The sequence below is a fragment of the Acartia tonsa genome, chromosome 7 (assembly GCF_053477335.1).
Source record: "Acartia tonsa isolate MP-2025a chromosome 7, ASM5347733v1, whole genome shotgun sequence".
Lineage (NCBI taxonomy): Eukaryota > Metazoa > Arthropoda > Copepoda > Calanoida > Acartiidae > Acartia > Acartia tonsa.
In genome coordinates this window covers 22,319,840-22,536,377 of record NC_137266.1, presented here as the reverse complement: position 1 = coordinate 22,536,377, position 216,538 = coordinate 22,319,840, and the positions used below count along the sequence as shown (strand labels likewise).

At 34.0% G+C, this 216,538-nt stretch overlaps 9 protein-coding genes and 3 long non-coding RNA genes across 24 annotated transcripts; 4 read left to right on the top strand and 8 right to left on the bottom strand.

Annotated features, from left to right (window-relative positions):
* Positions 1-28,501: 28,501 nt before the first annotated feature.
* LOC145325075 (NADPH oxidase 5-like) lies at positions 28,502-66,718 on the top strand. Its single transcript, XM_080167909.1, has 43 exons — positions 28,502-28,589; positions 31,507-31,565; positions 31,879-31,904; positions 32,303-32,392; positions 32,676-32,736; positions 33,124-33,164; positions 33,722-33,773; positions 34,069-34,125; positions 34,441-34,556; positions 34,877-34,942; positions 35,048-35,105; positions 35,173-35,221; positions 35,589-35,641; positions 35,740-35,788; positions 36,089-36,119; positions 36,235-36,331; positions 36,448-36,535; positions 36,603-36,708; positions 36,801-36,937; positions 37,242-37,311; positions 37,714-37,832; positions 38,223-38,284; positions 38,729-38,808; positions 50,588-50,715; positions 51,010-51,107; positions 51,197-51,260; positions 51,611-51,668; positions 51,806-51,872; positions 52,327-52,394; positions 52,513-52,571; positions 52,921-52,991; positions 53,488-53,552; positions 53,923-53,965; positions 54,088-54,149; positions 59,473-59,530; positions 60,095-60,141; positions 60,406-60,483; positions 61,377-61,461; positions 62,083-62,189; positions 64,835-64,931; positions 65,908-65,973; positions 66,072-66,107; positions 66,403-66,718. The coding sequence occupies exons 1-43, from the start codon at positions 28,538-28,540 to the stop codon at positions 66,469-66,471; spliced, it is 3,045 nt and encodes a 1,014-aa protein (XP_080024035.1). The 5' UTR covers positions 28,502-28,537; the 3' UTR covers positions 66,472-66,718.
* On the bottom strand, positions 41,825-43,091 carry LOC145324020 (uncharacterized). Its single transcript, XR_013881170.1, has 3 exons — positions 42,802-43,091; positions 42,324-42,364; positions 41,825-41,966 (listed from the first exon to the last, which is right to left on the bottom strand). It is a non-coding gene; the product is annotated as an uncharacterized LOC145324020 (long non-coding RNA).
* LOC145325076 (uncharacterized) lies at positions 43,194-45,479 on the bottom strand. The gene is made up of 3 exons (XR_013881393.1): positions 45,378-45,479; positions 44,465-44,578; positions 43,194-43,675 (listed from the first exon to the last, which is right to left on the bottom strand). It is a non-coding gene; the product is annotated as an uncharacterized LOC145325076 (long non-coding RNA).
* A 2,965-nt stretch (positions 66,719-69,683) lies between the features above and the next one.
* LOC145325074 (zinc finger protein 131-like) lies at positions 69,684-74,707 on the bottom strand. 4 transcript variants are annotated; one of them, XM_080167907.1, is made up of 7 exons: positions 74,577-74,707; positions 73,704-73,785; positions 73,374-73,419; positions 72,990-73,093; positions 71,155-71,223; positions 70,767-70,855; positions 69,684-70,173 (listed from the first exon to the last, which is right to left on the bottom strand). In XM_080167907.1, exons 1-7 carry the CDS (start codon positions 74,590-74,592, stop codon positions 70,082-70,084), a joined length of 498 nt encoding a protein of 165 aa, XP_080024033.1. In that variant the 5' UTR covers positions 74,593-74,707; the 3' UTR covers positions 69,684-70,081. The 4 variants fall into 4 exon arrangements, with proteins under 4 accessions (XP_080024033.1, XP_080024030.1, XP_080024034.1 ...); XM_080167904.1 differs by lacking the exon at positions 72,990-73,093 and adding an exon at positions 71,380-71,483 and having other exon boundaries at positions 74,577-74,706; XM_080167908.1 differs by lacking the exon at positions 74,577-74,707 and adding an exon at positions 74,157-74,274.
* A 6,022-nt stretch (positions 74,708-80,729) lies between these two features.
* Positions 80,730-99,364, bottom strand: LOC145325069 (uncharacterized). Of its 2 annotated transcripts, none has more exons than XM_080167899.1 (15): positions 99,301-99,364; positions 94,406-94,508; positions 94,047-94,174; positions 93,533-93,607; positions 92,791-92,900; positions 91,896-91,960; positions 91,646-91,714; positions 90,646-90,705; positions 90,040-90,151; positions 89,695-89,721; positions 89,202-89,355; positions 82,712-82,797; positions 81,410-81,495; positions 81,119-81,217; positions 80,730-80,872 (listed from the first exon to the last, which is right to left on the bottom strand). In XM_080167899.1, the coding sequence occupies exons 2-15, from the start codon at positions 94,494-94,496 to the stop codon at positions 80,742-80,744; spliced, it is 1,293 nt and encodes a 430-aa protein (XP_080024025.1). In that variant the 5' UTR covers positions 94,497-94,508; positions 99,301-99,364; the 3' UTR covers positions 80,730-80,741. The 2 variants fall into 2 exon arrangements, with proteins under 2 accessions (XP_080024025.1, XP_080024026.1); XM_080167900.1 differs by having other exon boundaries at positions 94,406-94,504.
* Positions 99,365-99,487: 123 nt separating this feature from the next.
* LOC145325073 (uncharacterized) lies at positions 99,488-110,865 on the bottom strand. The gene is made up of 9 exons (XM_080167903.1): positions 110,766-110,865; positions 110,189-110,285; positions 109,190-109,297; positions 108,794-108,874; positions 106,945-107,032; positions 101,762-101,832; positions 101,136-101,276; positions 100,281-100,380; positions 99,488-99,871 (listed from the first exon to the last, which is right to left on the bottom strand). The coding sequence occupies exons 1-8, from the start codon at positions 110,821-110,823 to the stop codon at positions 100,347-100,349; spliced, it is 678 nt and encodes a 225-aa protein (XP_080024029.1). The 5' UTR covers positions 110,824-110,865; the 3' UTR covers positions 99,488-99,871; positions 100,281-100,346.
* LOC145325070 (thioredoxin domain-containing protein 5-like) lies at positions 110,859-127,402 on the bottom strand. Its single transcript, XM_080167901.1, has 11 exons — positions 127,212-127,402; positions 126,571-126,690; positions 126,089-126,232; positions 125,700-125,856; positions 125,233-125,309; positions 124,919-124,990; positions 124,338-124,467; positions 122,627-122,706; positions 121,313-121,426; positions 112,463-112,579; positions 110,859-111,509 (listed from the first exon to the last, which is right to left on the bottom strand). Exons 1-11 carry the CDS (start codon positions 127,395-127,397, stop codon positions 111,420-111,422), a joined length of 1,287 nt encoding a protein of 428 aa, XP_080024027.1. The 5' UTR covers positions 127,398-127,402; the 3' UTR covers positions 110,859-111,419.
* LOC145325072 (uncharacterized) lies at positions 127,329-133,032 on the bottom strand. Its single transcript, XM_080167902.1, has 7 exons — positions 132,894-133,032; positions 132,581-132,670; positions 132,043-132,183; positions 130,879-131,004; positions 130,322-130,460; positions 129,939-130,020; positions 127,329-129,519 (listed from the first exon to the last, which is right to left on the bottom strand). Exons 1-7 carry the CDS (start codon positions 133,001-133,003, stop codon positions 129,275-129,277), a joined length of 933 nt encoding a protein of 310 aa, XP_080024028.1. The 5' UTR covers positions 133,004-133,032; the 3' UTR covers positions 127,329-129,274.
* Positions 133,033-133,058: 26 nt separating this feature from the next.
* LOC145324454 (uncharacterized) lies at positions 133,059-145,621 on the bottom strand. The gene is made up of 15 exons (XM_080167041.1): positions 145,445-145,621; positions 144,780-145,030; positions 143,378-143,807; positions 142,588-142,733; positions 142,096-142,221; positions 141,612-141,689; positions 139,521-139,589; positions 138,218-138,271; positions 136,408-136,492; positions 136,029-136,118; positions 135,760-135,836; positions 135,156-135,249; positions 134,444-134,529; positions 133,247-133,395; positions 133,059-133,065 (listed from the first exon to the last, which is right to left on the bottom strand). Exons 1-15 carry the CDS (start codon positions 145,533-145,535, stop codon positions 133,059-133,061), a joined length of 1,833 nt encoding a protein of 610 aa, XP_080023167.1. The 5' UTR covers positions 145,536-145,621.
* Positions 145,622-148,691: 3,070 nt separating this feature from the next.
* On the top strand, positions 148,692-156,624 carry LOC145325068 (gamma-interferon-inducible lysosomal thiol reductase-like). Of its 2 annotated transcripts, XR_013881392.1 has the most exons (9): positions 148,692-148,845; positions 149,150-149,264; positions 149,573-149,666; positions 150,205-150,308; positions 150,610-150,707; positions 151,071-151,140; positions 151,299-151,349; positions 154,478-154,668; positions 155,160-155,280. XR_013881392.1 is itself a non-coding variant. In XM_080167898.1 (8 exons), exons 1-8 carry the CDS (start codon positions 148,737-148,739, stop codon positions 154,569-154,571), a joined length of 735 nt encoding a protein of 244 aa, XP_080024024.1. In that variant the 5' UTR covers positions 148,692-148,736; the 3' UTR covers positions 154,572-156,624. The 2 variants fall into 2 exon arrangements, 1 of the variants encoding a protein (XP_080024024.1); XM_080167898.1 differs by having other exon boundaries at positions 154,478-156,624.
* A 1,020-nt stretch (positions 156,625-157,644) lies between these two features.
* LOC145324392 (uncharacterized) lies at positions 157,645-159,062 on the top strand. Its single transcript, XR_013881273.1, has 3 exons — positions 157,645-157,760; positions 158,325-158,358; positions 158,961-159,062. It is a non-coding gene; the product is annotated as an uncharacterized LOC145324392 (long non-coding RNA).
* A 2,392-nt stretch (positions 159,063-161,454) lies between these two features.
* On the top strand, positions 161,455-177,446 carry Nak (Numb-associated kinase). Of its 8 annotated transcripts, none has more exons than XM_080167896.1 (25): positions 161,455-162,244; positions 162,585-162,644; positions 163,177-163,232; positions 163,535-163,613; positions 163,924-164,028; positions 164,438-164,525; positions 165,039-165,091; positions 165,912-166,054; positions 166,423-166,483; positions 167,708-167,821; positions 168,243-168,308; positions 168,659-168,718; positions 169,269-169,349; positions 169,687-169,801; positions 170,052-170,182; positions 170,637-170,726; positions 171,138-171,329; positions 171,741-171,800; positions 172,131-172,207; positions 172,614-172,697; positions 173,063-173,130; positions 173,766-173,825; positions 174,437-174,634; positions 174,827-175,003; positions 176,942-177,446. In XM_080167896.1, the coding sequence occupies exons 1-22, from the start codon at positions 162,185-162,187 to the stop codon at positions 173,780-173,782; spliced, it is 1,860 nt and encodes a 619-aa protein (XP_080024022.1). In that variant the 5' UTR covers positions 161,455-162,184; the 3' UTR covers positions 173,783-173,825; positions 174,437-174,634; positions 174,827-175,003; positions 176,942-177,446. The 8 variants fall into 8 exon arrangements, with proteins under 8 accessions (XP_080024022.1, XP_080024021.1, XP_080024023.1 ...); XM_080167895.1 differs by having other exon boundaries at positions 174,437-174,649; XM_080167897.1 differs by having other exon boundaries at positions 174,437-174,649; positions 174,802-175,003.
* The last annotated feature ends 39,092 nt before the right edge of the window (positions 177,447-216,538 follow it).

The following is a 216,538-nucleotide window of genomic DNA, read 5'->3' as shown; positions in this document are numbered from 1 at the left end:
CTAATTTTGTATTGGGTCTTTGAAATCAGATAATAGCATCTGAAATACAAAGGAAATGGAAAGCAATTTACTAGCAGACGAAAAGGGTCTCCACCACTTTGGCCAGCGACAAAAGGATATTGTTTTTTTTAAGCTGGTTCTCATGCTGTTGAATAACAGATTTTTTAATTTTTTTATTGAGAAAGACCAATAAGTTTTAATTAAAATCTTATATTTCCTGTTAGTTAATAAAACAGAGCAGTCAAAAATACAAATGTTAGATTTAATATTTTTAAAATAACCTATATTCATTCATTTTTAATTTAAAAGTACACTAGGTATTCTTTTACTGCTCTGCTTTTCTTAATGATTTTAAGAATTTAGATTTTTTAGTCTCATATATGTGCCAATTTATTAAAAGAAGATATATGTAAACAATAGTAAAATTGACAATATGTAAATACTACCTAGGTTTGTTTTTACCCATATGATCTCAGGAATGGCAAATAATAAAAGAATTATGCTATAATATTTTTTTCTCACTAATTTCACTTCTTTTCGAAACTTTAGATTTAACTTAAATATTCGGGTATAGTCCTTTCCATGACATCGCTCCATATGGGGCGATGATTTTAATTGATCGCCTCTTATGACAAGGGGCGATGTATTGGCTCCTTGAAAGGAGCGATTTAATAGCCCCTTATAACAAGAGGCGATGTTATGACTCCTTGAAAGGAGCGATTTAATAGCCCCTTGCCCTAAGAGGCGATTAAATGATCCTTTATCGCTCCTTTATCGCCCCTTCTAAAGAGGAGATGATATGTCCTCTTATCCCTATTTAATTTAATTAAATATCGCCTCTTCATGGCCCCTTCACTATTATATATATCTTAGTCCCTTGATGGCCCCTACATCGCTCCTACATCGCCCCTTCATCGCTCCTCCATCGCTCCTTCTCCAAATTTATATTACATTGTACTTTGATGGCCCCTACATCGCCCCTCCATCGCTCCTACATCACCCCTTCATCGCTCCTTCTTCAAATTTATATTACATTGTACTTTGATGGCCCCTACATCGCCCCTCCATCGCTCCTACATCGCCCCTTCATCGCTCCTTCTTCAAATTTATATTACATTGTACTGTGATGGCCCCTACATCGCTCCTACATCGCTCCTTCATCGCTCCTACATCGCCCCTTCATCGCTCCATCTCCAAATTTATATTACATTGCAACTTGATGGCCCCTACATCGCTCCTACATCGCTCCTCCATCGCCCCTTCATCGCTCCTTCTCCAAATTTATATAACATTGCAACTTGATGGCCCCTACATCGCTGCTACATCGCTGCTACATCGCTCCTCCATCGCTCCTCCATCGCTCCTACATCGCCCCTTCATCGCTCCTTCCACAAATTTATATTACATTGTACTTTGATGGCCCCTACATCTCTCCTCCATCGCTCCTCCATCGCCCCATCGCCCCTTAATAGCCCCTTACCTTAATTTATATAAAAAAGCCCCTACATAGCCTCTCCATCGCCCCTTAATAGCTCCTTACCTTAATTTTTATAACATAGCCCCTACATAGCCTCTCCATCGCCCCTTAATAGCCCCTTATCTTAATTTATATAACAAAGCCCCTACATAGCCTCTCCATCGCCCCTAATAGCCCCTTACCTTTATTTATATAACAAAGCTCCTACATAGCCTCTCCATTGCCCCTTAATAGTCCCTTACCTTAATTTATATAACATAGCTCCTACATAGCCTCTCCATCGCCCCTTAAAAGCCCATTACCTTAATTTATATAACATAGCCCCTACATAGCCTCTCCATCGCCCCTTACCTTAATTTATATAACATAGCCCCTACATAGCCTCTCCATCGCCCCTTAATAGCTCCTTACCTTAATTTATATAACATAGCCCCTACATAGCCTCTCCATCGCCCCTTAATAGCCCCTTACCTTAATTTATATAACATAGCCTCTACATAGCCTCTCCATCGCCCCTTAATAGCCCCTTACCTTAATTTATATAACATAGCCCTACATAGCCTCTCCATCGCCCCTTAATAGCCCCTTACCTTAATTTATATAGCATAGCCCCTACATAGCCTCTCCATCGCCCCTTAATAGCCTCTTACCTTAATTTATATAATCCTTACCTTAATATATATAACATAGCCCCTACATAGCCTCTCCATCGCCCCTAAATAGCCCCTTACCCTAATTTATATAACATAGCCCCTACATAGCCTCTCCATCGCCCCTTAATAGCTCCTTACCTTAATTTATATAACATAGCCCCTACATAGCCTCTCCATCGCCCCTTAATAGCCCCTTACCTTAATTTATATAACATAGCCCTACATAGCCTCTCCATCGCCCCTTAATAGCCCCTTACCTTAATTTATATAGCATAGCCCCTACATAGCCTCTCCATCGCCCCTTAATAGCCTCTTACCTTAATTTATATAATCCTTACCTTAATATATATAACATAGCCCCTACATAGCCTCTCCATCGCCCCTTACCTTAATTTATATAACATAGCCCCTACATAGCCTCTCCATCGCCCCTTAATAGCTCCTTACCTTAATTTATATAACATAGCCCCTACATAGCCTCTCCATCGCCCCTTAATAGCCCCTTACCTTAATTTATATAACATAGCCTCTACATAGCCTCTCCATCGCCCCTTAATAGCCCCTTACCTTAATTTATATAACATAGCCCTACATAGCCTCTCCATCGCCCCTTAATAGCCCCTTACCTTAATTTATATAGCATAGCCCCTACATAGCCTCTCCATCGCCCCTTAATAGCCTCTTACCTTAATTTATATAATCCTTACCTTAATATATATAACATAGCCCCTACATAGCCTCTCCATCGCCCCTAAATAGCCCCTTACCCTAATTTATATAACATAGCCCCTACATAGCCTCTCCATCGCCCCTTAATAGCTCCTTACCTTAATTTATATAACATAGCCCCTACATAGCCTCTCCATCGCCCCTTAATAGCCCCTTACCTTAATTTATATAACATAGCCTCTACATAGCCTCTCCATCGCCCCTTAATAGCCCCTTACCTTAATTTATATAGCATAGCCCCTACATAGCCTCTCCATCGCCCCTTAATAGCCTCTTACCTTAATTTATATAATCCTTACCTTAATATATATAACATAGCCCCTACATAGCCTCTCCATCGCCCCTAAATAGCCCCTTACCCTAATTTATATAACATAGCCCCTACATAGCCTCTCCATCGCCCCTTAATAGCCCCTTACCTTAATTTATATAACATAGCCTCTACATAGCCTCTCCATCGCCCCTTAATAGCCCCTTACCTTAATTTATATAACATAGCCCTACATAGCCTCTCCATCGCCCCTTAATAGCCCCTTACCTTAATTTATATAGCATAGCCCCTACATAGCCTCTCCATCGCCCCTTAATAGCCTCTTACCTTAATTTATATAATCCTTACCTTAATATATATAACATAGCCCCTACATAGCCTCTCCATCGCCCCTGAATAGCCCCTTACCCTAATTTATATAACATAGCCCCTACATAGCCTCTCCATCGCCCCTTAATAGCTCCTTACCTTAATTTATATAACATAGCCCCTACATAGCCTCTCCATCGCCCCTTAATAGCCCCTTACCTTAATTTATATAACATAGCCTCTACATAGCCTCTCCATCGCCCCTTAATAGCCCCTTACCTTAATTTATATAACATAGCCCTACATAGCCTCTCCATCGCCCCTTAATAGCCCCTTACCTTAATTTATATAGCATAGCCCCTACATAGCCTCTCCATCGCCCCTTAATAGCCTCTTACCTTAATTTATATAATCCTTACCTTAATATATATAACATAGCCCCTACATAGCCTCTCCATCGCCCCTAAATAGCCCCTTACCCTAATTTATATAACATAGCCCCTACATAGCCTCTCCATCGCCCCTTAATAGCTCCTTACCTTAATTTATATAACATAGCCCCTACATAGCCTCTCCATCGCCCCTTAATAGCCCCTTACCTTAATTTATATAACATAGCCCTACATAGCCTCTCCATCGCCCCTTAATAGCCCCTTACCTTAATTTATATAGCATAGCCCCTACATAGCCTCTCCATCGCCCCTTAATAGCCTCTTACCTTAATTTATATAATCCTTACCTTAATATATATAACATAGCCCCTACATAGCCTCTCCATCGCCCCTAAATAGCCCCTTACCCTAATTTATATAACATAGCCCCTACATAGCCTCTCCATCGCCCCTTAATAGCCCCTTACCTTAATTTATATAACATAGCCTCTACATAGCCTCTCCATCGCCCCTTAATAGCCCCTTACCTTAATTTATATAACATAGCCCTACATAGCCTCTCCATCGCCCCTTAATAGCCCCTTACCTTAATTTATATAGCATAGCCCCTACATAGCCTCTCCATCGCCCCTTAATAGCCTCTTACCTTAATTTATATAATCCTTACCTTAATATATATAACATAGCCCCTACATAGCCTCTCCATCGCCCCTGAATAGCCCCTTACCCTAATTTATATAACATAGCCCCTACATAGCCTCTCCATCGCCCCTTAATAGCTCCTTACCTTAATTTATATAACATAGCCTCTACATAGCCTCTCCATCGCCCCTTAATAGCCCCTTACCTTAATTTATATAACATAGCCCTACATAGCCTCTCCATCGCCCCTTAATAGCCCCTTACCTTAATTTATATAGCATAGCCCCTACATAGCCTCTCCATCGCCCCTTAATAGCCTCTTACCTTAATTTATATAATCCTTACCTTAATATATATAACATAGCCCCTACATAGCCTCTCCATCGCCCCTAAATAGCTCCTTACCCTAATTTATATAACATAGCCCCTACATAGCCTCTCCATCGCCCCTTAATAGCCTCTTACCTTAATTTATATAACATAGGCCCTACAAAGCATCTCCATCGCCCCTTAATAGCCCCTTACCTTAATTATATAACATAGCCCCTACATAGCCTCTCCATCGCCCCTTAATAGCCTCTTACCTTAATTTATATAACATAGCCCCTTCATAGCCTCTTCATCGCCCCTTACCTTAATTTATATAACATAGGCCCTTTATGGCTCCTGTACAGCCTCTGTAATTGTATTGCCCCTTCATCATAGAAGGTAGGGCATTAAGGTAAGGAAGGAATGTGACCCTCTACAGTTTTAAATTTAAGTTTTAAAAGGATGACAAGGATGACAACATTTATAAAAGCAAAGCTCTGAAACGGTAGAAAAAAGTTTAAAGGAAGCCTGCAAGAAATACCACGCTTTAACTGCTGAAAGACTGCCACAAGTAGACCAAATACCCCAAATTTGAAGCCTTCAGCTTCTATAACAAAAAAGTTCTAGGCATTTTAAAATGACATTTTATGTACAATGGAAATTTTGAAAGAATTGCAATGCTCATGTTGAAAACTTTAAAATTAAACTACGTGGCCTAGAAACAAAATTATAAGCTTATTTTTTTTTGTCATAAATTTAGGTTTCCAGTAACTAATTATATTTTTACAATAAAAATACCCATTTTTATAGTCAAAATCATTAAAAAAAATAAGTTTATAACATGTCTAAATTAAAGAAAATGTCGTCTAACCGTTTGGACGTACGGACAAACCAATCCTTATAGAAAAGTTTCGCATTTAAAAAGGAAAATTATAATGAATTAATAAAATAAATATAAATAATATAATAACATAATGAAATAAAGAAAAAAAATAAACTAAGAGAATGAAATTTTTTAGTTAAATAGAAATTTGAATAAGGATCATATAATGGACAAACAGACAAAGTAAGTTATAGAGCAGACTTTAAGAGAATATGCTATTACTCAAAGATTATCACGAAACCTAAGTCTTTTGAAGCATAATTGAGAGACAGACAAAATAATTTATAGACTGGATATACATATGTCATGAAGCTCTACTCAAGAGATAGGGATTTTTTTGGGTCTTTAAAATAGCTAATAGTGTTGGAAATATAAATACAGCCGAGTCTCTACAAAAGAACAGAAAAGGGTCTCCACGACTTGGGCTAGATAGTTATAAATAAACATTTATACTTATACATTTATTCACTACTAAAAGCAAATAGTTTATTATTTTCTTCTTTTCAAATCAATTTAGATATTTAAAATGTATAATTTACTCATAAGTGTATGTTTTTTGAAGAGTTGGAAAAGTATTTTAGGCTATGTAATTGTTAAAATTCTAAGTAAACAAAATTTCGCGTAGAAATAGAAGGAGCTTTTGAGAAGCTGCACTTTCAGATTAAAAAAATTATTAATATACATGCCGTTTGTAGCACGACCGACATAATAACGGATCATAAAAATTGATGCTCATAGTTATAGGGAATATTTACAAACGAATACAGGCGGACATTTCAAATTATAAAGAAAGTTGGGATAATTATAGATGGCATTTTATTGACAAACTATCATAAGACGAAATTTTAATGGTATATAATAAAACTAGCGGCTTCGCCCCTAGCTTCGTAAAAATTCGCAAAAATAAAATGGGGGGGGATTTTTTTGTTTTTGGGGGGGTTGGGGGTATCCCACCCCCCAAGAAAATAGCCTAAAACCACCACAGGACCAGTAGGTATATTCCCTGAATAGTAGAATATAATCGGTCCAGTGGTTACCGAGATCTTAAGGGACTGACAGACGGACAGACAGACGGACAGACAGACGGACAGACAGACGGACAGACAGACAGACGGATGGACAGACATCATTCTACTTTGTATTATAGATTTACGCTAATTTTAACAAAATTTATGTTTGACCTCCTGATTTTAGAGCTTTGCTTTTGTGAATGTTGTTATCCTTGTTATCTTGCTTTTTTTTCCTTTTTCATAACCTATTATATAAAGTAGTAATCTTTTTTTTGTCTGTAGAAAAGCTAACCGCTGAACCTATATGGTTCTCCTTTACAGTGAAGCTTCTTTTAAGTTCATAGAGGGTTTATAATTATTTCGAGGGAGGGTATCTCCACCCTCCCAGAAAATTCACCCCAAGAAAAATATTACCCCATCCCCTCAAAAAATCTTTTTAACTTTTTAAAAGCAAAGCTTTTCTATATTAAGGATCAGTCCGTACGTCCGTAACGGTTAGCTATTTTCGTTAATTTAGGCATGTGATTCCTGTAGTAGAAAGGTACGATTTAGAAAGTCTATAATCATTATCAGAATATCCATACGTCCATTTTAAGCATACTAATTATTAACTTACAACAAATTTTTATGTATCAAAATTATCCGATTAATCTGATTTCTGGGATACTGATTCCTAGGACAACAAAATAGAATGTTATAAGCGAATCATATCTATAATCAAGTCCAAAAAATGTGAGTACGTCCTTAAGCATTTTCCTGCATGTAAGCAATTTCTCAATAAATTTACTTACAATTTTGTTTCGAATTTTAAATTTATGTTCTGACTATTCAGTTCTGACACTCTACATTATTAATGTTCATTAAAGGACGCCTGCAAGAAATAACACGCTTTAACTGCTAAAAGACTGCCACAAGAAGACCCAATACCCCAAATTATAAGCCTTCAGCTTCAATAACAAAAAAGTTCTAGGCATTTCAAAATAGCATTTTATGTACAATGGAATTTTTGAAAGATTTCCAATGCTCATAAAAGAAAAAACAATATTAAATTACGTTGCCTAGACATAAAATTATAACCTTATCTTTGTCAGAAACTTAGATTGCCTGTAACTGATTACATTTTTACAATAAAAACACCACATTTCATAGTCAAAATCTATGAAAAAAAATCGATTTAAATTGCATTTTTAAACGAAAATCATAGCGGAAACAAAGGGGTAAACTAATACAAGCTTAGCTGTGATTGGTTGTTAAGCTGATTCAGCCTTCTGATTGGCTACAGTACATTCGGTACAACGCAAGTAAAACTTATTTTTTTTTAATGATTTTGACTATAAAAATGGGTATTTTTATTGTAAAAATATAATTAGTTACTGGAAACCTAAATTTATGACAAAAAAAATAAGCTTATAATTTTGTTTCTAGGCCACGTAGTTTAATTTTAAAGTTTTCAACATGAGCATTGCAATTCTTTCAAAATTTCCATTGTACATAAAATGTCATTTTAAAATGCCTAGAACTTTTTTGTTATAGAAGCTGAAGGCTTCAAATTTGGGGTATTTGGTCTACTTGTGGCAGTCTTTCAGCAGTTAAAGCGTGGTATTTCTTGCAGGCTTCCTTTAAACTTTTTTCTACCGTTTCAGAGCTTTGCTTTTATGAATGTTGTCATCCTTGTCATCCTTTTAAAACTTAAATTTAAAACTGTAGAGGGTCACATTCCTTCCTTACCTTAATGCCCTACCTTCTATAATGAAGGGGCAATACAATTACAGAGGCTGTACAGGAGCCATAAAGGGCCTATGTTATATAAATTAAGGTAAGGGGCGATGAAGAGGCTATGAAGGGGCTATGTTATATAAATTAAGGTAAGAGGCTATTAAGGGGCGATGGAGAGGCTATGTAGGGGCTATGTTATATAATTAAGGTAAGGGGCTATTAAGGGGCGATGGAGATGCTTTGTAGGGCCTATGTTATATAAATTAAGGTAAGAGGCTATTAAGGGGCGATGGAGAGGCTATGTAGGGGCTATGTTATATAAATTAGGGTAAGGGGCTATTTAGGGGCGATGGAGAGGCTATGTAGGGGCTATGTTATATATATTAAGGTAAGGATTATATAAATTAAGGTAAGAGGCTATTAAGGGGCGATGGAGAGGCTATGTAGGGGCTATGCTATATAAATTAAGGTAAGGGGCTATTAAGGGGCGATGGAGAGGCTATGTAGGGCTATGTTATATAAATTAAGGTAAGGGGCTATTAAGGGGCGATGGAGAGGCTATGTAGAGGCTATGTTATATAAATTAAGGTAAGGAGCTATTAAAGGGCGATGGAGAGGCTATGTAGGGGCTATGTTATATAAATTAAGGTAAGGAGCTATTAAGGGGCGATGGAGAGGCTATGTAGGGGCTATGTTATATAAATTAAGGTAAGGGGCGATGGAGAGGCTATGTAGGGGCTATGTTATATATATTAAGGTAAGGATTATATAAATTAAGGTAAGAGGCTATTAAGGGGCGATGGAGAGGCTATGTAGGGGCTATGCTATATAAATTAAGGTAAGGGGCTATTAAGGGGCGATGGAGAGGCTATGTAGGGCTATGTTATATAAATTAAGGTAAGGGGCTATTAAGGGGCGATGGAGAGGCTATGTAGAGGCTATGTTATATAAATTAAGGTAAGGGGCTATTAAGGGGCGATGGAGAGGCTATGTAGGGGCTATGTTATATAAATTAGGGTAAGGGGCTATTTAGGGGCGATGGAGAGGCTATGTAGGGGCTATGTTATATATATTAAGGTAAGGATTATATAAATTAAGGTAAGAGGCTATTAAGGGGCGATGGAGAGGCTATGTAGGGGCTATGCTATATAAATTAAGGTAAGGGGCTATTAAGGGGCGATGGAGAGGCTATGTAGGGCTATGTTATATAAATTAAGGTAAGGGGCTATTAAGGGGCGATGGAGAGGCTATGTAGGGGCTATGTTATATAAATTAAGGTAAGGAGCTATTAAGGGGCGATGGAGAGGCTATGTAGGGGCTATGTTATATAAATTAGGGTAAGGGGCTATTTAGGGGCGATGGAGAGGCTATGTAGGGGCTATGTTATATATATTAAGGTAAGGATTATATAAATTAAGGTAAGAGGCTATTAAGGGGCGATGGAGAGGCTATGTAGGGGCTATGCTATATAAATTAAGGTAAGGGGCTATTAAGGGGCGATGGAGAGGCTATGTAGGGCTATGTTATATAAATTAAGGTAAGGGGCTATTAAGGGGCGATGGAGAGGCTATGTAGAGGCTATGTTATATAAATTAAGGTAAGGGGCTATTAAGGGGCGATGGAGAGGCTATGTAGGGGCTATGTTATATAAATTAAGGTAAGGAGCTATTAAGGGGCGATGGAGAGGCTATGTAGGGGCTATGTTATATAAATTAAGGTAAGGGGCGATGGAGAGGCTATGTAGGGGCTATGTTATATATATTAAGGTAAGGATTATATAAATTAAGGTAAGAGGCTATTAAGGGGCGATGGAGAGGCTATGTAGGGGCTATGCTATATAAATTAAGGTAAGGGGCTATTAAGGGGCGATGGAGAGGCTATGTAGGGCTATGTTATATAAATTAAGGTAAGGGGCTATTAAGGGGCGATGGAGAGGCTATGTAGAGGCTATGTTATATAAATTAAGGTAAGGGGCTATTAAGGGGCGATGGAGAGGCTATGTAGGGGCTATGTTATATAAATTAGGGTAAGGGGCTATTTAGGGGCGATGGAGAGGCTATGTAGGGGCTATGTTATATATATTAAGGTAAGGATTATATAAATTAAGGTAAGAGGCTATTAAGGGGCGATGGAGAGGCTATGTAGGGGCTATGCTATATAAATTAAGGTAAGGGGCTATTAAGGGGCGATGGAGAGGCTATGTAGGGCTATGTTATATAAATTAAGGTAAGGGGCTATTAAGGGGCGATGGAGAGGCTATGTAGGAGCTATGTTATATAAATTAAGGTAAGGAGCTATTAAGGGGCGATGGAGAGGCTATGTAGGGGCTATGTTATATAAATTAGGGTAAGGGGCTATTTAGGGGCGATGGAGAGGCTATGTAGGGGCTATGTTATATATATTAAGGTAAGGATTATATAAATTAAGGTAAGAGGCTATTAAGGGGCGATGGAGAGGCTATGTAGGGGCTATGCTATATAAATTAAGGTAAGGGGCTATTAAGGGGCGATGGAGAGGCTATGTAGGGCTATGTTATATAAATTAAGGTAAGGGGCTATTAAGGGGCGATGGAGAGGCTATGTAGAGGCTATGTTATATAAATTAAGGTAAGGGGCTATTAAGGGGCGATGGAGAGGCTATGTAGGGGCTATGTTATATAAATTAAGGTAAGGAGCTATTAAGGGGCGATGGAGAGGCTATGTAGGGGCTATGTTATATAAATTAAGGTAAGGGGCGATGGAGAGGCTATGTAGGGGCTATGTTATATAAATTAAGGTAATGGGCTTTTAAGGGGCGATGGAGAGGCTATGTAGGAGCTATGTTATATAAATTAAGGTAAGGGACTATTAAGGGGCAATGGAGAGGCTATGTAGGAGCTTTGTTATATAAATAAAGGTAAGGGGCTATTAGGGGCGATGGAGAGGCTATGTAGGGGCTTTGTTATATAAATTAAGATAAGGGGCTATTAAGGGGCGATGGAGAGGCTATGTAGGGGCTATGTTATAAAAATTAAGGTAAGGAGCTATTAAGGGGCGATGGAGAGGCTATGTAGGGGCTTTTTTATATAAATTAAGGTAAGGGGCTATTAAGGGGCGATGGGGCGATTGAGGAGCGATGGAGGAGAGATGTAGGGGCCATCAAAGTACAATGTAATATAAATTTGTGGAAGGAGCGATGAAGGGGCGATGTAGGAGCGATGGAGGAGCGATGGAGGAGCGATGTAGCAGCGATGTAGGGGCCATCAAGTTGCAATGTTATATAAATTTGGAGAAGGAGCGATGAAGGGGCGATGGAGGAGCGATGTAGGAGCGATGTAGGGGCCATCAAGTTGCAATGTAATATAAATTTGGAGAAGGAGCGATGAAGGGGCGATGTAGGAGCGATGAAGGAGCGATGTAGGAGCGATGTAGGGGCCATCAAAGTACAATGTAATATAAATTTCAAGAAGGAGAGATGAAGGAGCGATGTAGGGGCGATGTAGGAGCGATGGAGGAGCGATGTAGGGGCGATGGAGGAGCAATGAAGGGGCGATGGAGGAGCGATGTAGGGGCCATCAAAGTACAATGTAATATAAATTTCAAGAAGGAGAGATGAAGGAGCGATGTAGGGGCGATGTAGGAGCGATATAGGGGCAATGGAGGAGCGATGTAGGGGCCATCAAAGTACAATGTAATATAAATTTCAAGAAGGAGAGATGAAGGAGCGATGTAGGGGCGATGGAGGAGCGATGAAGGGGCGATGGAGGAGCGATGTAGGGGCCATCAAAGTACAATGTAATATAAATTTCAAGAAGGAGAGATGAAGGAGCGATGTAGGGGCGATGGAGGAGCGATGAAGGGGCGATGGAGGAGCGATGTAGGGGCCATCAAAGTACAATGTAATATAAAATTCAAGAATTAGAGATGAAGGAGCGATGTAGGGGCGATGTAGGGGCCATCAAAGTACAATTTAATATAAATTTCAAGAAGGAGAGATGAAGGAGCGATGTAGGGGCGATGAAGGAGCGATGAAGGGGCACTGGAGGTAAAGGACTATGGAGGGGCGATGGAGAGGCTATGAAGGAGCCATCATGGGGCTATAGTATAGCCTCTTATCTTAAGAGGCGATATTAACGCCCCTTCAAAGGAGCTATTAAGAGGCCATGAAGGAGCTATAGCATAGCCTCTTATCATAAGAGGCGATATGAACGCTCCTTAAAAGGGGCTATCACATCGCTCCATATGATAAGAGGCTATGCTATAGCTCCTTGAAGGAGCTATAGAAAATCATCGCCCCATATGGAGCGATGTCATGGAAAGGACCAAATATTCTAATCTACTTAATTCAAAGATTTTAATTTCTTTTTGATATATTAATGTAAGAAACCTTCAAAATAAGGTGCTGATATCTTGTTAAATAAGAACACATCTAATTTCAATATCTTTATAATTTTTTAGGCTTAATATTCTTACACTTGTAACTTATTTATAAACAAAATTTATAAGAGCTTAATTTCATTAATATTGAATATGTTAGAGAGCTTATTTTCATTTTAAAATAAACCTTTTTTATCTTTCTGTGTTTTGATGATTTTTTTTAGTTATTGAATTTTAACCCCCGTGTCGGTTCAGCTAGGGACGTCCAAGGGGGGCCGGGGGGGTTAAATTGGGTGACTACCAGACTGACAGACATCTGTCTATTTTGCCAAAAAAAAAGGTGATAAGTATTGCTATTTTGCTAAGGTTTTAATTTATTTTTGATATGTTTTACTTTTACTATTGGGACTACGACATTTAAAAAATTATACAAATTATGTCTAATAAGTCAAGAATAAGGTATAACCAAATATAAAATGATATTTGGTGGACAGATAAAAAAAAAAGGGATGCGTTCATTAAGTTGATTTTCCAAACGTTTCAACCACTAATTTTAAACTTCAGAAGGGGTAATTTTGTTTATCATCATTGAGATTTACATCAATTTATCGGCCATTGTTTTATCTCTTTTAATTCTATGGGTTTCACCCCTCCTTTCCTTCCTACAAATTTTTGCTAAAAATCTAAATTTGATAAGAATATTTTTAGTCAGATTTCTAGTTTTACCGCAGACTTCAAATAAGTAACATACAAATAATAGTGAACTTACAATGTAAAATATTATATGGAAAATTGAAAAAAGAAAATTATCAACTTTTTATTGTAGGATTTATATGAAAATAAGACAAATTTCTTAATAAAATATATTTTGTAATTTTATTCTTCAAGGCAAATGCTACCTTTTTGCAATTTAAAAAAAATTGAGGTTTGGCGTTTATGTAAAAACATATAGTGAATAAAAGTTGAAATAATTGCATGTTTTAAATCTAATTAAATTGAAATATATATGATGTTTATTTTTGAAAAAAAATATGAACGATAACATCCATAACAGTGAAGCTAAAAATAATGAGACAGAAAAACTAGCATCAAGAAATCTATCCATAAAACGAACAATAACACTAGTAGAGTGTCAGAACTGAATAGGCAGAATATAAATGTTATGTCTAAACAAAATGGAAAGTAAATTTGTTGCAAATATACAGATTACTATTTAATGACAGGACAGGACTATAGAGTAACAGAACTACAAATTTCAGACGAATAGGATAATTGTATTATACAAAAAGTTGTTGTCAAGAAAGTTAAAAATCAGCATGTTTTAAATGGACGCACGTACTTTCTTTGCCGATTTACCGAGTTGCAACGCTTTCTAAGTCGTACCTAATTGTTATAGGAATCACCATGCAAAGTTTAAAATAAATAGGATAATTCTAACATGTATCAATTAACGGAAAGAGCTAACCGCTACAGGCAGCACGGACCGACCCTCACTATAGAAAAGCTTCACTTTTAAAAAGCGACAGTGCTTCAAACTTCTTAGAAGCAGAATATTATTTATTCTTAATTAACTAAGCAGCTTATAGTGACTACAAAAAAATTACGTTATACAATACAAATGACCAATGATAGACAGTATACAATTTAATAAAACAATGGTAGGCCAGTATGAAGTCATTTTTTACAGGCACTATGAGCTCTTTCCATAAATTGGCTTAAAGTTCTGAATACTAAACTTTGGAGAGTAATCAAAGATATGTTACGTATGTAAATTAATTCCTAATCGGCAAAGTAATCACCATTTCAAAATTTTGTGTATAGGAAAATAATTTTAATGAAACATTTTTAAAAAGTTTAGTTTAAATATATCCAAAAATAACAGGCGGCCGGACCAAGTCCAGTTATAGACAAGCTTAAATTTTATAAATAAACCTAATGCAATATTTCCCTAAATCCTATTTCAGCGAAGGTTTTAGGCTATTTGGAAGAGAGGTGTTAAGTGTATATACATCCCAACACCCAAAACGGCAATTTTTTTTAATTTGAGGTTGGGGCCTTTTTTCTAGGGGAGATTCCTTTTGAATGGGTATTGGTTCTCTCCCCAAAATAGTTATAAGCCTCCCAAGGACCCATGAGAAGCTACACTGTAAACAGCTTTTACACAGACAGGCACAGATCCTATTACTTTTATACATAAAGGGATAAAATATTATGTCCCAACTTTTATTAGAGACGTCAAAATAAGCTTTTCAAACGGAAGCAACATAATTCAAATGTTTGTTTTTATCGTATTTTTGACATGTTTGTTTTACACCTTTTTTTTAGATGCAAAGGCACTATACAACTCACTTATTACCAAAAATGATTATATACTTAATCTTGAAGTTTTGAAGATGAACATAGAATTTGTTGTATTTTTATGTTTAACTAGTTGCTTCGCCCCTAGCATCTAGGGGATGCTGGGATAGGCCATTAAAATAGCCTGAACCTCTCCAATACATTTATAAGGCTTCCCTATTTGAGCCAGAATTTTCAGAGATCTGGAGGCACTTAAGGTGGGGTAGGGGGACACCCCCAATTTTAAATTTAGTTTCAAAAGAAAAAAGTTGTTTGTCATCCTTGTTGATTATAAAATATTTACTTTGGATATATTGACATTCACAGTACAGATTTACGATGATAGCGAATCTATTATTCAATTAGGTTTTATATATATAGTTGTTTCTTGTCAACAATATCATTATTATATCTATTTGTCGATTATATGTCAGTCATAACCACTTTTATCTAATACCATATAGTCGGCATTCACCATTGAAATTTTCAAAGTTTTAAAAGGCCATATTTGTTATTAATCCTAGGAAGGTTTTAGGCTATTTATAAATATATTTCTAAAGAAGTTGTATCAACTTTTTCACTTTTTATTTAAGATAGCTAGCCGGCTCTTTTAGTAAGTAGTAGATGTAAAATTTTTCATAGAATTCAGATATGCAATCGGTTTTTTTGTAGACCTCTTATTTTTTAAGTAATTTAAGTTTTAAAAAAAATAATTAAGTCGGTTTTAAGGTACTAAAACGCAACAAAATAAAAGAAGAAAATGGCCAGTATGAACAAAAATAGTAAGATCTTTAATTTGACACCTTACTTTTAAAATTCTGTTAAGTAATTATTGAAAAAATCTATTTTGTTAACCTCGGATTAATCAAAACTTTGAAATTAAAAATATCCTCTCACAGGCATAAAAAGTATGTGTTCATATATACTTTTAGAATGAGAAAAATAATACGAATCCAGTCTAAGCAAAATTGAAAAACTTTTATTAAACTAAAATAAAAAAGTTTATTTTAAGAATTATAATTTTCGGCTTTAAAGGGTTAGCTTGAATAAAACCTGAACAAAACCTAAACAAAAGACAATGCAATGTAGCAGATATTTTTTAAACACAAGAAACAATAATGTATTTTTAACTGCATTGTTTTGAAGTTTATAAACAGACTGATGCATATTTGTTCATAATTTTTCATTCTTTACATGTTCTGTAATATCACTATATTTATTGTAGTATCTATTGTATATATTGTATGAACGTTCTCCTTTTTTTTTGGTAATTCTATTGGTTAACTTTATAGGTTAAGCTTCGCGATTCGTCAATTTTCGGGATTTGTGATTGGCTAGTTTAGTAGTTACAATTCTTAAAATAACCTTTTTTTTTTTTTATTTTTTATTACAATTTTTCAAAACTTTTTCAATTTCGCTTAGAATGGATTCGTAATATTTTTCTGATTCTAAAGGTATATATGAACCCATATTTTTTATGTCTGTTTGATAAAATATTTAGGTTTAAAGTTTTTATTAAACCGAGATTAAAAAAATAGATTTTTTCAATAATTACTCAACAGAATTTTAAAAGTAAGGTGTCAAATTAAAGATCTTACTATTTTTGTTCATACTGGCCATTTTCTTCTTTTATTTTGTTGCGTTTTAGTACCTTAAAACCGACTTAATTATTTTTTTTTAAAACTTAAATTATCTAAAAAAGAAGAGGTCTACAAAAAAAAACGATTGCATATCTGAATTCTATGAAAAATTTTACATCTACTACTTACTAAAAGAGCCGGCTAGCTATCTTAAATAAAAAGTGAAAAAGTTGATACACCTTTTTTTAATACACATAGAAATTATCTATGATTAGAAAGTGCTAATATTTTACACCTTAGTTTGGTTTAAATATTATAACAATATCGCCAAAAGAATAAGCAAATAAGTTCAATGAGTGTGCGTTCGTTGTTTAACATTTTAATAATATCTTGAAAGAAAGTTAATTAGAAGCCACGGATTAATAGATAGGACAATAAAGATTACAAATGAATTGAGTGTAACATTTTGATTTAGTGCAGTTCAATTGATGATCTCCAAAAATCTTTGAAAAATGTATAAAGACTGCTTGCTACCAAACGGCTAAACGTACATGTCATGCCCGAACACCGTGTTAAGAGGCATAAGAAGGCCTATAGCCAAGATCCAATGATGCACAAAAAGAACATTTGTGAATATAATCGTTACCAGGAACATTTGACATGGACTTCACTCCATCATAACATTTTGGTAAAAAGGGGGAAATAAAGGTTGTAAATTAAATATACAGAAACTGTCCCTTGATTCCCTGGTTGACTGACACCAGGGAGGGAGAGGACATTGAAATGTTAATTATACTGGTATCCTAAGTTGTATGATCTTTTCTATTGTTGGTTAATTAAGTTGAGTATCCAAACGTTTCCGCCATAATTTTTTACAGTATGGGTAATTTTATTTATCATCATTGGGAAGGTACAACAATTTATCTCCATTGTCTTATCCCTATAAATATCTGAGTTTAACATTGAATTTGCCCATAAATAGATAAATTTATTCATTACTAGTAAGTATATGATATATTAATTTATTTTGTTTTGTTCAAGGATATATGGATAAGGTGATGGAAGATAATATTTAAATATTTGTCTAATTTGTATAGGAATCACCATAACAAAATGGTAAGAAAAATCATAAAAATATTAAATGAGTGCTGTACATTGTAACTTAAAAGTTATTGTTTGACGAACATACGAACGGACACCAAAAAAAATTTTTATGTTTTTTTTCAAATTATCTTCCATTCACCTATCCCTATAAATTTTCATTGCCTCATAAGGGAATTTGTACAGAATTATTTATAAGGTTAGTTAGGTTTTAGCTTTTGCTAGTGATTTATGAATTTTAAGTGAAATTTTAGATGGTGAATTAAAATAGCCATTATTAATGATAGATTAGCTCTGATTTTCGTGGAATACTGTTTCTTTTATGAGATAATAAACTTTTTTTCAGTATGTCTGAGAAGCAAAAATGTTTTTTTTTATTGAAAAAATCACATTATTTTGTTCTAAAACGTCCAATAAGTAAATGTGACGAACTACATTTATATAACAGCTACGCTTGCGAAAAATAAAGCAATATCAAACCAAAGGTCAAGCCGTTTTTGATAACTTACTGGACACAAAATCCAGCAAACCCAAATTCAATCCAAGCTTAGAACATTTATACGTAATATTCTCAATAAGTTTCACGTACATTTCAAAGGTCGAAAAATGTTCAATTTTTGTTTGTTTTATTAAGCAACCGTATGACAGCATATACATCTTATCTATTCTTATAGTTCTTTTTCGAGGAAAGCTACTTAATAAGTTAATTAGCTCTTCCATAATTCATAACGAACATAGAATGGACAATTGAAATTCAAAGAGGAAAATTTAATAGATTCCTTATAATAAAGTAAAAGTTCTTTGTCTATGTGTACCGAAGGATCTCGCTAACCACTGAACCTATATGGTTCTTCTTTACAGTGCAGCTTAGGCCCTGGGAAGGTTTAAAACTATTTTGGGGGAGGGTGCCACTATCCTTCCAAGAGTAATCGCCCTTAAATAAAAAAACACTCCTCCTCCCAACAAAAAAATTTAGGATTTAAGAACCCTAGAAGCCTCTTGAGGCCAACCGCAAGTATGATATAAGGTAGTAAGGTATTTTTTATTGTAGCTTAAGATTTCCACAACCAATAAACTAGAGTTTTCCATTTTAGTGAGGTATCTCAAAGGTTATGTGATAGTTTTAGGCTATTTTTAAAAATGTAAGTCTTGATATGGTTTTAGACTTAAATAGTTCACAATTTATATATCCCCACAAAGTTTCATTAAGATTTTCTAATTTGTTGAGGTGCTAGATCGATTCCTAGATTTTCACGTTATAAATCTTATAAAGTTTCGTGATTTTTTAGTTTAATGTTTTTTTTTATGAAACTGCAATAAAGTTCATTTTTCCGGATATCCATCCATAATATTTGTGCTTCGCTACTTATGGATGTTGTCATACTTGTTTACTATTTAAATTTAAGATAAATATAGAAATAATGTCAGTTTTACGGTATATCCCAAAACACAATAAATCAACTGACCTTTAAAGTGAAACATCTATCTATGTTAAAATATAAAAGTAACAGAATCTGTGTCTATCTGTCTGTCTGTACCGAAGGATCTTGCTAACCACTGAAGCGATATAATTATCCTTTACAGAGTAATTTCACATTGGTTTCATAACTGTTTTGGGAGGAAGGGAACCCCAGTATCCCAAAAAAATAATCTCTGCTCAAATTTTTTTTTAATTTTTTGTCTTTAATACATAAATTGAAAGTGGGGCGGGGAGTAGATACCACCATTGAAGTCCACCTTGAGGCCTCTAGGGGCGCAACCGCTCTGGTAAAATAAAAAAATTTCTAAGTTCGTCAATCTATGAAGCGGAACATGTTTGAAATAATATATGAAGCGTGGTTAAAACTCGACAAAGACCAAAGTGTGTGAAAAATCACCCATGTGACGTCATAAAAATAAGGGAGATGAGAGGAGAAGTGGGAAAGAAAACTTTTAAATAAGAGATGGATAATCCACCATTTTTATGACGTCACACGAGTGATTTTTAACACACTTTGGTCTTTGTCTTAAAACTCTGCAGGTGGAAGGGGTTAGTTTTTCTTTTGTTTGTTTATTACTTTGGTAAGATTAGCTTAATTGGTTTTATCGGAATTATCTCTTTTTCCCCTATTGGATTACACATACCCATCCCCCAACCCTACCTCCCCCTTCCCCGAAACAATTAGTGAGATCTTGATGGGGACTTTTGCAATTTATTTGATGCTTCATGGCAATTACAGGAGCTGAGATATTAGGGAGTGGGGGGGGGGGGGGGTGAGAGGTTTCAACAGATTAGATGCAGAAAGGTGCCGATTTTTATGGGTGAATGAACCGCCAATCAAAAATTGGTAAAATGGAGAAAGTTTGTTTGTAATGGGAATGTGGGGAGTGGCTTGTCTTCCTTCAACCCCATATTAAAATTTCTGTGATTCCCCTTTTCATACAAGTTTATATACCAACAAGGATGACAATATCCATGAAATCATAATAAGGGCAACAAACATTGTTTTTGTAGATTGTCATAACTTAATAAGAAGAATATTATTCTATAAGTTTGTATATAAATTTACAGCAAAAATAACGCAATTACAGGTTAAAGTTTAAGAACAAACTTACATTTTTAGGACTTGATTATATAGATGCTTTGCTTAAAATACTCTGCAAAATCATCAATCTGTTCCAAAATTCATATGAATAAGTAAATGTGATACAAAAAAAAATAAAAATCAGTATGTTTCAAAGGGACGTACGGATTTTTTTGTTGCAATTATAGAGTAGCAACGCTATCTGAAACTTCCCTAATTATTTTAAGAATCCTTATGCAAAGTTTTAAAATCGATAGGATAATTTTAACATGCCTAAATTGGTGATTAGAGCTAACTGACGGACCGGCCCTAATTTTAGAAAAGCTTCGCTTTAAAAATTTAGCGTACGAAGATGGTTGCATAGGGCGGCAGGTTATCTATACATCTCATCAGTCTGGTAAGATTTGCATACCCTGGTAGACCATGCAAAATTTTACAGTCCAGTGATAAAGATTGATACATCTTTGGTTATATTAAAAACAAAGATGACAACATCCATAAAAGCAAAGTTTTAAAATCAAACGGTAGAAAACTAAGACAGAATGTTCGTTTAAAAACAAAACAAAAGTTACATAAACTTTCATAAATAAAGAATTCTATTTAAGAACATACTTAAAATAATAATACAAAATTGTATCTAATTGCTACAGGAATCATCATACAAAGTTTGAAATCGATAGGGCTGTTACGTGACTAAATTAAGGGAAAAAACTAGAGTGGGAGATTATCTATACTTCTCGTCAGTCTGGTAAGATTTGCATACCTCGTTAGTCTATGCAAATATTTACAGTGAAAAAGATTATGAGAAGTTTGGTTACATTGAAAACAAGGATCACATTTTCTTTTCTTCTAAGTATTATAAGTGGTGCAATCAACCCGTTTGCATGTGCGATTGTTTTTAACAACGAAGCTTTTCTATAATTAGAGTCTGTACGTCCGTTTGTCCGTCACAGCTAAATCTTTTCGTTAATTTAGGCATGTTAGAATTGTCCTATGGATTTCAAACTTTACAATTTAAAAAATGGAGCACCTCTGTAATCGTTAACAAAAAGAACTTGTTGATTTGAAACATACATTTTGACAACATTTTTTGTATGATATGATTATAATTTTCATCTTATTTTTGGAACAATGATTCCTAGGTAACAAGATAAAATATTTTTAGCAAAGCATTTATATAATCAAGTCCCAAAATGTAAGTATGTTCATGTTCGTTTGTTCTATCGTTTAATTTCAGTGCTTCACTATTAAGTTGTCATGCTTGTTTTGCTTTTATCTATATTAAATGCTCATAAATGTTGTGATGTTATTGTCTACTATTAAAATTTTTAGATAAATAAATGTCTATTTAAATGGATGTAGATTCTATGACAGGGGAACAATTTTCGTCAATTTAGCATGCTAAAATGGAACTCGTTTATTGGTCACTTTGTTCTTCAGAAGGAAAGGGGATGGGATAAAGAAGGTGGAAGTGGGGAATCGTTATTTTAGCCCACTGCTTTACTTTATGAGAGAAATCTGGTGTAAGATCCAAATAATAATATATTCATTTTTATTTATCATTTTTGCTGTGTGATGCAACTTAATGATATATGCTCAATGATCAATATTTGGCGCTACAATTTTGTACATAATATCATTGCAGAAAAATCTTTTTATGTCAATTAAGAATTACAAACACAAGTTTGTGTTTTGTTAAGATTTTGCTTAAAATATCTTGTTAAAGATCCTCAAAAATGTTGGTCATTTAGTATGTGCACCGTGTGAAAGTACAAAAGATAATTTGGTTATTTTTTAATAACATCAAAAAATAATTTCATGTCGTTGTTAAATTTTTCAGCCTTCTTTTCAATTGGTGAAAAAATATTAATGTTTCCAAGAAAGTTTATTAATTGTTATCAACATTAAAGAAGTTAAAAATACAAATAAACTTTTATTTAGATTGTGTAAAAATCAAAATTGTAATATTGTCTAATTTAATTTTGCGAATTTGTCTGTTTTACATAAACCGCAATTATCATAATTTACTCTTCTGCTTGTGTTATTTAAAATACGCAAAAATAACTTCATTTTACATGAAGCAATTCATGACGTTGTATGAAAGTATAAATTTTAGAATTTATTCATAATTCCTATAATTTATTTCCTCGTTAAAGTCTTCTTTTTTCAAATTCAGAAATGTGTGCTATTTACAGAACTTGAGGAATTTGAGAAACACCGATGTTAGCAAGGTGCGGTTTTTGACAGTGAAAGAATTCAGACAGACAGATAGAAAGATAGTTATAGGTAGTGAGTGTAAGGGGGAAACCCAAACTTTAAGTTGAATTTCACCTTTGCACTTTAAAAGTGATCTTTAACCCTAGCATAGTGATTTTTACAATGTTAGTTTCTTCAATTTTAGTAAAAAGTGAGATTTATTTATCATTGTAAAAAGATTTCATATTTAGTGATTGTTTTATAAAAATTTCTCTTTAGAAAGAAAATGACAATATTCAAGCAAAATATCCAATTATGCTTTGTATTATACAAAATTAATTTTTTCTAAGTAAAGAAATTTAAAAACATTAATAAAAACAATTAGAGTTTTTTATGGAGTGAAATTCATAAATAAATGTAAAGATTACATAAATCTTTATAGTTGTCATTAACATGCCTTGATTTATAATGATTTTTAACTTTAAAAGAAAATTGTCGTCAATTTAGGTTGCTAATATGGAACTCTTTTATTGGTCAGTTCATGCATTCAGTAGGAGGAGAGTGGATGGGTAAAGTAGTAAAATAGGTTTTTTAGCCGGTGTTTCACTTTATTAAAGAACAAGAAAATCTGATGTGACATCCAAATATTAATATATCCATTTGCACATTAAATAAGTACAGATCATAATTAAAGCAAGGAATATCATATTTATGAACAGCACAGCATTAGAAATTGATTAAATTGATTAGTACATCCATTAAATGTCAATAGGTATTTTTTTTATGAATTTAGAAATGAATTGAAAAAAAGAAAGATAAAATGATTTTAAACTCACTTTTCACAGAAGCTTCCCTTAGTACATAGTTTTAGTATACCACTACTGCTTTCATAATAAAAGTAAATTTTTGAACGACAGTATAACCGACTAGAACCAAAAAAAGTACATTTTTTGTTCTGTTTTTGTTGAGAAGTTTAATGATAGGTTGCCTCTAGAAAACATACAGATTTTCCAAAGATTATAATAGGTAGAAAATCTATAATCTATGTTCGTAATATTTTTTTATTATCATATTATAGACCGCTTTCTGTGGATAGTAAAATGAAAATAATACGATCACTTCTAGATTTGTTGGCCTTGTTTTGTAATATAGCCCATTAAGACAAACCATTCTGAGAAGCTTTGTACCGAAACACTAATTTCTTTAAATTGGTTAATTGAAATAAAATGTCATTTGAAATATAAGATTAATTCTAGTTCTAAACAAAACAAAAACCAGACGTACATACCCTAATTGAAACAAGGAAAATAAAGTTAAATAGTAAGAAAAATTGTCATTTAACAAACATACACAAGCAGACTGAAGCTTTGAGCTGGCTCTCGTAAAGAAAACTTGTGTGTAATTCTTTTCTTTTTAGGAGCTACTCTATAAGTATCATCTTCCCTCAATAATTCTCTGCCTGACTGACTGACTTATTCCTTCTTTCAGAAGAGTTGTATACCGCTATTAAAATGCATGCTACTAGAGTTTCCTTACATAGGGTCAAAGCTATAAGTGTAATGTCAGGTATAATGTAATGTTTATATAGAATCTAATCTTCGCTACTAAAAAGCTGTCATTTAAAATCTATTCCTCATTTTCTATGTTTTCTGTTCACTTGTGTTTTGTTAAAAGTCGGATTAAAAAGTTATAATAACAAGTCTTTAAAAAAAGACATCTTCAAATTAGAGATTAAAGAATGATTAATTTCTAAAGTAGATTTTTATTGGACCAGATTCTTTTTCCACCCTAGTAACTAGTTCATGTAGCCTCTTCTGTAAAGATCTTCGCCATGCAATGGTGAATTTTTTGGAAGACTTTTTCAATAAAATTTTACAAGGTTGACAACATCCATTAAAGCGAAGCTCTGAAACAGTATAAAAAAAACATTAAGACTTGTAAGGTGCCAGAACTGAATAATCTGAATATAAAGGTATAAAAGTCAGAAGAAAATTGTAAGTAAATTTATTTAAAAACTGCTTAATTACTGGATATTGCTTAAGGTCATACTTACATAGGTGAATATCTCATTTAAGAATTATCGTCTCCAAAAAATTACATTTACCCCTCAAAACCAAATTATTCCAAAGGCTATTGAATAAACCACTTGATAAATTTGAAAAGGTATAAGATCCTCAATTTGTAAAAGTCATTTGATTTGAGTTAAAAATACTGTACACATTCCTTTTAAAATTTATATTTTGTGGGAGATCATGCTCTCTTTTAATACTTTGCTTCATACCTGTTAAAAGATCTAATACTATTCAGATTTGAGGTTAAAAAAGTTTGTAAAAGCCAAGTTTAAAAAGTCACACATTAGGTGAAACAGCTCTTAATCCTATTATCTAAAGTAGCTTTTTTTAGGTCCAGGGAAGGTTTTTAACTTTTAATTTTGGGGATGATATAACAACTCTCCCAAAAGATGCACCCTCCCAAAAGTTTTTTAAAAATAATTGAAAATGGGGGTGTGAACTTTCCCCTTCTTTCCCTAAAGGCTCCTAGAGGCTACTAGGGGCATATCCGCTAGTATTTATGAAAATAACAAAAATTTAGTTTACTTAGAATCAGACATCGGAATATAACTTCGATGTCAAAAGATTATTCAATTGCTTCAAAGACAATCTGGTAATTGCTTCTGTTAATTATCTGAATGGTTTTAATTAGTCTAACTATATTATTGGTGTTTTCTTATTAGGTTTATATTTTTACCTTTGTATTGAATGTGTTCATCCTTGTTAGGGTTTTATCTAAGGGTCAATAACTTAGAAGAGCTAATTACCCATCCATTTCAAAGATAGAAACTAAACTTCTAAATATTAATTTGGAACTAAGCATTTTGGTGCTTTTGAACACGCTTAACCTCTTATTGCTTAAATTAAAACAAGAATTATTTTTTTCGGGGGAAACTGTAAGAAATTTTCTAAGAACATTAGTGCCTGGTGGTCTAAAATTTCTTTGGATTAGGGCTCAGAAAACTGTAGAATTTATTTTGTAATACATCTTTCTTAAAATGCTTTGAATACCGTACTTTTTGTGGCCAAACTTAAGGACAATTTATTATGCTTAGGTTTTTTTTCAGTTAGGGTATTTTTTGAAGCAAAGCTACTAAACAAATCATTCTCATTCGTATGGCATGTTTTAAACAACTAGCGGATACGCCCCTAGCATCTAGGGACTTGTATTCAAAGATGCAGATAAAGGCTAGTAAAATTGCCTAAATCAATCAAACTCTTCCCCTTGAAAACAAATTCTTTAAACCACCACAGGACCTATATGAAGCTTACGTAGAATAGAAAACCCCATCGGTTCAGTAGTTTTTGAGATCTTAAAAAAACTTTACTACTACTTTACGCAATAGAATATGCTGTCAATACATTGTGTAGAAGAATAAGTTTATATTTTTTCTCTATTCTCTTTATATAAAACTAGCGGCTACGCCCCTAGAGGCCTCTAGTGGCACTTTTAATGTTTTTGTTTGTTAAAGTTAATTTTTTATGTACGATACCACCTTATTTGACGCTAAAGTCTCCCAGATTTTAACAAAATTTTCAATTTTTTTGTCATTTCTTTTGGGAGGGTGGTAGTACCCTCCCCCAAAATAGTTAAAAACCTTCCCAGGACATATGAGAATCTACCCTGTTAAGGAGAACCCGATCGGTTTAGCGGTTAGCGAGATCCTTCGGTACACACAGACAGAAACACAGACAAACATCCTGTTACTTTAGTATAAGGATTGCTACGCTATTAAGGTCCATACTATTCTATGTGTAAAGTGTACTTTATTTTGTTGCTTTTAACCACCCATACTTTATTTTTCTTCAGGTTTTTTTAAACCTTGTTTTCAACACTCCACTTAGAATTAGAAAATATCTAAGTCATCTTGCTTTTATTGGTGAACTAAGAACACAGCAAAGAAAATTAGTTTATCGGATCAAGGAAAGAAAACGAAGTAGCGGGTTTCGTCGTATTTTCACAGTAGCTTTTCTCCTATTTCTAGCTTCTGCTGGGGGATCGAACCATGCGGGGCCTATTTCTAACCTAACCTAAAATAACTTATAAAAAGTTTGTGTGAAAATACGACAAAACCCGCTACTTTGCTTTCTTTCCATGATCCAGTTCTTTTTTTATCGAATTAATAAGATAGAAAATTGAAAGTTTATTATTTGTATTAATAGAAATATTGTTTATTATTTAGACCTTTAGCTTTAATAGGTTTTGATATAAGAAGGAGAGGGAAGTTATAATTATCTTTTGGCTGTTTTTGATAAACACTGTTTTTAGATGGATTTAAAAATCCCCTTTGACTTTTAAGTCAGTATACTATTAACTCTTTAAAAGTTCACATTAATCTACTATATTTATTTCAAATGAATAGTTATTTTTTTAAGGGTGACAAAAAAGTTTACAATCTTCTTCTAGGCCTGGATACATTATTTTGAATATGTCGAATTTTATAATGGCAGATATATTATCAACATGTCGCCCCTAGGGATACCTGTGGGTGGGGGGAGGGGGAGAGATCCCACCTCCAATACTTAATTTTAGTTTTAAAAAGAAGAAAAAAATTCTTGGGGGAGGATTTTTTCTATGTGAGATTTCTCTTAGAAGGTTGGTATTACCCTCCCCCATATACATCTTTCAAGGGCCTTTGAGAAACTTCATTGTAAAGGAGAATCATATCGTTTCAGTGGTCAACGAATCCTTTACAAGCTTTTACTTTCATATAATGATTTGAATCCTATGAGCTACATACATATAACACTAACACACTTTTCATATAATGATCTAATAACACTACAAAACTTAATAAGGGCATTACAGATTAGCTGACCGCCAAAAAAATAGAGTAGCTTTGCAACTAAAATTTTAAGTCGCAAATTCTTGGTATGATTGTGAAATCTATCTAACAAAATTCAGATAGTATCTAAGCAATGACATATTTTTTAAAGCTTTCAAAGAAATGTACAATATTAATCTATTTTATCTTTTGCAGACACCCAAATATTTGATTAGACGACCTATTTTTCAGTGATCTAAAGGGATAAGACAATGGCCGATAATTTGATGTACACTAAATTACCCCTTCTTCGATTACAATCAGTGGTTTAAACATTTGAACACTCAACCTAATTAACGAACCAGTAAAAATTAAATATATAAAATTAGAACACTCAACCTAATTAACGAACCAGTAAAAATTAAATATATAAAGATTCTGTGTTTGCATTTTTAAGATGCAGATTTTAGAATCACCCTAAATGTTGTTTTAAAAATTTGAAGTGTCATTGGTATAATTTGTTATTTTTTAATCTCCTGTTTACTTTTTAAACCATCAAAAAGGGATTTTTACAACCAGTTCTTTATCAATGGAAAAATTAATTTCCCTCTAAAATACACTAAACTCTGTGTATAAGTTTGCTGTGTTTTTTCTCATTATGATGTGATTGTAATTATTGATATATAATATATAGGCTACTTTAAAGTATTAAATATCAGTTCATATTTATTGATAATCAATGTTAGTTGTAAGTTTTAATTTTACTAGCCTCTTCTCCACTAAGATATTTTGTAATATATAATCAATCCTATTATAAAAAGTAGTAAAGTTTTTTGTCTGTGTCTTAAGATATCTTTTAACACTGAACCGATTGAGTTCTCCATTTTAGGGAAGTTTCACATATGTTCCAGTGTGATTATAGGCTCTTTTATTTTTTATGTAGATACTAGAATTATCATAACCTATTTTCTTCTCTCCGATCATTCCCTATCCATTCGAATACAAAATCCCTAGATGCTAGGGGCGAACACTATTAGTATGTTCAGATACCCATAATACCCACCTTTAAGCTTAAATGGATTAAATCCTGCGTTTTCCTGTTTATAAGAACTCAAATGTAGGAAGATCTTACTCGATAGACAATTAGTTAGTTAAACAATCTACATCTTAAACTGTTAGATTTATTTTAAAGATAAAATGGACAATGAAGGCTTTACAGATGAAACTCAGATTCAAAACAATTTAAAAGGTAATATTATAATTTTTGCTAAGGTAGCAAAGCTTCTCTATATCTGATAAATGTCGATGATTTTTTAATCTAATAGAACATATGCTTTTAATTAAATTGTAATTTTTATTTTTTTGTTTTGATCAAGGGGCCGTGATTCAGCAATTAGATAAAATTGAAATTTATTTATTTGGTAAACTCGGGGAAAATCTTGTTTTAAGAAGTAAACGTTCAGAATGTATGTATGTAGAAAAAAATAAATGAAGTGGACTGAAAAAGATTTTTGAGCTATAATTATTTATCATAGACATGGTTTCGTGTTCCTGTTAAAAATCAATTCTTATTGATAGAAAGATAATTATAAATTTAAATAAAAGTGTATAACCAGTAATTATATGCGTTTGTTTAAAAAGTAATATGATATCTAAAAACTTCAACAAAAGGTATACTCTGAATTTTGTCTTTACATTTTAATAATTATTCCTTAAATAGCTGTCTAAAACAGGGGCGTCCAATCTTTTTATTTTGGGGGGGGTAAAATTTTTTTAAGGGGGGGGTAATTCGGTTTTGGGGGGGGGTAAAATGGCGCGCGAAGCGCGCCGCAAATTTTTTTTACCCCCCCCAAAATTTTTACCCCGGGGGTAAAATTTGCTTGGGGGGGGTAATTACCCCCCCTGAAATCTGTTGGCAGGGGTAAAATTTGTTTACCCCCCCCAAAATTTACCCCCGGGGTAAAATTTTTGGGGGGGGTAATTTAAATTTTATCAAAAATTTAGTATTAGAAATGTGCGCGAAGCGCGCAAAAATTTTTTTTGTTAGAGATTTTCTATTTTGGGGGGGGTATTTACCCCCCCAAAATTGTTTGGGGGGGGTAAATACCCCCTCCTAAATGGTCTGGGGTGCCTACGGCACCCCCAGGGTAGGGGTAAATTTTAAATGGGGGGGGGGGGGGTAAAATGAAAAAAATTTTTGGGGTGCCTACTGCACCCCCAAATTCGTTTGGGGGGGGGGGGTAATCGCCCCATTACCCCCCCCCCCCTTGGACGCCTATGGTCTAAAAGTCACTTTTTCTTTAAAAATTGATAGATGGTTATTGCTTGGAACTAAATGATATTTTTCCATTGATTTATGAACCTGCAAATTTTTATTATTCATAACTTTTTATTAGATAAACTGTTCTATAATTCACTTTATCTGTCTGTCCGTTCGTAATGCCTTGGGGGATATATAGTTTTATCGGCTGCTATTCAGGATAGATTACTATTTTTTTCCCACCTTAAAGCATCCATTATACAACTTACTTTGTTCATCAGTCCGTCAGTCATCCTACAATATACATTTGTATATGTAAATAAATAATTCATGTTTTGGTGTTATTCTGTAATCCCTTTCCTCATCCTCATTTAATTTTATAGCCACTAAACACCAGCTCTATAACTTATTTTGTCCGTTTGTCAATACATGTTTTTTTGTGCTTCACTAAGTATGTATGTCTTGTAAACTTGTCAGAGAAGCTTTGCATTGATACAAAACTTTTTATAGTACATTTTCTAGGGTAATGGGTGTAGAATATACGTAGATATCAAGACAAGGGGAAAATGTGGTCAATAAAGCTTGCTAATATGGAACTCGTTCCTTGGTTAGTTAGTTCCTCCAGTATGAGGGAAGAGAATAGGGTAAAAGTTGTGGAAGGGGGTAATCGTTATTTTAGCCCGCTACAATTTTTACTTTATTAGCGAACATGGTGTTAGATCTCCCCTTTCAATAAAAGCCACACTCAGAAAAATTCAGATAAATGAGTGCCCTTTTATCATGATTTTACGAGATCTCGTAGAATTTACATAACTGACCTCAGTCACATAGTTTAATTTGTCATGTGCAGTTAAAAACAAGAACAATTATGTTCATAATATCACATTAGCAACACAAATTTAATAATTAAGTTTAAGAAAAAAGTTTAAGATAAAAGACAAAATTATGAAGTGAAAAACATTTTTAGTATTTGATAAGCTATTTCATAATCATAATTCAAAAGTAACAGGATGTCTAACTGTGTGTAAGGATCTCACAAACCGCTGAGCCGATATGCTTCTCCTTTACAGTATATCTCCCCTCACTAACCCCTTAAAACCTCAAGTGCCACTAGAGGCCTCTAGGAGGGTATAACCGCTAATTAATAATATAATGACTAACTTATCAACAATATTATCTAAAAGAGAATCTTTATTATTAATTAATGTGTTTTTTTGTGAAGAATTATATCGTCGTAAAATGTCACTAAAAAGGAAAACGGTTACATGGCTACGTAAAAAGTCAGCGGAAGACCCAGGTATTACACAGTGAATTTACACAATGTGTTGTGTATAGTTCACAATTTGTCATTTAGGTGTAAACTACAAGGGTATCATAATAGGATCAGGTGCAGTTCACTGTAAAATGTTCCTGTGATCGGTTATCTAAGAAAATAAAGCAGCCAATAAATCTTGTCTGCACAATATTTTAACTGACATAAGAAGACCTACAAATAATCTAGAATTGGCATTCTTAAGTCAAGTTTTCCCTGTGCATCATAGGATCTTGGCTATTCCAGAGCTGGATCTTTAAATCATTTTAGTGGTGAGTCAGATCTGGGTGAGCCAACTTTCCACCAATGAGCGCACAGCATTTTATGAAACGCCGCGCTGTGATTGGCTGAAATTCGGCTCACCCCGATCTGCCTCCCCACTAAAATGATTTAAAGATCCAACTCAGATCAGATTATTTGTAGGCCTTCGTATGCCGCTTATAACGATGAAACATGTACGTTCAGCCTTTAAGCAAATAGCAGCCTTTAAAGTTCATAGATTTTTAGAGATATTCGATCCCAAGAACCGTGAACTGCATCAGATCCAAAAGTTAACTAAATTTTAGGACAAATGAAAGTATTTTTTATTTTTAGCTAAGCCACCTGAACATCATTGGCGGATGAAGAAGAGACAATCAAAACTAGAACTAGAGGTATTTTCTATTTCAATTATTATTGTTAGTGGTGAAACTGATCTAAAATAAATCTCTGAAAAGCTTTACAGTAAAGGAGAACCATATTGGTCCACAAGCTAGCGAGATCCAGCAATACTCAATGAATCATAGACAAACAGACTCTTAGCCATCCTGTTACTTTTATATAAGGATTTACCCTACTTGCATTATCAAATTGTATCTTTTCTCTCTAAAATTTAAAAACTTGTGAAATGCTGCACATTGTACTGTTCTATATCTAAAAAATAATAATTATAAAGATTATAATAATCTACTATGTTCTATGTTTTAGGCCAGCAAAGAAGGGAAGAGATCCAGGTAAAACCATTTATTGTGTGCTTTTCTGTTTATTTCAATTATTCATGTTTAAAAATCAATAAGCTACTCACTTTGTCTGTTCGCCAGTCAGCCCGAAAAGATGGTGGAAAAATGTAATTTTCTCGACCGAAATTTTAAGTGGAGATTCTTATGACATATAAACATCTAGTCTATACATTGTTTAGTACGTCTGTCTGTCGGTCATGCTTCAGAAGACACAAGCTTTTTTTAAAGTATCAAAGTTTTTCTTTTTTAGAGGTTTCGTATTTTTCTTGCATATTTTCTCTCTTTTTTTTTATAAAATCTGAAACGTCTCCTCTGTAACACACTTTGTCCGTTTGTTCATTCCATGGATGTTTCCATCCTTGTTTTTACTATTATAAAACTGCAAATTTCAGGTTCCTGACATCAATCAGAGAAACATCGATGAGATTTTCAGATAACCTGAAATTGGACCCAGACTTATTTTTCAACCTTTTTAGTTCCAGGTTTGAACAGTACCTACCTGCCTTTAAAGGATAATTTGAAGAATAATGAAAATAGAAATAAAAAAGCCTTTATAAGAAACTAGCAGCTACGCTCCTCAATTTCAATTTTGTTTCAAAAAGAAAAATAAATTTTTAGGTGGGCATTTTTTTAGAGGCTATTTGTCAGTTATATACCTATGAGAAGCTGCTTTTTAAAGGAGAACCATATCGGTTCAGACACAAACAGACAGACACTAATCCTGCTACTTATAAAAGGATTAATCTTATATTACCCTTTGTTTAGAAGTTTTGCTGATGATTTATTTGAACTATTTGATGGGGACAGTGTTGGTTACCTAAACCAGGTACAAATAATTAAATAATGATTGAATAACAATTATATTCTACTAGAGGCTTTGCCCGTAGAGTCTTTTAGGAGCTATAAAATTAGAGATGAGGAAGTCGCCCCTCTATTTTCAATTTTAGTTTTAAAAAGAAAAATTTTTAAAAATTGTTTTGGGGAAGGGTAATTTTTATCTTAATTTCTCTGGGGAGAGTGGAAGTACTCTCCCCCAAATTAGTATAAACCTTCATAGGACATATGAGAAGCTACATTGTAAAGGAGAACCATATCGGTCCAGTGGTTAGCTAGATACTTTGGTACAGATAGACATCCTGTTACTTTTATTTAAGGATAACATAATTATAATATTATCGATTTTACAATCCAACTGATCATTTTTATTATAAAGGATGACTGGATTTCACACCTTAGAGAAAGATGCGCTCAAAAGTAAGTAGTTAATTTATCACACCTTGACAAATAATCTATAGATTTTCAAAACAGAAAAAAATTACCTAAGTGTTGTTGCTGACTAAATAAATAAAGTCCCGCGACTGTGCTGTAACTTGTTTTAAATCCGCTCGTTGTCGGAAAGATGATAGGTTTGAATCTCCGCCTGACGTCATTGCTAAGGAGTTTAAAAATGTTTGTCACTGCTGCTCTGTCAGGTGTGTGATAAAAATAGTTAGAGTAGGGGGAATGCCTTGGCCCAAAACAGACACAACTCATTAAAATGCACAGTTAAGAATTCTAGATAAAGGACGTACAATCAAAGGGTTGGTTGTCTGAAGGACGTTTGACCAAGTAACCATGTACTGTACATCAGGTTTGGTTCAGAGATGCACTAAAATAAGATCTAGTGGTGTATCCCAAATTTAAAGAATATCTTAGGCTAAGGGCCCCTTTAATGTGTTTACTGACGAAGGCTTGATGAATATATTTTGTAAAATTAGCCTGTGTTAAAATTTTACCCTTCATTTTTTTGGCATTTACATTTTTAATATTAGTGATGGAAGATGTAATACAGAGAAAATTGAATGTTTAATCAACTTGTTAGAGGTAACTTTTTTGTAGAATTAAAAATAGTTTTTCTGGTATGGCTTCGAAAACAATTAATATCTGCTGGATTAAAACCGGTTTTCAATACTGGAAAATCTTGTAAACAGACAATTTTCTACGAATATTAAAATAGAAATCATAAGAGTACTCCCCCGGAGCTAACAAAACTGGTTTTAAAATTACAGTTTTTCACTTTAATATCCGCAGAAAGCTGTCTATAATACAATACGATAAATAACTATTTTAATTAAAATTATAAAAGAAAAACAATCAAAATTCAACTAATTTATTTTAGGCAGTTGCTTTTTTGGTTTGCAATAATTCAAACATAACACAAGATAAATTCTATCAGGTAACTTAAATGCATTTTACAATAAATGTATTAAGTATAGATGTATAATCCAGACAACTACCTGGCCAAAGTGGTAGAGACCCATTCTGTCTGCTAGGAAATTGCTTTCTGTTCTTTTGTAGGGACTCGCTGTTTTTATATTTCCGAACAGCTGATTTCAAAGACCCAATTCAAAATTGAAACAGGGTCCCCGCCCTTTGGTCAAAATAATATATAGATCATGCCCCTTGATATTTTAACATATAATTATTATGGTTTGAATCTAATATCTTTACACGATTACAATTAACATTTTTCTAAAATATATATTTTTAGATAATAAGAACCAAAGGAGTTTCAAATAAATGGTTTGCAAGTGTCGAGAATATGAATAATTCTGAAATTTCAATAGAAGATTTTATGGCAATAATTGTACTGTTGACAAAACAGAGGTAAGTTAGAAAAAAATATTCAATTTAGGATACAACTTTTAAAAATTCAAATACTATATAGATAAAAAAAAATGCGGTTAGATCTTCTAGAGGCCTCTAGAAACACTTATTGTGAGAGGGGGGCGATGAGTTGACCCTACCCTTGTTCATATTCCAATTTTAAGAGTTTTAAGAAGAAAAGGTGAAAAAATAGTTTTTTTGTGGTCATTTTTTCTAGGGCATTTTCTCTTGGGAGGGTGGTGGTACACTCCTACAAACAGATATAAACTTTCCATAGACCTACCTATGAGAAGCTACATACTAATAAATATTTGTGTTAGGTGCCAATTAGAAATAGCAGAAGAAAACTTAATATACCTAGAATCAGTATTCAGAAGCCACCTTAAGTAAGATTTTTTTACTATTTATAATTATATAGATACTTTTTTTAAAAATATGTATATAAATTAATCAACAGTAGCTTCAATTATTATCAAAATGCAACATTTTAGAGAAGGTCAGAATGAGTTTACTCTGTCTGAATTCAAAAACATTCTCCAATCTAAAAATGTGAGTTATTATTAAAAAATATTATGCCATTATTAAAATCAAAATCTCCATTATAATTTAATTTTAGAGTTTATTTTTGGAAAGAGTTTTCAAAATATTTGACAAGGATGGATCAGGTTAGTATTCAAATGATGTTCAATATGTTAAATTACAATATCAGACCCTACCAGCTACGCCTCTAGAGGCACTTGAGGAGGGGGTAGTTGAATTCAAAACCCCAATTTTTTTCGATTTAAAAAGAAAATGTAAAGAAATATTTTTCTAGGGGTGATTTCCCTTGGGAGGGTGGTTGTTCTCTTCTCCAAAATAAATATAAAATTCCCAGTACCTATGAAAAGCTACCTTATAAAGGAGAACCATATCAGCTCAGCGGGTAGCGAGATCCTTTGTTACAGACAAACAGACAGATAGACAAAACATCCTGTTACGTTATTATAAGGATATTTTCATACAGTTTATAGAAGAACAATCAAATGATTTTAGGGACTGTTTCACTTGAGGAGTTTATGGAAACTATGCAACAATTTGCCACAAAGGTGATTAATAAAAAGTTAAGATGAGAAAAAATTATAACATAAATAATTCTGAGATGATTGTATTAAAAACTTTAATAATAATTATGTAATTAATTAAGAATGATGACTTCAAAATAAATTTCCTCTTCAGAGTTTATGATCCAAATGGTGAGATTTTGATTGCTTTATCTATGACTAGCGACTGCGCACCTATCTTCTAGGGGCGCTATATCCGAAGGGGTATGAAAGGGATGAAATATAGCCTAAAACCATACCCAGACTTGTTTACAGAAATAGAATGGCCAAAAACCATCTCTGGACCTATAAGAAGCTTCACTGTAAAGGAGAACCATATTGGTTCAGCATTAGCGTGATCCTTCGCTACGGACAAAACAGAACATTATATAATAGGATATTTTATTGTTTTGATTAAATTAATAGTGCATAACAGAATATTTAATGTTTTAGGTGATGGAGTCATTGATCAAGATGAGTTATGGTAATCCATATGTTTTGATATTCTCAATTATTTCATTTTTTAGAATTCAAGCGCAATTTTAGGAAAGATATTTATTCTAAAAAAACTGTTTTAATTGTTTGTTATTTAATTTCAGTGAAGTGCTGAAAGCTTGTATGTCTGAAAGTGGTATAAAGTTTGCAGATGCTGAAGTTGATAATCTTGCTCAAGTCTTGTATCAAGATGCTGTAAAGGTAAACTACCTAAACCATTAATTAATACTAGATTTCAAGGATTTTTTAATCATTACTTGATAAGAATATTATAATAGATAGCTAACAATTTAAAATTGAAACACTGTATGTTCTAGGGAGGTATGAATGGAATCACATTAGATGATCTAAAAGAACAGTTTCAAAGACATGAAGGACTCATTGAAAATCTTTCTTTGAGTATAGGTAAAATTTTACTTTGATAGAAAAACAGAATAAATTTTTTAGGTTTAATTATACATTTTAATTGTAGAGAAACTACTTACACCACCAAAACCCAAGAAAAAGAAAACATTGAAGGATAGATTTCTGGATCTATTGCCATACCACTTGTCAAAACAATTTCTCATTAATAACAGGTAATTATCAAGTTTGAATAATCTTAAGATATTTGCTTGTATGGATCAAAAACAAGGAATAAGAATCTTCCAAAAAAAATTTTTTATTTCAGATCTTTAGTATTGTTTGCAGCTGTCATAATCATCATAAACATTGTTCTCTTCATAACTCGAGCAGTCTACTTTAAAGATTTCCCCTTGCTCAATGGCAACACACCTAACATGTTCTATGTCATCTCCCGGGCCTGCGGTGAGTTATTAATCAAACTAGTGGCAATTTAGGTTGAGGTGTGGGGATCGAAGTTAACCCCATGTTTTTAAAAGGTATTTTTTTAGGGGGGGGGGGTTATAAAGGTTTTCTATGGGCGATTTCATTTGGAAGGGAGGTGGTACTCTCCATCAGAATAGTTCAAAAGCCTCTAAGGACCTATGAGAAGCTACATTGTTAAGGGGAACCACACTAAGGTACAAACTCATAGTCATCCATTACTTTTATAAAAGGATATCTAAGTCTTGTTACAATATTTGTATTGTTTAATATTTGATAATTTTAGGAAGAATTTTGTTATTCAACTCAACAATGTTACTTGTTTTTGTTCTAAGATACTCAATGACAACTCTCAGGCAAGTTTCAGTAAAATGTGAAGATATAATTAAAGATTAATGATTTAAAGAGAATAATAAGATAAGAGTACACATAATGTACTCTTAACCCTGTAGTATAGAGTAGCTTCATAAGTTTCGACATTAACTTTTAGCACAACTACTTTATTAATTAAGTTAAGTAAGCACTGCAATAGTATAATAGTTAGTGATAATAAATGATAATATTTAGTTTGTTGTTATTTAATACCTATATTTGCAACTACGTTTACTACACAGAAACTCCAAATTTTGAACAACTTCAAAAGATCACCCCCCCCCCCTCTAGTGTGGGATACAACATTCTATGGTTGAGCTATGATAAACACAAAGAATCATTTCCAGAAAAAGATATGGCAAACAATATTTCAATTTTTATTTTAGGAATATGGGTTTAGCAGCATATCTCCCATTGGACCACAATATTGCTTTTCACAAGAAGCTTGGTCTGGTTATTTTTGTTTCAGCATGGCTCCACACAATCATGCATCTCTTCAATTTTGGTAAGTGAAGGGGACTATAGGTACGAACAAGAGCAAGTAGTGTTAAGAACCTTCCAGCTGTGATTTAAGGCACTTTTTGGTTGATATACTTGTTTTATTTTGTATAGGGCTAAATGAATAAAAAAAGTTATGGTCTACCATGGTCTTGACGAAAAAATTTAAAATGTATAATAAGTTGAGATTATAAAACAGCAAATGCTTTGACACAGTTTAATTAATTTTCTTTTGCACTTTACAGCATTTGACGATGTTTTATTATATTTCAAACTTTACATTGCTTAACATCACTTGATCTCGTTCTATCATAGTCCCCTTTTCTCACATGTAAATATGTTTAATTGTCATTCTTATTTTTAAAAATAAATTAATACCATAATGTTTATTTTTCAGGTTTAAATATTCAGCCAGATCCAGTTTTATTTGTCCAACTCTCAGCCAAATATTGGGCCAAGGTGGGTTTAAAATATCTCCATTGCAATAGATTTTGTAAATCAAAATTTTATTTCAACTTGATTCTTTTAATAATTGGCATCTGAAATTGCTACACTTTAACTTCATATTTGACAGAGTTTCTTTATTGGTATACTAGGGGCTTTTCCCCTTGAGGCCTCCATGGGCACTTGAGAGGGGAGGCGGGAGTTGAAGTTACCACCCATTTTTTAAAAAATAAAGGAAAAAACATTTTTTTGGGGGGGAGGGAGGCATTTTTATCTAGGGGCCAGTTATCTTGAGATGGTGGTGGTACCCATCCTCAAAATAGTTAAAGGCCATCCCAGAACCTATGAGACGCTACATTGTTAGGGATAGCCATAAAGGTTCATGTGTTAGTAAGATCCTTTGGTACAGACATACAAATAGAAAGGCATCCTGTTACTTTCATATATTGATAATAAAAGGAGGGTGGTGACTGGACAACAATTGGTTATAATGTTCCATCTGGCTGTCAACTTGTACCTGTCAATCAAACCAATAGCAGGTTAATATTTGGCAATTTTATTTTCTTAAGGTATACTTTTGTCATATATTTATGTTGTGATGTCATATATTTAAGTTTGCAGACATATGTTAGTTGTTACTCTTAATTACTCTTTAATTGCTCTCAGAAAGAATAAAGAGAAAATATATTTAAGTCAGTTGATATTGAGAGTCCTAACACAGAACATTATCTGGTTTGGGTTCGAGTCTTTATTAAGACCAATACAGCTATTCACAGACATCCTACTACTTTAGATAGTTTGCATAGGCAGATATTCTACCCCTTCAAAGTGCATAGTTAATTAATACATTGTATTAATTAAACAGACAGTCATCCTGTTGCTTGGTGTCCTGATATACAGACAGACATCCTGCTACTTCAGAACTTTCCAGCTTTAAATAATCAGTAGTTTTGACTTATCAATATATAATCTTATTTACTCAAAAACTGCATTTAATCCAATATAATAAATACTTAAAAATCTGTTTGCATTTTGAATTGAATATTAAGTCTACTCTATCATTAACTTATGTAAGTCTGTCTATTTCACATTTGGCGCAGTCTTATTGTGCTACGTGTTATTTAGACCTGCTGCTGAGTTAAGGGTGGGGGAAGTGGTGTTTAATTTGAAGTCAATCACTTTTTGAGATTTTTTTATCTCGGATTTTTCACAGTTTTGTTTTAATTTTTTATATTTCTAACTTGATTTATATTTCAGGTTTCTGTGGAATTTCATTCTTTAACTCTTCTGATCTAAATTTCACGGCGAATCTAGTTCTAGTGCTCGGATATGGCTGATGGAGAAAAAGGAGAGTGGGGTAAAAATGAAGGCAAGCGTGGACGGCCGCCTAAGCGTCCTCGGGAGACTGACAGTCAGGATGATGATGGAACTCCCGAAAATTGGGAGGAGGATGATGCTGTGGCTGAGGATGTTGGTGCAGGTGCCAATGCGAATGTGGAGTCGGCGTTGGGCGAGGTGGAGAATGACGTTGTGCCTGAAAGCATAAAAAAATATGTTAGGGCAATGTTAAAGGAACATACGACTGTCAAAGGTCAGGTGGATAAGCTAACGGCGGCGAATAAACGGCTGGAGAATAAGGTGAAAGAGTTCAAGAATTCTGATGAGCATAAGAAGTTAGGCTATGATGTTGATTTGGCTACTATTAAGAAAAAGGTGGCGCAATTGCCAGCGGATGGGGATATTAGCGGTTTTTTGTATGAGACAAGTATGGGGGCTAGTGTATCTGCAGTCAAAGCGATGGGAGATGATTCGTTTAATACATCTTTCATTAATCGTTTGAGTGTGGAGGCTAAATTGGATTCTACAAATTTTGAGGCTAAAAGGGTGAAAAGTGCTCCTGGACATTTGAAGTTTTCGCAGATTGAGTTTTTGGGTCCTGTTGGGAATGGAAATTGGATGAATGTTCGTGAGAGTTGTCTGACCGAATATGAGAATCAATTGTTGGATATATTTCCTTTAATTGAGGAAAGGGCTGAAGTGCTTAAGGCCTATAAAAAGGTGGCCGGCGGTAGTGTAAGCCAACAGACTGTAGAGGAGCAGTTTAAGGAGTTTTGTCTTGTAAGAGGAGTCAAGTGGGATAGTGATTTTGTGCGGGATGCTCCATTTTGGGATGGAAACATTGATTTTGAGGATTATTTCTTATCCTTATGGAGGGTTGCTCGGTTCGCAAAGTTGGAGGATCCTATGCTTTTCAAGGACGTCCTGTACAATAGGATTTTTGAGTGCAAAGGGAAGAAGATGGGGAGGCTTATTACGCCGGAGGCTAATGCTTCCCTAAGTGCTTTAGGTTATTACCTGTTGATAAGAAGGTTGGTGATACCCTTTGCGGATACAGAGTCGGCTACTGAATTCTTCTACGCCCTGAAACAAAAGAGTGGTCAGAATGTGGATGTGTTTTTCAATGCTAAGTTACGGCTGTTTAGGCTTATGCATCCTGGTCAAATTTCTAGACAATCTTGGCGTGATTTCTACAATAATGTGGCTAAGAATTTGCTGTTTTCTGATTTAGCTAGAGATATGGCTAATTTCATTGAATCTATGCATTACCTGGAAGATTACAGTGCTTTCTTGACTTATTTGATTCGCAGAGGTCAGCATTACATAAGCTGGGCCCGTTCTGGACACGTTTCACCTGAAAATGTAACGTCCTGTTATTCTCAGGCTATGGAAGGGTTGAGGCTAGAGGATTCTAGGGAGGTAAAAGCTAGGCCTGTAATCAGTGAAGTGCATGTATCTGATATGGAGGGCAGGACTGAGATTGGCGATAATAATGCGTGGATTGAAGGGGATGATGATATTCCTTGGGATCAGGTTGAGAACGTGATTGGGGCTTTGAATTCGAAGGCTAAAACTATGATTTGTTGGTATTGTGGGAAAAAAGGTCATGTAGTGGCTAGTTGCTGGCAGAAGAGAGACGGTAAGCCGCCAGCTCCTGATTCTCGCATAGGAAAGACCAAAGCTAGGTTTTTCTCAGCGGGTAGCGAGAAGAAAGAAGGTCCTGGGGTGCCTAATAATAGGGTAATACCTGAGCAGTTTCTGAAGAAGACGGTCAATCAGGTGGGGCCTGTTGTGGATTCTGAAAAGAGCAGAGATGAGAAACAGTATGAGGCTATGATTGCTGACATAGCTAGGAACAATTTTCAGCAATATCCTATGTAATGGATATGATTGATTCGATATATAAATTTCATTTGAAATGAATGAAATTTATAGATCGTTCTTTTATTCGTATTCATTATATAGGCTATAGTACTGTAGTTGATTTTTTTCTGCGTTTGCTATGTGTAATTAGTTAATTTTGCTGTTTTGTATTCAGATAATTGCTCTCAACTTTATAAAGTATTACTGTCTTGCTTATTCTTCAGTCAAGGTGTGATCGTGTTAATGAAAACAATATATATATATTTATATATATATATATATATATTCTATATATTATATTTTGATAGGTACCTATGCAAAGTTGAAGTAAATGTTAAAAACTTTGAGAGGTACTTACTTGGATGGCAAAAGGCTTGGTGTGTAGCTGTGTGTTGCTGGTAGTCTGGAAGGTGTACAGGATTTCATAAATCGAACAGTATGTTGGCGGCTGGTAACGGATGGAGGGCTGACTGCTGTGTAGTGGAATGATGTATATCTAAAATTTGAAATTAATTGACATGGATATATTAATTATTTGTAATCCTGCATGGAGATTTTAATTCGAAGATTGTGAAGTTTTTGAAGATAACTAAAATGCCTATTTGTGCGGATTTAGATTTCTTTGTGCCAGGGGCTGATATTACGATGAAGGAGTTAGGAATTATTGATACAGGGAATAATTTTAATTCTTTAATATCTAGAGAAATTCTTGATAAACATGGAATTGAGTTTTGTCCTGCTAAATTATCAGCGTATTCAGTAGATTTAAAGAAAGTTAATATTATTGGATATGTCGAGTTGAAATTTAGATTTGCTGGAACTCAAGCTGTATTTACGGAGACATTTTATGTACCTGAGGTGACGAGTAGGTTGGTGAATCTTGGATCTGATTTCCTGAAAAAGAATAAAATTAACATTTGTTTGGATGAGGATAAGTTTGAATTTTGTGGGGAATCTGTTCCTATTAATTCCTGTTTACAGAAACAGGTGGTGGCGGAGGTACAGAAAATTCCTATTTTGTCCGGACGAATGAATTCTGAAATTCCATCTAAACCTACCTTGCCAGGGATAAAGGAGGGGGGTGGGTTTGGAGAGTTATATTCAACGAAGTATAATGTGAAGTTGCTGGACAAAACTATTTTTTATCCTGGAGGATCTACAGCTGTTGTGCATGTGACTGGATTAAAGAATGATGGGCTTTGGTACGTGTCCCCTAATTCTTCTAAGATGACAAGTGGCAATGGGATTATGATTATTGAGGGAGTGTATCAGCCACGGAAAGATGGGTCCTGCGTGGTTAATGTAGTTAATGCGTCAATAAAACCTATTACCTTGCTGAGAAATGTGAAGATGGGGCATTGTTTCGTCATGGATAATCAAGATGTCACCTGTAATAAAACAATTAATGAGTTGGATAAGCCAGAAAAGTTGTCGGGGCAAAAAATGCATGAACGGGTACAGTTTATTATTCAAAAATTGAAGTTAGATGAAAACCAGATGATTAAGGAAAATCCAGAATTGAAACCTAGGATTATTAAAATTTGTTTGGAAAATTTTGATATCTTTTCAATGAATGATTCAGATATTGGTGATTGTCGATTAATGACATATAATATAGAATTGTTACCTGGAGCTAAACCTGTAAAGGCCAGAAATATTCCATTGAATCCAGAGTACGATGCTAAGTTGAAAGAACAGTTAACCAAATGGCTGGACGCCGGCATCATTGAAGAGGGTTTCTCGGATTGGTCTAGTCCTATTTTTGCTGTGAAAAAGAAGGCTGCACCTGGAGCAGAGGCTAAGTTGAGGTTTGTCATCGATTTCCGCAATTTGAACAACGTGACTAAGCGGGTGGCGTGGCCGCTGCCACTGATTTCTGATAATCTGACGAAGCTGGGTTCTGGCAAGGTGTTCAGTACTCTTGATTTGACAGCTGCCTACCATTCGATGACTATGGATGAAGACTCTAAACCGTTGACAGCTTTTAGTGCAGCAAACAGGATGTATTTGTTTAACAGGTTGCCATTTGGGTTGTGTAATGCACCCAGCCTGTTCTGTGCTTTGATGGATAAGGTGCTGTCTATCCTGCCAGGTATGTATGGATTCTGTATCAGTTACTTGGACGATCTGATCGTGTTTTCATCAAGTCCAGAGGAACATGTAGAGCATCTGCAGGCACTGTTTCAAGTTCTTAGGCAGGTCAACCTGAAATTGAATTTAGATAAGTGTGATTTATTGACTAGAGAATGCCATTATTTGGGGCATATTATTAGTGCCGATGGATTGAAAATGAATCCTGCATATTTGGAACGGATTAAGGATTGGGGCAAGCCTAGAACAGGGAAGGAGTTACAGAAGTTTTTGGGATTTACCAATTATTACAGAGGATATTTTGCTGATTATGCCAAGAGGTCGTGCATGTTGGATAGTCACAGGAATGACACTATAATAAAGTGGACAGAAGAATTGAATAGAGTATGGACTGAATTTATGGAAATGTTCAAGACTGAGATGTGTAAAGGCTATCCTCAATGGGATAATCCTAATCTTTTTATCGTGGATGTAGATTATAGTTCTCAGTATTTTGCAGGGATTATTTCGCAAGAACAGGATGGTGTAGAGAGAGTGTTTGGTGTCTGTAGTAAAAAGTGTAATGCTGCGGAACAAAATTATCCTTCCTATAAAGGAGAATTAGGTGCATTAGTATATGCATTAAAGAATTTTTTACACTTTTGTAGGTTTCGTGAATTTTTGGTTCGGACAGACAGTATTTCACTAGTGCATTATAAACGTTGGGCTAAAGGATCAATAAACGGTGTCACCTATCGATGGATAACTTTCTTGCAAAGTTTTGACTTTACAGTTATCCATCGACAGGGGACTAAGCATGTGAATGTAGATTATTTGTCGAGAACTGAGTTAGATTGTAAGGAACATCAACTGAAGGATTGTCAGGAGTGTAGAGAGACAGATAATAAAATTTTGGATCCTTACCTGGATGATTCACCATTTCTGGATCAAATCTATTCCATTATGCAGGTACATTCTGCAGAGGATGAGGTGGATGTTGAGTTTGTCTGGCAAAGTAGTCTTCAGCAGGACGAGATCCTAAATGAAATAAGGTTATGGATATTGGAAAGGAGACAGTTGTCGTCTTATGAGAGGGCGGAGTTATCGGGCAGAAAAGAACTATTGTACAATCTTATTGGCCATATGTATGTGCTAGAGGGGGTTGTAATTTTCAGACAGCCTTTGGCCGAAGGGGGTTTTGTCGAGAGGCCTGTAGTGCCTCTTTCTTTATACAATGATATATTTGATTCAGCTCATGGTGGATATGGTTCTGGACATAGAGGTGTGCAGGAGACAATACGTAAAATAAATGAGAGATTTTTTATGCCTGGCGTGAACAAGTTTGTGGAATCGAGAATGCGAAGTTGTATTACATGTTTGAAAAAGGCTGGAAGTAATCCTAAACATGTTTCACCTATAACTCATTCTGTTCAAAGTAGTGAAGTTTTTGCTAATATGTCAGTGGATCTAGTTGGTCCTTGGACTCCATGTTATCATCAGGGACAGACGGTTAAATTTGTCTTAATCATGGTTTGCTTATTTTCTAGATATGTTTTTACATGTCCGTTGGTTGATGCTAAAACTGAAACAACTGTAAAGGCTATATTGGAAAATTTTGTACCTACCTATGGTTTATTTAGGGCTTTGAGATCGGATAGAGGTACAAATTTTACAAGCAGTGTGTTTAAAGGTGTGATGAAAGGATTGGGGGTGGATACTGTCCTAATTCCCCCCAGGAATCCGAATTCGAATCCTGTAGAGAGGCAAAATCAGAGTTTGTATGCTGCTTTGAAAGTAGATGAAAATCATGGAACAAAGGACTGGGCTAAAAAATTACCTTTGGCTACGTTAGTGATTAACTGCTCCAAGAGTTCTAGAACTGGCTATTCTCCATTTTTTCTGGTTTTCGGTCGGCAGCCACGTATTCCCCTCGATTTTCTGTCACCAGTCCCGTCTGTTGAATCTTCATCCTCGCGGTCGTATTTGGAATTTCTGAAAAATATGGAGGATGTAATTAAGAGAATTTCTACAAAATCCAAGTTATATTTAGAGGTTCAAAATAAACACAGAGTACAGAAGGAAGCATTGAGGGTGACAGATGTTTGTTATGCTTTCTTTAATATTGTGAAGACTGACGTGTCCAAGAAATTACAGTCTTTTTATGGAGGGCCTTTTATTGTAGTTAAGAAATTTTCGGATGCATTGTATGAGTTGGCACCTTTTGGGAATAATCCTATCAAGAAAAATCAGGTTGTGGCTAGAGATAAAATTCGAAAAATTCATGCTCGAACGGAAGTTTTAGGAGAGGAGGTTAATTTTAACGTTTTTCCTTTACCTGAAATTTGTCCGTCCGATGAGATATTTTTGGAGGTTGATAATATGCCTGTAGAGAGGGAAACTGTAGAGGAGAGAGAGAGTGAAGATGTTGTGTATTTGTCATCTGAAAATGATGGTTTTGAATTGGCAGAGGAAAGACAGAGTGACGGGATTCAGGAGAAGGAGAGTGAGGTTGAGGTTGATAATGACAGAGTTTCAGGGGATGGAAATGAGTGGAACGTTAATAGAGAAATTATACCTGTAGGGGAAGGAGTAGAGGTGGGAGTGACAGATGAATCTGTGGTGCCTGCTCCTGTAGTTGAGGGTAATTTTGACGAGGTTGAGCTTCCATCGGAACAGTCGTTTTTGACTACGGCGCCGCCGCAATCTTCACCTGAAAGATTAGTTACAATTAAGAAAAGTGGATCACGGGTGGCGAAATATTTATGGGACACTGGGAGGAGGTTAAGATCTTAGGTAGGGGGTCCTGTGGTACATGTTCAGATAGGAACTCGAGGACGGAGAAAGTAGGGAAAGGAGAGCTGATAATAATTATTTTTGAAAAAAAATATTATATAAATATATATAAATATTATAAAAATATATTATAATAAGAGTTCATGAATTGTTATTTGATTATTTTAATAACAAATATGTGCTGACAAAGCTAGTAGGTGGAGAGTTGTTCTACAATGAAAGGCTAAATTAGTTGATATTTGCGGGTGAATTGGTGAACAGTTATCAGCTAATAATGTCTGGTCATAATAATAAATTCAAATCAGGTAAATATTTTTTAATTTGGGGATTGTGTTTAATATCCTGTGGGGCTGATGTGATACCTGTGCTAGTAAAGGAGTGTGTTGGCGACGGTCCTGAATTGAGGGCTTCAGAATGTACAGTGTTTGGACAGCATGAGTTTAATGGAACAATCAGTGGTCATCTGTTAAAAAAAGTAGGAGTGAGATTTTTGCCCGCGGTACAATGTCACGTCGACAGAACGGTTCACACCTGGTATTGTGGCAAATATAGCCACATACATTTAGGGGCACCAGCTGTGGTTAGTAGTGATGAGTTAATTTCTAGTGAAGATTGTAAAAGGATGGAGGAACAGAGGGTGTTAGACATAGATGGACGGCGGTTGCCTGTAGCGTTTTATGATCGGTCAATGACTTATTTCATAAATGGTACCATTCTGTATGAGGATATGATGACGTATGGGATTGACCCTCAGTGCAGAGGGGATGGTATTTATTTAAATAATACCTTTGTGCCTAATACTTTTCAAGAAGTTCAAATTACAAGTTATTTGAAAAATATACAAATTTCAATGTTACCTGATAACAGTTGTTTTCTTGAGGATCAGTTCATTGGTGCACATTGTCTGGAGTCTGATCTGCGGCTTGGGCTTGATCGAGTGATAGTTCACAATAAATCACAGGAAGATAGACGTCATTTTAGTTATTTTCGGACTGTTGAAATTGTAAATTTAACTTTGTTTACATTTTCTAATATGGCGGATGATGCTAATAATCAGGGTGGCCAAAGTTGGTTGGCGATTTCTCCACAGTTTTCGTTGGGATTGAAACTGGGGAAAAAAGTGGAGTTTTCTGACTTTCTGACTGATTTGCATTATTTTCATACCAACGTTCCGGATGTATTTTTGTGGATTACAACAGCTAAAAAGAATTTTTTTCCTTGGATGCGAAGAAAGGAGGAGGATGGTGCTTTATTACTACAGCTAACTTCTTCATACCATCAGGTGGAAAGGATTTTGCAGGCAGAACAGGGGTGTTGGGAGAATAATTTGTTTCATTCCAACATCAAACAAGTCGGAAATTTGTTGGTACAACATCTAGGGGAGATGGAACTTGTGTCTGTATGTAAAAAAAGATGGTTGAATGTGACTTTAGGAGCAAATTTGCCGTGTTATCTTGGTCATTTTTCTTTGTTCATGGACGGTAGAATTGTTGCTGTAGAACCGTTCACAAGATTAGTTAAAAATGTTTCCTTGTTGATGGTTGTCGAGTGCAGGAAAAATCCAGTATTTGTGAGAGTTAAACCTGGATTATATCTAGGCAACAAGGGGGCAGGAATGCAGCTGGTTCAGACTAAACGGCTGGAGGATAGTTGGTTGAAGGTACCGTTGAATTTTGAGCATCTGTTGGATAAGGGAGAGAAAGGACAGGTGTTGGAGTCTGTGGAAGAGGCTAAACTTTCGGAATTGGCTGCTAATTCAAATGCTTTTGTTGTAGAGGTTACAGAAGATTGGTTTGTACATTTGTATAATACCTCGATTGATTGGTTGACTAATAGTTGGCAGCATTTTGTTATGGCTGTGATGGGTGCTGCGGGGGTGGTTGTTGGATTGCTGTGTGTTGGTTGTTTGGGCAAACTGTGTAACTGCGTTAAATTTTCGCGTTATCGGGAAGACAGTAATTAAAATTTGGCATCCCTGATAAATATAATTTGTGTAAAGTATTTCGTTTTGAATGTCGTCTTATATATGAAAAATGTTAAAATATTAAAATATTAAAATGTTAATATTTAATTATTGATTATTATCAGGAAATGGAGATGGAAACGAGAGGCGGTATCAGCGGGCGTCTGGTCGGCGGGAGGAGCGTGAACCGTCTGTTGAGATGCTGGATGTTGGTAGAGCTAATCGGCGGCATGTTGTGTATAGAAGAGATGATAGGAGGCAGTATGATGTAGAATCGCCCAGGTATGAGCCTGGGTATGATGATGAAGACGATGTTGGCAACGTGAGCCTTGAGGTTGAGCTTGATTCCAGGGATCGTCTGCCTAGTGAACAGAGTGGTTCGGAGCTAGACAGTTGGACTGAGCCTCCAACGGACAAGCCTGAACAAAAGGTGGCAGATACTAGTTCTGGTGAGGGACGGCGCAGGTTTGGTAAGTTTGTGCCAAATCAGGCTGCTGGGTCGGTCAGGACTAAGGGAGCCAGCAAGGCTTATGATGATGCTGGGGAAGGTACTTCCAGAAGGGGAGCCAGCAAGGCTTATGATGATGCTGGGGAAGGTACTTCCAGAAGGGGCGTGGTCAAGCGGCCTGCTGGGGCAGATTCTCTTGGGCCTAAACAGAAGAGGGAGTTACCAGATTTGCGTGCTGAGGTCGAGAGAAATAAGGCTGAGCGCAAGAATGACAGACGTGGTTTGGCGCCGCTCAGTGATGAAGATATAGGTAGAATCAGTAATTCTGTTGCTGTGACTCTAAAGCCTATGGTTGAGGAAAAAATTCGTGAGGCTGTAAAAGAATCAGTCAAAAGTTTGAACACTGCACAGAAACTTTGGCAGACAGACGGTCATAAACGGATTAAAGATATGTTGGCCACGCATAAGAAGGATCTAATGGAATGTATAAGGAAGGTAGATACGGAGGTGCAGCAAATAGTGGCTACTACTGCACAGCAAAAGGCTTCTTATCTGGTACAGCGTGTACAGACAGCAATGACTGATAATTGGGAAAGTAGTTCAACCAAGTTGGGACAGCAGGTGGGCCAACAGGTGGAAAGTGTTTTGGCAGGGCAGGGAACTAAGGTTCAAGAGGCTATTTCTGAGATGGCGCAAAAAGAGGCTGAAGTGCAAAGGCACCTGTCTAATATTTTTAGCGAGCTGTCCGAGATCCGGCGCAGAATAAACAATGACTTACCGGCGGCGGCATATTGGCAGTTGCAACAGGCTGGGACTTCTGGCGGTGCTGAGGCTAACAACGGGGTGATGATGGTTTCGGGAGGTGTTCAGGTCGCTGGTGGTGTTGAGATGGAGGTGGCAATGCCGGCAGATGGGTCAGCGGTTGCTGCAGAGGTGGCTGTTGCAAATGATACCGCCTCAGCGGTAAATGATGCTGTGATGGTTGCTGTAGGAGGGCCCGTAACTGCTGCAGCGAGTAATGCTGTCATGGCGGCAACAGTGGGTGTCTCGGCTGAGGTTGGTGGAGGGGCGCTGAACACTCCTCCTCCAGTGGGTGAAGGAGAGGAAGGACTTGAGGCCGGGGTTAATTTCGATGTAGGTTCACCCAGTGAAGATATTGATCCCAGTTTATTGGATCAGCCTGATGGATGGTGAAACCATGCTTAGCTGGATGGTTTCAGAAGGGGGTAAATGTCATATATTTATGTTGTGATGTCATATATTTAAGTTTGCAGACATATGTTAGTTGTTACTCTTAATTACTCTTTAATTGCTCTCAGAAAGAATAAAGAGAAAATATATTTAAGTCAGTTGATATTGAGAGTCCTAACACAGAACATTATCTGGTTTGGGTTCGAGTCTTTATTAAGACCAATACAGCTATTCACAGACATCCTACTACTTTAGATAGTTTGCATAGGCAGATATTCTACCCCTTCAAAGTGCATAGTTAATTAATACATTGTATTAATTAAACAGACAGTCATCCTGTTGCTTGGTGTCCTGATATACAGACAGACATCCTGCTACTTCAGAACTTTCCAGCTTTAAATAATCAGTAGTTTTGACTTATCAATATATAATCTTATTTACTCAAAAACTGCATTTAATCCAATATAATAAATACTTAAAAATCTGTTTGCATTTTGAATTGAATATTAAGTCTACTCTATCATTAACTTATGTAAGTCTGTCTATTTCACACTTTATAATCATCTTACAAAAATAGCCTTTTTTTGGTAATAAAATGACTTTCTTTCTTTGAATGACACTGCTATGTGAAATTAAAATATGTTTTTTTAAGTGAATGTGATATTTCTGAGTATCCAGATTACACTATCACACACTGCCAGGTCTGCAATGATACTGGTGAACCTTGGACATATCCACAGTGGCTATTTACTAGCAGTCCTGGAGTTTTTGGTCTTGTTGGTAAGTTTTTTTTTACTTTTTAGAAAAAAAATCTTTGTTCACAAAATAACATTTTTATTGGAAGCTTTAACACTTTTACAAGTACAGGAAAGTTTTAGCGATTCCCATGAAGTTTGAGTTTCCAGTTATTTCTTCAATGTTTTCAAAAACACTGAGAGCAAAAAATCTTCGAACTAAAAAAAAAGAATAAATCCTCTAATAAAAACATTCAATAATGTCAATGCTGATCTCTCTAGACCTCTGTGAAAAAATGTTAATTTTAGAATTGATACTAATTTGAATTGATTTTGTTAGGTGGTTGGGCCAACCCAACTGGTATAGCTCTAATAACCATTTTGAGTGTTATATTCTTCTGTTCTTTGTCTGTTGTCAGAAGAAGTGGACATTTTCAGGTTTAATTATTATAGTTTATTCAATGTAGTACATTTTAAGAACATTGAAAATAATGATTTTTTAGTAACTTTTGTTTTTTCTTTTGAAGGTGTTTTATTTCACTCATTTGCTGAATATTTTCTATTGGATTCTACTTATCTTGCATTGTCCAGGTAAATAATGTTTTTAAAAATCTTATTGCTTGAGTTTTTTTTTGTTCAGTAATATAACAATACCATTCAACTAGCAGCTTCGCCCAAGAGGCCTCTAGGGGCATTTGAGGAGAAGGGAGTTAAATTCGATAACCCAATTTTTTTATTTTAGATTTAAAATTTTAAAAAAATATATTTTGGGATGGGTAATTTTTTTCTAGGGGCGATTTCTCTTGGGAGTGAACCTTTAAGAAGCTTTAAAGGAGAACCTTATTGGTTCAGCGGTTAGCAAGATCACTTTGTAGAGACAGACAGAAAACATCCTGTTACTCTGTTATAAGGATACACTTTTAAAATGTTAATCTATTTAGATTTTTGGAAATGGGTTTTTCTGCCAGGTTTTATCTACTGCTTAGAAATTATTTACAGGTCTTGATTTCAAAATTTTATGTACTGACATAATGAACAATATTTATCAAATAATAGTTATATAATATCTGATAACAATTTTTAAAAAAATATTTGAGCTTCAAATTTATTTATTTTGTAATGATTAATTGTTGTAGATTAATAACCAGTTTCATTGGACACGGTAAGACCAAGGTTGTGGCGGCTAAAACATTTCCTTCAAAGGTAATTAATTATCTAATTCCCAGGGATCAAAAGGGATAAGACAATAGTTAAAATGATGTACTGTACATCCCCAATAAGGATACACGAAATTACCCCTCCTGTACATTGAAATTAGTGGTTGAAACGTTTGAACACTCAACTTATTGAATCAACTAATTAAAATTTTACTGAAGTCCCCAAAGTTATGAAGCCAACAAATAAGAAAACGTTAGTATAAAACTTTGGGACCAGTGTAATAAATAGCCCATTGTCCCCTCTCTCTTTGCCTAATTACACTTTTCAATTCGTTGGTTTTAAAGTCTGATTTTCTAAGTAATAACTTTTTTGTAGTTTACAAATTTATTATTATTTATATTACTTATATTATTGTTTGTTAACCCTAGAAGAGTTTTATATTTAAAATACATTCAATTTTTAAATTAAGTTTTACTTACAAAATATGTTAATTTTTTAGGTTACTAATTTAATCATCAAAAGGCCACATGGATTCAAGTTTAACCCTGGTGACTGGGTTTTTATCAAGTAATATTTCAATTATAATATTTTCTTATTTATTATAATGTAATTCTGACTATATTTATCTATCTGTAAGCAAATCTATGACACCATTTATGTTTTAAATGCAAAAATCTTAATTCAGAATTCCAGAAATTGCTTTGTTTGAATGGCATCCATTTACAATTAGCTCTGCTCCTGAAGGTATGTTTGTTCTTGTCAATGTAATAATCCTAATATTAAATCTCAAAATATTCGGGTATAGTCCCTTTCGTGACAACGCCTCTTAAGGAGCGTTTCGTCATATTTTCAAAGTAGTTTTTCTTCTTTTTCTAGCCCTTGCTCTAACCCTCCGTGCAATCACTTAACCTAAATTAACTAACCCTAACCTAACCTAAAATAACCTATCAAAAGAAACTTTGAAAACACAACGAAACGCCCCTTAAGAGGCGTTGCCACGAAAGGGACTATACCCAATTATTGTTTTTTTGGATAAAAATACATTATTTTATTTACTCTTTTTTTTCTTAAAATGGTTTAACATTTATTTCAGTTGTGGATAGTTTTTCTGTTCATATCAGAGGTGTCGGTGAATGGACCAACAAGGTCTGGGACTTTTTCCAGGTATAACATCTCTATGATTTAATATAGCGGCTAAAACACTAGAGGCCTCTTGAAAGAAGTCAACCACCCACTATAAATTTTAGTTTCAAAATGAAAAATTAAAATATTTTTTTTTTATTGGGGGGGGGGGAGGGAAATTTTTTCTTATAAAAAAGAAGCTAGTCTGTAAAGGAAAACATATATGTTCAGCGGTTTGATAATTCCTTTGGGACAGACAGACACACATTATCTTACTTTTATTAAAAGAAATAATGATCATTAAGACATTTATAAGAGAAAGACTAAACTTCATAACTTTTGTGTCACTTTTGAGGAAGACGATTCCCTTTTTTCCCATCTCTTTTGAAGAGATTTTCTTCCCCCCTTCCCTTTTTCTTTTCCGTCATATGACTTCATATGGAATCGTCTTCCTCAAAAGTGACACAAAAGTTATGTAGTTTAGTCCTTTCTCATTTATACGACAAACAACCATTTAAAGATATAGCTTTATTTGTAGCCTGAGAGACAGAAATTCTACAAGGCGAATATAAGCCAGCAAATTTCACAGAAGTTTGGGAAAAGGTAAATTTTGCTTTAGGTATAAGATGCTATTCTAGCGTGAAAAGCGCGATCGGTAGAACACGACGGACGAACGTTACTCATTTTCAACTGTAGAGAAACTTCGCTTTCTATATACAAGTATAACACACAAAACAATACAAAATAAAATCTACAAAATTAGGATGGGTTAAATTAATTAACTATAAATTCCCTTTATATAATTTGGGGGAAGGAATCACAAATACAAATATAATACAATATTTCTGATTTAATACAAGGACATTATCATTATGGGGCGCACAGTTATTCTACAAATAAGACTGACCGTTACACTACAACATGCAAAGTATAATTTTGGTATCAAAAAGAAAGTCTCAATTTTTTATTCTAGTTTCAAAAGAAAACCATTGGAACCAAGACCATCAGAATTTCAGGTAAACGTAACATATTTATTAATGAATTATAAATTACTACCACTTCTTTGTACTTAATTGTAAAGCTGAATTTATTTATTTTCTTCTTCTTGTTAAAGCAAATAATTTTATAATTTTAACAGGAAATTGCCAAAAGCCTTGGAACGCCTATGGTACAACGTAGAAGGAAAGGCAGTGAATTAAGGTACGTATATGTTAATGTAAGCTAATTAATTTTAAAGTATCTACTAAAATTTAAATTTTCAACTTTTTCTCAACACTTAAAGGAAGCCTGCAAGAAATACCACGCTTTAACTGCTGAAAGACTGCCACGAGTAGACCCAATACCCCAAATTTGAAGCCTTCAGCTTCTATAACAAAAAAGTTCTAGGCATTTTAAAATGACATTTTATGAACAATGAAAATTTTGAAAGAATTTCAATACTAATGTTAGAAATTTTTAAATTAAACTTCGTGGCCTAGAAACAAAATTATAAGCTTATTTTTGTCATAAATTTAGGCTGCTAGTAACTAATTATATTTTTACAATAAAAATACCCATTTTTATAGTCAAAATCATTAAAAAAAACTAAGTTTAACTAAGCTACATTGTAAAGGGGAATCATATCGATGAAGCAACTAGTGAGATCCTTTTGTACAAATAGAGATAAAGGCTAGAAATCAACCTTATTCGACATTCACTCAAAGCCCCAAAAATAATGGACTTAAAAGTGTATTAAACTGTATATAAGACATTTGCGAATATATTGATACCATTAATTTGCCTCTTAGATAGAAAAAAGTATGTTTTTTTAATATTTTTCTCTTGCTACAAATCAAATTTCAAATTTGAGTCACCAAAAATGCTAAACTAATTTTTGCTCTAGAAGAATCAATTTTTGGAGTTAGAAAGTGCTTAATACCTCATTTTAATCGCCTGGCATTGCTTTATAATATACAGGTAATGACTTGGTTTTTTATGGAACAGCTGACTAAAAAATCGAGGTTTTGTGATAAACCCACTTTTGTTGTTGCTCCATAAATGATATTTTTTTCCCCAATTTTTTTGGCTGTAAAGAAGCTTTATATATTCATATAACATCCACCTAAATTTGACTTTTGGTATTTTATTTATAACATCACCAGAGGGAATTGAATTTTGGAAAAAAAATATCAATTTATATTTTACACTGCTATGCATTGTTTTTGTTCTTGTTTCTAAAACAAATTTATATTATAAAAAAGAGAATTATTTAACGCTTCTATAGGTATGTTTATCATTTTTCTAGGCTTAATATAACTATAATTACACCATTTTAAAGTTAGACATCATAACATATTAACACAATTATTGAATCGGTCTGTATTATTAAGCTGGCAACTCTTAAAACAGCTGCATTTCATTATCCTATTATATAAAGTAGTAATCTTTGTTGTCTTTAGCTTAAGGTTTCGACAATTACAGCACCTATTGAGTTCTGTGTTTTATGGATGCTTCCTATAGGACCCTGGATAGTTTTGGAATTTTGAAAATAATATCAATTTATATTTTACACTGCTATGCATTGTTCTTGTTCTTGTTTCTAAAAAATATTTTTATAATTAAAAAGAGAATTATTTAATGCTTCTATAGGTATGTTAATCATTTTTCTAGTCTAAATATAACTATAATTCCAGCATTTTTTAAACATCATTATATTCAAGTTATTGTAATTTTTAAATAAAATATCAATATCAAGAACTATTGGAACAATTTTTACCATGCAAAACAAGGTGTTATAAAGTGTAGGATCCCTCACAATATCTATCTGTCTGTCTATAATGCATTACACATGTAATGCTAATAGAGAGGATGCTATAAGAGTGCTCTTATAATGTGAACTTCTCATAATTGAATGGGCTTCCTGAAACCAGAGACCATAAAGTTGGCCAAGTAACTACAAGGGGGAGTGCAGGAGTATCCAGGGGGAGGTGCTTGTAAAAGGGTAATTTTTTTAGGGATGGGGGTAATCACCCCCCTTAATATATTATGGGGGGTATAAACCCAGCCTTTTAAATTTTTTTTAATAGGAGTAAAGAAAATCCTTAAAACTTACAAATCTAGGAATCAAACTAGCACCCCAACCAATAATCGGTTCCATGCCAAATGTAGGAGTGGAAAAACATTGAAGGGACAAATTCATGAGTCCCAAACGTCAGAGTGGAACAAACGCAGGAGTGGGACAAACGTTGGAGTGGACAAACGCAGGATTTTTGGGACAAACGTCGGAGTGGACAAACACAGGAGTCCCAAACTTTTTTTTCAATTTTGAATTTTTGTTTACAAACACAGCCCCCCCTACCTTCGTCCCGTTACTTTTCTTAGTTAGGTTAGGTTAGGATATAGGCTAGGGGGCTGAGCAATGCAGCCATAGTCATTATTTTGTAGACAGGGGTATAAAAAATTTCAAAATTGTAATATTATTAAAATAGTAGACACTCCTAGGTTTTATTTAAGCAATGTCCACTCCAATGTTTTCCACTCCAACGTTTGTCCACCTTGATGTTTGTCCACTCTGACGTTTGTCCCATTCTTACGTTTGTCCATCCCGATGTTTGGGACTCCTGCATTTGTCCACTCCGATTTTTGGGACTCCTATGTTTGAGGTAGAACCCCAATAAGTAAATCTCAATAAAACTTGATAAAATTATGCAAAATATCAAAGTATTCAATCCCTGAATTTCAACCATCTATCTTGAATAGGAGTAGAGAAAATCATAAAACTTGAATTGTAGGAATCGATATAGCCCACCCCAGTTTTTTGGCAAATCCTCATGAAACTTGATGAAAATATGGAGTATTGATAGAGAGAGAGAATATTCAATCCATGAAAATTTAAGCCTTCTATCTTTTATAGAAGCCAAGAAAATCTCGTTTTCCCCTTTCTGTCTCAGACAGACAGACATACCAATGGACAGACATACAGATGAATGGACAGACAATGGACGGACAAATATTTTGAATTATAGAGTAGCTTCACTACTAAAAAACTAAATAGGATAATTGTTGTACACAAATTGATTTCAGTATGTTTTAAATGAGCTTACATAATCAAGGACGTCCAAGCTTTTTGATTTGGGGGGGAAGGGGGGAGGGAAATTTGGGCATCCCCATGTTTATTTTGTGGGGTAATCTTTATATAAAAAAGGCAAGGACGTCAAAGCTTTTTATATTTTTTTTTTGGGGGGGGGGGAGAGGGGAAGATTAAAAATTAAAAATTTAAAAATTATGGGGTTGCCCCAAATTAATTAATAACCCTTAACCCCCTAACCCCCCCCCCCCCCACCGGGACATCCCTTTACATAAAGTAATGATTTTAAAGTTGCTAAGTACCTTACTGCTACAAAAATCATCTTCCAACATTTAAGATTAATTCTAAAACGCCTGAATTAACAATAAGAGCTAACCATGCACAGTGCCTTCGAAGGTGCTTTGACTTAAGTGTCAGAACCTAAATTGGGACATAGTGCATTTCATTACCTAGGTTAGGTAACTTCATTTCACTTTTCAAAAAAATCTAAAATGCAGCGGTTTTTGAGAAAATTAGATTTAAAAATTTCTAGTTAAATTTTCACCGACTAGGAGTTACCACATAATCATGACAAGAAAATCAAAGATTATTTATTTAATATTTTGAACAACTTTGCTTTTATAAAGTCAGTCATAAAACCTCCCTATATATGATTTATTTAAGGCTGAATTTCTGTGACCTTAGCAAAGCAATTGATAAAAATAGCCATTAATTACATCACTCTAGGAGTGGTTTTATGAAGAAATTTATTAGAGCAAACTTGTTCAAAATTAAAAATAAATAATCTTTGCTTTTCTTGTTATGATTATACGGTAACTCCTAGTGGGTGAAAATTGAACTTGAAATTTTCAAATTTAATTTTCTCAAAAACCGCTGCATTTTAGATTTTATTGAAAAGTGAAATAAAGTTACCTAACCTAGGGTAATGAAATGCACTATGTCCCAATTTAGGTTCTGACACTAAAGTCAAAGCACCTTAGAAGGCACTGTGCATGGTGTGGATATACACATCCTAATTGTAAAAATGTTTTGCTTTTTAAAATTGTAAATCAATTATTCAGGAATCGTTTTACTTTGTTTGTTTACTAGCAGCTGCGCTCCAAACATCTAGGAGCTCTGTAATTAAAGGAGTAAGGAAATTAGTAAAACAGCCTTATACTTTACCGAAATCTTAAGCTACAGACAAAAAAGCTTTATATAACATGTTTTAATTTGTAAAACTGCAAAGGATAAAATATGACCTATTTTTTTCTCTTTAAAAATTCTCTTTAAACACCTCCCCCTTTTTATATAAAGATGCTAATTCCCCCCTAACCCCAAGAGGATATAAGCAGTAAACACCCCGCAGGTGGCACAATTTTCTAACACTTCTTTCTTATTTAGTCTTTTAAAAGGATTCAAAATGCATTGACATATATATATTTTTTTTTAACTCTTATTTTATACATCTTAATTGGAACTGATGATCTATTTTTATAGAGAAACATATGAATTCCATCAATAAAAAGTTAAAAAATTAAGTGTGTTTATACATATAATAATTACTATATATAATAGGATAATGAAATGCAGCTGTTTTAAGGGTTGCCAGCTTAATAATACAGACCGATTCAATAATTGTGTTAATATGTTAAGATGTCTAACTTTAAAATGGTGTAATTATAGTTATATTTAGCATAGAAAAATGATAAACATACCTATAGAAGCGTTAAATAATTCTCTGTTTTATAATATAAATTTTTTTTAGAAACAAGAACAAGAACAATGCATAGCAGTGTAAAATATAAATTGATATTTTTTTCCAAAATTCAATTCCCTCTGGTGATGTTATAAATAAAATACCAAAAGTCAAATTTAGGTGGATGTTATATGAATATATAAAGCTTCTTTACAGCCAAAAAAATTGGGAAAAAAAATATCATTTATGGAGCAACAACAAAAGTGGGTTTATCACAAAACCTTGATTTTTTAGTCAGCCGTTCTATAAAAAACCAAATCATTACCTGTATATTATAAAGCAATGCCAGGCGATTAAAATGAGGTATTAAGCACTTTCTAACTCCAAAAATTGATTCTTCTAGAGCTAAAATTAGTTTAGCATTTTTGGTGACTCAAATTTGAAATTTGATTTGTTGCAAGAGAAAAATATCAAAAAAACATACTTTTTTTATCTCAGAGGCAAATTAATGGTACCAATATATTCGCAAATGTCTTATATACAGTTTAATACACTTTTAAGTCCATTATTTTTGGGGCTTTGAGTGAATGTCGAATAAGGTTGATTTCTAGCCTAAAGATAGATAGACATCCTGTTACTTTTATACGAGGATCTTTTATCCATATCAAAAATATAAAAAAAATTATCAATTACATTTAATTGCTAATTATCTTTTAAATTTCTTAATTTTTAAAAAAGATTAATTTTTTTTTTAGATAATTTCTAAATTTAATTTTCAGTGCTGTAGTGACAGAAGCTTATGCTCAAGATGTAACTTCCATGAAAAGAAAAATTCACGTGAGTAGAAACTAAAAAGAACACTTTTTCATAAGTAGCTCAGAAACAGAATTCTTTGTGCACTACGAAAACTAAAGTTATCTAAATGCAGATGGCTGTTTAAATTACACCCCCCAAAGTTTTATAATAACATTTTCTAATTTGCTGGCTTTAGAACTTAAGGAACTTTTATTGAATTTTGATTGTTTGGTTCTTTAAGTTGAGTGCGTAAACGTTTCAACTACAAAAATTGAAATCTACAAAAGAGATAATTTTTTGTATCAACATTGGGGTGGGGATTTACATCAATTTATCGGCCAATGTCTTACCACTTTAGATCCCTGACTAATACTCTCTAATAAAGTGAAAAGTGTAGAAGGCTAAAATAACGATTCCTCCCTTCCATCCCCTCATCTCCTACTGAATAAACAAACTGACCAATAAGTGGGTTTCATGTTAGTTAACTACATTGACGACAATTTACCCCTGTCATAATATCCACGTATATTCTACATCCATTTACAAAAGAAACATTTTGATTTGAATATTGTTTAGATGTTTTTTGACATTCTTTCTGCTTTTAAGGTGTATGTAGATGGTCCGTTTGGTTCTCCTTCCAGCAACATATACAGGTAAGCTAAAATAATGGATGTAAAAATATGTGGATATTATGACAGGGGAAAAATTGTCGTCATTTTCGATTGCTATTTGCCAGTTCATATATACAGTAGGTAAGAGTTTTATGGGGAGGATCGTTATTTTAGTCCGCTACAAGATTCACTTTATTAGAGTACATGAAAATCTGGTGTAAGATCCAAGTGATAGGAGGCCTCTAGGGCCGTAGCAGTATATTTGTATAAGAGACAAGAATGATAAAAATAAATTTGTATATTTAGAGCTGAACATGCTGTATTGATTGGAACAGGGATTGGAATCACCCCTTTCGCCTCTATTCTTCAATCCATTATGAAAAGGTAAAAAAAGGAAAATTTCTAATAATAAGCTGTTTACTTATATTTTCTAGCGTGGCTTCGAAACCAATTAATTTCGGGTGGATTAGAACCGGTTATCAGCCAAAATAAAAAATCTAAATTTCAGACATTTTTCCAAGAATATTAAAATAAAATCATATTATTTATACCAGTGTATTAGTCCTTCGGACCCTCGTGGCTAACAAAACTGATTGAGGCTTATAAATTTTCAGTTTACTATCCGCGGAAAGTTGTCTATAATACGATGCGATAAATAACTATTGTCAATTAACTTTATGCATTTTAGAATTTCTAATAATATTTTTCATTGTTCATGAAGAAAACAAGGATGACAACATCCATAAAAGCGAAGAACTGAAACTGTATGATAAACGGACATTAACACTTATATAGTGTCAGAACTGAATAATCAGAATATAAATGTATAAGAGTTGAAGCAAAATTATAAGTGTAAATTTGTTGAAAAACTGCTTGATACAGGATAATGTTTATGGACATACTTACATTTTTAGGACTTGATCATTTGCTTGAAACATTATACTTTGTTGTCCCAGGAATAAACATACCAAAAATCAGATCAATCGGATGATTAGATCACAAAAAAATTTGTTGTTAAAAAAGTAAAAAAAATAACATGTTTAAAATGGACGTACGGACATTCTTGTAATGTTTATAGAGTTGCTACGCTTTCTAAATCGTACCTATCTACTAAAGGAATCACCATGCAAAGTTTGAAATCGATTCTGATTCTAACATGCCTATATTAACTAAAAAAAAGCTATCCGTTTGTGACGGACAGACGTACGGACCGACCCTAATTATAGAAAAGCTTCGCTTTTAAAAATGTATGAAGTGAAATATTAAAACCAATTTAGGCATAGGTTGATAAAGAAGTTTTGTCCTAATTGTGATTATGCCTGGACTGAGGATATGAAACAAGTCATGTATAACTTGAGAAAGGTAAAGTTTTTACTTTTTTTTGTATGGTGTTTTGCCAGGGATTTTAAGGGATAATACGATGGATGATACATTGATACACACTCCAAATGATGTTAAACAAAATTACCCCTCTTGTAGATTAAATTTAAATTGTGGATGGAAAAGTTTGGACACTTCTTGTCTAATGCAACCAAACAAAATTTGTTAAAAGTAGTAAGTACCCAACGTTTTTGAGCCAAGGAATGAGATATTAAGGTTATAAAAATTTGGGTACCCGTGTAATTAACAGTCCAATGTCCTCTCCCTCCCATAAACTATTACAGCTTGTCCAATATCAAATGCATCTTTAAGACAACAAATGTAGACAAAATTTGCTATTTTATTTTATACTAGCAGCCACGCCCCTAAATGTCTCTAGGGTATCTTGAGGAGGTTGGAGTTGAAAATGATAACCCATTTTTTTTTGCGGGTGGGGGGGGGAAATTTTTTAGGGGTCTATTTTTCTTGGGAGGGTGGTGGAGGTTATAAACCCTCCCAATACCTATGAAAAGCTACCCTGTATAGAATGACCATATCGGTTCAACGAGAACCTCGGTACAGACATACAAACATCCTTTATTTTGATTATCATATTTTTACTAGGTTGATTTCTTTTGGATCAACAGGGATCAAATAAGCTTTGAATGGTTTGTCAAGTTATTGGCAGAAATGGAAGCTGAACAGGCTGAAACTGGCGGTCAAATTGGCAGGTAAAAGTGGTTCTCTTAAATCTAGGAAAGATTTTCTATAAAGAAATGGACATAACTACTAAGAGATATAAGTTTTCCGGAATTTTAATGTAGGGAGTAGATTTGAAATCTGCATCAAATTTTAAGGATTTTTTATAAAATTCATTTTTTGTATAATTCTTTATCTAAAAGCGGAAATACAAATTAAGTTAATTAATTTTGGCATCCGTGATTGGTGGATTTAAAAAATCTGCGCTCTGATTGGATGTCGTACATCATTCAACCAATTAGAGCGTAGGTAGTTTAAAATCCAACTATCCTATTGGTCAAAATTAATTAACTTAAAATGTATTTCCGCTTTTAGATAAAGAATTATACAAAAAACGAATTTTATAAAAAATCCTTAAAATTTGATGCAGATTTCAAATCTACTCCCTACATTAAAATTCCGGAAAACTTATATCTCTTAATAACTACGTGGATAATGTAAGAGATGTTCGCATACTCTGATGAAATGTCTCCCAGCTGGCTAATGTAAAGATAACCCCCAACCCCATAACTTTACCCATTCCCTTTCCTGACCATGGAGGAAAGTATTGACCAAAATTTACCCTGTCACAATATCATCGTATTCTACATATATCCATTTATAAAACAATTGTTTCCATATTACTTTTAAAAATCAAGGCTTGGCAGCCTTAGCCGCCGCCACCTTATTTCAATGCAAACACACATAAGCAATAATAAACTAGCCAATAATGTCAGCCGCTACCTAAATTGTAGCCACAAATTTATATTCGGCGCAACCGCCGACCGAACCTGTTCATAGAATTATTAATTAAGAAAGGAAGCCTGCAAGAAATACACCGATCTAACTGCTGAAGAACTGCCACAAGTTGGCCACAATTTGGGGTATTGGGTCTACTTGTGGCAGTTTTTCAGCAGCTAACGCGCAGTGAGTAAGGGAGGGGACAATGGATCGAATATTCAATTTTTAAGGAGTCTCAGACTTTGGGGACTGGCTTAAAGGGAATGTGCACGAATACAGCAGATTCTTACTGATTTTGGGGACTTGCGCATCAATGCCCCGCTAACTAGCTGAGCTAGTTTTTAATATGCAGACAGAAAAGTTTGTTATTTATCGCTGGTTTTAACAAATATTTTTTCCCAAGAAAATGTCTTTTCATGTATAGAAACTCTACTGTGATATTTATGTATTAAATAATCTAAGAACCGCTTGAATTTAGGGGTCAGTTATAAATATATCAGAAGGGTTGAGGTAGTTCTAAACAAGATTTTTCTAGTGATTAACCCATTAGTGCCGAACCGGACATTAAAACCCGGTTCCGAAAAATGGAAAAAAAAACGGTTTCCAGCTTCATAATTGCATCATTCTCAGTTTGAATCCCCCCTCTACTACCCTGGCTTTCATTTCCCCCTGGAGCAGGCAGTTTAGCTTACTTCCGTTTGCCAGTATAGCTCAACAAAATTTGAAAATCATGAAAATTCAAAATACCCTTCTAACTTTTTTGTTTTTATAGTAAAGTCGCTGATTTTTTTCGTGAAATCTAATGTTTATTGACAAGTACATCTATTTGTGAATTCGTTTTATTCAAATTATTATTTTTTATATGATTTTTTAATCGATTTTTTACGCCCTATTATGACCCGGTTCGGCTTGGCCATAAATACCCGAAAGTTTTAAAACCCGGCTCGGTTACGGTTTTTATTACCCGGTTTTAACTTTTCAACCAATAAAAATAACAGTTTAATTCATTAGTAAGGGTTTGAGCCACCCTAATAACCCTAGTAATCTCTATAGGTGTCACCCAATAGTTTTATTCTTGTTTTCTGATATGTAACACCCAAATTTTATATTTTCTTTTTTTGTAGTGTGTGTCTTTTAAAACTTCAACCAACGGGTTTTTTTACCCGAAAACGGCGGCACCTATAGCCGAAACACTAAATTTGAAATAAATCGCTTCATATATTACTTGTAGCTCTATAGATTACATGAGGTTGTGTAGTTTTCAATTTCGGATCGTATCAAAGTTCTAAAAAGTGTTCATCTCACTTTTGGCGTTCAAAAATTACATTTTTCGATTTTTGGTCGAAATAACCGGGTTTTTACAGCAAAACCGGGTTTTAACGCTGGCGGAAACCGCCCAAAACGGGTAATAATGCCTGGTTGGTATTTATGGCCGAGCCGAACCGGGTTTTTTTGCAACTTTCCTGTGCACGCCACTAGAGCAAAACAAAAAAATACGAATTCCGTTTTGACCATTATAAAGCTTCCCTGAAACTTTCAGCTCGATCGGCCCATAAAAGTGGCGCTCGGTTAATTACAGAATGTTTACTACATTGTGATGTGTTGATAATTTAATTTTCCAGTAAATGATTTTTTTCTTAGAACTAATTTTGTTCTAAATTAGGTTACCATGATCCCTTTACAATTTTGGTAAAATTTTCTTGAAAAATCTGGTTTTCATTGCTTTTCAGCGAACCCTCTTAAATTGAATTAATTGCCCATTGTCCCCTCCCTTACTCCCTGGCTAACGCGTGTATTTCTTAACAACATATGCAAGTAAAGGTATTTGAATTTGAATTATTGATTTCGAGCTTTATAGGCATCCTTGTTATATAGATTTTAACTTGCAAAATATTAGGTTTCTGGATATGCATATGTATGTGACCTCAGCTCTACAGAAGACAGATATGAAAGCTGTTATTTTACAATTAGCCATGGAACTACATCACAAAAAGGTTGGTAAAAGTGTTTGCAGATAATAATGCATGGGAATATAGAGAAACAACTCCAAAAGCCAAATAAACAAGGAAGTTAACATCTATAAAAGCGGAGCTCTGAGGTGGATTCTTAAAAAAAATTTGGGGGGCAAAATTGTTTTCGTGAAAAATCCTCCAAAATCACATAAAAAATCTACAAAAATTTGCAGCCGGTTTCAGTTTTATATATGGAGTTTTACTATATAAATACTAAGAAATTTTACTTAATAGCATATATTCTCTCTTTTTCGAAGCCACTTTTTTTCACAGCCGGCTTCAAAATAATATATGTTCATAACCCTTCTATGATTTTGTTTAATTTTTGTAGATTTTTAATGTGATTTTGGTGGATTTTTCACGAAAACAATTTTGCCCCACTAAGCGATTAGTGGGGCAAATTTTTTTTAAGAATCCACCTCTGAAATCCAACAGTAGAACAAACAAACATGAAAATTGTAGAATATCAGCACTTAATACATAATAAGCAGAATATTAATTTAAAGTATAAACAAAATTGTTTATAAACTATTAAACTAAACTATTAAACGTAAACACAGAATTTTTTTGAGACATACTTACATTTGAGACTTGATTATGAGGATGCTTCGCTTAAGATATTGTGTTATGTTGTCCTAGGAATCATTGTTCCAAAATCAGAAAAATAGGATAATTATATCATACAAAAAATTGAAAGGGGCGTACGGACTTTCTAGTAACGGTTATAAAGTTGCCACGCTTTCTAAATCGTACATACATAATTGTTACAGAAATCATCATCCAAAATTTGAAATCGAAAGGTCAATTCTAACATACCTAAATTAATTTAAAAAGCTTAAATATTATAAATCAATCAGTCATGAAACTTATCTCAAACAAACGTTTCATTTAATGTGATAAACTGATTATAGACAGTAGAATGTTGTAAAGTACATTTTCATATTTTACATAATTTCAGGAGAAACGAGATTTAGTTACAGGTCTCAAGTCCAAAATGAACGCTGGTCGACCAAATTGGAATAAGGTAAGTTTTTTTTGCATTTCATTTAATCAATTTTGAACTGTTACAAAATTATCTTAGCAATTAATTATTTGTCAAATTATTTATGTTTCAACTTTTAGGTCTTTGCTCAACTAAAACAACAAAATATTGGAAAGGTAATTTTTTAGATAATGGATAAGAACCGGTTCTCGGCCATACTGAAAAATCATGTATCATATTAAAGATATATTTTTTTACGAATAAAAAAATTTAAAATCATAATAGTACTACCAGTTTTCTTAGCCCAGGCCTTTGGCCCGTTGGAGCTAACAAAACTGGTTTTAATCTTGTAATTCTTCATTTCAATAACTACTAAAAGTTGTTTATAATTTGATGCGTTAAATACCTATATTATTACACAACTATAACAACTTAAAGTTTAGAAATTAAAAAAAAATTATGTTATTTCAGATTACAGTATTTTTCTGTGGTAACCCAAGTCTTGCTCAAATACTTAGGAAATTGGCATCTTTTATTTAATATTAAATTACTAGCGGATACGCCCCTAGGAGCACTTAAGTTGGAGAGGGGGGGAGGTAGTTGAACCCTGCCCATTCTCAATTTTGGTTTTAAAATGAAATTTATTGAGGGAGGTCATATTTCCCAAAATAGTTTTATACCTTTCTTGGACCTATGAAAAGCTACATTGTAAAGGAGAACCATATCGGTTAGCAAGACCCTTAAATACACACAGACAAACAGACGTCCTCAAACTTCCTGATACTTTTATATAAGGATATAAAAGCATTTTTCTTTACAAATAAACTTAATTGATAAAAAGATGGCAAATAATCAGGACCAAATGTGATGAATTTGGATTTACATTCAGAAAAGAAGTTTTCTAAAACCTCCAATATTCATTATTTAGAGAAATATTGTAATTTTATATACTTGATATGATATTAAAACAATAAAGAAATAAACTTAGTAAATTAAATTTATTTTTGTGAATATATCTATAGACGTCAAAGGGTGGGGGTTAAGGGGTGTTTACCTTCCTCAAACTTTGAGCTTTGAATGCATAAAGATCGGCAAAAAATGGTATAGCAAATATTCATAATTTCATGTATAATTGTTTTACATGTATAATCAATGGTTATAGAGCAGCCCTAGCGTCTATACTTCCAGGCAGTGTTGCGGAGCCGGAACCGTCATATTTTGCTGGAGCTGTAATTTTCGTTAAAAACGGCTTCGGCTCCGGACTAGATAAATAAATTATTTATGCTTCCAGGGATAAGATAATGAACGATAAAGTGATATACATCTCCTATGATGATAAACAAAATTATCCCTTATAGTATATAAAATTCTAAGTTGGCTATTGCTGGTTAATGAACCAACCAATCAATATCAAATGAAAGTATCTAAACAATTTAAGCCAACAAATAAGGAATTTTTGGGTATGTACTAGAATATTGTAACAAACAGGACACTATCAAACGAAATGCTTTGTGTATTGTATACTACATGTATCAAAATGTATATGTCCGTTTAACTTTAAAAGCTGCGGTTTACAGCCTCAAGAAAGATCAACAATTATGTTGAAAAGCTTCGTTTTAATTTTAATAAATTAATTAAAGGATTTCAACATCCATAAAAGCGAGTGCACAAATGAGGGTATTTCGATGATCCAATTAGATTTTACAAAATTTTATTAATACTTGGTTAATAAAAGGCAAATTTTTAGGTTAATATGTAATTTTAACTATTATAAAAGTGTATTAGTATTTGAATTAATTTAGATATCTTTAATAAAAATTGTTAATGTGAAAAAAATGAACATACGTAAAATAACAAAACATGCTCTAGCGGTGAAATTCGGAACTACATATAATACAACTTTCCAAAAATTTACAATTTTCATGCTCTTTTCTTTGTTTTAATACAGCTTTCTTGCGTATAAAATGGAATATTTACTTTAATATGATTCTAGCATTAACGAAAGATAATTTAAAACGCATTTTAGCAGCTTTAGAGCATTAAAATCTCATAAATGGCATAACAATAACATTAAAAGATTATTTGTTAAAGATATATTAACTAAAAAAAACTTAATATAAATATATTGCTTACATGGTTTTTTGGAGCTTTTATCAATATTGAGAGGGGGGGGGGGAGGGGAGATTTCTCTTTCATTTATCTAATTTTAATAAAATGTCGTATAAGAAAGTAGCAAGGTTTTAATTGTTTGCAGGTTAATATTTCAATAACTTTGTATGATTTAGTTCTTATTTTTAGGCAAGCAATACAGAGGTCCATGGAATATGGATAGTATTCGGCTTTTTCTGCCTCCCTTTTACCATTTTGAATACAGAGTCTCCTTTGCAAGGGGCGCTCTAGTAATAAAATTAGATCTGAAAATGAATGGCAATAATATAAAATCTTAACCCAAGGAAGGGGGGTAGGGCTAGCAAAGGGGAAGTTCATTCATTACGAACTTACTAACTACCTGTACTAAAATGCAAAGGGAGGGGGGGGGGGTAATAAAGGGATTACAATTATGCCCCTCCCCTATTCTCTTATTACCTCTTATCAAATGCAGGTGAGGAAAATAGCAGGAATAATGTGTAACCAACAAGCGAAATAAATCTAAAATAATATTTGGGGGGCAAATGGAGAGGTCGTCAATTTTACGATGTGTTGCCCCCCCAACAACAGCTGAAAAACACGCATAGGTTTCGTGATTTATTTCCGAAATAATTTCGTTATTTGTAGAAGCTAGGAAAATAGCCTAAATCCACCCCAAGATATTTATAATGTTTCGCTGAAAAATATAACAACTATTTGGGACCTTTATTTTTCGAGATCTTTAGCTTTAAGCAAAATAATCCCTATTACTTTATATTAAAGGATAGTAGGGCTCGGTAGCCGCCTGTAAGCCGTATACAATTTTAAATATCAGCTGGAAGTCTAAAGATGACCCAAATATGGCAATCCTTCTTCTAAAAAATGCAAAGCATCCAAATGGGTTAAAATTTGAAGCTTACTAGAAATAAATATTTTGATGAAAAGAATACCTAAACCATATTTTTTGACAAATATTTATTTTAACAGTATTATTTAACACATATCTGACTAGTAAAAAAAAATAACAAAAAAACATTAATATTTCAATATATGTATAAATGGACTATTTTACAAATATTAAATAATTGTAAAGTTAAAAAAAAACATTTTTCTCTCTTGAAACTTTTATAATTAACGATTTCCCTGTTATACGGCTGAACGTACATATTTATATTCTTGTACATATTTTTATCAGCTTAATAAACATTCAAATAATCTGTAATAGCGCCAAGATCCAATAATGAAAAACGACGTAAAATTTAATAAATTAAAGGAATAATACAATGGGTCATAAATTGAAGTAAATACCCAATAATGATACACAAAATTATCACTTCTGTAGATTACAATTAGTGTTAAAATGTTTGAACACTCAATTGACCAACCAATAAAAATTCAATACAAGTCCACAAAAATGTTAAAACAACGAATAAGGTTACGTTACATTGTTATAAAACTTTGGGGACTAGTGTAATATACAGCCCAATGTTCCCACCCGCATATAATTATATTTTTACGTGTATTTATGCAAGCTGCGAGAAAATTATACTTTTTTAGAGTATTGGCTATTTCAGATTATATGCCAAGTACAATGATGTGCGAATACAACATGTATCATTGTATACGTTCGGCCGTTTGTAGTTTTTTTTTGTTAATCGATTCCATCAACATTTCAAAAAAGGTAAATATTATTTTAAGAAATCAACAGAATACCTACCTATCTTATAATCTTAAACAAAATTTTTTTTAATTGCGAAGTATATTTTTTCACGCTTCTTAGGGTAAGAAAACAAGAAAATACTATTTATGAGAAAATTTTTGTTTTAAATTATTACAAACAAGCGAAAAAATCGAGAACAAAAAATATAATAAATACACATTTTTACCCTATTTTTCCCTTTTTATAAGCTATAACGTAACATAAATACATCCAACAAATCACATTGTGTAAAAACAGCAAAATATAATACAATTTATTGTTTCGTTTGACGAAACATTAAAAATTTATGAATCACAAGACTTTTCAGAGATCTTCTTTGATATCAACATATTCGTCTATTGGCCTTGGCTTGGTGTACGTGTAAAATTGAGTGGGTGGCACCGTTCCGATTGCGACTAAACAATTAGTTTTAAATCAAAGGCTTATCTTACTGTTGTAAGAAAATTACCCCCGTATTATGAGGGGTTTTAAAGGTTTGAGAGGGGTATTCTAATGTATTTTTAAAAATTTTGAGGGGGGTAAGAAGAAGGGTTTTAAAGGTTTGAGAGGGGTTTCCTTATCATTCCTTATGTATAAGAGTAATGGGATGTCTAATCTGTGTCTGTCTATCTGCACCGAAGGATCTCGTTAACCGCTCAACCGATATGGTTCTCCAGACTAGCAGGGAACTAAAGTTATTCTTTAACAGTGGGCAGTGTTCTAAAAAATTGCCAGTTAAGACCTTGCTAACCAAGGACGTCCAATGGGGGGTGGGGGGTGGGTGGGTAAAGGGGTGATCACCCCCACCCCAATGAATTTTAAATTTTGAAATTTTACTACCCCCAAATAATACCTAAAGCTTGGACGCCCTTGTCGCTAACCATTAAACTGACTGAGTTCAGGGAAACTGGTATTAACCTAACTATTTTTCTCTCTATTATTCCTCAGATGCTAGGGGCGTATTCGCTATTATTATGCAAATCATAATAATCATAATAAAGAATCATGCCTGGAACATTTGTTGCAACTGTACTTCCATTTCTTCTATTAGCTGCGCCGTCGTGGATTTTAACGTGCTTGATCACATGAGGACGCAATCTAAAATAAAAATCATGTATTTTTTTCATAATGAATATCTCAAACAAGGATGACAACAATCAATAAAGCGAAGCTCTGGGAGAACGGTAGGACAAACGAACATTAACATTGTAGAGTGCCAGAACTGAATAAGCAGAATATAAATGAATGAGTCTAGGCCCCGCAGAGTTAGGGATTCCCGCTGGTGTTAGGCATAGGAAAAAACTACCACCCCCTTATTTTCAATTTAATTAAAATATAAATGAGTTGAGTTTCAGTGTTTGACAGTCACTCTAGTGGAAAGCACAATAAATTGTAACCTGAAAGATTTTCCGCAGAGCTTACAGGTAAACGGCTTCTCACCAGTATGTATCAGAAAATGACGAGCTTTAAATATAAATGACTTTATTCTAGTTTATTGTTATTTTCTGTAGGCATGGCTAAGAAACTATAGCATGTGCATAGGTTTACGGTAAAATAAAAAATTAAAATAATCTGTATACCTCACTTATTTTTCATAAATTTTTAAAAAGTCATTAATTCCTAATTGATCATATTCTCCAAAAGTTTTATGACAAACTTTGCATTCGTGGGCCATGATGTGAGCATTTATGTGTTTCCTAAGCTCCTTCTCCGAGTAGAAAGATTCCTAGTACCACATGGTTCATAATTCTTTTCATTTTTAGAACAATAAATCCTTATCATCTTCATTTTTGTAAAAGCAAAAGTATCTTACAATCCATAACAAAACTTAGTGGAACATAATGAAGGCTGGGGGAGGTGGCTAAGCATAGTAAACTCCAGATTAAACGCTCAAGTGGATTTTTAAAAGCGAAGCTTTTCTATAATTAGGTTCGGTCCGTCCGTACGTCCGTCCGTCCGTCCGTCCGAGATAGATAGCTTTTATTCGTTAATTTAGGCATGTTAGAATTGTCCTATCGATTTCAAACTTTGCATGATGATTCCTGTAGTAGTTAGGTACGATTTAGAAAGCGTAGCAACTCTATAATCATTACCAGAATGTCCGTAAGTCCATTTTAAACATGTTGATTTTTCTACTTTTTTAAAAGCAAATTTTTATGTTAACTAATTATCCGTTTGATCTGATTTTTGGTAAATTGATTTCTGTGAAAACAAAGAACAATATTATAAGCAAAGCAACTCTATAATCAAGTCCTAAAAATGTAAGTATGTCCATAAACATTATCCTGTATCAAGCAGTTTTTCAACAAATTTACATACAATTTTGCATCGACTCTTATACTTTTATATTCTGATTATTCAGTTTAGACACTACACAGGTGTTAATGTCCGTTTGTCCTACCGTTTCAGTGCTTCGCTTTTATGGATGTTGTCATCCTTGTTTTATATTTGAATTTGGTATGAAGATCTTAATGAGTATATGGTTAAACTGATTGATTCTCATATGAGAGGTGACATTGTTGATGATGATACTCTTTTGTCTGTTAGAGATAATAATTTGGAGATGGATTCTAATAAGTGGATAATGAAATGGAAGTTGATAAAATTTCCTCTGCATCTAGATTTGGTTGGGGTACTGTTAAATATTATGAAAATTATTGTGTTTTGAAGGACCAAAAGGAAGCTGAAAAGAAATTGCATCGGTTTCATCAAGCTGAATGGGAACTTTTAAGGTACTGGTGGTAAAGGAAGATTCATCCCTATAGTAATTTAGCTAGTGATTCATAAGAGAGAAAATGATTTTAATAAAAGTAATTTTTATGAAAAAAGTTTGCCTAAAAATAAGGTTTATTCCTATTGTATTTTTTCATATTTCTAATTTGTGATTTTAGCAGTTTTATTATGATTTAATATTTATTTCTTGGTATTATATTTTATTGCATTTTATTTTTACTATTTAAGACTTAAGATGAGTGAGGATTTTGATTGTAGGCCTTTTGTTTTTGATTTATTGATTTGAGATCTCATGATTTTGATTTGGCAGGAGTGTCTGATGATTTTATCAAGTATTTTGAGAAAGTTGATGAAGCTATATCTGTGTATTTAGCAGAGAGATCATAATTTAGCAGTATTTTTTAGGCTTTTAATCGGTTAGTACGCCTAAAAATTAAATTTTGTATTAGGATAAAATTTCTATTTTTCATCAATGGTTTTTAAAAAGTCATTAATTCCTAATTGGTCATATTCTCCAAAAGTTTTATGGCAAACTTTGCACTCATGAGCCATAAGGTGAGCATTTATGTGCTTTCTAAGCTCATCCTTCGAGTAGAAAGATTCCTAGTACCACATAGTTCATAATTCTTATTATTGTCATTTTTGTAAAAGCAAAAGTACACAATCCCTACAATAGCTTAGTGGAACACACTACCCCACCCCCTCCCCCCTATAAGAATAAGAATCACAAATAAGTTTTGAAAAGGAGTAGTTTGTGGTGAACCAAAAACCTAGTTGATATTTATTTCAGCTACAGACCTTTTAACTAATTAATGCGCTTGAATACACCAATATAATAATGTCATGCATCAAACCAAACATACATATAGTTATGAAACTGTGCCTGACATTGTTCACATGAGAAGGGCTGCTCACCAGTATGATTTCGCCTAATAATTAAAGAACACTAAAGTAAAATGCAGTAAAATGAGAAATGATCCTATTAATCTGCTTTTAAATACATCAAATAAATAGAAAAATTATAGCTAAATCATTTGTTTTTAATGTGCTAGTTTATATATTTAAATTTTCTACGATGAAATTTTAAAAGCCATGTCATAGGAAGAGAAGAGACTGTGAAAATTCGTAAACATCAATACCAGACAGACTTTCTTAAACGTAGAATTTGTAGAGTAGAATGACCGACCATATAAATATTTATAAATATTTTTACCTGACATGTGTTGTCATGTCTCGATTATTGGTAAAAGTTTTATCACAAAATGTACATGAGATTGTCTTCTTTGCATGAATACCTAGAATATAAATACACAGTAAAGAGTTTGGCTTCTCTATAGCATATGGTTTGATTCACAGAGATTTTATCAAAATATTTGTGAAATTCAGTGGATAAGATAGTTTGAGTGGCCAACGGATTGAATCTACCCATCAAAAAGCCGATTCAATTTAACCCCAAACTGATTATGAGTGAGTAAGTATGGCAGGTGCCATATTAATGCAATGTACCATACTAATCTGACTTAATCATATAAATATCTAAGATTATTCTCATTTTATGGAATTTTCTCCATTTTTGCTTAGTACTAGTAGTATAAAAATGCCACTAGCCTATTCATTAGAAATCTAATAAGACAGGTGTCCTACTCCTACCTAAGTGGAAACATACCTATATGCCTGTTCATATGATCTCTGAGTGTATTCTCATTTTTAAGAATTTTACCACACTCTGAACATTCAAAAGTTGCCACTGGATGTGTAAACTTTCTACATAATTAATCCTTTCGAACATGATTTAAAAGTAAAAATAAGAACACATTCCATACCCAACCCAGGCATGGTTTTGGTTATAATAAATAAGCACTAAACAGAAATGCGGGTCTCATAATATTTTGAATCAGCTGTTAATTAACTTTTATAACCAAAGGTATTCCAGGTTCACTTAAAACAAAATAGTACTGTTAACTAATGGATAAATCAACAACAGCCCAGCATTAATAATATTTTACCTAAACTGGACCGGATTATGGCAGTTGTTCTACTTTTACCTAACCTATTCATGAAACATAATAATCAAAGACATACATACCTATATGTGTATTCATATGGACTTTATAAGTATTTTCATTTTTCAGAATTTTGCCACATTCAGGACAGTTAAAAGATTGAACGGGATGTGTAAATTTTCTGGAAAATCAATCCTTTAAATATTTCATTGTTTTATGGTTTTTATGGCTATTTTTTCTTACAATTCATTTCTACTCAAACTGTATAATTTTGACTTTTTAAAATTCCATATTGCCTTACTAAAGGTTGTAGTTTTTAATTATTAGGATGGATAAAATAGAACACCTGCCATAAAGAGGTAATTAGAACAATATTCAGGGTGGCCACAGACTTTTTTTCAAAATAGTATAAAATAGTATGCAAAAAAAAAGTAAATAGTATGCAATAGTATGTAAAATTTTAAAAAATAGTATGCAATAGTATGTAAATTTTTAAAAAATAGTATGAAATAGTATGCATTTTAAACAAAATAGTATGAAATAGCAAGCATTTAAAACACTATAGGGCCTTAAAATGTTGGTTAGCTATCAGGAAACCATTACTTTCTTGTCTTATTAGATTGAAAAACATAGTAACAAACACCAACATTCTATTCTGAAAAAAATAAAAAAAAATAAGCTAAGAATTAGTAAAAAAATAAGTTGTTCATTGACTATTAAAAATTTGGACTAGTAAAATAATTTTGTTGTGCACAGTGTCATAATTCATATCGTGATTTTAAAAAGAAATATTATATAAAAAAAATTGAAAGTTCAAATATAATAATAATTAAAGGTAAAGTTTCTGACAGGGGCGTCCAAGCTTTTTATTTTGGGGGGGTTAAAAATTTTTTAAGGGGGGGGTAATTCGTTTTTGGGGGGGGTAAAATGGCGCGCGAAGCGCGCCGCAAATTTTTTTACCCCCCCCCAAAATTTTTACCCCGGGGGTAAAATTTGCTTGGGGGGGGGGTAATTACCCCCTCTGAAATCTGTTGGCAGGAGTAAATTTAGTTTACCCCTCCCAAAATTTACCCCCGGGGTAAAATTTTTGGGGTTTAAATTTTGTTAAATATATAGTATTAAAAATGCGCGCGAAGCGCGCAAAAAAATTTTTTATTAGAGATTTTTTATTTTGGGGGGGTAAATATCCCCTCCTAAATGGTTTAATAGGTAAATAATAATAAAAAAAGGGATATGGAAGGTTTGCGTAGGACTAACTATCCTACCTGTAAAAATCCCCACAGTTAGCGAAAACACCCACAGAACCTCAAACACTAATGGCTTTCACAAAGCCAGAGGTGTGCATGAAACAAGAACCGTTGGAACTGATGCTCAGTTTACTGAGAATATGAAAGATGATGGTGAAATCCGAAAGGAAGCTATCAACTTGATGACAGGACCAATAAGTTCTAAGCAAAGCTGTAAGATAGGAACCTGGAATGTTAGAACAATGTATGAGTCAACTAAAACAGCCCAAGTAGTTAAAGAAATGACAAGTTACAATATTGGAATACTTGGGATTGCAGAATGTAGATGGACAGGACAAGGAAAAACTACAACCAAAGATGGCCACCTAATACTTTATTCTGGTCATGAAAGCCAACATATGTATGGTGTTGCTATAATTATTCAAAAACGACATGTCAAATCACTAATAGACTGGAAACCTATATCAGACAGAATAATTAAGGCTAGATTCCAATCAAGGCACTGCAAGTTGACCGTTATCCAATGCTATGCCCCAACAAATGACAAAGATGAAGAAGTAAAACAAGAGTTTTATGATCAACTGCAATCAATCAGAAACTCAGTACCCAAACATGACATGTGCCTAGTTCTTGGAGATATGAATGCTAAAGTAGGAACTGACAGGACAGGAGTGGAGAATGCAATGGGACACTTTGGCATAGGTACAAGAAATGAAAATGGAGAACTTTTACTTGAATTCTGTTTAAATAATGATATGGTTTTAGGAGGTACATTATTCCAACACAAAAACATTCACAAATATACCTGGACAACACCTGATGGACAAACAAGAAACATGATTGACCACATTATGATCAATAGAAAATGGGTCAAGTCAATGCAAGACTGTAGGAGCTATAGAGGAGCCGACATATTTAGTGACCATGAACTAGTTGTCAGTAAGATTAAATTAAAGCTGAAGCGTACTGGCCATGATAAAAAGAGTGAGATTGGTAGACAATATGATTCTTCAAGATTAAAGGACCCTGTGATAAAGAATGAATTTGTCTTAAAACTCAGAAATAGATTTCAAGTCTTAGAGGACCTAAATGACGAGACTGAGATCACATGGACTTCAATTAAAGAAAACTTTCAATCTACTGCTAAGGAAATCCTAGGACACAAGAAACCAGAGAAAAAGGACTGGATCTCTGAAGAAACATGGATCAAAATAGAAGAGAGAAAGAAGCTCAAAAACAAAATCCATAATGCTCAACATTTGGCTGACATGAGCAATTTAAAAGCTGAATATACTGCTAAAGACAAAGAAGTCAAGAAGTGCACAAGGAAAGACAAGAGAGATTACATTGACAATCTGGCTGAAAAGGCCCAGAGAGCAGCTGACTTTGGTAACATGAAAACAGTATACAACATAACCAAGCAATTAAGTGGCAAATATAGCAAAAAGAGTGGTGAAACTATCAAGGCTAAAGATGGTAAATTACTCACTACAGAAAAAGAAATTGCTGAAAGGTGGAAATCACATTTTGAAGAAGTGTTGAACAGACCTGAACCAGAAATTACTGCTGAACCAGAACCAGGACATGAAATAGACATAGATATAAGACCACCAACTATTCAAGAAGTTAAAGCTGCTATACATAGCCTAAAGAATGACAAAGCACCAGGACCTGACTTGATAACTGCCGAAATGCTTAAGGCAGACATAGATCTTTCTGCTAGGACTCTGACTGATCTTTTTGATAAAATTTGGAGGCAAGAAAAGATACCAACGGACTGGTCTAAAGGTATAATCATAAAACTACCTAAGAAGGGAGATTTGAACAATTGTGATAATTGGAGAGGAATTATGCTGCTTTCTATCCCAAGCAAGGTCCTATGTAAAGTTATTTTAAACAGAATTGATGAGAAAATTGACAATAAACTGAGAGAAGAACAAGCTGGATTCCGTGCTGGAAGGGGCTGTGTTGACCAAATTTTCACCCTTAGGACAGTTATTGAACAATGTGTTGAATTTAACAAGCCACTTCACGTAAATTTTGTTGATTTCTCTAAGGCCTTTGACTCCATACACAGACAAACACTCTGGAAAATACTAAGAAGTTATGGTATACCAGAAAAGATGATAATTATGATAACTAAATTTTATGACAACTTCCAAGCCTGTGTTTCAGTTGGAAACAATAAGACATCTGATTTCTTTAAAATAAGCACTGGAGTTAGACAGGGATGCATTTTATCACCTATTCTATTTATATTGGTCATTGACTGGGTGATGAAGAAAACCACAGAGGACAAAAAACGTGGTCTCCAGCTGGGCATACTAGGACACCTAGAAGATCTGGACTTTGCTGATGACCTGGCACTGATTTCAGAAACAATTAAACATCTACAAGCTAAGACAGATAGACTAGTCAAATATGCAGGACAAGTCGGGCTCTTTGTTAATGTCAAGAAGACTGAAATTATGAATATACCTACAAACCCTGATCAAACTATAACAATAAATGGTGAACAATTGAAACAAAGCAACAAATTCACCTATTTGGGGAGTGTTATCAGCAGTGAAAATGGCTCAAAAGCTGATATTAAAACCAGGATTGATAAGGCTAGGGTTGCTTTCAACAGTCTACACAACGTTTGGAATTCAAAGAAACTTGCTCTGAAAACAAAAATCAGACTTTACAACAGTAATGTGAAATCAGTTCTTCTCTATGGAGCGGAATGCTGGAGAACTGTGAAAACTGAAACAAATCAACTTAATGCATTTCACAATAGCTGCCTAAGAAGAATTTGCAAAATATTCTGGCCAAACAAAATATCAAACCTTGAGCTGTATGCAAAGACCAAGTGCAATAGTATTGAAGCAGAAGTGAAATATAAAAGACTAAGGTGGCTAGGACATGTGCTCAGAATGGAACAAAATAGGTTTCCAAAGAAGTGCTTAAAATGGAACCCTACCACTGGTAAACGTAATCGGGGACAACCAAAAATGACCTGGAGGCGGAGCACTGAAAAGGACCTCTTTAATTTGGAATTAACATGGGGAGAAGCTGAGAAACTTGCCAAAGACAGCAGGAATTCATGGAGGAACAAGGTGTCCGTATTCTCTGGCCTTCACAGTCAAAAAGAGAGATGCGTCTGATGATGAATAATAAAAGTTCAAATAATAAATATTTTACAACAAAATGAGAGGATCTTTCTAATGACATACAGTATGACCCTCGAAAAAGTATCTTTAAGGGTATACAGCCCTTATTTCTTAATGTATCATAAAAAATAGCATATGTCCTTGTTCTCTGTACATTTCCACACAAGCATATATAAAAAAATTAATTTTACCTCCATTAACACTGGAGATTTTTAGAGCTAAAGTTTTGAAAAAGTGACTGAGCAAAAAGTAACTTTTAACATAAATTGACTTTTTTGGCAAAATTAAGATAGAAATCCTATTATTATTTTTACTAGCAGAAACTTTTTACAAAAATGAAACAAAAAATTTAGGTTTTGAGTTAAAAGTCTTTTTTTTACACATATTTTTAAATCTTTCTTGTGTAATGATATTTTGAAAAACTTACTTATGAGGCAAAATTGTTTTAGATTAAAAAACCAAATAAATCTTTATGAATATAGCAGGAATATTGTCTTTGTTTCATAATCATAACTTTAATAACAAAAAAGTTATAAGGAAAATAAAATTACATTATAATGATTTTTTAGTCTAAAAAGCTTAATTAACCCCCTATTAAGTGATTGAGATGTCAAAAAAGGGGGCGGAGCAACTGTCATAATTAATCCTTTTCTTAAATAAGGGTAAGTAAATAGCCTGAAATTTGCAAATAATCAATTCATTCAGTAGTATTTTTTGCCTTTAAAAATTTATATTTTTTGGTGGAATAAAAAGAAATAATTAGTTACCATGTTTTTCTTTGTTTATCATTCTTCAGTTACCAGAAAGACATAATGTAACCATCCAAAAATAGTGGGAAACAAAAAAAAAAAATTTTCTCAGTCACTTTTTCAAAACTTTAGCTCTAAAAATCTCCGGTGTTAATGGAGGTAAAATAAAAAATTTTATATATGTTTGTGTAGAAATGTACAGAGAACAAGGACATATGCTATTTTTTGTGATACATTAAGAAATAAGGACTGTATACCCTTAAAAATACTTTTTCGAGGGTCATACTGTAGAGAAACACATTATATTTATATTAGTTTGTTAGGAGTTAATCATAAACCTCAGTAACCTGTAGGATCATTTAATAATAAAAGTACTCCTCAATGATATTAAAATTTAAAAGGAGAAATCTTTACATTGAATGTAGAAATACCAATAACTTTCAATAAAGGTACAACAATCTGAACTGAAAGACTACTTTCTTCTGGAAACATTTCTAAAAAAAAATTGAAAACAAAGTAGCGAGTTTGCCGTATTTTCACAGTAGCATAGATAGGCATTTAGGTTAGGTAAGTGTTAATGATTGCCCCGCAGGGTTAGAGCCCCCCGCAGGGACTAGAAATAGGAGAAAAGATACTGTGAAAATGCGATGAGACCTGCTACTTGGCTTTCTTTTCATGATCAAAAAAATCAGTTTGTTTTAGTTACCTAATAATTGAAGATTTATCTGAAATCCAAAGAAATAGTGGAAATACTATGCAATTTTGGACAATAGTGGAAATAGCATATTTTTTTGGAATAGTTTGCATAGTATGCAAAAATAGTGGAAATAGTGGAAATAGTATGTTTGTGGCCAGCCTGAATATTACATGGACAGAAATTAGGAATTTTGTTTGGAATAAATATGTATAGATGGGCCAATAGAGTCCTCTGATATTTGAAGCTTGTCTTGAATCAGAATTTCACATTTAAGATGTAGGGTAAAGTTAAATTATTATCTATATTCATTATTTATATCATTGTTATATACAAGTTTTCCTATTGTTGTAATTATTCATAAGAAAACCATAGAATAGAAAGATGTTGACGAATAATCAGATCATTAAGAGTAGCTGCGCTCAAGCAATAAAATAATATTTTTAGGATTAACATTCCTGTGAGCGTCTAGGATGGTCTTTGTTTTAAAAGATTTTCCACAAATGTCACAAACTCTTGGTACGTTCATATGTGCCTGTATTACAGATCAATATTTTTATTGCGAAAGAGTTTCGGAATGGTTTCAGGCTTTAATTCTTTTTAAAAATTCTTAGGATGTTTTAAGGCTGTTTTCTAGTCCTCCCTCCCTGTACCTAATATCTAGGTGTGCAACCGCTAGTAATGCATACTTGTGCTATGCAATTCAGATAGACCCACTAAAATATTAACATTTGGAGTAATTTGGCTCCTAAATACAAGTTATTAAACATTGAATCTGTTCCTTGTGTAGCCGCATGTGTTTGAGATAGCGTAGTTTATAGTTAAAAGATTTGCCGCAAGAGTCGCAGGTGTAGGTGTTTGGTTTATCACTGTGGTCCACTGATTGTAATTTAGTTTGGAACAAAAACTCGTCATACTTAAGATATTAAAAATAGTTTCAATTCTTTTGATTAAAGTTGATTGCATAGAGGAATTCCCCAGCAAACATAAAGAATAAAGATCTAAACTTAGTAAACCAGAAAAAAAGTATTAAAAGGAATTATTAACCTTATTTATTCCAAACTTAATTCCCTGCAATGTGATCCTCTAGGGAATGTTTTATATGGAAATATTTATCACATAAATTACAGTTGTATGGGTATTTAGCACCCTCGTGTTTTCTGATTAAAATTTAATCCATTATAATTAGAATATGAACAGAGACAGGGGACAATGGACTAGTCACAAAAGTTTTGTAATAACGTTTTGTTATTCGTTGGCTAAACAATTCTGGAACTTTTACTGTATTTCCATTGGTTGGTTTATTAAGTTGAGTGTTCATACGTTAACACCACTCTTATCCCATTAAATCTCTGATATGAACAACTATCTACATAACATTAAATCGATAACAAGATAACATTAAAAATGAGAGTTTTTTTTTATTAAGATTCGGGGATCTAAAAACAATAACCGATAAATTAATGTACGTACAATGTACATTAGACCGACTCAGAATTACCACTTTTTTTGAAATTCAATGGGCGCGCTATTTCAACCCATTCCTTTTATGATATAAAGACCAATGATACCAAAAAAAGTGTTCTGGTAGCTTTTTTTCAGCAATATGTCAAATTCGATTTTCATAAAAAAGGGGAAGGTTCCCCCCTGGGGGTGAAATTTTTTTTTCTTTCATACCATGGCTTTATACACCTTCCTGAATTCGTCTTGAAGAGTACATTAAGGATCAAAAAACGATTTTAAAATATTTTGATCATAGCAAGAGCTATTCTCAAAAAACTAACAATTTTGGCCATTTTAGCAAAATCAGGTGATTTTGACGGTTATTTGAGGATAACTTTTTCTGGGATCAATATTTTTAAAAAACGTTTTTTGATTCTTAATGTACTCTTCAAGACGAATTCAGGAAGGTGTATAAAGCCATGGTTTGAAAGAAAAAAAAATTTCACCCCCAGGGGGGAACCTTCCCCTTTTTTATGAAATTCGAATTTGACATATTGCTGAAAAAATAGTCTGAGAACACTTTTAAAGGTATCTATAGTCTTATATTTATGAATAGAATGTGTTTAAATAGCGCGCCAAAAAATTTTGCATCTTGAGTCGGCCTAATGTACATCCCCAATGGTGATACACAAAATTATCCTTTCTGTAGCGTATAATTAGTGGTTATAACGTTTGGATACTTAACTTCATTTAATAAAAGTCCCCAAAGTAGATAAGACAACGTATAAGAAAACATCATAAACTTTGGGAACTAGTGAAAAAAACATCCTAATGTCCCTTCCTGGTTAATGTTAGATTATGCAGGTATTAATATGTTGAAATTGTTATGCTTAAAAATATCTGTAACATAATAAAATGGATTTGTCCTGAAACCTTTTCTTGTGTTGGTCTAGCATAAGCTCTGTCTCATAAGCTTGTGTACATAAATCACAGCAGAACGGTTTGTTTATATGTTTCCTGCAGAAAGTAAATATATTAAGATTTTCTTGAGAGCACAACTACTCTATAAAATTACTTTTGAGCGTTTTTACAATTATTGAATAGTCAGTATTCACTTGAGTGAAGACCGCATTCAAAATAGAGGGAGGGGGTTGGGGGAATTTTTAATCGAACCAAACTTGACCCAAAGTAATTAACAAACAAAGGAAAAACTACCCCCCCCCTAGATATACCACACTTTTCTGGGATCTTGCTGAGTCAAGTATCAACTGTTGGGAATATCAAAGGATGACTCCATGCAAAATTTGAGCCGGATCCGGCCAAAACCGGCCGTGAATTTTATGAAAAACCGGTTTTTTCTGGTTTTTAGGGGGTATCTGTAAATCGATTCAGCTGGAGCAAAACCGGTTGGAGGTACAAAAAATTTTACTTCACATGAAATTTAGCCAATGCAATTGCCTACAAAAATGTACTTCATCATCAACTTGATTGGACAACTCTTTCCCCTCCTAAATGTCCATTAAAACCTCGGAAACGGCAAAAATCGCCAAAAATCACGCCTTCGGCGGCAAATAACGGCTAAACGGTCAGCCGGAGGCGAATGAAACATAAATAAAGAAATGTCTGCCTTAATAAGTTGTTCAACATCAAAGAGATGCTTGAAGTCTCTAAAACGACTCCTTCCCCTCCTTTAAGGGGAAAAACTGAAAAAACGTGATTTTCAAAAGTATGCCCACTTCGTGGGTGTGGGGGGCACTGAACCCGTCACCCCAGGGTCACCAAATATAAAGTCTAGGCGGCCCACAATGCTGAATTTTCACCAAGTGAAAGTCTTGTGTCATTATCTCTTATGAGAAAAAAGTTATTAATTAATTAAAATTTCAAATTGTGATTTTTTGATGGATTTCTTTGATGAAATGACAGGCTGGTCAATTTTTAGGCCATTTTTTGCGGTTTTTGGGCCGTCACGCCCAAACGGTTTGAGATAATCTCACGGGACCTTTTGCCCAACCTAAGTCTGGTTATATGTGAGGTCTAGGAAAAAAAACAGACTTACGCAAAAGATTATAATTATAATCTTTACACAGAAAAATGGCACGAGGTGAGGGTTTGAGGGGGCAAAATGAGCCGACCAGCGATTTTTGATGGCGCGCAGCGACGTCGTGCTTCATCCAATCCGGGATTTTTTTTCTTAGACCTTACTAATAACCAGGCTTAGGTCGGGCAAAAGGTCCCGTGAGATTATCTCAAACCGTTTGGGCGTGATGGCCCAAAAACCGCAAAAAATGGCCTAAAAATTGACCGGCCTGTCATTTCATCAAAGAAATCCATCAAAAAATCACAATTTGAAATTTTAATTAATTAATAACTTTTTTCTCATAAGAGATAATGACACAAGACTTTCACTTGGTGAAAATTCAGCATTGTGGGCCGCCGCCTAGACTTTATATTTGGTGACCCTGGGGTGACGGGTTCAGTGCCCCCAACACCCACGAAGTGGGCATACTTTTGAAAATCACGTTTTTTCAGTTTTTCCCCTTAAAGGAGGGGAAGGAGTCGTTTTAGAGACTTCACGCATCTCTTTGATGTTGAACAACTTTTTAAGGCGGACATTTCTTTATTTATGTTTCATTCGCCTCCGGCTGACCGTTTAGCCGTTATTTGCCGCCGAAGGCGTGATTTTTGGCGATTTTTGCCGTTTCCGAGGTTTTAATGGACATTTAGGAGGGGAAAGAGTTGTCCAATCAAGTTGATGATGAAGTACATTTTTGTAGGCAATTGCATTGGCTAAATTTCATGTGAAGTAAAATTTTTTGTACCTCCAACCGGTTTTGCTGCAGCTGAATCGATTTACAGATACCCCCTAAAAACCGGAAAAAACCGGTTTTTCATAAAATTCACGGCCGGTTTTGGACGGATCCGGCTCAAATTTTGCATGGAGTCATCCTTTGATATTCCCAACAGTTGATACTTGACTCAGCAAGATCCCAGAAAAGTGTGGTATATCTACCCCCCCCCCCCTCCCTCTTAATTTCAAATTATTTCCAAATTATAATAAGGAGGAAGGACTTTTTAAAGAGTATTTTGTGTGATATCGCCAACCCCATTTCTATAAGGGGGGGGGGGGGGGGGGCGTAATAACATAAGCTCTTAAACCGTGAGCAAAATGGTCTAAATATTGAGGTAGACCCTTCAAATTTGGTATATAAGCCTAGTCCTATAGGTATTACATCTAAATGGCAAAAAAATCCAAAAATTTTTATTTTTAGGTTAGGTTAGGTAAGAAAAACCCTGCGGAAATGGGGTTTTTAGGCTTTTTTTGGTCTATTTTGATGTGGAAACTTGCCTTAAATTGTTTTTTTCTTAGGGTTTTAACTTAAATACACTGTACAGGGTGCGCCACATAAAACCGGACTTTTTTTAAACGGCCATAGCGTCAAAACTACTTGACCAATCAGCCTAGGTAATGACCTTTTAGCACAAAAAAATCTTTGGACGAAGATGGGCTCGTACTCCAAGCTGGCCGCGCTTATGTTCAACAAGGCAGATTCGAAATGCGCTGGTGGTATAGTATTGATTCTCGACTAGGGCCCACTAAATCGGACCTCAGCCCATTTGTAGATGAGGTAGAGTTATGCAACTTGCTGGGGATACTGTTAGATACATAAGTAAGACACTAGAAAAGACTAGAGCTCTTTATCTAAAATGGCTTGGCTGTAGTACTTCGGCAAAGTGAAACGTGGCAGATTTAGAGATGTCAAAAACGTCAAAAATCGTGTAAAATCGTGAAAATCTCTCGATTCTCGACGTTAGAGACCCATATGGAACTGAAAAACTCATTTTAGACTTTAGATTGCGTTGACAACCCTAGCTGAATCTTCATGCCATTTCCAAAAAGGTATAGAACGCCGTTCTAGCTCAACTGTAGCCCAAATGAGAGCCGCCGTGTCGAAGGGCAGTTTGAAAGTTGGGTGAATTTGGATCCTGCGGTTACTCACTTTCCTAAGGAAATAGGGCCTCCCAGCAGCCCGATCCTAATTTAAGTGACTCTTGGGCCTGAAGCTACTTCAAAGTATGCACCAATAGACGTGCCCATACCACAAAGACCTCCATTATTGCCACTATCAAGGAGAACTTCACCAGCTTGGACAGGTACATTTTGACCTGGGCCTGCCGGCTGTTGAGGAGGCGGGTGGAGGCGGTGATTGATCCTGGCGGCGATTTTATTGAATGATCTAATAGTCATGTACCTAGTTTGCTTCCCAGTTTTTAAAATTTAATAAAATCTTTAAAATTGACGATTTTATGTTCATTAGTTCACAAATTAGAAAAAGTCCGGTTTTATGTGGCGCACCCTGTATCTATTCATATGGACATTATTTAAGATGATTCAGCAAGTCGGGGATCGACCCCAGGGGGCTAGGTGGGTGGCCCGCAGGGGTTAAGTTCATTTTTCCCAATATATATGATGTGATACATCAAATGATATATTTTTTAGGTCAAAGAACTCAAATTCAGAGCTAAATAACTTAATAAGCATTAGAATAATCTGAAGCTAACCCCAGCGGTCTAGTTGGGTTGCCCACAGGGCTTAAGTGCATTTTACCTAACCTAACTTACAAACTTACATTTAATATTTTTTTTTTAGGTTTTTTTTCTAGAATAAACTGTCCATTCATGAGGACCTTATTTCAGATGATCCAGCAAGTCAAAGACCGACCCCAGCGGGCTAGGTGGGTGGCCTGCAGGGGTTAAGTGCATTTTCCCCAATATATATGTTGTGATAAATCCAATTATATGTTTTTTAGGTCAAAAAACTCAAATTCAGAGCTTAAATAAGCATTAGACTAATCTGAAGCTAACCCCAGCGGGCTATATAGGTTGCCCACAGGGCTTAAGTGCATTTTACCTAACCTAACCTAGAAACTTACATTTAATATTTTTTTTTAGGTTTTTTTTTCGATTAAACTGTCCATTCATGAAGGACCTTATTTCAGATGATCCAGCAAGTTGAAGACCGACCCCAGCGGGCTAGGTTGGTGGCCCGTAGGGGTTAAATGCATTTTTTAAAAAGAATGTGTTATACATCCAACTATATGTTTTTTAGGTCAAGAAACTCAAATTTACAGGTAATAAAAGCATCAGACTAATCTGAAGTTAGCCCCAGCGGGCTAGGTGGGTTGCCTGCAAGTCTTAAGTGCATTTTACCTAACCTAACCTAGAACCTTACTTGTTTTTTAGGTTTTTTTTCTGGAATAAACTGTCTATTTATGAGAACATTATTTTAGATGATCAAGCAAGTCGGGGACCGACCCCAGCAGGCTAGGTGGGTGGCCCGCAGGGGTTAAGTGAATCTTAGTCGTCATACATAAAATTATAGGTTTTTTAGATCCAGAAATTCAAAGGGGTAGTTTCACGAAATGCATTTGAACTTAATTAGTGAACTGCATATTTTTTCCTAATTAATTAATTGGTTTAACTACATTTATATGGCATATATTTGAAAGAATTTCAATTTTCTACCACGTATTTTAAAAAATATCAAGACTTGAAAATCGTCTTTTTTAATTGCATATATCACAAAAAGACGGTTTTTAAAGTCTTGATATTTTCAACTACGTTAAAATTGAAATTATTGTGTGTGCATCAACAATTAACAACACTTTTTATCTAAATGATGACAACAAGAGAGTGAAGATTGTTAGTAAAATGGAAGTTGAAAAAAAAGTAACTTTAGTTTCAATTAAGAAGAAGAAATCTTAAAGAACGGACAATCATTCCATCAATTTAATCTAACTTAAAGGTTTGATAGTACAATGTTAGTGGTGGAAGAATTTAATATGCTAAAAGGATACAATTTTTAATTTAATGTATACCACATACCACGTAAAAACTAGCCTAAGGTTGGTATTGTGTTTTTTTAGCTCCAAATTTAATTTCTTGACTTAAAAAACCTATAGTTTGATGTATAACAACACATAATTTGGAAAATTTACCCCAGCAGGCCACCCACCTAATCCGCGGGGGTTAGCCTTAGGTCAGTCTAGTGCTTAAAATAGCTCTGAATTTGAGTTTCTTGACCAAAAAAACCTATAATTTGATGTATGACAACACATACTTTAGAAAAAATGCACTACACCCCTGTGGGCCACCTACCTAGCCCGCTGGGGTCGGTCCCCAACTTGCTGGATTATCTAAAATAATGTCCCCATTAATAATCACAGTTTATTCAAGGAAAAAAACAAAAAGAATAAGTTTGTAGGTTAGGTTAGGTAAAATGCACATAAGCCCTGTGGAAAATCTACCTAGCCCGCGGGGGTTAGCTTCAGGTAAGTCTTATGCCAATTTTAGCTCTGAATTTAAGTTTCATGACCTTAAAAACCTATATTTTGATATATAACAAGGTATATATTGAAAATAATGCATTTAACCCCTGCGGGCCACCAACCTAGCCCGCTGGGGCTAGCTTCAGATTAGTCTTATGCTAATTCTAGCTCTAAATTTGAGTTAACTGACCTAAAAAACTTATAATTTGATGTATCGCAACATTTATATTGGGAAAAATGCACTTAACCCCTGCGAGCCACCCATCTAGCCCGCTGGGGTCGGTTCCCGACTTGCTGGATCATCTTAAATAAAGTATCAATAATAGACACAGTTTATTCAAGAAAAAAACCTGTGAAAATATAAGTAAGTTTCTAGGTTAGGTTAGGTAAATGATCTTAAGTCCTGCAGAAAACCAACCTAGCCCGCGGGGGTTAGCTTCAGGTAAGTCTTATGCCAATTTTAGCTCTGAATTTGAGTTTCTTGACCTTAAAAACCTATATTTTGATATATAACAAAGTATATATTGGAAAAAATGCACTTAACCCCTGCGGGCCACCAACCTAGCCCGCTGGGGCTAGCTTCAGATTAGTCTAATGCTTATTTTAGCTCTGAATTTGAGTTCCTTGACCTAAAAAACCTATAATTTGATGTATCACAACAAATATATTGGGAAAAATGAACTTAACCCCTGCGGGCCACCCACCTAGCCCCCTTGGGTCGGTCCCCGACTTGCTGAATCATCTTAAACAATGTCCATATGAATAGATACAGTGTATTTAAGTTAAAACTCTAAGAAAAAACAATTTAAGGCAAGTTTCCACATCATAATAGACCAAAAATAGCCTAAAACCCCCATTTCCGCAGGGTTTTTCTTACCTAACCTAACCTTAAAATAAAAAATTTTGGATTTTTTTGCCATTTAGATGTAATACCTATAGGACTAAGCTTATATACCAAGTTTGAAGGGTCTAGCTCAATATTTAGACCATTTTGCTCACGGTTTAAGAGCTTATGTCATTACGCCCCCCCGGGCCCCCACCCCCTTAATGTACTTTGAAATATCAAATTTCATGATTAATATATTTTTTTCTTTCCTTCTGTGTTTAGCTAAAGCCTCAGCAGTTGGAAATGAATACTGGCATCCATCACATGGAAATGGTTTCTTCTGTGTGTGTATTCTCAAGTGGGAGTAAATTTTCCTCCCAAGAAGCTCTTTGTTACAAAATTTACAGGTGTACATTTTGGTCTCGCTTAATAATGAAATGTTGGTCAAAAATGTCACAAATCTGGTTTGCCTTAAACTTTTCCACCATTCAAATTAATAATTCCTTTTGCAATTTTTCAGCAGAAAATAAACATTTGCGTTAATATTTATTTTGTAGAGGGCGGTTTATGGCTGCTGCGGCGGTTCCGCCGCCGTTTTTCAAATCGGTTTAGTTCTTTTGTGTTTTAGGTTTGATTTATAAAAATAATATGTTCGTGTACCCCCCCCCCCCTTTTTATTACTAGTGTAAACTATATTTTTTAAAGTGGTTTGTATTGATTAATATTTTTTAATTAGGAAATATTCAACTTATTTTGACCAACACCTGTTAAATGTTGCGTTCTCTAAACGCCTAAAAATATTAAAAGTAATCTCATCATTCTTTATTATAGTAAAACCAGGGAAGGAAAAGACTTTAGACTGGTACTAAAATATTATGAACACATTTTCTCATTCGTTAGCTTTATAAAACATTGAAACAAAATTAGATAAAAATTTTAGATGTAAAGAAATTGCAAATTAGCCAATAAGGAAGAATATATTACGTAACTAGCTAACGGATCTAATGAATGTTATAGCCTAGATATAAAGTAGCTACGCTAATAATATGAAGTGCCCATAGAGGCCTCTAGGGGCGTAGCCGCTAGTGCTATTTAAAGTAGTATCTTACTTTTTTCTTTGTTCTAGAGTTGTTTTGCGGTCTTTCTTCAAACTTGAATTCTTTTTCTTAGTTTTCTTCTTTTTAATACTTGGGTCTTTCCATTCTAAATCTTTTGAAACTTCTAAAAAATAAAAAACAATGGTGTAATCAAAATTTTTTAGCCACCGCGTTTGGTGCTTTCTTTCGCTTATTTTTGTGATAATTTGAAAATAGGTGAATTGTGGAGGTTAGTTTATTTCTTTTAGTGTAACCCCTTCGGGGGTCCCTACTTCTTCGGAACCTAAATATGCCAGCAATGCTCTAACCCAGGCGGGGCTACCCTATGCTCAATATAACCTAACCTAAAGCTTAAATTACATACACACGAAAAACTACCCATCCCCCCTTTATTTTCAATTTATTTCAAAATTAGTGGAGGGGAAATTAATGCTCGACTAGGCAGTTTAAGGGAAGCAGCCTAGCGTATCTATAACTAATATAAATCTATACTAGTGTCCGACATGTAAACAGAAGGGTTATCCCAAAATCGCGTATCTTAAAATACACCTGTCGCAGAAAACGCCCACCAACTTATTTCACTGTCCACAAGAAAAAATTAAAAAAACAATGGCTCACCATCATCACTTTCATTTTCATCTTTGGTTATTTGAATAGAATTCACAGTCACGTCGTCGTCTGAAAAATTAACTGATAATTTCAAGAGTTATTAAAAGAGGACTATCCACGAACCAGAGCAAGTAATTCTAAGCATCTTCCAGCATTGACCCATAGTATTTTTTTAGTGAATAAACTAGGTTTATGTTTAATATTTGCATCTTCCAGCATTGACCCATAGTATTTTTTTAGTGAATAAACTAGGTTTATGTTTAATATTTGCTTTATCGACTAAAAAGTTAGGTTTCACCATGGTTTTATAGGAAATATCATCAAATGCTATGTTGAGTTCAAAGAACAAAATAAATAACACTACAGAAAAGCATCAAATGTTGTAAATTGCAAAAGTACATTAATTAAACTGTTTACAAGTTACCAATGCAACCCTTTTTCTAAATATATATTTTTAATCACAATAATATATTTTTGTGTCACAGCTTTTAAACAACAGTTTGAACTCATCAAAACATTCGATGATATTGCACCAAACAATGCTTAACATTTCAAAGTTTTTTTTCGTATGGTGAAACCTAACTTTTAGTCTATAAAGCAAATATTAAACATAAACCTATTATATTTACTAAAAAAATACTATGGGTCAATGCTGGAAGATGCTTAGAATCACTTGCTCTTGTTCGTGGATAGTCCACTTTTGATTTTTCATAATTTAAACTGAAACCATTGATTTTTGTTCAATTTTGTACTCACGCTATAACTAAACATACTTTCCAGAAATTTTCTCTCGCCGAGCCCCATTCATGCTGATACGAAAAAAACGTGTTCTTTCTTCCCATCGACGACTTATTCTTCACTTATTACTTAGGCCAGCCAATCAGAAACAGCTGACTTCGGTGCTCGCCGCCACCCAATCTATGCGTTGTTTTTGCCACTCTTTCCGCTGTACGCCGCTCACAATCTCCCCGCCAATGATTTATTTTGATGTACTTGATAAATAACTTACCATGGGGATATTTTACATTGTCTTCTTCCTCCAATACTTCTTCTTTTACAATCATTTCTTCTTCAAAGCCTGGTAAAAAATTACATTAAATATGTAAAAACATTTTGTCATTATAAAACTTAGTTTTTAGTAGGTATTTAAGCTTGCATCTCCTTAATTCGAAATGTTTTATTCAAATGTTTTTTTTTACACTTTTTACATACTTCTCCACAGTCTCTAGTAACAGGTAGTTAGAGTATCTTTTTCATACCTGGATCTGGCTTGATATCAACCTCGCTGTTTAATCCTTCGAAGCCTTGCTCCATCCATCCTTCACTAAAAAGAAAAACAAAGTTTTACCATTTCAATTTTATAACCCACAATTTTCAGTCTACTATCCCCCCCCCCCCCAAAAAAAAATGGTCATTTTGTACTTTGTTATATTTGTTGTTTGCGCTGTTTTTAACAAAATAAAAAAATAAATGCAATAACAATAATGTCCATTATGAGCGTAGCATTGTTAGTAAGCTGGGATGAAAAAATAAATGAAATATCAATTAAATATTATTTAATTAAGAAAATATAGTAGGTATATTTTAAAACTGTCAATAAAAACTAACAAAATGTCAAGATTCCTAATCCTTGTAAGCTAATGCACTTCTATGTTTTACTTTTGACACATAGGCAAACGGATGGACATAACCCAATTTTTTAGTAGCTGCGGTACTAACACGTCTGAAAGCTAGGGGCGGGAAAATGACAACAAAAGGAAACAATTTTGCCAACAATATATGCATCAGTTAAAAGTTACAATCAATGTCAATAATTACAGATGCAGAAAATCATTGTATTTAACTTGTGGAAAAGTTAAAGGCAAAATAGTTCTTTCTTCGTTTGGTTTTGACCAGGGACCTCTACAGGGAACAGACAATGGCCGATAAATTGATATACAATATTCCCAATAAAATACATAAATTACCACTTCTGTTGATTACAATTAGTGGTTGAAACGTTTGGATATTCAACTCAACAAACTTAATAAAACAACCAATCAAATTCAATAAATGTTGTTTGGCCAACGAATAACACAACGTTATTAAAAAACTTTAAGAACTAGTGTTCTAAACAGCCTTTTGTCCCCACCCTCCTTGGTTCTGACGTCTTACCTCATATCTAAATCTAAATGCTGTAAGTTGTCTTTGACTAAATTATTAATTTCTTTCTCTACGTCTTTGTGCAGCCACGAGATCTGTCTCCGCATTATCTCGTTCTCAAGCTGAAAAATAAACAAGTAGTAGGGTTTTTTTTAGTCTGCAGCTAAAGATCTCGAAAATTACTGGTCCGAATTAGTCGTATTCTCCAAGGAAGCTTTATAAATACCTTGAGGTAGTTGGCTATTTTCTGAACATTTCCGATCTCCCCTAGAGGCTAGGGGCGAAGCGACTAGTATGCATGAAATCTGAGTTTAACAAAACCTTTTCAACAAAGGGGACAATAACAAACATAAGAATAATTACACTTTCAATAATAAGGAAACAAAATAAAATTCGAAATCTGAACAAATTTTTTTTTATGTAAGTACCTAGGTAAATAGCTAGGTAAAATATCAGATATTTATTATCAACGTATCACCGTTTATAGACTTGATTATAAAGATGCTGTGCTTATCATATGGTGCCTGATCGTTCTAGGATTTACCATTTAATGAATATATCGCGGTTGTTTTTAATCAGAGGCGTGCAAAAGGAAATTGAACACCCAAGCTTAAAATACGCTTTTATACATTTAAAAATCAGTATAAACCTGATCATTGAGGAATTTTAAAGTCTTGCTTAGTTATAGTTTGTTCATGTTCATCAGACATAATCTTAAACTAAAGAGAACCTGTGCTACTAAAAAAAAATTTACCTTGAATAATAGCTTGTAAACAGTTGAAAATTGTTTGTTTCTTGTTGCTAAATGCATAAGTATTGCTACAACCTTAATTATAGAAGATAAAGATTATTGAATTAGCAGAAGTGCGGTGATGAGAGTTCGAGTTCAAGTCCCATGTGGCATCTTAAATTCTCAGTTGCATCAAAATAACATGCAAAGTTATGGTGCTGTATTTTTTTGTTTTCATGGGTGTATCACTGTATAGGTACCTAGTATATTCAAAGAATTTCATTTCTCCCCCCTAGTTTAAATAAAATTTCTCAGAAGTTTATGGGATTTTTTGTCTGTAGTTGAGATGACAAGTAGCTTTTATCTGATTTTTCAAATATTTCCCCATTCTAGGCATAGAGTTTTTGTTCCATTTTTCAAAAATTTTTCTTGTTAATAGTGTTAGTAAATGCTTTCAGTAGGTACACTTTACTTTTTTATAAAAAATTCTCACACCAACTTTACAATCATCAAAAATTTAGATCTTTATCTTTTCCTTGAGTTTGGTCCAGAGAGGGTGGCTGGGCTTCAGGTTAGCTAGGACCTCCCTCAGGATGGAGGCTCCAAACTCCAGAGCTGACGGGTTATTGATGTCAGTCATTGTTCCAATTTGGTCATCAAAATAATCTAATTGTATGATAACATTTTTATTATAAGAAACCTGGTATTCCTTACAATTAATTAATGACTGCTAACTAAATGGAACATAATTTGTAAGATACACAACATATAAAGAATAGTTATTTATCGCGTTGAATTATAGACAGTTTTCCGCGGATATTAAAATGAAAATTATATTATTCAAACCATTATTAGTATTACCAGAGAATAATATACTACTATTCTTAGAAAACTTACCTATGGTAAATGCCGGTGTCCCATGTTTCACAGCAGGGGTCCATTCCCAGAATTTTCTAATTTTAGCCTCTGCTTCGTTGTTTCCGTTCATTGTGAAAGCTGCCTTAAAAGGGAAACAATATAGATAGAAAATAATCAGGGAGGGATGGGACATTGGGCTGTTTATTACAGTAGTCCCCAAAAGTTTTGTAATACCGTTTTCTTATTTGGATCTTGATTGATTGGTTCATTATGTTGATTGGTCAAACGTTTCAAGCACTAGTTGTAATCTAGGTTAAGCCAGGCCTTTATTATAAATTTTTTTTAGATACCAATAATACTATAAAGCACTTTCTAGCTTTAAAGAGGACTATCCACGAACAAGAGCACGTGATTCTAAGTACCTTCCAGCATTGATCCTGAGTATTTTCTTTCAGAATATAATAGGTCACTATCAATAATTAATATATTGACGAGAACATTTATGTTTCACCACTTCAAGTTGAAGAAAAGTAAAAAAAAATGTCCACCATTTTTCGTTAAAATTCTATCAAACGTTTTGTTGAGTTCGGGGTGTCTTTAAGGGGGGGGGCACATCTGACACTTTTGCGTAAACAGGGATTATAGGCTTTGTCTTAGGAGTTATAGGATAGGTTATTTGGGGAAAAAGTTTAGTTTTTGGGTGTATTTTCCTTATATTTAAAAAAAATTTTGATAGGTCTCCAGGTTCAGGTGCTGCAGGCTGGAAGGTCACTTCTGGACAGGTATAAATGAAAAAAAAAATTTGTTTGAAGAGTTAGAGATCAACTTATTAAACCAAATATGCATCTTTTGGGATGTTATGAGCATATATGAAGAAAAAATAAAAATCAGCCTCCAGGTTCAGGTCCTGCAGGCCTCCAGGTGAATTCTGGACAGGTAAAAACTGAAAATTTTAAATTTTATAGTTAGAACAAAACTTATTTTACAAAAGTTGCTACTTTATGGATGGTATGAACTAATTTGAAGAAAAATTTGAAATCGGGCTCCAGGTACAGGTACTGCAGGCCTCCAGGTAAATTCTGGACAGGTTAAAACTAAAATTTTTTACTTTTGAAGTTAGAACAAAACTTATTTAACAAAAGTTGCTACTTTATGGATGGTATTAACATATTTGAAGAAAAATTTGAAATCGGGCTCCAGGATCAGGTACTGCAGGCTTCCAGGTAAATTCTAGACAGGTAAAAATTGAAAAATTTCAATTTTATAGTTAGAACAAAACTTATTTTACAAAAGTTGCTACTTTATGTATAGTATGAACTAATTTGAAGAAAAATTTGAAATCGGGCTCCAGGTACAGGTACTGCAGGCCTCCAGGTAAATTCTGGACAGGTAAAAACTGAATTTTTTTACTTTTGAAGTTAGAACAAAACTTATTTAACAAAAGTTGCTACTTTATGAATGGTATTAACATATTTGAAGAAAAATTTGAAATCGGGCTCCAGGATCAGGTACTGCAGGCCTCCAGGTGGATCCTGGACAGGTAAAAACAAAAAATTTTTACTTTTATAGTTGGAACAAAACTTATTTAGCAAAAGTTGCTACTTTTTGGATAGTATTAACTCATTTGAAGATAAATTTGAAATCGGGCTCCAGGTTCAGGTACTGCAGGCCTCCAGGTGGATCCTGGACAGGTAAAAACTAAAAATTTTTACTTTTTAAAATAGGGCATAACTTCTTTAGCAAAAGTTGCTACTTTATGGATAGTATTAACTCATTTAAAGAAAAATTTGAAATCGGGCTCCAGCTTCAGGTACTGCAGGCCTCCAGGTGGATCCTAGATAGGTAAAAACTAAAAAATTTTACTTTTAAAGTTAGAGCATAACTTATTTAACAAAAGTTGCTACTTTTTGGATAGTATTGACCAATTTGAAGATAAATTTGAAATTGGGCTCCAGGTACAGGTACTGCAGGCCTCCAGGTAAATAGATGATGTCTAACTTGGTATCTTAGTTCTAATTGTCTATTTTAACAAAATTTGTTTGGTTTGTTTGTTACTTTTAAGTTAATTTTGTCAGAAAGTTTTCATATCCCTTTTTTATACTTGATAGTTGAAGAAAGCCTGCAGGAAATATGCCGCTCTAATTGCTGAAAGACTGCCACAATAAGGCTTAATACCCCAAATTTGAAGCCTGCAGCTTCAATAACTTTTTTGTATCAAATTGAGGGTATTGTGTTGGATTTTGGTTGGATTTTTACCGCAGTTAGAGCAGTGCATTTCCTGCAGGCTTCCTTTAGTGACTGACCTGTTGACAGTACGTTTTTTTTTATATATATTCTAGTCAATGCTTAATATTTTTTTAATAAATCAAAATTTAACAAAATGTTTGGATTTAACTTGAACCTTGAGCCCGATTTCAAATTTTTCTTTGTATTAGTTAAATAGATATAGTTCTAACTCTTAAGTTAAATATTTTAATTTTTACATGTCCAGAATTCCCCTGGAGACCTGCAGTACCTGATCCTGGAGCCCAATTTCAAATTTATCTTCAAATTGGTCAATACTATCCAAAAAGTAGCAACTTTTGTTAAATAAGTTATGCTCTAACTTTAAAAGTGAAAATTTTTAGTTTTTACCTATCCAGGATCCACCTGGAGGCCTGCAGTACCTGAAGCTGGAGCCCGATTTCAGATTTTTCTTTAAATGAGTTCATACTATCCATAAAGTAGCAACTTTTGCTAAAGAAGTTATGCTCTATTTTAAAAAGTAAAAATTTATAGTTTTTACCTGTCCAGGATCCACCTGGAGGCCTGCAGTACCTGAACCTGGAGCCTGATTTCAAATTTATCTTTAAATGAGTTCATACTATCCATAAAGTAGCAACTTTTGCTAAAGAAGTTATGCTCTATTTTAAAAAGTAAAAAATTTTTAGTTCTTACCTGTCCATGATCCACTTGGAGGCCTGCAGTACCTGATCCTGGAGCCCGATTTCAAATTTTTCTTTAAATATGTTAATACCATCCATAAAGTAGCAACTTTTGTTAAATAAGTTTTGTTCTAACTTCAAAAGTAAAAAATTTCAGTTTTTACCTGTCCAGAATTTACCTGGAGGCCTGCAGTACCTGATCCTGAAGCCCGATTTCAATTTTTTCTTCAAATTAGTTCATACCATACATAAAGTAGCAACTTTTGTAAAATAAGTTTTGTTCTAACTATAAAATTGAAATTTTTCAATTTTTATCTGTCCAGAATTTACCTGGAAGCCTACAGTACCTGATCCTGGAGCCCGATTTCAAATTTTTCTTCAAATATGTTAATACCATTCATAAATTAGCAACTTTTGTTAAATAAGTTTTGTTCTAACTTCAAAAGTAAAAAATTTTAGTTTTTACCTGTCCAGAATTTACCTGGAGGCCTGCAATACCTGTACCTGGAGCCCGATTTCAAATTTTTCTTCAAATTAGTTCATACCATCCATAAAGTAGCAACTTTTGTAAAATAAGTTTTGTTCTAACTATAAAATTTAAAATTTTCAGTTTTTACCTGTCCAGAATTCACCTGGAGGCCTGCAGGACCTGAACCTGGAGGCTGATTTTTATTTTTTCTTCATATATGCTCATAACATCCCAAAAGATGCATATTTGGTTTAATAAGTTGATCTCTAACTCTTCAAACAAAATTTTTTTTTCATTTATACCTGTCCAGAAGTGACCTTCCAGCCTGCAGCACCTGAACCTGGAGACCTATCAAAATTTTTTTTAAATATAAGGAAAATACACCCAAAAACTAAACTTTTTCCCCAAATAACCTATCCTATAACTCCTAAGACAAAGCCTATAATCCCTGTTTACGCAAAAGTGTCAGATGTGCCCCCCCCCTTGTCCATGTTGCCAAATGATAAAAATTAAAAAAAGTCAAAAGCACATTTACTATATATTATATGTATGTTTAAATCAATGCTAATATGGATTAATTTACAATCTTTATAACACAAGTATTCGCATATGTATCATCAAATATCCATTTTATTAAAAGAATTAGCTTCATAAAAGATTTAAAAATCAATTAAAATACCTAAAAAAACGTGGTGAAACATAAATTTTCTCGTCAATATAATAATAATATATGGTGACCTATTATATTCTGAAAGAAAATACTTAGGATCAATGCTGGAAGGTACTTAGAATCGTGTGCTCTCGTTCGTGGAATTAAAGTTTTTGTTATCATCCAAGGGTTTTTGAATGAGTATGTAACAAGTTAATTATAATTACATGTAACTAACTTTCTAATTTTCGCGCACTCGAATTATATTTTATGGAACTATCACTATACAAGCAACCAGAGTCGTGTAGAAGGGGGGGTGACTTTAACCTCTTCTTAAAATTAAAGGTGGTTGATATAACCCCCCCCCCCCTTAATACAACCTAGGTTAAAAGGCCACATAACCCTTAAATTAAATGGTTGTTAAAAAGGGATAGTTGCCTGAATTGCATTTCATAAAAAATAATTTCAAGCAAAAGCTACAAGTATACCTACCATCAAACAGATATAATTTGTATTACAACAAAGAACAAACAATTAGACATCCCTTAATTAGTCGTCATGCCGTTTTTGTGAAAATAAGCCAGCTAAATAAGTTTAATATACTATAATAAAATGGTTTTGAAACTCTTTATATTTTTAAGACTAAGTGTGAAAAAATATCAAATATATGCCCTACAAATGTAATTCAAACAATTGAATAGAAAAAAATATGCCGTTCAGTAAGTTTAAGTTTAAATGCATTTCGTGCAACTACGTGCAACACTCCCTCGACACTAAAATTACATCCTTCTTGTTGTCTGAAATACATTTCCTTCGAAAACCCTGTGCAACCCATTGCAAGCAACGAATATACAACATCAAATGACTACATATCGTTATTGTTAATAGGTACCTTTTACTCTGATAAATTTAAGAACAAACTATTTAATTCTTCATTTTATCTTCATTTTATGTCTGAAACCAATAAGAAAACTTTAGTGTGGTAAAATAAATTAAAATCCGGGTACGATAATCTATTGCTTAAAAAATCAAACCTTAAAAATTAATTAAATTAAATATTAGAATAAATAAAACATTGATTTATCACAGATCATAACATTTATTAACACTAAACAAAAATTTTAAATACCAAAATTTTGTACATTACATACATATAAAGAAAATGGCGCCAAATCTGTTACAAAGTGGCGGAAAATTTTCGTGTAAATAAAAAGGGCGACAACATTTCATCAATTAGAATCATGCACAGTAAGAGCTTTTTAATTCTAACATCATAGAGACGAGGTTTTAGGATAATCACATAAGTTAAAAGTGGTTGTTAAGCTAAAAAAATTGAACTAAAGTTAAGTAGTTATTTAATAATAAAAGCAAAAAGAATAAAATTTTAAATACACACAAAAATCTAACAAAGAAAGTTAATTGGTAGATTTCTTTAACTTCTCGTCATGTTGCCATTTGAAAACCTGAAATTAAAATATTAGTTAGGTACCTAAATAAAATTAATTAGGGATGTTAAACTGAAAACGTTTAAGATCAATCCCACATTTTGTAGACCAAACATTAGAAATACTTTTCAAATAAATAATAGAAAATGTCAAGGTTTGGTAATCAGACCGGTTAGAATAGGTGTTGAGACAAAAGCCCTTTTGTTTGACCTACTGTGACAAAAGATTTTACATTTTTAGTAATTTACATTAGGTAGGCACAAAGAAATGTTTGGTCTTATGTCCCATCAGGTCTTTTGTTCTTTAGATATTATGTCCATAGGTCTTTCGTCCCAACGCCGTTGAAACATGCTTTAAATAAATCCCTCAAGTAATATTTTTGAAGAAAATATAATGAATAGATAGAACTTATAAAAGCCAACCTTACCTAAATAATAAATATCCAGATATTAAGCCCAAGACACAGGGCTTGTAAAATCTGGGTAATTTATCCTCACCCGCCGCGAGAAAAGTTTCTGCGGGCTGATCTAAAATAAAAAACAAGAATTAGTGATAATAAAACTTGTCCAGTTACAGCTAAATGAATTTTAATTACCTACCTAGTGTATTTGTTTAAATGAAATAATATTATCCTTATAATAAAGTAACAGGATGTGTGTCTGTGTGTTTGTTTGTACCGAAGGATCTCGCTAACCGCTGAACCGATCAGGTTCTCCTTAACAGGGTAGCTTCTCTCATAGGTCCCGGGAAGGTTTATAACTATTTTCTTGGGGGGTGGGACACCCCCAACCCCCCCCCCAAAAAAATGAAAAATCCCCCCCCCCCCAAAAAAAATATTTAAATTTTTTTAACTAAAATTAAAAATAATTTATTTTTTTACTTTTTCTTTTAAAATCTAAAATAAGAAATTGGGTTATCAAATTCGACTCTCCCCTCCTCAAGTGCCCCTAGAGGCCTCTAGGGGCGTAGCCGCTAGTCTCTAAAAACCTATGATATTCACTTTTTGGTTAATAAAAAATGGTCTATGTACTTTGCAATAATCCTAAAATAATTGAAGATAAATATTATCAAAAGAAAAATAACATAGGTAATACCTACCAAATATATGTTTAAAGAAATGTAAAAAAATACACTTTCATGCGTCTTTTTAGTGGCTATAAATTATATTTAAAAAATCAACGAGTATTTCTTTTCCTATTATTACTTAAATGAGATATAGAGTTACAGGAAGACATAAATGTATCTTAAAAACTACATAATAGATAATGATAATAAACTATACCTAAAGCCAGAACCGCCTCCATGTCCCATGAGCGGGTTATATTCTCTTCTGAGCCCGGCGGATGGATTGTCTTTCTTTTCTTTCTTCAATTTAGCTGCCTGCTCTAGCATTTCACGTTCCTTGTCTTCTTTGCCGTAGGCTCTAAGCAATAAATGTAATTAAGTATAGATATATAATCCAGATAACAACCTGGATCTAGTGTTGGAGACCTTTTTTTTTCTGTTAGCCAAATTGCTTTCTGCACATATGTAGTGACTTTGTTGTGTTAATATTTTCGACGCTATTGGCTGATAATCAAGGACCCAATTGAAGTCGGCACAGTATCCACGGGCTGAGGATATAAAATTATTTAACCCCTTCCCCCTCTATTGTTTTCCTTTACCTCTAAACAATATCTAAACCATTACCATAGTTGTAACTTGTTTGAAAGTTTTAAATGTTTTAATTGATTGTGTCAAAGCATTTTCCCAATAGAATAACCTTCTTAATAGTATCACCTTTCAGATACAAATTAGTCAATTTTAAAATGTCTGTCTTTATTAGGTGTAAAATGCAGGTCTAAATCAAACTAAATATACCCAACAGACAACTAGCAGAAGATCTCTTGTTAAAGAATAAAAATCTACCTATTTTTGTATCCTTTTCCTTGGAGGTGGTTTTCCCAGTCTTCGATTTCTTGCTGTCTACGCTTTTCCTCCTGTAAAAAATGTGTTCTTTTCAGAGAGTAAGGAAGGGGACAATGGATCGAATATTCAATTTTTAGGAGTCTCAGACTTTGGGGACTGGCTTAAAGGGAATGTGCAAGAATTTAGCAGTTTCTGACTGAGTTTGGGGACTTGCGCATGAAATGCCGCTACTCGTTATGTATGTTTTGAATATTGCAGACGGGGAGAAGGGATAAGGGAAGTGGGGGCAAGGGAAATAAACACTCGTTGTGTTAGTTTGGAATGTAGCAGACGGGGAGAAGGGAGAAGGGAGGTGGGGGCAAGGGGCCAGGGAAATAAACAGTATAAAAAGGGGCAGTCATATTCTTGCTAGCAGCTGGCCGGGTCCAATAATCTTTTAATATAAAAATCACACCAAAAAACCTCAATATATTTCATCAAAAACAAGTTGTGATTTCACTTTACATGACGCTATGGAAATCTATTATTCAATTAACAATCCCTTTATAATTTCCTACAAATTTATTGGATTAAACTGGATTTCATGCCCTTTCTTTGATAACTCTTATATTGAATTAATTGCCCATTGTCCCCTCCCTTACTCCCTGGTTCTTTTTCTTCAAAAAAAAAATTAAACTGTCAAATAAATAAAGGTAGTATCTTAGCAGAAAAACATCAAAATAAGATTATCAAAAATGAATTAATCGGTTGGACAAACGAAGGATAGTAAGAAAGATTCCTGATTACAGAGTGTCAGCAAAGCTCAGAAAGAACGAGTTAATCAAGAGTCAGGGAAAGGGGAATGTTAACATTTGGGAATAGTCCCTTTCGTAACATCGCCCCATAAGGGGCGATTTGTCGTATTTTTAAAATGGCTTTTTATAAGTTATTTTAGGTTAGGTTATATTGGGTTAGGTGATTTTAGGTAATTGGCCCCGCAGGGCTAGAAATAGGAGAAAAGCTACTGTGAAAAATTCGAAGAATCGCCCCATAAGGTGCGATGTTACGAAAGAGACTATACCCGAAAATTTCCCTTATTTCTCCCTTTTTTACCCACTGTTGTAGTCGAATTGACACTGAAAGTATCAATCCCCTTTTTTACCCTTTTTTTTTGTAGTTAAACATCTGACTGCATTATTTGCTCTTATTTGACATATATGTGTTATTATATTATATGTTTTGTATGAACACTGTCATATTAATTTACCCTTTTTCAAATAAGCTCAAACTAGATTTTGTGTTTAGATTCTGGTTTTTACAACCCTTTCTTTTTCAAAGTTTAAAAAGTACAAATTTTCTTGTTTCTTCAAACTTGTTTTGTTCCAACTCATCTGTACTTGACTACCCCCCCCCCCCTCTCTCTCTATTACATTGTAAAATTACTTTTCAATATTATTTCATTCAATTGTTCAGTTGTCTCTTAACAATTAATGTATCAACTTCAAATAATTCAGTGATTTTAGTTTAATTCTCTTTATTTAAGTTAATATTAATTTATTTATAAATAATTCAAAGTTTACTTTACTTTCATTTTGTTTCTTCTTTTAAAGTAAAAGCAAATATTTTCTTTTTATTTAAGAGTCAACTATGTGTTTCAGATCTTTGTTAGTTATGTTCTAGTTATGCTTTACTTGTGATCCTAAAGGACAAAGCTATGGTGACGTCCCCGGAGTATCAACCCTTTTTGATGGTCTTTCCTTTGGCTAATCTGGCCTCTTTCTGGTCTAATGCCATAACCTTCATGAGGAATTCGATACTTAAGATCCTATGCTTTGTGCCTTTCAACCCATGATGTCTGAAGTAAGAAACTTTTTATAAGAAACTTCTATAAGAGTTTTAGTAATCTAGTCAATTTAATTTTTAATTGTAAAATTTAAATGATTTTAGTTTTTTAAATTTAGTTCTTAAATTTTCATTTTTATATATAATTTACCTTTTACTAATTGTAATGTTTTTTAGGTAAATTATATTACCGTTCAAATAACGAGTAATGATTTTGCAGAAAAAGATGTCTTCCATTTTCTTCCCACAGATAGCTGTTTCAAGTTCCTCCCCCCCCCCCCTTTATAGTTCAAAATACTGGCCCTCTTTATTCTGGCCTAGTACAGTAATATAATTTAAAGATTATATGGGATTTGATTTCACCTCCACTTAAATCCTGACTTCACCCTCTTTTTGAAGTTGAAGAAGCAATGAGAGCTTGTGTCACAGTCCATCAAGATGACTGCTCTAAATCAATCAGAACACTTCTTGATTCTGATTCCTTCATTGTGTCTTTACAATCTCACTGGCCTAAAGCTATGGTGACGTCCCCAGAGTGTCAACCCTTTTTGATGGTCTTTCCTTTGGTGAATCTGGACTACTTCTGGTCTAATGCCATAACCTTCATGAGGAATTCGATATTTAAGATCCTATGCTTTGTGCCTTTTGTTAAGTGACTATTGACCAATGTTTTTTAGACTAAATGTTTTGTATTTAAAAAGTGTATTGATACTTTTTTGTTTGTGGGGAGTGTTGTAGTCGAATTGACACTGAAAGTATCAATCCCCTTTTTTACCCTTTTTTTTGTAGTTAAACATCTGACTGCATTATTTGCTCTTATTTGACATATATGTGTTATTATATTATATGTTTTGTATGAACACTGTCATATTAATTTACCCTTTTTCAAATAAGCTCAAACTAGATTTTGTGTTTAGATTCTGGTTTTTACAACCCTTTCTTTTTCAAAGTTTAAAAAGTACAAATTTTCTTGTTTCTTCAAACTTGTTTTGTTCCAACTCATCTGTACTTGACTACCCCCCCCCCCCCTCTCTCTCTCTATTACATTGTAAAATTACTTTTCAATATTATTTCATTCAATTGTTCAGTTGTCTCTTAACAATTAATGTATCAACTAGGGTAGGGCCGGATAGTTTTTTGGCCGGATACCGGATACCGGATATCCGGCCGATTACAAATGCCGGATATCCGGTATCAGGCCGGATATCTCGCCAACGCCGGATATCCGGCAAACTACCGGATATCCGGCCAAATTGCCGGATATCCGGCCAAATTACTGGCGTCTTATTATATTTTATATATTATATACGTGCGGCTACGCCCAAGAGGCCTCTAGGGGCACTTTAGGGGGGGGGATTTGAATTTGATAACAATTTTTTTTATTTCAGATTTAAATTTAGGGGGGGCTGACGCCCCTTATTTTTATATTTAGTTGAAAAATTTAATAAAATTTTTTTTTTTTTGGGGGGGGGGATTTTTTCTAGGGGCGATTTCTCTTGGGAGAACCCGATCGGTTTAGCGGTTATCGAGATCCTTCAGTACAGACAGACAAACAGATGGGCATCCTGTTAGTTTATTATAAGGATTCAGGTTAAAACTTAAAAATTATGTAACTATTAAATGATCTTTCTTATAAGCAATTAATCTAATAAACTATATTACTACCCTCAATCTGTAATATTAACCTCTGATGGAGGATGGGCAGGGAGTTGGCATTGAACGCATGCCCCCTTGTGCATTTTCACTGTATAAAAGGTAGAGGGCTATAACTAAATTCGAAATACGGGTATGACACATAACTGAGAGTTGGAATTTTTTGAATACCTCCTTCCTGGCAAGCACAGGATGCCAGCAAACCTGGCAAGGTCATTCGGGTAAAAAGTAAAAACATTTTTTTTTACTTAAACAAAGCATTTTATGTTATCAAATACTTAAATATTCTATAGTCGTACATCCATATATGAAATATAGGTGTTCAAGTCGATTTCAGGTTCCAGGTATAGTCCTGCAAGTCCTGAACCTCCAGGTCTCCAGAAATCTTTAAACGGTTCCTGTGACAGCAATTTTTGACTTAGACACTTCAAATTTTAAATTTAGGCTTTTTATATGTCATCATGACATATTACAATTTCATAAAATCCGTTTCTGTTTACCTGCCGACCGCCAGTTTGAGGCTGGCAGCTACCAAGAACTGCTGCCCCCACCAAAATTTATGTTTTGAGATTTCTAATATAAAATTTACATAAAGATAAACATATTCAGAAAAAATTGTTCTTATAGCTTCAATAATAAGAAAGTTACAGCCATTTATAATTAAAAATGCAGAAATTTTTGTTGTAAAATATAAAATATTATATTACCGGATATCCGGCCGGATAGTTTCAATATCCGGTATCCGGCCGGATATTGAAAATGGCCGGATATCCGGTCGGATATCCGGCCTCACCGGATATCCGGCCCAACCCTAGTATCAACTTCAAATAATTCAGTGATTTTAGTTTAATTCTCTTTATTTAAGTTAATATTAATTTATTTATAAATAATTCAAAGTTTACTTTACTTTCATTTTGTTTCTTCTTTTAAAGTAAAAGCAAATATTTTCTTTTTATTTAAGAGTCAACTATGTGTTTCAGATCTTTGTTAGTTATGTTCTAGTTATGCTTTACTTGTGATCCTAAAGGACAAAGCTATGGTGACGTCCCCGGAGTATCAACCCTTTTTGATGGTCTTTCCTTTGGCTAATCTGGCCTCTTTCTGGTCTAATGCCATAACCTTCATGAGGAATTCGATACTTAAGATCCTATGCTTTGTGCCTTTCAACCCATGATGTCTGAAGTAAGAAACTTTTTATAAGAAACTTCTATAAGAGTTTTAGTAATCTAGTCAATTTAATTTTTAATTGTAAAATTTAAATGATTTTAGTTTTTTAAATTTAGTTCTTAAATTTTCATTTTTATATATAATTTACCTTTTACTAATTGTAATGTTTTTTAGGTAAATTATATTACCGTTCAAATAACGAGTAATGATTTTGCAGAAAAAGATGTCTTCCATTTTCTTCCCACAGATAGCTGTTTCAAGTTCCTCCCCCCCCCCCCTTTATAGTTCAAAATACTGGCCCTCTTTATTCTGGCCTAGTACACCCACTTCCCTTTAAATACATTTAAAAACATGTTTGACCCAACGAACGCCAACAAAATAATAAATTTTCGGCAATTTCAAATGGAATTAATTGGCTGAAACACAGCCCCTGATTAAAAGTGAACGTTTTATATACAATGTCAAAATTCCCAGTTATGTTGAAAGAAAATACAAATGTTGAAAGCACAAGAACAAATCTAGTGCATGGAAAGTAAGCTTACCAATTCAGCCTGTTTTTGTTTCCATTCATGCGTGGATTTCTCATAGTTTTGTTGCAGCCTTAATCTTGCCTGCTCTAATTGCTCCATCCTTAAGTTAAAATCAACCAATTAGAAACTTTTGATCTTTGAAAGAAAACGAAGTAGCGGGTTTCGTCAGAGATGGAAAAAAACAGTTTTTTTTTTAAAAAAAGAACAAACTTGTTTTTTTTTTTAAAGAACAAACCAGTTTTTTTTTTGGTTTAAATCAGGTTTTTTTGGTTTTTTTTTTTTATAAAAACCAGGTTTTTTTTAATAATATCCAATTTATAGGCCTGCCCCCCCCCCTCTTTTTCAACCCTCCCCCTTTTTCTCACCCCCGAAACGGGGGGTGCCCAAATCTGCCCAAAAGGACCCGAAAAAGGGCAGCCCAAAACCGCCCGCCCAAAAGCGCCAGCCAGATTTGACAACCCTGACTGACAGTTATTTACTGTATTATTTACGTTATGAAAAGATATAACTGGAAAGATAGGCCTTTGTATAAATATTTAAAAAAAAACATTTAAACCATCCCACCTTGTTTTTTTTGTTTTTTTAAGCTTGATTTTTTTTGGTTTAAAGCACTTGATTAAAACCACGTGGTTATTTTTATGCCATCTCTGGGTTTCGTCGTTTTTTTTTAACAGTAGCTTTTCTCATAATTCTAACCTCTGCGTGGGGCTCTAGTCATGTGGGACAATCATTAACATTTTCCTAACCTAACCTAAAATAACTTCTCAAAAGCTACTGTGAAAATACGACGAAACCCGCTACTTCGTTTTCTTTCAATGATCCTAAATTTTGTATAGTTCTGAAAGTAGAAAGATGTTAAGTTTCGAGTATTTTTGCTATGTGGCTGTCATTTTTCTGTGTAACAGTGTATTGTTCTTTTCTTGTAACAGAATAAGAATGACAACATCCATTATTAGATAGGGCATAAATAAGATAGAAAACGGAAAAGTAGATTATTTGGGTAGATAAAGCAGATTTCTCAATATCAAAGTTGTGTAAGTATCACAGGTTTGATAGCAGTATAAAAATTCACATTTCCCATAGAAATCCTTTCACAAGCAACCATAAAATCGGCGGAAAAAACTTATATATATAAATACTCAAATATCTGACATTTATCTTTAGAAGCAGCCGAGAAAATACAGTTATCCCATACAGCTTCTTACTAGTCCAACAATAGAGATTGACTTATACACAGATGAAAAGGGGGAACTGCCATTTACACATCCAGCAAAGGGGCAGTTTCACGAAAGGCATTTGAACTTAATTTAGTGAACCGCATATTTTTTCCTGGTTGATTGGTTTAACTACATTTAAATGGTATATATTTGAAAGAAATTTAAATTTCTACTACGTAGTTTTTAAAATATCAAGACTTGAAAATCGTCTTTTTAAATCGATATATCACAAAAAGACGATTTTCAAGTATTGATATTTTCAAACCTACGTGGTAGAAAATTGAAATTCTTTCAAATATATGCCATATGAATATAGTTAAACTCATTAACTAACAAAAAATATGCGGTTTACTAAATTAAGTTCAAATGCATTTCGTGAAACTACCCCTTTACAGTGGATGTGTTTTCGCCAGCGCAATGGATGTATTAATGACAAACTGAATTTTTACTGTATAAATGACAGTAAAATCGATTCTCATGCCATAAATACACCCAACACGGCAAAAATAAAAAAAGACCGGACACATAGACGTCCAGAAGGAGGGGGGGGGGGGTAAAGGGGTGATTCCCCCCCCCCCAAATAAAAAAGCTTTGACGCCCCTGTTCGGACAGACAGTTATTGTAATTAAAAAAATAAGTCTTACTTTGATCTGTATTGATCAGGATTCTTCTTAATTTGGGCGGCTTCGGCCTCCCATTTCTTGGTTTCTCTCCAATCTGCAATTCTAAAAAAATAAATATAAAATAATACCAATAAAGTAAGAAAAGTAAAATTCTTTAAAATATTAGGTATACAATATTTTTATTCCAGTTTTGTTAATCCCATAAGGATTATATATTATTATACAACCCTCTGGGAAATCTCTCTGCATCTTTAGCTTATACGGTTTTAATTCTGTCCTATATATCACACTGCTTAAATTAAAAAGGCATAGTTGAAAAATAAATGTTGAGCTTCTAAGCGTACCTAGCCACTTTATAACAATGGATTAGACTCTCTTATTAAAATATTGATCTTTTATTTTTATTGTTTACCTTACCTGTCTAAAAGAGGATAGATATAAGCTCTCTTGATAGCTCCATAAACTTTATACATCAGAAAAGCTAGGATCAACATGGCCCATGGATTTGAGAAATACACCAATAAACTAAAATAATGATAAAATTAGTTGGACGAGAATAACAACATCCAAATAATAATAAAAAACAATAAGCATATTATAGAAGCCGAGATATCTTATATAGGTTGGCATCAATGTTCATGCAATGTAGATTTTCGTCCTGAGAATTACAACTTTAGAAAGAGTTGATGGAATATTTATTTATCTTCCATTAACCTATGGAAAGCCAAGAACCCCAATCCCATCATTGGACCTGTAGGAATACAGTGTAAAAACAATCCGTCCACATTATTGGTTAAAAAGTGTACACAATTTAGCACGAAAATTAATTTATTTTTTCTCATTACATCAATATGATAAGCCAGCTAAAAATCAGGGTTTCGGATCCGCAAGGATCCGCATATTTTTGAGTCCAAGGATCCGGATCCGGATCCTTAGACTCCAAAAAATGCGGAAAAAATGGAAAAATCTACCTAAATTTATATAAAATCTCAGACATTCTCTTGATGAGAGCCAATCTTTAAAGTTTAGGTTCAGACTTGAAAATTAAAAGTATTTTTGACTTCGAATTAAAGAATAAAATTTTTTGAAAAATTTGGTGATTTTTTTTTTATTGTCAAAGATCCGGATTCGGATCCAGTAGGATCCGGATTCGGATCCGGATCCGCATCCGTATCCGGATCCGCACTGACCAAATTTTGAGGATCCGGATCCGGATCCGCATAAAATCAATGCGGATCCGAAACCCTGCAAAAATAGTTAATTTTTTTATAGGATAAACCTATCGACGAAAAAATTCATCGCTTGGATTGAAGTTTGAACAATATGTTTTGTGACTAAATTGAATATTAACCAAATGTTCCATTTTAAGTTGTTCAATTAAACATCTATATCAATAAATAAAAAGAAAAATATTACCTATGTTTGATAATTTGCAAATAAGAATAAGATTGTTCATCATAGCCCATAACTATTCCGTCATCAACAGTTTCTACATAGGCTTCCGTTGTCGATTCTAAAATAAATTAAGAATATAATAATCATTTTCAACAAGTAAAACCAAATAAGAAAATAAATTAATCCAGATTTTTTTTACAAAGGAAGATGGATTAGGGAGGAAAAGGACAAAGAGCTGTTTACTACAAAAGGTTTCATAAGGTTAAGGGTCCAAACGTTTCATCCACTAATTGTTATCTACAGATAAGGTAATTTTATGAATAATCATTAGGGAATGGGATGTAATCGGCCATTGTCTTATCAATTTAGATACCTAAAGCTAAATACTTTTCAAGCTCCAAAGAACCCTTTCGGAAAGATTCAGAAAGTCTTTGCAATGAAGAAATCTAAGTATCTGGAGATTTATTTCATTAACAAAATCGATAATGTCCATAAAAGGCGTAGTGATGGAAGCAGACGAAACACTTGGAATAAATTGGTATACATTGAACTACACTACTTTATGACCCAACTATCCTTGTTTAATATTTATACCTACCATGTATTTCATCCTCCGGAGGTTGGCCGTTCGGCCCCGGATCTACTACAGCCTCCATTATAGTGTAGCTGCGCTACTTATATTCTTATATAATTTGTCTGGAAACATTTTCATTATGGTAACAAATAAAATTAAATGCGGTAATAAAAACAACAAAAAACTATTATTTTCTCATCACATATATAGTTATAAATAACAATTAGGATTATTATTATTATACTAATATATAAAAGTATAAAAATTCTAATGATTTTTAATTACAATTATTACATAACCAGTTTTATGTTAACTAAAATGGCAACAAAACTAAATGCTAAAAACTTTGTGCATTATTTCATGAAAATGTTAAATAAATATGGGGATAAAATATCATGGTAAAATTTGAGCAATTTAAATAAAAAATCGGGGAAAATAGATTTTAAAATCACAGAATTGATAACTCATAAAATAGATTAAGGGGAAGCTCATATAAATTTGGGAGATTTTTTTAGTTGCTAAGGAGTATGTTAATAAGCAAGTTGTGTTTTTAAATAGATTAATATTAAAAACAAAAATTTCACAACAAATTAGATGTAATATTCGATGGATTAGATATCTATGTATCTGTATGGTTGAATATCAAATTCTTGATATCTAGATGCTTGGATAGCAAGTTTACAACTCGTCCTTGACCTCTCCCTTGACGTGTTTGTCGACAAAAGCGATCAATGAATCCAAGTCACGCTTGCCAGAGTATTCACCAGCCTAAAATAAAAAAAAGATAGGATTAAAGCAGGCATAGGTCTAACCAACAACTGAATTAGCGGGACAGCAGAAAGTGTCATGTGTGACGTCATAGAAATAGCATCTATAAAAGCAACATTAAAGTAACTGTCTTGCTAGTTATTATTTAATGATGAAATATGTCCAATAATAAAGATATATTCAACTTTAAAGGTTTCACTATCAACTAACTAGGTACACAAACACAGAAAATAAAATTCCAACTGACTGAAATAGTCTGAATATGAAGCCAGACTAAAAGTATGCATTATCATATTATGTTCATGCAATATGCAGCAAATTTTAAATCTAATTTGAAGGCAAACTAGCGGTATCCCCTTAGGGTAAAAAATCTGGGTAATATCCTCATAGAATTTTTTTTATTTTAAAAATTTGAGTACCTCCCCCTAAATCTTAATCTTAACGGACAGGCCCAAAAATGCTTACCTACTTTATAAATTAGTATAAAATATTGCTAAAATAGTCGAATAACTTTTTTTGCGTGAACACCATACGTAGATTAGAAACTTAAAATGACGTGTCATTGTTTTATATGATGAAATTCACAGCTGTTTTGGTTTAAACATATTTTGAGCTTTAAAATGATTTAGAATAAAAAAAAAACAGATATGACAAACAGTCTATTATGTTCTAGCAGATATGACCCTAGAGGCCTCTGGGAGCAAGCAAGGGAGAGAGGGAAGAAATTTTTTTTAAAAATTTTGGGGGAGGGGTCATTTTTTTCTATGGGCAATTTCTCTTGGGATTTTATTAGTACCCACCCCCGAATAGTTGTAAAACTTTCCAGGACTTATGAGAAGCTTCATTGTAAAGGAGAACCAGCGGTTAGCAAGATTCTTAGCTACAGACAAAAAAAACCTTATTACTTTATATGTTAAAGGAGAACCATATCAGTGCATTGAAAAGAAAACTACCTTTACGCCATCCTTGTAGATATTGAGGGTGGGGAATCCGTTGACACCCTCCCCGTCGCACAGGGCACGGTTCTTGTTCTCCTCAACAGTGCAGTCAACGTGGGCAACACTCACTCCCTGCATTAAAAATGTTAATGTATAAACTTGATCATGATCAGACCTTCCAATCAAAAGCTAGACTCGTCTACCTTAGCCTTCAGAGCCATGCCTTCTGATGAAATGAAATGCGATAAAAGATTCAATATTATGTTCTGATCTTCTAGAGAATGAGATACAATCGAAGAAGACCGAGAAGACTTAAAAGTAAACTAACAAAATAAAAACTGATTTATTGACGACCACCCCCATCTCTTTTGATATTTTTTTTTCTTCCAACGTATATATTTCTTTGGAGCCCTAACCCTCCTACCCAGTACCTAACCTAACATAACTTAAAGTAATAAACAAACCACCTCTGCAGAGTGTTAAACATTTGATGTTGCAGGTTCGAGTCCGGGACCAACATCAATGCACTCATCTCCCACCGCTGTTTTATATATTGATATTTTGATTATTATGTTATCATGTTATTTGTGTTATATTTGATATTGATCATATGTCCGCTGCTAATAAAATAAGATCATGTCACATTGCATTTATATCATTTGTATTACTATTTCCAGATGAGGTTTTAGTTTTAGTCTATAAGATGTATGTTTGTATTTCAGTATGATAAGCAATGCTAATTAAGAATGGCGGAAAAGTTCGGTGCTGTTAATACATGGTTTATTAGATAGGCTAATTTACAAATAGCCGGTTTTTACTCAATTATCAAATAGTAGCAGCAGCTTGTATTTTTTTATAAAAGATCTACGGCAACCATGTAAAAACACACACCACTTTATCTGCTATTTAATTTTCCAAAGATTAGACCCGTAGAGGTTCGGTGATTATTTTCAAAAGTGCATTGTATCATACTCTGAAATAAACTGTAGGCCCGTAGCAAGGCCAGTGATTTAATTATTCCAATTATTAGGCCCGTAGTAAGGCCGGTGCATGATTTACAAAGATTTGTCTTGTCATAAACATTTGTTGTTTTACAAAAACATAGTTGTTATAGTTATAGTCAAGTTGTGTTTAAATAAATAAATAATATTTTGTATCAATAAAAGAAATATTCTATGTGTTTTATTTTCTTTTAATTAACGCACAACAAGGACACACAGCGTCAACAAGTAGCGAAAATAAAATATCCAAACTTTATTTCACTACAATCGGATTTTTTTTTTCCCAAAAAAAGATCGCAAGGATAATAACCTTCCATAGTAGCGTAAACCAACAACACTTTAATGGGAAGGACGAAACCACGTCATATCCAAGACAAAAAGTACAACCGTATATCCATACACGATTGTGTAGATAAAATCAAAAGGAAAAGGGTTGTTAATAATAATAAGAGGCGAAGTTTTTTCCAAAATACTGAAACCTCATCTCACTCCCCAAAAATGACTGAAGTTAAAATCACTCAGGAAGCACCCAAACTTTCTGATTACTCCCTATACTCAGACTACAAAGATAATGTAACATTATGGAACATTATTACTGACATTCCCAAGTCAAAAAGAGGAGCGTTACTCCTCATTGGTATAAAAAACACACACGAATCATTCGGTGATAACATACAGCGTCAGCTTTTTCAAAAGCATCGCCCAGAAACGATAGCGGCAGCAGAAAACGGCGTAGACCTCATTTTAGAGTTTTTAGATACGCATATAGGTAAACCGTCAAAATCATTAAAATTTCAATGTCTCCGTGATATCGTTGATTATCGCCGTAAACAAGGGCAAGAATTTGCGGAATACGCAAAACATTTTGAATATTTAGTAGCGAAAGCGGAAAATGCAGGTTTAACCACACTGTCCACGGACATAAAAGCAGGTTTTCTTATGAATAATGCCAACCTCACGGCACAGCAAATAGAATTACTAAACTCTGTAGTCGATCTATCCAATGACGACAAACTCTACGAAAATGTTAAATCAAAAATGTTCGACATGCTCACTAATGTCTTTGGCCTCAATAAAGAAGAAAAATCTGACACCCTGTCAGATGCCTTTATGGCACAACACGAAGAGGCATTCGCTGCCTGGACCAAGCGAAAAAATTTCCAAAAGGGTAAGCAGGGAAATAGTTTTCAAAATTCACAAGGGAACAATTACCAAAGTTCACAGGGTAACTACAAAAACACCCATGGGGGAAATAACCAAAACTATAAGGGCAACAATAATTTTTCAAACCAAGGGGGGCAGATAAACTCAAAAGACGCAATGGGACGCATTTTACAATGCAGAAATTGTATGTCCATAAGACATTTACAAAGAGATTGCCCATACAATCCCAAAAACCAAAATGCTAATAGGAACCAGAGGACAAATAGGCAGGCGTTTGTAATAGAAGGCGAAAATTCAGGCACGGAAGACGACATTCCGGAACACATACTAAAGGAGATAGAAGCAGAAAGGGATGCTGAAGATGATACTCAAAAACACATTTTTTTCACAACCGATGAAAATGAATTATCCAAATTCACAGCTGAAGCACTAAATGCTTCTGCATTGGACACATGCTGTTCAAGCAGTGTAACAGGTATGAAATGGCTAAAAATATACATGGAAGCTATTCCAAAGCATTTAAAACACCTTCTCTCAGGTCCACATAAAAGTAAAACTTCATTTACTTTTGGTAACCAACAATCCCTAAAATCTCAAGGAATATACAAAATTCCAGTTATCATTGCTAATGATATTCATGAGCTATCCATTGATGTGATAGAGTCAGACATACCTTTGCTCTTATCCAAAGATCACATGAAAAAGCTTGGCATAACTATAAACTTAATCAATGACACAGCCACAGCTAATGGAAAACCCATCAAATTACATACCACGAGTGCAGGTCACTACATCATAAACCTCCTTGGACAAGATGATGCTGAAGACTCAATGGTCATGGAACATGTGATGCTAATTGATCTAGAGAAAGCTTCAATTAGAGATCAATACAAGATGCTCACTAAATTGCACAAGCAATTTGGGCATGGAAGCAAAGAGAAATTTGTAGACCTTCTCAAAGGAGCAGACAAGTGGCATGATCACTTTGATGAAATGATAGACAAGATCATTGACGGATGTGAAGGATGCATCATGAAGAAGAGATTACCAGATAGACCATCAGTAGCATACCCACTTGCTAATGATTTCAACCAGTGTGTAGCAATGGACTTAAAAATCCTAAAAGGCACACCCATTCTCTACATGGTGGACTATTTCACAAGATACACCGTTGGAACGGTACTAAAATCAAAGACACCTGAGGAAGTAGTAAAAGCCTTTATGACACATTGGGTTAGATACTTCCAAAAGCCAAAGAAAATTCTGACAGACAATGGATCAGAATTCACAGGTTCAATAATGATGGAAGCTATGAGCAAACTAGATATCAAAGTTCTCACTACTGCTGTATACAGTCCCCATAGTAATGGGATTTCCGAGAAAGTACATGGACTGGCAGATGGTATTGTAGTAAGAGTACAAGCAGACAATCCTGGTATCGATCTAGAAAGTGCAGTGGCGTGGGCATGTGCAGCCAAGAACTCCCTGTCAACAGTACATGGATTTTCACCATTCCAATTAGTTTTTGGAAGACAACCAAACATTCCAAACATTATTGACGAACCACCAAATGTACTGGAGGCAAAGAGTCACAGCAAAGCACTAGAAGATCAACTGAAAGCCTTACATGAGTGCAGAGCCGCATACATATAAACTCAAAACTGTGAGAAACTCAAGAGAGCACTCAGAACAAAGATGAGAACCGCACAACACATATACAGTCCTGGAGACTATGTTTATTACAGAAGACAGATAGATGATAGATGGCTAGGACCAGGTAAAGTGGTATATCAGGATGGCAAAGTGATCTGTGTGAGACATGGAAAGTACTTTGGACAAATTCATGCCAACAGACTGCACCCAGTCAAACCGGAACTAGCTGCCAAGATAAAAATAGAAGAAGGAGATACCACAAAAACAGAGGATAAATCAACAAACAAAGAAGTTGAAAGCAAGGAAGAAAAGGAAACACACACAAAGAACACTCAGGAAATCTCTCAATACGATCTTGCCCAAATTGAAGATGAAATCACAGAAACAGAAGATAATACTACAGATGATAGGTCTGAAAATAGCCATGAAGATATAAACACAGAGGAATCAGGACAACAAGAAAAAAAGAAGCCTGGTAGACCAAGTAAGAAAAGCAAATCTCACAAAATACAAGTAACTATACTCAAAAAGGCAGAAAAAGTACAAATCAAGCTGGATGGCACTTGGCACAATGCAACAGTCACCAGCAGTTGCAAAAGAACAGGAAAGTACCCAAACTGGTATAATTTCAGTCTTGAGAATGGTGAAGTATTAAGTGACGATATCGAAAACCTGGAGATTAGAAAAGTGGAAGAACCAAGGGTTGAAAGAAGAGAGAGAGAGGACAATTCAGAGAAAAATCTTCCGGAAGAAGTATTGGCCACTTTAGTAGCGAAGGACGAAACAAACACTCCTGAAGCACTGGAAGCTAAACAAAAAGAACTGGACAAACTACAACACTTTGATACTTACGATATCATAGAGGATGAGGGACAAGAGTACATAACCACACTGTGGGTACTGACCATGAAAGGAGAGGAAGTGAGAGCAAGATTGACAGCTAAAGGTTTTCAAGAGATTCATGATGTACCCAAGGAATCACCAACCATGCATAAACATACATTGAGAATAATTCTAGCCATTGCCGCAACAAAAGGCTGGCAAATCAGTGCAAGCGATGTAAAATCTGCTTTTCTTCAAGGGAATGAACTAGATAGAACAGTTCTGGTAAAACCTCCAAAAGAAGCAAACCTGACAAAGAAGCTGTGGAGACTAAAGAAATGTCTTTATGGTCTCAAAGATGCAAGCAAGAAATGGTACGAAAAAGTCAAGAATAGATTGGAAAAACTGGGATTCAAAAAATCAGCCTATGACTCAGGATTCTTCTACTTTCTCAATGAAAAGGGAGAACTAGAAGGAGTGATTGGCCTACATGTTGATGATTTTATTCACTGTGGCACTGAATTTTTCAACAAGAAAATTCTACCCCAAGTTCTTGAAACTTTCCAAATGGGAAAGTCAGAAAGTGAATCCTTCATGTATACAGGATTCATGCTCAATCAAACAAAAGATGGCATCACCCTTGATCAAGAGAAATATGTGGAAGGAGTCAGAATTCCTCAAATTGAGGCAAAAAGATTGAGCCAAGTCAACGAGGATATGACACCTGAGGAACTAACACTATTAAGACAAATGACAGGCGCCATAAACTGGACTGTCAGGGCCACCAGACCAGATATTGCATTTGAGATGATTGAGACATCAACGAAAATGCAAGGAGGCAAGGTAGCTGATCTTAAGGCTGCAAGGAAAACCATGATGAAACTCAAAGACGTAGCCAAGATAAAAATCAGCAACCTCAAGGATTTCAAAAATGTAGAAATCTGGTCTTTCACAGACGCTAGCTTTGGCAACCTCAACAACGGGGTCGATAGCGCACAGGGATATATCATGTTCCTAGTCAATACAATCACAGGTGACTGCGCTCCAATCGAGTGGAGATCAAACAAGATCCAAAGAGTCACCAATTCCACACTTGCAGCAGAAACGATGAGCCTTACCACAGGCATAGATGCGTCAATAGCCACAAGATGGTTCTTGAGAGAAATCATGGGTGAAAAATACGATTTCCCCATCACAGCCATTGTGGACAACAAAGACGCCTATGAAGCTACTCACAATTCCACTGACGTCAGTGAAAGGAGGCTAAGAAGAGAAATAGGAATGGTGAAGCAGTGGTTGAAGGAAGGAGACATCAAGAAACTAGTCTGGGTGCCAGGAGATCTTCAAGCCGCGGATATCCTGACAAAGAAAGGTGTAAATCCCACAAAGCTCATGATGATCCTACAATCTGGAAAACTGGGCTCTGAATACATCAGAGCTATCAAAAATTAAGTTTTCAAACAAATATCAAATTTTGTCTTCTCAAAGATGAAATTTACCCTTAATTTTTTTTTTTTCAATAGCACAAAAATTCTTTTCATATTTTATTTTCTTCATGTTCAAATAATTAATTCAATTTAATATTTTCAAAAGTTTAAAATAATTTCACAACCACTTGAAAGGTAAATCACATACCATCAAAAACTATTACAAAGACGACTTTAAACTAACTACGAGTTACGTTGTAGATACAAAACAACGGAAGTAAACTAATTAAACTTCTTTTTTTCCAACAACGACGCAACAACTAACGAAAGCGCAATACGCGGCATTTTTCACAATAACGGAAGTTCTTTTTTAACCAACCACGGATCTGATCAGACGTGTTTCATTACCATTGGATTTTATTTTTCTCAAAAAAGTGACTTTTCATGTGTTTTATCCGAAATAAAGCATCAGTTTTCGCTTTGTTTTACAGCAAAAAACCTCCTGATTTCCAAATAAACCATCTCGAGTTTCCAAGGTAAAGAATTTATCCAAAAATTCTTAATTTAGGCAATTTTCTCTATTTCAGATTTTTTATTCAAATCATTATTTGTCGTTTTATATTTTTAAAAATAAAATCACTGACAAATATTTTTCAAAAAATCATCGCGGCTATTATGACAATAAAAGTTGAACACAAGTTGTCATTTTCTAAAAATTATTTTGTTCCTTGAATTTTTTACAACAAATATTAAAATACGAGTAAAATTTATCAAGTTTAGCATTATAATTTAACATTATCCAAAAGTTTTTTTGTTATCTCCTAACTCTCTCTACTGTGTTTACAATCAAGATCTATTTAACAAAAAAAGTAGTTTATTTTTCCTTACAAACAATTCCCAAAGGTTTCGTAAAACTTTAAAATTTTCCGTTTCCCAATAACTAATGTTTTAAGCTATTTCAAGTTTTCACAAAAATTGTTTTCTTTTCAAAGAATCTAATTTTTTTCAAAAATTTCAGTATGGCTGAGAGAAGAGACAGCGGCAACATGAGCGTGCAGGAGAGCTCCGACGAGGACTGGGACAAGCACGAGCCGAAGGTCGTCAAGCAGACTGGACCCATCCACCTTCATTATTCGGACTTTGAATTGGAGACCCCAGCCGGTGCTAAGGTGAAATACATTCACCTGAAGGAAAAATCTCTCCAGGAATTCGGAGAGATGCTCCTGTCGGCGATGGAGAGAGAGGAGAGGCCAATGTACATCACGGTTGATGTATTAACAGCTTTTTTTCTAGAGGAAAGCTATGCCGACATCACCTCGGTGATAAAGGCAGTGACGGAGGCCTCGTTAGAATCGGGCCGTCACCGCGTGACATGGAGCACTTTGAGGTACTGCCCGGACAACGAACGCTACTGGAGCGACTTGGGTGACCTCAACAGCTGGATCCGTATGTATACAGCCCAGACTGGCGACCAGCAGCTTTCGCTCCATAAGCTGTACCTGAAGCCTAGAGGCAACCAGCTCTTCACCTTCGCCGAGATGTATTCCGAATGGTGGAATAAGACAGCACTAGGCCTAGTTCCCAGCAGTGCAGCAGTGGTGGTCAACACCACCTGGACGGAGAAGCATCATTCTCATGCCTATCTGAGTCCCAGGCTGCCTAGAGAACCGAGTAAGGAGGCGCTGCCCATCCCCTGCCCGTTGGGGATGACGCCAGAGTACACCGAGGATGAGAGGATCCTTTCCATACTGAAGAGCCGTGGACTCTGGAGAGGTCGCAGGACCAGGAGCGCGTCAAGGCGCGTCAGCACGAGGAAGGGGAGCCACAGGACGTTGTCCCGGGAGAGGGCCGACAGCCTCGTTTCGGGAGCCCGCCAGAGAGGTGCCAGGACGCCGGACTCGGTGTCAGCCCTGGAGAGGCTCTTGAACAGAGTCAGCAGGATGCCGAGAAAAGACGACCCCCACTCAACAGAGCGCGAGGCTTCCAAGGTAACGTCCAAGATCGCGGAGCTATACACAGCTAAGTGCCAGGAGTTGACGCGGTATCAGCTCGAGGTCGAGAGCCTTCGCCTCGAGATCGAGCTCGTCAGGGAGGCTCGCGACGTTAAGATGGAAGCCGAGTTGAATAAATTGAAGGATGAAAACAGATACTTGAAGGAAGCACACAATAGAGCTGATAGACTGGCGGATAAATTAACAGACATCAAAGAGTCGCTGCGTGTGGAGAATGACAAACTCTACGATGAATTGCAGTTGCTAAAGATGACAAAAAAGGAACGAAAAGCCCATAGGAGGAAACAAGATGGTAAGAAACATTAAGTAATGTTAAACATTTGATGTTGCAGGTTCGAGTCCGGGACCAACATCAATGCACTCATCTCCCACCGCTGTTTTATATATTGATATTTTGATTATTATGTTATCATGTTATTTGTGTTATATTTGATATTGATCATATGTCCGCTGCTAATAAAATAAGATCATGTCACATTGCATTTATATCATTTGTATTACTATTTCCAGATGAGGTTTTAGTTTTAGTCTATAAGATGTATGTTTGTATTTCAGTATGATAAGCAATGCTAATTAAGAATGGCGGAAAAGTTCGGTGCTGTTAATACATGGTTTATTAGATAGGCTAATTTACAAATAGCCGGTTTTTACTCAATTATCACAGAGCTCTGCAATGCAAATTTTTATTATCAATTTATTTCAATGTTTTTGAGCTCGACTAGACACTATTAAAAACACCCGTTTTACAAAACATATAAAACTATTTAAAGAGCAGTTATTTATTACCTCGACATCCACGAAGTGTTCAGCAAGTTTCTCCCAGGTAGGGGCCAGTCTCTTGCAGTGTCCACACCAGGGGGCAAAGAACTTGACAATGGTCACACCCTTCTCAACTCCAGCCTATGATAAAAGAAATTATGGTTAAGAATATAGACAAACATCTTTGCTTGTTGGTAAAATACCTAAAACGCCTAAACCGGGGATTAATAGAAAGAAGAATAAAAGGTAAATATGTCTTTACTCTTTATCCAAACTTCAATAAGCGAAACACTGCCTTTAGTATCTTTAAATATCCGTTGCAAAGTGACAAAGTGATTTATAAAGCTGATTATCTGTTATCATAACAAAGAAAAAAAGAGAGATAAATGCAAATAAATATGCAAAAACTTATAAGCGACTAAAAGGCTGCTTAAAAGCAGTCCGACTGCCATTGATATTTTATACAAAAGGGGGGGTTTTTTAATGCAACCATCTCGTAATCAGTGAGCAAATGGCACTTAGAATTCGAATTTCCATTTATAATTTTGCATGAGTAATCCTTGGTAGGTCTATTTTCCCTAAATCGAACAAAAAGTTGGAAAAGTAACAGCTAACGGCTGGCGGCTCAGCTGTTTCGCCATTTTTTTGATATCTATATTGCAAATTAGTCACGAAACCTCTCTCAACACAATACTCTTTTCTACTCCAAAACGCTATCAAGCGGTTCTAGACGGTAGCTGTTGGTACTAGAAGTTTTAAAATTGGTTATTGCTATCATTTAACATGAATTAAACCAAAAATATGTTTTAAAAAGTCGATTCCTAAGTAATTGATGATGGATTTACCCTAAAAATAGGCAAAAAAACGGCTGAACGGCTGAGCCGCTAGCCGTTACTTTTCCAACTTTTTGTTCGATTTAGGGAAAATATACCTACCAAGGATTACTAATGCAAAAGTTCAGATAGAAATTCGAATTCTAAGTGTCATTTGCTCACTGATTACGAGATGGTTGCATTAAAAACCCCCCCCTTATGCTCCATATTGATAAGAATGTTGACAAGAATTATCAGCTTTCTATCTTTCATAGGAGCTGAGTAAATCCCATTTTCCCCTTAGCGTTACGGGCTGACTGACTAAGTGAATTATAGAGTAGCTTTGCTACTAAAAATACTTTAGGCTTCGTAATAGTTCTAGGCTATTTTAGTCTCTTTTCAGAGGTATCATATTACAAACCCTCCCCCTATGCACATAGAAAAATTCTAAAGATAAAGATAATACTAAGTAGAATAATGACTGTCTTTCCATTAAGATCTCACAAACCACTGGACCATATAGGTTTACCTTGAAAGAGTCCTTGTCCAGCTTGGCAACAACAGTGGGGGCTTCAGGCTCAGCTTCCTTAGCGGAGGCAGCATCACCTCCTAGATGAACATTTATTTATAATGGACAGATAGATAGATAGAACAGTAGGTAGATAGACATTTAAATGGATAAGTTAAAATTAGTGATGGCAATCTGTCGAATTTTTGGGCCGGATTCGGATTCCGGATTCTTAAAGAATCCGTCAAAAAAAAGTGTCGGATTCCTTGCGGATTCCGAATTCTTATTTTTGGCGGATTCCGGATTCTAGCAATATTTTAATGAATTTTTTAATTTTTTTAAAATTAAGTGCTAAATATATCCTAAAAATCAATGTTCTTGGTGTTCTCTATAATTTACTTCCGAGAATCGAACCAGATTTTAAAAGATATTATATATAATGATGAAAATCTTTGCCTTCAAAGAGGAAGAGTTGAAGAAAAAACTCAAGACGCTAATTTTAGCCTACCAAATTTGGCCAAAAATTGGGCGAATTCCGGATCCGGATTGCCAACCCTAGTTAAAATGTTAGAAATATATATAATATAGCAATAAATAAGCTTTTTCAGTTGTCCTTTATACCTTGCTTACTAAATCTCTACATTGTTACCCCATCCCCCTCTCATTTAGTCTTTTACCTACCGAAGTCAGAACAAGCAACTACAGCAATGGTTCCCATGTTATTAACTCTTTTAAACAAAGTTTTCGTGTAGATAAATAAAACAGAACTAAACAATTAAACTAAAGAAACTGTTGGTATTTGTATTAATTAACAAGGATGATAACATCCATAGGTAAGTAAAGAAGTACAAAAAAAACTACGTATTGGCAAACAAACGAAGGGAGATAAAAAAAACTAGATGTTCAATGATAAATAAGTAGAAAATCACGAAACCTTTTATGGTATTATACATATTTGTCTGTTTTAGCATGACCGGCATGCAGACAAACCGACCAAGTAAATTATATACAAAATGTTCATTGCTACAGAGAATCTTAGCCAAAAATTTCAGTTGTCTCTCTTTAATAGTAGAGAAATTCACATTTCTCTTATTCCATTTCTGACGGACGTACTATATTTCAATTATTGAGTATATTCGCAACTAAAAAGTAAACTAATCATGCAATACACATTATTGAAAATTCTTTAATGTCAACAGAGAGAATAAAGTTCAAATAGAATAACATTCATTAACATTAATATGAATTAGGATATATATTATAGTATGTAAATTTTAGTACACAAACTACTCAATAACTTATTTTGTCTAAGTGATTTTTATGTCCAATAAGCAAGAAACCTCCAATTTCTCTGTGGGGAGATAATCTTGCTATATTATAAGATAATGTGCGGTTTATCGTGAATATCTATAAACAATTGCGATGAACATTTCCATGGTCAGAACCGGTCAGTCTATCCGTTCCTTTTCAATTATTTATTCTTATTTAAGGAGAGGGGGGGGGGGGGAGTGTCAGAAACCCCCACTTGTTACTGCACTATAAATACGTGTCTTTTGTAGCATGACCGCCAGAACAACGGACCAAGTAAATTATATACTTGATGCTCTTTTGTACACGAAATATTTAACAAAAATATATCTTGAAAAGCAGCTGAGAAATTCAAGTTTACCCCAGACTTTATTGTACAAACGAACATTTCGAATTATAGAGTAGCTTCGCTACTAAACTATACCTGCAGCAACTCCCAACTGGGCAGAGACAAACTCCTTAAGATCAGCCAGACCACGTCCTCCCTTGTAGGCCTCCACCTTGGCACCGTTGCGGAAGTAGGCCAGAGTAGGGTAGCCACGGACCTCGTTATCCTTGTTAAATTTTTAAAAATAGATTAGAGTTGCTTATTTTCGTTCATGCATCTTATTGTTGATGTATTTATAGTTCTATTATGTCCATTTGTTGTCACTTTAAATGTAGGTATCTCATCCACATAACATTCTGTAAGTCAAGTTTAAGAATTGAATCGATCTAATCAATAAATTCATCCATCTATCAGAATCTATCAACCTTCTTCTTTCCATCTATTCTATAAATCTTTCCATTATATCTTTTTACCTTGCAGATAGGTCAGCAGTACATTTACAATCGATCTCAGGAATCTTTACTCAATAATCATCTATCCATCTTTTCAATCAATCTTTCCCATCTATCCATTTATTTACCTTTCGGACAGATGGAGAGCAGTACAATCAATCTTAGCATTCTTTACTTTTTAATCATCTATCCATCTATCCGAAACTCTACCATTTATTTATTTACCTTGCAGACAGACTGGTGAGCAGTACAATCAATCTTGGCAATCTTTACTCTATCGTCAGCTTCGAATTCCTTTTTTAAATGTTTGTTGATACAAAATATTTTCATATGAATTAGGTAAAGCTTCTAAGCAAGTTCCATGATAAAGAATTTCCTACAAAATTAACCACCACCTACTTATTAAAATACTTATAAAATGCAGGTATATTTACACTTTACAGGTATTAAAATATAAAAGGGGTAGGTAATTAAGAGCAATCTACTATAACTTTAGGGTAACAATGTCAACTTTTCAAAACTGTGTATAAACATTCCTTGGCCAAAGAGTCCCATGTAGAAGCAAGCTTGATACAATGTCCGCACCAGGGGGCATAGAACTTCACAAAAGCATCACCTAAATAAATTGATTAAATTCTTCAACCAATTTTTTAAAAAGTAGTAATACCTATTCTAATTCCTAAAACCAAGCAAATGACATAATGCAAAGATAAACAAAAATAATAACATTCATAAGAAGCAAAGCACACAAAGTTAGAAAAAATTGCATTCAATTTTGATGTCAATGTCAAAGATAGTTCGAGATTAGCACTCTTTTTATACGATATGATTTTAGTGATTTGTTTTAGGGTAGGTAATTGTATTTGTGATGATTTGAATTTTTCGTGTCTTTAGTGTTTCTCAATCACCGAAACAAACAAAAACTTTCCTTTCAATCAAAGGGCTGTACCTTTCTAATCACTATACAGACTAAATGTTATCATTAGTCAAATTAGATATTTTTTACCTGAGCCGACAGCCTTTTTGAAAGAGGCCTCGGTGAGGATGGAAAGTCCTTCCTTAACTTCAGCATCTTCGGAATCCATTGGTTTCTCAGGAGCAGCTTCAGCAGCCTCGGGTTCAGCAAGGCCCATGCTTTCGCGGATAAACTTCTCAAGAGCAGCCTAGTAAAAAACATTAATGTACTTTGAACTAGAAAAAAACCCACAACTTTTGGCTTATATTTTGCCAGAGACCTTAGTACAATGAACAAAATAATGATGTACAGTGTACACACCCAATATTTTAAGCCAACGACTGAGAAAATGTGTTTAAAAACTTTTAGTACCCCTTAAATTAACTTTGCTTACTAACGATGTTTATTTTATTGTTAAAAAATATTTGAAGTAAATAAACCTGATCTCTGTTGCCACGATACTTGACACCATCCTCCTTCTCTGCGCCAGACTTGAAGAACTTGAGAGTGGGGTAGCCAGTCACGTCCTGGGCAGAGCACAGAGCTGTCTGCTGGGTACAGTCAACCTTACCAATCTTTACCTCCTAGATGGATATAATCCTTATAATAATGAAGTAAATGGATCTCTGTCTGTGTGTATTTACCAAAGGTTCTCGCTAAACAATGAACCAATGCGGTTCTCCTTTATATTGTAGCTTCTCATAGGTCCTGGACAAGTCTATAACTTTTGGGGGGAAGGGTACTACAACTTTCCCAGGAGAAATAGCAAAAAAAATATAACTAGCGCTGCCTATAGGCCGCTTACATCGTTTTGGTGTACAGCTGATACATCATGGATTTAAAAGATTATTGTCCGTCGATTTATTCCTGTCCCATCACCGTTTCCCACATTTTAGAACCAATAATATATTGAAATATTTACCAGTTCAGCGTCCTTGTTGTACTTCTCGGCCATAGTGTCCCAGGTGGGGGCAAGACGTTTGCAGTGTCCACACCAGGGGGCAAAGAACATGACAAAGTGGGGACCAGCGCTAACTTCATCCTAGAGATTATATATATAAACCTTAAAAAACAGTGTCTAAAATGTGTGTGGGGGGGGGGGAGGGTAAAAATGGGGGAAGCAGTTTCTATGGGGGTAAATATCAATTAAATTAATTTATAGAGAGCAGCGAAAACCTAATCATTGAGGGTTAAGTGTAGACAAGACGTCTCATGTCAACTTAAAACATATATATGTCATCGTGGAAGCTACAAAAAGAAGAAAAACAGGATACATATTGATTGAATATACTTTGATATTAAAGAATAAAACAATATTATATTATAATAACATTATTAAATGGTTACCTATAGTGTTTAAAAGATTTTAGATTAGCAAGCATTAAAAAGATAATCTTGTCATTTTAAAATATTATTTAGAATATATAAATAACCTAAATTTCTTGCAATTATGCTCATTATTGAAACAAATGTACAATATGAAAATTTTTATATATAAAAAAAAACCTAGCGCCGCTTTTAATAAATACCGGAGCTATGGGTATTTTTTTTTTTAAAGATTACCTTGAAATTATCTTCTGTGAGTTCCTTGGCGTTGGGCGCTTCCTCACCCTCGGCTCTGACACCCAACAGACAACCAACCAGACACAGATAAACCAAGCTTGATCGTAACATTTTCAATTCTGAAGTTCCATTTTCTTTATTATTCTTATAAGATATTAATTTAAAGCCAAAGTGGAAAAATTCCATTATGAATTTTAAATTTTAATAAAAAAAACCTGTATAACAGGGTTTATCAATAGTTAAGGTACATATTTAATGCCCAATTATATTTAAACACTTAAAAACAACTATCATTATTGATCCTATCAGCATGGAATATTCTATTAAAGTGCGATGTAAGGCAAAAAATCAGCTGATTACATGAGTGTACTGTCGGTACTTGAAGCAACGACGACTTTACAAAAATTCCGCAAATTATTTTCAAGAACAGAAAAATCTGCCAACTTTGGAGTAAGGATTAATTTTCGAAGATTTTTTGAAATCTCAAAAAGTAAAATATTTACAGTTACATAATTAATGTACAATTAACAATATGTATATATATAACTAAATAGACGATTATTTTTACAGTATTTGGTATGTTTTAGGGATAAAAATAATGCTTTAAACATTTTTTCCTTTAGGAAACTCGAACAACCAAAATTAAACATATTTCATTTTAACTGATATTTTTATTTTTAATAATACTGCTTTAAATTATAACATAATTCCCAAAAAAATGAATAATTTGTACGAAACAGGCTTTTAAACAAACAGTAAGTTTTAAAAGTTAAGCTTCTAAAAGTCGAAAAATTTCTAATCTTATTACATACAACAATACTAAAGAAAATAAAGAAAAGGAAACTTAAATATGTTTTCCAAATACAGAAATCTTATTTAAAAACACTTGTTTTAGCATGGAGTAATTTACTTAATTGTTCTATCTTTATTGTTTGCTGTAAAGATAACAACTAATCTTGCCCTAGTAATTCATAAATTTCAAGATATTTCATATTTTCTATCTCAGCTTTACCCCCCCCCCCCCCTCAATCTTTTCACGGAGGCAGTGGACTTTTAATACTTCTGGTACCCAAAGTTTTATAACCACGTTATCTTCACGTTGGTACTTTTGATTGGTTGGTTTCAAACTAGTAATGTCCAAACTTTGCCACCAATAATTTTTAATTAGTAAATTAGCAAAGAGCAAAGATGCCAAATATATATAATATATATTCCTATTTTAATTGAAAAGGGTTAATTTGAATTACTGTCAAATTAATACAAGATTTTATTTTAGGGGTTTAATTCAAAGTTAAAGGAAATCGTCAAATAATTCTACGATGATGATGTGGCATTTTCAAAATTTACTCAAATCCAGGGAATTAGGAATAGGTCAATGAACGGTAATTTTATTTCCCCTCCGGTCCATACGTGAAAATATGCCTTTGGTAGCTGGAAAATTGGATGGTGGTGAAAGGCAGGGACTAAAGTTTGTAAATTAAAAAAAGATGGAAATTCTTAGTGTGATTTTTTTCTGATAGATAAATCATACAGAAAAAAATAGTAAACATTTAACTTTAATAGATTTCCCTTAATCGCTTAAATATCAGGAAGAAAAGTGGAAGGTAAATACCGGTAAAAATGAGTATATAAAGTGTACACATAAAAAAATATCTTGAATTTATAGAAAATAAGGCAAGATAAAGTAAAATCACAGAGGGATAGGACATTTGGCGGTACTACCACAATGATGATACACAAATTACCCCTTCTGTAGATTACAATTAGAGATTGAAACGTATTGACATTTCATTAAATGAACCATTAAATCAAAATTCATTTAAGAAATCTGTTAAGCCAACGAATAAGGAAATGTTATTATAAAACGTTTGGGACTAGAGTAATAAACAGCCAAATGTCCCCCTGAAAATTATTTGCTATTGAAATCTTTACTTAATAATTTTGGAGCTCTTAATAAAATTTGATTTTGTTGATGTTTTGAAGACTATTTTTAAATTTTACAAGAGAACATACGGTAAAAATTGAATATATTTTTTTTTTGGTTTTATGGACAGTGACACTCTCTAGTTTTCTACATTAGTTCTGAATAAATCATCTGCGGACACATTATTCTTAAACAAATCATTATCTGTTACTCCGCAAAGTTTTCTCTCCCTGTGCGTCTTCAGGTTACCAGAATTTCTAAACCTTTTATGGCATCCATCACACTCGTGTGGTAACTCATTACTATGCAGCTTTTTGTGGGTGTATAGGGAGCTGTTCAGTGCAAAGGTTTGTCCGCAGTCCTCACATTTAAATGGACGCTCACCTAAACAAAAAAGTTCTTTCACTTGTGTTATGATCATTCCTCATTTTGAAAAAAGTTTATATAAAAAATAAAAATACAGTCTAATTCAGGATACATTTGTACAGTAAATACCTAGATGTTTAATAATATTTTTGGAAAAAAAATTTGTAAACTTGCGTACATTTTTGGTCTATTGGGTCTCTGAGTTAGTTTAAATGGTTTCTAAAACCTCACAAAAAACAGCTGTCTATAGCGTTATGTACTGACTGACGGACGAACAGACAAAATGAATTATAGAGTAGATTCGGTGAAAATGGAGATCAAGTATCATACATGCATAGGCACATCAATGTATAATCATAAGTTTCACCAGATTACAGGTTCCAGTAGAACAATCACTGACAATAAAATGATATATCTAGTAAATTTTAAAACCCCACCTGTATGTGAACGCATATGGTTATCCAAGCCATTCTTCACAGCAAAATCTTTAGAACAGATATCACACTTGTAACGACGAACCTAAATCAAATATGAATTAGGATGCATATTAAATTAATAGCTTAAAACTTGTATTGTATAGGAATCAATTATAAAATTGTAGAAGTACAGTTAGGAAGTTGCAGAAATCTAATCTTAATGGGTCATTTTTTATAGTGGAGATTTCTCTTGGGAAGTTAGGTACCCTCCTCCAAAATAGTTATAAACCTTTCCAGGGCTTGAAAAGCTAGGATGTAAAGAAGAAAAATATCGATTAAGCGAAAGGAAACTCGTACAACTACCACTACATTATAAAATTTCCTATCATGAAAATTAGACAAACCTTGAAATGAAGGAATCTTTTGTGTTCCGCCAGCCTATTCTTCTTGAGGAAGAGAGCCTCGCACATATCGCACTGGAACATAACCTCGCCCGCGTGCTCCCGCTTGTGGAAGTCAAGGTTACGCTGGTATACAAATTTCCTAAAGAATAAAATATTAGATCTGTTATTCATGATCACTAATCAGGGAGGGATTGAGGTGACATTGGGCTGTTTATTACACTAGTCAACAAAATTTAATATTACGTTTTCTTATTTGTTAGACTTACAACTTTTAAGTAACATCCAACAGACAACCAACCCTGTGATTACACGACTTTTGTCTGAGAAGTCCTAACTGTGCACGGTAATGAGTTAAGTCTGTTTATGGGCCAAAGCATTCCCCCTAATCTTACTATTTATGTTACGCACCTGACATAGCAGCAGCAAGAACCATTTTTAACGTCTTTAGTTATGACGCGGTGTTGGTCCGAGATTCGAACCCACCTAGTTCCCGACGAAGAGCGGATGCACTACGTGTTGAGCCACAATCGCGGGTTAAACTTTTAGAAGAAACCTACCTGTCACAGATATCACAAGTGTAATGTTTACAAATATGGCTGCCCAACTCTTTCTCGCTTGTAAATGCCCGCGAGCACGTGCCACACTTGTACTTGTTCTGGTGAGTCTTCATATGCCCTTTTAATCTAAAAGTGATTTTTGATTAGACAATTTTGTTTCTAACAGAGAGCAGAAAAATTGCATATTTTGCCTCCTTTTTTCCCATTAAAACAGCAGAAAATGTTAAAGAAAGTGGTAAAGGAATAACGAAGGGACAAAATAAGTACAACAGCTGTTGCTCGTTGTCCAAAAAATCTTCAAATATAGGAATTACATAAATAATAGATCTTGAACAGCAGCATACAATAAAAACACCATCAGGAAGGGAGGAGACATTGGACTAAAATTACATTACACTTATATTAAAAGTATCATAACCAACCACGGTATCTTCTTAATAGTTGGCTTAAAACTATGGGGACTTTTATTAAATTTTGATTTGTTGTTCCAAACTAGTAGTGTCTAAATTGACCAACAAGGGGTAAGGGGGGGGGGGAAGTTTTGACACATTTGCGTAAACAGGAAGCATAGGCTTTATCTTTGGACTGAGAGGATAGGTTATTAGGGATAAAATCATTCTTATATGATAAATTTTCCCAAATTTTAAGATTTTTTGGATAGGCCTCCAGGTTCCGGAGCTCCAGGCCTCCAGGTCCTCTCTGTACAGGTAAAAATGAAAAAAAAAAATATTTTGAAGTGTTAGAAGTCAACTTATGAAACAAAATTTGCATTTTTTTCTTTAAATATGTGAATAACATTCAAAAATATGCATATTTTGTTTCATAGGTTGACTTCTAACTCTTAAAAAAAAATTTATTTTTTTAATTTTTACCTGTACAGAGAGGACCTGGAGGCCTGGAGCTCCGGAACCTGGAGGCCTATCCAAAAAATCTTAAAACTTGGGAAAATTTATCATATAAGAATGATTTTATCCCTAATAACCTATCCTCTCAGTCCAAAGATAAAGCCTATGCTCCCTGTTTACGCAAATGTGTCAAAACTTCCCCCCCCCCTTATTATTATATCATCATTAGGGATGTATATCAATTTATCGACCATTGTCTTATCCATAAAATTCCTCATAAGACAAGGCTTGACTAATAAAAAAATTAAGATGGTATTACCTCTGGTTTGTGACCAATTTACCGCAGAGCTCACAGGGAGTTTTCTTTTCTGGGCCCTCAACATTGTGAACTGTCGCCATATGCTTGTTGTACAGGTTCTTATACTCAAATTTCACGTTGCAAATATGACAGGCCATATTCCTTAAAAAATAGATAGATAAGGTAGAAAGGTTTTTTGTCAGAAGCTTAACTTAACGGAAATTGCTGGTATGAATGGGATGTACTCTTCTAGGAAGCTTTTAAAATATCTGAGGCTATTTTCGTGACCTCCAACTCCTCTATTGGCTAAGAGCGAAGCAACTAGTAAACAAATAATGTATATACAGATATAAGAATACATTGCTAAATAATAGGGGAAATGGATAGATAATTATGGATTATATAGGTGGGTGGATAGATGGAAACACTAAATAGAAATAGATATGTATGTATATGGCTACAGATGTAAATATTATATAGCCTTTACCTTTCTAAAAAGTGATAACATGAAGGATATAGATAGAAAGATACACGATTAGAAAATAAAAAAAATAAATACCTTTCATGATTGCTAACATGAAGTCTAAGGCTTGATAAACTCTTGAGTATTTTTCCACAAACCTCGCAAGAAAATTCTTTTTTCACTTCTGTTGTACATTAATATTGTATTTTGTTAAGAATATCTTTCTAATTTTAGTAGATTTTTTTGCATATCCCCACCCCACATAAGGGACTCTAGAGGCCTCTAGCAGAGTAATGGTAAAATATTCATTATAATTTAAACAGTCCTACAAAGTTTTGCCATCAATGATTCTTCAAATTTATGATTCTCCTTTTTAATTTCTTTTAGCTTAATGGTACAATATTTTCCTTCTTGGTTAGAATGAGCCCTCATGTGTTGGTTATACTCATCATTATTGGACAATACTATGTTACACTTCTTACACTCTATATCCTTTCTGCAATTTTTACATGTGTTCATTTTTTTATGTTATGGAGTAGTACGATGTCAGTCTGTACGTCTGTCCAGATTATGCTTAAGATCTAAAAAAAAACCTCTTTGATTGTATGACATTTTACTGGAAATACTAACTCCCTGTTAGTGTTAAGGGTTATTGTTACTCATCTAACAAAGCATTAGTAGCACTTTGTCTAGGGCGGGGGGACATTTTAAACATTTTGCCGCCCCCCTCCCCTTCTTTCTAAATCAAAGCATCCTTTTAACCTTGTACCCCCTCCTTTAAGCCATTGCTTTAAGCTAGAGGTGTTAAAATCTAAAATGAACACTTTCCTGTGATGTTTATAAATGTGATCTCGCAGAGATTTTCTCTTGTTATAAGATTTACTACAGATCTCACAGGTACTTATCTCAATCTAAATATCAATAACATCAAAGTAACAGAATCTGTGTCTGTCTGTCTGTCTATATGTCTGTATCTATCTATCTATCTGTCACTCTGTGCCAAAGGATCTCACTAACCGTCAAACCGATATGGTTCCCCTTTACAGTATAGCTTCTCATATGTTCTGGAAGGTTTGTAAAAATTTAGGGGGAAAGGGTCTTTAGGAGTAGAAATAGAAACTTTTCTCCGTTTCAAAATATCTTGCTTTTAGCTTTTGAAATGAATGAAAAACCACCATTTTTTGGATTTTTGAGAATTGGCCAATTTGTAGAGATTTTCTCAGGCTAGAAACAAGATATTTTAAAACTGACAAAATTTTCTGATTTTTCTCCTCAAGGTCTTTACTGTGAGCATCATGAAGCCATAGTTCTGAAGCAAATGAATTTTTGACCCCCATAAGGGAGGCCTAAAAATTTCAAAGTGCAACTGCACTACTTAAAGAGGACTATCCACGAACAAGAGCAAGTGATTCTGAGCACATTCCAGCATTGATCATTGGCATTTTTTTAGTGAATATACTAGGTTCATGTTTATTATTTAGTTTATCGACTAAAAAGTTAGGTTTCACCATGGTTTTATATGAAAAAAAATTTGAAATGTTAAGCATAGTTTGGTGCAAATTCATCAAATGTTTTGATGAGTTCAAACTGTTGTTTAAAAGCTTTGACAAAAAAGTATATCATTTTGATTAAAAAGGGTTAGAAGCTTGTAATATTTTAAACAGGTTAATTAATGTACTTTTGCAATTTACAGCATTTGATGCTTTTATTTTATTTTGTCTTTTAAACTCAACAAAGCAGTTGATGATATTGTATCTAAAAATGCTTTACATTTTAAAGTTTTTTTCATATAAAACCATGGTAAAGCATAACTTTTTAGTCGATCGACGATAAACCAAATATTTAACATAAACCTAGTATATTCACTAAAGAAATACCATGGATCAATGTTGGAAGGTGCTTAAAATCACTTGCTCATGTTCGTGGGGATAGTCCTTTTTAGAGATAGAATATAATTACCTTGTGGGTTCGTTTGTGAGTATCAATGGCGGGTTTATTGTTGAATTCTTTGCCACACGTAGGACATGAGAATGGACCTCGTTTTCCTATGAGAATAGTAAATTTAAAGGTAGATAATAGTTTAGGGGGGGGGGGGGGGAATAATCAACCCCTCACCTGGCCCCCCTTCCTTAAAAGTCACAGTCAGACATATCTATAAGGGCAAGTTAATACAAACTAATAATTAAAACGTAATTCTGTAGGTACAAAGAAGAAAGTAAATTGACCAAAAAAAAGTAATATCAAATATAGATGGATAGATACTATAGGGTATTTGATAAATATATTAAAGGAGAAAGGGATATCTAAGATATTTTAGTTCCAGAAGTGTCGAAGCAACAAAAAATCGGGTATAGTCCCTTTCTGCGGGGGGCTCTAACCCTGCGATGCAATCACCTTACCTAAAAAAATCTACCAAAAGTTACTGTGAAAATACGATGAAACGCCCCTTAAGAGCCGTTGTCACAAAAGGGACTATACCAAAAAAATCATAATGATATAACATAAATCTAGGGTGAATGTTAATGATTTAAGATTATAGACTGTAAGTATTTAATTTTTACTACCGAACGGAGAATATTATTTTTTTTAAGTTGTAGTTAAACAATCATACACTATGCAACTGTAATTGAAAAGCAGCGCTTCTAAAACTAGTATTAAGTTAAAACCCGACCTGTATGGGTTTTTTGATGTCTGTGCAGTCGTTTCTCACTTGAAAATTCTTGAGTACATCCCTCCGTCTCACATTTATGCATTTTCTTCGCGCCCTGACAAGTAAGCCAAATACAGGGATCTTTAGGGTTAAAACAATGGACGATAAGTTTATAAACCCCCCTTATAACACCGTTCAACAGAAATACTCTTATTATAGCTAAAAGTTATCGGTAGACAAGTTTGGACGTTGCTAGTTTCTATAACCTAATCAACATTTAATTTACAAAGTTTTTATGGCAACTAATTAGAGATCGTGTTACAAACTGACGGACAGACAGACCAAGTGAAGTACTAAAAAAAGAGTTTAGATATTATTTTTAAAAAAATTGTTTCTCCAAAACTATTGGCCAGACAAAAAAATCATTATTGGTCCAAATATAATGTCTTACTGCATCTGATTTGATTTTATATTATATTTAGTTTGACCAATACTGAACATTTTTGCTGGCAAAGGGGAAGAGTTTTGGCAGGTTTTAAACACCAAAGGTTAAAGACATTTGAGATCTAGAATGACAGATAGCTTGCTTGTTAGATAGAAAGATTGACAAGTAGAAATAAACTACCTCGGTTTTAGAAGAATTAGCAGCATCTTCTTGATTTTCCTTTTCTTCACCTTCCTCTTTTTCTTCATTCTCTTCATCTAGAATTTTTTTTTCTTTTTTAAGTTGGGTTTATTTTTTTTCTATGGCCTTTTTTTTTTTTTTTTGAGATTTGAAGTAACTTCCCCAAAAATAGATTAACTTCCTTCCTTTTACTGTATTTGAAGATTTATTAAACAGAATGCATTTAAAAATTTTAGACGATTTTCCTAAAGTAAAAATTAAAAGATTACCTTCAGATGATTCTTCGTCTGTTACAGACATTTCTCCTTCGCTATCCATTTCCATCAGTTTTCTACGTTTAGAATTTCTACCATGGACACCTAGATAGATTAATAGATAGATACATGGCTTTAATCAAAACAGTACCTAGCCCATGTCCAAGAGCTTTAGACACTTAGACCATGGACACCTATATAGATGGTCAAATAACATATAACAAAGTAGGACGAATGGTTACGGACCCAACATGTAAAATCCTCACATCATAAATAAACTCAAGGCATATGACTTTTAAATTTATAACATATAGATATAACAAATCCGACTCCTCCAAAGGTTTTAAAGATAATTTGGTGGAATTTATAGATAAATATGTAGATGGATAAATACCTGGTTCATTTCTAATAAACAGCTGAACATCTTCTCCATGTTCTTTTTGTAGATGAATACCAAGATCATAGTAGTTGGCAATTATCTAGAGTTATTGTTCATAAAAATATATTTTTGTAGTTTGATAAATTTTATTTAAGGAGTGCAAGAAATCAAATGTCAAGGGTAAATTGAAGGTTTACGGTACAACTACAAAAATTGTAAGATGTCACCCTAGGAGTGTCTATTAGGGTGGGTTCATATCGGAATTAGAAAAAGCGGGGATATGCAACAGATAAAATTAACCTTAAAAACATTTCTGACCGAAAAAGAATTTTAAAAAATTGAGTTTTAGAACACGACCACTTAAAAATATAATTCACTACTTATTAGTAGGCAAAGACGACATTCAAAATTTTTTTTGGATCAGAACTATGGCTTCATGGTGCTCCCTGGAAAGGCCTTGAGGAGTGCAAGAAATCAAATGTCAAGGGTAAATTGAAGGTTTACGGTACAACTACAAAAATTGTAAGATGTCACCCTAGGAGTGTCTATTAGGGTGGGTTCATATCGGAATTAGAAAAAGCGGGGATATGCAACAGATAAAATTAACCTTAAAAACATTTCTGACCGAAAAAGAATTTTAAAAAATTGAGTTTTAGAACACGACCACTTAAAAATATAATTCACTACTTATTAGTAGGCAAAGACGACATTCAAAATTTTTTTTGGATCAGAACTATGGCTTCATGGTGCTCCCTGGAAAGGCCTTGAGGAGCTTAATCAGGAACTTTTGTCCGTTTCAAAATATCTCGTTCCTAGCCTTAGAAATCACTAAAAAACCAAAAAATTTTAAGGTTTATTGAGAATTGTCCAATTTGTAGAGGTTTTTTAAATTTTCTCAGGCTAGGAACGAGATTTTTTGAAACGGACAAAAGTTCCTGACTCAGCTTCTCAAGGCATTTCCAGGGAACACCATGAAGCCATTGTTCTGATTCAATAAATTTTTGACTCCCATTTATAAATAGCTATACAATTGAATGTCTGGTCGTCAGCGGTTTTAAGACTTAGGACAAATTTTAAATCATCCAGAGGTGTATTATATCTATATAAATTGAGTGCAGATCCCCGCTTTGGCCTCAGAAAAAAAATGTCCAAAATCGACCCACCCTAGTGTCTATTCTTCATGTTGACCCTGCTAAATGAGGGGGATGGGGGAATATGTGGTGGGGGGGGGGGGGGGGGAATGTAAGAATTAAGAGATCTGAAAACATTTTTTCCCCATTTTCTCCCCTCCTTGGTGAAAAAATTAAAAGTATAAGTGGGAGGGGGGATAATATGAATAAAATAGAGTTCTGAAAATATTATTCCATTTTTCTCCTTTCTTGCTGGAAAAATCTAGGAGGGGAAAACAAAATATAAAAAATGCGGCAGGGGAAAAAATGAATCTTGTGCAGAATATACAATACAACACTGTGTCACCCACTATACCCCCCCAGGGATGGCAATCCGTGGGGAATCCAAACGGATTAATCCGACTTTAACTAACGTTCTTAGTCAGACGGACAAACGTAGAGACGTACGGATATTATCGAATAGCTACACTTCGATCGGCTCATCATGATTTTGCAAACGATAGAACTGTTAGGATTATCCTTTTCACGGACGCCTTTTATTAGCCAATAGAAGTTATAAAGTTATTTTACGAGTTTACAATTTAATAATACATTTTATTAATAGTTCATCAGTAAATCAAAGACATTTAAATTTCACTCAGACTTGCACTACTTATAAACTAGATTCGCAATTTAAAAAGTTTTTATGTACAGACCTTGTTGCATTTATGGCATGGGAGGTCGTAGCGATGATGCTTATAAATATGATCCTGTAACATTTCATAAAAAAGTTATCAAAGAAAAAATACCATGATTCTTATATAAAAGTAACAGGTTGTCTTTCTGTCTGTGTGTTCAGAAGGGTATTGCTAACGGCTTAAATGATAAGGTTAACCTTTAAAATGTAGCTTTAATAATTATTGAAAAGGTTTATAACTAGAAAAAAATGACCCACAATTTCATTTTGAAGATCATTATTTTAGAGGTCCTTAGAGCCAGGGTTTCGGATCCGCATTGATTTTTTGCGGATCCGGATCCGGTTCCTGATCCTTGACAATAAAAATAAAATCACCAAACTTTTCAAAAATATTTATTCTTTAATTCGAAGTCAAAAATACTTTTAATTTTCAAGTCTGACCCTAAACCTTAAAGATTGGCTCTCATCAAGAGAATGTCTGAGATTTTATATAAAGGGGACTATCCACAAACAAGAGCACATGATTCTAAGTACCTTCCAGCATTGATCCGAAGTATTTTCTTTTAGAATATAATAGGTCACCATATATCATTAATGTATTGACGAGAAAATTTATGTTTTACTATGATTTTTTAGGTATTTTAATTAATTTTGAAAACATTTATGAAGTTAATTCTTTTAATAAAATGGATATTTGATAATACATATGTGAATACTTGTGTTATATAGATTGTAAATTAATCCATATTAACATTAATTTAAACATACATATGAGATATAGTAAATGTGCTTTTGACTTTTTAAAATTTTTATCATTTAACAACATAGACAATTAAAGACACCCCGAACTCAACAAAACGTTTAATAGAATTTTGATTAAAAATACTGGACATTTTTTTACTTTTCTTCAAATTGAAGTGGTGAAACATAAATTTTCTCGTCAATATATTAATTATTAATAGTGACCTTTTATATTCTGAAAGAAAATACTCAGGATCAATGCTGGAAGGTACTTAGAATCACGTGCTCTTGTTCGTGGATATTCCCCTTTAGGTAGATTTTTCCATTTTTTCCGCATTTTTTTGAGTCCAAGGATCCGGATCCGGATCCGCATTTTTTTGCGGATCCGGATCCTTGGACTCGAAAATATGCGGATCCTTGCGGATCCGGATCCGGATCCGAAACCCTGCTTAGAGCCATACAAATGTCGAAAGAGCATTTTAGGAATTTAAATTGTTGAAAAAAGGCATTATAACTTAAAATTGGCAGAACAGGTCCAAAAAAGCATGAAAATGGCTAAATAAACTTTGTTATGCTCCTGCCTTCATATTCTTTCTTGTTTGGAACACTCTGTTGCACACATAACATTCACAATGCTCTATCTTGTGCACCTACAAAAATACATATATAGGATTGACTTAAAAACAAGGATGGCAACATCCATATAAGAGAAGCTCTGGAATCAATCAGTAGAACAAATTAATATGAACACTTTAGTTTAAAACTTTATACCTAAGCAAAATATTACCTAATAAACATAATCTTATATAAACTTGTTGCAAATTTGCCAAAATAAAGGACGTTTACATTTTTAGGACTTGACAATAAAAATACCTGACCGTGATATAGGGAAGGACGTGTCGTACAGTAAGTGCAGTCAATAATTTTTTTTTTGTGGAATATTAGTGCAGCTACTGTAAAAAAGGTAGTTAAATAATAATTAGTTTATGAAAAAGTAATTTTATGAAAAAGTAATTTTATGGTAAAAGATCCATCTAAATCACATTTGAAGTTCAAAAACTTGCTTAGAGTAAAACTTTCGTTTCGAAGACGACATTATTACATTTATAATATACGCAGCATTTATAACTTTAAAATCATCGTTAGGCGACAACCAGTGGACCGATTTTAGATTGGTCAATGGATTTGAATTTAATACGACCAGGACTATTTTTTTGCCACCTTGGACGACTAAATCGGCCAAGGAATAACCGGCTACGGTATTTTTAAACTTTACTTCTATTTTATGCAATTATTATCATGTCTACAACTTTAAAATCATCGTTACGCGACAACCAGTGGACCGATTTCAGATTGGTCAACGGATTTGAATTTATTATGGCCAGGACTATTTTTTGCCACCTTGGACGACTAAATCGGCCAAGGAATAACCGGCTACGGTATTTTTAAACTTTACTTCTATTTTATGCAATTATTATCATGTCTACAACTTTAAAATCATCGTTACGCGACAACCAGTGGACCGATTTTAGATTGGTCAACGGATTTGAATTTATTACGACCAGGACTATTTTTTTTGCCACCTTAGACGACTAAATCGGCCAAGGAATAGCTGGCTACGGTATTTTTAAACTTTACTTCTATTTTATGCAATTATTATCATGTATACAACTTTAAAATCATCGTTACGCGACAACCAGTGGACCGATTTTAGATTGGTCAACGGATTTGAATGAGACCAGGACAATTTTTTGGCCACCTTAGACAACTAAATCGGCCGAGGAATAGCCGAATACGATATTTTTAAACTTAACATGAAGAAAATGTGGGCTGATTATTTTAATCGGCCGAATCCGGCCGGCCGATAACGAAAACAGCTTGCTAATACTGTTCCAATTTGGTTACACTTTTAAGGGAAGGTTTATAAATGTCTTAGGGTTGGTTTTAGGCTTTGTTCCTGACCTCCATCAGACTCCCCAATAGGATAAGGATCAAACAACTAATATTCTAATATTATAGCTTCTAAAATCCTTATTTCTGAACCGATTTTAAAAAAATAAAGGTCTAGCAGCACAGTTATGGGACCTGGAAAACGATTAAAGCAATCGTTATATGCTTGGATTGAATCATAACAAGGATATTAAAAACCGCATGAAGATTTAGGGTTGGCAGAGTTAAAAAATTTCAAAAAAATTTCAGATCAAGGATATAAACTTTTCAGATAATTGGCAATTAAAATCCTTATTTGTATCATAAAAGGTAATAGCTGCACTATCATTCCAAATGTTATAGCCATTTTAAAGAATATTGACTGCACTACCATAATTAAAGAACAGCTTGGCTTTTAAAAAGACTTGATGTACGGTCACTGTTAAAAGCAACAAGCAAGACAAAAATGACTACAAAATCCTACTTGTTACTCTAAGAAAATAACACTTGAACCGAATTTAAATGACAACAAACTTCAAAGCAATTTTATTCTACATAGTTAGGTTTGGATAAGGTTAGGAAAGCCCTGCAGGGATGGCCCAGCCATAACCAAAAGTAGGCTGTTCCTTTGGTCTCCTTGTCGGTTCGTGAGACAATATCCAGAGACAAAACTGTGTTTAATTTGTAGATTAAGATAAATAATTAATCTATCTATCCCTTACAAAGAAAAGCTTAATACAAACCTGTTTGTGATAGTTGAGTTTGTATCTAGACTCAAAAGTTTTGCCACAAATTGTACATTTACTCGGAATATCATCAACCTAAGCAACATAGATAGATATCAAACATATTTATACAGAGTAAAAAGTATGTGCAGTAATAACAAGCAAAGTGCTGAAAGCGTATTTGTTTGTATTTCTAAATAAGTGAGTTGTCTGTTGGTAAATGTCCATTTGATTGCTTAATTGAATTAAAGCAACAACAAAGATATCTATGCGTACGTAGACAGGGAATGCGAACAGAGACAGGGAATGTGTAGCGACAATTGTTTGGTTCCCTACACAATCCGACAAATCATATGGAATACCTATTAGAGCTAAGATATATAGAAGCTACGCAATTTTTCATATTGACAATAACTGATAATTCCATATTTTAGCGAAATGGACACTATACAAAGACTATCATTGGTAATGGGACCGAGCATAGCAATTCTGTAAATATTACCTTATGATATCGTTGATGCCAACCCAGATGTTTCTCAGACTTGAAAACTTTACCGCAAATCTTGCAAGCATTCTCGTTTCCACCACTTAAATCCTCATTTTCTCCTTTTACTCTTTGTGTCAGGTACTAAATAAATAGATTAATGGATAGATGAAAAGTATTCTTATTTAAAAGTAACATGATCTGTGTCTGACAGTGTGTTTGTGTGTGTGTACCAAAGGATCTTGCTAAACACTGAACCGATTTGGTTCTCCTTTACAGGGCAGCTTTTCATAGGTCCTGGGAAGGTTTATAACTATTTTAGGGTTGGGTACCACCCCCCTTCAAAGAGATATCATCCCTCAAAATATTTATTTTTTATTATTAAAACTACAATTGAAAGGGATAGAATTGACTTAGACTTTAAGTTTTGATTTTACAAAGTGTAACCCCCCTCCCCACCAAATATTTAGAACAGACATATACATATACAAAGATTCAACTAAAAGATACCTTATTTTGTTTGACTATTCTCTTCCTGCTCCAAGGCTTTACTACTTTTGCTAGATCCTCTCCTTCGCTCTCATCCATATCCATATGGGCGGGGTCATCCACAAACTCGACAAATTCTTGTTTCATCATGTCCATAGGTAGTGTCTGAACCATTTCATTTGTTTGGATAATTTGTTTTCATTGTTCATCAATTTGTATTGTTTGTAGGTAAGTTTACAAACAAGTACCTAACATATTCAGTAGGTAATCAAATATCTACTAAAAAAAACTATTTTGTACTTTCTTTTCTTTATGGAGCAAGGAAAACCAAATTAAATATGTAGAATCGCAGCACTATTACAGGGTGTTTTTTTCTATCATATCTTAATTTCTTCAAAGGGTTGGGACATTTTGTATAAGAAAAAAATTTAAAAAATGCACGCATTTTTGCACTCTTTAAATTGATCATGATCAAAAAATCTTCCAAAAATAGGTAGGTACTTTGGAAAAAACCCGTTTTTTTTTAAAGGCATAATTTGTTGAAAATCGCCAAGTATTTTTTTCTTATACAAAATGTCCCAACCCAATAAAGAAATTAAGATATAGATTATTAATTTCTGTCAATTGCAAGTGGGTTATATTAAGCAATACTTTTGTCCTATTAAAAAAAAAAACCTGTATCTCTTCTTTTTGTGCACTTTTGCAGGCATGAATGAGAAATTGAGAATGGGTTAAAGAAAATTAAATAAGACACTGTTTTCGCCAAAAAAGATAGAGATAAGATAGCCAAAATTAATCCAAATTTATTCCTTTGCTTCAAAAAACGAGTCATCCTCATAGCCCTCTTTGTCATTCAGATTCAGAAATACGGGAATAACTTTGAAGATTTCTTCTTGAAGGTCTCTTAGGGTGACGTCGCCTTGCAACTGAGGTCCGAAGGTTTCTTTCACCTGCTTAGGCACTGAGGGATCAATTTTCTCAAGGCACCAAACAACAATCAGTTCCTCGCACATGGGCGGCAGTATCTCGTCCTCACCCAGTTCGAATCCAGTCTTCCGAAAATGATCACACACGCTGGCCCGAAACTTGTAGTAAAACTCGTTCAAATCCTCTTTGGGTTTGTATTTGACTTCACTGATGTCAAAGATATTTTCGCGCAAATATTTTTTGGGGCTGTGGTGGTGTACTTTTTGTTCGATGGGATCCTCTTCTTCAATTGTTTCCTCAATTTCGACATCTTCCTGCGTTTCAGGGTTACAAGAAATAAGTAAAAGGATTTTGAAAGGATAAATCCAGGAATTTGGTTTGCAGAATTTGTTAGGTATAAGGTTAGAAGATTCAGATTCATTACACTGTGGGCTAGAATTGAATCAAGACAAAAGTAAGTGCCGAGCCCTAGGACCTATGTATGGTGAAAATAGACATAAAACTATGATGATTCCAGGTAAAACCAAAATATTTTAGCGGGGGCTTTTTGAGAAAATTAGATTTGAAAATTTCAGTTCAATTTTCACCCCCTAGGAGATGCCGCATAATCATGACAAGAAACGCAAATATTATTTATTTTAAATTTTGAACAACTTTGCTTTTATAAAGTTCTTCATAAAACCACTCCTGAAGGGAGTTAATAAATGGCCATTTTTATCACTTGCTTTGCAAAGGTCACGAAAATTCAGCCTAAAATAAATCATACATAGAGAGGTTTTAAGAAGGACTTCATAAAAGCAAAGTTGTTCAAAATTTAAAATAAATAATATTTGCTTTTCTTGTCATTATTATGCGGCAACTCCTAGTGGGTGAAAATTGAACTTGAAATTTTCAAATCTAATTTTCTCAAAAAGCCCCCGCTGAAATATTTTGGTTTTACCTGGAATCATCATGGTTTTATGTCTTTTTTCACCATACATAGGTCCCAGGGCTCGGCACTTACTTTTGTCTTGATTCAATTCTATCCCACAGTGATTATACAATTATTAAAGGGCGAATGTATAATTGGGACTCCTGGAGAGGAACTATATTGTACCCAAGAAATCCGTGAGTCCATATACCTGTTTAACATTATGTATTATGTTTAATCGTAGATCTAGGTAATAATACATAAAAAATCTAAATTAGGTACTAAATATTGTATTTATTACAGAGCAAGTTTTAATTCTCTGTAGTTCCTGCAAGCTAAAATATAATAATTTATTTTACTTTATTTTTAGCCCTGCCTGTGAATCATCATGTTCTTGTTGAATATGATGCCCTTGAGAAGTGGAATGGTGAATTATCTGAGATTGTGAGGACGTGGGCAGAATAAGTTGCTGAATAATCGGTGCACCCCCTTGAGATGCAGAAGAAACAACGACATGCTGTCCCTGATTCAGCTGGATGGGTTGATGGCGGTTTATAATAATGTTTCCTCCAATTTCTTGGACTTCAATGTGTTGTGTATGTTCAACAAGTTCATGTTGCTGAACCTAAAGTAACGTTGAAATGATCATTTTATATTCCCTATGATATTTGTCATTTGTATGAAGAAAAGCCTTGCATAAGTACCCATTAAGGCTATTTTATTGTAATACCTTAATTAGGTACCTAAGGCTGTTTAAATGTGTAGTCAATTATGTTCAAAACGCAGCATTTGGTATTCGCAAAAAGAGACAATGGCAAATAAATTTTAAAGATAGGTATATAAAATATTAAGTGATTATGATTTGATATTGTGATCCTTCAGTGCAAGTGAAGGCACACCTTGCCAACATTTATAATTGTATCACATTGTAATTATAAAACATCAGAAATTAGTATTTACAACCCAGCTGAAAACTAACACTTTAATTTCTATTATTTTTACTGGTTTTAATACATCTCGGACATAAAAATGATCATCCCTCGATTTGAACAATTTGCTGGTGGGGTAGAATATGATGTTCACTCTCGTCAATGGTTCGAATCTCTATTGTTGTATTGTCCAAAGAACTCATTTTTATAACTTTGCTGTTATCTTTTTCACTTGAAAAGGTTTTTTTTGTATGTATTTCACATTTTTATTCTTCTATAAGAACATTCAAATTCTGAAAAAGAACAATTCAATTAGTTAAACACAATAGTTTCAAGGGATCTTTTTTACTTCTGAAATTAGTGCTCAAAATTCTAAGAATCATGTAATAGTTATTTCTCGCATCGTATATAAACAGCTTTCCCACTGCGGCCCTGCAGCGTAGAGTAGTGTATCTTTTGTAAACAACTTTAGTCAACACGATATTTTGCCTAAATCCCGACAAAATTTATCCTTTTAGTAGGTGTTAAAAACATAATATCTTTGGTCTTTTTTAAGATAAATTAATAATTTTTTTTTGGATAAATAATTTAATTATGGCCTCATTTATTGTTTTTTCTAAAAAAAAAAATTAAAATTTAATTTTTTAAGGGCAATTAGAAGTCCTTAAATATAAGGTATTTTTGAGCGGTTACTATTAGCTTAAAAATAGTGCTACCATTATACGCAGCAAAACGCGGCAACAAGACATGCTTCATAATGAGTGTGCCAAATTTCATTAGATTTTATCCGTGGGAAGTTCACCCCATCTCACCCCGTATGAGGCATACTTTTTCTTACCATTTCGGTTTTTTCCCCCTGGCGGCTTGGGGGTGGGCAATATTTTTAAAATTTAAACCAAATGTTTTAGACATTTTTAAGACCTTTCCAAAACATATTTTAGATTTCTTGTAACTCAAGTATTACTTGCACTTCAAATTTTCAAATTTTTGAGCAATGTGTCTGAATTTCTCCCTCCCTGCGTTGAGTAAAACAATACGATTTTTTCATCAAAAATTTGCATATCTTGGTAAAACAACGGTAGAAATGATGAAATAAATTATATTTTTTAATTTTCCTATTAAAATACATGCAATCCCATTTCGAAAAAGGAAAAAATTAAGTCATAACTCCTAAAAATAAAAAAGTTATGACAGTTTCAACTGTTAAGGTCAAGATTTTTAAGCAAAAGATACGCTAGGGCCACTGTGTTCCGCGGATATAGAAGTTACAATTATAAGATTAAAACCAGTTTTTTTTAGCCCCGAGGTGCCGAAGGCACGGGCTATCCACCGGATTCGAATGAATAGGTTACATAGGTTGTTTTGTTGGTCCTCAAAAAAGTTACAAAATGGAACTAGGAGAAGCTAGCTAAATTGTAAAGAATAACCTCAGGTTATTGTCAAGAACCTTCGGTATATACAAACAGACAGAATCACAGACATCATGTTTTACAAGGTTTAGGTCTAGTGGTTAAATTTCTTCATAGAAAATAGGGAAAAATTATAGAAAAATAGTATATATATAGATTATAGAATCATTTTTTTGCCGGCCTTAATGACGTACTCAAAAATCACTACAACGTTTCACTTTTTGAAAACCAATGAATCATTTGGTACTTTTAATGACTTTTGAATTGTTTAAACTTTTGATCCAAAAAAATCTACAACAGGGATAATTTTATTTACTCTCTCATTGGAGAGGGACGTATATCAATTTATCCTCCATTATCTTATCACTTAAGATCCCTGACCATCATTAACCTTGCACATCATGACGAGACAAACGCCGGTTGAATGTTGATAATAAAATGTAACGATTTTCTCTTTTTAATAGGTCAGCTACCTTTACCAGCAGCTAACGCGTCATAGCCGTAGGTTGAAAAAATTCCAGTTTTCAAAGTGAAATCCAAAACAAATATGGCCGTTTTGCCTAGTTAGGCGAAGCCTAAAATTGCCCCTTACCGTCTTTTTGTATGATTTGCCTGAAATTTTGTCCTGTACAGCCCTGCCCACTCTGTTCAGATTAAGAAATAGTTTGACGCGTTCCGCCATTTTGGAGTTATTAGGAATAAAATTTGGCACGGGCCGTCTTATTTCTTTAGTTGACGTGGATTTGTAGGATTTTTTCTCCTTATTTTGTTTGTTTTATTAATAAAATTATATATTTATAACTTTTATTTTTCTTAATAAATAATATTTTTAATTTTTAATCAAGTAATTTTGCTTTAAAAATGTTTTTAGTAGGTAAGTAAAATTACAATTTTATTACAAAAAGAGAAGGGGAAAATTTGTTGTAAAGAAAATGTCCTTACTTTGTTATGATGTAAATAGCGGCATTCTCGCACAGTAATGTGGCCAAGTTGTATAAGAAAAATTAAAATAATTAAACTCTCTAGGTGTATTTTTAAAGACGTAGTATAATCCATGCAGGGGCCGTAACCCTGTTGGGGTAATTTGCACTGGATCCTTGTCTAAATTTTAAATTGAAAGTCTCAATTATGAGTTGGGGGGTTTATTTTGCATGACATATGATTGGTGGGATGGTTTATTTTGACAGATGGAGGTCAGTCTCACTTCTCGAATGACTGAGGTGGTTTTAATTTCATGTTAATATCCATAAAAAAATGTTCATTTATATTATTTATACAAATATTTAAAAAATATTACTTGGCCACTTGTATTTGATCAATTATTTCCGTCTTGTTACTGTTATTTTGTTTTGACACATTTCACTCACAAACAACAGACAGACAGCCAGCCTTCTAAGATCTTCTTTTCCCTCAATTATATTCAATTAACAGCTACTTTGATATTACTAAAAGTAACACTAATTAACGGGAGAGTATGTAGGGAGTCCAATCCTGCAATAAATAGCCTAAAACCGGCCTTTGTACGTATCACCATTAATTTCCTGAAAATCGAAATCCTTTTCTACTTTGTATATACTACATACAATTAATTCTATTTTAATAAATCATTGTGATTCAATACACTGTGTAAAACATTGATCAAATATAAAGAGACAAACCTTTGGATTGGAATATGTTGACCATTGCATCTATGACCATATGTTGATCTACGTGTACAAGGCCTGTTTAGCTAGTTGCTTTGCCCCTGTTGCTTGAGCCAGCTGTAAAATGGCTGAACAAATCCAAAGGTTATTTTAAAAAGCTTTTAACTAGCTGTTAAGTATAACTAATTGGGACCAGCTTTTGAAATATATATAACGTACATAATACATTACCTTTTGATTTATAATTAAAAGTCTTAAATCGTAGGTGGTTAGGTGCTGTGTTATGTCTTGACGAGATTGATCCAATATGTTAATTTATATCCATCAATTTCAGATGCATGCTTAGACTATAATGGGCATACAATTAAAGACAAGCCTCATTGTAAAGATGCTCATCTTTGTTCTCTTTCTATCCGCTCTTCTCTATCTCAGTAAAAGAGCTGGCGAATTAAAAGGAGCAGGTAATGATAAATGTATTAAGTATAGATGTACGTATCATACAGATAACTAGCTACTGACCTTTTTCGACACTGTTAATATTCCAGACTCTATTGGGTGGGGCGGACATACAGTTATTTAACCCCTTGCTTCTCTTTTGTTATACTTTAATTATGCTACGTTTAATTACATTACCTTTGTATTCTAGTTATCACTAATTCAAAATCACAACAAAAGATTAAAAGATTTAGTGTCGTATAAACATTTTCCCATATAAGAAACAGATTTTTATCTATGTATATTTTTGATTGTACCAACATGTTTTAGATGAAGCCCGTAGTTTATCAGATTTACAGCATGCAAAGAGTCCATCAGAAGTTGAATCAGTAAGGGAATCCATTAGTTTAGATGTCTACTATGAGGCTTTATGTCCAGATAGCAAGTAAGTAACTGCTAGATATCATATGATTAATATTATATGCTTATCCTAAACATCGTAGGTATTAAGTTTAAGACGAATAAAGAAGAAATTTTAGAGGGGGGGATAATTTCTTCTAGTGGTGATTTCTCTTGGGAGGGTTGGGGTACCTTCCCCTGAGTTAATTAAACCTTATCTGTAACTATAAGAATCTGCACTCTAAAGGGGAAACATATCGGTTCAGCGGTTATCAAGATCCTGCGCTACAGAAAGACACTTAGATATTCTGTTTTTTCTATATAATTATAAATCTAACTTTATTTAATTTTCAGAAATTTTATTGTCCGACAAGTTGGACCGACCTTTGAGAAATTGAGTGAAATTATTGATTTAAATTTTATACCTTATGGCAAAGCTTCTTCTAAGGTGAAGATTTTTTTAAATCTATAACTTGTATATGAGTGCTAGGAAAATATCTTTATTACAAGAGCGAGGATTGTAGCTGTAACCTTTCTATTTCATAATCCTTGATAACTTGTTATCTAAACCAATAAAAGAAATGATAAATTAATTCACTGAGTGAAAAATTCTTTGATACTCTTTGTTTATATTTCGGTGAACATTGCACCCTCTTCAGTCTAAATGACATAAATTATATTAATTTAATTTACATATTAAAAGATAAGTAAAAATCAAGAAATTTGTAAAACTATATCTAGAGGCAAAAAATGTTGCTCGTAAAGGATAATTTTTAAAAAATAATATGATCAACCTTGTAGTTTAGCTGGATATTAAAAGTAAACTGATTGGTATTTTTTAGCACAAGACAAATATTAGCAGGGGGGGAAGAAAGTTTTAGAAGAGTATTCATCTTACTCCAATGATCCATATCTTTGATTTCATCATCGTAAGTCTTTTGACATGTTTGTTTATTACAAATTAACCTTTTTATCCGTATATTCAGAAAACAGCCAATGGCTATGAGTTTGAATGTCAGCATGGACCCCCAGAATGTCATGCAAACAAATTTCACGCTTGTGCTGTTAAACAGCTAGAAACTAAAATCAGGTGAAAATTTTTTTTTAGTTTCTATTCATTAGAAAGTATGTTAATAGCTATCAACAAAATGAAGGGTATTTATGTCAACAAGGGATTTATCAGAAAATACAGTAAAAATTGTTAATGTTTGAAAGACAATAACATCAAAGTTAGTAAACATTCATATGGCATAAGAAAGGAAGTGATTGGAGCCTCTATAATCAAACTTATGGACAGAAAGACGTACATATCATAGTTGTAGAGTAACAGTGCTACTAATAAAGATGTTCTCATCACACTTTGACAATTATCTGGTCTTGTATTTATTTAGTGTTCCATTGGTTGTATGTTTGATGGAGAATAATTTTGATACCAAAAATGGTTTGGTCAAGTGCGCTAAAAGACTCGGCATTTCTTCCAGTGAAATAGGTAACATTGTTAGATTTTTTTAAAAAGTCAAAACATTAACATTATCGAATTTTTGCAACATAAACTGATTTTATTACCTAGGTATTTTGTTTAGTTTGAAATGTTTGGGGCTACCTGAGAATTTTTCTTTATAAGGTTGACATACCTTTCAATAAAATAGCCTAAAAACTTGTCCATTGCCAATAATAGTCATACTTAAATCTGTTGGTCTAGTGCAGGGAAATTTAGGAATGGTTTTTGACTATTTTACTGCTCTACCCTCTCTAGATGATAGGGGCGCATCTGCTAGAGCCTAGAATATACCTAACAAACATTACTTTTAAAACTGTTGTACAGTTTATGATTTATTTGTGCTATATTTAGACGCTTGTGCAGAGGGGAATGAGGGAAACCATTTATTATATCTGTTTGGAGAAATGACTCATGATTTAAAGTAAGTTTATTCAAATTAGCGTAAATAATTCCTGCCAATCCTAACCCAATCCTTCCCTATATTTTTTTGGGAGGGGATGTAAAACCATTATTTTGATGTGAGATGTCAAAAAATTATCTGATATTGAATAAAATGAATTAATAATGTTTTATATTCAGTCCTGCTGTATACTTTATACCTACAGTTGAAATAGAGAAATCACAAAATAGGTAATATATTTATTTATTGATAAATAAAACACTTGATTGATTGATTGATTAGCTAATGGTTCTTTGTGTTCAGACCTAAGTCTTAATGGAGTATGTTGAAACTCTTTTGTATAGGCACGTCAGCGTAAGCTTCATGTTCAAGCACATTTTGACTTGACCCCCCTTCTCATTATTACCTCACCCTCGCCGAGTTAAACAGGTGTCACTAATAAAGTCACCATTTGAATAACTTGTGTACATGATTATTGGAAATTCAATCCACTCAATAATATCCCTTCCTAAAGCAAAAACAAACAAAGAGAGTTATAGTTCCATGGTCTTAGCTGAGTTCTAAAATAAGTAAAATATAGAAGCCTTCAAATTACAAATAACAAACTTTCCAGAAAGTTTGGATAATGGATTTTACACTTTTATTTTGTCAAGTTTGCTTTATTAGTTATGTTTAGCTTCTGGGTTAGATGTGTTAAAAATCTTAAAACGCAATCTCAGGGACAAGGGAAGGTCTGTCTGAACAAAAAGTCTATTAAAATCATGCAAACTAATCACGAAACCTTTGTTAGTGTGTAATATTATCGATGATTCAACCATTATTAAAAAGGGCTTGTAGTTGAATATGTTAGGGTATAAATTAGTTAATCTAAATTCACTAAACCTCATCAAAATTGTGTAGATTATTAACAGGGATCGGCAGCCGCGCGTAAGCCGCGTGTAAGCCTCAGTGATATCGTCATTTTATCACTATAATATTAATATTAATATGTATAAAACTGCTCTTTAGCAGACAATCCTTCTTTCTGAAATTTCTTTTTCTGCTCACAAGCAGGTTTAAAAGTGAGGCTGAGGCGCGGCTGCCGAACCCTGATTATTAATGTTATTAGCAGACCGATTAAAAAAAATAACAGAGTAGGGAGATTAACAAAGAACATTTTTAAATACTTCCTAAAAATAAAATCTTTAAATATTTTTCTTACCCATAAAAGGGAGAGGTCATTTTCTAGTAAATCCCGTAAAGGTGTGTGTTATAAGGCCTAAAAATAGTAGTAGAACGATAAGGTGCTCTATATATTTGTATTTCCTATTGAATAGAACAATAGGGAAGAAATTTTTTTTTTTTTTTTTTGATAACCGTACCTGGAATATCTGAAATTTCTATCAAACGCTTTGTTTGGCTCAAACTGACACAAATAAAAAAAATATAATTATAATAAATCAACCTGTAAAGAATGACTTCTTCCTTTGTTTAATGGTATAGATTGTTCTTAACCTTTACCTTGTACCTATAGAAAACATTATTATTATAATTATATTTTTTTTAAATTTTTGTCAGTTTGAGCCAAACAAAGCGTTTGATAGAAATTTCGTATTTTTTTTAGATAATCCAGGTACGGTTATCAAAAAAAAAAAAAAAATTTCCCTATTGTTCTATTCAATAGGGAATACATATATCTAGAGCACCTTATCGTTCTACTACTATTTTTAGGCCTTATAACACACACCTTTACGGGATTTACTAGAAAATGACCTCTCCCTTTGTAACTGTTTAAAGACGAAAAACAAAATATTTTGACAAATTTTTACTTCGGCTCATTTTCAAACACTTCCTAATTAACCCTTCAGAGCAAGTTAAAGTTTCAAATTGATTCAATAACTAAAAAACATCTTACTTTAAAGCTCAAAAATAAAATCCTTTGCTCATTACTTATTAAAACGAGGATGACAACATCCATAAAAGCGAAGCTCTGAATTGGAAGGAAAATCGAACATTAACACTTATAGAGTGACAGAACTGAATAAACTGAACATATGTCTATACAAAATTAAAACTGATTAAATACTTTTTACTGTTTAAGGACATACTAACGTTTTTAAGACTAGTTATAGAGAAGCTTCGCTTATAACACCATACCTTGTTGTAATAGCTTGTTTTAAATGGACGTACCTACTTTCTAGTAATGATTATAGAGTTGCTGCGCTTTCCAATTTGTACCTAACTGCAATAGGAATTAGCATGTAAAGTTTGAAATCGAAAGGACAATCTAACCTTTTTAGATTAACGAAAAAAGCTAACTGTAACGGATGGACGTACGGACGGACTTACGGACTGACCCTAATTATAGAAAAGCTTCGCTTTTTAAAAATAAATGACCTTGAAACATAAAGAACTAAATTCTATTTGACGATCAACTTAATTTAAAATAAGCATAAATAAACATATATTGGTGCCTTACCACAAAGTTGCCTATCAAGCACCGATCCCCCTCCTTATTTGAATTATATCTTTTGGTTTCCTTAATGCTATACCAAGACTCCCTACCTTTTGGTCGTTTACAGTTTGTTTTAAATTAATGGTCGGGAAAGGGGGGATTCTGTGCTCTACAAGGCACTATGGGGGAAATTACCCATTTTTTAAATTCTGTAAAAAGTTTTGTAAATGTTACATTCAGAGAAGATCAGTTGTTTTTAGTATAGCAGTACATAATAAATCATGATTTCAGGGAAGCTTCTAATTTACATTACCCATTTCGCCACTTCCCTCCAACTTGTTTCACAATTAGAGGCAAGAAGTTGTCAAGAAATACCAAATTAAACCACAACATATGTATATCATAAAATTTAAGATTTAGAAAAGAATAGTTATGTAGTTCAGAATTTTATTGATAGGTGTCGTAAAAACTTTTTTTATGTAAAGTTTTTAGATGAGATAAATATCTAAACAATCTTAAATATTTTTCAAAATATTACAGCTATCCACTCTTTGGGATTTTCAATAAATTTTATTCACTATTAAACATATAATTTACGAGTAGTCTATGATTTAAATGAAATATATAAATATTTAAAAAGCATTAATTAGCTCGTTCATCTCAGAACTGAACATGTAACTAATCTCTGACTATCCTTTTTGCATGGCTTGTAGTAAAGTGAGCAAAAACTAATAAAATAATGCTTGAGTTTTTCATCAAATTCTGCCAAAAGTTGCATAATCTCATCATCTAGTTTTAACTGGAAATCTAAGAAATCAGCTCTAAAGCATTGTTTGCCAGAATAGCCTTCCCTTGTCCCTGCGCAATCTGACTTCATTCCTTTTGTATTTTAGTATTTTTAAACTGATGATTTAATACTTTTAGGTTTAAAAAATCTCTAAGAGACCTACATGGACAAATCTGCGAAGAATATGAACAAAAATACAAGAAGCCTTATTCCAAGTGCCCGCAACCATAAAATATAAAACACGAAAAAAATCTGGGGAAAATGTGCTTGTGATTTGTGAAAGTATTTAGAGAAAAAATTGTCCATGAAAAAAAATTGAGAATGTCAGGTTCAAAAAAATATTAGAAACAGACATCTATGATACAAAGTAGCTTGATGTCTGTCCGTCCGTCCCTTAAGATCTCGGTAACTACTGAACCGATCGGATTCTACTCTTCAGGGTATATACCTATTGGTCCTGTGGTAGTTTTAAGCTATTTTCTAAGGGGGTGGGACACTCCAACCCCCCCAAAAATGAAAATTTCCTTCCCCCCAAAAAAAATTCCCTGGTGCTGCCCATAAATTAAAATTACCTCATGGGGCAAAGCCCCTAGAGGCTCAGGGCGAAGCCGCTAGTATTATATAAAGTAGAAAGTTCTTTGTTTGTCCTTTATCTTGCTGGCCAATGAAGCGATTGGGTTCTCCATTTTAGGTAAGCTTAAAGTACATAGGTCCTGGGAATGGTTTAGACTATTTTTTTAATGTAAGTCTTGATATAGTTTTCTTTTATTTTTCCACCCAATGCCTCCCCCTTTCGGTTACAGAGACCTTAATTGCTAGGGGCACAACCGCTAGTATCATAAAAAATTTGTGACGTAAACCCAAAAATTTAAATCTTTATTTTTCCTGGTTTTCTTCTACGAATCTACTTAATTAAATACTTAGGATAAAATCTTTTATTGGGAGAGGAGCTTTTTGAAAATAAACATAACTAATTTGGTTTTTCATGAAAATTGAGTAGTAAGGGGATCAATTTCATTATTAAAAAGGATTTTACAAAATGCTTTATAAAATTTTATACCTATTGTCTTCCTAATTTTAAAATTTTAAACTACTTATTCATTTCATGTATTTGCAATAATCTTTTCAAGATACTCGGAAAGCAAAGAACTTTTACAAAGTAGGTTTAGATTTTAAAAATTACTTAATTTATCTTCAGTTGCATAATTTGTATTAAATTAATACTCCTTATATGTAAATTTGTTTGGTCTATCTAGTGCATTTATGTCCGATTGCTTAATAATCAGCTACACTATAAATTCTAGCAGAATTTTTTTTTACAGTATAGCTTCGAATCCGCAGGATTAGAACCGGTTCTCGGCCATACTGAAAATTTCATGTATGGCATCGCATAACAGACAATTTTGCAGATATTTTAAAATGAATGTAAGATTAAAACCAGTTTTGTTTAATCATTTTAACATCTGCGGAAAGCTGTTTGTAATACGATGCGATAGATATGTATTGTAAACTTTAATATTCTAAGATTTCATAGCCTTGTTTAGAAACTTTTATACAATTATGATCTTTTTAAATCATTTGTAACTGTGATAAATAGATATTAAAATCTAATGAACATGTATCGTCAGCGTTTTTTTTTAATTTGACATAATTTGAGATTGGTACATAATAGTCGTCCCATGGTTAAAATGTTACTCCAAAGAAAAAACTGTTTTGTCTCCAACTATTAGTTTCACCTTTAATTGCAAAAAGGTTAGAGTAACATCTTTTTTTTGATAAAAAGAAGAAAATAAAACAATGAAAATATCTTTTATTGTTGATTGGCAGATAAGTTGGAGGCAAATTGGTTTTGGATTGTTGCAATATATCCGCTCCTAAAATATCACTCTTATATTGATATATGTTTTAGTTATTAACCAGAGAGAGATAGGACAATGAACATAAACCGAATCTTCCCTCAGAACTTTATAAACAATTTTTTGGCCTTAGTTATATTAAATTTATTGCTGGTGGGAAAGGCTAGGGCAATAGAGTACTAAATGTTTGTTTTCTCTAAAGTTAAAATCCAACAAAAATTTAAATTATGTTCGATATAATTGGGAGAAGATTAATTTGTCCTCCATTGTCCAATCACTGCACTGTATTGAAATTATCAGAAATAAAACAAAATAATGAATTATTGTATAATTGTATTATTTTAATTTTACAGCATAGTCTAGTTTAGTTTAGCGATAGTCAAATTAAAAATTGTAAAATTTTATAATAAATGTTTTAATAAATCAAATAGTTTTTTTTAAATTGGTAGCGAAACTTCTCTATAATCAAAGGCTTATCTGTCTGTATGTTGCTGTTAGAGTTCTCTAAAAGTGTTGCAAAATCTTGCTTATTGAGCTTTTCAAAACCATACATGAGTTGTTTTTTTTCACAACTAGCTTTCTTAATGTTCGTTTGTCTATCCGTCTGATTTGTTAAGCTTTGCTTTTAGGTATATTGTCATCAGTTTAATTGGGTCATATTATAACATACATTGTAAAGGAAGATAAATAAATGACAAACAATAATTTGGACGCAAATATTTCTTATCTTTTAACATGTAAATACAAATATCTTTATGTTGTATTTTACTTACTATAGCGGTTATTGATAGAGTACTTGTTATAACGTAGTGAATCATTTTGTCAACAAGTAACAATAAATATGATCAGCAAATTTTATTAAGAGGACCTTTGGATTTTGTCATTTTTTGTATATAAACAAGTGAAAAATGATTATAGTATGATGTGACAATCTATATTTTGTTTTTAAAATAAAAATTAGATTTATTTTAAATGTTGCAAGAGCCTTGTTCTATCTATAATATCCTTTTACTTAAGTAACAGGATGTTTGTGTGTTTGTACCGAAGGATCTCGCTAACCGCTAAACCGATTGGGTTCTCTATAACAGGGTATCTTCTCATAGGTCTTGGGAAGGTTTATAATTATTTTAGGGGAGGGTACCACCACCCTCCCAAGAGAAACACAATAAATCGAAATTTTTTTCTCTCGAATAGAGACTCCTACGTAACATTGCACGGTACCTAGAATCTTGATAGACTCCTACGTAACAATGCAAAGTATCGTATTATTAAAAAAAAAACATTTAAAGTGCCACTATAAGCCTCTAGGGGCGTAGCCGCTAGTATTATATAAAGTAGTTAGGTTTTTTGTGTGAAGCTTAAGATCTGAACAATTACTGAACCGATTGGGTTTTCTTTTTCAAATAACCTTTCATGCTCTTGTGATGGTTTTTGGCTATTCTATTTTTAGATTTACGTCTTAGCAATATATTGTTTTAATTGTTTTTCAAGAAATTGAAGTCAATCATATTTCCAGACAATCTCTTATTCCTACTTACAATGTCTTGTACTTGCTTTAATTACGGTAAGTATTTTTAATAAAAAGTGAAACTACATTATAATTCACATAATATCAGAATTTGGTATCCAAAGCCGCCCGGCTTTTCAGTCATTCATTAAACCGCGCGGCTGAAAAAAAATAATAAGCCACTCTAATCCGTAGCAAACAAATTTCGAATTCAGCCACCAAACAAAGAGACTTTTTAGCAGCTGTAACCGCTAAAGTAATACAATAGCTTCGACTAAACTGAAGTGTAGCATCAAATAACCGCACGGATTTGGGAAAGCTTGGCTGCTTGGAGGAAGAATCAGCCGCAACTATAGTCTATTGAAGCCGAAATCTTAAACCAGTTGCGCAGTTGATGACTCGCGGCTGCCGATGAAAGTTTAATGATAAACGATAAAGATACGTGCATGGGATCATAGGATTAACTGATGGCGGCTGCGGCTTTCGAACCCTGGGATTAAGACAATGAAAGATTAATCAATTAATGTACCCCCAAATATGTTAATTCATATATTCTCTTTAAGTAAATTAAAATCTTTGGTTGAAAAGTTAAAGCATTAAAATGTTTTATACAATTTATAGGTTGTTGTTCCTGGCTGAATTGCTGCCCTTGCAGGTAATGTAGATTCAATGCTTGCCCTCCAACCACTCAGTCTCTATGATGCAAAAATTGTCAGCTAGCAAGGATGACAACATCCATAAAAGCGAAGCTCTTAAACGGTACGACAATCGAACATTAGCACTTTAATAGTGTCACTACTGAATAAGCAGAATATAAATGCATAAGTCTAAATAAAATTATAAGTAAACTTGTTGCTATATTGCTTAAATACAGGATATTGTTTAAGGACATACTTACAATTTAGGAATTGTTTATACAGATGCTTCGCTCATAACACTGTATCTTGTTCTATTGGAATTAAAATTTCAATAATCAAATGAATAGAATAATTATATCTCACACAAATTTGTGTCAATAAGGTTAAAAATCAACATGCTTTAAATTGACGTACATACTTTCTGGTAACGAATATAGAATTGTCACGCTTCCTTAATCGTACGTGCCTAATTGTTATAGGAATCAGCAGGCAAGTCGTTAGAACAATTTCAACATGTATAAATTAACGAAAAGTGCTAACTGTTCCGGACAGACCGACCATAATTATAGAAAAGCTTTGCTTTTAAAATGTGGTTTATTATTCTATATTCTACTTATAGTAATTGTGGTGGAAATTATGATGACGGAATTGTGGAATCAAATTCTGTAGCACAAGTAAGAATTTTTCAATTTAAAACATAAATTTTATCTTTTATTGAGGATATAAATCAAGGATCGTATAAGGGGATAAGTCAATCAGTGGCGTGCGAACCGAAGGGGGCATTTGGGGCAATCGCCCCCCCCCCCTAGCGACCAAAACGCCCCCCCCCCCTGCCCCCCCTAAATGTTGAAAAATGCCCCATTTTGCCCCCCCCTGGTCAACAAAAATGCCCCTTTTTGCCCCCTACCCTACAAAAAGCAAAACTATCCCAGTTTCCAAAAAAAAGATCAAGAAATACTCAAAAAAAAATTTTTTGGCGCTTCGCGCCAATCAGACATTTACTATTCATTTAGCCTTACCAAATTTTTAAATTAGTGTAGAAATTAGGTTATAATCTTTTTTCACTGAACATAACAAACCAGGTAATAGGAAGTATTTTATTTTGTATAATATAAACTTTTTACCAAAGAAATTTTATACATCCCCAATGATGATACACAAAATTACCCCTTATATAGACTACAATTAGTGGATGAAATGTATGGAAACTCGACTTAATTAACCAACCAATCAAAATTCAATTAAATTCCCCAAAGTTGTTGAGCCAATGAATAAGAAAATTTTATATGAAATATTGGGGACTAGTGTAATAATATGGTTGAGATAGATTTATAACTGTTAAAGTAGTGTAATAAATAGCCCAAAAACCCCTCCCTCCCTGCATATTTGAAGAAAAAAATTTGCGCTTCGCGCCCTTCCCAATGGTTTCTGCTTTTTATCAAATTGTATATTTTGTTTTTATTTCTATAAAAACATGTGTAAACAACAAATATTTAATCAAAAAGTTATTTTATATAAAAAAGAAACAGCGTTGGTATTTATCTAAGCCTTTTTCTCAACACTGTATGTCTGTCTAAATGAATAACTATATATGATGTAATATTATTTTCAGGATAAGTTTATCATTTTTTTGTGTACATACCCTTACAAAAAGACATGTTTTTTTATGGCAATTTTCATTAAAAACCCTAAAACTAACTACACTCTATATTCCTAACTAAAATACGCCACTCTTGTTGTCTTTAATTGATTTTAGTTCAAAGGGGGAGTAAATATTTTTAGGTGCGCTTCACGCACCGCCCTTATAAATCATTGGAAACACCACTTTATCAAAAATTAACAGAATTTAAAGTGCCATTTAAAGAGGGTAGGATATGTTGATATAACTTTTTAGCTTTTCTATAATTCACTATGGCTGTCAGTACGTAATGCTAAGGGGGAAATGTGCAATTAAAGATAGAAGGCTAAAACTTAATGTTAACATTCCCATCATCATGTAGTATAATTAACTATTAAAAATTCATGGAGGTCGGACTGCTTTTCAGGACATTTTTGGCTATTTTTGTATCTTTTAAATTTCGGGTATAGTCCCTTTTGTGACATTGCCTCTTAAGGTGCATTTCGACGTATTTTCACAATAGCTTTCACCTATTTATAGCTCCTGCGGGGCCAAAATTTTACAAAATCTTAAAAATGCCCCCCCCCTAGACAAAGTGCTTCGCACGCCACTGAAGTCAATAAGTGATAAATGGATCATCTCCAATGATAATATACACAAACTTACAACTTTATTAGATTACAATTATAGTAGTTGATACGTAAGTACACTCAACTTAATGAACCAGCCATAGACAGAATTCAATTAAAGTCCCCAAAAATGTTAAGCCAACGAATTCGAAAACGTTATTATAAAACTTTGTGGACTAGGGTAAACAGCCCAATGTCTAAGTACTTCAGGACCATCAATCCAATATGATGGAAAATAAAAGATAAAATTTCTTCACACTATATAACCGGTTTGATTAAGCGGAAAAAAATGAAAATGATGTTCTGAGAACTAAAAAAGGATTAAAAGTATTTGCAAGAAATAATCCTTATCATTAATTTCCTTTTAATTAATTAGAAAAATGTAAATAAAGGAAAGGTCGTCTTCTAAATAACGAAGCTGCCAAAACAAAATGTAAAATTTTTTATTTCTGATTTTTATACTTTGATTCCGCTTAGTTTTGATTAAAAGGTGGTAAAAATTTTATGAATTACATAACAATTATAATACTAAGAATAATAAAGATAGAAACGAGGGAAAATTTTGAAAAAAAGTAAAATTTTATTTTGCATTTTTGCATATGGCAACTTGATTGCAGACTATTTGCTTCACAACAAGTTACGTCACAACTGGGAATTTTTCTACTTTAAAAAAAGAAGAAATGTTGAAAGCTACTTTTATTTTTTTCTAGCAAAAATGGATTAAACGAAACTATAATTTATTTTCAGCCAAAATTTACTTAATTTTTATATCAAGTACAAAAGCTGACGTTATGATTAAGTGTAAAAAATTTTCGTTGATCAGGTGGTGCAAGTGGTAATTTGACTTTAAGAAGGGGGAGTAAACTTTCTGCTGTGCAGCTCCACAACCATTTACAATTTTCATTCTTTAATCTTTTTGGCTTTGAAACTTATTTGTGAATGTTTTCTGATTATTATCCTTAAATTTATTAAACTAAAGTGGATTTATGCATAAATTGAACAAATTTTATCCTTATATTATAAAAAGAACAATTGCAACTCTTTGTTGAAGTTTTACGTCTTAATTATGATAATTTTTATTTATCCTATTTTTATGAAGTTATAAAGTTTTTTTTGTCTGAAGTTTAGGATTTCTATAATTAGAGAACTGATATGATTTTTCCTAGGGAAGCACCACATATGTCTTGTGTTGGTTTTAGGCTATTGTTTTTTAGATTTGAGCCTCGATGGTGCATTTTATGCTATATAATTTTTATGCCCCAACTTACCCCTATAGAAAAATAGTTTTAAATATTTGAGGGAAAGAGGAAAAGTTTTCCAGGGGCAATTTCTCTTGTTTGCGTTGACGACCCTTCCTCATAACATTCGATCATTGGACCTATATGAAGCTCCACTGTAAAGGAGATCAGATCGAACCTATAGCTATATCTGTTCAGCGGTTGGCAATACGTAGACACACATACACTCGTCCCAAACCATCCAGGGACATCTATGCAGCTTCTTTAAAATAAACGGCACAGTGCATGGTTAGCGAGATTTTATAAGACAAACATATTAACAAATTACTAAGGACTTATTATTGTATTATAGACAGCAATGAAGAAAATATTTGGTAAAATGGAGGGGAGGAGGGAGGAAAAAACAGAAGGTGAAAAAGTAAGTATTTTTTTAGGCATTATTACTTATGATGTCAACTTAAAACACGAAGTAAAAAAAAATAATGAAACCCTTTTTTGTTAGTGTAGGTAAAGTAACATTCTTTTTAATTAAAACAAAGGTTATGTAAAGAACATAATATTCATTCAAATAGTTTTATCAATAGGTCTTATTATTAAGTTTATACAAACATATTTTTTTTTACTTATTTAAATTAATTAAAATGATTGTCACTGTCTTTTGAAACTTAGTTTTATTATTTTTCATTTTATTATGTTTTGAAATATACCTAAACTAAAAAGTTGCTTTTTGTTAAACTTTATAATTATTTTTATTTTAGGCACATAGTAGTTATATTGGTAAAAAGTTCATAATTGGTAGACACACCGTTGTAATTGAGGTAGGTTTTATTTTTTATTTGTTTATATTTAATAAGAATCTCAACATCCACATAAGCGAAGCCTATAAATAACCAAGTTAATAAACACATTAATAATGAAAAATAAGATGATAATAATTGCCGTCTCTTGTATTAGAAATAATTTTTCTGTTGTACTTTTTATGCTTTATAAAAAAAACTTAATATATCAAGAACAAGAAATAAGTATATCATTCTTACATAAAGATTAAAGAATATTAAGTTACAATTCTCAGTTTTCTCATTTCCTGTTTCGCCTAACACTATATTATATTCGATATCTCTTACGTTTATGTAATTAATATTAGATATGTTAAACTGGAGATTTAAATTTAAACCTATAGTTCTGCCTATAAGTAGAGCATCAATAGCTTTTGACAGTTTTGTGCTCGACATGAACTTTGAGGAAAGATTAATTTTTATTTGGATGATATTTGCATACTCAATCTCATAGTTAATCATTCGTGTGATCAACCTTTTTAGACTGTACCTAAATAAGATTCTTTATTTTCAGGATGTAATTGCTGAGGGTGGCTTCGCTATAGTTTTCTTAGTCAAATCTATGTCAGGAAAGTGTCTTTACATAAATCCCACTTATATATTTGAAGTCAGGATTAAAGTTGTTAGCTTAGGTATTTGAAAGCGTTTTTAAACATATTATGTAGAAATCAGTACAACAAAAAACCTCTCAAATAATGATTCATATTAAAAAAAATTTCGGTTGTCTCGATTTTTTCAAGTGCAATGATGGATATTAACTGTACGAAACTGCAGCCTAAAATCAACTTAATAATGTGTAATACCCTTGCCCTTATATTTACATCCTTCTCTTACATTTGTTGAATACCTATGTAATGACATTCTTAAACAGGTTCAAGATTAGCATTAAAAAGAATGTGTGTTAATAACGAGAAAGATTTAGCTGTATGCAAAAGAGAAATTAATATTGTGGTAAGTTTTTAGAAAATAATAAATTGTAATTGTTCAAAAAAGTTTATGGAGCAATAATCTGTCCCCTTATTCTTGGGGAGTGGAAATCGCCTTCACCACCCCAAGTCCAAGGAATCAGTTTTAAAATGTCTTTCAATTCCAATGAAATGCTTCTATAATGATAGTTTTAATTTCTTATTGATAGTCCTCATTCATTAGTATAGTAAACCTGTAAGAAAAATTAGGATACTTATTTTAATTATTTCTTAGGCTACCTTTCAAACAAGCATGACAAAATAAAATTTTAGTTTAATTTATTTTCTTGTTTTAGTCAAACTTGACAGGTCACAAGAATCTGATAGAATATGTTGACTCAAGTGTGTCTAGCTCGGATACTGGGGTACATGAAGTTATGCTGCTTATGCCTTATCATAAGGTGGGTGCTTTTTTTCAATATTTTTTACATCAAAATACCTAAGTCCTACATTTTAAAAGAAAAGTTTTTTCCTTTGATTTTAATAATTATCTTTTTGGGATGCTTAACACTTTAATTACCGGGAACTTTCCCTATGGAATCAAAATTAAGATGAAATATTATACAGGGCCGGTGAATTGATGTACATCCCCAATTATGTAACAAAAAATTACCTTTCTAGATTACAATAAGTGGTTTTAGCGTTAGGAACTTAATGAGCCAACCATTCTAAATTCCATAAAAGTTCCCAGAGTGTAGTGGTTAAGCCAACTAATAGATAGAAAAAACGTTACAATAAAACTTTGGGGACTAGTTTAATAAACATCCGCATGTCCCCTTCCTACATGTGAAATATATCCTTTTGTTTTAGGTGCATGTGTTACAATTAATGAATGATAGATTAACTACAGGTTTCACTGAATCTGAAGTTCTTGATATTTTCTGTGATGTTTGTGAAGGTAAAATACTTTTTTGGTAATAGATTTATTATCCTAGATGCATCTAGATGGTCAGTTAGAATCAATAATCGGTGCAACCTAATACGGAATTCTAGCTAACTAACATTTTGCTTATGTTTAATCACGTATGATTCAATACCATAATAAGAGCGACGACATTTTTGAACAATGTCATTGGCCTTAAGAAAGCTCTTTGCCAACGAATTATACTGTTTATAAAATTATAGCTGACTTTTAATTTAGATGTAATGAAAAATAACAGCTCTTTCGTACCATAAGTGTATTGAACACATTAATAACAATATGGCCGGATTGTTACTACAATGGGTTACGAATTGTACAAGTTAAGTTCCTACATTCTACAAGAAGTACCTATTGTTGGTTTGTCCCTTCTTCTTATTTTATAGTCTATCTTTTATGAATGTTGTCATCTTTGTTAGTTAGATAATAATGTCAAATAATTTGTTCTTGTGCCGTTAGAAAAATTTAACATTGATTTCTGTTTAATTTTAGGTCTTGCTCGACTACATCATTGTCAGACACCTATTTTACATAGAGATCTCAAGGCGAGTGGTTTTTAGTAGCGCAGCTACTCTATATGTTGAGAATATGCGTCCCACATACATATTTTCATTAGTGAATTATATTCTTACTTAAACTGGTTATATCCAGAAAATAAGAATTTTGAAAGAAATACATGTGGTTATTATTATAAAACTTATGTTATACATATAATTTCTTGTAAAGCGTAATTTCAGATTGTGCGTAATAATTCCTACATGTTTTAGAATTATATAAAAATTAGTTTCATATGTTGCTTTATAATTTTATTATTGACACTGACATTTACTGTAAGAATTAGATTTCATGAACAAAATTATAAAAACTTAAGGTCAAGCCTTTTCTATCGTTTATCTTGCTTTAGCAAACAAAAGATGCTCGACGCTCGTCAATTTTTTTATATACTTTTAGAGAAAAAAGGCATACAGCATGTTAAATAAGATAGAAAAAATATTCAGGATTTCAGCTGCTTTTTTTAGGGGCTGCCATAGCATTTAATAAGGAAGCCCCACAAAGACGACTAGAATCAATAAATATTTTTTTTCTTCAAAATAATTAAGTTGTTCGTTGAAGTTGATTTTCTCCAATGCCTTATTACATTGGTGTTATAACACAGTATCTTACCAATAGTGGCTGTTCCCCCAACTAGGGGCTCTGTAAGAGAAAGATAAGTAGGAGGGGACAAAACTTAAGCCTAAGTTAAGCTTCGCTAAAATTGTAAACCCAAACGATTCAATTGAATCGTTCAATAGTTATTGAAATCTTAAGCTTCAGACAAAATATCTTTACTACTTTATATAACAGAATTAATATTTTTTTCTTCAGGTTGAAAATATATTACAATCTGAGCATGGACATTATATCCTGTGTGATTTTGGTTCTGCAACAGCCAAGGTTCTGGATCCGAATGTGCATGGTGTCAATTTTGTAGATGAAGAAATTAAGAAATATACAACTTTATCATATAGGTAAGAGTGTAATGATTGGCATCTTTTAAAAATACATATTGTTTTTGTTAGAAATGTTGAACTATAGTTTCAACGTCGTTGCTCACTTTTCAGGGGGGAAAATATCGACCTACCCTCTTCAAAAATAGATAAAACCATCCAGCTATCCAGAAGGGGCGTGCACAGGGATTCACCAGGGAGATAGGGATGAAGCCTTGTGAGGATATAAAAATAGGAAATTGAGTATCCTTAGCAATTACCACCTGTCATCTATTATAAGTTTCAATGTAAGAAGAACCTAATCGGTCCAGCGTGTAAAACTGTCAAAAGAACAGACATTTTATATACATAGAGAGACATCCTATTACTAAACTAATTGTTATTTTTAGAGCTCCTGAGATGATTGATATTTACAACGGACAACCAATAACCATTAAAGCAGATATTTGGGTAAGTTTTTTTATTCATATCAGTTTAAAAACTACAAGGATCTTATACATCTTAGATGATAAAAAAATAACCCCTTTTGTAGATTGAAAACTGTTGGTTAAAAAGTTTGGACACTAATAGTTAAAACCCAATAATTATAATTTAATTAAAGTGCCCAAAGTTTTTGAGCAAAAAAATAAGAAAACGCGGATATGAAACTTTGATTACGTACCAATGCAATCTCCTCTCTCTCCATTGATCCCTTTTCATATCTTTGAATACTTTTAACAACCTACTTCCACTCAAATTAGAATGATAAACGCGCGTCTTCTTTGCACTAGAAGGTTTTGGCTATTTCTTCTGTACCTAGAGGAAAGGCAAAACTGAAACCCACTAAATGTAGTGTAAAAAAAACAGCACATCTTCATATTGATCCCTAAACGCATATGATTAGGTACCTATAGCTTTTTTTTTATATCTTTCCTAATTTCAAGACATTTCTAGTTAAAAGAAGGCGTTTTTTAAAGATTTGTTAAGCATGACTAATAAATCAAGAATTTGATTTTGTGCGCAATTCCTTATTATGTGCAATTTTTATATGATACTGCAATATTTTTGTCATCATTTTGGCGTCATTGTTCATGTTCAACCTTTTTTATGCTCATGAAAGCTACTTTATAACTTACACTTGTGCGTATTGAAGCAAAAATGTGATTTGTTTGGATGCTATCAAGAGGACGGATTTTTAAAAAGTGACATTGAATGAACATCTATTTTGGAACTTACTTCATCCGTTAGTACGTCTGTATTACTCTGTTTGAAATAGAATATCTAAATTATAAAAGTATAGTTATCTCAGCTGCTATTTAACATAGACTAAATACAAATTCTACAGATTGAATTCATTAGAAAATGAATGAATTAGGAAGGAATGGATGTATAATATGGTTATTATGACAGGGGAAATTTTTTTTGTTAATTTAGCTGGCTAACATGGGACTCATTAATTGGTCAATTCGTTCAACCAGTAGTAGATAAGGGGATGAGATAAAGGATGTTGATGTAGGAAACCATTATTTTAGCCCGCTGCTGGTTTTATTTGATTAAAGAACATAAAAATTTGGTGTAAGATCGAAGTACCATTGCTGTTGGACACATGCGCTATTATACCAAGGCGAGGTTGTATCCATTAAAAAAAAAAATTACACAGAACAAACCCAGCATTAAAAAATATATTTTTTTCAGGCTCTTGGATGCATGCTGTACAAACTGTGCTTTTTTACCCTTCCCTTTGGTGAGAGCACCCTAGCTATTCAGTCAGGAAACTTCTCTTTCCCACCTAACTCTAAATATTCTCAGGTATAACTTCAGTTTGTTGGAAAATTTCTTAAATCGAAAAATTTGGTGGTTTCCCTTCTTTTTTATCTGGATCACAAATTATGGATGTGTACCTACACTAGAAATGGATATAGAATACACGTGGATATTATGACGGGAAAAATTGGTGTCAATTAAGTTTGTTATCATGGACATCACTTATTAATCAGTTCGTTCATCCAGTAAGAAGGGAGGAAATAGGGTTAAGACAGACAACCAACTGCCTTTTTTTCAATAACCCCTAAATTTACAGAAAACTTTTCTTAATGATATTTCTCACCAAGTCTGACATATCTTTAGCTATGTTTAATAAATAAAAAAATATAGAAGTAAAAAAACTTTTTTAAAAGTTTAGCTGATAAAAAAAAATCTAATTTACTTGATCATTAATATTTTGTTTTAGGATTTACATAAACTTATCAGATATTTACTCAACCCCAACCCTGATCTCAGACCAGATATTTACCAGGTAATCATCTTATTTATTTTAAGTATTATTAATGTCTTTTTGTTCGTGAAGATTTAAAGCACCTTATCAGTTCTAAATTTTATTGGTGGTTTTGGGTTTAGGCTATTCTATTTTAAAATTTATAATTTTAAAATACATGGGGCTCGGCAACTGTTGATATAAAAAAATATTTTGGTTATAGACTAAACAAGGCCTTTCTTATTTTTCAAGTGAATAAAATAATATCTTTATTGTTCTCATTTTACTTCATTAATTACCTAGTGTTTGTTTATTACAATTAAATATACTCCTATGATAAAGAGAGAGTTAAAGTTTTTATGAAAACTAATGTTTTATTTTTTCATATTTAGGCAGCAACATTAGCATTTCAAATAGCTGGAAAGAAGAAATGTCCTATTCAGAATCTCCATGTAAGTTTGATTATTTTAGTTAAGTCACTAAATATTAAAATTCATCCTTAGTAGCAAAGTGAATGTTGTTCTTACTGTTACTGAACATTAACATCAATAAAACAATGATGACAAAAATTTTGAGATAGACAAATATAAAAGCAAAATGAAAAAGATAGAATAGTAGAAAATCACGAAATATTTGTGAAAATTAATACATTTGTCGGCGTTCTCCTATTAGAAATTTTTTTTTCAATTGAGAAAATTTTAGTACCGCTCCCCCCGACAACGAACTACTATTCTAGGTTAGATTATAGGCTAGGGAGCGGAGCGCTGCGGCCATAGTTGTTCGTTGTCGGGGGAGGGGGTACTCAAATTTTCAAAATTAAAAACAAAATTTCTAATAGGATATTATTCTAAGAGTATATGGGGTATCTTCACCAAAAAAAAAACATTCTTAGATAACAGACGAGAAAATCACATGTCCTATTTACTTTGCTACTCGTGGATGTGATCATCCTTGCTATAACCTAACTCAATGCCAAATTTCTTACAATTGAATTAATTTCAGCACAAAGAAGTTCCAAGCTTAAGTAGTTTAAGCATAGAAAATTCACCAAATCCCAAAGAAGCTGAGAAAAAATCTAACCAGGAAAAAACACAAAATAGAATTTCAATAAGTTTTTAGTTGCTTTTGCATTTGTGATAGTGATTTAAATATTGAAGAAACATAGAAAGATTTTCTATTGAGATTTCTCACTTTAACTGGGTAACTAATAGTCCGGTCCTTATCATATCAATCCCCCAACAAGATAAACAAACATGTTATTATAAATCCAAGGTTATGTGTCTTTGTCAAAGTTTCTGTAAAACAACCGATTTGTGTGGTATTTTATTTCTGTACCTACTCATTCTTTACTTTATTCAAATGTACCTAAATATTTTGCATCATTCATTATGAAATAATATTGATGTGTTATTATCGGTAGACAACTGGTTTGCAGACAACCCCAGGCAAAGCAACCCTGGTATCTCCTTTCTCTAGTCCTAATGCTGTTCCTTGCGATACTAAAACTTCGGTCAACCCAAGATCTAGACCAAAAGGTAAAGACTATTTTAGAATTCCAGCTAATAAATGATTTGATATTATGTTATATCCGAAATATTTTTGGGAAAAGGATAAAAATAACGACGGACGCATTAAAACTTCCAGATCACGCGCTCTATTCTGATTACAAAAATATTGTAATATTATGAAATTAATATTATCACAGACATTCCAACGGCGAAAAGTTTTAACATTTTATAATAAGGTATTTCTCCTAGGTATTAGATTTGATTTACTTTTTTTCAGCTAAGGGAGCATTACCAATGCCACTGAATCCGAATGGAGTAGGTCAGGATGATGGAGGAGGAGTGGCTGCAATAGCTATCTCTGCTCCACCCGCTCCAGCAAATACTATTGTTCCACCTCCACCAACTAAGGTATAGAATTGTTCTTGGTAATTCCTAAAGATTTGTTTAGATAGATATAAACCTTTGAGAAAAAAGGTGCTTTTATAGTTTCAACTACCTAATTCATATTTTTTTTTGTACTAAAGCCTCTAAAAATGTTTTAGTGTCTGCCCTTCTGAAATAAATTTGGCTTTCTATTGATTTTTCTTCAATTTTTAACAATTGCCTTTACCTTATTTCAAATTGTGTCCATTTACTTATTGTTTAAAAGTTAAAGAATATTAATTCCAGTATGGCTTCAAAACCGATTAATATCCAATCAATTGGAACAAATTCACAGCCACACTGAAAACTTATGTATAGCATCGTATTGCAGACAATAAAATTAGCTTACATTTTAACATCTGCGGAAAGCTGTCTTTAATTAGTATTCTTAGGTCTTGCCACCAATTTAGGCATACAAATCATAACAATGATTGTCTAGGTTGTTCCTGGTGTTGTTAAGGTTCCAGGTACAGAAATACCCTCTGTTTCTTCTTCCCAGTCAGCATTCCAGCAACCACAGTTTATACAGGTTCGATCAATATCAGATTTTTTTTGGGGGTGGGATTTGTTTTAAGAGAATAAAATGCAGGAAAAGATAATAAACAATGCCCGTCTTAATTTAATATCTTTCCCCTAAAAATGTCAAACAAAAGACTTGGAAGAGTTTTAATTTTTCATTGTACTGTCCTTGAATCCCTGTTTTGGAGGGGGGCTAATTCATGGCTGATCATTAAACGGACCCTTTAATTGACGATATTTCTATGTCTGTCTGTCTACATAAAGTTTTGCTTATCTTGTCCATTATCCACTTGATCTTTGCTTGTTTTTGCTGAAATTAGTAGAAAATATTCATCATAAGTTCTATGGGTTTTGTATGTTTTTGCATTTACATTTTCATGGGAACTAATTTTGTTTATGACATTTTATTAAATATTTTCAGCGTGGACAGCCGGTAGCCGTTAGTCAACCCCTTAGCAAGCCCCCAGCATTTCCTACAGGTCCTGCGCCAACAGGAACTCCTGGGCCGCGTGGTTCAGGTCTTCAGGCGGCTGCAGGACCGGCCAGCCTTGTCATTGAATCTCATTCTGGTGAACCTGTCTCTTTGAATCCTTTTATTAATGATAAATTTCAGGTAACAAACATAAAATTTTATTTCTATTGTTGTCTAAAATATTTTATTTATTATATATATAAAGTATAAACACAGTTTATTTCTTTAACATTTTTATTGATGGAATACAATTGTTTCACTATTAAAATAGATCATCAGTTCCAATTAAGATGTATAAAATAAGAGTTAAAAAAATATATGTCCTTGCATTTTGAATCCTTTTGATAGACTAAATAATAAGAAAGAAGTGTTAGAAAATTGTACCCCCTGCAGGGTTTTTTGCAACTTACATCCCACATGGGCTTGGTGACATTCTTATGTCACATTGCATGCAATTTGTTTAAAGGTTTTAAGTGAATCATATGGGAAGGTGGGTAACTTTAATTTACGGTTCTGAAAAATTTGTAAATGATTTAATTTAATATGTTTTAGGATATAACTATTAGTGGGCCTGTCAGTTTATGTAACTTCCCTTCAGATTCTTCTAATAAGGTAAGGTTTATCTTATAGTCTAATAACGGATGCTATCCTCAAAATTCTTAGCAATGAGAGAACCCTTGGCCCTACCCAACACATAAAAAAAACAGAAAATAAGAAGGGGGAAGGGGAGGGGGCAACCCTGCTTCCATATAACCTAACCTGAAGTAAAACACTAACACATACAAAATTACACCCCCCACCTTTTAATTTATTTCAAAATAAGGGAAGGGGCTGATAAAAGGATGACAACATCCACACAAGTAACAAAGAATTCTATACCTACTATAGCATATATCAATCCAAAGGAAAAAAAATAATTCAAGATTTAATAAATAATTGTAGGTTCTGGATAGGAATAGTAACAACTCGTCAAGTTCTGGACATCGAAGAAATGCTTCTGATACACAACCTTTCCACAGGTGAAAATTATACCTACACAACAAACATTTTATGACCCGACATTTGGTATCCTTTAATAAAAAGTAGTAAGATCTCTAAAATACTGGTTCGAATTAGTTGTACTTATTTTGGGTGGTTTTAGGCTATTTTCCTGACTTCCCCAGCCCTTCCCTAGTGGCTAGGGTCGTGGCATATAGTACTTGTTAACTCCTAGTAAGCAACCAAGACTGACTGCAAGAACTCTTTTGTTTAAGTCATCTCTGTGCTTGAAGGTGTATGCCAATGCATTTCCCTTACTCTTAGTTTAATATCAAGCGCCGGACACAGTAGTAGCTTTGTAGGTATGTCTTTCATATGACGTGGTCTTGTTTATACTCAAATTGTGTTGTAGGTTGAATTACATCTAAGTTATTTTATCTGTTTCAGCACAAATCCCTTCCTGTCAAGTGATTGTTCCCAAGGGTTGCCTACGCCCGCAGAATCTAATATTCATCCTGCACATACCACTAAGTAAGTAAACATGGTTTTGGTGCATTCTCCGAAAGTTCCTATCGAGCACTGACTTCGCCCCCCGCCCCCCTACTTTTGAAATAAATTAAAAATAAGTATCGGTTTAGTTGTTTCCCTACGCCTAACCCATGCGGGGTTAACCAGTACCTAATATAACCTAACCTAGCCAGACCTGAAGGAATATACAAACAAAAACTACTCCTTCACCCCCCCCCCCCCAACACTCATTTTGAAATAATCCTTCTTTGAACCATGCAGTGTAAAAAATGAAAAATAGCTACCAGAACCTATATAGCTACAGAATATAGTGTTCTAATAGTCATTATCACCCAATTGGAAATATTTTATGCAATTTTTATTTTTAGAAAAGTTGGATGGAATCCTTTTGAAGATGCAGTCAATTTCGGCTCTATGTCTGAAGACAACATTTTTGGTGAGAAATTTAGTTCATTTTTTAAAAATACCTACCTAGAGCAAATCTATTTTTTAATAATAAACAAAAAAAAATAAATGGATAGTTTCAAATAAACCATAGGTAATTATTTGAATTTCTAATATACATGGTAGAAAATAATAATGACTTTAACTATAGTTCAGGGGTGTATATTCTGCACAAGATTTATTTTTTTTCCCCTGCTACAAAAATTTTTATTTTTTTTCCCCCCTAGATTTTTCTTAAAAAGTAGGGGGGAAAATAGAAAAATATTTAAAGAACTCTATATTTTATTTATTTTATCCCTCCTACCACCCATTTTTTTAGTTTTTTTTAACCAAGGAGAGGGGCGAAATGGAAAAAATGTTTTCAGTTTTCTTAATTTTTACATTTTTTTTCCCTCCAACCACTTATTTTTTATTTTTTTCCCCCCCCCTGAGCAGGGGATCCCATGCAGAATATACACCCCTGCTATAGTTATTTCAAGATCATAAATGAATATAAAAACTTTATATGAGATTTTTCTCTTGAAACTATAGGTACCTTTTAATATATATTCTTAATTTTTTTAAGTCGAAATATTTACAACTTGTTACTAATATTGATCATAGAAAATGTATTTTTACTGATCATAGATAAAATGAGCAAATAGATTGTCTCAACCCTCTGTGGCCGACTGGCAACAAAAATAACATGTAAATATTATAATAATATATGTAATATAAATAGCTTAGAATAATATTGTAGAATGCAGGGCTCGGTAGCGCGCCTGTAAGCCTTAGGGAAATTAACCTTTTACAATTTTAAGTCAGCTGGAAGTCTTAACCTTCCTAAATATGGCAATCCCTTTAGCAACAAATTTCCAAAGCACCCAAACAGGTTTAAATTTGAGGCTTAGTTGCGGCTGAAGTGTGTCTGCCGAGCCCATGTATAATGTTCAGAATTTGCTAGTTTTTACTGTGGTATTTCTTTCAATTAATATTTTTCTTTAACCCTTTAAATTTTTCTCCTAATTGTGTCAATTTTAGCTTTTTACGTGTTATTGAAAATCTAATAAAAAGCCCTTTTTTGCTCATTTTCTTTCTTGCTCTGAACATCTCTAATGTTTTATGGCTCCTAAAAATTACTGACTACGAGAACTTAACATTATTCTATCACCACTTTTTGATTTAAAAAAAGTTCAAAACACAATACCTAAAAAAGGGTATTTATTATGTAGTATCATAACTTAAATACGTTGATGTTTGAAAAATTCTAGAATTGTGAATGAAAACTGCACCAAATAATGTGTTCCAACTGCTTATAGGTCAAGAATTTGACAGAATGAGGTTGGGGAAAGACGAGGACTCAACAAATACAACGACAAATGATAGAGCTCCAAATAATAATAGACGAGATCCATTTGGCAGTGCGCCGTTCATAGCTACAGAAAAATTATAAAGACCTTTGTCTCAAAGTCCTTTTAGTCTACAATATACATATATGTGTTAAATGTTTTAATATGGTTATTTTAGAAAAGGTTTGCATCAATTTAGAAAACGAAGGAAGGTATTGATTTAAGTTGCTTTTAAGGCGACTGCTTCATGTTTGAACTATAAACCGTATGGTTAGAAGCAGCCTTTTAAATCGTCAAAAAAAACCTACCTTCGTATTTTTGAATTGATTTCAAAGTTCTTAAATAATAACCGTTTCTTAGATCATGCTTTTAATATACAATACTAAATTCAAATTATGTATTTACAAATAGAACGCAATGTTAGTCAAAATTTAATACTATACAGTAACTTTGATCACGATTGAAATTATTAAATTAACCAACTAAATTCCTATTGTAATATTTCCTGAAATACCTATTTAAGTCAATACAAATTAGGTGAATTTTCTTTAAAATTAAGATATATTGTAAAAATCTCTGTTATACAGAGTAAAAAAAATATTGGTTCCATTACTGTTTTATTGAATTAATTTTAAACAATAGTCTTGGTATTTATTTTATTGTATTTCAGTTATTTTTGCATTTATTTAAATTAATAGGAACTTGTGCATTTTACGGTAAAACATTGCTGGAAACGATTATTTTGAAATAAAACGTAAGAATTTCAAAACTGCCATCTGCCAAACGGCTGAACTTTCAAGTTCGACACGTTGTCGTTAAAATCAGCATTAGAAAGCCTACAAATAATTTGGAATAATGCACATTGAGCGTTTAGCTGTAGAAAAAACGTGTAAATTTTTTTTTGCACATTCAGTTTTTAAGTATTTGTTATTTCAGAATATTTGTAGACATTCATTTAACGGTTATAATAATGTGCATTTATAATAAAATATGTACATTATACGTTCAGCCATTTGGGTACTGGCATCTTTTAACCTTCAGAGGTTTTTATTGTTTGAATAATCGATTAAAGCAACATATAAATGTGAAATGCACTGGATCCAATTTTCAATATTAAATCTATGTATGTATAGATCACGAATGAGATTTTGACATTGGGCTGTTTATTCTACCAGTCCCCAAAGTCTTATAATAAAGTTTTCTTATTTAGGTATTGGTCTAACAACCTTGGGGACTTTTAATGGTTAGATTTTGATTGTTTGGCTCATTTAGTTGAGTATTCCAATGTTTTAACCACTAATTGTAATCTACTGGTATTCTTATTTAGCTTATTATACTTGTAATCTCATATTTATTTAATTATTTTATATTTTATTTATACAACAAAGATATTAGGTAGATTTAGTTGAGACAAAATCATTTTATTTTTTAAATGGCATCAATTTGTTTAAAGGCAAGTAACCAAAGATAAAACATAAGCCCAGCCCTGTGAAAATTTTGTCTAGTATGGATAAGAAACCAATCAATATCTGGTGGATTAGAACTGGTTCTCAGCCATACCGAAAAATCATGTATAGCATCGTATTACAGACAAATTTCCACGAATATGAAAATGTAAATCATAAAATTAATACCAGTTTTGTTAGATCGGGACTTTGGCCCCTCGGGGCTAACAAAAATTTAAAAATATTTTACTATCCGCGGAATGCTGTCTATCATACGATGCTAAAAATAATTATATTTTAATTCAAAGATATAAATCATTTTTCTTTCAAAGAAAATAGCATTTTATGATTTTGCGTCTACTTTTTATGTGATATATAATGATTAATTTAATTTTCTTAGTTTTAGAAATTAGGGGTTTCATGCCAAAATCATTGCAGAAAAGACATTTTGATATTCAAAAATTAAGTTTTATGTCTTCTTATTGATGTAGTTAAATGCTTATGATAAGTTAAAATGCAAAGTTAATTTAGCTTTCTGAAAATAATTTTCATTCAGCGCAATTTTTTTTCTTTTCTGTGTAATATGTTAAAGTATGGATAAAAAAATAATGGGATATAAGCTGTTTTGGACAACTTTTTAGCTTCTATCGTAAATCTTTAATAGTTGTACTTAGGGACATTGTGCTATTACTAATTTTGGGGAATTTTGATTGATTCGTTCATTATGTTGAGTGACCAAAAGTTTCAACCACTAATTTTAATTCAAGGAGAGGCTAATATTGTATATCATTTTTGGGATGTACATTAGTTTATCGGCCATTGTCTTTTCCATTTATATACCTTAGTTGCATCTAATGAGACCTGCAGATTATCTGTTGTAGTCAATACTCAATATTTTCGGCCGTATGGCTGCTGGCAGCGTATAAAGTAGCCCAAACACTTAACTTTTTTTTCGACGTTATCCGAATAATGTAATTTTATCAACGAACTTCATATCTTCTCTGTAATTGTCATGTTATAATACATTTAGATTTGGAGATGTCTGAATTTTGCCAAAATTACATTCACTACTTGTAAAATTAATACCTATGATATTTATGATGCAAAATTGATAAGGGGGAGGGCATTTCTTACCACTTAGGTCGAATGTAATAAATGTCATATAATCAAACTTAGAATTTTTGTGGTCAATAATTGCCTACAATTAGTTTTTCTCAATTGAAGGTTTAACTTAATAACAACTTGAAATTTGGACCAAAATGATGAGAAATTAACCTAATCCCTGTCTTAATTATATATATAAATAAAAAAATGAAAACTATCTATCTAGTTAAATCTATGAATCTTACTCCTTATTTATTCACCTATTTTAAAAACTTCAGATTCTTGTCCAACAATGTGATATAGTTAAATTAAATTATTATTTTATCCAGTTAATACACATGTGTGTAAATATTATTTAAGAAATTAGAATATTTATGCATATTTTGAAAAGATGTTATTTTAGTATGAATAAAATTTTCTTCTCGCAATTAGATAATTTGTTTTATTTTTATTAGTATTTAGGTGCTTTCCCGTAAAGTGTCTATCAAACATTGAATCCTTTCTCATTTTTTTAATTAAAATGGAAATAAGGGAGATAAGTTTTTTGTGTTACCCCTGCTGGGGACAAAAATCGCAATTCTTCCTGGCTGCCCTTTACCCAATATAACCTAGCCCAAAGCAAAACTTACCCACGAAAAACTATCCCATTCTCCCTTAATTTCAATTGATTTTAAAAATGGGGTTTAGGTGGTTTGACTTGCCACCTTGAGGGTAACAACCAACCAGTGTTAGTATATAAGGTATATCTGTTCCTTCTTCACAGTACATAATGTCATGTGATGGTTTAATGCTATTCTATTTTTAAATTTCGGTAATTGGATGGTATTAGGTTATTTTTCTGCCCCCTCCCTACATCTTTGAATACAGAGGCAAGGGGCTCAGCCACTATTAATAGTAATAAACACTCGGTTTAATTACATTCTAACCTGGTACTGAAGGATATAATTAAGATTCAGGAAAATTAGTCAGAAACATGGATATATCATAATAATTAAATTCTCTGCCTTATTGAGCACAGACCCCCACTCCTTAATTTAATTTCTAAAAATTAAGAGTGGGGGTTGGTTTCAGACCAAACAAGCCATAATAAAGTTTTTAAGCCAACGTGTTTATAAAACTTTTTAGACAAGTTTACATGAAGCTTAATTGTTTGATTGTCAGAAGGGTGAATTTTAAAAGAAAAAAAATAACTCCATAACATTGCTATTTAGTAATTAAACCTTATTTTTAGATTCAGATGCATATTTTGGATTTGTATGGACCGGATGTGAAATAAACAGCCTTTCATATTCAAATTATGGTGATTTCCAAAAATGGCAAAAAGAACGCTGAAACTCCCCACCCTTATAAAAAATTTAAAAACTTATTTCTATAGTATATAATTTACTACGCCCGTTGATAATACTGCAAAAATATAGATATTAAAACTTTTATGACATATGGGGAAGGGTTAAGTGTTTCAATAACATTTTCTTGATCGATTTATGACCACTAAATATCTTCTCTTTGAAACAATTTGATCGCCCATTACTGATTATTGTGAATTTGTGCTTCGCTAAGTATGGATGTTGTCTTCCTTGTCAAATAGCTCAATTAATGTTTTTTTACGTAGGGGCAGTCGAGATGGTGGGAGTTGAATTCGACCCCCCTTTTTAATTCTAGTTTATTTTACTTGGGCGATTTCTCTTGGGAGGGTTGTTAGTTATACCCTCTCCTAAAATGGTTATAAACCTTCTCAGGATATATAAAAAGCTACATTTTCAATAAGAATGACATAATTATCACAATATTTTGTTGATATAATTCTAGAACAAAAGTTTGAAATGGTTCGTTGTCTGTGAAAGATTGAGTGAAATGACTGGACAAATTTGATTTGTTGTCTCAAAATTCTCATTTCAGATTGTATATAACAATTTAACAGGGATCTAAAGGGGTTAGACACTGGCCGATAAATTGATTTATATCCCCAATTATGATACAAAAAATTACCCCATCTGTAGATTATAATGAGTGGTTGAAACGTTTGGACACTCGACTAATAGACTAATCAATCAAAATTCAAAAATCCCCGATGAAAATTAAAAACGTTGTAATAAAATTTTGGTGACTTAATCATATTAGTGCCCAATGTTTTATAAACAAGTCCGTTCATTCGTTGGCTTAAAACTTTGAGTACTTTTATCAAATCTTGATTGAAGTTGCCTAAACAGGAAAAATGAATATATGTGGTATTCGGCAACCGTGAGCCATGCATATGGCACCCCTGACCGGGGTTCGGTGGAGGGTTAATGGCCCTCCCCCGAGTCCTGGGGAAGGGGTCTGACGACCCCCTCCCTATGCCTAAAATTAATGATTGAATCTGTCATGTTTTATTATGGTTAACTGTATTCTTAATTCCCCCCACCCTTTCCAGGGATGGGGGATCATTATTGCCCAAACTGACTATTGTATATGTATTATAATGCTTTTATGTTATGATTATTTATTCCTATCCATGTAGTTATTGTTTGTTGTATATAGCTTTAGTATCCTTTAAACCTTCAATAAAGTGACAACTGAAATAGATGTTGATTATTATCTAGTGAATGCTAGAGAAGCGTAGCTTCTCTATAGTAAGGTGTCCACGTCTGTCACACTGCCGTAATCTAATTGGACTCCGGTGTCTGCCATTTATCCTCGGCGGATACCACAACTTTTGGTGACAGCTGTGTGAGATTACGGCAAACCACAAGTGTAGAGCAGACGCGCATCTGAGGCTAAGGTACTCCCAGCAGTGAAACTGGCAAAACTGACACAAGCAACCTGAATTACCCACCCTGGACAGCAAAGTCTAACTCTGCACCCGGCAGTTGTGGAAGCGAGACAGCGAAACCTGACGAAGAACCGCGAGAAGCGCCGACATCTAACGGAGAATTGAGCGCTCAAAGGGCTGAAACAGGCCTGCGGACCGGCTGAAACAAGCCAAATAAGTGTAAACGGCTGGAAATAGGCCAACTTTACTGCAAGAGATAGCAGGATCCGAACCAGTGGCGCTAGCAGGACGGGACATTCCCTGCCGCCATCAGCCGGATTTGGATCAGCGGCGCTAGCAGGACGGGACATTCCCTGCCGCCGATAGGCTGAAACACGCCACATAGCTGCGAGCTGCGAGCCAACATACGAGTGTAGTGCACCAAAACAGAGAAAACTACGTCAACTCCAAGTATCCTGAGAGGCTACAACGCAGCCGCCCATCTAGAAAAAACAGATATTATATCACATTGCAGGGATTACCACCCTGGTGTGATGGCTAAACAATAGATTTATGAGCAAAGATTAGCAAACAAATTGTTGTGTTGTGATAAAACTAAAAATAGAACAGGCTTGGATTTATTGTGTATTGTGATAACAACTAAAAATAGAACAGGGTTGGTAAACAATCTGTTATGTAATTGTGATAAGGACACAAATAGAAGCTAAATGTAATATAACAAAGCCCCTGATACACAATCTAATCACCTCAAGCCTACAGCACAACAACAATACACCCCTTATTCCAGAGGAAAGGGAGGAGCCCACTCTCCACTGAAGGAAATACAATCAAGGTGATATAATAGATAAGCCTAGGATTAAGGAGAAAAGGCACCATTACCTCATCACACAGTTATTTCAAACCCACAGCACTCCCCCCTTCCTCACAGGGGGAACGGACGGATTTACCCCCGTCCCCTCACGCGCTTCCCCCCTCCTACCCACACTAACCTAAGTCCGTCCACGGTGTGGAGCTAGTGACCGGGAACACAGAGCGCCATTTACGGACAGCGCAACGGAGTGCGGAAATATCATAAAATTCAACGGACAAAGCGGACCAATGAGAGAGCGAGTTGAGGGATAAGTGCGCGTTTTACCCGTGTGCGCGGATTTGACGGTGCGTAAGCGCGTTGCAAGGACGGGAGATTTCACGCACACACACACACACCGGAGCGGAGCTACTCCATAGCATCTAACAGGGATATTTTTAGAAAATAAAGAATTCCAAGCTCCCTCCTCCTAGCTATAGTGTGATAAAGGAAAACCAAATTAGTTCCTGACAGCAGTTCAGACCCTCAACATCTATCTACCCCTACCAGCCTACTCTACCACCTCAGAATCCAACTAGTGATAAACACAGCTAAGTTATATTTTTGTAACTAAACTACCAACCTAGTGATAAAAACAGTGTTGGCTGTTAGGCTAGAAAGCCTCTAGTGACAAACCATTTATTCTATTTACTTTATAACTTTGCGTCCCGCCGTTGAACCGTTGCCCCGATGGAACAGCCGCAAGCGCCAGGAGGTGACCAAGCCCCAGGATGGCTCCAGGATGACCCTCAGCCGGCTCCAGCCGAGTACCGCAAGCTGATGCTGAGTAACCTGCCAGAGTTTAGAGGACCGCCCAAGCAATCCTGGAGTTCACATATCCGCAGACTCGAGATGTCATGGGCGGCTTACCGCGTGCCACCCCATGACTCCCTCAACCGCCGCAACGCCCTTTTACTGTCACTGGTAGGGCAAGCGGCGGAAATGGCGTCCCATCTGTTTGGCGAGGCAGGCCAAGCCTTGACCTACGAACAGGTCAAGGCCGAGTGTGAAATGCTATTTCGTCCTGCTTTTGAATCCCAAACGCTTAAACAAGCGTTTAGGGATTACAAGCAACACTCGACAGAACCTATACAAGCGTACATATCAACTAAGTGTGCCTTGTATAGGGACGCCTACAGCCATGAGGATCTCGAGTTGTTGGTGGACGAATTAAATCGTGGTATTCGTAACGCCAATGTGAAACGCATCATGATGGGACATGAGATCACGAGTGTACCTGAGTACACTCGTAGAGCCATGTTCACCGTCACCATGGTTACAAAGCAGCTGAAGGAGGGTGTGTGCCTAGTGGACTCGACCGACGGGCTGACTGGATCTGCCTGCATCCAGTTGCCCCAATATGACGAGTCGGAGCCAATGGAGATTGGCGCCTTGGCTCCGGGTCTCCACCAGATGGGGAGGGTCGCTCCAGATGACAAGGTTCCAGGTCGCTGCTTCCGCTGCCAGGGGAGAGGCCACAGAGCTCGAGACTGCCCGACGCCGATGGAAGTTAGCCTAGAGGAGAGACGCACCCAGCCACGCCGTGACCGTTCTGCCAAGTGCGAGCGTTGCCACTACGACGGTCACACGGCGGCCGAGTGCAGAGCTGACTGGGCCCAGGTAGCCAGCCGCAGGCGCACTGCCGACAAGGGTGCCCCTCCAGGGAAGCCCAGCAGAGTGGCCCACATGGAAGGGAGCGCGCCCCCAGCACCACCGCAGCAAGCAGCCGCCCCCAAAGCCGCGGACCGAGCCGACGGGATGCCGCAGTTTGGGACCGTTCCCGCTAGGATCAACGTACTGGGCGGCGCGGCTGAACCCAACCGGGTTGGCCTGGGCTTCAGTCTCAACCACCTGGGGCCGGAGTTGGTGCAACCCTACAACATCGCCGAGCCAGAAGTCCTGAGGCCCCAGCCTTTTAGCCTCAATATGATGGAGCCTGCTCGGCCGAGCCTACCCAGCAAGAGTGGAGGGGCGCTACCCAGCGTCACTGAGACGATGTACAGGGAGGCCCTGGCGGCCGCTGAACGAGAGAGGCAGGAGGCGCTAGCCAGCGCATCAACATCGATGTATGGGGCGCCACCCGGCGCCGCCACCTGTGATGACTGGGGGGTGCTATCCAGCGCCTCCCACCTGGTGCCTGGGGCGACACCCGTCGCCGCCACCGAGATACCTGGATCCTGGAACGAGCCAGCCTCCAACCTGGTGCCTGGGGCGACAACCGTCGCCGCCACCGAGAGACCTGGATCCTGGAACGAGCCAGCAGTCCCAGAGGAAGGGGTGACACCCGTCACCCCCAGCCAGCCAGCGCCACCAGCCTGCAGGGAGAGCCCAACTACATGCCATCCAGAGCCCCCTGCCAGCCGAAGGAATCCAACTACCCAGCAACCCCAGTCGAGCCAGGATAAGTTAAATTTGATAAATGTGTTGTATCCAAGCCATTGTAAAACCCCAGCCTTGCCTGTGCCCCCTGCACCAGAGGCTGGGGAGATTGAAATTTGGGAAAATAAGGACTTGCCTGTGCCACATGCACCTAGGGCAGGGGAGGGACGTGAGTAAGGGCGAGCCTGTGCCACACGCACTTCAGCCCCATGCCACTGGGCATGCCTTGGACAAGGGAAGGGACCACTTGGGGCTAGGGGAGCCGACACCCAGGCAAGTGCCAGTCGCTTGCCAGTCTGTCCCAGCCGTGTCCAGCCCCAAGAAGCAGCCGTGACCCGAGCCGAAGATCTCCAGCCGCGTGTGCGAGGTAGATGGCTGCCTGGAAGCTTCTCTCACTGGTGGATGGTCCTGTGGGGCCTCCTGCTGGCAGCCGTGTGGCCTACAACCAGCTACGTCCTGGTGGGATGGGACTGCGCCAACCCCACCCACGTCACAGCCTACAATAAAGAGAAGATGTGTAACACGGAACCTCTACACCAGGAGGTGCCCCTGGGCCATGAAGTACACGTCTTGCAGCAAGTCAAGGTGAGGGAAACAACAGGATACAGTTGCCAGCTCACTGTGTCCCAGTGGACATTCAGGTGTGGGGTATGGGGTCACCTCAAGGTGACCTCGGTCCCCACCCTCATGAGGCCAACCAAGATAGATCCAGAAACGTGCCGAGACCTGGCCAGGAACCGAGTCTACACGCTGCCAGGCAAGACCCAGCCACTGACGTTCCAGCTGAACCATCCCCTGTTCTTCACCCTCGACATGGTGGGCGCCCTCGTCAACAGCCCCGAGGGGGTGGGTTGTGAGGGGGAGGACGTCCACTTCGAGGGCCAGCTGTACCGCAATGAATTAGTGCTCCAGGAGCGACGGCTGCTGGTTAAGGAAGAGACCTACGTAGTAGAGGATGGACGGGTGGAGTCCCAATCTGACCACCTGACCTTGGAGTGTCCCCATTCAGAGCTGTCCTGCATCACGGGGGAAGCCACCTACGTGTGGGATCACCTGGGGAGAGATTGCCCCTTGAGGCTGATCCGCAGCCTCCAGCCCAGCCTAGTGATGGATGCGTTCCTGGTTGACCATCAGGCCCAGTTTTTCATCAACATGACCAACCCCACCTCAATAGTGAACTGCGACTTTGAGGCCCATGCCACCAACCACCCAGCATTGTTCGTGGCAGCTGACCCAGCCGCGGCAGCGCTACCCAGAGTATCGGCCAGGGATGTTGATGTTCCCCTGCAGGCCCAGATACATGCAGGGTATATTGGATTTACTCTGGAGACCCGCATGAAAAGCACAGCAGCAGAAGAAGTAGCGGCCAACTGCTGGAAGCTCCAGCAACTAGACCCGGCCCACCCGGTGCGTGTCCAGGGGAGCACGTTCTCGGTGCTGAGGGGAGATGTCCTGCTCCAGCTTACCTGCCAACGCAATAAATATGTTGTCCGTGAACACAAGGAGTGTTGGGACAAAGTGCCAGTAGAGCCCACAGGGTTTGTAGACGCCGTGACACGAGTGTATAGCGGCCACGCCACCAAGATTCCCTGCTCCTCCACCTACCCCCTGACTGTGCACGCGGAGGAAGGCTGGATAGAGTTAACCCCCGCTCCTAAGAAGAGGCCACCCCCGCTGGATACGCCTAGGCAGCTGTTGACAGAACCCCTGGATGACTTCAGTTCAGGGGGCTTGTATTCGCAGGCTGAGTTGAATGACTGGCAGCAGCTGCTGGCGTTCCCAGCATATAAAAGCGCCATGCTGACCGGCCTGTCCTATGGCTCATGCGTTCAGCAAGGCAGCTGTTCGGCCACAGGTGACCATGGGATAGTGTCCTACAACATCGACCGACTGGCGGAGGAAGGAGAGGCCGCCCTGGATGTCTGGGCTGGGTTCAGACAGGCTATTCACGAGTGGGGAGATGGCGCAGCCATACTGTGTCTGCTGTTGTTGATCCTCAAACTGCTGGGGGACCTAACCATCATTTCCCTGGCAGCAGCACAGGGAGGCGTCCGAGCGGCCTTGAATGCGGTGTCACAAGTGTTCCTGTACCATCCAACTTTGTATAGGAAGGCCCTGGCTAGAGCCAGGCTCACCCATGCCAAGTCCCGGGACTTTTCAGTAGACTGGGATGCCATCCCCATCGGCCGGGAAGCAGCCGAGGAAATGGTGACCATGCAATCAGCCGATAGCGGGCATGACCGCCCAGGTAGGCCAGGACCGCCCTCTGGCCGACCCCGCGGCCCCGCGGGAGGGCAGGCCGCTGCCCAGACGGTCAACTTGGCAGCCAGTGCCCCAGCCGCTGCCAACAACAACCAGCATGCCCCACTGCTGACTGTCCCAGCAACAACTGTGCCACCTGCCAACCTGACACCTGCCGGCGCTGAACAACGTGTCCAACCAAAGCCAGCCTCTGCATTCTACCCCATGTTGGGAGCCCACCAACCCTGAGAAACACTCACCACTAGGATTCCATTGAATCATTATCGCTTGTATATATCTTAGCCCTAAGGAAGCGGACCGAAGGCCTCAACCACTGTCGGAAGTCTGGTAGGGAAACCCTCTCCCAGCCTTCCGAGGGGAGAGTTGTGGTATTCGGCAACCGTGAGCCATGCATATGGCACCCCTGACCGGGGTTCGGTGGAGGGTTAATGGCCCTCCCCCGAGTCCTGGGGAAGGGGTCTGACGACCCCCTCCCTATGCCTAAAATTAATGATTGAATCTGTCATGTTTTATTATGGTTAACTGTATTCTTAATTCCCCCCACCCTTTCCAGGGATGGGGGATCATTATTGCCCAAACTGACTATTGTATATGTATTATAATGCTTTTATGTTATGATTATTTATTCCTATCCATGTAGTTATTGTTTGTTGTATATAGCTTTAGTATCCTTTAAACCTTCAATAAAGTGACAACTGAAATAGATGTTGATTATTATCTAGTGAATGCTAGAGAAGCGTAGCTTCTCTATAGTAAGGTGTCCACGTCTGTCACACTGCCGTAATCTAATTGGACTCCGGTGTCTGCCATTTATCCTCGGCGGATACCACATATACATCAATTGACAAAAGATGGCCATATTCCCAAGCATTTTCAAAGTTTTGAGTTGGCCCAATTTTGTAATTGAGGACAGATAGAACAGTGTTCCACCAATGCCGCCAAAACCAACTTGTTTTTTCATTTGCAAAATGAACAACTTTTAGTATGGTAAAATAATCCTATTCATTTAATTTCAGAGATTTGCTTTTATGGATGTTGTCATCCTTGTTTTGTGAAGCATATAAAAACACTTGTCTGATAATGTGATACTCACGGAATCTTTGGATTGCACATTATGACATTTTAACAGACGATATGGAACTCCAAAAGATTTCCTCTATATATAGAACTAGCGGCTTCGCCCCTAGCCTCCCGGGGCTTTGTCCTAATAGGTATATATTTATATCTTTTATTACCTGGAGATTCCCCCACTCCACCACTATTTTAAATAACTTTGAAAAAAATGGTGAGGGGATTTTTTTTTTGTTGGGGGGGGGGTGTCTCATCACCCAAGAAAATATCCTTAAACCACCACAGGACCAGTAGGTATATTCCCTGAAGAATAGAATAAGATCAGTTCAGTGGTTACCGAGATCTTAAGGGACAGACTGACTGACGGACAGACATCATTCTACTTTGTATTATAGATATACATCTATGTTGATAAATTTTAGATTTACTTACATGGTGGCGAATTAAATATTTCTCTGGTTAGTTTAGGTTATATATTAGGTAAAGATTAGCGATGCAGGGATTGTAATATGCAGGATTAGGCCTCCCAGCATCTTTGTGAATACATTCTTTTAAATATTACAGGCCCTTCAAATTGAAATTATTGACATGGTGGCTACCAAGTTTTCATCCCAGGAAGGGAGGGGACAATGACCAGCACCCACATTATCTTATTCGTTAGCCTAGAAACTTTGGGTGCTTTAATTAAAGTTTAATTGGTTGGTTATGAACTATTATTTTCCAAACTGTTCAACCAATAACTTACATAAGAGGTAAATTTTGTCTATTACCATTGGTGATGTATATAAATTTATAGTCTATTGTCTTATCCCTTAAAATCCCTGCAGTCATCCATATGATCAATGTTTCGGTACACGGCTGACGTAGACGGCTGATGCCTGACCTACGGTTGCGTGGCCGTATACAAGATCTTACAGTGCAGACGCACTAAACCTCACTACTTCCCGCATGAATCAAAACACAAGTGCAGTTACAAATAGTGTATTTACCACTATGAAACGGTGGGCACTGAAACAAAAATAACAAAATTAATAAAGATATATTAAAATGTTATCATAATTTTAAAAAAATTCTTATTGGCTTCACATCGGAGAGGTTCCGTCATTTTTAAAAGCGAACGAAAAAAATAATCTTTTCTCTTCAAAATCAAATCAAAAACATAGAATCATTTGAAATAACTATAAAAATGCTCTGGTACAAAAATAAATCAATTAATTGGTCTATTTTAATGAAAATAAGAAAATTAATTTGCTTCCTTGAAAATATCACTCCATTCTAATCTTAAGGCTTAAAAAAGAATTAGATATTTACCAAATCATTGATCATGACAAGCAGGGAAGCATTCGAGGTATATTCAGCACGGAGAACACCACATTTCATTGCCATACACAAAAGCTCCGTACTTCTCAAGGGAATAAAGCAATATGGCGATTGTTTATGCTTGGTGCACGTTCATTGTTAGGAATGCCGCGCGCTCATGCGAAATTCAAATATTAGCGTCCCTCTAACTACCCTATTATGATAAGGAAAAGAAAGGATAAAAGTTCAAATCCACATGGGAAACATACTATTCAAATACCAATACAATCAAAAAGAGAGAAATCGAGAAATTAATTTGTTTTTTACTAAAGTCATAAACCCACTTGTTTTTAGTAGCGAAGCTACTCAATAATTTGAAATGTCCGTCTGTCCGGATAAAACGTTATGAAGAAAACGTGATTTTCTCAGCTCCTTTTCAAGATAGACGCCTGAAATTTTCAGGGATTAATGGTTGGGGTGCTAGATCGATTCTTAGATTTTCAGATTATAAATTTTAAAAGGTTAGTGATTTTTAAAAGTTTAATGTTTATTTTTTTATACTGCTCTACAGTTCATTTTTCCCAAATGTCCATTCATAAAATTTGAGCTTCGCTACTTATGGATGTTGTCATCCTTGTTAAAAAATTGTTCTAGCCTCTTCTAGATGCTCTACATACAGGTCCCTATCCCAATGGGGTTCTTATAACCCTTGTTTTTCCTAAACTAACCGAAAATAAGCGTTCTAAGGAACACTCCAAAAATTTCGTATAATTTTGAAAAAATGAGCAACCTGTAAGTTTATGTAGCTATTGTGCAATCATGGACAGTCAGACATGGACAGTATGGAAGGAAATATCAAATTTAAAATCAAGAATAATTTTACTCAAAGTTAGAAAACATTCAGGGTTTTAAATTTATAAATTTAAATTTATAAACCTCTTATTAAATTTCTTTGGAAATTAGGCTTATGGTAGCAACAAAACTACTCTATATATCAGGATAGATTGTTTATTGAAGGTTAAAATTCTCATGATACATATGTGGAAATCTGAATAAAGATACTACTATCTCTAATCACAGCTGAGAAAATCAAATTTGTCTCTTAAAATCACTTCTCACTATTACGTAATACAAAGGACGAATACTGGTAATAGAGTAGATTTAGTCGTGGGAATTTTAAAAAGAGTTTTAGACATTAATATTTAACAAACAGAGTAAATCACGTTTAGCTTAGGTAAAGGGCGAACGGATGTATGGAATTATAAAGTAGACTCACGTTGCAAATTTGTTATTGTATATTCTACAACCTTCAAATAAAACTCCTTCATATGAAATATTTGACAATTAGTTTATCATATTTGGCCAAATAAATTGTTGGAATAGACTTTATGTTATTTTATTTTCTAAAGCAAATTTTTTCTACAATTGAATTTTGTCGTATTTTAGGTATGTAATAATTGCCAAATTGATTTCAAACAACTCCATGTGCAATATAGTCAATAATAATAATAATCAAATGCCAATAAAAATGCTTGTAGATAATTATAATGTGTTTTCCAGTATGGCTTCGAAACCTTTTAATATCCGGTGGATTATAACCGGTTCTTAGCCATACTGAAAAAGCATTTATAGCATCGTATTAAAGACAATTTTCAACCAATATTTTAAAAATCATAAATTCAATAACAGTTTTGTTAGCCTAGGACTGCGGCCCTTGGGGCTAACAAAACTTATATGAATTGGCCTTATATTAATTCATTCTATTACTCATTCATGGATGTTGTCATCCTTGGTTAGTGGTCGGGCTCTATGTGTTGACTCTTGTGGTGTGTCTGCAACTTTTTTTGCACTGTAATTTTGGTTTATGCTAATACTCTTCCCGGCAACATTTTGCAAAGTTTTAGGATATGGGAATTTGCAAATAGTTTTATAATTCAATCGTTTTATTTGCCTCTCTATATAACAAAGTAGAACGATGTGCATCCGTATGCTTGTTTTAGGAGATATATCTACTGGTCCTCGCGGATGGAGGGGAAGGCAACTTTATTGTAGGGGGATTTTTTGTTTTATTAACTACAAGACAAGAACAATAAAAATTAACTTATGTACTGAAAGATATAACAGTAGAAATTCCAACTTATTTATTCTTTTTACCTGGCCAAATTTAGAATTCTAATTTGCATAACACTTAAGCCTTCTATTTAGTATGTAACAGGGCTGGACAGTCGCAAAATGTTGTTGTTTTTTTGAGAAATGGTGCCTGTCTTTAATAAAACAGATAAGCTTATTGCAATTTTGGTGCTTTATCATAAAGTTCCCATTGAGTTTCGACCCTCCTCATTTTTTAATCTTTAAGTGGGGGGGGGGGGGTACTTGGTTTTTAGTTTGATTGTTTATTTCAAGTCATGTTATCTTAAGTTATATTACATATTAGGTAATGGATAGCCCCTTAGGGAAAGGCACAGAACAAAACCATATTTTCAATTAATTTCAAAAATAAGGGGGAAGGGTTAATGCATACCAACAAGGATGACAACATGCATAAAAGCGAAGCTCTGAAACGGATGGACAAACGGACATTAACACTTGTATAGTGTCAGATCTGAATAATCAGAATATAAATGAATAAGAGACAAAGCAAAATTGTGAGTAAATATGTTGAAAAACTTCTTGATACAGGATAATGTTTATGGACATACTTACATTTTAGGACTTGATTTTAGAGTTGCTTTGCTTAAAATATTGTACTCTGTTGTACCAGGAATCAGTATACCAAAAATCAGAACAATCAGATAATTAGAACACATAAAAATATGTTGTTAAAAAAGTAAAAAAACAACATGTTTAAAACAGACATTCTGATAACGATTATAGAGTTGATACGCTTTCTGATTCGTACCTAACTACTACAGGAATCACCATGCAAAGTTTGAAATCGATAGGAAAGTTCTAACATGCCTAAATTAACAAAAAAGGCTATTATAGAAAAGCTTCGCTTTAAAAAAGTTTATAATCACTGTTTCGGCTAACGAGTTCTGGATTAAACATTATACTACAAAAAAACTTTTATCCAAGTAATACCACGGGTAAAATTTGCTCAATAAATTATTTTCAACTAGCGGCTAGGCGTTAGGGGAACCTGATGGAAAGGGTAATTTTAGTTTTAAAAAAGAAAAAGTAACAAAAATACAGTTTTTTGGGAATTATTTTTTCTTTGGGAGATGAAGGTACCCTTAACCCCAAATTAGTGTTTAAACCTACACTGGACATATGAGAAGCTTTACTGTTAAGAGGAACCATATCTGTCAAGAGGTTATCAAGATCCTTTGCTACACACAGACAGACAGACAGACTGTTACTTTTATACAAGGATACTTTAGAATTTTTTTAAATAATTGCTTTAAGTCGTCCTAAGTTATTTTATAAAACGATGTGCAATGAAAGGGATTGATTTTTTAAGAGCTAATTTATTCGTATAACGTAATCTATACTTAGTGGATAGATGCGCAGGCATTTGTGTTACATTTCATAAGATCTAGTCCTATGTAGAGCAGTAATTATTAAAATAAGAAATATGGAGGACCTTAACACACACCACCCTCGATACAAATGTTTCTAGAGGCTAGGGACGAAGCCATCAATAATTGCTTAAGTATTCTGTTCATAGAGCACTAAAAAAGTTACATCAGCAAAAGTAAATAAGTGTAAAAAGAAAACAAATTTATTTCTGTTTGAAAGCTGCATCCTCAAAGAGAACTTGTAATCAAGAGTGTGCCTTCAATTCTGTAAATAGAACTTGTAATATTATCACATCAGCAAATAGAACTTGTAATCAAGGGTGTGCCTTCACTTCTGTATATTATCACATCAGCAAATAGAACTTGTAGTCAAGGGTGTGCCTTCACTTCTGTATATTATCACATCAGCAAAGAGAACTTGTAATCAATGGTGTGCCTTCACTTCTGTATATTATCATATCAGCAAAGAGAACTTGTAATCTAGGGTGTGCCTTCAGTTCTGTATATTATCACATCAGCAAATAGAACTTGTAGTCAAGGGTGTGCCTTCACTTCTGTATATTATCACATCAGCAATTAAAGAGAACTTGTAATCAATGGTGTGCCTTCACTTCTGTATATTATCATATCAGCAAAGAGAACTTGTAATCAAGGGTGTGCCTTCAGTTCTGTATATTATCACATCAGCAAATAGAACTTGTAATCAAGGATGTGCCTTCACTTCTGTATATTATCACATCAGCAAATAGAACTTGTAGTCAAGGGTGTGCCTTCACTTCTGTATATTATCACATCAGCAAAGAGAACTTGTAATCAATGGTGTGCCTTCACTTCTGTATATTATCATATCAGCAAAGAGAACTTGTAATCAAGGGTGTGCCTTCAGTTCTGTATATTATCACATCAGCAAAGAGAACTTGTAATCAATTCATGTAACAATATCAGGATATACATTTGAAGGAAGTTTTTTATAAATGTAAATTTTTCAAAATAACAACATGATATTAAAAAAAAAAGAATTAAAAATAGATGATTATTTAGATTTAAGCAGATTCCATGTTATATTCCTTGAAGTCCTGATGAGTTTGATGTTAAGTAGTGTGAATACAAACAAAGAATCAAGTCAGAAATATGAAGAAAGTTATTTTTTAGTATGACTCTGATTTAGAATCTTTTTTACCGTACTTATGCCTTACAAAGAAAAATATACATTTTTACAATCTTTGTAACTTAAAAGTATACCAATGGCCAAACAGCTGCAACAAAGCATTAGATCATTCTAATTTAGATGGACTGAAGAACCCTACATATAATGACTATAGCCAAGACTTGATCATGTATGTGGATCACTGGTATAAAGTAAGGAAGCGTTTATTATAATGTTCATGTTGGGTCTTAACTATAGACCAGGTAACTTAATGTTATAATTAATTAATTATAATTAGCTGCTAGTATTACTTATTGATACCCAAAATTACCCTGGAAGGGAGGGGACATCGGACATTAAATGACACTGGTACCCAAAGTTATACAAATATGTTATATATCTTATTTGTTGGCTGAATATTTGGCACTTTTAATAAATATTGATTTGTTGGTAGGAAACTAGCTGTGTCTACACTTTTTAACTGCTAATCCTTATAATAAAGTAAAAGGATGTATATCTGTTTATTCGTTTGTTTGTCTATTTGTTTACACTGAAGGATCTCGCTAACCGCTAAACTGATCGGGTTCTTCTTAACAGGGTAGCTTCACATAGGTCCCGGGAAGGTTTATAACTATTTTGGGGGATGGTACCACCACCACCCTCCTAAGAGAAATCACAAACAAGACTTGAACGCACCATAGACATGAAATAAATAAACAAACATTCAAAGTGGCACTAGAGGCCTCTAAAGGCGTAGCCGCTAGTTTTTATGCAAAGAAGGGATATTTCTGTTTTCATTTGTGATGAACATCAATTTATCCTCCATTGTCTTATCTGCTAAGATCCCCTGAAAAATACCACTTTATAGTCCCGACTAGATCCCAAACATCAATTATAGAACACATGTTTACAAGGGATCTAAAGGGATAAGAAAATAGCCAATTAATTGATGCATTATACCCCCAATGATGATACACAAAATTACCCTTTCTGTAGATTACAATTAGCGGTTGAAACGTTTGGAAACTCAAGATAATACATATATCGACCAATCAAAATCCCCTAAAGTACCCAAAGTTGTTAAGATAAAGAATAAGAAAACGTTATTATAACTCTTTGAGGACTAGTGTAATAAACAGTAAAATGTCCCCTCCCTCCCTGTGTTAACTCCTAGTGCACTACAGATCTAAATATGGGTAAACATTTTAAAGCTCAAGGAGGAAATCATTCATAAAAAAAAGCTAGAAAAAATGAGACAAACGAATAGTTGAATACATACGAAATAATTCAAAACAACAAACTTTATTTTATATTTTTTGCCTAATTACCTTAGAAACCACCATTTCAAGAACACCCTATGACAATGCTATCATATTAATTTTTTTGTCAAAAAATCTAACCTTGCTTGTTTAAATTGGACGTATGGACTTTTCAGAAATGAGTTGCTACACTTGTAAAAATATATCTTTTTACATTTATCTCATGAGAAGTAATAAAATTGTGATGAACCACATTTTAACTTTATATCAATCTGAAAGACAACAACCCAAATAAAGAATAGATATTTATTACATCGTATTATAGACAGCTTTCTGCGGATATTAGGAAAAATTATAAAATTTTAACCAGTTTTGTTATACTCAGGTGCCGAAGGCCCAAGCTAACAAAACCGGTTTTGATTTTATGATTTTTATTTTAATATTCATAGAAATTTGTCTGTAATAAGATGCTATACATGATTTTTCAGTATGGTTGAGAACCAGTTTTAATCCAGCAGATATTAATCGGTTTCTAAGACATACAATTCACTGTACTAAAATACGAAATAATGTATCTACTCATATAATAATAATCCATGAAAAATGAACGAAATAAAAATTCACTTTAAAACCTGCAGAAGTTTTTTTTTGACAAATTGGTTAATCTAAAAAGTCTACTTATACAAAACCCTACATGCTTATATATAATTGAATATGTGACTACAAAATTACTTAATTCACAGAAATTACTTAAGAAAACATTTCTTCTATTCATTTTTAAAAGCGAAGCTTTTCTATAATTAGTGTTTGGTTTATATGGACGTTCTGACCTTGGCTAGTTTTCAAAATTCACTCACATTTTAATGTCAAACAGTCGAGTCCATGGCTTTATAAACATAGTTTAGACCCAAGGATCTAAAGCCATTAAAAAGAAGGCCGATAAATATATGTACAACCCCAATGATGATACACAAAATTACATCTTCCGTAGATTACAATTAGTGGTTGAAACATTTGGACACTTAATATAATGAACCAACCGATCAAAATTCGATCAATGTCCCAAAAATTGTTGGGCCAATGAATAAGATAAATATTATAAAACTTTGGTTACTAGTGTAATGTCCCATCCCACTCTGGTTTAGATCGCTAAAGCATTCTGTTTTTACTTAAAAATGCTAACTCTTCTTGTTCTAATAATTATTATTTAATCTTAAATCTTTAATGTATGACTTAGATGAATTAGATATATGAGGTCGATTCTTTAATGGCGATACAATTAGAAAATCGTCATATTTTTGATAAAAAATCGGATAATATGAAGAAAATGAAGTCATTCCTAAAAAGGACAGAAATTCCCTTCCTTGGGTATAGGAAGGCTATTTACTTTCCTTTTTCTTACAAATTCTCTGTAAGGAAGGTGATTTCTGTCCACTATCTTACAAATTCTCACTAAAGGAAGGTGACCTCTGTCCACCATCTTACAAATTCTTCCTAATTCTTAGAAATTCTTCCTTTTCCTCACTATTACAACTATGCTTAATAAATCTACCTTATTTACCCAAATTCTTACTTATTCTCAGAAATTCTACCTTAATTAGACAAATTCTCCCTTATTCTAAGAAGACCTACCTTATTCAATGAAATTCTTCCTTATTCTAAGAAAATCTACCTTATTCCCTCAAATTCTTCCTTATTCTAAGAAATACTTCCTAATTCTATGAAAATCTACCTTATTCTAAGACATTCTTCCTTATTCTAAGAAAATCTTCCTTATTCTAATAAGATCTACCTTATTCTAAGAAATACTTCCTAATTCTATGATAATCTACCTTATTCTAACAAATTCTCCCTTATTCTAAGAAGACCTACCTTATTCTAGGAAATTCTTCCTTATTCTAAGAAAGTCTACCTTATTCCTTCAAATTCTTCCTTATTCTAAGAAATACTTCCTAATTCTATGAGAATCTACCTTATTCTAAGACATTCTTCCTTATTCTAAGAAAATCTACCTTATTCTAAGACATTCTTCCTTATTCTAAGAAATTCTTCCTTATTCTAATAAGATCTACCTTATTCTAAGAAATACTTCCTAATTCTATGAAAATCTACTTTATTCTAAGACATTCTTCCTTATTCTAAGAAAATCTACCTTATTCTAAGACATTCTTCCTTATTCTAAGAAATTCTACCTTATTCTAAGACATTCTTTCTTATTCTAAGAAATTCTTTCTTATTCTAATAAGATCTACCTTATTCTAAGAAATACTTCCTAATTCTATGAAAATCTACCTTATTATAAGACATTCTTCCTTATTCTAAGAAAATCTACCTTATTCTAAGACATTCTTCCTTATTCTAAGAAAATCTAGCTTATTCTAAGAACTTCTTCCTTTTCCTTACTAATTCTCTCTTATTTTCAGATAACCTAGCTTTTTCTAAGAAGTTCTTCCTTAATTCCCCTAATTCTTCCTTTTTCTCAGATAATTTTCCTAATTTATATTGGGATATCATAACTGAAATAGAGGTATAGAGAATATATAAATTCTGCCTTTTCCCCTTCCTTATTCTCTCAAAATCTTGGTTTTTCTCACATATATTTCCTTATGTTTATTGGGATATCAGAACAACATGTGTAGGATAAGTTTGAGTTGTATCTTTTGACCTGAAATGTTTGTTTGTACTTTAGAGGTGGAAATTCATAAAGTACATTTTAATAGGAACCCCAGTCAGAAGTATGAAATTATCTTAAGAAATAATAGAAAATTCAGTATTTTTTTTGGTTGTATCTTTTGACATTTAGTGTTTATGTTTTTATTCATAAAATTATTAATAATATTAACATAATTTTGCAGAGAAATAAACCTAATAATAACAGGATAACAGAAAAAGACAAGTAGTCTTTACAATCTTTCTCTAGCCAACACATAAAATATTAGACCAAGACCAAAAAAGTAATAATTTCAAAACAAATTAAAATATTTTGTATATTTTACTGATAATTTTCTTCAATAACTATATGTAATTAGCAATCCTTTTATAAAAGTAACAGGATGTTTGTCTGAGCTCCCAAGAAAAATTGCCTAAAGAAAAAAATTTCCCCCCTAACCATCAGAAAAAAATCTTTTCCTTTTCAAAAATAAAATCCCAGGCTTAGAGTCAGACATTTTTATTTGATTAATTACCCAAAGTGTCCATAGAAGCCTCTAGTGGCATAGCGGCTAGTCTCAACCAATGTAATGTTTTTTTTCTTCACATTCCTATTTATGTGGTACAAACTCTATAGAAAGTTGGCAACTTATTCTTTTCGTCGGTAAACTAAAACAGCTGATAATTATGAAATCAATTCAAGGGCAATTAGAGTGGGTCAATTTTCAATTTTTTTTTTAATTTTGAATTCACCACAATGGATTTATTATTACTTAGATCTTACACGAAACATTTCATGTTCTATAATAGAGTAAACTCTCTTGCGGGCTAAAATAACGATCTTCCCCACCCAATTCTTTACCCTATTCCCTCCCATCCTAATGGAAAAATGGTACACCAAATAAAATCGAAGGGAAATTGCAACCTAAACTAACTAAAAATTTTCTCCTGTGATAACATCCACGTGAATAAATATAGAATTAATTGGAAGTTGAACCATAATTTTGTATCCTCTTAAAATATCATTGTTGTAGATGGTTAAAACATTATCTATCCCCTCTCCCCTTTACCCTATCTCTTTTCCTTCTTTATGGTGAATAAACTGACCAATAAACAGGTTAGCAACTTAATTTGGCGACAACTTTTCTATGTAACTCTATGTCAATAAGATAGGGTACTTATAGCTTTAAAAATCGAACCATCCTTTTAAATATTGACCCAACTCGACCCAATTTGTTGCTTTTAAAGACCAATACTAAAATCTAAATACAAAAAGTTTTGACATTAAGAAATATTTTATTTTTTGGTATTAAGTAATATGAATATTAAGAAAATTCATAATCCTTTATATCTTTTGAACATATATTTATAATTATAAAAATATCCGAAAATCAACAATTCTTTAGCTCTGATGTTGGTCATCACTCATCCCCTCACTAACCCATATGTTCTATTATTCATTCCCCAAATATACTATTAACAGGGATCTAAAGGGATATGACAATTGCCGATAAGTTGATGTAAATCCTCAATGATTAAACATAAAATTATCCCTTCTGTAAGTTATAATTGGTGGTTAAATCGTTTACTATTAACAGGGATCTAAAGAATAAGACAATTGCCGATAAGTTGATGTAAATCCTCACTGATTAAACATAAAATTATCCCTTTTGTAAGTTATAATTAGTGGTTGAATTGAATCGTTAATGGACAGGACACTCATTTTAATGTACAAACCAATAAAATTCAATAAAAGTTTTAAGTCACTGAATAAGAAAACGTTATTATAAAACTTTGGGGACCAGTGCAGTGTAATAAACAGCTCAATATTCACTCCCTCCCTGGATTATTACACAGTTTTATTTTAACAATTTCTTATTAATGGGCTCAACAACTTTAGAGACTTTTTATTTAATTAATTAAGTAAATTGATTTATCATCCATTGTCCTATCCCTCTTAATTCCTGATTATAGGTTGATTTCTCTGTTTCGGCATGGGACAAGGACAACATATCAAAGACAATTTGTAAATATAGAATATGTAATATAAAAGTTTTTTTAAAATAATTAGATACCGCTGAACCGATATGGTTCATTTTTACACTGTAGCTTCTCATAGATCCTGAGAAGGTTTATAGCCATTTTGAGAAGGGTACCACCACCCACCTTGAAAAATATTACTCCTTTACAAAAATTTTAATTTAAAATAAAAAAAAAACAGAAATGAAAAATGTGGGGATGAGTATGATCCCCCCCCCCCACCAAAACAAAAAAAATTAACCCCCTTCCCTTCATTTTTTTCACTTTTTCATTTTAAACTACTATAGAAAATGGAGATATTAAATTCAATTCCCACCACCTAAAGTGCCCCTAAAAGTGTCTCTAGGAGCGTAGCCGCTAGTTTGAAATAAAACACTAACAATATAATTAATTATCCATTAAAATTCTTAAAATTCTAAATATACATAGTCTATGGTCTTATTTTAAATGTATGTCTGTGGGTTTGTGTTCGTTCATAAAAAATACACCCCCTCCCTTACCATGTAGCCGGCCGTGCTGCGTCAAATTCTTGTCCAGGCTAGCCAAGCTGACGGACGTTTTTTTTTCTAATTTCTAAAAGCTACCTTTTTTATAAGAATATTTTTTTAATATTATATATAGAAGCAGTATGGTTCTTCATTACTGTTTAGCTTCTTATAAGACAAAGGAAGGTTTATAGCTATTTTGGGGGAGAGTACTAACACATTCTAAAGAGATATCTCCCCTAGGAAAAATCTCCCCCCCCCCAAAAAAAAAAAATTAGAAACCCACTAAAATTAAAGAGGTCTCTAGGGGCTAGTTTGTCATTAAATTAAAAACATTCTTATTTTTCACTCTTAAAAAAAGCTAGCTTTTTTATTTGGATGAAAAAATCTGATCTACATAAAATTATTGCAACACAGCACTTTTCTCATCTCCTGGTAGAATATGAAGAAAATAGTAAGGTTTTTCTGTCTGAAGCTTAAGATCCCAGGAATGGTTGGTCTAATTAGCAAGAATTAGCTAAATTATCTGAGACAAAGGAAGGATATGTGATGAGAAGGAAGACTTTGAGGGAAAAAGGTAGATTTTCTTAGAATAAGGAAGAATGTCTTATAATAAGGTAGATTTTCATAGAATTAGGAAGTATTTCTTAGAATAAGGTAGATCTTATTAGAATAAGGAAGAATTTCTTAGAATAAGGTAGGCTATCTGAGAATAAGGAAGAACTAGGAGGTATTGGGTTAATTTTCTTATAATTAGGAAGATTAAGTGAGATTTAGGAAGAGATTTTCTTAGAATAAGGAAGAATGTCCTAGAATAAGGTAGATTTTCTTAGAATAAGGAAGAATGTCTTAGAATAAGGTAGATTTTCTTAGAATAAGGAAGAATGTCTTAGAATAAGGTAGATTTTCTTAGAATAAGGAAGAATGTCTTAGAATAAGATAGATTTTCATAGAATTAGAAAGAATGTCTTAGAATAAGGTAGATTTTCTTAGAAAAAGGAAGAATGTCTTATAATATGGTAGATTTTCATAGAATTAGGAAGTATTTCTTAGAATAAGGTAGATCTTATTAGAATAACTAAGAATTTCTTAGAATAAGGAAGAATGTCTTATAATAAGGTAGATTTTCATAGAATTAGGAAGAATTTCTTAGAATAAGGAAGAATGTCTTAGAATAAGGTAGATTGTCATAGAATTAGGAAGTATTTCTTAGAATAAGGTAGATCTTATTAGAATAAGGAAGAATTTCTTAGAATAAGGTAGGCTATCTGAGAATAAGGAAGAACTTAGAGGTATTGGGTTAATTTTCTTAGAATTAGGAAGATAAAGTGAGATTTAGGAAGGTGATTTTTATCCTCTTTTTCAGATATGTGAGAAAAAGGAGAGTGATTTTTGTCCATATTTGAGATATCTGAGAAAAAGGAAGATGATTTCTGTCCTTTTTGGAAGGGAATTTCTGTCCTTTTTAGGAATGACTTCATTTCCTTCATATGATCCAAAAAATCTACCAATCTAGATTTAGATCCTGATAATAATTTAAAATATTTTGGTATATTAATTTAATTTATATCAGTACTTTCTCACTTCTATTATTAGTAGCGAAGATACACTATTATTCCGAATGTAAATCCATTCGAACTGATTCTGGGTAAGAATGAATTTCTCGGCTAACGTTCAAAATGAATGGATGAAATTTTCTTGGTTAATCGGTCGGTCGGTCGGTTTGCTCGGCTTTTATTTTAGATAGATTGCTGATTTTTTTAAGATTCTGCTTACGAACGACCAGGCTTCTAATGTACAACTCTTTTTGTCCGCCCGTCTGGAAATATATTTATCTCTTCTGCACAATTTCTTCCATCTGCTGGACTGTTTTTCTTTCTTTTTATTTATGAGCTTCGCTATTTATGTTTGTTGTCATCCTTGTTTCTTTAAAGAACCGAACTATGGTTAAATTCCAATAGAAAGTTGAGCCTTGAAATATAGAATAGTATCAACTCTTGGAACCAAATTTCTAAGCCAAGTTTCAAAGTTATAAGTACTCTGTCCAATTGTTAAATTTGTCTTTGGCCCACAGAGAATTGTAGATGCACAAACCAAGGTAAGGTACCGTCTTAATTTAGCTTTGTAAAAAATGTTAGAATTTTTTTTGGGGTGGGGGAGTTCATTTTTCCAGGGGGCGTTTCTCTTAGTAAAGTGATGTTACCTTCTACAAAAATAGTTATAAACCTTCCCAGGCCCTATGATTGCGGTTAGTGAGATCCTTCGGTAAAAACACAGAAACAGACATATCCTAGACATTTTTATACAGATTTTTGATGCTGTAAAATTTAGCAAAATATGCAATCTACAAGAAATTATATCGATCATCCTAAAAAGCAAAGCTTTTCCCTAGTTAGGGTCTAATCGCCCGCCAAAAACGGATTTCTCAATCATTAACCTAGGCATGTTAGAATCGATTTAAATCTTTGTGTGTTGATTCTTGTAAGTTTAGCAAAAAAATTACTTATTCAAAATATTATTAATAAAATTTTGCATTGCTTTAATTTTTACAAAATTGTATCTATTTAAGCTACCAGAAGCACAATCTAGCTATAATTCTCTATGTACAGATTACATCTTAATATGAGAATACATCAATTCTGACAGAGAGTGAGAGAGCCTAAAAAATAATTGTTACCTAAACCATGAAAAGATTCATTAACTCTTAACAGTCGGGCCCCTTGCCGCACCTTAACCTCAATGCCCCCCCCCCCCCTATTATCTCAGTTCCTATAAGAGCTAGAGGGCTAAATTTTTCTGTGCAAGTCCCCTGTTTGATAATGAATTTCCGAACTTTAGTAAGTCAAAGTCAATTTTCGCTTTCCTCACCCTTTTATGTAACAAACTTAGTTTTTAGGTCCTTTTTTACTTCAAAATTTCAAACGGCTGTAATTTTCTTATTTTTGTAGCTAGAAGAAAATTTTTTTTTACAGAAAATGTTTACTTTTATGTAAATTTTATATTGGAAATATCAAAATATAAATTTTAGCGGCCGCTTGAAGTCTCTAAGTCAAAAATTGCGGCCACAGGAGCCTTTTAAAAATTTCTGGAGACCTGGAGGATCAGGACCTGCAGGATCATACCTGGAACCTGAAATTGACTTGAACACCTGTATTTAATATGAGGATGTACTACTAGAGGATATTTTAGTATTTTGGTAAGATAAAATGCTTTGTTTAAGTAAAAAAAATATTTTTGCTCTTTACCTGGATGACCCTGCCAGGTTTGCTGGCATCCTGTGCCCGCCAGGATGGAGATATTCAAAAAATTCCAACTCTCAGTTATGTGTCATACCCAAACTTAAAAAGTCACGCAGTTTGGGCTCTTTATCTTTCACACACAGAAAATGAGATAGAAAAAACCGTTGAATGCCTCCCCCCCCCGACCGTTAAGGGTTAAAGAAATGTTAGAAACAATTTTGATACAAAATCTGGGAATTAATTCTTAACGGTCGGGCCCCTTTCCAGACCTTAGATATTAAGATAGAAAAAACCGGAGGGGGCATTCAACTTCCCCCCCCTCCCCCACCGTTAAGGGTTAAGTAGCCTACTTAGTATTACCGACGGTCTAACAGACAAAAATTTAGCAATCTCAATTATTAGTGGAGACTATCTTGTTTTCCCCATACCTGTATGGTCATACAGACAGAAGGACAGACATTTGAAGTGAAATTTCGACTAAATAACAAGGATGATATCATCCAAAAAGGTGAAGTTATCAGTCAGACAGACAGACAAAAGAATATATTTTTTTTTATAAAGTTAAAACAAAAATTCCGTAAAAATCTATCCCGAAATTACTTTAATACAGGATGCTACATTTTAGTTCTTGATTTTAAGAATCCATATAAATCAAAATTTTATTGACTATTGATAGGGGAGTGGTGACGCTTCGGGTACAAGTCCTCTCCACGTCACCTTTGAACATACTCTGCATTTTAAATTGCAATGTAACGCGCTCAATCGCCTAGGGTATCATCACCCATCAGACAACCAATCCTTTTATTGCAAGACCTTTGACTGAGAAGTCCTAACTGTGCATTGTAATGAGTTGCGCCTGTTTTGGGCCAAGGCATTCCCTCTATCTATTTATGTCGCGGTTTTTAAACCAATTGAATAGGATAAGTCTTAAAACATTATGTATATGGACCTTCTGCTATCGATTATAGAATTCCTACGATTTATATTAATTGTAACTGTTACATGTACCACTATTCAAATCATGACATCACTTGGAAAATAGCTCTCCTAAAAGGATGTACGTAAGGACAGACATTAAAGTAAATCATAGAGTAGCTTCACCACTCAAAAAAGTGAGAGAAAGGTAAGGTTGTGAAGTAGAGAGGGAGAGAGAGTGAGTAAGTGCGTGAGAGAGAGAGAGAGAGAGAGAGTGAATGAAAGAGAGAGAGAGAGAATAAGAGAGAGAATGAGAGAGAGAATTAGAGAGAGAGAGAGTAAGAGAGAGTGAGAGAAAGAATCTGTAATAATGAGAGAGAGATGCGGATATAGTGAGAGAAAGAGATAGAGTATGTAGAGAAATAAGGTGGTATAGAAGAGATTATTATATGCTTGGGACGGAGTTATACACACACACATACACATACACACACACACACACACACACATACACACACACACACATGTATACATATAGATAGAAAGATATACCATTATACACAAATTTATCCGAGCAAGGTACCCGGTTAGTTTATCATTAGATACTAAAGGGTGAACACTTTAATTTCTGTCGAATATTTCCTGTTTTGGAAGCCATACATATAAAAAGAGTTATAAGATATTATAAATTTATTCTTTTAATATCTTGAAAGATTTAACCAGTCCGAGCCGCAGCTGTACATAAGCCTTAAATCTAAACCTACTCGAATGCATAAAAAAATTCCGAAAATTTGGATTGTTATTTTTTTTAGAAACAGGTTTAGACACCTAGCGGAATTTTAAAGTTTTAATATGACAATTTTACTGAGGCTTACACGCGAATGTCTGCAGTTGCCGAGCCCTTGATATAACATCTTTTAAAAGTAAATTAATGTACCCTTGACTAAAGCATAGCATTTGACTAGAGATAAGATAATTTTTCTCATTAGATGAGAAATAAAGCCATTAAACTAGGAAGGGAATATTGGACTGTAAAATAAAATAGTACCAAAAAAAATTATAACATATAATCTTATTTTTTGTCTAAAAAATGTTGGTACTCTTTTTGAATTTTGATTGTAGTGCTAGTAGTGGGCAAACTTTTAAGGCAATAATTCAACCAACAGAAGGATAAATTTGTTTATAATAATTGGTATAACTTAATGCTCAAATGGTTATTCCTAAGTTGTTTATTCTCAGTATCATAAGCGTAGCATTTCTATGATTACGTCTCTAATATAAGTAAGTCAAAATTAAACATCTCAAAATTTAAGACAAGTAACATAAATTTATTCTTCAATGTTAATGTCAGATTTATGAAGCTTTGCTCCGTAATTTATAACGTAAAGCTCTGATCTTTAATCTTGACATGTTAAAATCATCCTATTGATTTCAACCTTTGTATGTTAGTTTGCAACTCTATAATTATATATAGAACGCACGTATCTGCTTGAACGCAATTAATTGTTCTGCGATTATGACACCAACTTTTAATATGAAATGGTTATTTTGATTTATGACAACTCCTTGGATGATTAGTCACAATCTTATAAAACCAAGGGTATATTTGGCTGTTTATTCCACTAGTCCCTAAAGTTTTTTTTTTTTAACTTTGGGTACTTTAATTAATTTTGATTGGTTGGTTTATTAAGTTTAGTGTCTGAATGTTTTAACCACTAATTGCAATCTACAGAAGGGTTATTATTTTGTATTATCATTGGGGTTGTACATCAATTTATCGGTCATTGTCTTATCCCTTTATATCACTGATTAATTCATTCTGTATACAATTGAAATGAATTCAAATCTAGTTTTTGTTAAGAATGCTAATATATATCATGTTTCTTCAAGTGTCAATGTACGTTTGTCCGACTTTCTGATTTGTTATGTTTAGTTGACATAGATGTTTTGATCCCTGTCACCTTTCTGTATTTGGTAAGAACAAAGAAGATAAAGTAAAGAATTGAAAACCTCAAATATTTCTTGGAAATTTGAAGAAAAGTCGCGTTTGTGCAAAAAAAAATATCACCATCTTGAAGTGTACAATTGTCCAGTTTGTACAAAACTAAAATATAATACTTTTTAAAAGAAAATGTATCGAAAATGCCAATATCAATATTTTTGTCTCAATATTTCTTAGTCATTTTTTAAAAATAAATTCAATTTTGTACATTGTTTTGCACTTAATATAAAGTTTTAATCAATTGTTAATGATCGAACATCGCCAGTCATTTAAGTAAATTATTGAAAAGGGCATTTAATTTAACAATATATATGGATAATTTCTGTAATCATGCGATTTTACTAAAAGCCAGAAGAATTATTGGATATCTCAAAAGTTCCAATTTTATCTCAGGCTAGTGAGGCAGAATCTTATACCTGGAGTTTATTCTATACTTTGTGTAAGAATCTAATTGAAACGGATGTCCATTTATTATGCAGTGCACTTTCACACAAACAAAAACACAAATAAAACAAGGATGACAACATCCATAAAAGCAAAGCTCTAAAACGAGAAGGAAAGAAAAACAACTTTTTAAGGAGTGTCATATCTTAATTAGCAGCACATTAATATGTAAGTCTCAACAAAGTTGTACATAAATTTGTTGCAAAATTGAGTAAATACAAGATGTAGTAAAAGAAATTACTTTCATTTTTAGGTTTTGATTATAGATACGTCTCTCTTTTAATATTGTACCTTGTTGTCCTAAAAGTCATTATTCCAAAGATCAGATGAATAGTATAGATATATCATATTCATTGTACCAACAAGTTGACCACAACCCTTTTCCCCCCATCTCGAATATAAATCTTCTAGATGATAGGGACGCAGCTTCTGGCCTATTATACAAAGTAGTATATTTTTTTGTCAGTCCAGTAATATCTCAATGACCATTGTAATTAGGTCCAGGTTTTATTTTTATGACATTTATCTTATAAGATTTTAGTCTTTTTTTGTCTAATATCTCCCCCTTGGAAACAGAACCTCTATGTGCTAGGGTAGCAGTCGCTTGTATCAACGTAAAATTCTAGTCAAATTCTTATATAGGGTTATATCGGTAATATTTCAGTCATACACATACCTAACCTAATTTTACTTGGGCAACAAAACAAAAATATTATTTGTGGTCCATTTTTAGATATAGAGAAATTACCAAGAAAAAAAAACTTTTAAAAAGAATTTACTATTTTTATTGAATGTTTTTCTAACAGTAAAAACCTTTTCTTGTACTTTCGTTTTCACTGAGCTAGATAATTTTTAGTAGCGAAGATATTCTAAAATGAACTTTATCCGATTTTCTCACCTGTTATTTAAGATATACAACTGATTTTTTCAGAAGATTCCCTTTGCCAATCCTTTATGTAATTTACTTTTTCCGTCGGTCTGTCAGTCATGCTGCAAAATAAAAAGATACGTGCTCTTTAAATCAACTTGTCCGTTCCATGATTTTTTTTACTTGCATAGTTACTTATGGACGTTGTCATCCTTGTTCGGATTGAACTTGGGAGCATTGTGATGACTTTCAAATCAATTGGCTTTAGTTTGCTGTATTTAATCAAATTTATCTAGTTATCATAATACTATTTAGTGCTTTTTTAGAAGCAGAAGATTCTTAAGAATTTCATTCTTGTCTTGTCATAAACTTAACCTTGATAATTTAACTACTCCGTCGTGTATGCTAATTATATTTGATTAATAAGGGCGTGCACAATATTTCTTACGGAGGGGGGGGGGGGGCGGTGTGGTGTGTAAAATAAAAATAAAAACAAAAAAGTTTGCTTCAGGGGGGGAGGGGGTATTTTACAACAGATTGATTGGGTTGATTAGGTGGGGGTATACAATACAACCACCTTTCATAGCCTGTATGATATCCTCAAGAGGACAATCAACCTTTTGATTGCACGACCTTTGTCTTGAAGCTACTATGAATTGTAATGAGTTGCGCCTGTTTTGGGTCAAGACATTAACCCTACTCAAACTATTCATGTCACTATTCATTGCAGCAAAAGGAACATTTTTAACATCTTTAGTTATAACGTGGTGTTTGGCCAAGATTCCAACCTATCATCTTCTTAACAACTAGTGGATTCCTTACGGATAACGCCAGAGTTGTGGGTATGCAACCACCTTTACCCCCCCCCCCCCCCTATTTACACGCCTTTGTTAATTAAATCTGTGTTTAGTAATGAATTTGTAATGAATTGCTTTACTCAACTCCAACTAAATAGGAAATACACCACAACAAATTTTAAAACAAGGATAAAAATAACAATAAGCAAGAAATGTATAAGTAAAGATGTATAATCTAGACTTAATAACTGCCCCAAATGGTTGAGACCTTTATCGTCTGCTAGCAAATCACGTTCTGTTCTTTTTAAGGACTCTTTTGTGATTTTATTTCCGACGCTATTAGCTGATTTCAAAGACCCCATACAAATTCGGGACAGGGTCCCCGCTCTGTAGGCAAAGCTACATATATCTCATGCCCCCTCTATTATATTACTTTAGTCAATAAACAACAGTCATATTAAGATAACAACATTTTTCAAAATAAAGCAGAAAAGTCATTTAAAAACAATTTGAAAACCTTTGAAGTAAAATTATTCTTTTAAATCATATTTTTGTTTTTGATTTTAAGTTATAACCTCATAATATAATTTTGTAACGAACATTTTACAAACAGACGGACAGGTAAAAAGAACAAAAATCTTTGCATTTAAGAAGAAAAGGTAAATATATGGTTGCAATTGCACATAATAATTCAGGATTTAAGTTGAAATCGGAACATTTCTTGTGAGAATTTTAATGATTAATATTGTATAAATCTTTCTCTATTGATCTTAGTTCAAACCTACCTAAAAGAAAGATATTCCGTAATTTTTGTACTATTTATCTCGACTTAAGCAGACAACCATCCAAATGCATGGATCTATACTAGCTAAAATTAATCACCTTAACAAGAAAATAAAAATAGCTAAAAACAGTCTCTGCACCTGGGTAATAGTACAATATTGAAATGCATAACCTTACTATTAAATTTAGAAGATTTATTTCTTTAAAAAAGGAACTTATATTGTTTAAATCTATCGTTCTGAATTAATTTGTTTTTAATTAAGCCATCTAATTTTTATGTTTTATGTTTTAATTTTTACATTATTTAATTATTTAATATTTGGTATTAATGTATGTGCTTTTAGTGGATGTTTACTATTGGTTTATTTAGGTTTTAAGTTGTCCCTAACGTGGATATTTTGACAGAGGATATACCGATTTAGGTAAATTTGAGATGCTACTTTAGTCCTCATTTATTAATCAGTACTTTCCTCCAACAATTGGGAATGTGATGGGGTAAAAAGGGGTAGACGGGAGAATCGTTATATTAGCCAGCTGAAAGGACCATTTTATTAGAATAGGCGAAAATATGGAGCAATATTCAAGTAATTATATCAAGCCTGTTTTTTATAAAGAAACGTACAGTTATATATTTGAAAGAAAATCAGATAGTATTCAATAGAATATTTATCAGAGTAGGGAAAGTTTAAAACATAGAAAAATTATAGACCATGGACAAGGTTATATAGAGGTCTCAAGGCTTAAAGGAAAAATACGCGAATTGAATTAGTCCTATACCTTAATTTACGTTTCAGTGGAAAATTATAATAAAATTTTGTGAGATCTTTTATTTTCACTCCATTACCAAAAAACGTGGTATATTTTAAATTCTTTAATATAAGTCCTATAAAATATAGAAAGTTTTTTTGGTCTGAAGATTAACATTAAGACAATTAATATAACAATAGCTTTAAATAAGACCCAGGATGGTTTTAGTCTGTTCTATTTTTAGATTTTAAGTATTGATTAGGATAGTTCTAGGGTAATTATCTGCCCCCCTTATTCTTATTCTTTAGCAGACATGGTCCCTAGATGTTAAGGGCCTAGCTGCTAGTATAATATGAAATAGTAAGGCTGTCTGAAGCCAAAGATCTTAGAAATGGCTGGCTTGAAGCGTTTTTCTTTTCTGGGAACCATTATAAAGGCTTAGGGGTGGATTTAGGTTATTTTCCTTTCCCCATCTTTCCTAAAGACTAGGGTCGAATCAGTAAGTAAGTTTTAAAAAGAAATATTTGCTTTAGAGAAAAATTGACTTAAAGATTATAGATATAGGGAAGAAAATTGGGATTAAGCGAAATTGCAAAATTGGGGGTATCCCTCAAAGTGCCTAGTTGAGCAAAGAACCATTCCTTATTTAAAATAAATTATAAATGGAGGGAGTACGGTAAAGGGGTAATTATTTTATGGTGTTAATTGTTACCAATTAAGGTTAGGTTAGGTTAAGTTGTCTTTGATACAGGTATAGAGCATCGTAGGTATAAACCACGCATGGCCACAAAAATAAATGAGGATCGCGCGGCTAATGTAAATGCACTACATGTGGCTTTAGGTCTTGTGTAGGTTTGGTTTTGCCGTTTCTAACCTGACTTGATACGAGAAATTGCACTTTCCTTCTTGCATTCTTTTTCATGCACAATTTATTGAATTTTTTAAACCCATACACGTGAGGAAACAAGGATATTAGACTTCGTAATAGTGCAGCTTTTTGACCCAAGAAATTGTAATCGAATTGCTAGAAAATGCTTCTTTAAACAGAAATTCTTAAAAATTAAGTGCTTAATACTTACAAGAGGATCTAGGGGTTTCCGTATTAGAAGGTGTTGAAGGGAGGGTGGATGCAAAAAAATGCCTAAAACCATCCTAGGAACAAAGTGAAGATCCTCTAATTTGGAAATCTCTATTGAACGGTTAGCGAGATCCTTTTGACAAAATCCATCTTGTTTTTTATTCATAATATTTACTATGATCAATAAATATTCTTTATTATGTGTGTAATAAAACCATAAGATAAAAAATATTTATAATAAAACCTAATTAGAGAATAATTACTATCATTAATAATGCTTTTTTGTCCCAATGCAAATAGTATAACAAGGACATATATTTCATCAAAACCGCAGATATTTAGTTAAATTAAAAGAATAAAGAATTATAAACTCCATAAAAAAGAAGCTTTGAAGTCAAACAGTAGACCAATAAGCAGGAAAACTTGTAAATTGTCATAACTTAATAAGCAATATATTAACTTAAAAGTATAAAAAGTTGTATATAAACTTGTTGCAAAATTGTTTAGGTAAAAGATTTTATTTTTTTGGACATACTTACATTTTTAGTATTTAATAATAGAGATGCTTTGCTTGAAATATTGTACCTTAATCATTATCCTAAAAATCTTCTTGTAAAGTTTTTTTAGATTTCTGATTTGAGCTATCCGTTATGAACGGATGTAAACCAAACTATGAGTGTAGAAAACTTTTCTAATAGTAATTGCATGTGTAGATCCGCGGGGATCTAAAGGGATAAGACAAAGGCCGTAAATTTAATGTACATCCCCAATGACGATACACAAAATTACCCTTTCTGTAGATTAAAATTAGTGGTTAAAACCTTTGGGCACTCGTCTTAATTAACTAACCATTTAAATTTAAAAAATCTCCAAGGTTGTTAAGCCAACGAATAAGAAAATGTTAATGTAAGACTTTTGGGACTAGTAAAATAAACAGCCCATGTCCCCTCCCTCCCGGATATATCAGAGTAAATACAAGTTACACACAAATTTGAGATTACATGAAAGTTTTGGGGACTTTTACACAAAGTGCATGTTGAGTACTGATAACTTCCACCCCTTAGTTTTAAATATATGGGGGGAGGTAGTTTCCCCCTGCGAATCCATAAACTCTGCTGGGCTACCCAGTACCCAATATAACCTGACCTAAAGAAATAAACAAATAAACGAAAAATTACCTCCCCCAATGTAATTTCAATTTATTCTATTATATAAAGTGGTAAGTTTTTTTTTGTCTCGAGCTTAAGATTTCGATAAATACTGAACCTATCAAGTTCTCTATTCTATGGGAGCTTCTGATATGTCCCTGGATGATTTATAGGCCATTTAATCTTTATATATAAGTTTGGTTTGAGCTTCTAGATGCTAGGAGAGCAGTCGCTAGTTTAAAAAAAAGTGATTGGGGGTTATTAGTGCTCAACGTGTACTTTGAGTGACAGAGCCATGTTTAGTGCATATTGCTGAGTTTTTAATCAGGGAAGGTTGTTACATAGACAATAATCTACAGCCCATATTCTCCTTTGTAAGCAAGCCATTTAAAGTATGCAGAAATATTGCGAAAAGTCAAGGGGGTGGGTGAATATTGATTTATCGATCATTGTCCTATCCCTTCGTCCTTGTGGTTTAGTGCAAGGCACGTTTTAAAAACCACATCTTGGGAAACCAAAAACAAGATATTCTAAAATCATGCAGTAGAGCCAGAGAAAAGGAATAATGCATTTTAAGAAAAAGGTTTTGACAGGCAAAAAAAACAAAGCGTTTTCCCTTAAAGTTCCTTATTAAGCATACAGCCCCAATTCCTTTAGATTAAATAGATTGATTATAAGAGGATCGTGGAAGTTTTTCTTTAATTGTTTACTAGCGGCCACGCCCCTAGAGGCCTCTAGTGGCACTTTAAATGTTTTAGTTTGTTAAAGTTTACGATAATTTTTATGTTACGGATACCTCTTAATGTTACGTTGAAGTCTCCCAGATTTTAAGAAAATTTTCAATTTTTTTGTCATTTCTTTTGGGAGGGTGGTAGTACCCTCCCCCAAAATAGTTAAAAACCTTCCCAGGACATATAAGAATCTACCCTGTTAAGGAGAACCCGATCAGTTCAGCGGTTAGCGAGATCCTTCGGTACAGACACAAAAACACACAGACAAACAAACATCCTGTTACTTTAGTATAAGGATTACTTTAGGTCAGGTTAGGTTAGGTTGTATTGTAGCCCTGTACGGTTAGGGTAAATTAAGTTTACTAAACAAAAAAATTTCTCCATTTCAGAGAAGCTTTACAAAGGTTTCATGATAGTTTTATATTATTTTATTTTTAGATTTAAGTTTTTGAGGGTTTTAGGCAATTTTTCTGTCCTTCCCCTGAATTGCCCCAGACGTTAGAGGCACAGCCGCTTGTGAATTATTTTTTTTTTCATTTTTATTATTGATTTATTGCATATAACATAAATTGAACAATAAAGACAAAACATAAAAAAAATAATTAGACAGATTAAAAAATGAGTATAGTATGTCACTGACTTCATGTATAATGTTCACAAAATAGAGGAAGCAAGCAGCGCCTCTAACTCACTATTATATGAATCTATACTGTCAACACTTACATCTTATTCTTTGAGATCTTCTAATAAAGATAGATCTTGTAAAAATACCTCTATGTCTTGTTCATTCTCAACCTCAGCCTCTCTGGCAAATCTTGATTGGTGCTTTCTAATCAAAATCTTTCTCCTTGCCTTATTTTCCTCTTTTGTTATTATCTTCACTGCTGTCTTCATATCTGTATGCTGTCTGTCAGTAAATCTCGCCTTCACATATTTAGTCCATTTAGAACTTGATTTCTCATACACGGTCTTTATTTTTGGGGATTGGTGCCTTGATATGGTAACCATTAATTTGACACTTCCATCAGATTTTTGCCTTTTGTTCTTTATGGCATTTTCATTATTCTGCAGGCAGGCCATAGCAACTCTAGCATTCATTGATCGTGTTCCACAGTATTGATTTTTTGATGCATATTTGGTTATGAGGGCATTCACTGATTCAAGATGACCTGTGTGCTGGAAGTTTGTCGCCCTATTTTATGTCTTCCTGCAGGCTTTCTTTGGTGAACAACTCCCTCAGTTTTCCAGTAGCTTTGGAATTTGATGGCAAGTAAGATTAGTCTTCCAAGACATAATTGGGTTTATGTGAACATTACTTCACATATATGTTGTCTTCAAACCTATGGACATTTACAATGTGGTAGGTTATCATCAACAGATATTCCATGAGCCTGTCATATGAACCTTCAGCTTTGCTAAATGAAAACCATAAAAAGTTTTTTTTTATAGTTTCATACCAGGGAGCTAGTGATTTAATTTCACGTATCTTCGCCATCAAATTTATGATGAGATGCCAACAATCAAACTCATGTTTGTGCGAAATGTTGATTGATGCCTTTAAAACGGTTTTAATGAAAGTAGATCTGTTAGAAAGAAACATCTCTATCCTTAGGACCTCTTCAATGAGTTCTTCCAAACATCTCTTAGCTGCCATAGGCTCTAGTGCCACAGATCCTTTTCCATCCTCTTTGGATAACAATTTGAATCCAATGATCAGTCCACTTTCCGTTTCCATTATGAGGTAGGCACAGTATTTGGCTGAAAAGCCTGGGTAATCGTATCTCCTATCACCAGCTATCACAAGTTCTTCATTCAGTGTTTTCAGGTACTGTCTTGTATTGTTTTCAATTTGCTTATACACATCTAATACAGCTGGATAGAGATACATTTGTTTTATATTATATGCTTTTCTTACAAACATTATTATTATTAAAACTTTATTATTAGGATATAATAAATATTATAAAATGAGACATATTAAAAATAATACAAATGTAAATAAAATAAGATAAAAAAGAAATAAGGAATGTTGAAATCATTGTTATGTTTTAATAGGTTTATGGCGTAATCGATCGCCCCCTCCAAAGGTTCCCTGGTGACAGCCTTGTTTCTTGTCAGCAACCCTTTCATGGTCAGGTAACTGCTGAAAGCTGGCATCCTAGAGGGCATGTCAGCCTATTTTCTAGGTTTATGCTGAAGTGAACCCAGAAAAAAATTGGCACAAGTTTGTAGGCTGAAAGGGTCAGGTGAACCCCATCGACCAGACTGTGTTTATCAAAATTTCCACCAAAAATGTTCTGGTGCGCCAGGAATTTGCACCTCCTTGGTAGAACAAGGCTTGCCTGCAGACACTTAAAAAGATTGGTATAGCCAGTCATTGAAATACGCTGGTTCTCACTGTCTAGGACAGAATGTTCCTGTAGGTCACAGCATTGAGTGATGTGTCTAGGGAAGGGCCCTAGAATAAACACCCTTCCCTTGAAAACTGCGCCAGGAAGATTGACAGCTTATTGGTGACCAAAATCAGCTTGTCCATCTACTGGTCTGACAGGATCTTACCATTATGTAGCATGTCCATCCAGAAGTTGTCCTTGTTTAACATATGATTTCCTTGGAAATGTAAGAAAAGAACATCTTCTTCATTCCCAGCTGCTAGGAAAGAGTGGTCTTTGTTCCAGAAGAAGCCCAGTAAATCACCTGGACACCCTTGGTGAGGCAGAGCTAGCTCTTGTGGAAAGGGTTTGGTCTGCTGCATTATGGAGCTTCTGCCACTGTTAATATCCAATCTGGAGCCAGATCTGAGACCAGCAAATAAGGAATCTTTGCTTGGAGTTACAATAGCTGGTGCTGTTGGGTTCAAATCCATATGGGCAGCGGACACAGACTGTAATAAAGGTACTAGGAATGTTCCTGGGCATTCCAAAGCTCCAGTCTACTTTACAACCCTCTGAGGATTGGCCATCACAGCGTGCGTACATTCCCCCACCTCCTGTACGCAAATTGGGGGGGAAGGAATGGTACAGACAGCAGCACCATGCTGTTCAAGAGTGGAGGTGAGGGGTTGCCAGAGTGAGAATTCCGCGTTTTTACCTCCTGCGCTGTTACCATAATGACACACTTGCAGGTGTGTGTTCATCTGCTTGATTGAAATTAGACTGTACAGGCTATAGCCAGTAGGGAATGGTAGAATTGATGGTAAAATATGCAGGTTGTGAGTTGTGGCCCACTCTGAAAAGCTCAACAGCTGAGACCAGTATGTTGTGTGACCAACCTTCATAAGCAGGGTGAGAAAGAAACATACACCTATTGAATCACTTTGTAAAATGTCTAACCAGCAAATTCTGTAAGTCCACAAAGGTTCTTGACTTTACACGAATAACAGGACAGCAATCTTGTTTCAGACCAGCAAAGATCGGAATGAATTATGTACCATAAAACATACTGATTTTTTTCTGTATTATCATAATTTGTGCTAGGACTAACCGTGCTTTATAAAAAAGAATATTGAAATGGTACGTACTGCTAATATGTCAAGCAAAGGACATCAATAATAAAAAATGATATATATTTTTTTTTGCAAGTATCTACAATCTACATACATACATAAGATGATAGATTATGATAATTAATTATGATTCTATTCCCTCACCTATTGCAAAATTATGTAAACAATAATATAACATTATGCATTCTTAGTATTATATAACCTAATTTTCCAGTTTTTTGTATTGTGTGCAAGAAAAAAAACAATGATGAAATCAGGGACGTCCAAGCTTCTTAATTTGGAGGGTAATAGATTTATTATTACTAGGATCTTACACCAGATTATCCTGTATTCAACTTGTAGCTGGCTAAAATAACGATCACCCCATACACCCCCTTTTCCCCATCCCCTTTTCTCTATTGTATGAAAGAACTGATCATTTTAGCAACATAAATAGACGACAATATTTGAGCTGTCTAAATATCCACGTATATTCTATATCCATTTAAAATCTTAGTGTACATTGGAAGGGGGGTGTGTGTGTGTGGGGGGGGGGGGATATAGCATATTTAAATGTAATCTTTAGGTGGTTTTCGGAGTCTAAAAAAAGTAACATTGCTCTATCTATTTGTTAGGCACAGTTTCGCTAATGAAATACATTGTATACTAAATGTGCTTTATCTATTTGTTAATATATCAATTAGTATTATACTACTAATCTTAATTAGAGCTTATTTTCATTATCTTTCTCATGCAGATACTTGATGCTTTTATTGTAGATAAACTGTATTTCCGATAGCTAACATATATGCCTAACCTACTAAGAAAGTTAAATAGCATATTTAAAGAGTGTCAGCTAAAAAAGTTTTTTGGGGCGATTGCGGATAAATGACTCACTGAAGTGTTTCCTGGTAGCAAAGGGACATTAGACTTTAAATTATATCGATACCCATAGTTATAAAACCACGTACTCTCATTCGTTGACTTAAAAACTTTGACTAGAAATTACAAATGATTACAATCTTGAAAAGGAATAACTTTGTTTATCACCATTGAGAATCTACACCAATTTATCGTTTATTGTCTTATCCATTAAAAGCCCATTATATTACTCATAATTGTCAGCAGCCTCCTGATTCTATACTTGGTTTTTCACTGCCTAATTCCTGTATTGCGACTTCTTTGGACAGAATCGTCCTTATTTATTTAGTTATTGTTATTACTTTGTGCACTAGGTAATACTTGAGAAATTAGGTCTCTGCTAATTATTCTGCATGAAACAAATACCAGATATATTCACTTTACCAGGGATCTAAAGGGATAAGACAATGGCTGATAAATTGATGTAAATCCCCAATGACGTTACTCAAAATTACCCCTTTTGCAGTTTACAATTTGTGGTTGAATAGAATGAAAACTCCAACTAAATGAAAAAACCAATCAAAATTCAATAAAAGTCCCAAAGGTTGTATAGCCAACGAATAAGAAATCATAAAACTATGGGGTCAAGTGTAATAAACAGCCCAGTGTCCCCTCTCTCCCTGATTGACATTACAAACAAAGCAGAGATAGAGTATTA

Coding starts and splice junctions, on each gene's coding strand:
- LOC145325072 (XM_080167902.1), bottom strand. CDS start 133,003: ATGAACACATGTAAAAATTGCAGAAAGGATATAGAGTGTAAGAAGTGT. Junction 130,461..130,878: donor ACTTGTGATATCTGTGACAG/GTAGGTTTCTTC, acceptor TTTATTCTTTAG/GAAATTTGTATACCAGCGTA. Junction 129,520..129,938: donor CCATATGCGTTCACATACAG/GTGGGGTTTTAA, acceptor TTTTTTGTTTAG/GTGAGCGTCCATTTAAATGT.
- LOC145325069 (XM_080167899.1), bottom strand. CDS start 94,496: ATGAACGGAAACAACGAAGCAGAGGCTAAAATTAGAAAATTCTGGGAA. Junction 93,608..94,046: donor ACCCTCTCTGGACCAAACTC/AAGGAAAAGATA, acceptor TCTTCTATAATT/AAGGTTGTAGCAATACTTAT. Junction 82,798..89,201: donor AGGCTTTAGCTAAACACAGA/AGGAAAGAAAAA, acceptor TTTACTTTCTGC/AGGAAACATATAAACAAACC.
- Nak (XM_080167891.1), top strand. CDS start 162,185: ATGAAGAAAATATTTGGTAAAATGGAGGGGAGGAGGGAGGAAAAAACA. Junction 168,719..169,268: donor GTCCTATTCAGAATCTCCAT/GTAAGTTTGATT, acceptor AATTAATTTCAG/CACAAAGAAGTTCCAAGCTT. Junction 171,801..172,130: donor CTTCAGATTCTTCTAATAAG/GTAAGGTTTATC, acceptor AAATAATTGTAG/GTTCTGGATAGGAATAGTAA.
- LOC145325074 (XM_080167907.1), bottom strand. Junction 73,094..73,373: donor TCTCATGTGAACAATGTCAG/GCACAGTTTCAT, acceptor ATGTGGTACTAG/GAATCTTTCTACTCGAAGGA. Junction 70,856..71,154: donor CTCTGCGGAAAATCTTTCAG/GTTACAATTTAT, acceptor TTTTTATTTTAG/ATTGCGTCCTCATGTGATCA.
- LOC145325075 (XM_080167909.1), top strand. CDS start 28,538: ATGGACAATGAAGGCTTTACAGATGAAACTCAGATTCAAAACAATTTA. Junction 36,709..36,800: donor CAATTTCTCATTAATAACAG/GTAATTATCAAG, acceptor TTTTTATTTCAG/ATCTTTAGTATTGTTTGCAG. Junction 60,142..60,405: donor CCTTCCAGCAACATATACAG/GTAAGCTAAAAT, acceptor TTGTATATTTAG/AGCTGAACATGCTGTATTGA.
- LOC145324454 (XM_080167041.1), bottom strand. CDS start 145,535: ATGAGTTCTTTGGACAATACAACAATAGAGATTCGAACCATTGACGAG. Junction 135,250..135,759: donor CTAATTCTTCTAAAACCGAG/GTAGTTTATTTC, acceptor CTTACTTGTCAG/GGCGCGAAGAAAATGCATAA. Junction 133,396..134,443: donor CTCACAAACGAACCCACAAG/GTAATTATATTC, acceptor ATTGATATTTAG/ATTGAGATAAGTACCTGTGA.
- LOC145325070 (XM_080167901.1), bottom strand. CDS start 127,397: ATGGAATTTTTCCACTTTGGCTTTAAATTAATATCTTATAAGAATAAT. Junction 124,468..124,918: donor CTCACCAGTCTGTCTGCAAG/GTAAATAAATAA, acceptor AAATTTAACAAG/GATAACGAGGTCCGTGGCTA. Junction 111,510..112,462: donor TCTACAAGGATGGCGTAAAG/GTAGTTTTCTTT, acceptor TTTTTATTTTAG/GCTGGTGAATACTCTGGCAA.
- LOC145325068 (XM_080167898.1), top strand. CDS start 148,737: ATGGGCATACAATTAAAGACAAGCCTCATTGTAAAGATGCTCATCTTT. Junction 149,667..150,204: donor ATGGCAAAGCTTCTTCTAAG/GTGAAGATTTTT, acceptor CCGTATATTCAG/AAAACAGCCAATGGCTATGA. Junction 151,350..154,477: donor ATAGAGAAATCACAAAATAG/GTAATATATTTA, acceptor TAATACTTTTAG/GTTTAAAAAATCTCTAAGAG.
- LOC145325073 (XM_080167903.1), bottom strand. CDS start 110,823: ATGGAGGCTGTAGTAGATCCGGGGCCGAACGGCCAACCTCCGGAGGAT. Junction 110,286..110,765: donor TCCGGAGGATGAAATACATG/GTAGGTATAAAT, acceptor AATTTATTTTAG/AATCGACAACGGAAGCCTAT. Junction 107,033..108,793: donor CCTGATCAATACAGATCAAA/GTAAGACTTATT, acceptor TTTTAACTTAAG/GATGGAGCAATTAGAGCAGG.